This window comes from Buteo buteo, chromosome 29 (genome assembly GCF_964188355.1).
Source record: "Buteo buteo chromosome 29, bButBut1.hap1.1, whole genome shotgun sequence".
NCBI lineage: Eukaryota > Metazoa > Chordata > Aves > Accipitriformes > Accipitridae > Buteo > Buteo buteo.
This window is the reverse complement of record NC_134199.1, coordinates 2324365-2555563: the sequence shown is the minus strand read 5'-3', so window position 1 is coordinate 2555563 and position 231199 is coordinate 2324365. Positions and strand designations below refer to the sequence as shown.

Below are 231199 nucleotides of genomic sequence, written 5' to 3'. Positions count from 1 at the left end.
TAAATAAAAGAAAGAGAGAAAAAAGAATAGTATGGGGAGAGCCCAACAGGAAGGCGAATCAGCTGAGACCGGCACAACTCGTTTCAGCAGTGCCCTCGGTGGCGTAGCCCCCCCCCAGCCCTCCCCCCCCCCGCCCCCCGCTTTGCTGCCAGCCGCCCTCCCCGCGGCGGGGGGGCTCACCCCGGGATGGGGGCGAGGGGGGGACCCCGCTCTGACCCCCCCCCCCCCACCCTCCGCGACCTTTTTGGAGTATAAATAAATATTTTGCACACTGCCGGGGCCTGCGTCTGTGTGGAAGGGGTGGTGGGGATTTTTGGGGGTGCCCCCCCCCCCCAAAGTCCTTGCTGATTGATGGGGGAGCCGGGGCTGGCTGGCCCCGGAGCGGGGGGGAAAGGGGGGGGGGCACAGCGGGGGACGGGACTTACTGGAGCAGAAAACTCTGGGACGCGTGAAACGGCACCCGGCTCAGCCCCGGGGTGCTGGCTGCCCGGGAGGGGGGCGCGGGGCGGGGGGTGCTGTGGGTTCTGAAGCCCCCTCCTCTCCGTTCAACCCCCCCCCCCCCCCGCCAATCCAGCCCCATATGCTCCAGCGCACCCACTTCTCGCCCCACGCATCCCAACACCCCCCCCCCCAGCACCCCCTTCTCTCTGCACCCCGCCCCCCCAGCCAGCCTCCCCCACCCCTCTGCACCCCCTTTCCCCATCACCCCCCCCCCCGTACCCCCCTTCAGGCCCCCCCCCATACCCCTCCATCCAGCCTTACAAACCTCACCCACGCCCCGCCCACCCATCCATAGCCCCGCCCACCCATCCATAGCCCCGCCCAGCCTTCCCTAGCTCCGCCCGCCTCCCCCGGCCCCCCCCCCCCGCCCCTCGGCCCCGCCCGCCTCTTCCACGGCCCCGCCTCTCCGCTCACCGGTCCCGCCCCCCGCGGTCCCGCCCCCGCCCCGCCCCTGGCCCCGCCCCCGCGGCGGTTCGGCCCCGGAAGCGGCGGCGGCGGCGGCGGCGGGGGGCGGCGGTGGCGGCTGTCGCAGTGCGCGGCCGGAGCCAGCGGAGCCGCCGGCCCCAGCGGGCCGGGCCGGGCCGGACCGGGCGGTGCCGGGCGGTGCCATGAAGGGGAAGGAGGAGCGGGAGGGCGGCGCGGGGGGGCCCGGGGCGGCGGGGCCGGGGGCGGGGGGCGCGGGGGGCGGCAGCCCCGAGAAGAGCCACAGCGCGCAGGAGCACAAGGAACAGGGAAACCGGCTCTTCGGCGGCCGCAAGTACCCCGAGGCCGCCGCCTGCTACGGCCGCGCCATCGTGAGTCCCAACGGCATCCCCACCCCGGGCTGGGAAGGACCCCTGGGACGGCACCCCCCCCCCCCCCCGGGCCGGGCCTGGACACCTCCGGAACGGGAGTCCCCTGACCTGGACACCCCCCACCACCCCCCACCCCCGCCCCGGACACCCGCCTCTGGGTCTGGCCTGGCCACCCCTAAGACAGGACTCCCCTGGCCTCGACCATCACCCGCGGGCCTGGACTTCCCCCCCGGGCCCGGACCCCTCTCCGGGCCCGGATCCCCGCTCTGGGCCTGCCCCCCCCCCCCTCCTTTGGCCTGGACTCCCCCCCCCCCCCCCCCCCCAGGCCTGGCCTAGCCCACCCCCCACCCCCCGGATCTGGACACCCCCCCAGCCAGGCCTGTCCCACCACCAGGCTCTGAGCTGGACCCTCCTGTGTCCACCCCCACCAGGGTGCCCCCAGTCTAGGCCCGTCCTCCCCCCACCCCACCACATCCCCAGGCTGGGTTTGGTAGGGCAGACCCACCCTGGGGTGGAGGGCTCCAGCCAGCACCTGGTGCCAGGGAGACTGTCCCCCTCCAGGCGTGGGACACAGGCTGCCCCGTGGGAACCGGCCCCAGCTTGTCCCCCATCCATCCCGGTGACTCCCCCCAGGGTACAAGCCCGAGCCGACACTCACGGCTCTCATGGCTCTCACCAGGGTGACGGCGTTGCGCAGCCGGCTCACCGAGTCACCCTGCTGTCACTGCGTCTCGCCCCTGCCAGCGCTTGCCGTCACCCGCCATAACGTGGGTCTCGCCTTGCAGAACCGCAACCCCTTGGTGGCCGTCTACTACACCAACCGAGCCCTCTGCTACCTGAAGATGCAGCAGCACGACAAGGCACTGGCGGACTGCAAGCGAGCCCTGGAGCTGGACGGTCAGTCGGTGAAGGCTCACTTCTTCCTGGGCCAGTGCCAGATGGAGATGGAGAATTACGACGAGGCTATCGCCAACCTACAGAGAGGTGAGCGGGCATGGTGCCGGTGTTCCCCCCGCCCGTCAACCAGAAAGAGGCCAGGGATGGTGAGAGGGAAGCCCGTGCCGGCTCTGAGATGCTCTTTTTCTTCCCCAGCCTACAACCTCGCCAAGGAACAGCGGCTGAATTTTGGGGACGACATCCCCAGCGCGCTGCGCATTGCCAAGAAGAAACGCTGGAACAGCATCGAGGAGAAGCGGATCAACCAGGAGAACGAGCTGCACTCCTACCTGACCAAGCTGATCATGGCGGAGAAGGAGAGGTAACGTGGCACGGGGCAGCGGTGGCACCCGTAAAACCTTTTTTAGTGCCACGAAGCCGTCACAGCTCTGTGCACGGTGCCTCTGCCTTCCTGGAGGTGCAGGCAGAGCCCCGCAGCTAGGGCAGCAGCAGCAGCAGGAAAGGGAGCTATAGGGTCCCTCCATCACTTCTGATCTCCCTGCTCTGTCCTAGGGAGCTGGCTGAGTGCCGAAAGACTCAGCAGGAAGAAAATGCAGACGAGAGCCGGAGCCGGGTTCAGCTGGCCAGCATCGAGGCCAAACACGTGAGCCGGGGGGTCGGGGCTGCTCACGGAGGCTGGGAGTCGAGCTGGGGCTTCCTCGTCCCATCCTTATCCCCATGCTCTGCTGTGGCCGAGGAAGCCGTAGGGCTGCAGCTGTGCAGGCAAAAGCCAGGAGACCCCAGGGCAGAGCATGGCTTCTCAGCCTTCATTTTGTGGCTCGAGCTGCTGTTGCAGGGCTTTCGTGTCCCCTCATGATGGCTGCCCATGCTCTGTCATCCTCTTGTCCCAGCCCGGGGCAGGCTGGCAGTAGTGACGCCTGTTTGTGCTCCCCCAGCTGCTGTACCTGTTGTTCTCTGAGGGCCGTGCAACGCGAGCAGCTCTCGGCCGCATGTGGGTCTGAGTGCTGGCCCAGCGCAGGGGACTAATCCCGAGATAAAAATAGCCCCACAAAGGAAGGTTATTTTTAAGCTGGATCACTCCTGCCTGGAGTCGTGCGAATGCCAGCCGGGGGCTGTGAAGGCACAGGGGCCACCAAGGACCTGCCACAGCACCCATGGGGTGGGAGCCTTCGGGGCTCTCTTCCTGGAGACCCGTAGACCCCGTACACTGGGGTCCCCTCATCCTCAAGGGCCTTTTCTTTCAGGACAAATACCTGGCGGACATGGACGAGCTCTTCTCTCAAGTGGATGAGAGGAGGAAGGTGAGTGTGCCCCAGCGTGCACTTTGTCTCTCCCCATCTGGAGCTGCTTGCCGTAAACCTGTTTTAGTCCATGCTGTCACCTCTGCTGTCTTCCCTGCTTCCCGCTCTGAGCTGGTACCGCCTCCCAGCCCTCTTTTTTTTTGCTGCTGGGCTCGCCTAGCCCCTCCTGACCCAGCTCTGCTTCTCTCGAGCCAGAAGCGGGACATCCCTGACTACCTGTGTGGGAAGATCAGTTTTGAGCTGATGAGAGAGCCCTGCATCACTCCCAGTGGGATCACCTACGACAGGAAGGACATTGAGGAACATCTCCAGGTACCGCCGGGCCGGGGGCAGCGGGGGCTTCCCAGGATCTTGTCTGCAGTCCTCTGCCCATCTCCTGCCTGGGTATGAAGGCAGCTGCCTGCCCAACTAAGGGCTCAAAAGCCTCCTTGGGTTTGGTCCCAGGTACCTGCCTGGGCAGCTCCCTGCGGAGGTGCTGGGGCAGGCAGGAAGGCAGCGGGCGCTGCCAGGCCCTGCCCAAAGCGGAGGCGGCTGTTGGCAGGGGTCTTGTGCCTTGACCCGCTCTCAGCCTGCTGGGAGGCACTTTCAGAGGGGGGCTCTCCCTCCGCCCCTCTCTTTCTTCCCCCCGGCAGGCATATGGATGCCTGGGTGTTGTACCGGATCCCGGCACAGCGCTGGCCTCAGGGCTGCTTGTGCCCCAGGGCCGAGGCCAGGTGCGTGGAGTAACCGGTTCGCGGCCGTCTCCTCCCTTGCAGCGCGTGGGTCATTTTGATCCAGTGACGCGGAGTCCCCTGACCCAGGACCAGCTGATCCCCAACCTCGCCATGAAGGAGGTGATAGACGCATTCATCTCGGAGAACGGCTGGGTGGAGGATTACTGAGGGGCCGAGAGGCCAGCACTGGCCCCCCTGGGCCACCCCCCGGCCTCGGCAGCACAGATGGCTCTCGCTGGGCTGGCACCGGCACCATGCCTTACTCGCTCTCCGGCTATTCCCCCTCCGCTCCAGGTGCCCAGAGACCCAGCGACAGTGCTGGGTGAGGGCATGTCGCCATCTCCCCTTCCCGAGGAGCCACAGGGGCTGGGCGTGCACGAAGGCTCCCCTCTCCACCAGCTCCTTGCGGACCACAGCACTTGGAGGAAGACCTGCCCAGCGGTTTAAGATGGGCTTGTTGCAGTGACCTGGAAGGTCTCGCCAGCATCTTCATTGCCTAGAGAGCAGCTGACAATCCCCAAAGATCACATCCTGCTCTGGGGAGGTGCCGTGAGGAGCTTGCCGGGATGAGCGCCTGGTGCTGGTCTGGCCTGGTCCCCTCCCTGTGTACATAGTTGGTTCCTCCTCCTTCCACCTCCTGCCTGGCCAGGGTTGTGTCCTCCTCTTCCCTGTAAATAGCCCCTTGTTGGGGTAGGAGACCAAGGATCCTGCTGCGGACACCAACTCCTCCTCTGGCTTTTCCTGGGAAACAACTACCCTGGGGCTGGAAGGGGCTGGCTCGCGTGTCCCCTCGCCTGCTGGGACCGTGGTTCCCTGTGAACAACCTCCCAGGTTGAAGTTCTTCCTTTTATTGAAATCCCTTTAAAAAAAAACAAACAAAACAACCCACACCAAAACCAACAAATCTGCGTTCGACTGAGACTCCAGCGTTTTGGTCGGCTGACAGCCTGCCTGGCTTTTGAGCGCCCTCTGGAAGTTTGCCAATGTCAATTAAAAAAAAAAAAAATATATATAAAAATAAAAAAAAAAATTCAGCAATAAATGTGGAAAAAAGAGCTGGAGTGGTTCACAGTGGCGATCTCTGCACTGGGCAGGCACTGTCCTGGCTTGGGAACCAGTGCCACACATGAGGAGTGGGTTTGCCTGCTGCCTGTTCTGCCTGCACTCTGGTAGCGGCGGGGAAGTACCAATACACAGTGAGCTATGGCAGAAAAACAACTTTAATCCAAGGGGAAGGGAAAAGACCAGTAAAAAACCAGAACTTCTTCAGGCACTTGGTCCCGACACCAGTATTTGAGTGGGTGGCTGCTAGCTCTGTGGTGGTGGCAGGAGCCGGAGCTGCTGCCCCAGCACGCTCTCACCGCAGCCAGGGTGGTGGCACAGCCAGGACGATGGTGGCACATCCTTGGCTTTGCCGGCTCTACCCCAGGAAGGTGGAGATGAAGACGCTGGTGTCCAGGTTGAGCGTGGCGTGCCACCAGCGGTCAGGGAAGTACAGGACCTGCCGGGAGAGAGTGGCGGGGGATCCCACGGGCTCCTGGGGCTACTCCCTGCCTCCTCCCACAGTCCCGGGGTCGGACTCACCTCCCCGGGGCGGAGGGTGCACTCCAGCGGCCGCTCAGCCAGCGGCAGCGCAGGGTACGTGCGGTGGAGCCAGGCCAGCGTTGTCTCGTTGGGGTGGAAGTGGGGCGTTTTATCCGGCGGGTACAGAAACCAGCGCTGGAAGACACCAGTGAGGGGACAACCCCCCCCTCCCATTTCCCCTCCAGCACCTTGGGCTCAGCCCCAGGGGGGCTTCCCCATGTTTGGGGGTTGTCCATTGGGGTCTTTTTTTCTTTCCCCGACACCCCAGGGCTCGATTCTCACCTTCCTGCCAAAGATCACTTCGGAGTAACCGGGGCCATGCCAGTGAAAGGGAACACCAGAGCCAGAGCCTACAGCAGGAGGTGGTGGGGGGGGGGGATTGGTGCTGGGGAGACACCCCCCCACCCCAATCGTGCCCATGCCCACCTCTGCCAGCACCCACCTGCAATCCCAAAGCTGTAGGCAGGGCTGGTGCCCGGGATGCCGAAGGGGGGGGGCACGTACTGCTGGAAGAGGGGGCCCCACTCGGTGAAGTTGTTGTCCCCGAAGAAGTAGAGGGTGTCTGGGGGTGGGGGAGAAAAGACAGGGAGGATGAGGCCGGTGAGAAGCGGGGGGCTGCCGGCTGCAGAAAGGGGGACGGGGCTACCCACCGCTGCCCAGCCTGGCCGGATCCTGCGGCTTCAGCAGCTGCTCCACGTACTCCTGGAAGGGCACATCCACTGCGGGCAGGGGAGAGCTGGGGGGGGGGGCAATGCGGGCACCCCTCCCGGGAAGGCCCTGCCCGCCGGTGGGGGGGCAGGGGACGCTGTGGGGCGCAGCCCCCTGCTCTCACCTTTGCGGTAGGAGTAGGTGTTGGCCGTGCTGAGCCGCACCGGGCGGGCCCCGAAGGCCGCCAGCAGCTTCTCCCGGGTGCAGAGGGCACGGAAGGCCTGGGGGGGGGGACGACACACAGCGGGGCCGGGATGATGCCGCTGCCGCCACTGCTCCCGGGGCACCGGTGCGTGTGTCGTCCCCCCCCCCCCAGCTCCCCCTTCCCGCACTCACCGAGTTGTCCGTGACCCCACGGAGGATGACCGGCCGGGAAAAGGCGAACCTGGGGGAGAGCACGGCAGCGGGGCTTCCGCACGGGCGACCGCACCGGGGCCGGTCCCAACCCACCCCCGGGGTACCGGAGCCGACCCCAACCCACCCCCGGGGCACCGGAGCCGACCCCAGCCATCTTCCTCGGGACCCCCCCCCCCCCTTCACCAATCCCCCGGGGCCCTTCCCCGGTAGTCTGCCCCGGTCACCGGGGGCTGTCCCCGGTCCTCCCCACCGGCTCTGCCCCTACCCCCGCCCCAGGACCCCCTCTCGGGTCGGCGGCCACCCGGGCCGGGCCGGGTCGCCCGTACCGCTGCAGGAAGAGGGAGTAGGTGAGGGAGGCGTCGGCCCGCTCCACGGTACACCGTTCCTCCTCCGGCACCGTGCCCGCCAGCCTGCAACGGGATGCTCCGCTCAGCACCGGGCGCGGCGCTGGGCCAGCCCCCCCACACCCACCCCAGCCCCGGCCCTTACCAGCCGCCGCCCGGCGGGTCGGTGCAGCCCGCGGGCCGGGTCCAAGCCAGCGGCAGCAGCAGCAGCGAGAGGAGCCGCCGCGCTGCCGCCGCCATTCGGGAGCGGGACCGGTACCGGGGTCACCGGCGGACTACGCTTCCCGGCAGGCACCGCGGCCAGGGGTGACGCCGCGCACCGCCATTGGCTGGACGCGTCGCTACGATTCCCGGCAGGGGCCATGCCTTAAAGGGGCCACGCCTTAAAGGGGCAATAGGGGAAGTGGGGACCACAGCCTCCCGGGGCACCGCGGCGCAGGGACCCCCGGCCGGGGAGCGGGACCGGGGCCGAGCTCCCCCCGCCCCCGGGGCTGCCCCGGCGGCCGCCGCTAGCAGGTTAAGCAAAGACAAGAGGCACGGCTCAGTTCAGCTGCTCTGTTTGGTTTTAATCCAGTACAAAAGGGCCGGGCAGGGGGGTGGGGGGGGGCCGCACGCAAGCCCCTATTTACAAAAAAATAAATACAGGGAGGGAGGCGCGGGGAGCCCACCGCTGCCTGCCCCACCTGGCTGCCGTCTCCCCCGGCCGGCGAGGGGCTCAGGTGTACTCGCAGAGGTGGCCGCAGCCTGCGGGGCAGTGGGAGCTGGTCTCCAGCCACTTCATGATGTGCTGGAGATGGCCGCCGTGGCTGCAGCCCTGGCACCAGACGAAGAGCCCCTTCACCACGTGGTGACAGACGGCACACATGCTGGCACACTGTCGACACCTGCGCCGGAGAGAAGAGGGCAAGCGTGGGCAAAGAGAACCCTCGGGGAGGGCAACGAGGGGGAAAGAGGGGGTACCAACCCCATCCTCCTGCCCCTGCAGCCCCTCTGGGACTCCCCTTGGTGACCAGAGAGCGGTCCCCCCACCTCCCTGCCCGCAGCGCTGCCCTCACCTGTCGCAGATCCAGCCCCTGTTGCTCATGGGCCGTTTGCAGTTGCTGCAGTTGACGTGCAGGGTGGTGGAAGCCTGATTGAGGCAGTTGATGGCGCGGCACGTGCTCAGCTTGATCACCTCGTTGGAGATGTTCCAGAGCTGGAAGCGCTGCAGCAGGTCGATGTAGGACGTGTACCAGTGCTCCTGGGGACAGCCACAGACAGCTGAGCCTCGATGCCCCCCAAAACCCCCTCGGGCTCCCAGTCCTGCGTCCCAAAGGCAAGATTCCTGCAGCAGGGGAACTGCTCTTGCAGGGCTGGGGAAGAGGCATCCTTCCCCAAATCAACAGGCCAAGGCCACTTCCCCACCCTGGCCCTGTGGACACCACCTCGGGTCCCTGCCAGGACTGGTGGTAGGGTGGCCAACTGGGTCCCGGGGGTCCTGGAGCTGCCCACCCTGGGTTAGAGCGGGCCTGACTGGAGAAGGGAGGTGCCCAGAGCCTAGGCAGGATCCTATGGCATTGGGATACACCACCTACGGGTCCCACCAAGTTGTCCTACTCCATCTTGTGGGGTTGCTGCACCAGCCCCGAAGGGAGGTTTCAGTTCCTACCCAGCCAGGAAGGGGCTTCCCGGGGTCTACCTGGGTCTGCTCATCAATCTCCTTGCGGATGCGGTCTCCCAGCACAATGAGGACGGACACGGCCGTCTGCACATCTCCCTGCTCAGCATAGAAGAGGAGCGTGTCCCGCACAATGGGATTGAAGAAGTCAGAGGGCAGGCGGTTCTCGTAGAGCGAGTGGGAGATGGAGATGAGGGAGAAGGACTCCACAGGTGTCAGTGACACCGTCTCAGCCTCGTTGCCGCTGACGTGAGGAGAGTCAGCCTTGTCTTGCAGGTGGTCCAAGGCTGACGGGTTGTCCACAATTTCATGGCGCAGGGGGAAGGCTTCTTGGGGAAGGCTGTATTCCTGCTCTTCAGCTGCGAGGAGAGAGATCTGATCAGGAACGAGCAGGGAAGGCCAGGAGAAAAATCGAGCTGTGTGTCTGGCACAGGCAACACTAGCTGAGTGAGCACTCACCATGCGGGTTCTCATGGTCCATCATGTACAGGTCATCCTCATCTGCTTCCACATCTCCCAGCAGATAGTCTGCAGGGACATCACTCCCCTCCGTCTCCTCGTTGTCTGCGAGCCCAGGGAGACAGAAATCAGCTCAGCCCCCTCAGGCACATGGATGGATCCACATCTCCCGTGTCCTGCCCCAGCGTGCCAGGCTGTGTCCGAGCCAGATGGCTCAGCTGCCCACTGCAGTCGTGCTCCTGGCACCCACAGCCACCACTGTGGGGGTCACTCACGGGGGTAGATTGTCCTTCTGCAACACCCTGGGGCTCAGCATGCTTCACCTGGGGGCTGCAGCAGGTCCAATCACCCCAATTTACAGGATAAATTTACCAGTTTGTTCCATATCAGGGCCATCTACAGCTGAGGAGGGAAAAGCCACAGGACCACCCCAGAAATGTTACCCTCATTGTTGATCAGGGTGGAGGAGGAATCCATGAGGATGTTTTCCGTGCGGCTTTCTCCTTTGCTGCGGTCCAGTCTTGACTCGCTGCCCAGCCCAGAGGGGATGTCCTTCAGGTTAAAGCTGGGAAAGAAGCCAAATTTAATAGTCACAGAAGTTTACAGCTTCCGTTCTAGGCAGCAAACAGCCTGGAAATAGGTCTCCAGTTGGGATTTGAATGGTGAAACACAAGATATGATGATTTCCCTGAGAGCACAGAAGTCAGCTGTCCCCACCTGGTAACTTAAAGATACATTGCAATTGTTAACACAGCCCTTTCTCCAAGCCTGGCATCTCTGCACCTGCACTGCAAAGGTGCCTGCAGAGGTCTTCCTAAAGGATTTCTGAGCTGAGTGCAGGCTCTTGACTCCATCTCTTAATATTTACCTTCACCTCAGAGGTAGGTAAACAGGAGCTGCCTTGCTACAAGGTGCTTGGCTGTTTGTTATGCATCACCGCTCTCAGGCTTCACTGAGACGGAACGCGAAGGGAATGGGGTTGAAGCAGAGCCAAGCTCTTCAGCTTGCTGCCTGCGGTTTAAGTCAGTGACAGACAGTGACCCGTCTGGATGCAGAGCTTGGTCAAGGAGAGCGTTTTCTTTGATGTTATTCGAGGATTTGCCACTCACCCTGGGAACCCAGCCCTACAAGGTCTGACAGCTAATTTGGAGTCCTCACCCCTCACTTTTATGTCATTGAGAAGAGGAAAAACAAGTTTTCCTGCTTCATCAGCCCACGATGGGGCTTTCCACACCAGCCAGTGAGTTACTTGCAGAGCTGGGCTATCCTCTCCCTTTGAAAGGCAGAAGAGAACCTCTCCACACCAGTAGCTCTAGCTCCAGCGGCAAGACAGAGGTTCTCCAACCCCCACCCTCAGTCACAGTCACTAATTAAGTAACTGCAAAGATGGTACCAGCCCCATGCCTCACCACAGCTTCAATCTTCGTTTCAAAGAGGGAAGGGAGCAGCGTACGAGGCTGCATGGCTCGAGGCCAGGCTGGCCACTCACTTCTCATACCCACACAGAAAATGGCAGTGTTCAAACAATGCCAACCTGCAAACCAGCGTGGCCTGAGGCTGGGGGAGAGCTGTCCCTGCTCCCACCCCACAACTCCAGCCCAGCTGAGGAGCTGTCTCTGCTCTCCCGCTCACAGAGCCACCCCAGCCATCATGTCATTTGCTGCAGCTCCAGCACCCCTTACCTGTTCATGAGCGGAAGGGTGGTGCTGCCTTTCCCCATGCTGTGGTTGAGGTTGGTGGATGACACGGTGCCAAGGCTGGAATAGATAATTCGCAACATCGTCCACGTTTGAGCCACCTGCATGAGAGACAGCTGCGGTCAGACCTTGCCAGGCTAAAAACCAGGCCCCGTGCAGCCACGTGCTTGACAGCAAATTCCCACTGTCAGCTGATCTAGAGAGCTGGACAGGCTCTCAGGGGAGTCAAGTTTCTGGGTAGTGAGCTGTGCTTGTTGTAGGCAACAGCAGTATGGGTTTGGTGCCAGGCAGAGGTACACCTTCTGGAGACAGCCAGAGGCCACAACCAGATGGAAAGCTGCCATCCAGCAAAGGTGGCAGGCCTCATCCTGACAGCACCAGCCTAGGTCTCACCTGGTTGCGATCCAAGCCCTTGGCCACCTTGGCATTGTGGTCACAGAGCTCGGCCAGGGGCCTGCCAGCCAGCGCATACTGCTTGGCAGTATGCACAAACCAGTCCATGCTGCCACTCTCCACATCTGTCTCAAAGACACTGAGGGCACTGGAGGAGGAGATGTACTCAAATTGCTCCGTGGGGTCCAGCTTGCGCTTGAAGAAGATGGGGTGACGCCGGTCCCCGATGTAGGGCTTGCGGTTGGAGTCGGAGGAGATGAGGCTCTCTTTGGCAGCGAAGGCCAGGTCTCCGTAGAGGCTGTAGCACAGTCCCTCAGGGTTAGCCCGGTCAATGGGCTGGCTGGCATCCTTGAAGATGTGCTGGTAGAGGGTGCTGTCCTTAGAGCCCGACAGGAGGAAATAGGGGTCATGGAGATGACGCCACACAATGCCCGTGGTGACGTCCTTGTGCTCCTCAAACATGGCAGAGGGGATGAAGGGACGCCGCACATCCCAGACGTAGATGTTGTGGTCCACCATCATGGAGCATGTGGCGATGTGGTGCTTGCACTCTGGGCGCCACTTCACCCGGGCCACGGAGGCGATGGTCTGCACGCAGTAGATCTCCTTTGCCCGAGTGGTGTTCATGTCCCACACCTTCACCATCTTATCCCGGCCGCCTGTTGCCAGCCAGCCCCTGGAAGAAGGATGGAGAAAGACGGTGAGACGCCAGCTTGGGCCAGGATCTGTGCCCATTCACCTCTCCTTTCCCGCCCCTGCACAGAAATGCTCACAACACATTTATGATGACATCCACACCAAGGGGAGGCAGCCAGGCTGCAATCGCATTCTCACGCATGCTACTCTAACGCCTCCGCTCTCCAATAACCAGGTCAGGCAACACCCCTCCTTCCTGCTCCCATTTAAGGCCCTGAGCCACACTCATCTGAAGGGCTCCCAGCCAGACTAGTTTTCCTCAACTCTGGTTTCCACTTGCCCAGGACAGCAGAGAGGAAAACAGCCAGTTTGAACATATTTCAGTACCTCTCTAAGCTCGTGAGGAGTCGCAGTGCTGCCTGGCAGGGAGCGAGGAGGGACCCGCACACCACAACAGCTGTTTCCAGATACACCCCAACTGCCCCCGGGGCAAGGCAAGAGGGAAATATGATCAAACACAAGCAAGCCATGTCCCAGAGCAGCCGTGCAGCACCCTCCCTGAGCTGAGCACTGGAGCAAGAGGCTGCCCTGACATGGGGGGCCAAGACAGCAGCTTGCTATACTTGATCATTAGCAATCCAGTGCCTCAGAAACTCCCAATTTGTCAAAAAACAAAACAAAACCACCCTAACACACCCCCAAATCCTCAAAGCAATAATTACTCCCATCTTCCAGCAATGGCTCAGCCCCTGACACAAGGGGCCACGGTATCAGAGACCCTGCTTTCCCCCCCTATTCTGCAACATCCCAACTCTGTTTTTAGGGCCTCCCTCATCTCTGCCAAGGCCGGGTGGCTGACAGGGTCTGGCCCCACACACACCTGTCCTCCGGGTGCCAGTCGCAGCAGAAGACAGGCCCGTTGTGGGCCGTGAACATCCTCTCGTAGCGGTCCGGCCGGCGGATGTCCCACAGCTGCACGTTCCCATTCTCAAAAGTGGCAGCAAAGGTGAAGTAGTCCCGGATGCTGAATTGGACATCACGCACACTCTCTGACTGGCCTGAGTGGGGACAGAAGTTGAGATCCAGTGGGACAGAGCTCCAGCAAAGCTAAAAACCCCACCGGAAGAGCCATTGGGGTTCCCAGCCCAGAGAGAAGGGGAAGCAGGGAGCGATGCAGCCACCTTCCACCTCCCGTGCAGGCCCAGCCCACTGCCAAGTGGCAAAAAAAAGCACCAAAATGCCTCTCAGCTCTCTCCCTGCCTGCTCCAGACATCATGCCCTGAGCAAACCCTCCTCCCGAGCATGGGGAAAGGGCAAAGCCCCCAACTTCTACCTCTCACCACCATAAGGGGGCAAGCAACAGCCCGCATTCATACCAGAGAAGGTGCTGACAGAGTCCTTCTTGCGCAGGTCGAAGCATTTCATGTAGCCATCCTGGGAGCCGCTGAGGAGCATGTAGACCTCGGTGGGGTGGAAGCAGACCTTGTTGACAGTGCGCTTGTGCTCGGTGAAGAGCTGGTCCTGCTTGTTGCGGGACGGCTTGCCCAGGTTCCAGGTGACGACGACACCGTTGGTGGCAGCGGTGGCCAGCAGGTTTTCGTCCATCTGGTGCCATACTACATCCGCGCAGCTGAAGTTCAAGGAGGGTTTGCGGCCAACGCGGAGGTTCAGCTTCTCCACAAACTGGTCCTCTTCAATGGAGTAGATCTTGAAGATGTTGCGGCCAGCCACCACCACCTGGGCAGCATCGCGGCACACACTGATGGCATTGGCAGGGGCATCCAGGTGGCAGAACATGGTCCGTCCCGTGAGGGTGTTGCCCCCCAGAGCAGTGGTGACCCTGGCCATTTTCTCCATGGCCGTCCTCGGGGCGCACTCCCCTCTCCAGGAGCAGGCTCGGAGGCTTGCGTCCCCACAGGCTGCATTCACGCTCACTCGGCCACCCTGCTCCACTTCAGCCAGAGCTGGGAAGGAACAGGCTCAGCTCCCACAGCTCCTGGCAGGCCCAGGTGGCTTCAACCGCAGCTTTTTGTGGCCACATCAACAGGCTGCAGAGGTGAGAGGCTACAGCCCAGTTACTACTTGCGGGGAGAGAGATACAGCCCCACGCCGGGCTTCTCCTCCTGCTGCCTTCTGTAAATCCTTCTCAGGGAGTTCTTGAAAAACCTTTTCTGGGTTCCTTGTTCCCTCCTCAGTTCAACCCCCCGAGACGCTCCAATGATGAGAGTGGCTGTTACTGGTGCTACGGGAGGTCAACTACAGCAACGTGGACTGAGGCGAGCAGCTTCTCCAGCAAGAGGTTGGGCAAAACGAGGCCGCAGTCATCTCCGCAGGGTGCTCCCTGCACCTCAAACCCCTGCAAGCACCACAAGCTGGAGTTCACCCTGCTTGTCTAGCAGAGGGGGGCCTGCAGCTCCCCCCGCCAGGCACGGGAGCAGGCCAGGGTGCCAGGGGCTGGCACCTACTCTGGGGCTGCCCTGGGGCCAGCAAGACTGCTTGGGGATCATAGGATCTCTACTGCAACCCACAGGCTATCGTCCCCAGAGCCAGGCCGAGCTCCTACCCCAGCACTGCCCCCCGCCAGCCCCTAGGCCCTTCCCTCGCCAGGCCCCCCAGCCTCCTCATACCCCACATCCACCCCTCCTCATGGCCTGCTCCCGACCCACAGCCCCTCAGAGCCTCCTCAGTGCCTGCTCCCACTCCTCAGGGCCCCCTCCTGGCCTAAGGCCTCCTCAGGGCCCCCTCCTACCCTCCAGAGTGCCTTCAGGGCCCCCTCAGGGCCTCCTCATGCCCTTCAGTGCCCCCTCAGACCCCAAGGCATCCTCAGGGCCCCCTCAGGGCCTGCTCCCACTCCTCAGGGCCCCCTCCTGGCCTAAGGCCTCCTCAGGGCCCCCTCAGGGCCTCCTCAGTGCCCGCTCCCACTCCTCAGGGCCCCCTCCTACCCTCCAGAGTGCCTTCAGGGCCCCCTCAGGGCCTCCTCATGCCCTTCAGTGCCCCCTCAGACCCCAAGGCCTCCTCAGGGCCCCCTCAGAGCCTCCTCAGGGCCCGCTCCCACTCCTCAGGGCCCCCTCCTGGCCTAAGGCCTCCTCAGGGTCCCCTCCTGCCCTTCAGAGCGCCTTCAGGGCCCCCTCAGGGCCTCCTCAGTGCCTGCTCCCACTCCTCAGGGCCCCCTCCTGGCCTAAGGCCTCCTCAGGGCCCCCTCCTGCCCTTCAGAGCGCCTTCAGGGCCCCCTCAGGGCCCCCTCATGCCCTTCAGTGCCTCCTCAGACCCCAAGGCCTCCTCAGAGCCCCCTCCCGCCCCTCAGAGCCTCCTCAGGGCCCCCTCCCGCCCCTCAGGGCCTGCAGCCGGCCAGGCCCTCCCTCTCCGCAGACCGCGGTGCCGGTGCCGTACCCGGTGCCGTACCCGGTGCCGTACCCGGTGCCGGTGCAGCTCCGCCGGCAGCTCGGGCCGAGCAGGCCCCGCGGCCACAACGGAAGCGACCGTCAAGCCCCGCCCCTCTTGCGCCCCGCCCCGCCCCCTTCCGCCGTCAATGCCCGTCCGCCCCGCCCACGCCCGTCCCCACCTCCGAACACGGCCCGCCCCCCGCCCCGGGCAGGCCCCGCCCCGGGATTAAGCCCCGCCCCCGAGTCAGACCCCGCCCCCCGGACGGAGCGGGGAGGCGGGGAAGGCGGGGGCGTGGGGTTCGGGGGGGAAAATGGGGGGGTCGGGGGGGGATATGGGGTGAATTAGGGTGGTAATGCCAGGGGGACGTGGGGCGCAGCGTGGGGGGGTGCGATGGGGAAAATAGGGGTGTCGGGGGGATACGGGGTGCATTGGGGGTGAGGGTGCAGGGGGGGAAATGGGGGTGTCGGGGGAATATGGGGCGCATCGGGGGTGTAGGGGTGCACTGGGGGGATATGGGGGTGCACTGGGGGGATATGGGGGTGTGCTGGGGTGTAGGGATGCACTGGGGGATATAGGGGTGCACTGGGAGGATATGGGGGTGCTCTGGGGGGGTGGGGCTGCTTGGGGGGTTTGGAGGTGCCCTGGAGCGTGGGGCTACCCTGGGGTTTAGGGGTACAAGGGGGGGTGGCTATACAGGGAGATACAGGGCTACACTGGGGGATGGGTGTACAGGGGGGTGGGGGTGTACGGGCAAGTGGGGGTGCACTGGGGGGTATGGGGTTGCCCTGGGGACTATGGGGGTGCACTGCCGTGGGGGGGTGCAGAGGGGAGTATGGGGACACCCCAGCCCCAGGCCTGTGGCTGTGTTGGGACTGCCCGTGTGACATGGGACCGGTGGGGTGCACAGGGCTGATGGGACCCCCCCCCCCCAACTGGTGCTGTCACCTGCAGGGGTGGGGGGACCCTCCATGTGCCACTGCCCCACTTGTCCCCAGCCCCTGGCACCCCTGTCCTGGCCCTCATGTCCCACGGGCACCGGTGGGTTTGGGGGTCCAGGCAGCCCCCCACCCTGGCTGCCGCCGTGCCAGGGTGCTCTATGCCCCGGCAGTGCCACCCTGTCCCACGGCCCCAGTGGCTCCCAGTGCACCTCAAACCCCCTTCCAGGGCCACGAGGGTCCTTGCACCATTTTGAGGCCAGAAAGGGGTGTTTTGGACAAAGGAGGGAGCGGAGGCAGCAGGTGGTGCAGCAGTTCCTTCCCGCCCGGTACAAAGGCAAAACAAACCGAAAGCGTGTCCGTGTCCGTGTCCGTGCCCGTGTCCGTATCTGTGCCCACGCTCCTCTGGGGGCCGTGCAGGCAGCCAGGGTGGCAGTGGGCGATGCCCCGGGGATGGCCACCGAGCCCCCTCCTACGCCGGGTCCCCACGGGCACCCCAGCCCCATGCCCGGCTCGGCTCAGGCCAGGGGTCCCCCCGGCCCCCCGCTTGCTGCTGGCATCGGGATGATGGCTTTCCAGCTGGAAAAGTGGTGGCAGTGGCAGCGTGTCCTAGGTACCACCTCCCGCCTTCGCTCTCTGCCGCCAGTGTCCCCGCGATGGCTCAGACCTGGCCCCGGTCCCCCAGGACACCCCATCCCAGCCGGACGGGTCGCTCCTCGACGTTGGCATCCCGCGGGGAGCAGCAGTGCCCCACTGAGCCCACGGAAACTGGGGTGCAGCAGGGTCCCCAGGGCGAGGGGGGATGCTTGCTGGGAGAGTCCGGCTCCCGGGGCACGATCCAGCTGGGGCGAAGGCTTATGGAGGGGCCAAGTGGGGGCTGTCACTTGTCACCGTCCCCCCTGGGTACCCCGGAGCCTGCCGTACCACGAGACTGAAGCAAGCGAGCATGCGAGGGTGGTGGGCGGGTGGGCGAAGAAAAACATCCTATTCACCAGGAGAAAGCGCCGGGCACCCCAAGGGCAGGGCCGGGGGCTTGGGGGTACACGCAGCATGGGGGGGGGTGGCTCGGTGACCCGCTCCGGGGGTGCGAGAGGACCCATCCAGCCTCTGCTGCCACCCATGAGTGCCAAAAATAAGCATCCTCCTCTCGCCCATCCCCAGGAGCATCCTTTGGTCCCCAGGAGCACCCTTGGCAGTGGGGCCACATGCCGTCTTGGCACCAGGGTGGGGGCAGGATGTGGCCGGGGGGGGGGTCACACCGCCGTCGCCTTCCCACTTTGGGTTTCCATGATGTCTGTTCGTCCATCTGGGAGGGATTGGCAGGACACCGGGAGGAGGACGGGCAATGGCAGCGGCGTGGGGGGAATTTACAGGGTACCCGGGGGGGCTCCGGCAAGGGGTGATGCCATCCCCCATCTCCCCCCGGAGTCCCGTGTCCCTCGGGGGCGTCGATGCAGGGGGGTGTCCGGGGTTGGTTGTAATCAACTGGTGTCTTTTGCATCCCCCAGCAGACGGAAAGAAATAGGGTGGGCGATGTCAGACCAGGCGGTGGCGGGGTGGGCGTGGGAGCGGGGCGGCCGGATCCGGCGCTACTCGATCACCATGCAGCACGGGAGGTGCTGGGAGAAGTACTTGAAGAGCTCCGGGGTGGCCCCGGGGCAGTTGGTGAGCTCCAGCTCCTCCAGCTCCTGCAGCTGCACCAGCCCCGATAGCCCCGTGGTGGTCAGCAAGGGGCAGCCTGCAAGAGGACAGGGCACACCATCATCCCAAAATACCATCATCCCAAAATACCAGCACCCCAGAAAACCCCCAGCGCCCCAAAACCAGCACCACAAAAACACCAGCACCCTAAAACACCAGCACTCCCCCAAAAAGCACCCCAAAACAACAGCACCCCCAAAAACACCACCCCAAACACACTAGCACCCCAAAAAATCAGCATCCAAAAAACCAGCACCCCAAAAAGCCCAGCACCACAAGAGCACGGCCATGGACCCCATCCCCGGAGAGCTGAGCTGGGTGCGGGTTCCCTGGCGATTTGAGGGGATGCAGGAGCCGTGCCATGCTGGGGAGGGGGAGATGCTGGCTGTCCCCCAGGCTGTCCCCAGGACTGTCCGGGTCCCCACACCCCGTGGGGACCCGGCCACCTCATCCCAGGGGAGCAAGGTGGGGGGTCTCACCGGCCAGCGAGAGGAGGCGCAGGCTGCCCATGCTCAGGAGATGCTTCAGGCCAAAATCCTGCACCTGGAAAAGAAAATGGAGTGGGAGCGGGGCGGGGGACAAGGGGGGGGTTCCATGGGGGGCGGCCACCATGGCACCAGGGGCTCGGCATCGCTGGGGCAGGGTGGCAGGGCAGGGAGCTGGGTGCAGGGGTAGGGAGCTGGGTGCTAGGGCAGGGTGCTGGGGCAGGGTGCAGTGGCTGAGTCCTGCTGAGCTCACAAGAGGACCCCATCCCTTCCCTGCTTCCCAGCACCAAGTCGTGGGGGCTCCAGCCAGCCTGGGGTGCCCACCCTGAGCTCGAGGCCCGTCCCCAGGGAGGTGCCAGCCACTCTGCCCTCCCCGCCGTGCCAGCCAGGGTGGGCACAGCTGTGTTCCCCCACCTACCTGGCAGCACCAGCGCAGGTAGAGGCTCCGCAGAGATGACATGGTGGACAGGTAGCTGAGGCCGGTGTCGGTGATCCGCACGCACCTGCCGGGGACACAGGGTGTCAGGGCCGGCTGGGAGTGGGGCACCCATGGGTGTCCCCAGACTGTGGCCCCCCATGCAGCACCCACTGCTTCCAGCATGGCTCAGCATGGCATGGCACGGTGCGGCATGGCTTGGCATGGCATGGCACGGCATGGCTCAGCATGGCTTGGCATGGCATGGCATGGCATGGCTCAACATGGCTCAACATGGCATGGCATGGCATGGCTCGGCATGATGCAGCATGGCTCAGCATGGTTTGGCATGGCACAGCATGGCTCAGCACAGCTTGGCACAGCCCCGTACCTGTCGAGCACCAGCTCCTCCAGCTTGTGCAGGTCACAGGCGATGTACTCCAGGGCCATGTCGGTGATGCGAGGGCACCAGGAGAGGTCAAGGCTGCGCAGCTTCCGCAGGTTCTCAGCCACCAGCTCCACACCGTCATCCGTCACCTTGGAGCAGCCCGAGAGGCTGAGGACGCTCAGGTTGGGCAGGCTGTGGACCATGTTGACCACGCCGTGGTTGGTGATCTCCCAGCAGGAGTTGAGGCGGAGGGTGTGGGTGGTGTAGCCTTGCTTGGCGGTGAAGTAGGCGAGCGCCGTGTCCGTCACGTGGTAGGCTTGCAGGTTGAGCTCGGTGAGGTTGGGCAGGAGCTGCGAGATGGCGGCGATGGCGTCGTCGGCCACGTTGATGCAGTCGCTGACGCTCAGCGCCGTGATGCGGGCGTTGAGGCTGGACCACAGCCCGGCCTCCGTGAAGTCGTTGCAGCCCGACAGCTCCAGCCGCACCACGCCCTGCATCTGCTCCAGCATCACCTGCCGAGGCGCAGGGGGTTAGGGCATGGTGGGCACCACCACCTGCCCTGCGCAGCCCCGTGCCCCGGCCTCAGCCCCCTCTGAGACCCCTGGGACTCTTTCTGCTGCCCCCAGCCCTGCGTGGGTCCAGCCTTCTCCCTGCCCCCCATCCCAGTGTTGGAGCAGCGCCCTGCTCTAGGACATGCAAGCATCCACAGGGACAGGAAGGGACAGGCAGGGACCCCTGGTCGCAGCCCCGACTGTGTATCTGGTGCTCTTGACAGGGGCAGGATTAATGCCCACTCCCAGCCTGGGCACTGCTCGGGTAGGATGTGGCCACGGAGCAGCTGGTGCTGTATTTGGCCGTGGTGTGGGGCAGGGGACCTCAGCGGGGACCTTGCCTGGCACCGTGCAGGACCATGAGTTGCTCCACCGCCATCTGACCCTCAGCCCCCTGCCCAGGCAACCCCCCTTGCTGGGGAGCAGCCAGCCAACCAGGGATGTCCCGGTCCCCTGAGCCCTGCTCATCACCCACCACTGCATCTACCACCCAGCGGCATGACCGCCTCGCCTGGCTTTCCCTTCCCAGCAGCATCTGCAGGCAGCATCCACAGACAGCAGGGATGAACCCCCCACAACAGCATCCTCACCCCCTGCCTGAGAGGGCGGCTCAGGCTGCAGCCCGTCCCACTGCCCAGACCACAGGCAGGGGCTAGTGATGCTGCCTGCACTCATGGGATGGCCATGCTGCTTGCCTGCTCCTTGCCTATGGCCGGTGAAAACTGCCCACGCGTGTGTCCCCACAGCCACTGGGAAGGACCTGCCATTGCCACATTGTCAGCTACCCAGTCGCCTTGCTGGCGTCACCTACCTCCAACCCTGCGTCCGTGATGGTTGACCTCTTAAGGCTCATGGACTTGACCCCCTTCTTGGAGAGGGGGTAGTTGTCAATGAACTCACAAATGTCCAGGTCGGAGACGCCCACGAGGCAGAAGCCGTCGAAGCCACGGACAGCAAAGCCCTGCAGGCTGACGAACTCCTTCTCACCACCGGGCAGGATGTTGTAGAGCTCTTTGGTGTGCAGGACGGGCGTCAAGCCTACCCAGAACTTGGGTTGGTAGAGCACCCGCCGCCACGCCTTGCACACCTGTGCCAGCACGCACTTCTCGCATGCCGAAAAGTACCAGAACAAGCGGTTGAGGATCTTCTCGTCCACTGCCAGCTGCCTTTCTGAGGGCGAGCCGGGCAGCCGCTCTGGTGAGGGCTGCTCCGAGCCTTCGCTCGTGTTCAGTCCCACCAAGGAAGCGCCAGGAGGGGAGGAGACGCCAGCCAGAGCGGCCAAGGAGAGAGGGGAGGCCAGGCTGGGGATGGGCAGGTCGCTGCGATGGGCTAAGGCTGGGCTGAGGATGGCAGGCACGGAGGAAGGCTGGCACAGGCGGTTTTTCACGGCGGGGGTGCCTTTGGTGATGCTGGCGGAGCCAAGGCCGTTGGGTTGTGTGGGGATCTTCACCAGTCCATTGCGGGGCAAACATGGGGGCTTGGTGTCGCCGTTTCTCGGGTTCGACATCTTCCACAGGTCTCTCTGCAACACAGGGATGTTGGCTGAGGGGCTGCCGGACTGACAGGGAGAGCAGGCAGGGAGAGTGGGCAGGGAAGGCGGGCAGGGTTGGAGGATGTTGTGGCACCGGCAGGGAGGGAGATCCTGGGGGTCCCCGTGCAGGGAGCAGGATGGCATGGGGGAGCGGGCAGTGCAGGGCTGCTGGGCACAGCAGAAGAGGGGTCGTGCCTGGGGCACAGAGTGGGGTCCTCCGAGGGGCTGTGTGGCCCTGGCTTCCCCCGTGATGGGGAATGGACGGGGATTTGTCCCCAGACATTCACATCCTTCTCTCAGCCCAGGATCCAGCCACCAATGGGAGATGGAGCAGGATCATAGAATCATAGGCTGGTTTGGGTGGGAAGGGACCTTTAAGGCCATCTGGTCCAACTCCCTGCAATGAGCAGGGACATCTTCAACTAAATCAGGTTGCTCAGAGCCCCGTCCAACCTGACCTTGAATGTTTCCAGGGATGGGGCATCAACCACCTCTCTGGGCAACCTATGCCAGTGTTTCACCACCCTCAGCGTAAAAAATTTCTTCCTTATATCTAGTCTGAATGTGCCCTCTTTCAGTTTAAAACCATTACCCCTTGTCCTGTCACTACAGGCCCCGCTAAAAAGTTTGTCCCCATCTCTCTAATAAGCCCCCTTGAAGTGTTGAAAGGCTGCAATAAGGTCTCCCTGGAGCCTTCTCTTCTCCAGGCTGAATAACCCCAACTCTCCTAGCCTGTCCTCATAGGAGAGGGGTTCCAGCCCCCTGATCATTTCTGTAGAGGGGAGAAGAGGCAGCAGTGGTGGAGCAGAGCTGCCCACACTCACTGTGCCAGTAAGGTGCTCATCAGCGAGCCTGTGCCAGCCGGGAGCCTCGCCGAGCTTTGCTGAGCCTCACAGCAGCCGGGCAGCACCCCAGCAAACCAGGCCAATAAATATTTCAGCAGCAGCGAGGCCAGCTTTCCAACAGCCCCGCCGCACCCCGCCATCCATTATTCAACACGTTTCCCTCTATAAATACAGAGGTGAATAATTGATGGGGGCTCAGCCCCCCCGTCCTGCCCCAGCCGGTGCCTGGCGCAGGGCCCCGTCGGTGCGCTGCCTGTCCTGCCCACACCCTGTTTGCTGGTGCCATGCCAAACCCTGCCAAAGAGCCGGGTCTGAGGCTGGAGGGTGCTGGGCTCCTGGCAGCCCCTGGGGACACGGTGAGGAGCTGGGGCCCAGGGGAGCGGCTTCCAGCCCAGGGACCAGGGGACAGGGACATGGTCCCTGAGCCCTGAGGGATGGCTGGCATGTCCATCCAGCAGTGGTTGATGGGACCTGAGGACTCTCTCCATCACCAGCTCCCCCCCAGACCCAAGATAAAAGTGAGGCAAATATTTTAGCTGCTTGATTTGGGATGGATATGGCCAGGCCCTGACAGAGGGGCACCGAGGGAGCAGCATCCCAGCTGGTGATGCTCAAGGCCCAGGTCTGCAGGCTCTGAGGATGCTCCATGCGGCCTGGGGGGGATGGCTGCCAAGTGGGGTGCAGCCTTGATCCCCTGCTGCCCCCAGCCCATCACTTTCACCCTCACAGCATCGCTGGGCCTCATCCAGCCCTCCTGGAGCAGCCGGGGAGGGGAGCAGCCACCCAAAAGGCACCATGGCAGAGCCCAGGAACGCAGGCAGCTGCCTCTGGCACAGCTGGCTAACCCCGTGGGGTGCACGGCGTCTCCTGGGGACACTCTGCCTGGCACAGCAGGGCGGCAGGATGGGGCTGGTGGGAGCTGCTGAAGCCTCTCCCATGGTGCAAGTGGCAGTGGTGCGGAGATACCTGCAGCCAACCAGGCCCGGTGGCAGCGGCAGCACGAGAGCCCAGTCTCCGGGGATGAGCCCAGCCCTGTGCAGACAGTCTGGCGCCGTTCCCCTCTCGGATGCAGCTTCTGCTGCCTCTGTTCATGCTGCCCGACAGAGGAGCTGGGCCTCTGATGCTTGGACATGTGTTAAATTCACTTGAAAGCAGGAGAAGAGGAGGGGAAAGAAGGAAGAAACTTAAAACCAGCAGCTTGGTGTTTGGCAGCAATTAGGGAAGCAAACAGAACATGCACCAGGGTGTCTAACAGCCATACAGCACAAATCCAAACAGATAATTACCAGGCGGCACGGAAAGGCTGTCACTCCAGCATGGACCCCACAGCCAGAGCTGTGCAGCATGCTGGTTGCCCCCAGGGAGAGGGCAGGTGGTGGCAGAGGGGCAGCCTGGGGCCTCAGTAGCCCAAGGGGACAGTCACAGGAGGAGACAGATGCTGACAAGTCGCCGGACTGAAATGCAGCCAGCGGGAGGTGTTGGCAACGGTTACAACCAGCTCAGACCTCGGCTGGTCCCCGAGGCCGGGCTCGGGGGGGGGGGGGCTGAGTGGATTCAGCAGCTTTCCCAGTCCTGCCTTGGAAAGCTGAGCCAGGTCCTCCCTGCCCCAGGCGCTGAGGCTGCCTGGCTGGCTCACAGAAATCCCGAACTGTGAATGAGCTGGGAAGTCACTTCAAATAGAAAGACAGCCAGAGATTCAGGCCTTCTGGGCACAGGCAGGCTCCAGGCAGTGGCAGCGGGAGGCCGGGCAGGCAGGCTGGCTGTACCCGGCTGCATCTCTCCAGGGAAATGGGCAGACAAGAATCTGGGGATTCCTACCACCCCAAAAGGAGCAGGTCTGCTTGGGGGGAGGATGCCAGACTGGAGATGGTGGTATGGGGACACAGACTGGAGAGGGGAGTGGGTCCAATAGCTGCTCTCTCCTCTGTCTCTGGCACCATGGGCAGTGCTGGGATCTGCCCTGCACTGCTGCAGGAAAGCCGCTGCCTGCAGCCAAGCAGCCCCCCAGATTCCTGCACCCCAGGGCTGAGGCTACATCACTCTGATGTACAAAATGCAAGTACCACATCCTGCGGAGATCAGAGCTGCTCTGTGCTGGGATGCCCAGCACACATCCTGCCCTGTCCCAGGCCCTCCCTCCAACCCACTGAGACAGCAGAAGGACAGAGAGATACAAAGCCATCAGCCTTGGAGGTGTCAGCACAGAGCCCCTCTGATGTTGCAGCAGCTCCATGAGCACCTCCATATGCTTTTTGGTCACCCCAAAGCAGCAGGAGAGCAGAGATTTGGCCTTTCCTCCTCTCCCCATCATCTCACTGTTTGCAGATTGCATGACTGGGCCAACCACAACATCATCATCAGGAGAGTTCAGCACTTGGTACAACCATCCTTACTCTGGGATCCCACAGGAAAGGCCCAGCTTCACAACCCCCCTATAGCACTCCCACTCCGCTTTTGCAGGCCACAGCTCATGGGGGAAGCATCTACCAGCAGTGGAGTGACAGGTCCCAATCCACAGTGGGAGGAAACCTGACAAAAGCAAAGGGCAAAGTCTTTTAGTCTCCCAAATTCACTCCAGGGTGCACATTTCACAGGAAACATCATTGCCAGAGAAGTCACTCCATTCATGAGGGTTTTGTCATACACAATGAGCGATGATGCAGTGGTGGGGGGTGGATTTGACGCAGGAGGAGAGAAGGAAGAAGGGGGTCTAAGAGCCTGTCACTACAAACATTACACAGACGATGAAGATGCTGGGAAGAATAGGACAAAAGCTGCCAGGAAGACAGAGCTTGTCCAAGCCGTTGGGAGAGTTTACCATCTCCATGTGGTAGTGAAGAGGGACGAGGGCCTCAAGAGATGGGCAGGATGATCAGTCCCCCTGTTAGTGCCACCCCTGCGTGGGTGTTCGCTGGGAGACCTCACGCTGTGGCAGATGAGACCCGCTGGATCAGGCAGTCATCCTACTGCAGCCAGGCTCGAGGGCGAGCTCTGGACCGGCCGGGCTTGAAGCCTACCGAGGGCTCTGGGTCAGCCGGGCTCGGAGGCCACTGGAGACCCGGGTCTGGCCCAGGCGTGGGAGCCAGCGGGCTCCGGCCCTGCTGGCCGGGCGGGCCCCTTCAGCACCGCGGACAGCGGCCCCGTTCAGCACCGCGGACAGCGGCCCCGTTCAGCACCGCGGACAGCGGCCCGGCCCCGCGCTCTCCTTGCGTCACCCTACAAGGGCACCCCGCCAACGTGCCCCTGCGGGACCCCCCCGCCTCAGCGGCCCCCTGCCAGGATCCACTATTGCCCTGCCAGGTCCCTGCCAGGATCCACTATTGCCCCACCAGGTCCTTGTAAGAGATCCTACTGTTGCCCTGCCAGCTCCTTGTAAGAAGTCCTACTATTGCCCCGCCAGCTCCGTGTGAGGATCCACTATTGCCCCGCCAGGTCCCTTTGAGGACCCACTATGGCCCCACCAGGTCCTTGTAAGAGATCCTACTATTGCCCCACGAGGTCCCTGCAAGGATCCACTATTGCCCCATGAGGTCCTACTATTGCCCTGCCGGGTCCCTGCCAGGATCTACTATTGCCCTGCCATGTCCTTGTAACAGATCTTACTATTGCCCCACCAGGTCCGTGTGAGGATCCGCTATTGCCCCACCAGGTCCCTCCAGTCTCCCCTCCTGCCCTGCCAGCTTGCTGTGAAGCCTTGTTATTGCCTTGCCAGAATCCAAGGCTGCTGCAAAATTATTTCTGTGGAGCCACTGCTTCAGTGACAGGGCTGCTCGGCAGCAAGCAGCCATCACTCACGGCTTCCTGCACACACACACGCAGATATATATATATATATATATATGCATACACAGACACACAGGGGCACACACACAACCACCCTGACAGAGCCCCAGGAACTGGTGGATGCATCTTACACGAGCCTTGGCATTCAGCTGCACATATACATGCACACATACACACACAGAGATAAGCGCATGCACGCGCACACACACACACAGAGGGTTGCATCAGCTGAATTCATTAGCCCATCTATTTTTACTAATGCAGCAAATCAAGTTGCTCTACAGGCGGAGAAAACACACCCGAGACATAGTGCTGTGGCAGAGCACAGAGCCAAGGCTTTTGTCCAGCACTCCTGAGGGTAAAGGCTCCCTGGGACTCCCTCAACTCTACACAACATCCCCAACCTGCAGCAATGCCAGGCAGGCTTTGGGGGGGCTGAACCTGCCAACCAAAGCACATGGTAGTAATAAAGACATCCCACTACAAAGATCGCCTTCCCTGGCAGCGCTTAGTGGTGTGTGAGCTGCCTCCTGCTCTGATCCTATCAGGTCAGACAGCTGCCTGTGCCGTGAGTAGAGGGTGTACAATCACTGGCCTCCGAGGCTGGGTCCCCTTGGAGGGCTTGGATGACCCCGGCAATGCAGAGGAGCCGCAGAAGGCCCTGAAGGAGTCACTGGCTCCCCCGGAGATGGAGGGACAGCGGGTGTGTTTGAGTGGGGAGAAGCTGTACTTGTGCACGTGTGTGTGTGTACAGGCAGATCTGTACTCCTGGGCTCAGCACTCACACAAGTCAGCTGGGAGAGAGGCTCAGAGCACAGCTCCAAACTCAGTACTACCTAGTCCCCCACTGCACAAGCCAGGAATTTGTGGTGGGGAAGGGCCTCACCGCTCTGCCTGACCCCGGAGACCTGCCATTTGTGTGATGGGAACCAGGAAACTCCTTCCTGAGATTACCCTGAGAGCCCCTTGGGAGACTGGAGGGCTGAGAACAGCTCTCCTGCTCCCTTGTTGGCTCCCAACGATGCTAAAGAGCTCATCCCACCTTGCAGCGGACAAAGAGGCTCAGGAGGGGCTGGGAATACAACTGGTATGAGTCCCATTCCTGCCAGCTGCTGCTCTCAGTGCTGGGCTGGGTGGTGAATCTGTCGCTGGGTCTCAGGCAGCTCGTGGCCAGGCAGCGGAGCCGTCATGATAGGTACTCCCCAGTACCACTATCCCCCAGGTCCCACAGCCTTTCTGAATGGCAAGACCTGGGTCTGGGCTCTGCGGGGCCAGGCCCATGCCCAGGGAGCTGGAGAAATTCTTGCTAAGGTGCCAAAGCCAAGCTCTGCTCAAGTCCCCACCACTTTCTGCTTAGCTGAGAGAACAGCTCATGTCCAGCAGCACTGGGAGATGCAGCTCCTGTCCTCCCCAGCCCTCAGCATGGGGGAGTTGTAAGGAAGAGGCAAAGCTCCAGCCCCCCAGGCCTAGCCAGGTAAAACTTCCTTGCAACAGGCAGCGGGGTCCCCTCCAGCTGCCGCAAGGTCTTCCTACAGGAGCATTTGTCCTCTCTGTTAAGACCCATATCTCCCAAAGACATCAAGCCCTGACCTCCCTCCCTACCCCAGGCAGCCCCATGTCCCCTGGGGGGGACCCCACACCCAAGAGGAACACAGGATGCACAGACCAGAGCAGAGCTGGACCTCAACGTGCTGCCCTGGGCCCATCTCCCTCAGCCTCCTCCAGAGGTCCTGGCCCTCACTGCCATGGGAGGATGCTCATGCTTCAGCCAAGCTTTGCCTTGCTCCCCACTGACGGAGGCGAGGGGAAGAAGGAACAGCTTCTCTTGTGCTGGCTCCTGTCTGGCCTGGCCTCTCCTCAGTGCAAGCCCAGCCAGAGCCAGAGCATCCAGCATGTTACAGCCCTTCTCTTTGCCCCTCCTGGGCCCCAGAAGGGGTGAATAAAATGCAAGAGCCCACGAGAAGAGAGGAGACAGGGGACCATGGCCCATGGCTGTCCCCCAGCCCCCTGTCCCCAGGACACGGATGTACTCCTCAGGTACTGCTGAGACTTGAGCCTCTTCTTCAAACTCCTTCATCCCACCAGACGCGGCAATGGCCACACAAACAGCAATGAACCTTTGCCCCTGAGCTCGGGGGTCTGGTCAGGAGCTGGGGTCAGGATGAGATGGGTGAATGCCTATCCAACACGGGACCCATTGGCACGAGGCTTGTAGGATGCCAGGGCAGGCAGGCAGCAATCAGCCACGGGACTCCTTGCTGCAGGGGGTTAGGGGGGACTAAATGCCGACACAGGCTCCAAAAAGCCATTACATGCATCCTGGAAGCAAAGGTGCTGGCCTGATCCTGCTCCTGCTCCTAGGGCAGCCCCGCAGCCACCCACTTCCCCCAGCCAGGAGCTGGGCACGGATCACACCTGCAGCAAAGAAACCCTGGAGAAATGGTTTCTCCTGACCTGCCCTCTGCCCAAACACTCTCCTCTTCAGCCCCGGCCCCCTTCTTTGCACTGCTGGCCCTGGAGCACCTAGCAAACATGGCTGGTCCCTATAGCAGGTGGGCAGAGGTTGGGCGGGGGTGGGATGCTGCCAAAGGAGCCCCGCTCGCCTGCACACCCTATCCTGCTCCCTCCCACGCCATCAGCACCCACTCGCCTCCCAAATCCCCTTTCCCCTCTCTGGGTGCTGTTCCATCCACACAGGCACTGGTGAGGAGCAATGGGCCATGGTTTGGAGATGGGGAAACTGAGGTACGGACAGAGCGACGTGGCTTTGCCATGGAGCTGCCAGAGTCCGAGCCAGGCACAGCTTAAATCTGCAGAGCATGAAGGCAGGATCCAGCCCCCAAACTCAAAGTGCTTCTGCTCCAGCCACCCTTCCCCTAGCTGAAGCATGGCCATGTCCCCATGGGATGGTCAACATGGAGGTCACCCCTCTGGAGGGGACAAGGGGACCCTTTCCCCCTCCCACCTTCCTGCATGTGCCGTTCCGGCTCGGGCAAGGGTCCCTCCATCCCCAGGAGCAGGATCTGGGGAGGTGCGAGGTTGCCAGTGCTGGGGATGCTCGTCCCGCTGCTCCCTGCCACCGTGGAGCTGCTGGCATGGGGAGAAGAGCAGGCCTGGCGGATGGCAAAGAGATCGATGTGGGGGAAGCCAGCTCGGGGAAAAATAGATATCTAGCTCATTAAAAATGGATGCTCGAGCAAGTCCTCCCCACTCCAAAGCCACCTCCCTCCCTCTTCCTGGTAGCCAGAGTGAAATCAGCACCCAGCTTTCAGAGGAGGGGAGATGCCAGCATGGCACAGTGCTCACTCTGCACCCGCTGCTCCCACACTGCTGCGTTCTGAGACCCCCTGGGTGCTATGGAGGGGGCCCGAGACCCCCTGTACCCTGGGTGAGGGTGGTCATGGAGCAGGATCTCTGCCAGGAGCATCCCCACTGCAGGGATTGCCATGCTCCGGCCTTTGCTGCCCAGGCACTGCCATGTCCCACCAGTGCCGGCGGATGCCCAAGAGCCAGAGCCGTCCTGGCCCGGTGCCCTGTGGCACCCCTGGACCCCCACCCAGCCGAGGTCATGGTGGTCTCTGCCTGGATGTTGCCACAACCCTGTGCCTCAGTTTCCCCCATCCTGCCCCAGCCCTTCCATGGGGCTCAGCCTGCCCACCCAGCCCCCGGTGCCAGTCAGCCTCATACAGGGACCCCTCCACCCATCCCTATTCCCTGCTCTGCTGAAACAACCTGCCCCTGGCCCCTAGCCCCCCCTTCCTGGGCTGCTTGGGGGTCCCCAGCCCCATGCTGGGCTCTGCAGGACCCCACTGTGGGGCTCAGCCCCCCCGGCCCCATCCCAGCTGGGGCCTTCCCCTGGACCCCAGGATGGGGGGTGGCTGCCCCTGTGTGTGTCCCCCCAGCCTGTGTCACCCTGCACCCAAGGAAAGCCCTACCGAGGTGGTGGGGTGTCAGGGTGCTGGGGTGTCAGGGGGGTGGGGGTGCAGACCCGGGGGTGCCAACAGTCCCAGTGGTGCCACCAAGGAGGACAAGGGGCAGTTTGAGGGCCCACAGCAGAACCGGGGTGGGGGGAGCAAGCAGCAGCCCTACACCCCGGTGACCCTGTCCCCACCGTGATGTCATCCTACACCCCCATCCCAAAGCATCTCCCCGTACCCACCCGACCCCCCCTCCCCATTACCCACCCGGTGATGCCCGGCCATGCTGGGGGGGGGGGCACCACCTTCCCCCCCCACCCCGGTCCCCAAACCAGGGATGGGGGGCCAGCATCACTTGGCGAGAGCGGGGAGGGGGGAGAGTCACACCGACCACCATCCTCTGTTCAGCTACCGGGAGAGGGGAAACGGGGGGGGGGGGGGGGCGGGCGCCACCGGACCGGGAGCCCCGGGGCCGGGCCGGCTCCGCCGCCGTTATATAACGCGGCTCCATGATGCGGGATGCGGTGGGGGGCGGTTGCGGTGCCGGTGCCGGAGCCGGTGAAACCGGCACCGGCACCGGCTTTGTGTTGTAAAGGGTTTTCCCGAGCGGCTCTTACCTCCAGCACCGTCTCCCGAAGCTCATGCCATGCCTTGTGCCCGTCCTCTTTTGGTTGCAGGAAAAAAAAAAAAAAACCAACCACACCGGGAAGATAAACCGGGACAACCCCCCCCCCCAAGCCCCTCCAAAAAAAAATAAAAATAAAATAAAATTTAAAAATCCCCGTTGGAAAAGGGGCCGGATCCTGCCCGGCCCCCGCCCCAACCCCGCTAAACAACAGGAAAAATAAGCGGGGAGTAAGGGGAGGGGGGGGGAAATAGGGCCGGATCCGGATCCGGGGTGGGGGGTGGGGGGGATGGAGAAGGGGGGTCTCTCCTGCCAGCCAGCCCAGGGAGCCGGGAGCTGCTCGCACACGCACACGCGCGTTTGCACACCCGCACACGCGTGGCAGCAGCAGAGGCTGTTAAAGAGACACGGTCGCCGGTAGCGATAATGGATGGTGGCGGGATGGTACCGGCACAGGGACCGGCACCGGGAGGGAGCGGTGAGGTGAGGGTGCGGGACACGGAGGGAGAGATGCGGGTGGGGGGTGGGTGTGTGTGTGGGGGGGGTGCGGGCAGGGTTGGGCTGGCAGCTGGGTGTGCAGGCAGGGGGAGCGAGGGGTGGGTGGGTGGGTGAATGCAGGGGTGGAAGGATGGGGGGATGGAGGGAGGGAGGGATGGAGGGATAGAGCTGGAGGGATGGAGGGATGAATGGAGGGGTGGAGGCATGGAGGGAGAGTCGGAGGGATGGAGAGATGGAGGGAAGAATGGAGAAATGGAAGGATGGAGGGATGGAGGGTGAGATGGAGGGAAGGCTGGATGGACAGACGGATGCTTGCTCTGGCTCTCTCCCCACCAGGGTGCTGGCAGGCCGGACATCCCTGTGCAGACCCCTCTCACCCCGGCAGCCGGCTCAGGCCCTGCTGACAACCCCTGGGGTGCAGCGGGGATGGTCGCTCCAGCTCCAGCGCCCCGGGGTGCTGCACGTGCCCAGGGAAGGCTGCTGCACCCAGGTGCCGGGGGGGTTCACCTGCCCAGGCCATGGCTGGCGGCGGGACCTGCAGCTGGGGGATGCCCCATTGCTGCCCCCCCTATTTCCCATCACCCCCAGCTCAGCATCCACCCAGCACCCCCAGTCTGCTGCCCAGATTCACCACTGCTCCCCAAAATGGAGGGAACTGGTTAGGTGCCACATTCAACCCTGTTCCCTCTGCCTTCCCCTCGCACAGCCCCATGTGAGCAGTGGCACCAGCTCGGCCGGTTGCCCCCAGCTGGGCCCTGGGGAGGCTGATGGAGCTGCCTGGATCCGGCCGCCTGGCTCCTGCCTCCATTATTTATAAGGCAGGTCGGGTTTCGCACTGGCAGCCGGGAGGGAGTTTGGGGGAGGAGACTGTGCACACACTCACACTTGCACTCACGCTCACACTCACCCCCTCATCCCACCCTGCTCAGAGGGTGACAAATGCAGGAAAAGGGGCCGGAGGGGCCCGTGACTGCAGAGACGTGTGGGTCAGTGACTTCATCCAGGTGACATGTCTTTTCCCCATCCCCTGAGGAACTGGGGATCCCTCCCCCCATGATCCTTTGTCCCCCCAGCAATGCCCGGTCCCCTCATGATGCCTCATCCCCATGGGGGTGTCCCAGGGGAATTCTCACCCAGCAGCAGCCCGGGAGCAGAGGGTGGTGGTCCAGCCCTCCAGGGGCACACTCTGCTCCCAGAGCAAGCCCAGTGCCAGCAGGACTGGCAGGCACAGGGAGACAGTCGGGCCCCGGATGGTCCCTGTTGTCCCCTTGATCCTGGCACAGCCCCATTGTCACTAACCCCCGCCAGCTCCGGCCCCAGAGGGGACACGTTGGTGTGGCCCCATGTCCTGGGGACATTTTCATGCCAAGAAGGATCACAACTCCTCCACACGCCGGAGGAGTCCCTGGGCGGGGGATGTCTCCGTGCACATGTCCCCAGTGGAGGGGACACAGCTGGGGTGGACCCCCTGGGCTGGGTACCCACACCCTGAGGTGCCCGGCTGCCCCAGCTCACCCCACAGCCGTGGGCAACCCCAGCTTGTCAACCTGTGCTGTGGCAGGCCAGGGTCCCCGAACTTCCCTGGTCCACGGGGACCGTCTCTCTCGGGTTCCAGGAGAGCGGTGGCCAGCATCCCCACACTCAGGCCAGGGCAGCAACCGAGAGCCAAGCGACACCGCTCCTTCACACCTCATCTTTATGCGAACTGCCAGAACCCCATTGGCCTCCGTTGCCTTCCCATCCCCACCGCCCTGGGGATGCTGAAGGGTCTCACCCCACGCACCCAGCCCGCCCCATGCCGATGGCACCCCGGGGCCAAGCATCCCCTGTCCAGCCGGACCACCGGTGCCAAAGCTGGACCGCAGTGCGCCGGGTGCCGTCGCCGCGGCAACCGCCGTCGCCTAGCGCCGGCTGTCTCCCGGTAACCCGTCGCCTAGCAATGGGGGATTTTTCACAGCTCGGGATGAAGAGTTGAAAGTTATTTTTAGCCCGGGCTGCGAATCAATAGGCAGCTCCATTCGCCGCCCCGCAGGATGCACGCGCGGGGCCTTGCTGCGGTGGCGGAGTGGGGAGGGGGCTGCCGAGGGGAGCGGGGTGGCCTGGCCGGCCTGGGGTCATCACCCCGGCACAGCCCCCAGGGGACCCCATTCCCCCCCCAGGGCTCAGCCCCCTTTGTGCTGACCCCAGGGCTCAGCCCCTCTGGCCCCCCTCAGTGCCCTCCGTAGGGCTCGGACCCTCCGGGCCCCCCCCCGAGGCTCAGACACCCCCCAGGGCTCCCTTCCCCCTCCAGGTCACACACAAGTGAGGGTGGGTGAGGGCAGGACCCAGCCATGGAGTCTCTCGGGCTTCTGCAGGGACCCTCACATGGCCATGGGGCTGATCACACCACTGCGGGGACCATTAGCTTTCTGTGGGAACCCTCATGTCACTGTGAGGACCCTCATCCAGCTGCTGGGAGCCTCATCCTGCCACGCGGACTGTCTCCCGCTAGTGTGGACCCCCACCTTGCCATGGGAACCCTTGCTCTGCCATGGGGACCCCCACCTTGCCATGGGGACCCCCACCTTGCTATGGAGAACCCCCCATTGCCATGGCAAACCCCACCTTGCCATGGGGGCCCTTGCCTTGCCATGGAGACCTCTGCCCTGCCATGGAAGACCCCTGCCTTGCAATAGGGACCACCACCTTGCCATGGCAACCCTTGCCTTGTCATGGGGACCCTGGCCCTGTGGTTCCCCTCCTGAGAGCCTCCCTGAGCTCCTCCAGCCTCTCTAGGGCTCGTGCCTGCCCTTGGGGCACCAGCCTGGGGGTCCAGATGCTCAGGGGCACCGGGAGGGGACGGAGCCTGTTTGGCACCCAGGTTCCATGGGGAAGGGCTGGGGGTATCCCCGCACGGCCCCGGGGCTGGGCCAGGAGTTGAGGCGAGGCTCCTCAGCTATTTTTTAAAGATTAGGTGGGTGCCTACCACAGCCGCATCTCCTGCGAGTGCTCTGGTGGGTGGGAGAGCTCCCCACGCAGCCGTGGGGGGTGGAGCAGCGGGATGAAGAGAGACTGGGGACCCCCAGCCTCTGAGCAGCCCTCCATGGTTCCAGACCCCCCGAGTTCCCCTTTTCCCTTTCCAGGAGGGTTTCTGCCCCTGGGCACAGCCCAGTCTGGAGCATCCGTGCCCTTGCCATCACTCACCCATGGCGCAGGGTGGAGAGTGCTCAGATCCACCCCACGGAGACCCTTCTGTGGGCATGGGGGATGCCCCAGCTCCATGGGGAAGCCCAAAGACCTGCTCGGTGGAGGGGACTGCCCAGGAAAGGAGAAAGCTCTGCTGAAGCTGGGTGATCTGGCAGGGAGATGGAAGATCATCAAAAAGCACAAAGGAAAGAACCAGGGTCCCTCCTGCTGTGGGGGGGACATGGAACCCCAAAGCCCTGGGTGCCCCATAGGTGGCAGATGGGTTGAGGACCCCTCGGCCACCTGTGCTGGCACAGCTTGAGACCCCCCTGGAGCACACATCCAGCTCTGGGGTCCCAGCACAAGGCAGAGCTGGACCTGTTCAGAGCGGGTCCAGAGGGGACCACGGCAATGGCCAGGGGGCTGGAAGAACCTCTCCTGTGGAGAAAAGCTGGGAGAGGTGGGGTTGTTCAGCCTGGAGAAGACCTTCTGCAGCCTGTCAGCATATAAGGGGGCTCGGAAGAACGATGGAGAGAGGCTTTTCCCCAGGACCTGTAGTGACAGGAAAAGGGGTGATGGGTTTAAACTGGCAGAGGGCGGATTTAGCTTGGCTCTGAGGAAGAAATGTGTTGCGGTGAGGGTGGTGAGAGGCTGGAGGAGGTTACCCAGAGGAGCTGCAGATGCCCCATCCCTGGGGGGCCTCAAGGCCCTGGATGGGGCCGGAGCAGCCTGACCCCAGGGGGGGATGTCCCTGACCCCGCGGGGGATGTCCCTGCCCAGGGCAGGGGTTGGACCGGGTGATCTTTGAAGGTCCCATTCCATGAGTCGATGCTGTGCTCCGCTGCAGGACGTGGCTTCCCCCCCCCACACACACACCCCCTCCCCGTAGACCCTCGGGGTCCCCCAGCCCCGGGACGGGGTAGGGGGGCGGGCGGAGCAGCCGCCGTGCCCGCGGTCACAAGAGGGCACTGCGAGCCCGAGCATCCCGGGGCCCCGCTGACCGGAGCGGGGCGGGGGGAGAAGCCCGGGGCCAAGCCGGGAACCCGGAGCGACCCGGGACCTTCTTGCAGGGGCCGGCGGTTTTCCCTGCCCCCCCCCCCGCTCGGGCAGCTCCCCGGGGGGCTACCGGCCCCCAGCCCCATGGGGTGCCACCCTCCCTGCGGCAACCGGGAACAACGGGGACAAGACCGGGGGACAGAGCGGGGATGCCGGGTAGGGCCAAGGGACGCGACCACCGCCCAGAGCCCCCCGGGCACGGCCGGCAGCCCCGGGGACGCGGCGTTTCGGCCGGTGGCAGCTCCGATAAAGCCCAGAATTGCTTTGCCCCACCGGCTGGTCCAGAAGGTTGAGCGAACTGGTGGGTGCTTGGGGTGGGTGGGCTTTTTCCCGGTCCTGGGTCAGTCCCAGCTCCGGTGGCGGCTCCGAAGGGGCTGATGGCCCCCCCCCGATGGCCGTGCCCCGAAGGCAGGGGTGCCCCCGGCCCGGTGGCTCGGGGGAGGGAAGCCAGGGCTGGCCGCGGTGGGTTTATCCGGCTGGTGCTGAGGTTTCTGCCCCAGCACCCGGTTAAGGTGGCTCAGGGTGCTGCACACCCGGGCTGTGGCAGGGGGCCGGGGGTCCCAGCTCACGCCGGGGTGCTGGGGTGGGGTTAGGGCAGACTCACTGCCGTGTACCCACGGGGACGGTGACACCGGGCTCCAGCCTGCAAAGAGCCACGTCCCACCAACTCACACCCTGGGGTGTCCCAAGGGAAAGTCCCCTGAGGGTGCTGAGCACCCCACCAGGAGGGGAATCGGTGGGGTGAGGTCCCTGCCTGGGGACAGCAGCACCCGGTGGCACCAGGGTCACCCCATCTCTGGTGCCACCTCGCCTCTGGTGCCACCTCACCTCTGGGGACCTGGCGGAGGCTGTTTGTGGGCTCCCTCCCCACCCTGAGCTCTGACCCCAACTGGCCCCGCTTCCCTATGGTGGCACAGGGTCCGGTCCCTGGACCATGGCCCCGTCCCCGGACCATGGCCCCCATCTCGCTGTGATCCGGCTTCGCCGTCGCAGCCAGGCCCTTGAGCCCAGCCACCCTCTGGCAAACCCCCACGCGGCGGCTGGTGGTCTCGGCACGAGGGCCAGCAGGCACAGAGCCCCCCACCCTTGACACCCCCACCCTGACACCCCAACACCCCAACACCCCCCCCACCCCCAGCCGGCTCCACCTTAACCCGCAGCCCCTCCGGCCCCTCAGTTTTCCACGGATTCCAGCAGCTTGACTTCTTTCAGCATCACTTCATGGCCAGAGAGCTGCGAATCCCCCTCTCCCCCTCCTACCACCCCCCCCCCGCCCCCGACCCCCTCCCCTTTCTCCCTTCCCCTCTTTCTTTCCACCATCCAAATTTACAATCCCTCATTTCCATTCCGCTCCACCCTCTCGCCGGGGACTTTGTTCCCGGCCTGTATCATCCCATCCCAATTGTTCGGTGTTTATTTCAAACATTTTGGCGGGCTGTCACTGGATGGAAACTTAATTAATTGTGGGGTTTGTGGTGCTGGCACAATAGCGGCTGAAAGGGGGGCAGAGGCGGGGGTGTTAAAATCCCGAGGGGCAGGTTTGGAGGGGGGAGGAAAGTGGGGGTTCGGGTGTGCGTGACCCCCGTGCCAGGCCCTCTGCCATGTGCCTCTGCTTAGCCCTGGTGACGAAAATGCCCCCGTGGGGACGGGGTGCTGGGGGGGGTGTAGTTTATATGGAGGTTGGGGTGTGCGTAACTCTTGGGGTACACAGTGGGGGGGGCTGTAAACCAGGGGGGCTATAGCCTGGGTTCTGTGTGGACTGGGGTGTGTATAGCTTGGGGTGTGCATGGCCTGGGGTGGGCATAGTTTGGGGGGGCTGTAGCCTGGGATGTGCTTAACTTGGGGTGCCTGTAGCCTGGGGTGTGCTTAACTTGGGGTGTGCACAGCCTGGGGTGCCGATAGCCTGGGGTGTGCATAGTTTGGGGTGCCTGTAGCCTGGGCTGTGCTTAACTTGGGGTGCCTGTAGCCTGGGCTGTGCTTAACTTGGGGTGTGCACAGCCTGGGGTGCCAATAGCCTGGGGCGTGCATAGTTTGGGGTGCCTGCAGCCTGGGGTGTGATTAACTTGGGGTGTGCACAGCCTGGGGTGCCGATAGCCTGGGGTGTGCATAGTTTGGGGTGCCTGTAGCCTGGGCTGTGCTTAACTTGGGGTGCCTGTAGCCTGGGCTGTGCTTAACTTGGGGTGTGCACAGCCTGGGGTGCCGATAGCCTGGGGTGTGCATAGTTTGGGGTGCCTGTAACCTGGGCTGTGCTTAACTTGGGGTGTGCACAGCCTGGGGTGCCGATAGCCTGGGGTGTGCATAGTTTGGGGAGTCTGTAGCCTGGGGTGGGCATAACCCGGGGCGTCCATAGCCTGGGGTGGATATAGCTTGGGCTGTGCATAACTTGGGGTGTACGCAGCCCGGGGTGTGCGTAACTCGGGGTGCGCGTAGCCTTGCCTGTGCGCAGTTGGGGTGTACCCAGCCTGGGGTGCCTGCAGCCCGCGGCTGCACGTAACTCGGGATGCGCACAACCGCCGGTGTCCGTAGCCCGGGGTGCACCCACCCGTGCCCCAGCCCCCGTGTCCCCCCTCCCATCCCACCCCGGGGACCCCCGGTCCCCGGCCTGGGGTGGGTCGGGGGGGGTCCCGGGGAGACTCCCCGGGGATACCCGGGGCGGGCGCTGCCGGTGCCGGCGAAGGGGGGGTGCCGGGGGGCGGCCCCGCCCCGCCGCCGCCATTGGCGGAAAGTTTGGGGCGCGGCGCGGGGTGGTGGCCCCGCTCCCCACCCCCCCCCCCGCCGGTGCGGGCAGCGGTGCGGGCAGGGCCGGGCAGGGCCGGGCCGGGCCGCCCCGGGGCCGCCGCGGGCGCGGCCATGTGGGCGCTGCGGGCGCTGTGCCTGGCCGGGCTGGGCGCGGCGCTCGGCGGTGCCTCGGCGGATCAGTGCAGCTGGAGGGGCAGGTAGGCACCGGTACCGGTACCGGTACCGGCACCGGGGGGGGGGGGGGGCACACACACGCGGGTCCCCCCCACCGGGGAGTTGCCGCCGCCCCGGGCAGGGCAGGTTCGGGGGGCGGGGGGGGAGGGTGGCTGTCGTGTGTGTCGTGTGTCGTCCCCCCCCCGCCGGACAGGCAGCGGGGAGGGGCTGCCACCACCTCCTGCATCCGCGGGGCAGGGTCACGGGTGGGATGCTGCGACCTGCGCCTGCCTCAGTTTCCCCACTCCTGGGTGCGGCTGCTCACCCCACCCCCCTGCCCCCGGAGGGATGCTGGTCCCCGGGGTGCAGGGGCCGTAGGGCTCCCCGCCTCTCCGGGATCCCCTTCCCGAGCTCCCCCCGCCCCGTGAAACGCAGCTCTGCGGCCGGCGGGGCCCCCAGCCCCTCGCCAGGGCCCGACACGCCGCTGCCCGAGGTGGGGAAGGCGCCGAGCTCCGGAACAAAGAGCCGGGGCTCGCCAGGAGGGGCTGCCGCCAGCCCCACGCGGGGGGCGTGGGGGGCCACGGGGACCACGAGCAGCGTGGCCGGGACAAAGCAGCCCCACGGCTGCCTCCGCTCCCCCCAGCCTGGCTTTCCCGCTTGTCCTCCCCCCCCCGCCCCCGCTAAAAACTTGGCTCCGGGCACCGTTTACATGCGAGTCCGAATCCTGCGGGGGGGTGGGGGGTGTAACCCTCCCAGCACCCACCGGGGATCCCCCAAAGCAAGGGAATACACAACCCCAAGGCCACGGGCAGCTTGGTAGGGGTGGCTTGGGAGTCCACCCTGGGTGCGAGTGGAGGGCCTGTGCTGCCGCGGCCCCCCCTCAGCCCCCCTGGGAAGGTGCTGGGAAACACGAGCACCCCCCAAATGATGCACTTGCACCCCGAGTCTGAGGCATCGAGGGTTTGGTGCTATTCCTCCCTGTGTTCATCCCGCACGCCTCCGCAGAGCTGCTGCTCAAGAGTGCCGGGGTGCTGCCACACCGGGGGGGGATGTGGGCTGGGGGGGGGTCCCTGTGTCCCGGCGGGTCCCAGCTGATGGGAGCCGCTGTGCCTCGCAGCGGGCTGTCGCAGGAGGCAGGCAGCGTGGAGCAGCTCTCCCTGCACTGCGCCGAGGGCTCGCTGGAATGGCTGTACCCCACGGGGGCCCTTCGCCTCCGCCTGGCCCCCCGCCTGCCCCCCCCTACCGCCGCCGTCAAGGGCAGGAGCCCCCAGCATGTCACCGCCTGCGTCAAACCCGCCGGCACCTTCCGGGGGGCTCAGCTCTACCTGGAGAGGGAGGGAGTGCTGGAGCTGCTGCTGCCGGAGGCCCCCCGCCCTCGCGTCCGCTGCTTCAGCTGGCTGCCCCGGGAGAAGGTGGCTCTTTTCCTGCAGGCCACCCCGCACCGCGACATCAGCCGCCGCATCGCCGCCTTCCGCTACGAGCTGCGGGGGGACTGGCTGGCTCGTCCGGCGCTGCCCGCCGCCAGCTTCACCGGAGAAGGTGAGTGCCGAGAATCCCAGGTCAGCCTCCCTCAGTTTCCCCGGGGCTGCCTCCGCCTCCCTTGCTGGGGTGTCCCCCGTCTGTGCGGAGGTGAAGGGATGGAGGGGCCGGATCCAGGGTGGTCCCCCCAAGGCCGGTCACCGGCAGCCACCGCGGTGACGGGTGGTGACGGGCTGTGCTTGGCCGTTGCAGGGGCGTGCCGGCCGTGCAACGACACCGAGATCCTGATGGCCATTTGCACTAGTGACTTTGGTAAGTGCAGCCCCCATGGGTGCTGGGAGGGTCCTGGGACCCCAGGGGAGGGAAGGAAACTCCAACTGGGGGGGCAACAGCCCCGCAGGCAGCCCTGGTCTCCCCCTCCTGGGCTGGCCTGGCTTGGGCTGTGGCCATCAGTGTCACAGAGGATGCTGTGGGATGGGGATGGGGACGGGGATGGGGACAGAGATGGGAATGGAGATGGGGATGGGGACAAGGCTGGGAAAGGAGATGGGGATGGGAACGGGGATGGGGAGAGGGATGGGGACAGGGACAGGGACACACTGATACCCCTCCCTGCATTCCCCCTGCAGTGATCCGAGGCAGCATCCGGAGCGTCTCCAATGACGTGGAGCTGCAGGAATCTGTCATCGGGGTGAGCGCCGCCCGCATACACCGCCAAAAGTTCCCCCTCTTCCAGGCGGGGGGGCGGCCGGGGCGGCCAGCGGGCAGCATCCGCACCCCGCTGCGCTGCGGCGTCAAGCCAGGGCCCGGCACCTTCCTTTTCACGGGGTGGCTGCATTTCGGCGAAGCCTGGCTGAGCTGCGCGCCCCGCTATAGGGACTTCCAGCGCATCTACGAGGGGGCACGGCGCACGCGCCAGAACCCCTGCGAATTCCCCGTGGACTGAGGGGCTCGGGGAGGGCAGCCTGGCCCTGCGGGTGCTGGGGGCCTGGGGTCCCACAGGCAGCGAGAGCATCCCCGGGGGGATGCAGGGGCAGCGTGCCAGCAGGGATGGTGCCCAGAGGGAGCGCAGCACTTCGGTCCTTGCTGGGTAGTCAGGCCCCAGCAGCACCCGCCACCGGGCTGGGGGGGGTCCCGGGAAAATCCTGCCAGAAGGGAAGGGATTTTCCCAGGGAGCACTTGCCAGTGGTCCCCAAGGGACCTGCCCGGGTATGGGGTGCAGCGGCATGGGGCAATGGGTTAGGGGCTCCCAGGGGACTGGGGTGCTGCAGGCTCGGGGTGCTGCATGCTCAGGGGATGCTGCGGGCTCGGGGATGCTCTGGGGCACAGTGGGTCCAGCACGATGGGGGCAGCTGTCTCCCCCCGGGAGGGCTCGGTGGTGGGTGGCCGTGGCAGTGACAGGGCTGGGGACACGGTGTGGTTGCGGAAGGGCCAGGAGGTGGATCTGCAATGTTGGGGGTGGAAAGGGGAGCAGGACGGCGGTGAGCCTTGCCCTGGCCCTGCCTGCAATGTGGGGCTCGGGCAGGAGCCGTGGGGTGGATGCCGAGGAAGAGGAGCGAGGCCGAAGGGAGCGAGGGGGATGGCAAGGCGGGAGGAAGGCTGGCGCAGGGACCAGAGGTGTGCCTGGCACAGCCGGGGCAGGACCAAAGCGCCGATGCAGGAAGGTGCCGGAGGAGCTGGGAGAGGTCGGGCAGTGCCACCCATCACCGCCAGCCAGGGGCCGTGGCCTCGCGGCGGCTGCCAGGTCCCGCTGTGCCGGGTCGCCAGTGGCAGGGCACGCCGTGCCAGCCGGGGGGAATTTTTGACCGTGGGGGTGGGGGGCATCGTATGTGCACTAAAGTTATAATGATACCAAATTTGTGACTTTTTTTATAAACTAAGCTGTATTTGTAGCGTGCGCGTTGTGCGTCTCCTTTTTTAAAAAAGCTGAGAGGGATGTTCACCAACAGGCACCGCGGGTGAGTGCCGGTGCCGGTGCGTGCCAGGGTGCGAAGCCCTGCCTCCCCCTGTGTCAGGTCCAACCACCGACCCTACCTCCTGGGGGGCTGGAAAGAGCCCTACTCTTTATATATCTGTATGTAGAGAGAGATATATTGCTATTTCTAAATGCTGCCTCCCTGGTGTCCCCTGGAGTGGGTCGCTTTGGGGTTCCTCGCCCTGGGTATCGCCGAGCGAGTGGGGCCGGGGCCGGGGGCGGGTGGCCCCATACCGGGTGGGTGACCCCGCCGGCGGAGCCGCTGTCAGGGCTGATTCTCGTCAGAGCCGCCGGCCACAAGGCCTCATTGTGCGGGGCTGCGCAGTGCCGGCTTCCCAGCCCTGCTCGCTCCCGCCCTGCTGCTGTCCCCCTCCACGGGGGCTCCAGTCCCTGGCCTCTGGGTCCCACTCCTCCGGGGATGGGACCTTGGCTGGGGATGGGGCACGGGACCCCCAGACAGGGATGGGACATGGAACCCCCAGCCAGAGATGGGGCACGAGACCCCCGGACAGAGATGGGGCGGGGGACCCCCAGCCATTGATGGGACAGAGGACCCCCAGCCAGGGACATTGCCCCCCTTCGATGATGCTCACAGGGGCTCAGCGCTGGAAAAGCTCAGCCCCTGAGCCCCCCTCCAAGTCCCCCAAACCACCTGAGCCGGGGTCATGGCACAGGTCAGCTTGTGCTTTAATACCTTTTCAATATTATTTCAGTAACACCTTTTCAAATACCACTAGCCAGGCTGAACCGCCAGGTATTTGGTGCCCCCGCTGACCATAATGTGCTTTTCCTTGCCGAGAAACCATTTCCAAATGGTGCTGCAGGCTTCAGAGTTTAATTAAATATATATATCTCTCTGTATGTGTGTATAAAATGATCTGGCTGTGATAAGATCCTGCCTGCGAGCTCGCGGCTGCAAGCCTGCCCTGTGGGTTTGATACGCAACACATGTTTTCCCTTGAGAAGAGTTTGATGCTTATTTTATGCTTTACTGCCAAAGGGCTGGTGATCATTTTGGGGCCGGGCTGGGCCCGAGAGCAGGATCCAGCCCTGGAGGAGACCGATGCTCCACACGGGGCTCTTGAGGATGCCAACAACCCCCTGGGATTTTGGTGGTGGGCAGGACCCGAACAAGGCAGGGGGAAGGGGGAAGGAGTGGGAAACCCAGTGGAGGAGGAAAAATGAAGCTGGAAAAGCAATAAATGAGGTGCAAAGGGAATTGCACTGCCCACGGCATCCTCTGTACGCCCCGGGGATAGAGCACGGCTGCTCCGACCCCGCAGCGATCCAGCGCATTCCTCTTGGCTAAATTACGGCATTTAACGTGCCGAACATCCGGTGGCTTTCTGTCCAGCAGCAGAATCTCTTGTTTTTCTTCAAATCTGTTTATTTGGCCAAACCAGCTCAATCTGCTGCGGCGGAAAGGGCTGTTATTCTGCTCGTTCTCCGCAACAGAGGTTTTTGTGCTGTTTTCAGTGCCCTCTGCCCTGTGTCAGGTTGGGTCGGCCGCCCTCGCTTCCCGCGGCTGCTGGCTCCCGCGGCGGCTGGGCCCCAGCCAGGGTGCAAATGCTTCCTACGGGAGCGCCCCACAGGGGGGACCGGGCAGCCAGTGCCTCAGTTTCCCCACTGTAGGATGGGGATAACAGACTTTCTCTGCTGCTCGGGGCTGCTGTGGCACCAGGTAGCATCCCGCATCCCCACCTCCCTGGGGCCGGTCACCCGAGCATTTCCCCAAAAGCAGAGTCTGGCCCCGGCCAAGCCAAATTCCTGCCTGGCCTCTTGGCACAGATTATGGCCACAGAGGGTAAAAACACAATGAGACAAACTCCATCCCGGTTAATATTTCCTTCGCAGGATGGAAAAAGTGGTGGGAGGCAGTGTGGCGGCGGCAGGGGGGAGAGCAGGCTGGGGGCCACAGTGTGCCGGGGGTTGCTTTGGGCAGACCAAATGGGAGCTGGGGGTCTCTGGAGGAGCAGTCGGAGCCCAGCTGGGCTCAGAGAGAAGGGTGCAGCGGCACCCTGCGAGCCCAGGGAAGGGTGCGTGTCCCCCCACAGGCACCGCGATGCCCACCTGGCATGGCTGGCTGCGGCATCCCTGGGGATGATCCAGCCAGACCCGCTCCAAAAGCCCCCCACCCATCCATCCCCTGCCCCCCCTGCCGTGAAGGTGGGTCTGGCGACACGACGGAGAGCAGCGCCCCAAAACCAGCTCCCTCGGTAGAAATGTTCCCAGGGAGGTGCCTGGGGCTCCTCATCCTGTGGGATCAGCCCCACTGTAGACCCAGGTGTCTGGGCAGGGGGGGGACACACACGTCCCAGCCCAGGGAACCCTCTGGGAACCGCGGAGCCCTCTGGTCACGCTGCCGGTGGGTGTCCACACTGGGACGGCAAAACGCGGAGCAGTGGCACTTGCAGGGTGTCCCCCGGTCCCTGTCCCCATCCCTGTCACACAAAGGGAGCCGTCGTTTCCCGCCATTTCCCCCCGCCCTGGCCCTTCTCCCCCCTCTCCTGTCCCCTTCACCCTCCTCCTTCCCGGCTGCCGGATAAAAGCCCAAACATGTGAATCACGGGGCACAAAGGGGAGGCACAAAGGCAGCCGGTCCCCCTCAGCCCTCCCTGCGGCCTCCGGCCCCAAGCGGGGACCTGCAGGCCTCACGTCCGCCTCAGGGATGTCCGGGCAGCCCTCCCTGTCCTGCCCACAGCACCCTAGAGCCCAGGAGCTGCGGTGGGGCAGGGGGATGCCCCTAGGACCAGGGGGTCCCCCATAGGGTGAGGATGATGCTTCTGGGGTTAGGGGATGCCCCATAGAGTCAGGATGATGTCCCTGGGGTTAGGGGATACCTCATAAGGTCAGGATGATGCCCTTGGGGTTCACAGATACCCCATAGGGTTGGGTGATGTCCCTGGGACTGGGGGTGCCCCATAGAGTCAGGATGATGTCCCTGGGGTTAGGGGATACCTCATAAGGTCAGGATGATGCCCTTGGGGTTCACAGATACCCCATAGGGTTGGGTGATGTCCCTGGGACTGGGGGTGCCCCATAGAGTCAGGATGATGCCCCTGAGGCCAGGGGATGCCCGGCAGCAGGTAGGATGGGGCAGTTTGCATGTCCGCATGGGGCAGCAGAGAAGGGACCGGGGGGCACAGCCCAAGCCCCGGGCATGACAGAGCGAGCTCTGCCCCACAGCCTTCGGTGAGATGCGAAGTGAGAGCCTGGTAACCCCTGAGGACACCGACGCCCCCCCCCCAACTCTGCCATCCCTTCGGGAGCTGCACCCCAAAGCCTGGCATGAGGGTCTGCTTCGAGCCCCCTGCTTTGGCCAGGCCAAAGCCAAGCCAGCATCATTCCTGTGCCGGGGAGGGATGCTCAGGGCTGGGGCAGGACCCTGGCCCGCAGCGGGGCCCCCGCGGCCCCTCACCCCAGCTCTCTCCCATCCAAGGAGCCTGCGCCCTGCAGGCCGGGCTGCCGACAGCTGGCGGGAAGGAGCTTTCCCAGCGCATAGTGACAAATTCCTGGCGGTCAGGGCTGCTTTGCAACCGCCGCGGCCCCGGCGGGGGGAAGCTGCCCTGGAAAGAGGCGGATTAAAAGCTCTTTGGCTCCGGCGGCGCATCCCAACTGGTCCCCTCGCACGGCCACCTGCTTGGCCCCGGCACCGTGAGATGTTGCCCAACACCCCCGGGGTTGGGGCAGAAGGGGATGCTGCCGCTCCCTTCGCCAAGTCCCAGGGGCCCAGCAAGGAGGGCTCAGCCCTGCCTGGGAATTGCTTCATTAATTAATTTGCTCTGCAGCATCACAGGGGGCCTTGGGCTGTCCCAGGGGCCAGCTCGTCCCCAGGGACCATCCTCCTCTGCAGCAGCAGCCCCCCGGCCCCACTCTTCCCCCAGCTCCTATTTCTCCTGATTTTCTGCTCACTCTCAGCCTTAACTGGCTCCACCTGCCAGCGAACACCAGAAAATCGGAGCAATCCCCGTGGCCCCCGATTTGGCTGCAGCCACGCTGGACCCTTTGGCGGGGTAGGGAGGGGAAACGGCACTGGGCAATATTTCTGGGCTCTATGCAGTGCATAGGGACGGCTTTTCCTCCCCAGTGGAGCCCCACTGCTGCTCAGGGGCACGTGTTAAACAGGGTCTGGATGTCGTTAAGCACCCCAAGCTGCACGCCTTGGTTTGAGGGTAGAGCACCCGTGTGGGTGGGTGTGCACTCTCATTCCAAGGGCAGAATATTTGGTTCCCACAAATAAGGGGGAGACTGGAGCAGAAACATGAGCTCGCCTTTGGCAGCTCCTCCCTTGGCTACTGCCTGCGTTGGCTCATCAGCAAAAGGGGGTCCCCAATCCCGCTCCCCTGCACCCTGAAGCCGTTCCCAGGCTGGGGCTGCCCACAGGGTTTCCTCCTTGTCGCACCCGCCATCACATGTGGGTGACGTCCCCTGGGAGCCCCAGGCATGCGAGGAGGCCCGTCGCCCCATGGCAAGGGCACAGGGTGCCGCTGGCTGTTCCACGGACCCCCAGGGCTGTCTCTGAGCTCTTGGGGGACACCCCGATATGGTGCTGGAGGGGGAGCCCCGGGAAGCCCTGCAAATATTGACTCAAAGTCCAAGGGGGGAGCAGGGGAGGAAGGCGACAGCCATGAAATCCCCAGCGAGATGATGATGTGGCAGCAAGCGCCAGCGCGGGCAGGGAAGCTGCCTGCCCTTTGTGCGCCTGCTCCCCTAATTGAGCCATTATTGTTCCCGGGTTTGGTCTGGTTTGTGGGGTGGGTTTTTTTATTAATTGTGGGTGGGCAGGGGCTGCGGGAGCCTGGCTGCCCCCCCCCGCGCCTCCGGCCCCAGCAGCCCCCCCCTTCCCCGCTTCCACACGCTGGAATTTTCCCACAGTCGTCGCTCCCTCGCAGCAGGAAACCCACCGCCCGCGCGTCTGCTGCACGCACAGCCGCGAACAACTGTGCACAGCCGCGCACAAGTGTGAACAACTGTGCACGGCCCCGCACAACTGTGCACAACTGTGTACAGCTGCACAAAACGGTGCACAACCAGACACAGCCATGCACAGCTACACACAAGCATGCACAGGTGTGCCCAGCTGTTCACAACTACACACAACCATACACAGCTACGCAGAACCACACACAACCGCGTACAACCGTACATGACTGTGCACAGCCACGCACGGCCCTGCACAGCCACACACACAACTGTCCACAACTGCACACAACTTCACACAGCCATGCTCCTCTGTGCACAACTGTACACAGCTGCGCACAGCTGCACAAAGCCATGCACAGCCACGCACAACCACGCACGACCGTGCACGGCCACACACAGGCGTGCACAACTGCGAACGACCATGCACAACTGTGCACAGCCCCGCACGACTGCGAACGACCATGCACAAGTGTGCACAGCCACACACAGCCGTGCACAACTGCGAACGACCATGCACAAGTGTGCACGGCCACACACAGCCGTGCACAACTGCGAACGACCATGCACAAACATGCACAGACACACACGACCGTGCACAGCCACGCATGACCATGCACAACCACGCACAGCCACGCACGACCGTGCACGGCCACACACAGCCGTGCACAACTGCAAAGGACCATGCACAGCCGTGCACAGCCACGCACGACCATGCACGGTCACACACAGCCGTGCACAACTGCGAACGACCATGCACAAACATGCACAGCCACGCACGACCGTGCACAGCCGTGCACAGCCACGCACGACCGTGCACGGCCACACACAGCTGTGCACAACTGCGAACGACCATGCACGACCGCGCACAGCCACGCACGACCGTGCACGGCCACGCATGACCATGCACGACCGTGCACGGCCACACACAGCCGTGCACAACGGCGAACGACCATGCACGACCGCGCACAGCCACGCACGACCGTGCACAGCCGTGCACAACTGCGAACGACCACGCAGAGCCGTGCACAAGGGCAGCAGGCGGTCCGCTCCCTCCAGCCCCGCACACAAAGCCCAGCGTCCACCCCCGCCTCCCCGGTGCGGGCAGCCCCCGGGGCCGCTCCCGGGCCGGTGGCGGGGCGGGGAGCGGCGGCGGCGGAAGGCGGGCGGTGGGGCCACCCCTTCCGGCGGCCATGGAGCCGGAGGAGCCGGAGGAACCGGGGGAGGCGGCGTGGGGGCGGCGAGATGGGGGGGAACTGGGCGGGCGGGGGCTGCTGGAGCTGGCGGTGGCCAGCGGGGTGGTCGCCTGGGCCACCTGGGCCGTCCTGTTGATGCCCGGCTTCCGCCGGGTCCCCCTGCGGCTCCAGGTACCGCCGCTGCCCCCTGCCCCCTCCCAGGCCCGCTGGGACCCCCGGCGCTGACGGCCCCCCTCTCCCCCAGGTACCCTACCAGCCCTCCGGCCCCCAGCAAGTGGCGAACGCCCTGGAGCTGCTGCGGGGGCGCACGGGGAAGACGGTGGATCTGGGATCGGGAGATGGACGGCTTGTAAGGGGGGGGGGGAAAGGGGAGCAGAGGGGTGCTGGCGGGGAGGGAGGGGGTTTGGGGCTGCCCTGCGATGGGTGAAAGGCAGGGAGGGGGGGGCTGCGCTTACCAGGAGGGTGGATGGGAGCCCCCCCCCCCCCTCTGCTGCTGCCCTGCTCCTGGCTGTGGTCCTGGACCATCCTAGGTGGTCCTAGAAGACATCACACGCAGTGAGCAGGGTGGGAATGACCTTTCCAGGAGGAAGGAGCTTTTGCACCTAGAAGGTGCCGAGCACCGAGGCCACCCTGCCCGCAAGCCAGCAGGAGGGAGCTAGTGGAGCTGGGCAACAGCCCCTGCCCCCCAAATTGTCCCCCAAACTCATCACCAAGGTTTGTTTTAGTTGCAACTCTCTTTCTTTCTCTCCAGGTGGTTGAGGCTTATAAGCAAGGTCTCAGGCCAGCTGTTGGCTATGAACTCAATCCCTGGCTGCTGTGTCTCTCCAACTACCGGGCCTGGAAGGCTGGGTACCACGGGAAGGTTTCCTTCCTGAAGAAAGATCTGTGGAAGGTAACAGCGCCCCGAGGGTCTGGCCATGCTCCATGCTGGCCGTAGCTAGGGCAGGGCCAGGCCTTGGTCTGCATCTCCAGACAGGCTTTGCTGATGGTTGCTTGCTCCTGCCCCAGCGCACGCTGCTCCCAGGAGGCAGAAAAACCATCCTTCTTTTCAGGGGAATGCCAGCCTGGGCAGCCCAGCTGGCTGCTGGTTTTGCAGGCAGCAGCGCTCCTTCTTACAGCAGCTCTGAGAAGAGGTCTTGGGTGCTGCTGACACATGGTGGCCTTCAGAGACATGCTGCTCAAGGTGGCATCAGGTAGCCTGACCAGAGAAAACCCAGCAGGGAACGTGGTTCTGGGATGATACTGGAGGCAGGTGCTTTGCAAGACATGCTGCTTTCACATCCAGCTCCCAGTCACACCAACACATCCCCGTCGCTCACGTTGTGGGGTATCTTTGCTTCCTCTGAGGTTCAGAAGATCGCCCGCAAGGCATTCGGCCACTTGAACGGTTCCCCTCTGTTCCATCTCTGTTTGTTGCTTCTTTCATTCCCCTTTTCCTTCTCTTTTAAGGTGAATCTTTCTGATTGCTACAATGTGATCGTGTTCCTGGCCCCCAGCGTGGTAAGTCAGTCCCTTGCACTCTGACTTGTTCTGAGCGAGCTCGAGAGAGTTTTCTTAGAAGAGAGAGATAATCTGGGACAGTGGCAAAGACTCTTAAAAAAATAAGGCCAAGCGGGCATTGCTGCAAGTGAGTGGTTTGGTGCTCAGCACCACTCGAATTTATAGAATCATTGAGGTTGCAAAAGACCCTTAAGATCATCAAGTCCAACTGTTAACCTAGCACTGCCAAGTCCACCACTAGACCATGTCCCTATGCGCCATGTCTACACATCTTTTAAATCCCTGTAGGGGTGGTGACTCAACCACTTCCCTGGGCAGCCTGTTCTAATGCTTTGCAACCCTTTCAGTGAAGAAATTTTTCTTAATATCCAATCTAAACCCTCTCTGGCACAACTTGAGGCTGCTTCCTCTCATCCTATCACTTGTTACTTGGTTCTAGTCCCAACCATACACAGGGGTAGTACCAGCCCTACATTTTGGAAGGGTGTTTGGTTGATGCTGCCTGCTTGGGACCCATCAGCCATGCTGAGAGGCTGCCCTGCGGTCCTTGGTGGCACTGCCACTACATGACTGTTTCCTAAGGCCACCTGGCCGTGGCTGTCTCTCTCTCCCCAGAAACCTCCCCTAGCCACCAAGCTCCTTGCAGAACTCCCCGACGAAGCCCGGGTGGTGGCTGGACGCTTCCCCTTCCCCTCCTGGACCCCCGCCAGCACCCTTGGGCAGGGGCTGGAGCAAGTCTGGGCCTATGACATGAAGGAGGTGCGGCGAGCAGCGCAGAGCCGTGCAGAGGGAAGCCCAGTCTAACAGCAGCCTCGTTAAGCCTGGCATTAAGGGTCAGCAGTAGTAGGGGTCAGAGCCTCTCCAGCCCTTGGGCTCAGCTCAGGACAGCAGCGAGAGGGCTGCTTGGCCAGGCTTCTTCCCAGGGACTTGCAGGGTGGCAGTCCCTCTGTTTTCCAAAGAGTGGGCAGTCTGGGGGAAGCAAGGGAGGGGAAAATCAGACCTAGAAGTCCTGGAATTACCACAGGATTTAAGGGCTAAACCTCCAGTGCCTCTTTCTGTACGTTTGCTACTTTATTTCTAGTTAATTTTTCAAAATAAACATTTGGTCCATTCTTCACTTGAGACTACTGCTTTGCCTTTGAGCTGCAGGGTGCTCCTGGACCCAGAGCAGCTGCTGCTTCCAGCCTCAGGCTTTGCTCTGCCGTCCCTTTGAAGGCAGCTCACGAGGGAGTTTGTCCAGCTCACCTCCTGCTGAAAGATCAGTTTGGCCCTGCTCACCTTATATAACATTCCCTTTCCCACTCAAACACAGAGAAAAAAAAGGGTTTCCCACCATAAAAGAGCAGCTCATCCTCTTTGACTGACTTCTTAGACCAAAGTCTATCTTGAACCAGCCCTGGCCCTATCTCTTAGAAGCTGACAAGGGGGCAAAGGCAGGAGCAGAGTTAGCCCTTGGACTCCGGTCTAGGTCTGACACAGGAGAAATGTTATCGCAGGAACGGGAACCTGTCCCTGCAGCCTCACAGTAAAAAGCTGCCTGGGAACCTGACCCCATGTCCCGAGGCGTGATGTGCTCAGGGAACAGCAGAATTCCTACAGCTGAGGGGTCAGAGGATAGACAAGACGCAGTTGTCTTGTCTCATTTTAGTACTGTGAATTTGAGACCGAGAACACCCATGTGGTTTCCCTTGCTGTGCCTCCCAGCTCTCAGCCAGGGAAGGATACTTGCTCCAGCCAGTCCACACAACAGAAAGCTCCTTCCTCTTAAATCCTGCTCTTTCCTATAATCGTACTGGTCCTCAGAGCCATGGTGGAGAGCTACGGTTTGTGGCTGACAGTCCTTCTGGCTCTGGGCAGCGAGTGAATATTGGCCGCCCCAGCGCTGAGCGTGCGTGGTACCTCGCTGCCAGCAAGCTTCGTCAACCGGAGGATCTCCTGCTTGTACCTGCAGTGGGGAAGCAGCACTGTCATTGCCCATGCAGTCACAATCCTGAGCAATCCATTTAAATGTACACTGTGCCTTGTGTTTGCTGTGTGCTAAGGACATGCAGTGTCAGTTAATGCAGAGCAGCCAGCCCAGGCATTGAGCCACCCTGGGAACTGAGCTCCAGTAGGTAGAAAACCACAGCCTTTTCCCAAGCAAGAGGTGTTTGTTGGCTCTGCCAGGTAACGGTACCAGCAACAAGCCTGTGAGTCTGACCCAAGTTCACAGCCGAGCTGGCTGGGGAGTTACGGCAGGCACAGTTGGACCATTGCTCTGACAGACGTGCCCTGCTTGTTCTCGCCCTTCCTTGTCTGAGCAGCTGTTCTCCCTGCTTTGGGGCGTGATGAATCAGGGAGAGAGGACCGTAGATCAGGGGCTGCTGGAAGGCTTTAGATTTTAGGCAACCGCTCTCTTAGCTTCGTCCAAAGGATGGGTGAGCACACAGGGAAGGAGATGTGTGGCTGGGCAGGCCAGACACTGTCCCCCTGCCCTGCAGAATAAGGGATGGTGGCAGCTGCCCGCACAGCTGGACGTGCTGCAGGACATCAGCCATGCCGGCAGCACTGTGGGAAGGCAGCGGTGAGGTCAGGTGCCAACAGTGTGGCGGGCATGGCGATGTCACCAGCAATTAGCCTGGGAGATAAACTTGGAGCACAAAGCAGAGAACACGTGGAGGGGCATCCTACCATCTCACCTTGCAAGATGCTTATCTATGTATTCCTGCAGCTCCGACACCTGCTCTTCTGCCACAATTGCCCGAGTCAGCAGCTGGCTTCTCTCATGCTCCAAATCCTCCTGGAGGGGCAAAGAAACATGGAGAAAACAGTGAGATCTGTGAGATGGGAGTGAAGTTGCTCAGTCCCTCTCTGCCAGGCGAGACTGACCACTTCCCCATCACTCAGCTCCAGCGCCACTTGGCATTAGGCTACAGAAGCAACTGAAAACTGATGCGCTCAGGGAAAGGAGCCTGGTGATGATAGTGCAGCTTTCTGCAGGCACCACCGCTGCAGGGCATCGGCTGGATGGATCAGGCAGCCTTCCCTGACCAGAGCACAGGCGTGGTGGCCAGGGCCACCCCAGGACAGGTAGTAACCCCTGCCTGCCAAGCCATGATTTACTCCCCCAGAAGCTTCACAGACAACAGGCAGAGCGGTCGCTAGATTTGACGCTCGGACACAGCTTTCACACCTTTCTACCACTAGTTTGTTGCAAAGGGAAGTGACCTTCCCTTTTAGATAAAAAAACATTTGTTTTTTGCACAGTGTCTCTGGACAGTAGATCACCAGCTTACCCAAGTTAACTGCACAGTCCCTGTGTCGCCAGGAGTATCTGAGGTGCTTGACTGAGCTCACCCCTGAGATGCACAGCAAGAGCCAGGAGCAGGACCTGCTCCCAGTGCAGTGCTCCAGCCTCTAAGCCACAGCATCTCCCTTCTTTTGGCCATAAATATACACACAATTTAGGTGTTTGGCTTTACATGACCAGAGAACAGTGAAGTACTTCTTAGGTCGCTGCGGACAGAGGAAGGCACGACATGGAAGCAGGCTGGTAGCACATCTGTAGCCTTGTCTACCACAGAAAACCCAACCTCTGCTTGGTTTCCAAAGCCCTTTTCCCTGCATGTGGCAGTCAGCGTGGCAGGGATCCCAGCACCAACCCTTCTCACTGCTGCCATCACTGCTGGACAGCAAACCCCACCTCAGCCAAGCCCGTTCTCAGCGAGCATCACCACGGTTTCGTGGGAGCTGTAGGGCAGCATTGCAAATGGAGAGAGCTCTCCTTCCTGCTCTGGGCCACCCCATGGCCAAGTGCAGTGCAAATATCCTTGCACCCAGACCAGGATGCTGATTCAGATTCAGACTAGACTTGAACCAGGTCAAATACAGACCCAATTTGTTATACAGATGCCTAGATGCTTGTGCTGAAACATGGGAGGGAGCAATATAGTCCAGCAATGAGCAGCCATAAGGGCTGCTCTCCTCCTTTTGGTAGCAGGGACAGTACAGCCTTGATACATCACCAGCCAGGGAACTGCTAGTGTCACTTGGGAGGCTGCGGCCAAAGCCACAGCAAGGCTGCATGGAAAGCTTCCCTGCTCCAGCCTGGAGCAGCACACTGACCCCAGGGCAGCAGCCGGCTGGGGCAGCACATCTTTGACATGTGGGTAAGGGATAAGCTTTTATTCAGATGGGCTGTTCCAGACCTTTACCTGGGTGGTGTGTGCAAACTCCCGGAGCTGCTTCCTGACCTCTGCCCAGCCCTCCTCATCCAGCTGCCTTGGAGAGAAAAGCAGATTCTCATTGTGCCCAAATGTTCAAATCCAGCCCATCTGCAGGTCACCCAGCTCTGTTCAGGGGCTGCACACAACTCGTGCCCATCCAACCATAAATGTCAGCGCTCTCAACCTTTTCTCTCCCGATGCCCCAAACTTTTTCAGGGCATAGGGCACTGTCCCTGTGCCCGGGCATGAGAGTCACAAGCCCTTCTGCCAACCTGGGATTCCCCACTGCGACGTCTGGGTTTGTTCCAAGTTCACATCAACACTTATACATCAGAGGACTCCGTGCAGAAAGAGTCCTTAACCTGACACTGCAGGACTGAATGTGATGGAAATAGAGAGTGATCAATGCTAAACGCTGGTGCTTTTCATGTTGTGGAGCACAAACCCGCCCATTCTGGTCACCGAGCGCGATAGGTGAGCTGTCTGTGCAGCCCAGCCGTGGGAAAGTTCTTCCTATTCTGTCCCAGTCTGAATAAGCAAAATACAGGTCACATCTGATGCTTGGGGAATTTGGGTTGTATGAAGGGAGGAATGCATTGTGCTCAAGAGCGGCTCTGCTGCGACTGCCAGAGTTCCCTCTGGTGGCTGCAGCCTCCCAGCCCAGGCACACGGGAAATCATGGCTAAGATTTCATGAGAGCAGAAGCAAAGGGAACAATAAACAGTGAAGCCACACAGTTGATAAAGATGAGAAGCAGCAGGAATTATAGCTGAAGTGCTGCGGTAACACTGGGCTTCATGTCCCTAGCTAGAGGAACAAGGTAACAGCATGGATAAATCCATCAGCACACAGAAAACAAGTATTTGAAGAGTGTAGATTCTCTTGGCAGCTAAAAAAAACCCCCATAACAACAACATGCATCACTAAAATTCAGGTTCTGTTTTTTCCATGTCTTGCTCCTCTGGTGAGTCTGCCAAAATTAATGCATCTGTTCAAGGACTAGTACTACTTTTCAGTGTAGAAAACATGGCAGAGCCTGGTTAAGGCTCAAGCTTTTCTCTGAGACACTCCTCCAAAGCCCAGTGGCTCAGGCACTGGCCAACTCCTCAGTGCTGGCATCCGGTTAATGAAATGCCTGACATGTTTTCTAGGCTACCACATAAATATAAAAGGCTGAAAAATCCCAGGTCAGATTTCTCCTACACTTTGTTCCACCTCTCCACAGTTATAGTTGATAGAGTTTCAATGGAATAATGAAGCAGGAGGAAGAGACCCATCAAAAATGAGCAAATAAAGGGCATATCAAGAAGCCAGGGAGGTATCAGTACAGGGTCACCTAAGGGTTCCAGCCCAGCTTCTGCATTGGGAGGGAGGAGAAACAAGACCATCCCAAACTGGTGGTGTTTCGCTTGCCTTTCTCAGGTTGTGATCTACCAAAGCACTCAGGCGTATGCTTAACTTCGTCTTCTAAAGAGATCAGTGGGACTAAAAACATAATTAAATCAAACATGTGCTTAAGAGCTTTCTTGGATCAAGGCCCAAATGACCAACTCATTTCACCGCAGGAAACGCTGCACTGAGATGACAGCTGGCTTTTCTTCTCGGATGAGTCCCTATCAGCTCACTTTCTCCCTATTTATTACTGTCTCCAAGTAAAGCAGAAAAGACTCCTCAATCCATATAGCAAGGAAAATTCAGAATTACAAACATCCCAAGAAACAAACAGCACTTACTGCTCAGGAGACAGCGGAAAGGCAGAGGTTTCTTTCAGTCTTTTCTGAAGGCAAAGGAAGAACAGTATGCCTGTTAAGCATTAAACCATTGCAATCTCACCATAGACGCTGCCACTGTGAAGTGGCACAACATATCCTAGCACTCTAACAGTCACCAGTGCCCTGGCAAGGAAGTGATGTCCAGTACAATCTTAAGGTCTCCTATCCTCTGAATTTTTAAAATAAATTTAATTTAAATAAATGCATCTCGCACAAATCAAGAGACACTTCTCTGCCCAGGCAGAACCAGTTGGAGGACATGGAGCTGACTGGCGTGTTTCTGACTGCGATCTCCTGCTCAGTTAGCTATTCACACTGAGGCAAAGGCATTCAAGAACGGAAAGCCCCATTCTATCCTCCCTTACTCACCTCTTCTTTTAGCAGTGAGTGAGTCTGCAGTTCTCCCATAACATCTGCTACTCCTCAGACCTCCCAGAGCTCAGCAACCCCAATCTATGGGGCTGCCCAGCCTCCCGGATTTAACTGTAACTCACCCCTATGCAGCAGGGTTGAAGCAACGAGGGGACTGCTTGGACAACCTGCCTCTTCCCAAAATGAGAAAGCAAGCAAGCAGTACCCCTGCCTGTGCCACAGGCACAGGAAACCCTCAGGGAATGCCCAAGGAAGGGGCTGAATCTATCGCTTGTGGGACTCTCCCCACCACCTCCATTTCACCGCCGCAGAAAGCCACCAGCCCAACCACCACCTTCTGCAGTTCATGTAGCTGCATCTCCAGTTTTGCTTTATCTTCCCGCAGCCGGTTTAGCTCCCGGGTTGTGTTTGTCAGCAGCTCTGGGTCTGTGATGGAAAAGTGGAGCTCGGCAGGGCCACAATCCATAGCACTGCTGCCCAAGGACCGGATCTGTTCTCGCTGGAGCCTGTAACATGTCAGAGGGGTTAGTCCCTGGTAGTTTTGGTTAGGTAACCACTGAGCATTTCTGCTGCTGGTGGAGGTACCATTCACTCGGGACCTGCTGGCTTCTGGCCACCGAGAGCTAGTCCACCTGCAAAGGATAAGTGGGAGAGCCCAGCAGTATGCGCAATATTCCTGGGAGTGTTTCTGCGGGGAGCTTGTCCTAGAGCTATTTGTGGCTTTTATACCACAAGAATTTCTGCTGCTTCCCACAGCCCAAGCTGCTGAGAGAGCTGTGGAGCAGAGCTGAGAGCACTGCAGGGACAGGCTGGGAGGCAGGAGTTATTTGTGGTACCTCTGCATTTCCACACCATCCAACGTTGAATCAATCTCTCACCCTAAATTTTACACAGGAGAAACATAAGTGCAAAGCAGCTCCAGGGTGTCAGGAGCACCCTGAGGTGCAGCTGGAGACATGTTGCTCCTGGCTTGTCAAGAGCAGGGAGATAAACATGCACTCCAGATCCTCTGCTCCACCTAGAAGCCCTGTTTGGCTCCCTCTCGGCCAGAGGTCTGGGTGCTACGGGGCACTTCCACTCAGTCCCTAGCAATAAGCTGGAGAGACAGAGATAGCCCAGACCCTGGCTTAGCCCTACCCGTAAGCGATCAGCAGGTTCTCATGCTTCTTGACCAAGTTTTTCATGCGTTTCTTGTAGCCACGTGCTGCTCTAGCTAGCTGCTCTTCCCGAGACTTGTAGGAAGCCCTGATGTCCTTCAGCATGCTGTCCACAAAGCGTTTCATAGGAGCACGATCAGCTGGGGCTTTGCTAGGCCCCATTACATTGCTGGATTTGCTGTCCATGTAGTCCTTTAAATATACAGAGAAAGAAATCGAGGTGGTCAAGTTGTTCCCTAAGGTTTGTAGCCCATTTCCCATAGAGAAGGGCCAGGCACATTTGTGCTAACAGCACGGAGAGTAAGGCATATAACAGCAGGAAAGACTAATTAATTTCCACCATGGCCCTTCAAGACAGAGAAGGCATCTGTACTGTATCAGTGACCCAACTAGGGAAACACGAGTTGGCATCAGTTACCATTTCTAGTCCTGTATTCTTTCCACTGTGTCCTGCTCTCTCTGCTAGCTAGGAGATGCTTCGACATTGCTCTGTTAGAAATTAGACTATTCTTAATAGTAAAAATTCCTTTGCTTAGTCTCCTGATCCATCACCACACCGCGTTCTTTGGTACCAGCCTTCGCCCAGCACAGAAGCTCTTGCTTACTGCTACCTAAGGGGGCAGAAGGAAATTTCTTCCCAGTCTCACTGCTCAATGTAATCAGATATCCATGCCTGAACCTGCCTGAAACACCTGCCTTGTGCTGAGTCCTCACCATGCTCTCTGAGCCCTACTTTACATCAAAGGTGCTTGTTCTCAGAGCGGGTCCCAGGCACTGGTGTTACACGGCTCTGTAGCTGACCAGGGAGGCTGGCAGAGCTCCCTGTGGGGACAGCAGCAGAGTCACCATGGACACAGCGACAAAGCCAGAAGTGGCATCGCCTGGCCTGCCCAGGGAAGTCGTCAGGGCAATGGAGATTAGAAGCCAACTGGAAGGCAGCCATAGTAAATAGGAGGATCTTTCAATCCAAGTAATTTGACCAAGAAAACTCCCTGCAGGAACTCGCAGACCATTTTGTGTGGCCATACAGGAAATCTGGGCGAGGAGGGGGGCTGGCATCTCCTCCCCCAGGCCAAGCCAAGGGCACAGAGCCCCCTTCCAGCTGCAAGCAGGGTTCCCCAAGCCCCACTGCCTGCTCTGCTCCACAGCCCAGCGAGGAAGGGAAACAGCAGCAAAAAGTAGGCAGCCAGCATGGAGAGACCTCCCCAGGCCTGGAAAGACCCTGCGGCTGGGGGTACCCACCGCCACATCCTTGATGTACTGTGTGAGCCGGGAGCGGTATTCCTCATTCATCTCCTTCAGCCGGAGCTGCAGCAGGGAGTTCTCTGCCTCCACCTCTTGGAGCTGGCTCTGGGACGTGAGCAGCACCTAGGCACAGCAAACACGCTCATTGCTGCCCTTGTCCTCCAGCCAAGCAAGGGGCACTAAGAAGCTCCAGAAGAGATGGGGGACTTAATTTCCAGATATTCAGCTTCACTAGAGCTGGGAAGGTCCTGGGTTTTCACAGGAGCCCAGTAGAAATGTTTATAGTCTCTATTCCCCTGCTACCTTCTGTCATTTGCAATCCGCCCCGCCAGTGATTTCACCAACTCTTTCTAAATATCAGTGAACAAAATTCCTCCCACCACCTGTTGCAAGCAGCACCTTCCACCATGTGCATCCCTAGAGAAGGAAACTGCGCAGGGAGGAGCACCTTGGTATGACAAACTCCCTGGAGAGCGAGACGTGTCAGAGTACCTCAATACAAGACATCCACCCCCTGCTAGCTTCAGGAGAAGCACATGGCACCCAGGACGAGTGGATGAGCAGGGGCAGTCCTGGAGCCTGGGTGCTGAGGGCTGGAAGGAAGCCTGCCCTTACCGCTGACTGCTCCGCCAGCTTGTGCTGGGTGTCTCCAATTGCTCCCTTTGCCTCCTGCAGCTCCTTCCCCATCGCGATCCTGGGCACACAGGAAGAAGGTGTGTTTATTTTAAACCCCCAAACTTCTCTGTAGGTCCAATACAGCCAGCTTTGAGAAGGAAATCACTACCAGATGACAGAAATCTCTCTGCAGCTGCATCCCCAGATGCATGCCAACCAGCAGCCACAGAGCTCTCACAACCAAAAGTGAATGTCCTGCCCAGTCAGAGGATCTAGTTCTGCAGCGTCCCTGCTGTGGCAGCCTTTGCCAGGACACCAAGCCCAGCCCAGCTTGTCGGTGGAAGAACCACTGTGGGGTTAAGGGCTAGGGCTGGATTCATCTCTGGGCTGTCACACATTTGCTGTGTGTGTCACAGAAGGTGGATTTTCAAAGGTGCATAGGCCAGTTGGGTGCCTAAACACCACTGACTTTTAAGCAGACAGTTAATCCTCTTAAGAGCCTTGAAAACATCAGGTTTTGCTTCCAGGCCTCACTTCTTCCAAGGGTGAATCATCATTTCCCCCCTTGTACCCCACCAAAGGCAGGCTGCCTCCTCTCCTGCTCCCAAGGATCAAATTCAGCTGCAATGAGCTGCATAAATGCCCAGCCAAACAGAAGCACGTGCTCTCAAACACTTACACTCTCTCTTCCAGCTTCTGCTGCTGCAAATCATAGGTTTTCTTCAGTTTTTCAAGCTCCACTTTTATGTGAGCCTGGTTTCCAGGCAACTGAGGGACAAACAAAGAGGAAGATGAGACAGGGGCTCAGCTAAGAGAGGGATTTGTGAACAGGGAAGAAGTGAGGAGAGCTCCAGCTGAGCACAAGTCTAGCTGAGCAGTGACATACTGGGGAAAGGACAGGTTTAACTGGGAGTGACCAGTGCTCTGTGGCACACCAGAAGCAGTGTCTGATCTGGAGACAGGGCACATGGAGGTGCACACATGTCGCTCTCCCAAGGGAAATTCTCATACTCAAATTCCCAGCAGGAGCTGGTTGTGGAGCCCAAGCTAGTTTTGCATGGGCTGCAGATGGGAAGGAGGCAGGAAGCATTTCTGTGCTCTCAGTTTTGGGTGCTTTATCACCCCCATCTTTCTCAAGTATCATCAAGAAGAAAATAACTAAGTGTCCTCTGCACTTCTTGGCTTTTAAACTCCTGCCTCTGTTCACTCAGGGGTACTGACCAAGGGAATCACAGTTGCCCTCTCTCAGCTTTTGCCTGCACAAGATCTGCAGTTATTCTAGTCTCATTTTTCAACTGCACAGCTTAAAAAATTTTTTTAAAATAAATCAAGGCATCAGCTCATCCACAAAATGCAAGTTAGCACCAGGGGTCGTCAGCCAAGGTTGGAATAAATTCCCCCTCTGCTTCCCCAAGGATCCAGCAGCAGACCCCCACCACACTCACGTTTCTCTCTAGCTTTTGCTGCTCACATTCAGAGGCAACTGCATCTTCTGGCTGTTTTTTGTAAGAGACAGAAGAAGGTGCCTGTTAGATCCCTGTTCTCCAAGGAGCTGGCAAGAGGACAGAGAGGTCCTTACCTTCACCTTCCGAGCAGAGAGACGATGCACCATTGCTCTCACTTTTTCCAGCTCAGCAGAGGATTCATTGGCCACGGCGGGGGAGTGGTTGCTCTCTGTGTGGGGAAGGGTGCTCCTGGCATTGGCCAGGTTGAGCAGCTCTTGGCTGAGCTCTTCATTCTTCATGACCTGCCAGGTCAAACAAGAAGGAAAGAGCTTCTGAAATCCTGCCTCTCCAGCTCCACATGCTGTCTGTTCAGCACATACCCACTGCTCTTGGTGCATACACAAGGCAGGCACTCACATCCCCTCCTGAAAGCTAGTTTTAGTTTTAGTTCTCTCTCATATGTCCAAAGATATCAGTGATTTTCTAATTCTCATGGAAATACAGGGTATCATCACCAGGCATCAGGATTATTCACATGTAACCTTACTCCCTCTGCCCATCTCGGTCTCGCATTCAGATACAGATCCTGGTGCCAGCCCAGCCCTGGGCACAGCTCTGCTACCACCTCTCCATCCTGACCTCCAGCCTCCCTCCTCACTCTAACCCTGTACCCTCCACACTACTTCCCAACACTTCAGGCATGTCTTTCCCCATACAATGGCTCTGAACAGTGCTGGACTCCATAATATAAGAGAAGGGCCAAATCTCCATCCATCTAAGCTGACGCCACCCAGCTAATTCCAGTTTTGTTTGAATGCATCCCTCCAACAGCAGCCAGCCCACAGCACCGTGTAGGCAGTGAGATTCAAAGCGATGCTGGTGTGAAGTGACACATTTCCAAAAGATAAAGAGGATCTGAATGAGAAAGGCTCTGTTACAGGTGATCTGGAAGGAACACTGGGGGAATTCATGTCTCACGGGAGGGTTTCTATGTAGATAACAAAGCTTTGATGGGGTTTATGACTGGGGACAAGCTTGAGTAATTGTTACCATGGCAGTGAATTGGGAGGATGGGAGGCAGAGGTCATCTGAGTCATCCGTGGAGAGAATAGCTTATCAAAAGATAGCACAGGGTGGGCTGAGGGAGAGAGGAGAGGAGAAAAGAGGCTGACAAAGAGGTGAGATATACAGCTGTGAAAACTGACAGCTACGCAGAGACAGGCTGCTTGTTCCCCAACCGAAAACGATCCATCTGCAGCTGTCAGCCCTGACAATTTGATCAGAGGGGGTCACACAAGCGCAGAAGTACCAGCTTAGTGAAATAAAGAGGCAGTCCCAGGTTTGCGATGGGCTTCGCTGCCTCCCCTATGCTCCCAGGCCTGGCCTGGCTCCAGGGAAAACCCCGGCATGGAACCAGTTCGCAGCCATTTGGGTTCCCTCCGACAGCCTCACTTTGTGCCGCCGCTGCAGACGGCCTAAGCTGCCGAACAAAAGAGGAGGAGGAAATGGAGAGTCGAGAAAAGGTCAGAGTCTTGAAAAGGAAGAATTTACAGTGAGTTAGAAAACAGGCACAAAGTGCCTAACTGGCATCTTCTGGAAGGCACTTCCCCAGGGACAGTCAAGGCCAGCTCCGCCGCGCTCCTTTGCCTGGGACAGACAGAGGGCGATGTGTGAATCGAGCTGTACAATGGGAGCCGCGACAATTCAGAGGCTCTAACTGTTCCCGTACAAGGGACTGTGAATGAGCTCGCCGAGCTGCTTCTGCGCCAAGCAGCCATGACAACATATTGGCAAGGTCACAAGTAGCACTTGTAATTGGGAATGTGTAAATGGTTCATTGTCTCCCCAGAAGAGCGCCAGAGAAGGGGAGGGGGCAGAACCGCAGGCTGCTTTTCCCATTTCCTTTGGGAAAGTCCACACTGGGAAAATAATGAGCAAGAGGCCCATGCCACGACAAGTCCCAGCCTGCCAAGTTGGAGCCTCTTTTGCTTCAGGCAGGGACATTCGGTAGTCGGAGCCAAGAAACTGGGGTAAAACCCTCAGCCTACCGATTACAACCAAGGAGTTCACCTTTGGCTTCTGGACCCTGCTCCACCACTTCCTCAGGATATTATCCGGGCACATAACTGAATCCATGTCCTTTGACTCCCTGAAACATTCCAGGATCCATGTGAAAACAGTGTGTTATTACTGCTAACCTACTAAACCCATCACTTAGAGATGTCAGCCACCTGAAAATCCAATTTTTGACAAACATATTGCACCCCCTTGGGGACAAGAAGCAACCAAGATTGCTGAACATTGAGCTATTCCTCCGCAAGCCTGGCAGTACTGTGTCTCAGCAGCGTGCTGCCTTGCTGGCAGTCAGCTGCATGCGCTCTGCCTTGTGCTCCGGCAGGACGACAGGGCAGGTTCACACCCCTGCAAGCAGCTGAGCTTGCCTCCTCGTAAGAAATTTCCATTTCTCAGCTTACGGGAGACAATTGATAGCTTCACAAGGGCCACTAACTTACTTATTTGCAATGGGATGATCATGATCTTGTATCCTTGTCTACCAGAGCTCTGCAAACCAATGCTCACCATAAAGACAGACTGGGCACTGCCAAAACCAGCATGCCTGGTCCCAGCCCCACATCTTCCCATCACAGCTCTGCACAGGGCCAGCACGGTAAACCAGGTCATTTGGCTGAACCAGCTAAACTATCTGCTGGGGGAGGGAGGCAGGAGGGTGTCAGTCATTCAACCCAATTCAAAAAGGAGAAGCAGGAGGGGGAGAGGGTGGGAAGAGGGGAAGGTCTATTGAAGTAGCTATTCTTGCCAAAGAAATACACAAATCTGGGTCCAAAAGACTTTAGTTAATAATTGCTAAGCTAACAGTCACCAGGAAATCTACTATGTTTTAGGGAACAATCAGAAACTTGCTTACATTCAGTGTTTTTAAAAACTTGCCAACCTCAAAAACTTCCAGGCCCCTTCCCGCCGTCATACGAAATGAGAGCGACTACAATCAGTTCACGTGCAGCCTGCACAAGCCATGCAGAAAAAAGGGAAACAAAGCATGCTGGCAGTCAGAGGGACCTGCGACGTGCACTCAGACCAGCCCCGCAGTGACCTCCTCGTTACTGCTAGTGACGGGGATCTGGGATGGCGTGAAAAGAGAAAGACTCTGACAGCAGGGTGCCCAGAAGAGCACATGGGTCAGCGTGGGCTCAGCACTGTCCCTGCTGAGCAGGACAGGTTCTGCAAGCCCTGCTAGAAGGTGACCATGTTACATGAAATCCCCGGGCCCTGAAACAAAATCATGCCCAAGCTACGCTGTCTCACAGCTGACAAACCTTACTGGACTTGAGCTGTGATGTGGATACGCAACCCAAAGCCTACCAAGCTGTCTGTAGATCAGGTAATTGTGAGATGGAGTCAAGAACACCAGAATGAACACTGCAGCCTGTCTCACCTCCTGGTCCAGTTCTTTGCCTAGGGCCAGGTAATTGCTTTTCAAAATGATGTACTCATCCGCCAGCTCCTTCCGACTGGTCTCCAGAGCATGCAGGCGTTCCCGTAAGGCATCTCGCTCCCCAGTGACTTTCTCACTGCAGAGCTCCAGCTCCAGCACACGGTTCTCCAGGGCCAGGATCTGCAGAGGGGAGACAGCAGAATTAGACTGTGGCAGAGACCAGCAGTGATCACAGGGCATTTATTTGGTCAAACAGGTTCTGGCACGCTATGACTTAAAGAGAGATGAGCTTCATGCGAGTTTCATGGTATCTGGGGTGTCGAGGGGGAATCCATTGCTCTAGCTAAAGCCGGGAGAATATGCCAGGCAAAGTAAAGATGGATGTGTGCAAAGTAAAGATGGATGTGTAATGAACTGCAGTTCTGGATAAAGGTATTGTCAGAGCTGAAACTAGCTACTTCAAACTTTTGCATACCATATTTTTCAGTTCAAAGTTCTCTGTCTCATACTGCTCCTTCATTTTGTTTGTCTCAATCTGGAGATCAACGAGGTCTTTGGAAATCTAGGAGAGAGAAAGGACATTATAAAGGCCATGGACTGATTCTGAGGCCAACATACTGTTTCAACAGGTTGCGCTGGGGAATTTGAGCACAACACACACCCCCTAGAAAGGGGCCCCAACATTTCCCACCAGATTTTCCACTCCCCATCAGCTGGCCTTATACGGCTTCACAGCTCAGTTCTCTCCAATTCCCAAAGTATTTGTTTTACCTTCAGTTTTTCCTCTTCACTGAGGACCATTCTGGCCGACAGATCTGTTTTGGAGCCAGCCAGCTTCCCCATTCTCTCCTGCAGGTCTCCGAGACGGTACGGCCTCTCATTCCTATCCTGCAGCTGCACCTAGAGACACACAACAGCTCTGACAGCTGGTGCCAGCCAGCAGAGCCCACCTCTCCCCCATGCTATTCTCCCACTGCAGCGCTGGTGGAAGAGCACAGCATATCCAGCTTTTCAGAGCTTAAACAGGTTGTAGATGGGATTTTCAGCTGCCATTTTCCTCCTGCAATTATCATTTCATTTGTACGGCACTGGTTCCATGACCCAGGAAGGGGCTGCAGACCTTCATACTTTCATTTTCCTTAGCAAGATGCTGCATGTGCTCTGTCAGACTACTTACATTCTCATTCTCTTCAACACTTCCAGAATCCATGTGCTTGGAGGCCAGGATCTTTGCAAGGTATCAGGCAGGCAGCGACTGAAGAGCAAAGGAAGGATCTAAGGATCTCTACGGCAGCAACTGTTCCCTCCAGGTCCAGCACAAGTGATGTTGCTATCAACTTTGGTTACTAGAGGGTGTGGCATCCACCTTGATTTTAAGGTGGAGCCAATTATTACAGCCACCCCAGGAGCTGTCAGAGGAAAAGAAATAATGCTTGTCAGGAGGTTTCCGTATTCCCAAGACAGCACACAGCAGATACTGAAACAAGCTTAGCAGACACCACAGTGAAGCAATATTGCCAGCTAGAAGGTACCACTGCGTTTATATTATGGACTGTTCCCAAAACCCAGCTGTAGGGATGGCCTCCATCTCTATTGCAGGGATATTTAGAGAATTTAAGATCTGATTAACCCATTAATTAATCCATTAATCCAACCATCTGCTCCAAGACTGTCCAGTAGCATCTAACATCATCTTGCTTCCAGGAAATTTTCTCTTGATCTCTACAGTCCTGGTATATCCTGTGTCAATGAGCCATCCAAAGGGTACCAGGATCTTTGAGCTCTGACCAAGCTACAGCTGGTGACAGGAAAGACCTTCCCCAATTTATCACTTGGCATTAAAGACATTATGTGGAAAAATAGAAGCTTCAAAGGAAAGCATGCACTGAAGCAAACTCTGATTAGCCCAGACAGTGCTAAATCTGGATTGTGCTGGTCTACACACTGCCACTGACTCCAAACTGCGACCACCCAGGCCCAAACAAGACAACTCCCAAGTGCGTGCAAAGCTAAAAGTACTTAAACAGAGTCTCTGACGTAAAAGCAAGGGTAATGGAGAGTGCAAGACATGGTGGATAATGCTGGAAGCCCTTGGTGAACAGCAGCCATGGGGTAAAACGAATCCCGGTTCTTAATCTCCTCATTTTGGGCTTATGATCACTGCTATTTCTGTAGAGTGGGTGAGTTTAGGTAAGAACTTGTCTCTTACAGAAGAAAAGCTTTAACAATATAACGTTCAAAAAGACCATAGCTCTGAAAAACTCCTTAGTATCTGTCAAAGCTAAGAGGATGAAAGAAGGAGAGGGGCCATCCTATTAGAAGTTCCATGCTAAGCAGAATTTACCAGCTCCTCACCTGGTCCTGGCTCCTGGAGAAGATCCCTTAGCCTCTTGATGTGGATTTCACCAATGGTCATGGAAGTGAGACCCAGGGGATGAGCTCTTTTGGGGCTCAGGGGAAGGAGAAGCTAATGCAACATGCAATTATGTCTTATTTTTCTGCAAAAGAACTGAACAGACCTGAAGTAATTTTATTAAGATAACGAAAGTGCTGATGAGAATTCACAGTCTCTTCACACCCACTGCTGAGCAGAAAGCCAAATTCACACACCGCCCACAGCGCCGGGGTGGGGGTGGGGGCTTGGAAGTCTACAGCGGGTGCTCCAGCACACGAAAAAGCTGAGCTGCAGCTCTGCTCCCCAGGTGCATGCTGTCTCCCACTGGCCCTCAGCCTCGCACGGGCCCCCCGAGACACAGGCACTCCCAGCCCATGCCGGTCCAGGGATGCGTGCAGGCTGGCTCATGCCGCTGCCCCAGACAGCTACGGCCCCGGCAGTGGCGCGCCCACACCCCGAGATGCCCGATTCAGGAGGGCAAACAGCCCATTCCATCATGCTGGTAAAGCCGGCTGCTCCCTGAGCCACGGGGGTGCCCGTTTACCTGGCAGATGGCAATATAAGAGTAATTAACACGCACACACACAGTATCATTTATGCTCCTGCAGCGCCTGGGAGACCCAGGCAAAACCACCTTTGTGGCAGGTGCTGTACGAGCACCAGAAACGACAGTGACCTCTTTTCCTGTGGTTTGGAAATATGAAGCAAATATTGTCCTGGCCGACACCACAAAGAGCAAAATCGGGCAGAGGAATGAAGTTTTAGTGTGTCATTGTAGCCCCAAATCTCCATCACCGCTCCAGAGCAAAACCAAACAAAAAGTATATGTACTGTTAACCCCACTAAGAGCTGAAATGCCTGAAACTCTGTGCTGAGTTTTTCTTTCACTCTTCTTGTCAAGGACACTTTTAACACAGCTGACGTGGTGGCTGGACCGCCAGCGAGCTCTGACGTACAAAACTCTCACCCGGGACGCAGGTCTAAGATATGAAAACCCTCCACAAATCCACAGCAGCTCAAGAGGAAACTGGTTGAAGATTTCAAGCACAAAGCCCACCAGACCGATGCCTGCTGTTTATTTTCACCTCTCCTCCAGCACCAGCCAGACTTGCCAGCCCTTGGCAGAGATGTCCACCTCTCGCTGCCAGGGCCCTGGCCCTCAAGGTGAGCCCGGAGCGGAGGGAACTGCCGCCCGCCTTCACGCCTTCTGGGGAGGCTTCGGCAGGGCTCAGCCCAGCGTTAACACAGCGACTGGCTCCATCTGGCTTCCAGCACCTGCAAAGCGACCTTTGCATCGCTCCTGGATCTAGCCGACACCCCCTGGGCGGCCAGCGGAGCACCCCGGTGGGCCCACACGCCCGGGGAGCCTGCCGGTGCGGAGGCCGCAGCGGATGCGGGGAACTGCCACGGGCCGAGGCCTGCGCGGCCCCTCCTGGGGCGACGCCTCTGCGGTAAAGCCCGGCCGCCGGGGCAGCGAAGGGACCGGGGAGCGGGGCCGGGACGGCGAGGCTTTCCCCCGCACCGCTGCGAAGAAGGCGACCGGTGCCCCGGGCCGGGCCTAGTCAAAGGACCGCCATGTCCCGTTTCCAGGGCAACGGGCTCGGGCGCTTCCGGGGGAGAGCGGTGGGGCGGCAGCGCCCCCTGGCGGTGGGAGGCCGCGCGGTGCCCGGTGGTGGGATCCCGGGGGGGGGTCGGGCTGCTCCGGCCCCGTCCAGGGCCTTGAGGCCCCCCAGGGATGGGGCATCCGCAGCTCCTCTGGGTAACCCCCTCCAGCCTCTCAGGGCAACACATTTCTTCCTCAGAGCCAAGCTAAATCCGCCCTCTGCCGGTTTAAAACCATCGCCCCTTCTGCTGTCACTACAGGTCCTGGGGAAAAGCCTCTCTCCATCGTTCTTCCGAGCCCCCTTATATGCTGACAGGCTGCAGAAGGTCTTCTCCAGGCTGAACAACCCCACCTCTCCCAGCTTTTCTCCACAGGAGAGGTTCTTCCAGCCCCCTGGCCATTGCCGTGGTCCCCTCTGGACCCGCTCCGAACAGGTCCAGCTCTGCCTTGTGCTGGGACCCCAGAGCTGGATGTGTGCTCCAGGGGGGTCTCACAAGAGTTGAGGAGAAGAATCACCTCCCTTGACCTGCCAGCCATGCTGCCTGTGATGCAGCCCAGGAGACGATGGGTTTGCTGGGCTGCGAGCGGCCATTGCCGCTCATGCCGGCTCACGTCACCCATTTGTCACCCTCCGGCATCTCCAGGGGCTTCCCTGCAGGGCTGAGAAGGAGGGCTGGGACGGGGCAGGCAGGGAGAGCCTGGCAGCAGGCAGTGGGGGTGGTCCTGGCTGTCCAACCTCAGGCGGGAGGAAGGCATGCGGCCCCCCGGCCATGCTCCTGCCCCATCCCACCGGCCGGGTACCCTGAGGACCAGGCTGCAACCTCCACTGCCCATCACTGGGACAGGGTCTCCCACCTTTCCCTGTCCCTGTGCACCTCTGATCTCTCGCTCCCAGGGACTCCCCTTCTCCCCCAAAACTCAGGGTTTGGGAAATTTCCCATCTGTGCCTCCAGCAATGGCCCTGGCCACCCTGAGTCATGGCACAGGGACGACCTCACCTCCCCCAGTCCAACCAGCCCGGCCAGTCTGGTGCTGGTGACACAGTTTCACGAGGCCACGTGGGCCACCAGCATGATAATTAGCATCCCCAAGGGCCACCAGCACATCAGCCGCATTTCCCAACTCCCTGCACGAGCCTGCTGCAGATGTGGCAGGGCATGACCTGACACTCAGAGATGCCAACGGAGACCTTTGCCAGCAGCTGCCAAAACCTTTTGCCACCACTACCAGGTCCCCATCGCCAGTAACGTGGGACTTTTTGAGTGAAAAAATGATGCAGCACAATAGGTGGGGACCAGGAGGACTAGAAACATGGGCAGCCGGTGAACACCAGGCAAAGCCTGACTCTGCTGGGAGGGTGTCTCCAGGAGGGAGCTTGGTCCCTGCCAGTGTCCCCAAGAGAGTGACACAAGCTCTGTGATGCTGGTGTCCCATGTTCCGGCTCTCTTGGGCAGCAGCATCAGGCTCACACATTTTTGGTTCGGGATGAGGAGCAGCAGCACCGGTTGCCCTGGCAACGCGAGATGCTCTTCTCCAGATGGGGACAATATTTGGCAAGATTTGCTAAAAATACTTCCTAACTCAGCTGTGACAACACCACCCATGTTGCATCCTTGCTGCCCCCAGGGCTCAAGCTGGGTTGGTGCTGTCCCTGCTGGTACCCAGAGCTGGCCCTGGACCACTCACCTGGGGTGGGTAGGGATGGACCAGGGAGCTCCCCGTGTCCCACCAGCCTCCCCAGTTCCGGCTGACCTGGCAGGGCCACCAGTACCAGTCACTCCTGGGCTCAGCCAGCCCATGCGGTTGGGGACAGAACAGGAGCCAGGGACAACTGGTGACATTTACCCCAAGGAACGGATGGGGGGAGCTCCCTGAGGAGGGACCTGCAGGCATGGGAGGGCTGCTGGGGAAGGTAATGATTCCTTAGAGTTTAAATAGGTTTAAAAGCTATTTTTTTTTATGATTTTGCTGCTTGTCCTAATACCATTACAGCCTTCTCCATGGCAACCAGGTGGGGCAGCTCAGACTTTGGTCCTGGCCGGGGAGATTAGCTGCCAGAGCTGAAATGATGGGGGGGGCGGTCAGCTGGGGAGGTTCACGCTGGCCGGGGCTGCAGTGGGAGGAGAACATCCACAGTGAGGACCCAAAATGAGGTCCCCACAGCCAGCCACGGTACACCGGGCAGGCGCAAGGTGCCAGTGAGCAGGGCAGGCTCACAGTGATGCTGGAGGGACCAACTGTGCCGCAGGGTCCGAGCATCTCCTGCCGCAGGCAGTGGGACATGTCTGGAGGAGATACCCTCAAGGAGCTTTAAAGGTGGAGCTGGGTCTAGCTCCTCCCTGCACTGCAACCGTGTTGGGAAGGGATTTGCTTATTTACCCTCTTTATTTTCCCTTCACAGCTCGTTTGATATTTTCCCTGAAAGAAGGCTGTTGGAGGCAGGGATAAACCCACTCCCAGCCACAGGTAGGGCTCATTTAAACTTCCCAAAGAGGTTTTGTGGGTTTTGGCTGCCTGGCCTGTGCTGGTTCAGCTCTTTTTAGCTTCCAGATTGATTACACGTTGTGTCAATATGTGCTTAGTGCCTATTAGTGGGTGCATGTATCTCCATCTCTCATTTCTCCCTTCTGATCTATAATTTCCCAGAAGAGAGTATTAAAATAGAGGGGGAGGAGAGAGCCACTTGGGGCCAAAAAGCAAGGGACAAAACAGTGCTTGTGGGAAAGTTCGGCTGCAAGGCTGGAGCCTGGCTGTCTCTCTCCAACACCTTTTCCCATGGGCACAGTCCTGCTTTGGCCAGTGAGAAGGTTGCTTAAAACTGCCTGAGTTAAGTGGTGAAGAACTGAGATGTGCCTTGTGGAACTGGAGGAGATGTCAGGCTCCCATGGGGATGGGTAAGGTGGGAGCATGGTGGGGACACCCATGGCACGGAACTGGTGGTGGAGAGCATCCCTGCACCATCTCCACCTTGGCGACTGGCACGGTGGGAACCAGGGCTGGGAAGAGCTTCAGCACTGGTGGGAGAGGCCTGTTCCCAGAGGCATGGATGTGAACGGTGCCAGCCCCATCCTGGTGCATCTTCAAGGAGGAACAGGGCTACCAGGAGGTCAGGAAGGATTGGCCATGGCTTTTCCAGCTGGCAGCCACTGGTCCACAGGGCTAACTCTCACTGGGGCAGAAGTGGCTTTTTATTTATTTTTTTTTTCTCTTTCCTGGAAACTGGTAAAAGATTCTGTAGAAGCTGTGTTGGACACCAGTGGGGAAATGACCTGGGACACAGAACGAGGTCACCAGCCTCCCCAGGGTGGTTTTGATGAGCTGCCAGGCAGAGAGCACGATATGCCAGCCCCGGAGCATCATCCAGCACCATCCCACCGCACATGGGGCTGGCAAAGGAGCTGAGAGACCCTCACAGCTGTCACCTTGCAAGTGGGACCCAGGCTTTGCTCTCTGCTTCCCTGTGGCACAAAAGTGCTGAGCCGAGTGGCACGCAGTGCTCCCCGCACTGTCTCCACCCACAAGGCAAGATATACCTGCAGAAGGGGTCTGTGGGTTCAGCCCTGAGGCTTTTACTGTCACACAGAGAAGAGCTCTGTCCCATTTTTCAACTCATCTCCCACACGTATCACCATAAAACCTCAAGAATTCCAGCCCATCTCCCCATAAGGGTAATCCCCACACCTCTAAGACCCTGTGCTATGCGGATGCTGCAAGCCCCAGCATGTGTTTTTGGGGTCCCAATGCAGCGTGAGAACCTGCTGCCAGGGCTCAGCCCAGGGCAGCCCTGGCAGGGCAGGGCAGGCACCCAGGGAAGGCTCAGTGCTGCTGCTCAGGGATCTCCAGGAGCCCAGGGCACAGCCGCGGGGCATCCTGCAAGGCTGCTCCATCCAGCCCTCCATGCTCACTGCCCACACAAATCCCACCTCCAGCAGGACCACCCTCCCTACCATAGCCTGTCCTCCTAGGCATCCCCCTTCATCTCCCCCTCCCCAAGCTGCCATAAAAGCAGTTACAGACCAGAGGAGAGAAGCAAGGAGCCTGTCCCAGGTGACGCTCACCCCGACCACACTGTCCCTGGGGCTCAGCCCACCTCCTGTCCCAGCAGCGGTGGGGTTAAGCCTGGCTGGGCAGGCGGCTGGACAGGCGTCAAGGTGGTTGCTCCATCCATCCCTGCGCAGTCAGTGGGGCCGGACAGCAGAGAGGGAGCACTGCCCTGCCCGCCACCATGAGCACAGGCAAAGGTAAGGCAGGGTAACCTGCCCACTCACCCAGCTCGGGAGGGACGGGCAGGGCAGGGGGTTGGAAGGGGAGACGCTAAAACTCTGCTGGGGCTTTGCACTCAAGTCACCCTTAGCTTTTCTCCCCCCTCCACCGCTAACAAGACATTTTGGGAGCCCCCATGCTGCCTGGGGTGCTTGCAGGCACCGTTGGGCAGAGCCCAAACACGGATGGGAACTGCAGGGATGGGCAGGGGCCGCAGCACCGAGACCCCTCAGCTGCAAGGAAGAGCAAATTAATGTGGGGAGGGCTCGGGAAGGAGGAGAGGAGACTGGGGGCCTTTCCCCATGAAAGGGAGAAGCCGCTGCTGCAAAGGCAAGAGAAATTTTGGGGGTCCATGCACCTGAGGGGTCTGAGCTGTGGCAGGATCGGGGGGTGATCCTGCACCCTCTCCCAAGGGCAGATCCAGCCTCCAAAACCTCCTGCAGCTGCCCAGTGTGCGCAATGGGCTGGGACTGACCCCTCTACCCCCCGCCCCCGGCAGTGCAGGCACCCAGCTAGGGGGTCCCAGGGGGGTCCCCTAGAGCAGCCATAGCCCCACACTGACAGTGTCCCCTTTCCTCCACGCCGCACAGCAGGCGTCACTCTCCTGCTCCCCCTGGCCCTGCTGCTGGCCACCGCCTCCCAGCCCCCCGGGGGGGACACCCCAAAGGACCAGGGGGACACAGACCCCCCACGCTGCCCCAGCCCTTGTGCCTGCAGCTTGGACGACTACAGCGAGGAGCTCAATGTCTTCTGCAGCACCCGCAACCTGACGCGCCTGCCCGAGGACGTGCCCCCCAATGCTAAAGCCCTTTGGCTGGACGGCAATAATTTCACCCTGCTGCCGGCTGCTGCCTTCAGGAACCTCTCGGCCCTGGACTTTCTGGACCTGCAGAGCAGTCAGCTGGCCGCCGTGGAGCAGCACGCCTTCCACGGGCTGCGGAGCCTCTACCATCTCCACCTCGAACGCAACCGCCTGAAGCACTTGGCTCCCCACACCTTCCTGCACACCCAGAACCTCGTCTCCCTCAGCCTCAACAACAACTACTTCAGTAAGGTGGAGGAAGGGTTGTTTGCCGGGCTCTCCAACCTCTGGTATCTGAACCTGGGCTGGAACTCGCTTGTGGTCCTGCCTGACAAGGTCTTCCATGACTTGCCCAATTTGAGGGAGCTGATCTTGGCTGGGAACAAGCTCCCCTACCTCCAGCACCAGCTCTTCTGCAGCCTTACTGAGCTGAAGGAGCTGGACCTGAGCGGGAATGCACTCAAAGGCATCAAGATCAACATCTTTGTCAAGCTGCAGAAGCTACAGAAGCTGTACCTGAATCACAACCAGATCAATGCCATTGCACCCCGTGCTTTCATGGGCATGAAGTCCCTGCGGTGGCTGGATCTCTCCCACAACCGGCTCGTCTCACTGTTCGAGGACACATTTCTGGGCCTCCTGAGCCTGCACGTCTTACGTTTGTCCACCAACTCCATCACCGGCCTGAGGCCCAGGACTTTCAAAGACCTCCAGTTCCTGGAGGAGCTGCAGCTGGGGCACAACAGGATCCGGAGCCTGGCGGAAAGGACTTTTGATGGGCTGGGTCAGCTGGAGGTCCTCAGCCTCAACAACAACCAGCTACAAGACATCAGGGTTGGGGCATTTCTGGGGCTGTACAACGTGGCAGTGATGCACTTGTCTGCAAACTGCATCAAGGTCCTCCCCGACTATGTCTTCAAGGGGGTCACCAAGTTGCACAGCCTCCACCTGGAGCACAGCTGCCTTGGCAGGATCCGGGCAAACACCTTCTCCAGCCTCTCCAGCCTGCGGCGGCTCTTCTTGCAGCACAACGCCATCTCCATCATCGAAGACCAAAGCTTCAGCGAACTGCATGAGCTCCTGGAGCTCGACCTGAAGCACAACAGGCTGAGCCACCTCTCACCCCAGCTCTTTGTGGGTCTGAGCAACCTGGAGTACCTCTTCCTCTCCTCCAACCAGCTCCTGGAGATCTCCCAGGACACCTTCAGCCCCCTCCAGAGACTCTTCTGGCTCGACCTCTCCCATAACCAGCTGGAAACGTTGGACAACACCATCATCTCCCCCCTGGCCAACCTGCGGTACCTCAGCCTGAGGAATAACTCATTGGAGACCTTCTCGGTGGGCTTCCTGTGCACTTCCTTTGCCCTGGAGCAGCTGTGGCTGGGGGGCAACAACTGGCACTGCAACTGCTCCCTGAAGGGCTTGCGGGACTTCTCCCTGCAGCATCCCGTGGTGGTCCCGCGCTTTGTGCAGTCTGTGGCCGAAGGGGACGATGCCCACGTCCCGATCTACACCTACAATAACCTCACCTGCCTCCATCCCCCAGCCGTGGCAGGCCTGGACCTCCGTGACACCACTGAGGACAGCTTTGCTCACTGCTGAGGTGCGCTGGCCCCTCCCAGGGGACACACCGCTTCCCAGTCGTGGACCCTCACCTGCCACCTCCCTGGCCCTGTCCCAGGCTCCCTGGGGCAGCGGCTGGAGCTCTGGCTCTGTGGCCACCCCAGATTAGTCCAGCTTTGCCACCACCTCCAGCTGCCCATCCCGGTGCTGCCGCAGCAAGGAGAGCCGTGCCTGGGCGATGCTGGATGGGCACTGGCTCCCCAGGCTTCAAACTGAAATATTTCAGTCCTCTAATATTTAAATAGCAGCCCCCAAGTCAGGACGGTCACTCCCAGCTCCCATCGGCAGCATGAACATCTCTCAGCCTCTGGGATGGGGAAAAGCTGCACCCCCAGCCTGGAGGTTGGGGGTGCAGCTACAGTGGCAAACGGGGGTTCCCTTGCCCCCCACAGCAAGGGGCATCCCTGCCAGGGCCAGGACTCATCAGTGGGACAAAACAAAGCATCTTCCTGCCACGGAGTAGTCACGAAATCCTAAAAGCCCCCCGAGCTCCCCAGTAAGTTTAGGGAAGGGGACAGATTACTTGCTTTAATCATTCCTTGCACTAGCAAGTGTAGGCAGGGTACAGAAAGCCAAACGTCACTTACCTGATAAATCATAGCAGACAAATAAACCTTTGGAGCTATCGCAACCCATCTTGTAAGTATGTTTTTTCCAAAGCACGTGCTGCACCTGGCCAGGGTTTCTTATCAGAGCCCCTCAGGGCTTGCAGACACAGGGCAAGGAGTGCAGACTCCCCAGGGTGCTGGAGGAGTTCACAGCAAGTTTTCTGCAAGCCCCCTGGGTGGGTGGCATGTGCCCAGGGAGGGAGCAAGAGGTGCCCGGCCATTCTGCAGAAGTCAACGGCCCGGTCAGACTCCAGTGCCACTGCCTGGCTCTCCAAATCCCAGATAAGTGACCAAAGGTCAGACAAAATTTTCCTGGAACGTTGGACATGGGGGAAACCTGGTCAGGTGCGAGTCCTTGCTGCAGGCACAGCAGGAGCAGGGACAGATGTTCCTCCTGCTCTCCTCCAAACAATGGCTGCTGGCTGTCATCCAGTTTGGTTAGTGGAAATCCGAGATTTCCCCCTGTCTCCCTGAAACAGCACTGCAAGGGTGAGTCCCAAGCATGGAGAGGGCACACAGGCAGGAGGGGCTCAGAGTCCAGGAGGAAAGGAGATAAGATGCAAGGACACCACCTTCATTTGCTTCCCCAGCTTAAGTCAAGTCTGCAAGAACAGGGCAGGTCCCACGGAAGCAGCAGCTCTGGGGCCAGGGAAGGAGGTCCAAGGGAACAGGACACTCAGAGCAATGAGGCAGGAACCACCCAGGGACATGGAGGAGCCCCACATGTGGCAGGGGTGTGGAGAACAGCTGTGGCAAAGCATCCCACAAAGGACTGCCAGGGCCAGCTTTCAGCAAGATGAGGGACTGGCTGGATCTTGAAGCTGGTATGGAAGGAGGAAAGATTTAGCCAAACCCCAGCAAGGAAACAAGGGAAAAGCAGGAAATACCTAGATGTACATGAAGTGCTTGTAATACCAAGACTCACAGCTACAATGAGGCCTGAAGCCGTGGAAAAGCAGAAGTCACAGACCTGGATTTTAAGAAAAGTGTTTACTGCTTGGAACCTTTAAAAATATTCCTGAGTCACAATAACCCCCAGCAGACCAAAAAGGTCTTGTTTCCAGCACAGCAGGATGCAGACCTCAGACAGGTGGTAGATCTCCTGAAGACATTTTCTGATGCAAAGCACATGCCGCGCCCTCATTGGCCCATCAGGAGCCGGTGATCTGAGATTTCAGAGCAAGGTGGCCTGGCTTGAGTCCACATCAGAGCACCCAGCCACTCAAACTCATCAGCCACTGAACCAAGTGCCATACAATCCATGATGCAAGGAAAGCAGCAGGAGAAGGCAGCAGCGTATAGATCCAGATGATCGGTGCTGTCTGGATTCGTTGAGGGAAGAACAGTCGATGGCGTTTGCCACTGTAGCTGCACCAGGTGATCACCAGAAGCACCGCAGCGTACAAGACACCATGGACACAAGCTAGAACTCCCCAAGCACCCACACAATGGCTGGCTGCAGAGGAAAGGGCTGCATGGCTAGGGCTAGGAACAACTGTACCATCTGGGCAGAGCACTGCCACATTGAGAAGGCTAGAAGCAGGCTGCGCTGTGCAGGCAGGAGCACCCGTGCAGGGTTTCTTTAGATCGGGGGGGTGGAGCAGTACTTCCCTTTTTGGATCACTGTGAGTGGCACTGATGCTGTGCTCCCCCCTCCCTCCATCACCTCCCACTGAGACAGTTTTATAGTTAAACAGCTTCTGCATCCTCCTTCCCCACCAGCATGGGCAGCTGGTGGTGCTGCCAGGCCAGGGGCTCAGCCGGCAAGAGTCCAGCTCCACACCCTCCTCAGGAGCTCCGCTGCAATGTACCATCCAAGATCTGCTGGGTGATGTGAGCCAAGGCAGGGAAGGCAGAGCTCTTGGGAAACTCTTGGATGAAGTCTCTGCCTTCTTCCAAGCTCTGGCTGAGTTGGGGGTCCAGGGGAACACAGCCTGTGGGATAGGAGGAATGGGGAGAGTGACTGCTTGCTCATTGTAAGGCAAAGGCTGGAGTCAGGATTAAAGAAACACCCTGCCAGAGTCATCTCCAGCAGAAGCAGTAGGAAAGAAGGCAACCACTACCCTCACTGAGCTCTCCAGGAGCTACTTCTCACGTGCAACCACTTCCTCTGGGTCCAAGACCCCACTCCACCACAGCACTTTGGGAGAGACGCTCTTCCCTCCTGATCCCCCAGCCCTGTCCAGAGGGCAGGGTTCAGCCCTCAGCACCCCATTTCTCAGGGAGGCTCCAAGGCATTTCAGGATGGTTCTTGTACAGCTTCAGGCTTGCTCACTCTGTCACCACGATGTCAGCAGCCAGAGTGGGCTGCTGACCATCACCACCTCTGCCCCAGCAGGGGCCAGATGTCCACTCTGAGCAGTTTGGTTGGCAAAGAAGCAAAGCAAGAACGACACCTCACCTCTGACCAGCTGACAGGGGCTCACAGGGACTGGAATCCAGCCTGTCTGCCCCTGTGACACTGCATCTCTCCACTCAAGCACTCCCACAGTACCATGCAGACATCACCTCTAACCGCACAGAGCTCTGCTCAAGAGGCCACTCACCTAGGAAGGGGACCCCAGCATGCTTGGCCAGCTCCTCACCTCCCCCTTTGGAAAAGATGTTTGTGCACTCCTGAAGGAGGAAGAGCAAAAGCAGCGAGTCATAAACCCCAGAGCCCTGTGTGACAGGGCAGGCGCTGCCTGCACATGAGTAGAGCCAGCTCCCCTCCACCTTCCTAGCCTCAGGGCACTGCCTTTGCCCCTGCCCTCCCCCAGCTCTCTTCAGGAAAGCAGAGCCAGTGGCTTCTTCCAAAGCTGACATGCAGCAGCTGGCAGCTTCTAGTCTCCCTGGCTCACAGAATCACCCTCGTGGCACTTGCTGATTTTCCACCCAAGGCACTGCATCGCGAACAAGAACCTGCAATAGCCCAGAAGTGACAATAAACTCACCGAGCAGTGTGGACAGACGAAGCCGCTCATGTTCTCCACAATACCAAGAACTCGTAAGCCTGTCTTCTTACAGAATGTCAGCTCTCTCCTCACATCTCCCACAGACACGGCCTGCAGGGGAGAACAGCAGAGGTTAGGGATGTCTATCCAGACCGACCACGGGTCTGCAGCAGGCATGCATCAAATGAGAGGCACATGTGTAGAACAAGCAGCCACAGACAGGCCTGTGCAAACACCCACCTGGGGTGCATATTCCCCCCCCCCCCCCCCGCCAAAACCACGTTCAGAGGCAGAAGCCTGCCCAGGAACTCCAGTTCAGCCCCAGCCAGCTGCCCTACCTGGGGTGTTGTGACCAGGATTGCTCCAAGCGGCTTGTAGGGCCGCAGGGCCTCCACCGTGGAGATGTGCTCGTCGGATGTGCCCGGCGGCGTGTCCACAATGAGGAAGTCCAAGTCCCCCCAGGCCACATCAGCAACAAATTGTTTGATCAAAGCTACAGAAATAAAAGGGGCATTAAAAAAAAAAAAATGCAACAGGTTTCACCAGGTGCCCTGGGAGCTGTAAGCCAGGCAGGGCAGGGGTCAGGAGGCACCCTGGGTGACAAAAGCCCAGGGAGAGACAGCAGGGCTATCTGTCAGCACAACACATGCTGCACTCTCCCCATCTGAGTGATCTGAACCCACTCCTGCAGAACAGGAGCCTTGTTCCTCTAAGGAATGACCAGCCCAGAAAAACCTGGCCCCCAGCAGGAGCCAGCACCACCTCCAGGAGGGTTCACAGAAGGTTCCCAGCACTGGAAGGTGGCCACCAACAGCAAAACCCAACCGTACCATTTTTCTTGGGTCCTCTCCACACCACAGCATCATCTGGCTTCTCCAGCAGGAAGCCGATGGACATGAGCGAGATGCTTTTATCTTGGTCCACAAAGACAGGGACCCAGCCGCTGTCACACTGGTGCACGTCGTTGTCCTGCGCCCTGAACATGCGGGGTATGCTGGGACCACACAGGTCCACATCCAGGATCCCCACCTGCAGGCAATGAGGCAGAACCCTTCAGACAGGGCTGAGCACAGTGGCAGCACCCAGCCACGCTCCTTCCCTGGGTGAGGGGAGGCAGCATCCAAATTTCAGCTGCTTGCAGCACTTTACAGAATGGACTCTCTAGCTCAGCAGCCAGATTTGAAACACAGTTTCAAAGAACTGCTTTAAAGTCTGACTGCCCTCCTGGCCTCCTTCCCTCTGAGGAGGATCTCCTGGGTATTTCCAGGCACTTTGGGGAGATCTTTATGCCAGACACCTGTCAGGATCCAAGTGGCATTGGCTGCACAGAGCCTTTAAAAAAATCATCAGGGAATTCAGCCTGTCTCACAGCCATACAGTTCCCCTTTGTCCCCATCGGGACGCTGTCCTTCAGCCTACCCACTTCACTCCACAAAGGGAGTGTGTGTTATACCACAAACCAGCAAAGTCATATCTCAGTGCCTCAGTATCAAAACCAACAACAAGTCTGGGGTGATTTTAGTCTTAGATGAAGGGGAAATGAGTGGCAGTTACCCATGCTGGATCACACAAACACAGAAAAAAAATCCCTTGAACTGCTATCACAAACAGCATTTTTGCACAGACAATCCATACACTGCCCACATAGGATGCACACATACATAAAGGATGAGCAAAACCCAGCCCAACTGCAGGTCGGGAAGGAGAAGACAGAGCTCAGCATCCCACAGACCCTCCCTCACCTTCTTCCCGGAGTGCCGCAGTGACAGAGCCAGCTCGGTGGCGATTGTGCTCTTCCCCACACCGCCCTTCCCGGAGAGCACCAGCAGGATGTGCCGCACCCCAGCCAGGTTGCTTCTCTCTGGAAGGAATGATAACGAGGCATCAGAGTCTCTTCTGATGCAAGACAGCAGCGCCTGACAGGTCAGCACGGAGACACAGATCTCCGCTGAGAGCGATGGTGGTTGTCACCGCTCCAACAAGTCTGGTTTAAGCGTAAGGGAGAGTGAAAGAAGAGGTGGATGCGCCACAGCCCTTTTGCCATCAGAAAAGGAACAAAAAGAGCAATGGCACTAAAGAGTCTGTGGGGAGTAAAGGCTTTGTCCTGATGACCTAAGTGGCAATTGGGCAGCAAAGCAATAAACACCCACAGGGCCTTGTAATGCTGGGCCTACGCCAGGTTCAGCCTGAGCCCTCTCGGGGAACGGCTGGGAGGCTGTTGGTGAGGTCAGGCCCTTGGCGTTTCCTTCCTCCACGCCACATCAGTCACCTCCCCACCGTCCCAGGCTCCTCTCCAGCCTCCATGCCATCTCTTGCTATGTTGTCAGTGCCGCTCGGGTCTCTGCTCCGGATTCAGCCGCTGCATCCCATCAACGCAGAGCCGAGAGTGGGGAATGCTCGGGGCCAGTTTCCCCATCCTGGGGCTGTACGGGTGGCAGAGCATCAGACCGGGCACTTGGGCAGCAGCCGAGCAAACGCCACCCACCCACCCGGGCCCGCGTTCCCGGGCATGCCGTCACCACCGGCCACTGACTCACCGCGCCTGGCCTGGCCCGCCCCCGCGTCCCTCCCGCATCACACCGGCACCGGGACCGGCACCGGCGGCATGGAGCCCGCACGCACCATGGCAGACCTCATCCGCACTTCCACCGACGGTAACGGCGCTCGGCCCCAATAACGGAGAAGGGGGGAAGAAGGGGGGGCGGGGAGTGGGGGACGGAGCCCCCCTGCGAGGTGCTCCCGGGATACCGGCCCGGTGACACCGGCAGCCCCGCGCCAGGCCCGGTTACTCGGCGCCCCCCCACCCCCAGCGGGAGCCAGACCCGGGTCTCCGGCAAGGCCCAGCGCCGCTCCCCGGCAACCGGGCTCCGGCCCAGCCCGAGGACCGCGGAGCTCCCCTCACCAGCAGCCGGGCCCCATCACCACGGCACCCGGCCAGGCCCCGTCACCCCGGGCGGGACGTTCCCCGCGAAGTGCGCCGGGGCGCCCGCCAGGCTCCGTCACCCCAGGATCCCCCATCCCCACGGAAGGCCGGCTCTAGCCCGGCAGCCCCGGGGGAAGCCGCCCGGCCGCAGACCCCACCACCGCTCACCCCCTGCCGCCTCCTCCATGCTGATACCGGAGACCACCCGCTTCCGCCTTCCGCCGGGTTAAAGCCCCGCCTCCGCGGACTGGCAGGCGCCGTCCCCAATCGCTCATCGGGAACCCGGCCCCCCCAAGGCTCTGCAACCAATCCAATCCTCCGGCTCCCCTTCCGCCAACCAATAGCGTTAGTGCTTTTCGTCCGCGAGCGCGCTCGCCTTCCGAAGGGACCGCCCAATGGCGCGGCTTGCCGAGGATTGACGCACGGCGCAGCCAGTGGCGCCGTGCTCCCTTCAGCCACCTCCCTCTCCCTCCTCCTTCAGCTGTGAGCGACGGGGCGCTCAGCCAACGGCGAAGGGGAGCGGCTCAGACGCAGCCAATGGGCGCCTGAGGGGCGGTGTCGAGAGAGGATTGTTTATGTCCCGGGAGGGGAAAGTAGGTCAGAGCGCGGCGGCGGGGCCGGGCCGCGGGGTAACGCTGGGCCGGGGCCGGGACCGGGCCGCGGGTGGGATCCGGGATCTGGGGGCCGAGGCCTGGGCCGGGCCAGGCCGGGCCGAGCCGGGCCGGGCTGTGCGGCCCAAGCACGGCGGCCTGGCCTGGCCTGGCCGCGCCTCAGCTGCGCGGGACAGCCGGGGCTCCGGTGCCCGCCTTCCGGCGGAGCCGCCTGCCGCTGAGGTCAGGCCGGGGGCCGTCGGGGAGAGGGGACCGGGCCGCGGCTGCCCACGGTGCGGAGCCCCTTGGACGGCCGGTTGCCGCCGGCCCCGCCGCCGTCTGCGCTGCTGGGTGCCTGGGGAAGCGCTGGCCCGGCGAGCGGGACTGGCCGGGCTGGGGGGGCTCCGTCCAGGGCGCGGCCTCCGGGCCCGGAGGGCTGTCACGGCGGAGGGAAGCCCTGCAGCGGCTCCCCGGACTGCCCGTCGGGCTCAGCCCTTGGGCCGAAGCGTGGAGGAGCAGCCAGGAGCCGGCTGGCAGGGAGCTGCAGCCGGGGCTGTGAGCACCGTGCGGTTCAGGGCCTGCAGCCATCCGTCTCCTCGGACCCACGAAAAGGCCTCAACAGCCCTAGGTTCCCCTCTGGGGTGAGAGACTGGCTTTGCCCTTGGTGCTGGATCACGTCCTGGGGCAAACGCTGTGCTATGCCAGCTCTACCCCCTCAGCCCTGGCCTTAGCGGGGTGCTGGGGGAGCAGAGCTGTTGCGTTTCGCTGCTGTGGGTTCTCTTCAAAGCCGAAGAAGGGGAACTCTGGTGTGGTTTTAGGTGCTTTCCCAGCATGGCCGTGCTTGGCAGAGGTGAGAGCCCACTGGTTTCGGCGGGTGGGATGCCCAGAGCCCATCAGAGCATCCGTGGGCACCTGCACAACTGGCTGTGGCTCGGCCTGTCCTACTTTTCCAGGAGCTGCTGGCCTGTTGGGGACTGAGGTGCAGGAGGAACAGGGATGGGTGCCGTACAGCAGGCACTGGGATGGGGCTGACCCACGGCACATTTGCAGGATTCGCGTGCGCTCAGGGCCCACCTGTTGCACATCAGGGAAGGACTGGAGTGGGTGTGGGCGTGCAGAGCGGCTGTCTGTGCCAGGGAGGCCACCACAGAGGCTGAGCGGAGGGAGTGGGTTCAAGGGATGGGAAGAGGGGTTACAGCCCTGCGGGTGCCTCTTGGTGGGGAGTTATTTTCTGCAAAGATAAACTTCAGGGAAAATGAGATTGGGCATTGAGGTTCCCCTGTTGCATCTAGTGCAATGCTCCCATGCGGTGGCTGGGAGCTGGTGTCGTCTGTCAGGCTGTACACAGGGAAGGAGCCTGTGGAAGTCTGTCTCTGAATAACACCCCTGCTTGAGTCAGGAGACAGGCAACTGCTTCACTTCTGTCTGTTGCCCTTGAGGCAAGTTGGGGCAGGTCCATGAAAAGGCCGGTTTCCCATCAGCGAGCAAGAAAGTGGTCTCTCCCCCACCCCAAACACTGAGAGTAAAGTCTTCTCTCAGTGGGCAGTAGCTCAGAGGTGAACAGTCTTCCCCACAGACAGATAAATGCAGCTCAGCTGCGCAGGGGCCACGGCGGTGCAGGTGGCCGAGCAGCACGGCTGGAGCCCAGGCAGCTGCCGGAGGGTGACCAGGCACCCGTGAGGCCGTGCCTTGGTGGCTGACGATCCTGATGCTTCCCAGGCCAGCAGTGAGAGGCGGATGCTGGATTTGCGTGCTGCACAGGGGGCAGCTGCTGCTGGGTCTTTGGGAGCATTTCTGGGGGCCAGTTCAACACCTGGGCTCAGGGAGAAGTTGACCCTGCGTGGTGAAAGAGGTTGAAGTTTGCAGAGGCTCGTGATGTGGGAGGAACTTACTTTGCATCAGTTTATCCATTGAGGCGGCCTGTGCAGACGTGGTTCGTGCTGATCTTTTCCCGGCGGGGCTATGGTGACCTGGGAAAGGTTGCTTCAGAGGGCAGAGCCCGGTGGGTGGCGGGTGGAAGCAGAACATGGCTGCTGTGTGTAACCTCCTCTCCCTTGCCCCCCAGCTTACCTGTCTCAGAACAGCATGGCACGACGCACGCGGAGCAGCAGGGCCTGGCACTTTGTCCTGAGCGGGGTGCGGCGCGAGGCGGACACCCGGGCAGTCGCCTTGGCCACTGGTGCACGTGGCTGGGGCTACGACTCTGACGGGCAGGTAGGCTGGCGCTCCGGTGGCTCTGAAGCAACACGAAGGAAAGCTTTCCTCTCCCCCGACAGCAGGCACTTACTCAAGGTCCATCTAACTGAGCAGCTAGTACTTCAGCAGGCAGAACTGGCCAAAATCAGAAAAGACTTAACATACAGGCTGTCTGATGAGCCTCCCCCAAGCTCTAATGTGGGGTGCAGGGCTCCCAGCACATCTTCTCAAGGCAGGGAAGGCTAAGCTGCCCATAATCTGCTCCCCAGTTGTGCACCACAGCTCTGTCGTTAGCTGAGCCAGGGAGCTGATCGCTACTAAGCCAAATGCTTTTTTAAGCATATAATGTGTGTGTGTCTTGTATAAAGTACATACAGTATTTTTTAAATATTCTTTTTTAAGTAGTGATCTAAATATGTGTTTAAACTGGATCAGTTCTCGAATCTGGCTTGCTATACGGCTGTACTAACTTCTGGTCTTTGTGTGGCTGGTAGGTCGTGGTGGAGGGAGTGGGGCTGCTTCAGTCTGTGAAGTTACATTCTCAGATATCTTCAAACTGAAATTCTCTCACGTTTTCTGCTCTGTAACGTGCACATCACTTCTGAACCTGGCCCGGGCATGCAGGTGTGCTGGAAGATGGGAACACAGCAGGAAAAGTAGTCAGTAAAACAGTGCAAGGAGTGACTTAGATTCACCTCTGCCATACTTCACTCTTTTCCCCAGTTCTTGAGTGCATGAGTTCAGTTCCCTGTGCAGTGGTGGGGACGCAAGGAACTGCTCCTGGAGCTTCAAAGCTAGGCTAAAGCCTTACGAGGCCACTCGCAGAGCATGGTGTCCAAACCCAGGCACTGTGCTCCCAGAAAATGAGCCTTTTCGCTGCAGTTGGAGTTGCTTTGTGTTTCTGCAGTAATGGGAATGCCTGGATTTCTAGATAGCTGTAGTTAGGAAGGGCCAATGAAAGAGACAAATCAAGCTTTTTAATGTACAGGCTGGAGAAGGTGGGTGGACAGTACATAAGTAAGCCCGAGTCATTTCATACAGCTACAAGAACATGAGTTTAAAGGATTTTTGTCTTTAAGTACTGCTTACAAAGTCTGCCATGGGGGTGAATACGAGCAAGTACACCTGACCAGCATGTAAACCCAGAGTAACTCGCTGTAGTCTGTGGTAAAAGACTCCATTAGGCGATGCCAAGCCTCCCATAACACAGGGAGCGAGATGGGGCTTTGACTCTTACAGCGTCCAGTGCAGGGGCACTTTGGTCTCTTGGCACTGGGGAACAGTAAATCAAGTTTTCGTGTTCATGCATGAAAGTAAACAAAAGCCTTTTAATCCTTCCGTAGGTTCCCTGTGGGCCTGTCTGCAGTGCTGGCGTGAGGAGCTGCAGCCGTACTGCTGAACTGGTTCCCCTTTGTTCTGCCCTCTCCTCTGCCTGGCCTCCTGTCCCTTTTCCTCCTCATCTTGTTTGCCTCTCTCTCTCTCCCCTCTGTCAGCTCCCAGGCTTTCTAGAGCAGTGGTTTTCAGCTGTGTGCTCTGCTTTTGTGGTGCCTTGGCTGGGGTCTCCAACTGGCTGTAACCTGCCCATTGAAAACCACAGCTTTAGCACAAGAGTTTTCTTAAAAATGCATGTGTTAAAGACTTGGACTGTTACACTGCTTGCCTGCTGTGACAGATCCTCGCCCCTGGAAGGCACAAAGAACATACCCGCATTGTAGAATGCCTGGTGCTGAGAGGTCTCTGCAGCTCAGACAGATGCTAGCCAGGTCCCAAAGCAGGGCAATTCAACTGGCACAGTCTCTTGCCTCCCTACATGGTGGGCCAGGCTGGGGCACGATGCAGCCATGCCGCCACCAGCGCTGGATGAGCCTGGGGACCTCCCCGCACAGCTCTGCGGCACACCAGACCTCGCAGGCCTCTGCCAGCCCAGCTCCCTGAGCCTGGGGGTGTTCAGTAGTGACCATTCCTCCGCTCTCCCCGGCAGCACAGCGACTCGGATTCGGAGCCGGAGTTTTCCTCCCTCTCGCCCTCCATCCCAAGCGCCATCCCTGTGACTGGGGAGTCCTACTGCAACTGCGAGAACCAGAGCGAAGCGCCCTACTGCTCCAGCCTGCACGCCCTCCACCGTGTCAAGGACTGCCAGTGTGGCGAGGAGGATGAGTGTAAGGAAGGGGCTCCCCAACAGCCCGCCATAGTCCTTTGGGGTTTGAGGTGGGTGCAGTCCTGGCCTGGTGGCATGGACTGCACCCCTGCACGGATCCTTTGCTTTCCATGGGGGCCTTTATCTCTGTCCCATTGTGCAGTGCTCCTTTGTTTACATCTCAAGGCCACATAGACTGTAGGAAGATTACAAGCACGTGCCTCCTGTGAAGTTTCAAGGGCTAAGTGCTGAACTTGTTAACGCATAAGAGTTCACCTCTGGGGACCTGTTTTCAAATCCAGCTTAGGCTACCAGTGAAACTGGCCCTTGTGGTTACAGCCCTCTTGCAGCTGATCCCTGGTATGCCTGGCAGGGCGCCTGGCTGCATGGCAGGGCATGCTCAGAGCAGAGGGGAGAGGTAGGCAGAGGGTGGGCTTGGGCTGGCCGAGAAAGCCTGTGGTGTAGCGGAGCTACCTCTTGAGCCTATGAGAAGTGTGGGAAGAAAGGAGGTTCTGCCTGGATCTGCGGAGTCTTGTGTTAACCAAAATGAGAACTGGTGAAGGCTGACAGCTTCGGGTTCAGAGCACTGAACAGTCCCTGGTGAGACACTGCAGAATAGTTCAGGCCTCAAACAACTCTCCAGTGTGCACAGCTTAGGATTTAACCTCTTAAACGGTAAAAAAAATGAAATAAAAACCCTGACAGGCCTTCAAAACAAATGTCCGCTTGTGCTTTGGCTTGGGGATTGCTCCCTGAGGGCCTTTGCCCATCCTTGTCCCCTCTGTGCTTCCTGAACAGATTTTGACTGGGTGTGGGATGACCTGAATAAGTCAACGGCCACCCTGCTGACCTGCGACAACCGCAAAGTGAACTTCCACATGGAGTACAGCTGTGGCACTGCCGCCATCCGGGGGAACAAAGAGCTGGCAGATGGGCAGCACTTCTGGGAGATCAAGATGACGTCCCCAGTCTACGGCACAGACATGGTACGTGGGGCAGAGTCACTTACGGGCACACAGAAATGTCCAGTATTCTTTGAACAGGGACTGGGAGAATGAAGAACCACCCACTGTAGCCGAAGATCAGATTTGAGGCCATCTAAGGAACCTGAATGTGCACAAGTCCATGGGACCTGATGAGATGCATATGTGGGGCCTGAGGGAACTGGCAGATGAAGTGCCTAAGCCACTATCCATTGAGAAGTTGTGGCAGTCCAGGGAAGTTCCCACTGGAAAAGGGGAAACATAATCCCCATTTTTAAAAAGGGGAAAAAAGGAAGACCCGGGGACCTATAGGCCAGCCAGTCTCACCTCTGTGCCTGGCAAGATCATGGAGTAGATCCTCCTGGAAAGTATGCTAGGGCATATGGAAAATAAGGAGGTGATTGGTGACAGTCAACATGGCTTCACTAAGGGCAAATTGTGCCTGACAAATTTGGTGGCCTTCTACGAAGGTGTTACAGCCTTGGAGGATAAGGGAGGAGCAACTGACATCATCTACCTGGACTTGTGCAAAGCATTTGACACTGTCCTACGTGACATCCTTGTCTCTAAAATGGAGAGACATGGATTTGATGGATGGACCACTTGGTGGATAAGGAATCGGCTGGATGGTCACTCAAAGAGTTGCGGTCAACAGCTCAATGTCTGAGTAGAGACCAGTGATGAGCGGTGTTCCTCGGGGGTCAGTATTGGGACCAGTGCTGTTTAACATCTTTGTTGGCAACATGGCCAGTGGGATTGAGTGCACCCTCAGTAAGTTTGCCAATGACACCAAGCTGTGTGGTGCAGTCGATGTGCTGGAGGGAAGGGATGCCATCCAGAGGGACCTTGACAGGCTTGAGAGGTGGGCCTGTGTGAAACTCATGAAGTTCAACAAGGCCAAGGGCGAGGTCCTGCACATGGGATGGGGCAATCCCAAGCACAAATACAGCCTGGGTGATGAGTGGATTGAGAGCAGCCCTGCAGAGAAGGACTTGGGGGTGTTGGTGGATCAAAAACTGAATATGAGCCGGCAGTGCGTACTCGCAGCCCAAAAAGCCAACCACATCCTGGGCTGCATCAGAAGCAGTGTGACCAGCAGGTCGAGGGAGGTGATTCTCCCCCTCTACCCACTCTGGTGAGACACCCCTCTCCCCCCCGCCGGAGTATTGTGTTCAGCTCTGAGGCCCCCAACATAAGGAGGACATGGACTGTTGGAGTGAGTCGAGAGGAGGGTCATGAAGATGATCAGAGGGCTGGAGCACCTCCCCTATGAAAACAGGCTGAGAGAGTTGGGGTTGTTCTGCCTGGAGAAGAAAAGGCTCCAGGGACACCTTATAGCAGCCTTCCAGTACTTAAAGGGGGCCTACAGGAAAGGTGGGGAGGAACTCCTCATCAGGGAGTGTAGTGATAGGATGAGGGGTAATGGTTTTAAACTGAAAGAGGGGAGATTTAGATTAGATATAAGGAAGAAATTCTTTACTGTGAGGGTGGTGAGGCACTGGAAGAGGTTGCCCAGAGAGGTTGTGGATGCCCCATCCCTGGAAGTATTCAAGGCCAGGTTGGATGGGGCTTTGAGCAACCTGGTGTAGTGGAAGGTGTCTCTGCCCATGGCAGGGGGGTTGGAACTAGATGATCGTTAAGGTCCCTTCCAACCCAAACCATTCTATGATTCTATGAACAGGACAGCAACCTTCTCCAGCAGTTTGGCTGGGCCGCCTCACTTAGGTAAGGAAACTGGAGCTGGGAGCCTTCAGGTCCATCCTGAAACCTCTGACGTGGCTTTACCAAAACCTCTGGGTGTTTTGGACTGTGCCAGGAAACAGAGGGGAGAGCTGGAGGTGGAGTCTTGGTTGTGTTTTCTTGCTCAAAAAGACACTAAGCTTGTGTTCTTCTTTCTGGCCTTGCCTCCCAGATGGTGGGAATTGGGACGTCGGATGTGAATCTGGATAAGTACCGCCACACCTTCTGCAGCCTGCTGGGCAAGGATGAGGACAGCTGGGGACTGTCCTACACAGGTAACGCAGGCAGGGCAGTGGCAGAGGGCAGGAGGGCTGGAAGGGCAGCAGTGGGCATAAGTGTTGTCCAAAGGGGTTGAGAAGTAAATGATCTGAATGGGATTGAGGCCAAAAAGGCCACCAGGCCTGCAAGTTAATGACAACAGGAGTGGCTGCCTGCAGCCCTTAGCTCTTGGAGCATCTCACGTCGCCTGTGTTTTGCAGACCCCTTAGGATTGGTGCGTGAACCTCCAGGGCACCTGGACTGCCAGTTGCATGTCACTGGTTGGGGGTTTCAGTGCCGCTGCCTGTGCTCTAGCACTGCAAAACCTCAAGTTTCCCCTTTTCATTGCCTGCTCTGGGGTGGCAGGGAAGGGATCAGGCAACAGAGGGATTTTTTAGGTACTTACGGGAGTTGGGATGAAGTCATGGAGCTCAGGCTTTTCACTGAATGCCATTTTTCTTTTTTTTCTTGTTTTAAGGACTCCTGCATCACAAAGGAGACAAAACCAACTTCTCTTCGAGGTTTGGCCAAGGCTCCATCATTGGGGTGCATTTGGACACATGGCACGGGACACTCACATTCTTCAAAAACCGCAAGTGCATAGGTAAGAGCAAGGGCAGCCGCAGTGGCTGGCAGGCAGAGGGACTGGGAGTGGGGAGCAGTGCAGCTTTGGCTGAACTCAGAGTCTGGCTGCAATGGGTCTGCAGGAGAAAATGCTGGCATAGTAGAAGGCCAAGGCATGAAGCGAGTGGGAGGAAGGTTACATTTGCTGTTTAACATATTGGGATTTCAAAAGGCTGTTTTCCAAGTGTTTTCCAACAGCTCTGTAGTTAATAGGTTCAGGGTAGCTGGGGAGGAGTGAGATCACCTTGTCAAAACTAATGCGAAGCCTTCCTGATGCTGTCCCCTGGCAGGGGTTGCAGCCACAAAGCTGCAGAACAAGAAGTTTTACCCCATGGTGTGCTCGACGGCAGCCAAGAGCAGCATGAAAGTGATCCGCTCCTGCGCCAGCTGCACATCCCTCCAGTATCTCTGCTGTTACCGCCTGCGCCAGCTCCTGCCCAACTATGTGGACACGCTGGAGGTGCTGCCATTGCCACCAGGACTCAAGCAAGTGCTACACAACAAACTTGGGTGGGTCTTGAGCATGAACTATAGCACGTTGAAGCCTTCCTCCTCCTCATCAGGAAGCGACTCAGATAGCTCCTGTAGCTCAGATGCAGAGGCCTGCCAAAGGAAGAGATGCAGGAGGACGTAATGTCTCTGCAGACGAACTGCTGTGAGGGAGTCAGGTGGGGTTTTGTTCTGCCGTTTATGAGGGCCGGCCAGGCCTGGTGCACCTCTTTCTTCATGGGGACATCCATTTCTAATCATTTGGAAAGATTGCTCTTATGCTGTTGGAAATCTTTAGCCTAAATATCCATCACATGCATTGAAAAGACCTGTTGACTCTGAGGTCCCAGCTCTGTCCAGCAGGTAAACTGCAGCCAAAGAGCTGAGCTTCATCTCCTGACTTGCTCTCAAAGCCATTGCCTCTTCCTGAAGGATCCATCCCTCTTCTCACTGTCAGCAGAGACAAGATTTAAGGTGGCCTTCTGGTTTCAGAGCATACTAGATCTAGTCAAATCATGGACTTGACTCATCAAAAGACAAAATCAAAGAGCAGCCCCCTCCTCCTAATTGTCATGTGTTGGTTAGGTATCTGCCATGAACTCCTCACACTCTGGGGCACGATCGAGCAGCAGCACGTAGGGAAACGGGCTCCTAGAGATGCATCTGCATCACTGTTTTGAAAGAGCAGTTACTTACACAAGTTGAGCTGTTGGTGATCTTTCTCGAGTCCCCAGTGACTTTAATTGCTTTGCATGTTGGATCCTGCTGCTTCTCCTGTATCAAAGGCTGTATTAAACTGTAATAATAAAAATAGAAACTATCTTTCGTTCCTCTTCTGGCCCTTGAAGGCAGGAATCTGAAGGCGCTTGTCAAAAATAGCCACGCTAGCGCAGCTACCAGCCTGGAGGGGATGTTTTCAATGCAACACTTGTGTGTCAGATCTAGAGGAGGTAAAGGCAGTGGAGATTACCTTGCCTCTGCCCTGGGAGGGAGGGTTCTTGTGCTTCCCGCTGAAACACCAGTCTTGTCGGGATGGATCTTCAGCAGAGCCAGACTGATGCCACAGCACCACGTGCTTGTGGCAGCCTGGCAGCAGAACCAGGTAGCGTCTGCCACTCCTGCAGGACTGGATGCCAACGCCATTCCAGTCCCTGCGGTTTCTGACTGCTTTCCGCAGGGCCTGCGGTCAGCCTGTGGGGCTTTTCCCCGGCCTTTGACCTCTCCTCCAGTGAGCAGTGCATTTGTGGATGATTAGGTCTGAGCTGGCACCATCAGGCAAGTGCAAAATTGGAAAGTAGAAGAGGGTTGAAATAAATAGGATGCTTTTACCCTGTCCTCTCCATGGGTTTCCTTCCAGCATGGTCACTGGGAACACAAAGCTTCAGCTGCTGCCTTTTCCCCTGCTCCCAGTACAGACCTGCAAAGGCTCTGGTAAAGCTTTTTGCACCACATACATTTATTCCCTGTTGAGCCACGAGACTCCATGCTTTTCCTTCCCACATCACAAATCTTTAAGCGAAGATGGCTCTCGCTTCTCTGGTGACAGGGTTTGAATGAAAACCTTAATGAAGTAGGACAGGCTCTCTGTCAATCCATCTGTATCAGTGCTGCAGCCAGAAAAAACAGCCTTGCTGGATTGTTCCTCCCCAGGAACTAATTCAAGTATTAGCAGATGGAGGCAGAAGAATCCCTGGCAAGGAGGAACTTTGTTCAGAGGATGCCCTCCCACCTCTGCAGCACCAGTTGGCATTGCTTTGAGCCAGCAAGCTGCAGTTCATGGGAAGAAGTTCAGGGGTTTCTGTGTCATTGTGGAAGGCCCCAATTAGCAATACCCAAACCTCAGGCATTGGGGGTGGGGTGGGGGTGTGTGTGTCCCTGAACCCTGCTGTCCTAGCTGCAGCTATTTCTGAGGAAAAAACTGAGTGTTTGCTTTGGGAAAAGAGAATCCTATCCTAACCCACCATTCGCATGGAGTTTTCTGGAGCCTATCTGGCATTTCCTCATGTTGGGAGTTCAGCCAACAAACTCCCCTCCCCTGCCCTGAGCTCCATGTTACCTTAAGGATGTCATTCCTCTCTGGCCAGCTGTTTTTGACAGTTGGCAAACGTTGTCCAAGGTAACTCCAGCAAGACTGGCCTGCCCAAGGAAGCCACAAGCAGGACCTACAGTAACAGGTCCAGTGTCACCAAAGAGCCAGCGGGGAGCAGGACATTAAAAGTCAGGACATGCTGCAGAAAATACATGGCTTGTTCAACAACTCACCTGAAAGCTAGCACAGGACAGACTCCCCAAGTGGCTGTCTCAGAGGAGGAGCTGATCCTGTGCTGCTCAGGGACAGCTTGCTAACATGCTAACACTTTAACATGCAGCCCCTGTTCCAACCATTCCTTAGCTCTCTTAGGAGACAGCCAGCTTTCCAGCCAGGGGGATAGAAAGCTGGGGCAGCTAAAAGAGGAAAGGAGAGCCAAGAGGCTGAAGAAAGCATCTGTAACAAGACATTTATTGATGTGCAAGTCTCTGTTCTGAAACAGAATCACCTGCTTCCCTTGGCCAGGCTCCCAGCAGCACTGCCATGCCAGCAGCAGCTCAGCCACTGCCGAGTCTTGGCAGATAAAATAAGGAGGCTGACCGACACAGCCCACAGTCCCTCTATGTGCTCAGGTCCAGGATAAGGTCGGGGTCAGTGGATACCATGAAGAGGTAGATGCGGCGGGATAAGTCTGGCCCAACACGGTGGTCTTTGCTGCTGACATCCAATTTCACTGGGATGTCACTCAGCAGGAGTCGTTTTTCATCTTCTGTGCTGCATTCTTCGTAGGCCTTTGAGCACACAGGAGAAGGAAGCAGTTAACACAGATGCTCTAAGAGAAGACTTCAATCTCCCCTGCAATGCTCAATCCCATCATTACAGTGAGGATCTGTGACTGAGCCTTCATCCAAACATACCAGGATCAGGGGCTAAAACTCAGAAGAAACAAGATCTCTCTTGCAAACAGACCTCACGCACACTCAGAGCTGTGTGTTGCCCCTCCAGCATATAGGAGAGAGCTGTAAAGCCTCTTCTTCTGAAGCAGCTAAGCTAGGGACAGAGATCAAAACTCCAGGGGAAGAAAAAGGAGAGGGGAGTGACTACATGAGACATTTTTTAAAAAATTCTGTCACAGTTCCTGATCTAACGGAAAGAGTTTATGTGATTAATGCTCACAAAAACAAGCACTTGCTGATAAAAATGTGTCTTCATAAATTGGCTACGCTGCTGTCAGAAGGGTCAAACAGCATCCTAGTCTAATCCTGCTCCCCCAACACCTTGCTGAGCCAGTCTAGCTCAGGAAGCAGCAGAAGGCTATGGGGAGTAGGGAGAGGGAGAATTTAGTGAGCTAAATCAGCTCCCTGAAGGATCAGACAACAGAAAAGCAAGGAAAGCGTAGGGTATGCCACTGGTGACAGCAAGCAGTAGGAGAGCTCAGGTATCCTGTGGAAATCCCTCACAGTCCACAGGGGCAATACATGTTTTCTGCTTGCGGGTGATGTAGAGCTGTTGGACTGTAACAGCAGCCACCTGAGACATCACCCATTTCAAATAAAGACAAGCAAAGCTGATGGACAGACCGTGTTGCACAGGGGCAGTGGGATGCATCCAACAGACCCTCAGCTGCACTGGCTGGGGTGGGCAACCAAACGTATTGCCAAGCAAAAATGCAAAGACGCTTTGAGCGGGTCCTGTGAGGTGAGATCAAGGCAGGGAGGGGCCTGGAAGGGCGAACAGTAAGTAGCTACTGCTGAAACAAACCTATGGTTTAAGGAAGTCAAACACCCATCTGGAGACAAGCGCTTTTCTGAAGAACCGATTTCACACTCGGGGCCTGTTTGCTCCATCAACGAAGACCTTTAAGCGAGGAAGCACGTGGCACTCCTTCCTGCCTTCATCCTTCAAGCTTTTAAGAGGACGCAGAGGGGTTTGAGGGCTTACCTGTAACAAGAGGCTTGGGGAGGGATATGCTTCCGCTATAGCTGCTGCTGTTGCAGGGCTGACCCTGTTAAACTGCTGGATTTGTCTCTTCCACACCTGCCAGAGTCCTGTGCTGTCCTTTTCCATTCGCACCCTGCTGGCCCAGGCCCCGGCAGTGCAGAAAGGCAACTCCTGCGACTCCAGCTGCCTCCTGTGGAAAGACAGACTGCTGAAAGCAAGACCTGGGGCTGGTGCGTGCACTGAGCACAGGCCTGCAGACCCCAGACGCTGCAGCCTTCCCGTAGCATTAAGCAGTGAGCTTCCTTCTAAAACCTCTTTCTGCCCAGGGCTAATATTTCCCCTGCCTCAATTTTCTTTCCTTCCCTGGAAAGCTCCACAACACCAGGGTGAAAAGATTTTCCTAAGGCTGTAATTTTCCCTCCTTTCCTAGTGCTGAATCACCACTATGTTCACCACAAGAAGAGAGGATTTTCATCAGCACAGAGACTGAAAATGATCTTAAGACACATCTAGTCTGGGCCCTTACACTGACGTCATCCAGGACAGGCTGGCAGCCACAGATATATGTTCCTGTAACTTCCACTGAGGTTTCCCAAAGCTCCGGGCTTGGGATGTGACTGAGTCCAGCAACATGACTCACTTGTACGGGCGTTTTGCTATTGCCTTCGTCAGTGCAGAGACATGCTGGCCGAATTCCTGCCACGTGTCTAGGAACAGCACTTCGATGTTACCCCACAGCTGCAGCACCACCAGCACCTGGAGGAGAAGCGACAGAGGTGAAACATGTAACATGCTGACCAACAGGACAAGGACAGGCTCGGGTGGGCCAGCTGTGAGCTGGCAGCCCAAGGCCCTCACCCTCCTCGACCCTCAGCCAGTAGTGCTGGTGTCAGCCCTGGCCACCAATGGCACCCAGCGAGAGCAGCAAGGAAAGCACGCAAGCAGGACATGTCCTGTGGCAGGATGAAGCTGGCCTGGGACTGGAAAGGGAGGGAGGCTGGGCTGCCTCTATTAGCTCTGTTTACACAGCACTGCAGTAAAGCCTGCTCATCCTTCTTAGCTCCCAGTAAGCCAGCGAGTCATGACCCCTTTGGGGCATACTCAGGCAGGGCAGGAATTTAGTTCAAGGGATATCAAGCAAGGGTTTAGATGGTATTTGACCTAGTTTATGACTGTTGCAGCATCACAAGGAGCACTCCTGCTCTGCTGTGGGGGACACGTTCTGCAAGGCAGAGTCCTGAGCAAGAACCAACAGGTCCTTTCAAAGCTAACTGGGCAGTTCTTGGTGGGGTTACAGGAGGAAGAAACTCACACATGTGAGGGGAGGCTCGATCAGCTCTGAACCAGAGTCTTTAAGAACAAGAGGCTCCAAACTGTGCCTTGAAGTCTGCAGTCTCTCTTCAATCCCATTGCCAGCCAGGGTGAAGGAGGGTGCATGTGGATGCAACCTCATCCAAGCCAGCCACCACCTCCCCTGGCAAAGCATTCTTTACACACAAGAGCTCATCAGTGGGAGCCTTTTCCATACAGCTCAACCCCAAGTAACATAAAACTTCAAGGACTGTAAGAATTTTTACCTCTAGTATCTCCTCCTGAGTCATACACAGCTCTGGGCCTGGCTGGGAGCTAGAACTCTGTTTTCCAGGGCTCAGTGCCTGCTGCCTGCTGTGCTCCTGGTTACACCTATAAGCAAGATACACCACTCACGCACAAGCTCGACATATTCACACCTCAGGGCTGCTGTCTGATAAAGAAGAAAAGGCCAGACTTAACCCACCCACATCTGCCACCTCCCAATCTGACTTGGAAGCTGGAGACAAAGGGGTGGTGGCAGCCCCCCTGCAAGGGAGAGGAGACCCAAAACTAGAGTGAGAGCCACTCAGTTCCTCTGGTGGCAGAACTCAACAGGCCACAGCTGATTTTTTTTATACATAACACTCTTGGTAAAATTTACCCTCACAGGCTTAAGTGAGAAAGAGCTCTCCCTGGGAAATACTGCAGACAGGACAGGACAGACCAAGTTACTGTAGCTGCATCTATGCAGGGAACGCTGGAAGCGATCGCACCATCACCACAGAGGACACTGCTCTGCTGTGCACATACATACACAGGAAGGAATTGGACACTGGGAGCAGCACATGAATGAGACATTTAGGGGACAAGAAAAGGGCTCCAGGCATCGAACATCTCTTGCTACTTCATGAGTGTCCTGGTTTCAGCTGGGATAGTTAACTGTCTTCCTAGTAGCTGGTGCAGTGCTATGTTTTGAGTTCAGTATGAGAAGAATGTTGATAACACTGATGTTTTCAGTTGTTGCTCAGTAGTGTTTAGACTAAAGTCAAGGATTTTTCAGCTTCTCATGCCCAGCCAGGGCACCTGACCCAAACTGGCCAATGGTGTATTCCATACCATGTGACGTCCCATCTAGTTTAGGAACTGGGAAGGGGGGGGCAGGGATTCGCCGCTCGGGGACTGGCTGGGTGTCGGTCGGTGGGTGGTGAGCAATTGCCCTGCGCATCATTTGTACATTTCAATCCTTTTATTACTACTGTTGTCATTTTATTAGTGTTATCATTATCATTATTAGTTTCTTCTTTTCTGTTCTATTAAACCGTTCTTATCTCAACCCACGAGTTTTACTTCTTTTCCCGATTTTCTCCCCCATCCCACTGGGTGCGGGGGGAGTGAGTGAGCGGCTGCGTGGTGCTTAGTTGCTGGCTGGGGTTAAACCACGACAGTGAGCTACACACAGTGCTGGGAACAGAAGGGCAATTCAGTGAGAGCAGTTCCCTCAGCTCCTCTGTGTCACTGAGGCCCTCTGCCTGGGGTGCGGAGAGAAGCCTTATCTGTGAACCCCTTCTGGCTACAAGATCCTCAGAGGCTGCTATAAACGCATGCGCAAAGTACACCCTCAAGACTGCAAAACCCAAGTCCTGGCCCCCATGAGCATGGGCTTTGTGATTTACAGCCACCACACTAGCACCAAGCATCAGCAGCTCAACCCCGAATGTGTCACCCCTGCAGACAGGCTGATCTTCACCCGCCATGAGCTTCCCCGGCACTGCCACTTGCCCGGAACGTACCGCCTGTAGGCATCCAGCCTGATGATGGCCAGGCTGTAGGTTTTGGTGGAGGAGCCCTCCACATCGGCCAAAGGCAACACCTGGTTCAGGTCAGGCTGACTCGCTGATGGGGCATTGACAAAACTCTGAAGCAAGACAAATCACACCCACGTCTATAGCAGCCTACCCCTCTGAAACATCCCCTCCCCATCTTCAGCAGGACAGTGGGGCCTGCCAAGGTGCCTCTCATCGGTAGGAACAGGCAGGAGCCAGCCTCAGACTGCAGCTGAGAGCATTGCCTTCAGGCACACACCACATGCCACATCTGCCAACATTCCGCTGCTGCTTCTGGCTCACCTTTTTCCCCTGGAGTGTTAGCACTGATCTCCACACAGACACTGCCTATTCTAGCCTGTCATTCTCTAGTCTTGGACGGGGCTGGATGGACTGGAAACTTCTCAGGGCAGAAGTACAGACTGCCTAGACAGGTATAAATAAAATGTTGTAGGACTGCACACAAATGAGAACTAACACAAATCTCTCTGCTTCAAAATACAAGTGTTTCCAAGGGCCGTGTACTCTGAACGTTTCTTTCAAGCGAGTCTTTTATGGACTCCATGAGAATGGAAAAGCTAAATGCAAGGAAAGGCAAGTCTGGCCTGCCCAGTTCCCCTCTGAGGAAAGCAGCACCCTGTCCGAGGGTTAAAGACAGGTGCCTGCGTATATCCCTAAAGACCTCCTGCTATACTCAGATATGGCTTCTCCCACAAGTTCTCTCCTTGCAAACCACCGCCCTCTGTAACACAGCTTTGTTTCAGAGTGGAGCAATGGCAGTTTTGAGTGAACCCTCCCTCTCCTTTCATGTTCACTTGGCAAAGTGACTGCTGTAGAGCACTTTGTGTAGGTCTGGCTCCGAGATCTGTATCACCTGCGTTAGGGAAAGGAGGCGCTTAAGAAAATCTTCCGGCTCTACCAACACCAACACCTCTTTCTCCTCTTCAGTCTTCACCACGGGGCCATCCTAAAGAAGACGAAATAATTTCCAACACAAGCAGAGGTCCAGCTCAAAAGCAGACAGCAAGTCTCCACCTGTGCAGAGCCCACACTGTAAGAGGCACTAACACTCACTATGTTAATACTATGCTGGTGAAAGACCACAGCTGAACTGAAAGGTAAAAATCCTCCCTGAACAAGCAAGTCACTGAAAGTGCAAAAATAGCCTGTCGAGGAAGGCAGTGACAACTGCAGAAGATGCTAACTAAGATGAAAGGACACAAAATGGCTTTGTCTGCACTGCACACACTTAGATGACTGCGTTATCTGCACCTACTTTATCTGTAGTCTATTATATGACCACAGTATCTGCAATGTTAGAGCTCTGCCCCCACTTGAAATTCCTGTAGTGGGGGTGAGCACGAGAACAGCCTACCTCAGCCTCCACTGCCATGTGGATACCATTTGACACAGAACCTTCCAAAACCAAACGGAATGGGAACTGTATTTGGTACCAGAAGGTACCTGCCCTTTCAGGTTCCCAGTGAGGGGGTTCAAGAAGCAATCATTGGGCTTTCCAAACGAGGGGCCCTGCAGCACATTTGCTCAGCCTCTTCCAGACATGCAGCTGTTGCCCGTGCCATGCGTGGCATCTGGACTGGAAATGCTGCTGAGTTCCCAAGTGAAACCTCTGTATGAACGACCTGTAGTTGTCTCCTTCTTGCTTACTACAGGTTCCCTGGGCTCACCCTAGATGCACACCTGCCTAAAACAATGAGATGTAGATCTTTAAAAGACATTGGCTTTGGAATAATCTGCATGAGAATCAGAGCCAGCTCCATTCCCCAAGCTAACTGGTCACCAGTAATCAGCGTTTCTGAGGCTCCAGTGCCCAGCCTAGAGAGGCAAGTCAAAACTTTCTCCCCACAGCACATCTGTTGCCAGTTTACATGTACAGAGAAGATGGGAAGTACTTACTGGAGTGGACAGAGTGTTTGGCATGTTTCTTCTCCAGGTTATGCTGCAGGGAATTGCCTGAGGCTCAAAAGAATATTTACAGCCCAAGGAACTTAAAACCTTCACCCAAGCATCTGAGCCAGGATCTTTGAGGAGACCTATGGAAAAGGGCAGAGCATCCTGATGTGAGGAAAAAGAGGTATTTCATCAGCATTACTAAACAACAACAAAAACACAAGTGCAAGACAAGGAATTCTGCAAGCGTAGGAAGTCTGGCTTCCTACAGTGCATGCATTTGCTGGCTGGATTGCTAACCGAATTATTGACTTTGACCATCTCTGCAGGCACCTATAAAATTGTTCTTCTTCAGCCAAGTACCTGGACAGTGACAGGCAATTTGCCACAATGATTGTAAAAATCAGCTCATGCATTCTAGGTTACTAAAGGCAAACTTTCAAAGCCAGCTCTTCTATTCCCCCAAGAAGAAATTTTATTAAATTTGTAGAAACTTAATTATTTTTTTTAATCTCTCTCTCTCTCTCTCTCTCTGTGAAAGATGACTGAAATTAGCCAACTGGCTGAACAATTAGTCACTAGGAAGCCAGGTTCCACCACCCATGCACAGCCCCAACACCTCCCTGGATGCACACTTCAGCCCTGTTTCCACCCCCCCCCCCCCCATACACGCTGCTACTTCAGCGGCCAGGCTGGACACACATGTGGATGTCACTGGGGAGCCCAGGGAGAATGTGCTCTTAATTACTGGCTCTGCAAGTACTGTCAATCGTAGCTAATATGAGTTGACACCATCCATTAGGCACCTTCCTTACAGCTGTCTGCAGCCTTGTCAAACCACGTGTTTGGACTGTTTTCTTTGACACATACCTGCTCTAGGCTGAATTTGTTTGAGATATTTCAACAAAATAGCACAGCTATTTCTGAGAATGCAAGGGGAGAGTTGAGAACATGCTGTTTGTCCACCTTAAAAATATCAACACCTTGTTTTACAAGGAGCTTTGTCAGCGGGACTGCCCAGCCCAGCCCCAAGCTGCTCCCTGGAGCAGGACGGACCTCAGGGTACAGGGCTGGGTGCTGCAAGGCACAGGACAGGCTCCTTCGTGGTGCCTGCGCTCCCTCTGCCGGCACCCGAGCACCCGGGAAGAGGAGGAGAAAAGCTTCTGGCTGGTGCAGTGAGGTAAGGGGTGGAGAGGAGGGTTGGGAAGGCAGGAGCAGGGTTGAGACCTAGGCAGGAATGGGGGCAGAAGAGATGAGCAAGAACTAAACCGATTAGCACCAGGGCAGAGGGGAATGTGAAACCCAGGGACAGAGAGAAACTCTGAGGACTCGGTGGGTGCTGATATAATCACCACGGTGGAGTTTTCAGAGCAAGAAATCACACGGCATTTTCTTTGGCAGGCTGTGCGTTGCAACCAGCCAGCCTGCCTCACCAGGCTGACCCCGCTCAAACGGGATCCCTCACCTGGAGAAAAGCTGTTCAAATACACTTCTGGAACCTCCACCACCTCCCAAGCACCGGCTGTACCCACAACTTCACAACAAATTCCACAACAGAACAGATGACAGTATTTATCCCTCAAAGACTTTTCTACTGACAGAATAATAAGCACAACAACAGGCCTGTGTTGGAGCAAACAGGGAGAATCTTTCTCAGGCAAAGCCATGCTATGCACCCCCAGAATATGACGTCTAATTATTTTATTGGTGCAAACATGGTAATAATTTACTCAAAACTGTGTGGATAAAGCAGCTGATCGCTGCCATCCAGACAGCCAACAGAACCTGACCAAGACCTGCACGGAGGAGAGAAAGCAGACCAAGTCTCTAAACAGAACGTTTAAGGATACAAAACACGTGTCCTTAAAAAACATGTTTAGTTAAACAAATCTTGCTGCTAGTAATTAGCGGAGTGAACGTGTAGCATAAGGATAACATAACTAGCAAAAAGTGGTGCATGACAGATGCTAACAAACAGAGCAATTCAAGATACAGTTCTTATGGATCTAATTACATGTGCACAGGGATGAGCTGCAGCTTGGATTCAAGCCGTTGGGGACCGGGATGCAGTGTCACACCCACCACTCTGCCCCCAATAGGGAAACCCACCCACCCACCCAGCGACCCTGGGCTGCCCAGGCAAGCTGCAGGGTGAGAAACAGGCCAGCAGCCCTGCTCCCTCAGGGACAGGGGATTAGAAATACAGTCCGGGCAGTCAGATGTGTCAGGGGATCAGCAGTGGCACTTGCAAGTGCCAGGAAAGGGACAGGATCTCAGGGACACCCTGGTGGCCAGCACTGTAGAATAAGCCGCCTCATTTTCTGCCAAAAAACCTCTGTGCTGTGACCTATGGGGTCCTGATGCCCTGAATGTCCTCCCTGACCAGGCAGGGCAACTCTGGAGGCAGAGGTACCTGGAGAACATATTTCAGGCACTGGTATTTCCAGAGGCTTATCTCAGAGCTGAACAAAGAGGCGAGTTCCAGATAGCAGGTAACATCGTCCAGACTAAGCAGGCGGTTGAGCTCTGGACTGCAGGTCTTCTTATCTCTTCCTAACGACCCTTGAGGATGTGAGCAAATTAACAGCCAGGAGCTTGCTGTCTCAGAAGTAGATCAGAAACATGTGCTCTATAAAGGCGAGCTCCCAGAGCCCTCTGAGGCTGAAGTGCCACCCTTCTGCTTCTGCAACAAGGCCCGGAGAAGTTAAGAGCTCATTTTCCAGAGATGCCAGCCTGGGCCTGTCAGCCCCAGAACTGGAGGGGCTGGTCCTCTCTCCATGTGGCTCAGGAACAAGGCAGGGACCACAGCAGCTGCCCACTGCAATCAAACCACATCTAGTCTGCAGTCACGACAGCAACGACAGAGATAACGAAGCCGAAAGAGCCTAATAAATACCCAGGGGGCTGCATAGACCCCACGCCAACGGCCCGGGAGCAGTTCAGAGGTGACAGCCAGGAGGTCCCGGGTGTCCCAGCCGCCCCCCCCTCCCTCCCCTCCAGGCTCGGCCTCCCCGGAGCCCCCGCCGCCCACCTGGATCGGCGCACACCTCCATCAACCGCAGGCACCGCTCCGGCCGCAGGAGCCGCCACGCCGCCGCCGCCGCTTCTCCAGAGCCTCCTGCTCCTTCCGCCCCTCCCGCTCCCGCCTCCTGGCTGCGGCCTCCCCGGGGACCCTCCGCCGCCTCGGCCGGCCGGGAGGGGAACCGGCCGGGTCCGCCGCACCGGGGTCGCGGGGCTCGGGCTGGCTCTCAGGCTCCGACTCGGAGACCACCCAGGCGGCCGCTCGGCGGGCCGCACACCCCGGGCCGAGCCGCTCGCTCCCGGCCATAGCCGAGCCGCCGGCAACCGGGAGGCGCTAGGCCCCGCCCGTTGCCACGGGAACGGGGGGGGGGGGGGGGGGGCGGCGCACCGCTCTATCGGCCCCGCCGCTCCTCGGCCCCGGCACGATAGTTCCGCCCGAGGCGGGTGTCGGGGGGGGGGGGCGCGGCCCCTATAAGAGCGGCGCCGCCATGATCTGCTTGGTGCTGGGGCTCTTCGCCGGGCTCTTCCAGAGCGGTGCGGGCTGGGCCGGGACCCCGCTTCCCCTGTGCCCCGACCCCGCGGCTGAGGAGCCCGGGTTGGTCTCCTTCTCCCTCTCCTCTCACGTCTCCGCCCTCTCCTTGCAGCCTGCAGCGGGGTCAACGAGCGCACCTTCGTGGCCATCAAACCGGACGGGGTCCAGCGGCACCTGGTCGGGGAGATCATCCGGCGGTTCGAGAGGAAGGGCCTGCAGCTGGTGGGGCTGAAGCTCCTGCAGGTGAGCGGCCCGGTCCCACCGGTACCGCCGCCGCCAGGGTGTGTGTGGGGGGTCCCTGGTGCTGGGGGGCCCAGGCTGAAGTGAGGCCCCACAGGCCCCGGCTCTGCTGGTAACTGCCGGGGGGGTTCTGCCTGCCTTCCAGCTTGTATAGGCTGCTGTTGTCATTCGGGCACCAAATCCCTCACAGGTCAGAGGGGGGTTGGCACCCAGGTGCCTAAACTGATGCTGGAGGAGTGGTACCAGTTGTGGGGAGCGTGCCTGCCATTTGCTGTGTCCGTGCTCCAGGGCTCTCCTACGTGGCTGTTGTGAGCTGGCAGGTGTTGTTCCTCTGACCTAGAAACTTTTCCCCTCTGTGTGTCAGGCTTCAGGAAAGCCAAGCCATTTCACTCCTGGAAGTGAGCATCTGTGCAGGACCTCAGTTGTAACGTGGCACTATCCAGCTTTTCCTGCATCTCTCAGGTGTAGGCCTCGCCCAAATCGCCACCTGTTCAGAGCAGACTAACATTTATGCTCTTTGTGCTCAGGCCTCAGAGGAACTGCTGAAAGAGCACTACATCGCCCTTCGTGATCGTCCCTTCTACAGCCGGCTGGTGAAGTACATGAGCTCTGGGCCTGTGGTGGCCATGGTGAGTGCTGGCCAAGTTCTCTAGAACCAAGGAGCAGAAAGTAAGTGCAATGTTTAAGCAGTATTGGCTTGTGGTCCAATGGAAACAAGGTAGCCTCTCTCTTCAGAGGGCCTCTTGAAGCTGTACTGAACTGCAGGGATGTTTTCTGTGGTAAATTAAATCCACAGACAATTCTGATTATTTTCCAAAATCAACTTTTGAAGACTGTTTACAGAGAGACCTTTTCCTGGCTCTCACCCAGGTGGATCAGATGGGGAATTTAGAGGACAGATGATATGACCTGCTGGGGGAGTTGTGGAAGCTGATTCTTGTTTTGCTGTCACGTAGGTCTGGCAGGGCCTGGATGTGGTCAAGACAGTTCGCACAATGATTGGGGAGACTAACCCAGCTGAATCCAGGCCTGGCACCATCCGAGGAGACTTCTGCGTTGAAGTCAGCAAGTGAGAGCTTTGGCTTTTTGTTCCCTCAGTATTTCAGGGCATCCTTTCCAGGCATTCCTGTGCAAGGCCTGCCCTGCCAGTCTGCACCTGCGGTGCAGAGCTTCTCCCTTCTGTGCTCAGATCAGAGCTGTCTCCCTCTGACAGCTTGCAGAGCAGCCCTGGCAGGACAAGCTGCCCTCTGCCTCCTGGGGCTTGCTTTCCTAGAAGGAGGAGCCTGGGTTTGTGTCTTTCCTGCCTCCTGAGGCCTTCTCTGTTGAAAGCAGGTGGGATTTGCTTGTCTTTTTTTCTCCAGGGAATCAGGACTGTCAGGCCATGAAGAGAAAGGGAGGCGTTGTCTCAGTCCTTTCCTAGGGACCAGGGCACCTGGAGAGCTGCTCTAGCTCCACTGGGCATCTGAGTCTGTAACAAAAGCCAAGCAGGAGCTCTACATGTGCTAGGGCTCTGCACTGGTGAAGATCCACAGGTGGTGACATTGGGTGCCTGCAGCTTGGCTTGTGGTAGACACTGCTTTTAACAAACCCTCCTGGCTTAGGTTTCTGTTTTGTGGTGTCTGATACCAAACCTGCTTCAATGGACCTACTTTGACAGAAGGAAGGGGGGAAATCTGGAGGCAAAACTTGAATTACTGTCATAAAACCAAAGCAAACCCCAGATCAACAGCCGCTTGCAGCTTGTCCTGTAGCAAACAAATGGTTCCTTATCATAGGAGGAAGGAGTGCTGGGAACTGGTAGCTCCTGCACATCCATGACCTAAGCCATGTTCAGCGTAACCATGAACAGCCCCTGAGCTGGAAGGAAGAGGGCTGTGCAGTGGGAAAGAATATTGTAGGATGTGACTGGCTCAATCAATTTAATTAAATTGGTCAAGGTGAAATTTTCCAAATTGCACCTTCCTTCTCCCACCTTTCTCTCCTTAGTGCCAGCTGATCCCTTTCTTTTTCCCCATAGGAATGTGATCCATGGCAGTGACTCAGTTGAGAGTGCCCGGCAGGAGATCTCCCTCTGGTTCCACCCGGAGGAGCTGACTTGCTGGGAGGACACGGCTGAGCACTGGATTTACGCGTGAGAAGAGCAGCCTGAGGGAAGTACGTCTTCCCGACTGGGCACAGGGTTTTTCCATCCATTTCATTGCAGCTTCTTGGGCTGGCTGTGGATCCTGGTGCAGTATTGCGTGCTGTGGGGGTTTCTGTTCTGTGTGTGGGTGGAGGGGTGCTGGTCTGTGTATGTAACTCTGTGGTTCAGCTCCCTGCAAGAGTAGCTGTTTCTTTTTTTCTTCTCTCTGCTGTAATAAGTAGGTAGTTGGTATTGTTGCTTTGTTTGCTGCAGTATCTTAAATACCAAATAGCTCAAGGTGATTTATTGAACTGAAAACTGGGCTCTGTGCCCATTCCTGTGTGTTCTCAGACCTGCCTGGCACAGGAGAATGTGTGCTCCTTGCTGCTGGGAGAGGTGCTTTAGTCGCTACAAGGTGATGTGATAGATGTCATCTACCTGCATTTCTGTAAGGTTCTTCACCAAAGGCTTTTAAAGAATTAGGGTGCTATGCGGTAAGGGGGAAAGTTTCCCCCCGGGGTGAGAGCTTGTTGCAAGACAAGGAATGAAGGACAGGACAAATAGCTTGCTTTCCCTTGGTGGGATCTTTGTGTGCCAGGGCTGGCACAAGTTTACCCAGCTTCAGATGCGATTAGTGAGTCCATGGAAGGAAGATTCACCAAATGCTGTTAAACGCACAGTATTTCTGGCTCTGGTTCCTGGCTGCAGGTGCTGGGAGCAGGGAAGCAGCTTCTCCAGGTCTGCTTTGGTTCTCTGCGGGCCTCCGATGCTGGCTGCATGGTTGCTGGCCTGACCCAGCACAGTTGGTCTCATGCTGTCCCCCCATGGTGACTGACACACACGCTAGTGAAGCAGCAGCACTGCACAAACCACAGAAATAGAAGGGGGGAGAGTGAGGTGGGGAAGGATCTGTAGATTTGGGGCTCAGGAAGGACTGGGAAGACTAGTTAGTCCTCATGTGCAGTGCAGGCTGTGGAGTCCTGGCACCGAGCTCTGGGAGATCCTGAGATCTTCCTTGTCTGATGGTGGAGCTTCCCTGGCAAGAGGGTTTCTGGAAAACCCAGTTTGTAATAGGTTGGACGCTTTGAACCTGCTGTGAGCTCTCCCTGGAACATCAAACTCCTCCGAGCTGTGTTGAGTCCGAGCTCCCTGCACAGCCTTGCCGGAGCATAAGGGCAGGGACAGTGACCGCGACATGGCACCCTGCTGTGGAACAGGGGCATGGTTAAACCCAGGGAATAAGGTCCCCCGGGGCTTTCCTGCATGTAGGGTGTGGTGTTTTGTCTCTCTCTCTCCCCGGCTTTGTAGCTGTGGGAAAATGAGTGCAGTTTTCTGGGGGCAGAGAGTAAACTCTGCCCCGGCGGGGCTGAGCAGGGACGTGCTAGCGGTGACACAGGAATGGGCACGGAGGGGATGGAGGGTCTCTCCCTGGTGACCAGGGCTTTCCTCGGCTGCCCGACTGCCACAGCCAGAGCTCCTTCTGCCTTCAGGGCCTTCTCCAGGCGACTGGTTACAGCTCTAAATACGGGTCAGATCTTGTTTGTTCCCGTAACTCGTCCATTTGCTGTTTTTATAATAAACTCTAAAGTTCCATGGTCTCTCCCACTGGTTATTTTCCTCGGGGCCTGGGAGGGCGGAGGGGGCGGTGGCCGACGCCTGGGTGCCTCTCGGTGCGCTGGGCGGGGGGGGATGCGAGCAAGGGCTGTTGGCAAAGCGGCTTGGCCGCCTCACGGCCGCCTCACGGCCGCCTCACGGCCGCCTCACGGCCGCCTCACGGCCGCCTCACGGCCGCCGTCGTCACGTGGGTTCGACCGGCGGCGAATGTTCGCGCCGCGCTGTGCCCGGCTTCAGCGCGAGAGCAGCGCCCCCTGCAGCCCGGCGGCGGTGAGTGCGGGGAGACCGTTCCCTGGCGTGGAATAATCACCGAGGTGGTTTAGAGATTAAACCTGTATTAAGGGTACGGCATTGTTCACACGTTAAGGAAAGGTGTAACGTCGAAGAAGCTTTCACGGTGGAACGAAACGGGTGTGAAAGGAATCCATTCCGCAGCGGTTCCCTAGACAACTGTCGTGGTTTAACCCCAGCCAGCAACTAAGCACCACGCAGCCGCTCGCTCGCTCCCCCCCCACCCAGTGGGATGGGGGAGAAAATCAGGAAAAGAAGTAAAACTCCTGGGTTGAGATAAGAACGGTTTAATAGAACAGAAAAGAAGAAACTAATAATGATAACACTAATAAAATGACAGCAGTAGTAATAAAAGGATTGGAATGTACAAATGATGCGCAGGGCAATTGCTCACCACCCGCTGACTGACACACAGCCAGTCCCCGAGCGGCCAATCCCTGCCCCCCCCCTTCCCAGTTCCTAAACTAGATGGGATGTCACATGGTATGGAATACACCGTTGGCCAGTTTGGGTCAGGTGCCCTGGCTGGGCATGAGAAGCTGAAAAATCCTTGACTATAGTCTAAACACTACTGAGCAACAACTGAAAACATCAGTGTTATCAGCATTCTTCACATACTGAACTCAAAACATAGCACTGCACCAGCTACTAGGAAGACAGTTAACTCTATCCCAGCTGAAACCAGGACAACAAGGTTGCCTGTAAAACAGGCCTGTGAAGATCCGTGGCCAGGCTCTGTGAATCGCTGCAGAGATGGGAACTTCATGGTACCGTGGTACTGATAAGCTGCATATTTGCCAGCCTGGGCCAATAGTTTGTCATATTTTGACAAAATGCTGTCCTTTGTGTTTGCTCATGATGTCATAATAATACCAGACCACACCTCCATTCCAACGACTACCCCTCTCCAGAGTGCGACCACTGCTCGCCGAGCCTGTGCTCTGAAATTTTGTTAATCTATACCTTTAAAAGCGAAGTGAGAGAATTTTATACCAATCATAATAAAGGTATGTATGACTAGAGTCACTCAAGCTCTACCTTGGAAGACTTGTATAAAAATGGCCTAAGAAAGGGGGGGATGTTAGGGAAGGCATTATTGGAAACAAGTCAGGGAAGATACCATCACGGACTACCTCTGACTCCTGGGATCAGCTGACGGGCTGAGCCTTACACACACCCCCCCCCACCCTCAGGGACGCCTTTGGGTAAGATTTAGACTATATCGAGTGCTTAAGCAGAAAACTTAGAAATCTCTCTATATAGAGTTGCTTTTCTTATTTCACGTGCTGTATTATTCATAATGTCAATGTTTACACATGCTTTCGCAGACAGTGTATTTATCACCGGCAATCCATAAGAAACTGTATTTCTGTTGCTCTAATAAACCGCACTATTCGTTAAGCTAGCCGTAAAGGTTTCTTGCTGGGCCCCGCCAAACTCTCTAAGTCCGGCCGTGTGAGTCCATGGAGCACAACTAAGCTGAAAGCGCGGTGCACTCTTAGTGCATCCGTAACTGCGAGAGTTCAGTAAGTTGAACGCGACCGGACTAATAGTGCCAAATGGGACATCGCTCCGAATCCAAACCTAGCCGCCCCCAGCCCCTCTGATATCGGAGGACAAGCTGGAACACAGGAGGGTTTATTTTCTGCCAAATTACTCTTTCCCGCGACGCCTGGCCGGCGGCGTCCCGCGCTTCCCCCCTCGGCACCAGGGCCCCGGTTCCCCTCAGCCCCCCGCCGGGGCCGGGGTCGCTCTCCCCCGGGGCCGTTGCCGGCCTGCGAGGCCGTTGCGGGACCCGTTGTTTTAACGGTGTTTCGGGTGTGAGGTGGGGGTCTAACCCGGGGTCTAACCCGAGCTCTCCGTGCTTCCCGGCCCGGCGGGGAGAGGGGACGGGGCTCTACCGGAGGCGACCGCAGGGCGGTGGAGCCGGGGGCTGCTCGGGGCGGATCGGAGGGCAGCGGCCGGTGCGCGGCCCGGGGCCGGGACGGGGGTGTCCGGGTCTCGGCGCAGCGGGAGAGGTGGCGGCCGGAGCGGAGCTCTGGGCCGGGGCGGTGCAGCCCCAGGCCGGCCTTTCTGCCCGGGGCTGCCGGGCCGTGTCCCAGCAAGCGTGGTGGGGTCGTTTGGTTTCCTCGAGAGCCGTGTTTCCTTCAGCCTTTCGAAATGGAGTGGTGCGGTGTGGAGATGGAGAGCTGGGGATGGACAGAAGTGACAGCGTGGGGGGCTGTCAACGTCGGAGGGAATTCTGGTTCGAAGACTGACTTCTTCCTTCCTTTCTTTCTCTTTAATGATTGCAGCAAGGGCTAGCAGCGTGGGCATTTGTCATTTCCTGAGAAAACTTTGGAATTAAATGACTTGTTCCACTGCCAACGTCCCGACTTATCCTTAACCAGACAGTGAAATCTGTATCTGTGCAGCTGGGGCAGACTGGTAAGACTTGGCCATAGCCATGACACAGCCACGCAGGGTTTCGTTGACCACTCTTCACGGTCCACCGAGCAGCAGCTTTGTGAACTCTGGGAAAGGCAATGGAGAGCAGTGCCAGAACCCTGAACCAGCTGCAAAAACTGTTCGAATTGCACTTACTCTCTTCGAGCCGGACCACAAACGTTGTCCAGAATTTTTTTACCCAGATCTTCTGAAGAGTTGCGAGAAGGTAAAAGGTGGTTCTTCAGGAGACAAGGTAAGTGTCCTCGTGGCCTGTGGGGAACCTGTGTTGTATCTGGAGATTTCAAAGGCTTTTTCAGTATTGCTGTTTTAGTGGTGTTTTGAGAGTTGGTTGTGTGTTAGCTGTGAGGTGCTAAGAGGTGGAAGGAGAGCGGTCAGGCATCCTGCAGGCAGAAGAACTGGCTTCCAGGCAGGGGTTCTTGTTGTCAGGCCACGCTGTTGCAGTCCCTTGCCTTGGCTGGAATCTCACGTCAGAAAGGTGATGTGTTGGTGGCAGAGTGTGGGAGGTAATGCTTGCGTTGTTTGGAATTGCTTGACCTGAAGTGATTTTTGGTACGTGGCTTGCTAGGAGCTATGAGGAGCTCTTTTCCAAAGAGCATCAAAAGGAGAGATGCTTCTACGATAGGTGGCTGTGTGTTTTTTGGGACTCTGCCCTATTGCACGTGAACATTTCCACCTTAGTGGTTGGCATCTGTTTCTGTGTGGTGGACGTGGTGCTTTGAGGCATTGCCTGATAGTTCTGTTTGCCTGTTGAAAGCCGTTTCTCAGGACACAATGGCGTGCAAACTTCTGTAGCATCTGATCTTTGTCTTATGGGTGTTTTTCTATGAAAAGAAAGTTGATTGGATTCTACTAATTTTTACTGTTGCTCTTCAGAACTGTTTAGCAGTCAGTTGATGCTTCATGCTTCTTTGGTTGGTTGGTTTTTTTGCAAGTCAGGAGAAGCAGAGACACGTACGGAACTAACTGAGAGAGCACCCAAAAGCTGGAGACATTCTCAGAATACTGTACTGAAGGTTGATTTGTTTGAGCTTCTGCCTGGATGTTCTTGTTGTGATGCATTTAATGCATGGGTTATTGGTGGCAGTGTGACAGGATTGATTCTGATGTTTTTTTCTCGCTTATTTGTAAAGAAGACAGACCGTGCTGATCCTTTTAATGATGATGAAAAAGAAAAGCATGAAGAGGAGGCTCTTGCTAGGAAGTTTGAAGAAAAACATGTTTGTTTATCTTCCTTATATTATGTTATCCCTTAGAATTGGCAATGCTGTTCAGCTCTCAACCAGTTAACACTGGTTGGGTTCTGCTGCTGCTAGGAGCAAAAAAGGTCTCATTCACTTTTCTGTACTGGAGCCAATGTCAGTGTCCTGTATCAGGGCTATCCCTGTGGTAACTGGAAAAGAAGGATGAAGACACTGTCAATCTCTTATTGTTTAGGGTGGCAAGAGACATAGAAAGGACCGTATTCAGGACTTGATTGATGTGGGGTATGGATACGACGAATCTGACTCCTTCATTGATAATTCTGAGGCAGTGAGTACTGGGGCAGGTGTGAGGGTGGTTAAAGGCAGCTGCGTGGGGGGGTCTGAGCTGGCACCTGGGGAGAACCCAAACTGGGTGCAAGCCAGGAGTGTGCCAGGGCTGGGGAATGAGAGATCCTGGGGCAACCACGTGGCAGGAGAATGCTGGTTAGCAGGCATGTCCATAGCCCTGTCTGTTCTTGGGGGAGCACAAATCCCACGCCATTCTCCAGGCAGCTCAGCTACAGAATAAAGTAACAAAGCTTACAGTGCCAATAGATTGTTCTCTGTTATTTCCAGTACGATGAGCTTGTTCCGGCTTCTCTTACTACAAAGTATGGAGGGTTTTACATCAACTCAGGAACACTGGAATTTCGTTCAGCATCTGAATCTGAAGATGACTATGTTAAAGAGGAAAAGAAGAAGTGTCCCAAGGTCAGCAAGCCAGCTTTCTGAATTACTTCTTCTGTTAGAGTTTGGAGGGTTTACTGCATGGAAGTGTGTTGACATTCCAAGTAGAGTGAGATTTGTGAATTGATGTGGAGAGAATAGGGATGAGCACTTGAAATCCCATTCTGTCTGCATATTTGATAGTAAAATGAAACATGTCTGCCACGGATGAGACTCTGGTGGGGTTGCCTGGTTCCTAGAGTAGAGGTGACAGCAGCCCCTTGTTGCTCTGAAAAGTCGCTTAGTATTATGGGGATGGAGAAACTAGTGCTTCTCTTTGGTGTCAGTTCGAGACAGCACTGTGGCTATGAGGGGAAACAGCAGGAGCACCTGGCATCCCTTTGCCTTTATTGATGGGATTGTCTCTGGTGCAAAAGCTAGGTGTGCTGTGAAGTGTTGAAGACAGTGTGTACCAGAACCATGGTGATAGATGTCTGGGGTTTGGGTTAATGTGTCCAGTGGGGAAGGAGCTGTTCTCACATTCTTGGGAGAGGGCCCGAAGTGGCTCTGGGGGATCAGGTCCAATTCCATGAGCAGCAGTTGCTTTGATTTTGACTTGGTTTTAACCCTCTCCAGAAGCGGAAGTTGAAAGATGGAGGTGAAAAAATGAAGAAGAAGAAGAAAGATGATTCTTATGACAAGAAGAAGAAATCCAAAAAGTCCAAGTTTCCAAAAGCTGGGTAAGGAGGAGGAGGCAGAGGAGGAGGAGGAGGAGGGAATGCTTGCTGCTTGACAGCTTGCTTCAGGGTTACAGGTGGCATTTGTTATGCTGCAGTAGTACCTGTTGCAGTGGGGGGTGGCTTGAGTGCATGCTGCATAAACACCAGCAGGTGAACCCCTGTTGCTTCCAAAGTGGGAGAAAAAAGGCAGCTGACAATCAGGGAAGGAGCAGAGCTGCACAGCAAGAGTGTCCCAGCAAAGAGGGTCAGAGCTAGCTGCAGTGTTGGTGTTTCTTGGAGCTCTGTTTAGGCGCTAATGGTGGGAGCAGATACTGGAGAGCCTGAACAGAAGGAAAAGGTATTTGCTGTCCTGGCTTTAGTAGGCAAAAAGCGTCAAGCTGCTGTCATGCTAACTCTCTCTTGCTTCAGTTCCTCTGCACTAGTTGTTTGTGCATTTCCCAATCTTCCTTGCTGGAATAATGCGTGTAGCTAAATAAGAGCATAACTTAGTGGAGATGGTTTAAGCTCCATCATCTCTCTACAGTGAGGAAGGACTTGTACATCAATGCGAGACTTGCACTGTGGCAGCCCTGCCCTTGATGTGAGCAGTTGCACAGGTGCTGAACCTGTTGCATGAGTCTTTCTCCTTCCCCTCGGTTTCAGGTTGCACAGCTGTGAAGAGCTTTACCTTGGGATCTTTAGAGTAGGGGGCCATGGGTGGAGAGACAGTTGCTCTGTGGAGGGCAGCTACACTCTAGACCTTAAAAATGGAAGCCATGGCTTAATTGTGAAGTTGAGTTGAGAGGCAGAGAAGTGTGCAGAACAGCTGTGTTGTGTATCCTCAAGTCTCCCTGATTTCCAATAGATGGTTATATTTTCCTCTGCTCCAGTAGAATCTGATTTAGGGTAGTTCCATTAAACATCATCCAACTTTCCTGTCATTCCCCACCTGTCGTTTCATGGGCAACACTTACTGAATCTGACATAGAAGTCGTGGGACAAATGGATTCAGAAAGCGTAGAGGATTACAGAAAAGGAACTGAAACTTAAAATTTAAAGTTGGGTAAGTGAACACGTGATAGATAAGTTATTAGAAAAAGAGAGAGATAACTGAATGAAAATGCCTTATGTCATTTAGGGCATCTGGTTCCAGGTGAAGTGTCAGGACTTCAGTCTTATCCTTAACTCTCAGGTATGACTTTAGGATCATAGAATCATAGAGTATCTCAAGTTGGAAGGGACCCATAAGGATCATCGAGTCCTTGCAGGGCAACCGAAAACTGAACCATATGACTAAGAGCAGTGTCCAGACGCTCCTTGAACTCTGACAGGCTTGGTGCCATGACCACTTCCCTGGGGAGCCTGTTCCAGTGACTGACCACCCTCTTGGTGAAGAACCCTTTCCTAAAATCCAGTCTGAACTTCCCCTGATGGAGCTTCATTCCATTTCTTTGTGTCCTATCGCTGGTCACCAGGGAGAGGACATCAGCACTTCCCCCTCCACTGCCCCCGTTTAAGGAAGGTGTAGACTGCGATGAGGTCACCCCTCAGCCTCCTCCAAGCTGAATAAGCAGCAGGACCTTGAGAGGCCATAGAATATTTTTTCTGGTGTAATTGGTTAAGGGGCTAAGCTTTTCCAGGGGATTGGAGCATATGGCTGAAGTGAACTGGGATGAATGTATCCTCGTCTCTTCCCCTTCATCTTGTATTCAGTTCCCTTCCCTCCTCCACACTTTGTTTACAGCTTTACAGTGTTAGATGCAAGTAAGGAGAAGAAGAAATACTCCGGCCCTGTTAGTGTCAAGGAAATGCTGAAGAAGTTTCAGAAGGAGAAGGATGCTCAGAAGAAAAAAGATAAAGAGCAGAAAGTGGCGACTCCTTCGCTGGCAGAACCTCCAGCCCCAAGGGAGGTGGAGGCGATGCCTGACCCTTTGCTCTCACTCTTCGGCCATGCCAGTGATAACGACCTGCTTCAGGCAGCGACGGCTATGGACTTGTTAACTGACCTAGACCTGGAGCGTCTCCACAGTGAATCCCCAGAAGGGAGTCCCTTTCCTGATGTGGAGGATGGGAGTGATCCTATTGGGATGGGCTTGGAGCAGGATTTCAAGCAACTGCCATCCCTCCCAGAAGGCCTGCCAGCCCCCTGCACTTCAGCTGCGAGGAAGAACTGCAGAATAAATGAGGCCGCTGACATCCTTTTGTTCTTTTTCCAGATACTCTGAAACTAGATTAAAAGGCATAGTTTGGGATAGAGGGCTTGAGTGTGTTGATTCTAAAATCTAAAGAACCGTCATGTCGTTTGGCTTGTACTTTGTCCCTCTCTCCCTGCCTCCAGCTCCCCAAGTTGCATAAGAGTTGCATTTATGTTGCTTAGAGAACCCCTGCCAGGTCCCTGGTCAGTGCTGTGTTTGTCTTGTTCTTCAGCATAGAGCTGCAGACTCGGGAGCTGAACAGCCAGATCCGGTCAGGGGTGTACGCCCACCTGGCTGCTTTCTTCCCATGCAGTAAGGACACTCTGGTCAAGCGTGCCCGTAAGCTTTATCTCTACGAGCAGGTGAGTGAATTTGGCAGCACAGCCCTGTCTCGTGTGCACGTTACCCCTGATCTCCAGAGCACAGTTGTTGTCTGCTAACGTGGTGCTGTCCTCCACTGAGCACGGTTCAGGCAGCACATCTGGTGGCGTGGATTCAGAACTGGCCGGGTCTCGACCTGCCAGATTTGGGTGTCTTGGCTGGAACACCCCACGCGGAACTTCATTCTGTTCTGTGACTGCTCTAGGGTGGCCGCTTGAAGGAACCTCTACAGAAGCTAAAGGAAGCCATTGGAAGGGCCATGCCAGAGCAGATGGCCAAGTACCAGGAGGAATGCCAAGCCCACACTCAGGCCAAGTTTGCCAAGTAAGCTCCTTGTTTGCTTGTTATGCATCTGTAGCTCTTGTCAGCAGGCTCCCTGTGACCTGTAGGCTGCTTTCATGAAGTTTGCCACCTATTTTTGTTCTGTAGTTAAAAATTGCTGACGGGCATCAATTGGCCTAATTAAGCTGCGTGCGTTCTTTGTGCTACCTATGGCAATGCCAACTACAGCAGCATCAACGGGACCAGAACTTGGCTGAAGTGTTTCACGTCTGTGCGGGCATGTCTTTAGGAACGTGGCAGTCTCAGAAGAGTAAGGCTGGATTAGTCCCGTGGTCTCTATCACACAGTACTGGGAGCTTTCTTAACCTTGAGCACTTTGCTCAGCTTGCAGCCTAAGGCCCTCTTCTCGTGCGTGTGTTATCCCTGACTATTGAAACCTCTGAACAGTGTTGTTCAGAGATACTTAATCCTGTTCTTGAATCTCCAGGACAATGACTTTCACGTTATCTCTGTCTCTGTTTTAGGATGCTGGAAGAGGAAAAGGACAAAGAGCAGCGAGATCGAGTTTGTTCTGATGATGATGAGGATGAAGAAAAGGGAGGGAAGCGTGTCATGGGACCGCGAAAGAAATTTCAATGGAATGATGAAATCAGGTTTGCGTAATTTAGATACTAAGTGATCCCGTGACTTCTCTTATTCTATGCAGTTGGAAGTGAAGCATTTTGGTATTTGTATCTTGTTTTCAGAGCAGCGCTGAACATCTGTAGTAACAGTCAGCTTGGAGGTTTGTGGCAGACTGTGGTGTTTATGGAGCCACTATTGCATTTATTAAATCTCACCCTTAAATGCGTTGCAAAATTAAGCTGGTTTCAGGCACCGGCCAACTCTGAGAGAAGTGCTAAGAAGCCTCTGTGCTGAGGCCAAAAGAGAGGGACAGATCTTTGGGAAAAGAAGGAACTTGGCTGAATTGCTGAAATCCTGCAGACTAGACTCTCACCAAGACCAGATGCTGGTTGTGAAAGCAGTTAAAGCTAATTGGGGATGGGCGCCCCTGGCATCCAGGTGTCTGACAAAGAACAGAGTGCTGGGTGAAGGGGAGAGTGACGAAAGATAAAATGAGAATCAATCACGCTGTCTTCTTGATCTTATTCTGTACCAAATTGGGGTGCTGCTCCGAGGATGGCTGATTCATTTAGAACAAAGCAAGCTTCACTTCCTGCCTTCTCATTGCCTCTCAGCACGAAGGTCTGCCGAGAGGTTCAGTTCTGTGGTTGTTAATGACGCCTGTAATTCTGGCGCTGGTTTACTACCTCTGCTGTTTCAGGAGATTAAAATGGGAAGGGGTAACAAGGCTTTTCTCCCCTGGCGCGTTGATGTGCGTGCACACGCAGAGCGAGGAACGTGCCTTTCCCTTCCTCTTTCCTGTGGAGGCAGTGCAGGGTCGGTTTTATTAGCGAGGTGCTACACAGAGCCAGGCGTGTCTTGGCGTATTTCTCCAGCCCTGGATAAACAGGATGACCTCCAACTGGGGAAAGTTGATTCACGTAACTGTATTTGAAATCTTCCTGTTCTTCAGGGAGCTGCTTTGCCACTTGGTGAAGATTAAGTTGGATGGTTATGACCTTGACAAGAATAAGGCTCAGTCCCTAGAGGATTATGTGAAGACCTTCCTAGATGGAGAGGTGAAGCCCCTTTGGCCAAAAGGCTGGATGCAGGCCAGGTGAGCAAGAATCGAGTTGTACTCTAGGGATTCCTTGTCCTAAGGGACCTCGGAAGGTCATTAGTCCTAACCCTGCTCAAAGAATGGCTAGCTTCAAAGTTAGATCAGAGTGCTCAGGGCCTTGTCCTGTGGAGTTTTGGACATCTCCAAGGATCGACATTACCACAGCATCTCTCTGGCTTTTGTTAGCCAAAATGGGAACATGTTAATGCTGACAGCTTTGGGTTCAGAGCACTGAACCATCCCCGGTGGGACACGGCAGGATAGTTCAGGCCTCAAAAAACTCTCCAGTGTGCACAGCTTAGGATTTACCCTCTTACATGGTAAAAAAAAATGAAATAAAAACCCTGACAGGCCTTCAAAACAAATGTCCGCTTGTGCTTTGCCTTAGGGATTGTCCCTGAGGGCCTTTGCCCATCCTTGTCCCCTCTGTGCTTCCTGAAGAGATTTTGTCTGGGTGTGGGACAACCAGTCAAAATAAGTCAATGGCCACCCTGCTGACCTGCGACAACCGCAAGGTGAACTTCCACATGGAGTACAGCTGTGGTACTGCTGCCATCCAGCGGAAAAAAGAGCTGGCAGATGGGCAGCACTTCTGGGAGATCAAGATGACTTCTCTGATCTATGGCACAGACATGGTACGTGGGGCAGAGTTGCTTATGGGTACACGAACTGTCCAGTATTCTTTGAACAGGACAGCAACCTTCTCCAGCAGTTCGGCTGGGCCACCTCACTTAGGTAAGGAAACTGGAGCTGGGAGCCTTCATGTCCATCCTGATACCTCTGACGTGGCTTCACCAAAACCTCTGGGTGTTTTAGACTGTGCCAGGAAACAGAGGGGAGAGCTGGAGGTGGAGTCTCGGTTGTGTTTTCTTGCTCGAAAAGACACTAAGCTTGTGTTCTTCTTTCTGGCCTTGCCTCCCAGATGGTGGGAATTGGGACGTCGGATGTGAATCTGGATAAGTACCGCCACACCTTCTGCAGCCTGCTGGGCAAGGATGAGGACAGCTGGGGACTGTCCTACACAGGTAACGCAGGCAGGGCAGTGGCAGAGGGCAGGAGGGCTGGAAGGGCAGCAGTGGGCATAAGTGTTGTTGAAAGGGGTTGAGAAGTAAACGATCTGAATGGGATTGAGGCCAAAAAGGCCACCAGGCCTGCAAGTTAGTGACAACAGGAGTGGCTGCCTGCAGCCCTTAGCTCTTGGAGCATCTCACGTCGCCTGTGTTTTGCAGACCCCTTAGGATTGGTGCGTGAACCTCCAGGGCACCTGGACTGCCAGTTGCATGTCACTGGTTGGGGGTTTCAGTGCCGCTGCCTGCACTCTGGTATTGCAAAACCTCAAGTTTCCCCTTTATGTCACCCACTCTGGGGTGGGAGGGCAGGGATCAGGCAATGGAGGGATTTTTTAGGCACTGAGCAAGGCTGTACCAGTGGGAATTCGCAGTGCAGGAGTTGTGATAGATTAATGGAGCACAGGCTTTCCACTGAATGACTTTTTTTTTTTTTCTTGTTTTAAGGACTCCTGCATCACAAAGGAGACAAACCCAACTTCTCTTCGAGGTTTGGCCAAGGCTCCATCATTGGGGTGCATTTGGACACGTGGCACAGGACACTCACATTCTTCAAAAAATGCAAGTGCGTAGGTAAGAGCAAGGGCAGCTGCAGCAGCCAGCAAACAGAGGGATTGGGAGCGGGGAGCAGTGCAGCTTTGGCTGAACTCCGAGTTTGGCTGCAGCAGGACTGCAGGAGAAAATGCTGGCAAAGTAGATGACCAAGGTGTGAAGCAAGTGGGAGGAAGGTTACATTTGTTGTTTAATAGATGCATTGAAAAGACCTGTTGACTCTGAGGTCCCAGCTCTGTCCAGCAGGTAAACTGCAGCCAAAGAGCTGAGCTTCATCTCCTGACTTGCTCTCAAAGCCATTGCCTCTTCCTGAAGGATCCATCCCTCTTCTCACTGTCAGCAGAGACAAGATATAAGGTGGCCTCCTGGTTTCAGAGCATACTAGACTCTAGTCAAATCATGGACTTGACTCATCAAAATACAAAATCAAAGAGCAGCTCCCTCCTCCTAATTGTCATGTGTTGGTTAGGTATCTGCCATGAACTCCTCACACTCTGGGGCACGATCGAGCAGCAGCACGTAGGGAAACGGGCTCCTAGAGATGCATCTGCATCACTGTTGTGAAAGAGCAGTTACTTACAGGAGCTGTTAGTGATCTTTCTCAAGTCCCTGGTTGTGGGAGCAGCTCGGAACACCTGGCATTTGTTTTCGAGTGAACGTTAGAATTTGTTGTGCTGCATGTTTGCCAAGCCTTTGAAGTAGTTTTACAAGGTCAGGTCGGAGGACGGCCTGGTGTACGCCTGGGAAGATGTGGCTGAAGACAGTCACGAGTATGTGTGTGGAATGTATTTATCTTTAAGTGTTTTGAGAACTGGCAAACATCCCAGCTGAGCCAGATACGCGCTCCTGTTTTAGTAACATATAAGTATGCTGTAAGAGACAATAAAGAGGTCTTTTTGCCGTTGCTTCGGAACCATCTTGTCATCCTGAGGGCCTTTTTCACCCGGTGACTTTAATTGCTTTGCATGTTGGCTCCTGCTGCTTCTCCTGTATCAAAGACTGTATTAAACTGTAATAATAAAAGTAGAAACTGTCTTTCATTCCTCTTCTGGCCCTTGGAGGCAGGCGTCTGAAGGCGCTTGTCAAAAATAGCCACGCTAGCGCAGCTACCAGCCTGGAGGGGATGTTTTCAATGCAACACTTGTGTGTCAGATCTAGAGGAGGTAAAGGCAGTGGAGATTACCTTGCCTCTGCCCCGGGAGGGAGGGTTCTTGTGCTTCCCACTGAAACACCGGTCTGGCTGGGTGTAGTGGTGCATTTCTTCCCCCTCTCTGGGCTGATCTATGAACTTGGGAAGTCTCGGTAGGCCTTAGCATAAGTGTATTGAGTTGTTAAGTTAAGCATCCCTTGACTGCACCAAGAACTCTTGCATGGCTAAGATAGGGAGCTGCACTGACCATACCAAGGACTGCTGTTGCCCAGTGGAGGCTGAGGACGGGAGTAGGGATAGTCAGTAATTTCCTGACAACCTTGGGACATGTTTCAGTCCTCTCCTGACAGCCTTGGAGCATCCTGTATCTGAATCTTAAGTCATTCTCTGACAGCCTTGGAGCCTTCCTTATTGGAATTGTAACTCATGTGAAATGGTACCAAGGCTACTGGAGTCCCAGTAATTTGCTGATGACTAAAGCCAATCATCTCCCAAACCCATGAACAGCGGTACTGAGACCCTTTGAGCTCTCCTGCACTGCAGTGGGCTGCAACCAGCATCTCCCTCCGAGTGGGATGCTTCTCGGAGCTCGCAAACTCTTTGGTTTGCCAAGACCGGAGGTCTGTTGCTGAAAGCTGACAACACTTGGGCTGATACTCTCTGCTCCTTGAGGCTCAATCCTTTGCCCATTGAGAAAGATGCTGAAGCACTTGACGTGAGTATTTTCACTGAACTCAAGGGGAATTTTTAACAGGTATATACCTCTTTTACTTGCTTATGTATATCTCTTAGTGTCTTTGTACATGTGTGTGTGTACTAACCTGAATATTTTATAGCAAGTATATTACTGCTTTTCATCTATACATAAGTTATTGTTGTGAACTGTATTCAACTGTGAATGAATCTCTGGCTGCTATTATAATCCTTTTAGATATAAAGCGTTGACCAAGTCTGGGACTAGGAGTGGATCCAGCCACACCCAAGCTCCATCAGGAGTTTAGAAAGCAAGGGGGTCTTCTTTGAACCTTGTGACTCAACAGGAGGGTCTCCCCTACCTTTTTACATTCCTGATCTCTGTACATCAATTCTAACCCAATTTTCCTTTGTATGTTTCTCTCTTAACCTCTTGCACTGTGGGTTTCATAGTCTTAAGTTTGATTCTAACTTAGTTTTCCTTTGTATGTTTCATCTATGTATTAAGTAATAGAGTGAACCTTGCCATTGAATTCTGTGAAGTTGTGCGTTTATGTAAATTCCTATTAAATCATTCTTTGCTAGTACCATTGGAGGTGATTCTTTTGGTGGTCCAAACCCCTCCATGTTGCGACACTGGGATGGATCTTCAGCGGAGCCAGACTGGTGCCACAGCACCACGTGCTTGTGGCAGCCTGGCAGCAGAACCAGGTGGGCTCTGCCACTCCTGCAGGACTGGATGCCAACGCCATTCCAGTCCCTGCGGTTTCTGACTGCTTTCCGCAGGGCCTGCGGTCAGCCTGTGGGGCTTTTCCCCAGCCTTTGACCTCTCCTCTAGCGAGCAGCGCATTTGTGGATGATTTAAGTCTGAGCTGGCACCATCAGCAGAGGATACTGTGAGAGACAGCACCAAAATCTTTGCTAAAATCCAAGACCACCACATCTACCAGCTTCCCTTGGTCAACTCAGTGGGTGACCTGGTCATAAAAAGAAATTAAGTTAGTTAAGCAGGACTTTCTCCTTGTTAACCTGTCCTGGTTATTGTCATTGACTATGGACAACGGCTGCATTGTCTCTCAAGTGTTTTTCAGTAACTCCTGGAACAACCTTCTCCATGATTCTACCAGGCACTGAAGTGAGACTGACAGGTCTGTAACTACCAGGGTCTTCCTTCTTACCCTCCTTGAAGATTGGGACATTTGCCACCTTCCAGTCGATGGGGACCTCTCCAGACTCCCAAGACTGCTGAAAAATAATGGAGAGAAGTCCTGCGATGACATTGGCCAGCTCTGTTGGTACCCTGGGATGGATCCCATCAGGCCCCGCAGCTGTATGTGCATCCAGCTGGAGCAGCTAGTCCCAAACAAGGGGTCAGGGTCAGCTGGGAGTTTATCATCCCCCCAGTCATGGTCCTCCAGTGCAGGGCTCTGGGGGTCCCAGTGTTTACAGCCTTCCTCACAACTTCCACTACTTTCCTATTCTGTTGCCCCTTATCCTCACCTACGTTCCTTAAGTTGTACTTAATTCTACCAAATACATCTCAGCTTGTTTAAACACTCCTGGGCCCAAGAGGGGCAGGATGAACGCAGCTTCCCGGAGGCAGGAGCGTTCCACATCATTTATTTCTACCAGGCTCCACCGAGCACTGCTCTGTAAGCGACGGGGCCGCGGACAGCTGCTCTGAGAGCCCCGAAACAGCCGCCGCTGCCACCCCTCAACCTCCGGTGCCGGCCCACGGCCCCCACACCCATCCCGGGTCCTCCCCACAGCGCCCCAAGGGACCGCGGCGCCGGGCACGGAGCCCCAGCGGCCGCTGCGGCGCGCTCCTCCGGGTCACGGCCGCCCCCTTAGCGCCGGCAGAGCCTCAGCCGCTCTCCCGAGGTCGCCACTCGCCGCTTCGCAGCCGCCATCTTGCCCCTCCTTCCCGCCGCCGCGCGAGGGGCAGCCGGGACGGGGCGGCTCCGGCAGCGAGGATAGGCCTGCCCTCGTCACGTGGGTAGGCCGGCCGTCAGGGCGCCGTTCCTCCGAGGCGTGACTGCGGCGGCGGCGTCGATTGGGCGCCGGCCGCGCGGCTTCAGCGCGAGGGCAGCGCCCCCCGCACGTGACGTAGGAGCGGGGCTCGGAGTCGGCCCGGGAGTCAGTCGGCAGCGGCCGCGTCCCGCGGCGGCGGTGAGTGCGGGGCGGCCCTTCCCTTCCTCTTCCCCCGCCCGGCCCCGCCGCCGCCTCCGCCGGCCGGCGGCGTCCCCCCGCGCGCCTCCCTCAGCACTAGGGCCCCGGTTCCCCTCAGCCCCGCGGCCCGCTCCCCCTCAGCGCGGCCGGCCTCGGTCTCTCCTCAGTACCGGGGCCCGGGTTCCCCGTCAGCTCCGCGGCCCTTTCCCCCTCAGCGGCCCCTCCGGTGGCACAGCCAGCCCCCGGGCTGCGCTCAGCCCCCCGCAAGTGCCGGGGACGGGGTGGCTCTCCAGGGACGGGGGTGTCCGGGCCTCCGCGCAGCGGGAGAGGTGGCGGCCGGAGCGGAGCTCTGGGCCGGGGCGGTGCAGCCCCAGGCCGGCCTTTCTGCCCGGGGCTGCCGGGCCGTGTCCCAGCAAGCGTGGTGGGGTCGTTTGGTTTCCTCGAGAGCCGTGTTTCCTTCAGCCTTTCGAAATGGAGTGGTGCGGTGTGGAGATGGAGAGCTGGGGATGGACAGAAGTGACAGCGTGGGGGGCTGTCAACGTCGGAGGGAATTCTGGTTCGAAGACTGACTTCTTCCTTCCTTTCTTTCTCTTTAATGATTGCAGCAAGGGCTAGCAGCATGGGCATTTGTCATTTCCTGAGAAAACTTTGGAATTAAATGACTTGTTCCACTGCCAACGTCCCGACTTATCCTTAACCAGACAGTGAAATCTGTATCTGTGCAGCTGGGGCAGACCTTTTCTAATGCAATGGGAACTATGCCGTGAGGACTGGTAAGACTTGGCCATAGCCATGACAGAGCCCCACAGGGTTTCGTTCACCACTCTTCATGGTCCACTGAGCAGCAGCTTCTTGAAAAGGTCTCGGAAGGATGATGGAGAGCAGCCCCAGGACTCTGAACCGGCTGCAACAGCCGTTCGCATCACACTTACTCTCTTTGAGCCGGATCACAAACGTTGTCCAGAATTTTTTTACCCAGATCTTCTGAAGAGTTGTCGTGGGAAGGTAAAAGGTGGTTCTTCAGGAGACAAGGTAAGTGTCCTCATGGCCTGTGGGGAACCTGTGTTGTATCTGGAGATTTCAAAGGCTTTTTCAGTATTGCTGTTTTAGTGGTGTTTTGAGAGTTGGTTGTGTGTTAGCTGTGAGGTGCTGAGAGGTGGAAGGAGAGTGGTCAGGCATCCTGCAGGCAGAAGAACTGGCTCCCAGGCAGGGGTTCTTGTCGTCAGGCCACGCTGTTGCAGTCCCTTGCCTTGGCTGGAATCTCACGTCAGAAAGGTGATGTGTTGGTGGCAGAGTGTGGGAGGTAATGCTCGCGTTGTTTGGAATTGCTTGACCTGAAGTGATTTTTGGTACGTGGCTTGCTAGGAGCTATGAGGAGCTCTTTTCCAAAGAGCATCAAAAGGAGAGATGCTTCTACGATAGGTGGCTGTGTGTTTTTTGGGACTCTGCCCTATTGCACGTGAACATTTCCACCTTAGTGGTTGGCATCTGTTTCTGTGTGGTGGACGTGGTGCTTTGAGGCATTGCCTGATAGTTCTGTTTGCCTGTTGAAAGCCGTTTCTCAGGACACAATGGTGTGCAAACTTCTGTAGCATCTGATCTTTGTCTTATGGGTGTTTTTCTATGAAAAGAAAGTTGATTGGATTCTACTAATTTTTACTGTTGCTCTTCAGAACTGTTTAGCAGTCAGTTGATGCTTCATGCTTCTTTGGTTGGTTGGTTTTTTTGCAAGTCAGGAGAAGCAGAGACACGTACGGAACTAGCTGAGAGAGCACCCAAAACTTGAAGAAACCCTCAGAATCATAGGCTGGTTTGGGTTGGAAGGGACCTTTAAAGGTTGTCTAGTCAAACTCCCCTGCAATGAGCAGGGACGTTTTCAACTAGATTCAGGTTGCTCAGAGCCCAATCCAGCCTGACCTTCAATATTTCCAGGGATGGGGCATCGACCACCTCTCTGGGAAACCTGTGCCAGTGTTTCACCACCCCCTGTGTAGAAAATTTTGTCCTTATATCTAACCTGAATCTACCCTCTTTTAGTTTAAAACCATTACCCCTTGTCCTATTGCAACAGGCCCTGCTAAGAAGTCTGTCCCAATCTTTCTTATAAGCCCTCTTGAAGTATTGAAAGGCCGCAATAAGGTCTCCCTAGAACCTTCTCTTCTCCAGCCTGAACAACCCCAACTGTCTCAGCCTGTCTTCATAGGAGAGGTGCTCCAGCCCTCTGATGATCTTTGTGACCCTCCTCTGGACCCACTTGAGCAGCTCCTTATCTTTCTTATGTTAGGGGTGCCAGAGCTGAATGCAGTACTCTGGAGGGGTGTCACTAGAGCAGAGTAGAGGGGCAAGCTCCCCTCCCTCAACCTTCTGGCCACGCTGCTTTTGATGCAGCCCAGAATGCAGTTGGCTTTCTGGGCTGCGAGTGCACATTGCCGGGTCATGTCCAGCTTTTCATCCACCAGTACCCCAAAGTCCTTCTCTGCAGGGCTGCTCTCAATTCCTTCATCCTCCAGCCTGTATTGGTACGCCGGGGGTTCTCCTGATCTGGGTGCAGGACCTTGCGCTTGGCCTTGTTGAACCTCATGAGGTTCACATGGGCCCACTTCTCGAGCTTGTCCAGGTCCTTCTGGATGGCATCTCGTCCCTCAGGCATGTCAACTGCACCACATAGCTTGGTGTTGTCGGCAAACTTGCTGAGGGTGCACTCCGTCCTACTGTCCATGTCATTCATGAAGATGTTAAACAGTACTGTACTGAATACTAATGGTTGATTTGTCTGAGCTTTTGCCTGGATGTGCTAGCCGTGATGGGTTTAATGCATGGGCTTTTGGTGGCAGTATGACAGGACTTATTCTGATGTTTTTGTCTCTTTTATTTCTACAGAAGAAAGACCCTGCTGATCCCTTTAACGATGATGAAAAGGAAAGGCATAAAGTGGAGGCTCTTGCTAGGAAGTTTGAAGAAAAATATGTATGTTTTCCTTCTTTGTATTATTTTATGCCTTAGAATGAGTAATGCTGTTCAGGTCTCAACCAGTAGTATTTAATGGTCGTTGGCTCTTATGTTCCTGTTCTCCTGCAGTCCTTTATCTTGGCTGGAAGGTGCTGTTTTCTATGTTCCTTTCTTGTCTCAGGGCTGTGGTCCACGAAAATGGTTCAGATACATTCTTAAATCAGATGACAGTCTGATTAAAGTGAATGATGTTCTCACTTGTAGTGGCAAATAACTTATAAAATTTAATTTTCTTAAGCAAAAATTAATTTCTAGGCCTTGTAGCTGTGGCATGATGTAATCTATTAAGTCTCTAATTACGGTATGCTGGTGAGTCTGCTGCCCTTAGGATGGTGCTGCGCTGGGTAGTTCAAGAGACACTGATCTGTATTACCCATTTCCTGTCTGTTATTCCTCTCACTTTACTTCCATAGATGGCAATAAAACTACAGTATGTTTTATAACTGGCACATTTGGATAGCAAGTTGCTGTATTGTCTTGTGATACAAATTTGGCCTATGGGTCACCCTAATGCACTGTGGGTATGTTTGATGCATGTACTACTGAGTTTGTACCGATTGTATAGCAGTTATGGAAGAACAATCCATTTCTGGATGGGCAGAAATGTTGAAGGGGTGCAGACCCAATTCAACGTAAAGTCTGCTGGCACAAAGTCAGCCTGTCTGGCAGGTCAGCGTTTTGTTTCATTTGGCTGCACCATTTTTGGTTCCACATGACAAGGCCTAAAACTGCATTTACCATATCCTGAGATTACGGTATGGTGGGAGTTAATGCTGGTTGGGTTCTGCTGCTGCTAGGAGCAAAAAGGTCTCATTCACTTTTCTGCACTGGAGCCAATGTCAGTGTCCTGTATCAGGGCTATCCCTGTGGTAACTGGAAAAGAAGGATGAAGACACTGTCAATCTCTTATTGTTTAGGGTGGCAAGAGACGTAGAAAGGACCGTATTCAGGACTTGATTGATATGGGGTATGGATACGACGAATCTGACTCCTTCATTGATAATTCTGAAGCAGTGAGTACTGGGGCAGGTGTGAGGGTGGTTAAAGGCAGCTGCGTGGGGGGGTCTGAGCTGGCACCTGGGGAGAACCCAAACTGGGTGCAAGCCAGGAGTGTGCCAGGGCTGGGGAATGAGAGATCCTGGGGCAACCACGTGGCAGGAGAATGCTGGTTAGCAGGCATGTCCATAGCCCTGTCTGTTCTTGGGGGAGCACAAATCCCACGCCATTCTCCAGGCAGCTCAGCTACAGAATAAAGTAACAAAGCTTACAGTGCCAATAGATTGTTCTCTGTTATTTCCAGTACGATGAGCTTGTTCCGGCTTCTCTTACTACAAAGTATGGAGGGTTTTACATCAACTCAGGAACGCTGCAGTTTCGGCAAGCATCTGAATCTGAAGATGACTATGTTAAAGAGAAAAAGAAGAAGTGTCCCAAGGTCAGCAAGCCAGCTTTCTGAATTACTTCTTCTGTTAGAGTTTGGAGGGTTTGCTGCATGGAAGTGTGTTGACATTCCAAGTAGAGTGAGATTTGTGAATTGATGTGGAGAGAATAGGGATGAGCACTTGAAATCCCATTCTGTCTGCATATTTGATAGTAAAATGAAACATGTCTGCCACGGATGAGACTCTGGTGGGGTTGCCTGGTTCCTAGAGTAGAGGTGATAGCAGCCCCTTGTTGCTCTGAAAAGTCGCTTAGTATTATGGGGATGGAGAAACTAGTGCTCCTCTTTGGTGTCAGTTGGAGACAGCACTGTTTTCGTAATGCTGAAGTGAGGTGACTATGAGGGGAAACAGCAGGAGCACCTGGCATCCCTTTGCCTTTATTGATGGGATTGTCTCTGGTGCAAAAGCTAGGTGTGCTGTGAAGTGTTGAAGACAGTGTGTACCAGAACCATGGTGATAGATGTCTGGGGTTTGGGTTAATGTGTCCAGTGGGGAAGGAGCTGTTCTCACATTTTTGGGAGAGGGCCTGAAGTGGCTCTGGGGGATCAGGTCCAATTCCATGAGCAGGAGTTGCTTTGATTTTGACTTGGTTTTAACCCTCTCCAGAAGCGGAAGTTGAAAGATGGAGGTGAAAAAATGAAGAAGAAGAAGAAAGATGATTCTTATGACAAGGAGAAGAAATCCAAAAAGTCCAAGTTTCCAAAAGCTGGGTAAGGAGGAGGAGGCAGAGGAGGAGGAGGAGGGAATGCTTGCTGCTTGACAGCTTGCTTCAGGGTTACAGGTGGCATTTGTTATGCTGCAGTAGTACCTGTTGCAGTGGGGGGTGGCTTGAGTGCATGCTGCATAAACACCAGCAGGTGAACCCCTGTTGCTTCCAAAGTGGGAGAAAAAAGGCAGCTGACAATCAGGGAAGGAGCAGAGCTGCACAGCAAGAGTGTCCCAGCAAAGAGGGTCAGAGCTAGCTGCAGTGTTGGTGTTTCTTGGAGCTCTGTTTAGGCGCTAATGGTGGGAGCAGATACTGGAGAGCCTGAACAGAAGGAAAAGGTATTTGCTGTCCTGGCTTTAGTAGGCAAAAAGCGTCAAGCTGCTGTCATGCTAACTCTCTCTTGCTTCAGTTCCTCTGCACTAGTTGTTTGTGCATTTCCCAATCTTCCTTGCTGGAATAATGCGTGTAGCTAAATAAGAGCATAACTTAGTGGAGATGGTTTAAGCTCCATCATCTCTCTGCAGTGAGGAAGGACAGCCTTCTCTTCTCCAGGCTGAACAAGCAGCAAGACCTTAAAAGGCCACAGAATATTTTTCTGGTGTAATTGGTTAAGGGGCTAAGCTTTTCCAGGGGATTGGAGCATATGGCTGAAGTGAACTGGGATGAATGTATCCTCGTCTCTTCCCCTTCATCTTGTATTCAGTTCCCTTCCCTCCTCTGTACTTTGTTTACAGCTTTACAGCATTAAATGCAAGTAAGGAGAAGAAGAAGAAGAAATACTCTGGCGCTCTTAGTGTCAAGGAGATGCTGAAGAAGTTTCAGAAGGAGAAGGATGCTCAGAAGAAAAAAGATGAAGAGCAGAAAGTGGAGACTTCTTCACTGGCAGAACCTCCAGCCCCAAGGGAGGTGGAGGCGATGCCTGACCCTTTGCTCTCACTCTTCGGCCATGCCAGTGATAACGACCTGCTTCAGGCAGCGACGGCTATGGACTCGTTAACTGACCTAGACCTGGAGCGTCTCCTCAGTGAATCCCCAGAAGGGAGTCCCTTTCCTGATGTGGAGGATGGGAGTGATCCTATTGGGATGGGCTTGGAGCAGGATTTCAAGCAACCACCATCCCTCCCAGAAGGCCTGCCAGCCCCTTTGGAGAAACGCATCAAAGAACTGGCTCAGGTATGGCAGTTCTTTGAGGGGCAGTAGGGTTGTGTGGTTGCTGGAGGGGGGACAGCTCTGCAGGGTTTCTGTATCTTCACCCAGAGAGAGAGCACGCTCTGGTGGGGGAGTTTTACAGTGCCACGTGGTATCATGGTTTTGTGTCACCCAGTTTTCTCTTATGGCCAAGTCCCTTTCTTGAACGCATGGATGTCAGGTAGTGTCAAAGTCCTTGCCCTTGTTATCTACTGAATGTACCACTCAGTATCACACCTGTCAGTATGGCTTCTTTGCCTCTCTTGGCAAAGTATGGACCTGATGCAAGAGGTAATTTCCAAAGTCAATTTAACGTGAATGAACTTAAAATGTGAACTAATGAGGCTGGAGGATAAATTCCACCGTAATAGTTTTAATGTGCTGTGATGATCAGGACAGAGCCTATGAAGTAGCGTGCAGTGTTCTGTATGTAAAATAAGTGGGTGCAGCTGGAAAGCATTACCTGTTCTACAGTGTGAGAAGGCATGAAAAGCCCTGTAGGTGGGGCTTGAGGATTTGTTAGAACCATTTCCCGTGTCATACGCAGTCAGATGGCTTCACTGAAGCATGGGTACAATTTGGTATCTCCCACACTGGAGCTGCATCACTGGCAATTTGGGTTCTTCACCCATCTTTAACATCTCGGTGTTGGGGGACCGTTTAAGAAGTGGAATATATTAATTTCTAGAAGGGTGATCCCACATCTTTTCACCAGTAGCTCTTCCTGCTGCTGGACTCTTGTAGGACTCGCCCATCTTCTCTAAAACGTGATGTGCTTTGGGAAGCACTGTTCTGGAGAAGCAGGGAAGCATTGGGTGCTGGTCAGGGATCCCTCTCCTGGCATGTCAAAGAAGCGTGCTTTCAGACTTGCTGTGGGACTTCTCTGGTGTGAGGGCTGCCACCATCTGCCTGTCAATGAGTGCTGAGATGTTTTGTTCCTGTTACTAGTGTTGTTTTTAAACATTAATTTCAAGTTGTAAACAGTGCTCTTAGACCTCTGTGGTGGTGTGTGTTCTGCCTTCTGGGGCACATCAATTTAGAACACATGTTACTTAAGTATGTCTTACTTAATAACTCCTGTTACTAAATATAAGCTTCTGTTAAAGATAACTGTTCTGCTAAGAAATTTGAAGTGTGTGTAGTGGTGGTGAGCAGATGGAAGAGAAGGAGGAATTGAAGAAAGTATTGCCACAGCTGATAAAAAGAATGGGCTGTTCATGGATGTTTCTATTTGCTACTCAGGCTGTTAACAGAAAACACTGAAACAGCTGTTTCTGAACTGTATCTGAGTTAAAGGAGAATATTACAGAGGCTCCCATGATATCAAGTTAATTGTTATGTTGCTGCAAGATAGTGTAATAACAGACTACCCACAGATTTTCCTGCTTAGATTTTCCTGCCGCTGTGTCTCTTGTTGCTGAACTGTGTATGTTAAGAAAAGAAACCGAGGAGAAATACAAGATTTAACAATTTGAAGCCTCTGGGTCAGTTAGGATTTTGGGACATGAACTCTGTTACAGGTTGGAAAGAAGAGGTGCCATACCTCTGTCTGAGAGCCAGGTCTCTTCCATCAAGCAGGTTGGGAGCATCTCCTGAGTTAAATGGAGCCTCCAGGCATTTCCTCTTCTACTTGAACTGATTTGACTTTAACCCCCTCCTTCCTAAAAGAATTTTCCTGTTGAGGATTCTCTTCAGCATTGAGCCTTCTCTTTTGATATCATCAGCTGTCTATGACTTGCTGCTGACAGAGAGGAATGTACACCTTCTGGGCATAAATTAATTGTTTACTAGCCTCAACCTTGGAATGTTAAATCAGGGGATTTCAAAATCATGCCTTTCTCTTCTGGTCTCCTTTCCCATACAAGGAATGAGTAACTTGGATGTGGTGCCTTGTGGTGAATCCCAGTTTTGTTTACATCCCCACTCAGAAGAGATTGAAAGCTCTTGGCAATTTTCTACTATCTCATTCAACTCTTGGAATTATTTTCGTGCTGGACATATTTTTCATGGGTGTGATTTTTGGGCAGTGCTGTGTGTGCTGCAGTCATAGCTCAGGAAGCTTCCTGAACAGGATTTTTTTTTTTTTAGTTTCCATGGTGTTGATTGGAAATAACATACCCCTGTGGCTGCTACTCTCTCTGTTGGTTTCTTGGCTTAGCGTCCAAATTGGTCTAGAAAGCCTGATGATAAGTGTCCCTGACCCTCACTAAATGTGACTAGGATGATCTTTCCTGTTCCAGGGACAAGCTCTATGCTCATATTACTCAATCTAACAGCTCTAATGTGAAGTTAAAACCATGCCCTAGAACTGTCCCTTCTCCCAATGGGAAGTATGCCAAAGAAACTAGCTGCCACCAAGCCATCTCCTTTGCCCCATTAAATGGAGGAATCTTCACTCCAGCGTAGTAACTCCAATGCGCTTGACTCTAGTGCATCTGGACAGGAGAATCCAGAATGAGAAGGTCTGTGGGCAGGACATGGTCTTACCAGTTCAGTTGGCAGGGTTGGACTTGAACTGAGGAGGCGTAAGAGGAGAGGACACAATCTCTTCTGTCTCTTGATTGTGGCAGCTTTTAGTCCATCGACAGCAGGTAGCAGGTGCAGAGTTTGGTGGTATAAAAGTGTGCCTTGTTTTACAGTATTTCTGAAGTAGTTTAAAATACACTTGATTGCTTGTGCCTGTCTATATCTGTGAACTGATGATGACTTGTGCTATTTGCTAATTTCCAGGCTGCCAAAGCTGCAGAGGGAGAAGGCAAACAGAGATTCTTCACTCAGGATATCAACAATATCATACTGGAGTAAGTGCTGCCAGGAGAGAAGAGTGGGAAAGAGCATTTTTGATAAATTCAGGAGCAGGTGTAGCAGGAGTTGTGGGGGTGTCCTTATACAGGTCCTCCACACAGAACATGCCTAGGATAACATGAAAGTCTCCTAGAAATGGCTTTCAGTTGAAATATGATGTATAACTGAGGTAGGAGAATGTTGGAGGGGAGTATCCAGGCTTCCTGTTGTCAAGATGATGCTTGATATCTGTGTGCTTAAATTTGGTCACTTGACCTGTGATTGTAGCTTGATACAAAAACAGTACATCTCTCCCTGTCAGAGATGTCAGGCATGTTCTTTGCAATTTAAGTTATATGCTATATGGAATATTTTGTAACTGGGATAAGGCTGCTGTGTTCAACTGGCTTTCTGTGCAAATGGGAGGAACTCCATTACTGCTCTGTGTTTTCTGAGTCCCCAATTATAGAATGCCAGTGTTGCTTCACGCAGCTGTTGATAATGGCTTCATTGTTCTTCAAGTGCCTGGAGAAGGCTGATGAATGCACACAGCTTTGTGATCATAGCAGTGTAATAATACTTACATAGAGACTTTAATTTCATTAAGGTTTATCAAGGCACTTGAGGGGAATTGCTGAAGGGAAGTTTGGGAGTCTGTTTCCCTCTCGTTTCGAGTGGTGATTACCACCTTTCAGCGTTCCAGTGCTGACTGCACAAGTAGTCCTAATCTGTTGTCAAACTGGTGACTTTAACCACATTCGGAAGAGATTTAGATAGATTTGTATGACTTTGCTGTAGAATCAGTTAGAGGTTTTTACACTTATTATTGACACTGAGAGGTGGCTTAAAAAGCTAGTCTCCTAAGTTATGTATAATTGTGTAGATGTCAGTGTTTGCCAAACCCATCTCAAGCCCAAGAGTTAAAGCTTGATTCTATATTATCCTGAGTTAGACCGCCATAGTATCTTACATAAGCAGTGTGTACCTCTCATTTCATTGCGTAATGCTCTTGCATTTCAGCTGCGAGGAAGAACTGCAGAATAAATGAGGCCACTGTCATCCTTTTGTTCTTTTTCCAGATACTCTGAAACTAGATTAAAAGGCATAGTTTGGGATAGAGGGCTTGAGTGTGTTGATTCTAAAATCTAAAGAACCGTCATGTTGTTTGGCTTGTACTTTGTCCCTCTCTCCCTGCCTCCAGCTCCCCAAGTTGCATAAGAGTTGCATTTATGTTGCTTAGAGAACCCCTGCCAGGTCCCTGGTCAGTGCTGTGTTTGTCTTGTTCTTCAGCATAGAGCTGCAGACTCGGGAGCTGAACAGCCAGATCCGGTCAGGGGTGTACGCCCACCTGGCTGCTTTCTTCCCATGCAGTAAGGACACTCTGGTCAAGCGTGCCCGTAAGCTTTATCTCTACGAGCAGGTGAGTGAATTTGGCAGCACAGCCCTGTCTCGTGTGCACGTTACCCCTGATCTCCAGAGCACGGTTGTTGTCTGCCTAACGTGGTGCTGTCCTCCACTGAGCACGGTTCAGGCAGCACATCTGGTGGCGTGGATTCAGAACTGGCCGGGTCTCGACCTGCCAGATTTGGGTGTCTTGGCTGGAACACCCCACGCGGAACTTCATTCTGTTCTGTGACTGCTCTAGGGTGGCCGCTTGAAGGAACCTCTACAGAAGCTAAAGGAAGCCATTGGAAGGGCCATGCCAGAGCAGATGGCCAAGTACCAGGAGGAATGCCAAGCCCACACTCAGGCCAAGTTTGCCAAGTAAGCTCCTTGTTTGCTTGTTATGCATCTGTAGCTCTTGTCAGCAGGCTCCCTGTGACCTGTAGGCTGCTTTCATGAAGTTTGCCACCTATTTTTGTTCTGTAGTTAAAAATTGCTGACGGGCATCAATTGGCCTAATTAAGCTGCGTGCGTTCTTTGTGCTACCTATGGCAATGCCAACTACAGCAGCATCAACGGGACCAGAACTTGGCTGAAGTGTTTCACGTCTGTGCGGGCATGTCTTTAGGAACGTGGCAGTCTCAGAAGAGTAAGGCTGGATTAGTCCCGTGGTCTCTATCACACAGTACTGGGAGCTTTCTTAACCTTGAGCACTTTGCTCAGCTTGCAGCCTAAGGCCCTCTTCTCGTGCGTGTGTTATCCCTGACTATTGAAACCTCTGAACAGTGTTGTTCAGAGATACTTAATCCTGTTCTTGAATCTCCAGGACAATGACTTTCACGTTATCTCTGTCTCTGTTTTAGGATGCTGGAAGAGGAAAAGGACAAAGAGCAGCGAGATCGAGTTTGTTCTGATGATGATGAGGATGAAGAAAAGGGAGGGAAGCGTGTCATGGGACCGCGAAAGAAATTTCAATGGAATGATGAAATCAGGTTTGCGTAATTTAGATACTAAGTGATCCCGTGACTTCTCTTATTCTATGCAGTTGGAAGTGAAGCATTTTGGTATTTGTATCTTGTTTTCAGAGCAGCGCTGAACATCTGTAGTAACAGTCAGCTTGGAGGTTTGTGGCAGACTGCGGTGTTTATGGAGCCACTATTGCATTTATTAAATCTCACCCTTAAATGCGTTGCAAAATTAAGCTGGTTTCAGGCACCGGCCAACTCTGAGAGAAGTGCTAAGAAGCCTCTGTGCTGAGGCCAAAAGAGAGGGACAGATCTTTGGGAAAAGAAGGAACTTGGCTGAATTGCTGAAATCCTGCAGACTAGACTCTCACCAAGACCAGATGCTGGTTGTGAAAGCAGTTAAAGCTAATTGGGGATGGGCGCCCCTGGCACCCAGGTGTCTGACAAAGAACAGAGTGCTGGGTGAAGGGGAGAGTGACGAAAGATAAAATGAGAATCAATCACGCTGTCTTCTTGATCTTATTCTGTACCAAATTGGGGTGCTGCTCCGAGGATGGCTGATTCATTTAGAACAAAGCAAGCTTCACTTCCTGCCTTCTCATTGCCTCTCAGCACGAAGGTCTGCCGAGAGGTTCAGTTCTGTGGTTGTTAATGACGCCTGTAATTCTGGCGCTGGTTTACTACCTCTGCTGTTTCAGGAGATTAAAATGGGAAGGGGTAACAAGGCTTTTCTCCCCTGGCGCGTTGATGTGCGTGCACACGCAGAGCGAGGAACGTGCCTTTCCCTTCCTCTTTCCTGTGGAGGCAGTGCAGGGTCGGTTTTATTAGCGAGGTGCTACACAGAGCCAGGCGTGTCTTGGCGTATTTCTCCAGCCCTGGATAAACAGGATGACCTCCAACTGGGGAAAGTTGATTCGCGTAACTGTATTTGAAATCTTCCTGTTCTTCAGGGAGCTGCTTTGCCACTTGGTGAAGATTAAGTTGGATGGTTATGACCTTGACAAGAATAAGGCTCAGTCCCTAGAGGATTATGTGAAGACCTTCCTAGATGGAGAGGTGAAGCCCCTTTGGCCAAAAGGCTGGATGCAGGCCAGGTGAGCAAGAATCGAGTTGTACTCTAGGGATTCCTTGTCCTAAGGGACCTCGGAAGGTCATTAGTCCTAACCCTGCTCAAAGAATGGCTAGCTTCAAAGTTAGATCAGAGTGCTCAGGGCCTTGTCCTGTGGAGTTTTGGACATCTCCAAGGATCGACATTACCACAGCATCTCTCTGGCTCCCCTGTTCTGGTACTTAATCACTCTTCATTAAATCTTTTCTCCTTTTTTCCAGTCAGAATTCCCCTTGCTGCACTGAACTGAATATTCCCTCTTTTTGCTTTATACTGTGCACCTCTGAGAAAGATCTGGCTCCATCTTCTTCATGGCTCCCTGCCCCCTCCACTCTTTAGGTAGTGGAAGACTGCTGTTAGATCCCTCCTTAGTCTTCTCATTTTCCAGGCTAAGCAAACCCAGTTCCCTCAACCTCTCCTTGTCTGTTGTGTCCCTGCTCCTCAGTCATCGTAGTGGCTCTGGACTGTCTCCAGTTTGTTGACATCACTCTTGCATTGTGGGGACCCTGAAAATGGATGCTGTATCCAGATGTACCTCACAAGTGCTAAACAGAGGGGAGTAAGCACTTGAACTGCTGCCTGTGCTCTTGCTAATACCTGCCAGTATATAGTTAGCTGTCAGCAGTACACCCTTGCAGCAGTGGCTTATATTCAGCTTGTCCACCAGGACCCTCAGGTCCTTTTCGGCAAGGGTGCTACATAGCCAGTTGGTGCCCAGCCTGTGTGGCTGTGTAGGGTTATTCTATCCCAGCTGCAGGACTGTGTTTTCTTTGTTGAACTTCACAAGGTTTGTGTTGGCCTCTCTCTCCAGCCTGTCAAGATCCCTATGAGTGGCAGCCCCGCCCTCCAACATATTATCCCCCTGCTCCCTCTGTTTTCACGTCACCCTCAAACTTATTGAGAATGCAGTCTGTGCTGTCATCCAGGTTGTAAATGAAAATGTTGAGTAGTCTTGCCCCCTGTATTGACCTCTGATGGATGCCACTGGCAGTGACAAGTTACAAGGTAGAACTGGGACTGAGGTGAGGCTGACTGGCCTGTGGTTTCTTGAATCTGTATTACAAAGGATCACTTTGTAATCTGCCTCACAAAGGATACATTTTTCGGACACTTTGGGAAGTCTTCCCTAGAGTATTCCCAAAAGAAAGCAAAGCAGAAAGTTTTAGGGGCTTATGGACTTGCACTAGACACATTGGAGAGTCAGCAGAGTAAGTAGGAATTTGGTGTGGTTTTCTTTACCCTATCTGGTGTCTTCACTGCTGTTTCCTGCTCTTTCATGCCCTCCATCATCCATGCCACTGACCTGGCAATTGCAGAGAACCATACAAATTGCAGAAAGTCATTCTACTGGGACTGTCATCAGCTTCTGGCCTGCTTTGTTTTGCTCAATAGTTTTAAAGAAAGGACAACTGTACAGTCTTACTGCTGGAATCTCTATCTCTGCATTTAAAGAGCTGGGCAGCACTGTCTTCTCTGCTGAATTTGCTTTTTGAGTTTCATGGAGGATAAAGGAAGAAGTAGGTACCAGTTCTTGAGAGCAGTAAGTATGACTAGCACATTGCAGATCCATTTGGAAAAGTCCACGGCCATTTATTGCAGTTGCATGTGCACATGAAGCACAGTAATGTGCATGATTGTAGTGTGTTGTAGTGTATGGGAGCTGAATGATGGCATTAGGAGGTGGGCGCAGATTCCTGCTTAGTTAATGAAGATATTACCAGCTTGAGGGTGTTAGCTTGCCAAGTTTTAAAAACTCTTTTCTTTGAATAAAAGGAAATTAAAATCTTTTGCCCCTAGTATGTAGGTGAAACTGTTCTTAGGCATACAGATGTTCAGCTAAGACACAGTGTAGGAGTGCCTTCCAGTGAGGTTAACTACAGAATGACTGAATAAAAGCAGTTTTCCTGGTTCCTTTCCAATGGCTCAAGGGCAATGGTTTCTCCTGCTGGGACCTGATGGAGTTGGAGTTCATGATCTTTATGGGTCCTTTCCAACTTGAGGTATTCTGTGATTCTATGACTTTGCTGTTTAAAGACAGAGTGTAGACTGACAGCCACACAGAAGGGGAGGGATTGGCAATAATAGGAGAATTGTAAACAATTTTATGGACATGTCAGCTTGATTCGCTGTCATAATGATCACAGAAGATCATCTTTAAGAGGAACTTGAAGATGGACAGAGTAGCAACTTTATGTATGAGTTCAGAGAGGCCCTGCTATGATACTGTGTTCTCAGTTAGCACTAAAAGGCGATTAACAGAATATAAGGTTAAAATAAGCTTGCTTTTGAAAAGAAAAAGGATAACAAGTCTTTGTCAAGCTGTTAATAGCAGACAGGAAGCATATTCCATATGCCGGTACTGAAGGTGTACTTATAAGCTTCTCACCCTGACATCTAAGAAGGCAGCTGAGTGGCAGGTGTTTTAGGTGAAATAGTGTTTGTGTGAGATTCTGGTTCACTTAGCCTCAGTAGTAAAGGGGTTTGGATGAAGCGCTGTTTATGGGTTGTAGTTAGTCAATTGTTACCGAAATGGTTGTGCTGATTTAAGAAGTCATCTCAGCTGTTTGCTGGGGATGCGAAGGCAGCAGAGACATGCAGTGTGTGAAGGCTTCTCATCCATATTGCTGTAGTTGAGGCTGGGGAAGATAACCTTTCTCCCTTGAAGTTGGTGAAGAGCTCTTGTATGATCTGCCAGCTCTTGGATGGTCTGTGGCAGCAGTAACGCCAGCTTGAATGATTGTACTGCCTCTCCAGCTGGCTGTCAGCTTTTTAAGCTGGTAGAGCTTTTTCCTTAGTTATTGTCCAACAACTGCCTTAATGGCCTTTCCAGCGCCTACAAGCATAGCTCCCCAGAGAGGGAATTGTGTGGGGGAGTTCAGGAGGATTTTCCTGGAAAAGGGATGAATATTTGTTTGCTCTCTGTGGTTTTAATTTCACTAAGTCCCCTGCTGTACTGTGCAGCTCTGTCTCCAGTGATCCCAGCTGCTCTACTGGGTCTTGCTGGATATCACTTCTCATTGCTCTCTTCCCTTCTTAGGACACTGTTTAAGGAGAGCAGGCGTGTACATGGACACCTCACATCAGTCCTGTGAGTATCGCGCAGCATTCCTTGGAGTGATAACTGGTGAACTCCGTTCCCTGGGGCCTGGGTGGATCATGCAGGAGCACCTGAGCTTGGCTCCCATCAGATAGTTTGGCGCTGCTTCATTCGGGGAGGACTAGGGACAGTAGTTGTTTGTGTGTGACGTCTCCTAACAACAGCCTTCCTGAGGTGCTTTAGCCTTGCAGTAAGCTCAAAGATAAGAACTTTGAAGCTAGGTTGCCTCCTGGCCTTGTTCAACAGACTGGAGTCAGGCCTCTGTGCTAGTCCCTGGGAGGCAGATCAAAGTAAAATGGAGTGTGATGCCAGCACTGTGATTATTGCTACCTGTTCAGTCGGTCCTTACTGGATTCTGGATTCCCTCTTTCTTGTTGCCTGGTTAAAGGAGGGGTACAATGAGCTCAAGCTGGTGAAGATGGCTGCAATGGCTTGTGGGTGGCAAATCAAGAGAGCCATCGGAATCCAGCTGGGCAGGTGCTTTAATGCCAAAGGGTCTCATGGATCTTGCTGGCAGTCTATGATAGATGATGATACTGTCGTGGTTTAACCCCAGCCAGCAACTAAGTCCTGTGCCAACTTCTTGTGCTCTTCCAGCTTTCTCGCTGGCTGGGCATGAGAAGCTGAAAAATCCTTGACTTAAGTCTAAACACTACTTAGCAACAACTGAAAACATCAGTGTTATCAACATTCTTCGCATACTGAACTCAAAACATAGCACTGTACCAGCTACTAGGAAGACAGTTAACTCTATCCCAGCTGAAACCAGGACAGATACAGACTTAGGCTGATGTCTGTTTGACAGACGGTCCTGTTCTTGGCACTGGATGAGTGAAGGGAAGTGTGAGAAAGAGTATGAAATAGAGTGTAGAGTCATCCTTCCCTCAGCCATACTGTTCCAGCAGTTCAGGGATGTCTTGTACCAGAGATTGCATCTGGCCAGACCAAATGGTCTATTTTCTGTGAATTTGGCAGATGCTTTTGCATCCTTGACTTCTTCTGGGAACCTAAAAGAAATGTGTAACTTTTCTCCAAAACAGTCTTTTTATCAGTTTCTCTCTGGGTATTGCTATAGTAAGATCAGCAGTGGGTTCCTGTAGTAGCTCCTAGCCCTGCAGCCAGTGCAGGATTTGTCTGTTGAGTGCTTTCACTGCTCTGCTACCATTTCAAGACTCTGCTCCGCTCCCTAATTCATTCCCCTGTGTGGGAGTTGGAGCTTCCTAGAGCAGCAACCAAATGTCATGCTGTTTTGAATCCTAGCAACCTGAGATGCTGTTCCCTCGGTTCTTTGCAAAAGACTCAGTGGATCATCATTAACAGGGCCCAAGTGTGCTCCCTAACTGGATGCTTCCCTGCAGTCATTCAGTGAGCCATGTTTCTTTTGTCTCCCTCAAAACAGGGCGAAGAAGAAAGTTATAGCTCCTACTAAGGTGAAAGTGAAGGTGAGTTCTTTGTTTTCTGGTTCTCGTGGTTGACATATACGAAGAGTCAAGTGACTGCCATCTTAAATCCTATATTTGAGCCTTGTATCTATACATTAGGTTACGAGGAAGTTGTACTGTGAAATGGCTCTAGTCTGTTTTGGGCTTGAAAAAACACTAGAACAGCAGCTAAAATTGATGGCAGCAGCAGTTGGGAGGGAGGTAGGGGAGCAGCAGGCACAGAAGATGCTTATTCTGCCTTTTATCTGCAAATCGGGAACTTTCCCTTCCTTTTTCAGCAGTAAACCCTGCCTCCATTCTGACTCTGTGTTCTTTTGTGATTTTGTTCCAGGAATCTTCCTGCAAGCCTGATAAAAAGATGTCTGTTTCTGTTCCTTCGATGCACTCAAGCAGCACCTTAGCTTTGTCTTCAGAGCCCCAGGGCGGAGCTCTGGGCATCAGTGCCCAAACCAGAGAACTCTTGTCCCTTGGGACAGCCCAAGCAGCCAGCAGCACTGGCACTCCTGCTACCTTCATGGATGACTCCTTGGATGAGGACTTAATTCATAATCCCACTTCCTCCCTTGAAGCAGTCTCTAAGGAACTGGCTGTGCTGAACAGCAGAGTGGGAGGGAGCCCTGACTTTACTCTTCCTGGAGCTCCAAAAGCTCCATCAGAGAAGACCCCAACTCTTGCATCCTCAGAAGAGAAGAGGACATTTCCAAAGTCCAACCCTTCCCCTACATCATCCTCTGGTTCCCTTCAATCTCCTCTAAATTTCTTGGCTGAGCAGGCCCTGGCATTGGGCCAGCCTTCTCAAGACAAAAAGACAGAGAACTCTAATTACAAAGAGCTCTCCTGCCAAGCCTCCCCCAGCAAAATCCTTCCTGATGCACACCAGACTAAACAGAAACACCACAGCCTGGTCCGGCCAAGCCATGGGCCTCAGACCTCCACCCCAGTGCCAGGTTCTCAGGTGAAGGTCTTTCACTCAGGCAGCCAGCTACAGAAAACTTTCACCTCCCCGGCTCCATTTGTCAAACTGCAGAATCCCAAGTCCTCCTCCCCACTGCCCCAACGGTCCCTCCTCCAGCAGGTCAAGTCATCAACCAAAGCTCAGAGCTTCCATTCCTCTGCATCATCAGGCAGCACCCAAAACTCCAGCAGCTCTCACAAGAGCCCAGGCTCATCCTCATCATCTCTCAGCTACACAGGAAAGCACTCAAGTGGCTCTAGCTCTTCAGGACAATCTTACAAATCACCCTTCGTTTCTGGTACCCTCTCCAAGCATGGGGCTTCTTCCAGCAGCTCCTCATCTGGAGCTTCTGTAAACCAGGGCTGCTCCTCTGGGAGCTTGCTGCCCAGTGTGCAGACCCCTTCCTCGGGCCAGGCATCCAGCCGCCCGTCCTCAAGCTCCTCAGTGAAGAAGACGCCTGTTTCGCAGAAGCTGACTCTGGTGGCACCTCCTGGAGGTTCAAATGGAGATTCTAGTGGGGGCACTCAAGGGGTGGCCAAATTGCTGACCTCCTCCCTAAAGCCAGCTGTTGTTAGCAGCACCGCATCTTCTACCTCTGTGCCGGTAAGCAGGGGTATGCCATCCCAGCCTAACGCCAGGAGAACGCATGGCGTTGTGTCAGGCCATCTCCTAACTTGTTCAGACCTGCCGTAAAGTGATGACTTCAAAAGAATTTCCTGAAATTCTTGAATGACTGTCTGGGTCTTGGCTGCTTAGGCTGGGAAGTCCTAGCCTTTGCCCTGGGCTTGTGCTCCAGAATTCAAACTTTCATTTTCAGCTTAAAGTAACAGCTAAGCTAAATACTGTGGTACCTTCCAGGCTGCAATTTTTGCATAGGCTGTATAATGTTCCTGCCCTGACTTTTTGAGTTACAGGGACAGTAGGGCTCCCATTTGGGTCAGGAGGAAGTGCAGTAAGGCACGTTATCATGAGAGCTAAAAATCATGGCATAAATTAAAATTATAATGATCAATTTGTTGTTAATTAGGTCTGCAAACTTGGCCTTCCTTAAATTATCACAAGTAATTTTAGTATTATTGCCACTTTTTTCACGACTGACCTATAGAATAAATAACCTATGATACTGGGCTATAAACTCAAAATGCCTGCCCGGCTTGCTTTGGTGGTTGTCTCTGTCCACTTTCTGTTGCTCCCCAGTTACTCCCATAAGCTACTGAAGTGATGTTTGGAATCAAGCTCAGTGGCACACCATGGAATTCAGAGTCTGACAGTTCATTGGGATATAATGTCTCATGAAGGACTTCTGGGTAACCTATACAGATTTGTGTTATTCAGCCCTTGTGTTTAATGGTATGAGGGCCTTAATTTTCATCTATAGCAAAAAAAAAATCATTCTTAATGCTGTTTTATTAATTTGTTGTTGGCTGCTCATACCTGCTTTCTTTTGTGGCATTTGGAAAGAGCTGGGCAATTAAATGATTATATTTAAATGTACCTGAAAACCACATACTGCTCAACCCGTGTACCTTGCCTGCTACTGAGACAGAGAGCTGAAAAGCATTACCCGGTGGTGTGTCTCTCTATGGGAGAGGTCTCGGATAACATTCTTGGGTGCAGGGGTACACCAAACCTTGATGCTTTGAGTTGTCAGCAGTGATATGCTGCCAAAAGTGAGTAGGAAGCATCCTCCCTGGAACTCACAGGCAATGTGTAAGCTTTTCCTCTGCCTAGTGGAGGCACAGTTTCAGAGTAAGAGAGAAACAGTGAAATCCAGTACAGTCACATTTAGAAGACCATAGCATCCAGCAGCAGGGTTGCCAGTGTCCTGGGCACCTCCAGGTGGCCTCAAGAGTTGGCAGCTCTTGGGACCTGGCTGGAAGGGTGCTTCTTGCAAGGAGCAATTCTTGATTGCTCCATGTTTTGCAGTTCTTCTTTAAGTATGAATGGTGCCATGCCTTGGTTTTCCCACTGCTGACTGACCTTTTCTGTTGCTTTTCAGAAAGGAACTAGTGGAGCTGTGCTGCTAACGAGTTCTTCCTCCTTAAGTGTACTGGCTCCATCCTACAAGTCCAGCAATCCAAAGCTGCCAGCTGCCCTGAGCTCCACCCCGTTAGGTATTATCTCTCCTATTCATTCCTTCCCTCTTCATGTCATCTCCTTCAGTTCAGACTCCTCCCCAAAAGCAGGAGTATCAAAGGATGCAATAGTTACGGGACCTGCTCCAGGAACTTTCCACCATGGCCTTGGCCACAGTGAGTATCCTGCTGGTCGCACATGTGTGTGTTACTTGTGCCTGTGCTGTCAAATAACAAGAACACCAATGCTCTGCTGTGTTAACCCATTGCAGACCAACCCATCTCTCTTGCTGTTGCTTCATGCTGTAGTTCATGCATCTGTATCTCCAGCAGTTGCATTTGGAGAATCTTGGGCACATCCCTATAGCTAGCCCAGAATTCCCAATAGCTGGAAGCTGAGCTATAGGCTAACTGCTGCAGCTCCTCTGCTCATTTCTGTCTTCGATGTGTATTTGTTCTTTTTTTTTTTCCCCTCTCCTTTCTTTGTTTTTCTCTCTAGGTCTTCTAGCTGGCTTGCACTCCAGCCCCCACCATGCAGCGCCACTCCCACATTCTGCCCTGTCCACTCATTTACCGCAAAGTTTGCCAGGTAACTTGTCAGACGGTCGTGTTTGTTTTCTGCGTCGTGAGTCATCCTGTATCTCAGCAGATACTTCCTCTAGGGGTGAAAGCAAAGTGGTTGTCCACGTTGTCCGACCGGCACGCTCGTTGCTAAAACCTGCGGCCTCCCTGAGGTACAAAGCGAGGCGTAGCCCTCTGTGTCCTTTACTGTTTAGTTAGCCAGGGCAAATTTGTGCGTTTCTGGAATGATGAGACCTCAGTGCTTATAGCAAGTGTTGGTTCCTGGAGGTACTCAGCTTCGCTGCTTGCATCGTGGTGAAGAATTATCCTGCCAGGATTAAAGCTGTGCATGTTTATACACAGTCTGCTAGGACTGCCCAGGAATGAAGATTCTGGCTCTGTGGAGTTTTGTTACTGGTGACCTGTATAAAATGTGTCAGACCAGAATGTCTCGCATCTGTGCGCTGAGCTAATTGCTTACATCTCCTTCGCGACAAGTTTGTAGTGTAAATGGAGACTGCTTTACTTGGTGTTGACAATGTGATGATTTTGCAGTTAAGCCTGTTCCTGCCCCAGTTTGATTCCTGCAAAGCAATGCATAAAACAAGAGATTTCTGAAGAACACCTTCTCTGCTCTTAAATGGAGTCCTGCCTGGTGGGCTGTGAGCTTGTGTAAATATGTAGCACTGTGGAGGAAGGAGAGAAGTAAGGGGGATCCATGCAGCATTCAGAAAGTTGAAATGCAGGGCCGGCAGAACGGGCTTATCTGCTTCAGAGAGTTGCTTATCCCATTGGTAATTGCTATTTCTGCTTTCTTGAACAAGTGTTCTTTAGCACTTCAGTGCCACTGTCTTAGTACCTGCTCCTGTTGTGATTGTCTTATTGAGCAATATCGGCCTGATTTAGGAGTGGATGTGCTGGCCTAATACTGTGGCACTGAGGCCATTAGATGTGTGGATAACCTGCTGGAGTTCATGCGGCCTCCTGTAGCGGTCATGGGGTAAAATGCCCTTGACTGCTGAGCAGAGGCCTTGTTTGCTGAAGAAAGAAGAGTGCTGTGCACTAGTGAAAATTCAAAGAATTTGTTGTCTTTGCTTCTTTTGCTGAAGTTTTTCTGAGGCAGGTTGTTACGTCTCTGCAATGTGATGGAGCAGAAGAAGGTACTAGCAGCGATCACTGGTGTGACGGACTGTTCCTTCCTGTTTGTAAATTCACAGTTAGTGGAGAGTGAGATAATTGAATTCAGTTTGAACATGGATGTGAAGTGTATTCTGTGTCACTGAGGAGGAGTTCTCTGTCCTGCTATTTGAGAGAATTTAGAGTGGTTACTTCACTATTGCTTATAGGGCTTATAACAAAAGAATTTTTTGATGAACTGCTGCTCTTAAGCAGGACATAGTGCCAGAAGCTGTGATTAGACAAAAGGTGACTAGGAATAAGTGAGGAAAAACTGACCGTTGAGACAGCTTCAGCAGGGACCTACTTTCTCACTTGGTGTTTTCACACAGAGCCCGTTGTGGTGCTTTGTAGAAGAACACAGTAGATATTTAAGTGATGACCATAATCTTAAAATGTATTAATTTATTTTGTGGCATAAGCTCTGGTTGGCTGTATAAGCAAATGGCCACAGCTGCATTGCTCTGTCTGAAAGCTGCGAGGGTTCTGGTCTGTTGGGAGGTTGCTACAAATGCGAGGAAACATTGATGTCTTAAATGAAAGTGCTTATACCAGCATTCATCAAAAAGCGTTTGACCAAGGAGCATCCAGTGCTTGCTTGTGTGTTGTCACTGCTACATTTGCTGGTGGAGGTGCCTGCGTGCTGGTGCTGTGGCAATGGTTCTGACTGCTCACTTTAGAAATGCAACGTGCTGGGACTGAGCTCTTGCATGGAAAGAACTGTCCTTGTCCTGGGGAAGAAGCTGTTGCTACGCTGCTCAGTGCCTCTGCTGCTTAACCGCACATCTCGGTACACCCATTTGTTCATCATTGTCTGATGGTAGTTTTAATTGCTCCTGGAAAACTTCTGCTTCCTTAAACTTCCTTCCTTTTTCTCTCTTCAGTGCATTTTCTCTTTTCCCTCCACGTCTGTTCCTTTCTGTTACTTCAGTGGCTAGATTCCTATGATTCCTGTTGCCATCAGTTGGCACCTAAAGCCTTCATTACAATGGCAAAGGTGTACTAACAGTATTATTTCAAACCACCTTTAGATACAAGGCAGCCAGTACCATGTATTTCTAGTTTCCTAGATGGGAAGACATGGTAGGGTGGCTTTTAAAGAAGAGCATAGGCTAGCTAGTCAACCAGCAATCTGAATCTATGCCATGGTGCTTTTGCTGGGAGGCCAGAGGAGACCCTCAGTGCTTCCCATGTCTCTTACTCAGGTGGAGAGGCAGGGCTGCTCTCAGTTGTGAGATGTCTCCAAGCACATCCTCTTCTTACCCCCAATTCCTTGGTGCTGGAAGGGAGAAGTACGTCTTTCTGTGCAGAGAGATCTGGCTGCCTCAGCTGCACGCAGCTCTGTGGAGCTGGTGCCAAACCCCCTTCCCACTTGGTTTTACTTTCTTTCAGATGCTTCTCAGCTTCACGGCAAAGGGTCCAATGCACAGCAGCGCAAGTTGTGACGTCTGCAACGAGGGGAGCTAGAGCACACATAGGATAAAACCAAGATGAACAGGTCATGAACTTTGGATACCGGCTGTGTCTTTTTTTTTTTTTTTTCTTTTTTCTTTTTTCCTCACAACAACTGGAGAGACTGAACCGCAATGAGGAACTCATTGGTGCGTTTGCTCAGAGGTTTTTGGAGCTAAGCCCCACACAAAGGGCCACCTTGAGCCATGCCCTAATGAGAGAAGCATTTTGTAGCACTGTTTTATTGCTGCTGCCCTTCACGCATTCCCTGGCACTGGCAGGAGCTAGAACTTGCAGGGAGACTTGGGTGGATTGGCTTTCTTGCAGTGGATTCCCACCCACCTCTGTCTATATCTGCCAAGTACCTCCAAGTCCAGGTACCTCCTTGGTCTCCCAGTGGAGGGTATGAAAGGTGCTTCTTTCTTCTGCTTTGGATTTACTTGGATAATTCTAGCACTGCCAGTGCTTTCTGAAGATGTTTGACTAACTTTTCAATTGTACTATATAACTGTGCTACAGTTAATTGGAGGACTTAACATTTCCTGTGTGGTGAATCTAACGAACCACCTGATGTTCCCCTCTGGAGGAGAAGGAAGACTCTTTAGAGAGACATTTTAGATGCAGTCATTGACTTTGAGAATTCTACTTCTTTTGGGTTTTGGATTTTTTTTTTCCTTCAAAGGGATGCTTTTTTCCTGCTCAGTTTTATCCTTATTACCATCGAATGCATTGGATTGAATGGGACACTTCTCAGCATGTCACATGTATAGGAAGACATAATTCCAGTGCCTTTTATGGTGGAGCAAGAATGGACTAGTGACACACATTTCAGCCCTATTTTGTGTGCTCCTCAACCCTTTTTTAATCATTCTGTATTTAAAATGTATTCTGTTTTATTTAATAGAGCTTTTTATGGTTGCACATCAAAAAAAAGCTGCACTGTCTGGACTTCAATGGTGTCTTGGTGACTGCGAACACAGTACCAAATCCAGCAAGAGCACCAGTTCTTATCTGAGTTTGTGCAAGCGGGTTCCAGACCCTCCCCTAAAGCCATTCTTTCCTAGGGTCGTCAGTTATGATCTCTTTGGTGGGCAGAGGGAATGATCTAGATTAACCAAGGTCACTACTAGTAAAATGAATTCCAGAGAATAATATTGCTCTCCTCGATGATTTCTGCACTAGGATCATGTGCTTGTCACAGCTGCAGAAATGGGGACCATCTAGAATTGGGGTGTGTCTTTTCTTTTTAATTTTTTAACTCTTAGACATAAATATTTCTCCTGAGCACACCCTTTCAATCTGTGCATAGTTAAGGGCAGGCTGTGGTTCCGACTGAGGTTTATGGGTTTTGATTTTCTGCTATTCCCCAGTCTGCCTTTTCTCAGGCCCCCCCAGCCACATCTGAATCATGCAGTAGTAGCGCTGATCCACATAGACTTTACTGGTATTTCAAGCAAAAGCTTGCAGCCTTCCTTCTTGAGCTTTGGGGAAGGATGCTGACACTGAGTATACCAGCAAATATCTGCTTTAGTTTTCCCCATTTTTGGTAAGATCCAAGATGGACTGTTTTCAATTTGAGCTGATACATAATTTCCCAAGATCAGTGCATTGTTTGTATTAAAAAAAAAATTAAATAAAAATGCAGCTCAGATTCAAAATTTGTTTACAGAAAATACCTAGGTTGTAGCAAAAGAGCCAAAGACAGAACTTGTGTTATTAAAACTAAGCACAGCAGTTATTGATGGACTCTGAGCAGTGGATGTCGCATGGTTCCCGTTGAAGGCCTAATCCTGAGAGGTACTTTGCACCTTCAACTTCCCATGGTAGCTGAAAGAGCATTCAAACACCTGGCAGGATAGGGACTCTCAGCGAGTGACTCGAGGTACTGGTTCTACTCCCTCTCTTTGCTTTCACTTGAATGCTTCTGCTGGGAGGCACCTGTGTGCGTGGCCAGAGCAGAATGCCCTCTTTCTAGGAATTTAGCGAAGCCTCTTGCCTCAGGGAAATGTTTATTTGGTGGAAATTCTGTGGGATATTTTTTCTTTACATGCTATAATGAATGAGTGAATGGTATGGAGCAGAGTCGCAGCAAGGCAGAACCACGCAGAGACCCGACAGCTGATGGGGAGCCAGGAGTCTGGCATCTCTGCCTTGACGAGGCAACTTGCAACGCTTTCGTGACAGTGTGGGGAGGTGAGGCTCCCATGGCACTTACTTAGTATGGCAGTTCCTTTCGGGTGTAAGAGCTGCGGTTTACTATTATATTTTTTTGTGTGTGTTGGGACTGTCTTGCTGAAGATGGTGGGGGTGGTATGAAAACTGTTAATCTTGTACAGAACAACTGAATAAATTGTTTCAAAGTTTCCAAAATGCTTTTTTTCCATCTCCTTACCTCTAGTTTCATGACTTTGTTTTCAAGAATTTGTGTTTCAGCTTGGATGATCATCTCTTGATCATCTGTTTCTTGAGTGAGCAAAGAATTATTTACTGTTTTAACTAAAGTCTCTTGTGTGCTAAGTAAATTACAGCTCTGTTTCTAGCCATTGTGGTGGAAGAATTGCATATTCTCATTCAATATGCTCCTGCTGATGCTTGAAGTTGACATCTGTGGGAAAGAACACGTGGCATTTGGACCCTGGAGCAACGGTATGATCTTGTGTGATCCTTTCATTCACAAAGGTAAAATAATGGTGTTAATCCCCAAAGCCAGGGTGGATATGCAGTGAATGCTTATGTCTGCTTTTGTTGACAACAGTTTACTGGGGTTCGGGTATTAGCCAAAATTTGGGAAAAGGGAAATGAAAGTGCTGCAGTCCCATTTGTTAGTGCAGTTCACTCCCATCTAATGCTGCTAATTAGTCCCAGCTCTAACGCTGCTCCAGCAATTTCCCTCTTGGAAAAGAGTCAACAGCTAAAGTGAACAGTCTTATTTTTTTAACTTTGACTCTGAAGTGGCATCTTCTTGTAAAGCCAAAGATGAAGAGACTGCCATAATTAATAAAGAAAAACCAACTTCTGTTTGGAACCACTGCATTTTTATTTTGTACTATAAATAGAATTCCCCTCTATTTCCCATTCCCTTACACAAGTAAATGAAACGTGTAGCTGCATGTAATTCCATCCAGTAAAATACCAGCACAAATGGCTTTTAACCATGAGGTAAGCTAACTGTGTTTCGAAGGCACTCTGCGCTTGGTTACAGTTGCATGCTTTACACTACCCTCTTGTGTTTGGCAATACTGCCATCTCTTCACGCACTTCTTGGTGACCTCTGTGGTGTATGAATGCTCCTCCTGGATCTACAGCTGACGCCATCAAATTACATCTGCTTCACTCTTCCCCAGCAGCATAGGCACACAGGTGAACAAAATGATGGTGTTTAGGTATTAATGTGGTGATACTGAATTGAGATGTGTAGCACACCTTTGTTTTTACAGAGCTGGTTTTCTCAGAGGACGATCCCATCATTTAGTCAGTTGTCCACGATGAAACTGTCTGGCTTACCAACATGCAGCTGACGTAACCAGCTCCTGCTGGTCACCTTGGAGTCATCTTGACCTTCGGTCTCTCTAATGACTGCTGTATACAGCTTTTTATGCGACTGCGTGAGTATATGTTGAGGAAACTGCAGGTTCTACTGTGTCTTTGGACTTCAGGTACTTCACTGTCCTAAGGCTTATTGTCTTGTTCTTTGTTACGTTGAGTGATTAGGTAGGGATGAAGAGGGGGAGAAGGTTTTGCTGTAGTCCTGACAAACGTGTTTTCCACTACTGGTGGTGCTTTTCTGCAGTGTATGGCAGCAAGCAGTGTAGCTTCGTAGCATGGCTGGGGCAGAGGCTCTAGCATTTTGGAAGATGCAAAGGAGGGCAAGGATTTGCAGTGATCTGGTAGTCTAACAAGTGGTGCAGCTCTGACTAGCTGCTCTTCAGAAAAAGTTTCTAAAGTGGAGGGAGCGCTGTGTAATTACTTCCAGACACCAAAACTGCCAACTCCTGGATCGACATCTCCTTGTTGAGGTAACTGTTGTACTGAGCCATGGTTAGCCTTCCACTCTTCAAGGCATCCTCAATTGAGAACTCTCTACCAGACTTCCTGTCAAGGATCACAGATGATTCCCCGTTGGGACCCTTTATTGAGATTTCCTCCCAGTCACATTCCTGACTCTTCAGTTTGACAAACAGGCTCCATTCGATGAGGCCAAATACATGAGCTTCCTCTGGAGACATTTCTTTTCCTGTATCGGGGTCAATGACCACAATGGAGCGCCTCAGGTGGTTCTCTCTTTGTTCCCTCTTGATAGCCACTGTCTTGAGGCGATTCTGGAGTTGCTCGATCTCTGCATCTTTTTCTCTGGATAACTGCTTCAGATCATCTAACTCTCTTTCCAAAGCTTGGAATCTGGAGTCCAGGTTTATTCCACTGTCCACGTGGGTGATGTTTCTCAAATCCCGAGCTTCTGTTGCTGTGAGTTCAATCTCTGATTGCAGTCTCCTTGTTTCCATCAGCAGGTTCTGTTTCTCAAGGTGTAGTTTGTGGTTTTCCTCCCTTAGTAAGTCTAGTTCCTTTGATGACTTGGAGTTGTTGAATTCCACCTCGGACAGCCTCGTTTCAAGGCAGTTGATATCTGCATCTAGCTCCCTCTTACGCCTGCTTTCTTCCTCCAGATTGCTCTTCAGCTTTTGAATCTCGTACTCCGTGTCTCCTTTGTCCACTTGGACACTCTCTGAAAAGACCACTTTCTCTTTGACCTCCATCTTCTCCAAAGAAAGGAGCTTCTTTCTCAGGGCTTCTAGTTCAGTTTGCAAGACTTGTCTCCGGTGCTTCTCTTCTTCTAGCTCCAGCTTGAGGAGGGAGTGCTCCTTCTCTTGCTGGGGATCTTGCTGAAGGATCACTTTCTGTTTCACAGTCACTCGTTCTGTTGTCTCCCTCTCCTGTTCTTCCAACTCATTCAACCTAATCTTCAGCCTCTGCACCTCCAGTTCAGCCTCTCTGCGGGCCTGTCTCTCTTTCTCAAGTTCTTCTAGCTGACGCTCTAACTCAGACCTCCTCCTCTGCAGCTTGCGGAGTTCTTCACGGAGGCAATCAATTTGCTTCAGCTCACTCTCAATGCTCTGAGAGAAGGAGTTGACTTCAGCTTTCAAGGCAGGATCTTGCTCATACTTCACTACTTCCTGTTGGACCACTTTCTCCTTCACCTGGGAAAGTTCTTCCTCCTTCTCTCTTACTTTCTCTTCTTGGAGTAGCCGCTCCCTCTCCAGGTCAATGTGCTTCATCTGTTCATCTGCTAGCTGCACTCTCAGAGACTCTACCTCCTCTCTAGTCTTGGGGTCTTCCCGAAACTGCAGAATTTCTTGAACAACTTCCTTCGTATGCACTTGAGGTTTGGTATCTTTCAAAGCTTGTATCTCTTGTTTCAGCTGGTAGATCTCAAGGTCAGCTCTTTCAATTGCTCCTGTCCTCTCTATGATTTCCTCCCGGAGTCGCTGTAGCTCCTTTTCAGTTTCTGGATCATTCTTGTACTTAATGACCTCCTTAATGACTTCTTTGACTTCTACCAGTGGCCCTCTGTTCCTCAGAGCAGCCAGCTCATTCTGGCAGCTCTTCAGCTGTTCGTCACCACCTCGGTATCCCCTCTCTTGCTCTACCAGCTCCAAACGAAGGTTGGCAACTTCATTTTCAGCCTTGGGGTCTGGGCGCACAATCTCACGCACTTTCTCCTGGACAACCACCTTGGCATTCTCTTCCTCCAGAAGCTGGATCTTCCTGAGCAGCTCAGCCTTTTCCCGCTCATTGGAACGACCCTTGGACTTCTCATCTTCGTACTGGCGCCGGAGCTCATTCACCTCTCTTTCAATGGCTAAGTCTTTCTCTACCTTCAGCACCTCCTTGACGGTAATTTTGCCCTCGGCGATGGCCCGTTCCTTCTCAAGACGTTTGAGCTTGTCCTGGAGGAAGCTGAGCTCTTCCTCGTGCTTCTGCCGAAGGGCGCTCTCCCTCAGCTTACTCTCTTGCAACATCCGGAATTCCATCTCCAGCTGGGGATCGTTCTGCAGCTTCAGCACCTCCTTCTCCGTTACCTTCTCCTGCTCTTTGTTCTTCTCACTAGACAGCACAGCAATTTGTTGGCGTAAAAGGATGACTTCATTCTCTCTGGTTCCTTCCTGCCTCCTGAGCTCTTCCAATTCTTCTTTGAGCTTCAGGATTTCATCAGCTTGAGCCTTATCTTGTTCAATACGCAGTACCTCTTTCACTATATATTCCTGCCCTCCTTCCCTCTTCTCATGCTCCAAAACACGCAGCCTGATTTTAAGAGCCTCCAGCTCATCCTGGAGCACCTGGTTCTTGCGCTGCTCTTCTGCTAGGTTTTGCTGCAGCTTGTGGAAGCTCTCCTCCAGCTGCGGGTCAGGCACTTTCTTCAGCAGTTCTTTCTTAATGACAGTTTCTTGGGGCTTCTGGTTTTGCAGGTGGACAATGTTGTTCTGAATGGCTTTGATCTCTGCTTCTAGTTGTTGCCGACGCTGAGTCTCATCCTCAAGCTCTTTCTTCAACTTCCAGACTTCTTCCACGGGCCTTATGGATTTTTTGGTCTGGACAAAGTCTTGTGTCACTTGAACCTCTGGTTGCTGTTGTTGAAAAAAGAATGTGTAGTCAAAAAAACCCCCAATAATCATACTTTTGGTGCTTACTTTCAGTGCCTCCTGTGACAAAATGACAGGAGGATGTTGAGCTTGGTTAATGGAGGTTGCCTATTGCAAATGCTGAACAGGGGTTATTTCCAAACAGGCTGCTCTTGAACTGCTCTGTGGATTCCCACCCTGAGAAATGCTTTCTGTGGTGCCTGTTGCTGTCAAAACAAAGCTTTTACCCATGAGTGATGCTAATTCTGGCATGGGTTTGGCAAAAGAAGTGTTAAAAATTATGTGGAGCTTCCTAGGGTGAAGGAGTGGGAGATGGGACTGGGAAACACAGAGGTGTTGTCTATCTGATTTAAGTGTCTGCTGATTAATGATTTGGGGGGCATGATACACTAGCTAGATTTGTTTCCAGTTCAACTTGTAGTAGCAAAGGCACACATGTATATTATTTACGCGACTGTCCTTTCAGTATCACATTGCTCATGGTGATCGCTTACCTGCCGCAGGAGGCTCTGAGCGAACTCCAGATTCTGCAGCCTCTGTTTGTTCACAGCATTTACTTCGGTGAACTTGGCTGCCAGAACAGCTTCCTATGGAACAAAAATGCGTTGAGAAGAGGTGGTGGAACCAGGGGTGCTTGGTCAAGACTCGCTGAATAGAAACAACAGGCCCTAAAGAAGTAACCCTGGGTGCTCTTCTGAAACCCTTCGACAGCAGTGATCTGCCAAACTATGGGGGAGGAAGAGCAATTCTCATGCACACACACTCTCTCATGGTCATACTGTACGTTTCCTACTCAAGATATGCAAAAGGGGATGCAGCCGAGGAAGAACTGAGTGGACACTTCTGGCTGCCTGCCTGCCTTGATAGGCAGGGTGAGTTTGAGGCAGGTAGCAAAGAGATCCTGCATAAATAAGTAGCTTGTGGCCTGCTCTTGCTGTACGTATTTCTATCTAGCATGCGGTCTTTGGCGGTGAAATTTCACTCTCTGTTTGAAAGTCTTAGGAGGGGAAAAATTTCAGGGTTTTGGCTTTTCTTCCCCTGTTCCCCTTTCAGAAGGGAAGCGCTAAATCCAGTATTTGCCCTCTCATTCTGGCCAGCCTAGTCCAAAAAAATTGATAGGTTAAGAATGATGAAAAATCCCTTCCTCCTCTGATTCTCTGCCCGCCTCTGCAGTCCCCTCTGGGACCTAGTTCACTGACAGTAAATATAACTGCAAAATCCCCATTGGTCCCATAAGCTGTCATCTGCTTTAGCTTGCTCTAGGCCACCCCTTGTTTACCTCCTCTTTCACTTTCGCGGCTGGAGACTGGAGTCTGGGCTTCTTGCTCATGTACCCATTCCGGCCATTCTCTAGGTCAAGGATGGACCGTAGCTTCTCTGCTTCCAACTCATAGTCCTGTGGGAAGACGTTCCCAGGAGGAAGGTGAGATTACTGGCTCCCCTTCATGCACAGGTCCCTCCTAAATCCTGCCGTTAATGACTTCTTCCCTTGACCTGTGTTTTAGGCAAGTTGCTAAGGTTGGTGGGACCTGGAGCACTGTTGGCAGGATCTCGCAGGAGGTTCTGAGTCAGGTACTGCCCTGTGACCATGACTTTTGAGTTACCTTACCAATGCTGGGCTTGGAGTGGAAACCCTCCTTTCACAGACAATAAATCAGCCAGTTGCCATGCTAATGGCCACAGATGTCGATGTTAGAGTAGGTACAACCTGGCTTTAGCTCATCAGTTGACTGAGCAAGGGCATGAGGCTTTCTTTATGTGGCTTCTTGTAGGATGTAAGTGATTCTGCCCCTCTACTCTGCTCTGTTGAGACCCCCCCAGAGTACTGCATTCAGCTCTGGGGTCCTCAGTACAAGAAAGATATGGACCTGTTGGAGCAGGTCTAGAGGCGGCCACAAAAATGGTCAGAGGGATGGAACTCCTCTTTTATGAGGATAGGCTTGGGGTTGTTCAGCCTGGAGAAGAGAAGGCTCTGGGGAGACCTTATAGCAGCCTTTCAGTACTTCAAGGGGGCTTGCAAGAAAGATGGGGACAGACTTCTTAGCAGGGCCTGTTGCAATAGGACAAGGGGTAATGGTTTTAAACTAAAAGAGGGCAGATTCAGACTAGATATAAGGAAGAATTTTTTTACGAGGGTGGTGAAACACTGGCACAGGTTGCCCAGAGAGGTGGTCGATGCCCCATCCCTAGAAATATTCAAGGTCAGGTTGGATGGGGCTCTGAGCAACCTGAATCTAGTTGAAAATGTCCCTGCTCATTGCAGAGGGGTTTGACTAGACGACCTTTAAAGGTCCCTTCCAACCCAAACTATTCTATGTTTTTATGTTAGTTCTCCCGCTGGCAGAATTGCAGTCCTTACCTTCACTGCCTGCTGGTATTGCTGAGCTGTGGCAGAGATCTTCTGCACCTCCTGTTCCTTGCTTGCAATGTCATTGAGGAGCGCCTGGCATACACAGAAATACATGTCAAAGGGAACACAAAATCCAAACACATCGTTCAGCCTTTTTGAGGGTTGCCATTAAAACTACAACACAGAATTACAACCTTCCTGAGCTGCCCTGCTATGTGTAAACAAGGCACAGGTAGGATAGTGGGACCTTACACTGTAAAAAATAAATAAAGCTAATAAGTATTTATATTTTTCTGTTTTATGTTCAGGAGCTATCTAAGTTCTATTCCTTATCTTTTAGTGTTGTTTCTTCTCCTCTCCCTGTGGAGCCTAGGGCGCTCTCAAAAAGAATTACCGCTTGGTTCTTCAGCTTCATTTCCACTTGCTGGATGTTGTCAGTCTCCTGTGGCTCGTAGTTAGGTATGTTGCACAGGAACTGGTTGACTTTGTCGTAGTTGGTGCGGTAGTTGGAATAGGCACTTTTTGCTTTCTGCAGGGTCTGCGTCCTGTAGGGGAAATCAGCTCAGCTTCAGTACTATCACATCTCTTGTGTCTTCTGCAAACGCCTCTTAACCCATCCCCGCTTCCCTTGCTCCCTAAAGACACAGATTTGAGCCAGGGTTGTTCTCTTGCCAAAGTCCCCATCTCTGTTGCAAGAACACTTAAATCCTAAAGGCTGCCCAGATCTACCCAGCCAGTGTATGCCAGGAACACCTCTCTCTTCCTCCTTAACCGTCCCTGGAAGCCCTTCTGCAACTTGCTCATTCCCATGATGGTGTTAGGCCTCTTCCAGATTCAGTGTGGTTCCAAATCTACTGTAAATATCCAAGCTCTCCAGGCTGGTCCAGTTCTAGCTAGATCCTATCCTCTGTCTTACCGGTGGTCAATTTGCTTGCTGAGGTTGTTGAAGCGCTGGTTGAGTTTGTAGAGCTCGGCTTCCTGCCGTTCAATGTCAGGGCAGTGCTCCTGGAACTTGCTGGCCAGGGTGTTGGAGCACGTCTTCGTCCTTTGCAAATTCTGCTCTGCTTCATTGAGTAGGAACCTTTTGGACTGGAGCTCAGTGCCCATGGCCTGTGGAAAAAAGTAGGATAGAGGGATTCTCTGGGGTTGCACACGTGCCAGGCTTTTGTCACTGTTTCACATCAACTCCAGCTGTTGCACTGGAGCTGCAGAGGATGCTAAGGAATGGCTGAGTTGCAGTAGTGCTACGAGTTGTGGAGAAAAGCAAGTTAGAGGCTTGCATTGTAAGCAGAACCATCTGGGAAACCTGATGGGAAGAAAAGCTAGCTCTCGCTCCCTTCTCCACCTGTTAACCTTTAAAAGCAAGCATACTCCGTGCAAAATATTTGATGCTCCTCGTGCAAGCCTTAAACCCTGTTCCTACCAGTGCAACAACTCCAGAAGGAGCTATGAAAGCTTTTGCATGCTAGTCTGAACTTGGAGACTTGATGGAAAAGCTGAAGGACAGAAAATTCTGGCCTAGCCAGTTCTTGGTCTTTCTATAGCAGAAGGATTGCCAATATTGGTTGGTAGCTTTCCCTAGCAGTAACTGTTCTCAAAGCCTTGCTAGGTCCATCTCTTTCAAGTATCAGGCCTCTGCATTGCTTTTCCCAGCCCATTTTATCCTTCACTTCTCCATTAGTCTTTTCGTCAAATCACAAGCATTCAACTGGCATTTGATTCCTGGTTTGGGGATGGGAATGGCTTGCATTTAAAGTAGGTGGGGATCACTGCAGTTAATGTGAGATCTCATTTCCAGCTGGGGGAGGCCATCCCTTTACCAACTGATTCAGGCTTGTGAGCTGAGCAGCAATTACCCCAGCTTTTGGAAAGTGGTTTTGTATGTGGAACATGTCAATAGGGTAGAAAACTGGCTGGAGAAAACACTCACCAGCAGCTCTTCTTTCTTACGGTCTACCACCCGCAAATCCTCTGGTACAGTGTCATCTGTGACCAGTTTGTTCTCATAGGTAGACAGTAGGTCTCGGCCTTGTTGGAGACTCCTCTCAAGGTGCGTGGCCACCTCAACTCTGTATGGACACAAGAGGAAAGGTGTTTAAGCACGCCTGCAACTATCTCCTGCAGGATCCTATGTTATGCCAGGCTTAAGCCATGACTTACTTCTCTTGGGCAGCACTGAGCAGCTGGACCACACGGTCGTACTTCTTGTTGGTGTTCTCCACCTTGTTCTTTACCAAGGTAGCGCTGCCAGTGTTCGGGACAGATTCGATGAAGACCTCGCACTCCTGGATCTTCCTCATCTTCTCGGGTTCAATGCGACGGACCTCATTGGTGATATTCTACAGTAGGAATAAAGCCTTTATAGCAACTGAACTAGGACCTTGTGGCTACAAAGCAGCTGACCCTTGGCTGTCCAGTGTAAGAAGGGCAGTCAGGGCTGAGGGCTTGTGTTTGATGGCAGGTGCTTTTCAGCCCTGTACAGGACAAAAGGATGTTTTCTGTTGACTTTCTGTTGACTTCTATCTCTTCTGGGGCAGGCTAGCTAGCCCTTAGCAAGAAAACTCTGGCTGGGGAGTGGTTCCCACCAGCTCTAGCTCTGCCAGAAATGTGCTGGACTCATCTGAACTGTTGGGCTCTGCAGCCTGACGGATGAATGCTTGCCTGGACATCAAAGCGCTGCAGGCAATTGGAGCAATTTGCTTTCACTTGTGGTGGCACTTGGATTTCGACACAGCCCTCAGCAGGTGATGTAACCAGGACCTGAACTTCCTCCTAAACCAAGGGAGGTTTGTGGCACAGAGCCTGGCTTAATTAGGGGTCTGAAGGAGAGGAAAGGAGCAGGATGGTACCAGCAACGGAGCCTAGCGGCACAGGCGCACAAGAAGAAACAGTGCCCCAGACCATAAGTGTTTCCCTGCTCCTTTCTGAGCTGGTGATGGTGGTGGCAAAGTTAACATCCCTGCTGTGTTTAGAATATGAGCAGGATCAAAACTTGAGGGCTCCCCTCTCTTCCTCACAGTCCACACTCTGCAGCCATCACCTTTTTCCCATTCAACCTTTCTGTGACTGAGCTGGGCCAGGAACAGGGCAAAGGCTTCGGAGGCTGCTCAAAGGGCTGCTCCCCACCTCCACTAGAAGAAGCAGCCAGCTGTAAGCATCACTCCATCCCCGCCTGCTCCTGGGTTCAGGGAATGTTTACAGCACCCAGCATACTGAGGTTCTGGAGACCCCCTGGGAGTACAGTCCCTGTACAGCACCGTCTGTCTGCTTCCACAGCCCCGTACCTTCAGGTCCTTGGAGCGCTCAGTGCTGTCCTGCACAGCCCGACTCTGCTCCAGCGGCGGACGGAGGTTTGCCGTTATTGCTTTCTCCTGCTTGTCCAGGTCGCTGTTCACTTTCTCCAGCCCTGCCAGAAGTTGGCGCCCCCGAACTGATGCAGCGTCTGGATAATGAGGGGGGACAAGGTTAAAGCTGGTTGGAAGCTGGGTCGAGGTTCAATCCCGCTGGTGAGTGCAAAACCCGCATCCCCATCCACTCCCTGAGCTTTGCCTGCTGTGACCACAGCCTGGCTGCTGTGCCCCTGCATACATCCCAACGCTGTTGTCCCCAGGACCCTTAGGAGATGGGAAGCTCTCGGTGACATCCCCCCGAAGGGCCACCACTTAAGTTGAAGGCTGCAGCAGCCCTTTTGTGCATGGGAAGGGGCAAGCCCCAAGCTTCCCTTCCAGAGGCGCACCTCCAATGCTGTCTGCCTTCAGCCCCTCGTAGCGCTGCTGGAGGGTGTTCTTGCAGTTGGCCGTCTTCTCCTTCACGGTCACGTAGTGATTGGCAATTCTGCAAAATGGGCCAGCGTGGGCATGAGGTCAGAGTCAGGCCCTCGACTGCTCTATCACCCCATCACCCATCCCGGTGCTGCTCCAGGAAGGAGGTGCAGCTCTGGAGGGGTTTGTGGGACCTGGCCCCTCGAGGCAGCCATGAAGCAAATGGGGAAGAGGCCCTTTCACCCCATGTTGGCAAAGGGGTAGAGCGGCGTCTTCACGAGGCATGAGAGCAGGGACAGCAAAGGCAGGTACCTGCCTGCTGAGGAAGGGATGGGCAGCTCCCCCCACCATAACGGCCCCCCAGAGGAGGGGGGACCTGGGTGGCTCTGAGCTGGCCCTGCTTTGCCAGGTGGGATCATGTGTGCAAGCAGGAGGGTGCAGGGAACCCTCCTGGAGGAAGCCTGAGGCTTCGAGCAGGCACAGCTTTGCTGTAGGAATCTGGGCAGGAGCCCCCCCCCATCAGTGCTGCCAGATTTGGGGGACGGGGTGGTGGTGTGCAGCACTGGTGCCATGGCCTGGGGCTGGTGAAGGCAAGGGCAAAGGCTGCCGGGGCAGCGGAAGGGTCTGGTACGGCAGGCTGGGGGACACATACTGATCCGCCAGTGCTATTGCTTCTGCGTCAGGTGGGGGGATCATGAAGCAGACCCCCGGGGCGCTGATCCTGTCTCCTGAGCTGTCTGCCACTTCCCAAATGTCTCCGCTGTTGTTCTGCAGGGTGTAGTGGGCTCCTCGGCTTATCTGGCCCTGGGGGACAGGAACCGGTCACAGCAGCAGGTCTGGAAACACCGCCCGCCCTGCTCCACGACGGCAGCCCTGGGGAGCCACGCTTGCAGGAAGGCAGGACCAGCATAAACCCCAGTCCCTTCTCTCGGCACCCTCTCGCTTCTCCAAGTGTCTGCCGCTTGCCAAATACTCGTGTGCCCGCTCCTCCCTCCCCTGAGCTGCCAGGTATGAAGCCATTCCTCCGCTTGCAACAGCCACAGCAAGCAAATTCCCACTAGGGCAGAGATGAGAAGGCGTTTCCAAGGCTGTGCTGTGGCTTTCGTTTTCGGAGAGGCAGGCAGCTGAGACAGCCAGAGCCGCTCGCTCCTCTCCGGGCCCCTGCCGCTCCCGTGGTGTCTGCTGGCTTTGCTGTCCCATCCCTTCGGTCAACTACTCAGTCCTGCAAAGACTGATACCGTGATGGTGGGATGCAGATGTGTCTGCCAGGACTCTGCCCGTGATGGTGGGGCGAGTTTCTTTGATCAGAAACATGCCCAGACATCTTCACCATCCCAGCGCAGGGAGCGTGGGAATGTGACAGAGCTGGGCTGTCGCAGCCTCCTGAAAGGTGTGTGATAGGCAGGCTGTCCGCAGGGCGGATGGAAGCTGCGTTTTCCCCAGACCCCTCCTGCACTGCTCCTCCTGAGCTGCAAAACCGGCTTTCCCACCGGGGCGAGTACGGCCTTTGCCTTGTCCCCGCTGTGGGAGACATCGCCACTTGGGCACTGGCAAAAACTTCTCCTTCCCCAGGTGCCTCTTCCATCCCCAGTGCCCCCCAAGGAGAAGGTGCCCAGCAGCACCTCAGCATAGCTTATGGGCCGAGGGAGATGTTACCTGCTCGCCTTCGTACTCGCAGAGAGCCTCCACGGGGACGGGCTGGAGCAGCGTCTCGCGGCGGTACCGCAGGGGAAGGATGTGCTGGCTGCGCTCCTGCAGGGACTTCACCACTGCCTCGTATTTGTCCAAGGCCTTCTCCTGGTCCTAGCACAGGGCAATGACAAAAACCAGTAGGGAAACATGGGGAGAACGAGCTCCCAGGCTCTCCCAGCTGGGGAAGGTCTGGGGACAAGCTCATACCAATACTTCCAGGACAGATTGCGGCTTCTCTTTTGCTTATGCTAGTGAAAATGGCTCCTGGGTCCTGCTCTGCAGCCATTGTGTTTCTACACCAAGTGCTCCTGCACTCTCCTGCCTACTTTTGCAGCGAGGCTCAGGACTGGGACTGTGGCCATGAATTGCGATGCCTTGGCACTAGCCACCAGGCGGTGACAGGCATTCCTGGGCATGTGGTCCACATCTGTGTGGCTGCGTGTTGATGGATAGCCCTGTTCCCAGCTATTAGCTCTAATTAGAGCCCTGTGAAAAGGCTCTCTATCAGTTGCTCTATTTCTAGCTGTGCAGGTGGGTATCATCTAATGTTGAGTGGGATGGAGCACACAGGAGGAGAGGGACAGCTCTCAGGAAGAGTTATCAGCTGTCCCAGGACATGTGCATCATCTGAGCCTGCTGCAGCATGCTTGGGCTTGGGCTGGGCCAGTGGCTCGGATCAGCACAGCCCTTCCCAAGCAGGCAATCTCACAGCCCGGCTCTCTGCTCTCGGCAGCACAGCAAGTTCCACAACCTCCTCTGGCAGCAGGTCTAATTATGCTCCCACCCTTAATGAGCGCTAACTCAATGAGAGAACAAATGAAAACCAGCCCAGTGAGTAATTACGTTGCTATGGGAGAGGCAATCTCTAGCTAGAGGGGAAGGAAGAGTCCAGCGAAGGCCAGGCAAAGGGAGGCAGCAGCATGGTCCTGCTCCTTTCCATGGAGAAAGCTGGGCTAGATGCCTACACCGGCAGGGATGTCCATTGGTGCCACAGGGACACTGGTTCCTGCTGTGGTCCTGCCTGCACCAGTACTCACATCCAGCTCCCGCAGGAGAGATTCAAGCTGGTATCTGTCTTTGAACTCAGGGCTGAATTTTTGGTCCAGGTCTGTGTCCACCTTCTTCAAGAGCTCCTGGGCATCCTTGGTGTCTTTCTGAAACTGCAGGAAGGCAAAGTCTCTTGTGAGAGGGGGTCCTGCTGAAACATGGAGCAGACCCACCCCAGCACCCTGGTCCTTGCACTGCCTAGAGCAGGGACAGCCACCAGGAGCTATGACGAGCATCTGGACACCCAGAAAGGAGTACATGGAGAAAGGTGAGGAATCATTATTTCCCATGCTCAGGACAGCAGAGCTAGGGGAAAGACAACCAGGGGCAGCTTATTCCATGGTCTTCTCCTGCAGAGTTGTTAAATCCCACCTTTCCCTGCCCTCAATTTTTGTTTCACTTGGACAGCATCATGCCAGTGTGTGGCGTCTCCATTGCCAGTGCCGAGGAGAAGGCAGAGCCAAGCCCTTCCACACACAAACCACCCCCCGGGGCAGTTATTCTGGCAAATACCCACAAAAGGCACTGCCTGGGCTGGGCACCATGGTTCAGCTTTGGCAACAGACTGATCACGTCGTCAACACGCCCAGGCTGTGGGAGAGGAATCCAGCCCAACCTGTTCCCCTGCAGAGCCTCCCTGGCTGTCGGATGCAATTTATCCAGCAGACATCTGTCTGCTGAGCTCAGCTGGGGCGCTGAGCCCTTGCGCAGGGCTCCCCGGCGGGCCAGCTCTGCTTTCTGCAGGTGTAATTTCCCCACTTGGACCTGTTCTTCTGAGCAGAGCATGCAAGGTCTCCCCATGCCTTGTTTTGGGGATGAGGTACCTCTGCGAGATACCTCTGCTGTCCTGCAGACAAGGATGCTGACACCGGGCTGTGGCTTTTGAACCTTGGCATTGGAGCAGATGCTTTCTGCAAATCATGCTTTGGCCAAACAATTACTGACCTTTGGTGCTTGAGCAATTACGACTTGGGTTATATCAGCTCAAGGTGGTCCTCCTAGTCCTAAAAGCCCTGTAGACTAGAGGACTCAACCTCTTCTACTCTGTTTCTAGAGCAGCAGGAGTTTGTTTGTATTCTGGGATCTCTTGCACCTACTCTCCAGGCTGTGCAGAGCAAACAGCAGAGCAAAGCTGTGCAGAGCAAACCCAATCCCTGGGCCTCACTGCCCCCAGGGATCTGGTACCTTGTGGAATTCCTCCATGAACTTCAGGTGGCTCTCCTCACAGATCAGCAGGTTGAGATACTCCTTCCAGTCGGCGTGCACTGCCTCAATGTGAGCCTGCAAGAGAGGGGTGGGAGGAGGACGTTAGCAGAATGCCCTATGATAGAGATGAGCCTGAGCCGCCCACCAGAAAGTACCAGTTTCCATCTTGAGCAAACAACTCCTTGGCTGCCTCTGAAGCCACCCAGGTGCTCTCAGGTCAAAGCTAGGATGGGAATACTGGAGAGCTAGTCCAAAGCTGGGATGCTCCGATGGGAGCGTGGGGCTGGGTGAAAGGAGGTGGCAAATCCTGTGGCCTTATGTCCATCTTCCCATCAAAGGTGGAACTTGCCACCATAGTTTATCCTTTGTAGGCAGGCACAGGGTAATCGCCATAGGAATGAGGAAGATGGGAAGAGCTCCTTGGGTTTATCTTGGCTCCTCCAATGGTGTTTACACACTTGCAGGTGAAGGAGACTTTTTCCCACTTGGCATCCCAGGAAGTAAAGTCCAGAGTCATGCTGGCACCAGGTTCCACACTGGAGAAGGGCTGGGTGGGTCCCCCGAGCTCCGGGGTGGGTGGGGAAGCTGGAACCCATCCCTGATGCTCACCTCGATGGCGTTCTTCCCAGGGTGATTCTGGGCAAGCAGCTGATCTCCATCCGCGTGCAGCTTGTTGATGGCTTCCTCCTTCTCCTCCAGCTTCCGGTGGATGAAGTTCTAGATGGAGAGAGGCGAGACACTGATCCCCACGCAAAGAGAGGGGACCCTGGCTGCGTCCTGTGACTGAGCTACTCTGAAAGGGCCTGAACAGCTCCACAAGACAAAGTGTGACGTTCCCCCAGTGCAGCTTTTGATTTTTCCTTCCCTTGCAGATGTTGCTAAAGATGCGATTCTTGCCAAGCAAATACTGAGATAAGGGAGAGGAGAATGAGGAAGCTGTCGAGCTTCCTCATTGCATTAACTTTGGCAGGAGGTAAGGATTAACCTTACTATTTATATGCTATCATCTGTACCTCTCGGGGCGCTTCACGATGGAGTGGGGGAAACTGAGGCATGGGGGAAGGGATGTTTCCTGCCCCCGTCCAACCCCCAGCCTGCTCCCCTGGCTCCGTGCCCACCTCCCTTGCCGCAAAGCACCCAGCCAGTGCAGGGCCAGGCTGCAGGCGAGTGTGCACGGACCTCGTACTGGCGGCGCCGGCTGGGGTAGTCCAGGTTGTGGTCGCTCCAGTCGTAATGGGTCCTGTCCTTCGCCTGCTGATCCAGCCAGTAGAGCTTGTTGGTGCAGCGCTGCATGTAGTCCTGCAGGGAATTCAGATCCTGCTGCCGCTGCTGGGAGCCGGCCTGGGAAGGGTCAGAGGGGAGAGCTCAACCCAAAGCTCCTCTCCATGGGTCACCCCTGGCAAGGGACCCCTGCAAAAGGGCTCTGCCCTGGGGATCCCAAAGGTCTCTTACCAGCAGCTTCTGGTATTTTGCTTGGAAGTCGCTTGTGTATTCCTGGTAACAGAGGAGAAGCAAGGGATGAGTTAGGAGCGTGTTTCTGGAGAGTGGTGGCCGGGGGGGGGCTTGATGATGGAGAGGGATGTGGGTTTTATGGGATTTGGCTCATTGTAAAGCTAGAGTTGGTGTACGATGCTGAGCTCTGAGGTTAGGCATGGATCTGAGTGCCCACCCAACCCGGTCCAGGCTGTAGCAGCTTGGATAGTGGGATGCCATCGCCTTCATCAGTGGCTCGGGACAGGGCTGACCCTGCGGGACAGTGGGGAGAGGGGCAGGAGAGCTGACCTTATTGTCTTCCCTGGCGATGTGTGGGCCGATGGCCATGACCTCGTTGTGGAAGATGTTGTGCTCTTCTACTTGGCTGTTGACTAGCGGCAGGTCGGTCCCAAAGCCCTTGCTGCTTAATGCGTCCTGTGGTGCACAGGAGTTGGGGTTAGCGATGGGTGAACGGGGTGCGGCAGCTAAGACCTAGGAAACTCCTCCTGGAGGTGGCCATGGAGCTGGGCTTGGATGGGCTCTGGTACAGGTGCCCGGGAGCACATGGGTGAAATTGGCTGTGCTGGAGGCTCACCATGGGAAAGCCAGTTTGGGGTTTTTAATCCTTTTCTGGATGGAAGAGTGTAGGGAGTGGGATAAAATAAAAAATAAGGGCCATGGAGTAGAGCCCAAAGCAGGTGGTGACTGGGGATGACAAGGCAAGGACCCAAGAGGAGAGGCTGAGGCTTGTTCAGCTTGGGGAGGAGAAGGCTTTGGGGGGACCTCACAGCATCCTTCTTATAAGGTTGTTGAGAAAATGGAGCCAGGCTCTGCAAGGTGGTATGTGGTAGAAAGGTGAGAGATGACAGGCATAAATTGAAATGGGGGAAGTGCAGACTGGTTATAAGGAGAAGCTTTTCCACTCTTAGAACAGTGGGGCTTTGGTGCACGTTGCCTGGAGAGGGAGTGCGGTCTCCATCCTCAGATGGAGAAGGGCAGAGGTTTACCCAGGCTCACCCAGGAGGTCAATGGCCAGGCTGAGCCTAGGAGCCCATCCCGTGAGGGTCAGGCTGGTGCACTCCCCCATGGCCCCCCGATCCTCCAGAGTTTTTCCTTTCTTAGCCTGGCTGCTGCCAGCAGCACCGCTTTGAGCGTTGATTCCTGGTGCCACAGCAGCTGGCCTTGTCCCATTGCCTCTGCACCCTCCCCTGCCACCCAGCACCCCACCTCTTTCCCGTGCTGTTTGCTGCTCCCAGTATAAAGTTGCCAAGAAGGCTTCCAAAAGCCTGTTTCTCTATGGGGAGATGCATGAGGTCCTGCCCAGCTGGTGCTACTGGCCAGGCAGTGGTCCCCTTGGTACCTGTTTCTCCTCGATCACTGTTGACCAGTTGACCTGGGGCTCAATATGCTGCAGGGGGAAGTTGTAGATCTGCTCGTGTTTCACACGCAAGTTTGCCACTCGCTCCTTCAGCTGCCGGATGCTGTGGGAAGGGAAAGGTAAGGGTGGGATGCAGGATGTAGGCATGGGTTGGCATTAGCATTGGTAGCTGTAGGTGATCCTTTCCCAGGCCCCCATGGAAGGGGGGACTGTCCTTAGGGGACCTGGGAGAGCCCAGGCTGGCTGGCAGCAGCCGCGTTGTGCAGTCAGCTGGGGAGGGAGAGGGCAAAGGTTCCTCTGCACCCATCCTCTGCCAAGGGCTGCTCAGCATGCCAGCCGGCTCGGGGCAGGCTGGTACTGGGGAAGAGCATGATCTGCCCGCACAGTGGGCAGATACCACCTCGCCATGCTTTGTGCAGAGCTGCCATAGGCAGGCATGCGGCCGTTCTCACTCTACACGTGCCCAAGGATGGCTACAGGTTATGCACCTTAATGCAAATTGGGATGCAGAGGAGCCTGTGGTGACCCCCCAGCTGCAGGCAGGAGCTGAGCAGAGCCCCTGGAGAAGCGTCCTTCCCCCCCTGCAAGGCTCTGGGGACAGGTCTCCCTCCTCAGTACTCACTCTTCTGTGATCATGTCACCCTGAGGGTGCTTCATGTGCCGGGCGATCGCTGCATCCCCATCCAGCACGTAGAGCAGCTTGTCGGACTCGGTGAGTTTCTGAGCCGTCAGGTCCTTGTACTGCGCTAGCTGGCATGCCTTGATCTTGTGCAAGTCCTGGGCAGGCAGAGAGCAGGGGGGGAAGGGTCACGAGGGGAAAATAAACAGTATTCAAGAGGGCTGAGCAAGGTCCTCCCACCTCACTGCCCCTGGGAACCAGCTCTACCATCTCATGTCCTCCCAGGGATGTATTTTGCTTTCCCCTCACCTCTGTTAGCCCCGAGGAAGGGCTGTGGCTGGGGGGCTGCATTGCCTCCAGATGCACTGTACCCTTTGGGAAGAGGAGGATGGCTCAGGTCCCTTCTCCATCCCAGCTGCCTGCTGGGATGCACATCCAGGGATGCACATTCCTGCTCTGCACAGTGCTACCCAGCACTGGGTAGGGAAGAATTTTGGGGCCCCATCGCCTGTTACACCTTCCCACCTTCTTCCCACGAGCTGGGGGAGCTCATGCATCCCTCTGTTATGGATCATCACAGCCTGGGTACCCGCTGCAGGGCAGGGCAGCCGTGCACGTGTGCCGTAGGAGAGGAGAGACCGCAGGGAAGTGGGAAGGGCTGTGGCAGGGGGGACAGGGCTGCTCGCAGGATCCCGTGTGCATGGGGCCATGGCTTGCTTACATTTTGCATTCGGGAGTCGGTCTCCACGATGTTTTTCTCCACTTGGTCGGCATTTTTCTGCAGGCGCTCTATGAGCTCAGTCAGCTCTTTGCTGGAGATGCTGGGGAGAAAGAGGGGGAGAAAGAAGGGGACTTGTCACCCCACAAACATGGCCACAGCCCTAAGCTGCTGCTGGGGGCTGCCCTCGGGGTGCTGTGACCCCGGGGGGTGGCCGGGGGCCAGACGAGCCTGCCAGGCACTGCAGCTGCCTGTGACTCACTGCTGCCTTTCTAACACTTTCCAAAATACTCTGCTGCTCTGCCAGGAGGGGGGTGGCGGGTGGGGACGTAGTGTCTCCCGCATGGTGGAAATGGGAGCGATGCTGTAGGCAAGCCTGATCCTCCCTTGGCTTTGGAGCAAGAAAGGAAAGAGCTGTTTGCAGGGGACAGGGAGAGAGGGGGGGGGATCCTGCATGGAGATGGAGGAGCCTGAGCAGCAGAGAGAACCTGGACCCCATGCACGCAGGCGAGATGGCCCATTTGAGGCTGTTGCCCATGCCCTGGGCAGGCCCTGCCTGCAGCCCTGTGTGCACCCCAGGTTGGGGCACAGCCCTGCCTTGGAGCCCCTGCTGTGCCTCTCCATGCCATGGTCAGGGCTTCCTTCTTCTGCAAGGAGTTATTCACATTTTAAACCAAATAAAGGATGGGACAGCACACGACGCATCTTTCTGTACTTTGTCTCTTGCTAGGCACTGTTTTTTTTCTTCCAGGGCAATGCTGCTCCAAGCTGCTCCGTTTGCAGCCAGGCTGGCAGGGTGCAGGGCCAGCCCAAATATTCACAGTCCCACTGGAGGGACGGCTGAGCTAGAGCAGAGTCAGAACAACCCGTGACGCAGCTTTTGCATTGCTGGGGTTATTTTAAACATTTTGTCTTCTTGCTTTCACTTTGGCTGCAAGGAGAGGTTGCAGCATGCCAGGGTCAGCTCCGGAGGACCGTGTGCCAGGCGATGCCTGCAGCTTTCCTGCTGCGGCTCTGTAGACCGGAGGCAGAAAGCAGGGTGTGCTCTCCAATAGTCCCTGCAGCTGCAGGGTTCATAGAGCTGAGGCTGGTGGCGAGGCTGGGGCTCGTGTCCCAGCTGTGCTGCTTTGTCATGTGGGCTTAAGCCAAGGGTTGGCTCACTCCAATCCCAACCACCTATAGAGTGGGGATAATGAGCCTTAATGACCTTTTTATGCGGTGGTAGAATTAATCTTTATATGGTACTTGCAAGTGTTAACTGCTGTTATAGCTGCTAGTAGATGAGTTGTGCATCTTCTGTAAAGGCTGAAGGGCAGTGGGGCAGGCTGGGGGAGAGCAGAGTTGTCTGGCGGAGCACCAGCATCCCAACCGTGCTCACTCGTGGTATGGAGGGCTCCTGCGTCCCCAGGTGGACAGCCTCATCCAGCAGCTTTGTCAGCCCAGCTCCAAGGGGTTCTGCAGCACCTAGGTCCTTCACAGGGCAGGGGCTGACCACGTGAGCTTCTCTACGACAGCACGAGGCATGTCCTCCTGTCTTCCACAGCATGGTGTGCCGAAGCTGAGAGTGGACATAGCTTGTCGACCAAAGCAGTTCTCTTCCAGTGCTTTGCAGTGGCTTCCCTGGATATGTGCTAGCACTCAACGACCAGAAGGTAAAAGCAGTGCGTGGCCTCCTCAGTCCTGTGCACCTTGGGGACTGTGCGCAGTCTCCAGTGGGGACATCTCAGCTTGCTGCCTTTCCAGTGTGGGTACTGGGGGGAAAAAGTTTGGCCAGCCTGGGTCTGGCTAGCCTGGGTCTGGCCAACCTCCGTCCTGGCACTGGTGCTGAGCTTCAGGACATGTTCCTGCTTGCCACGCATGCTATCACTTTCAGTGTAGCAGAACAAAACAAAACCCAGCTCTGGGCTTGTTCCTCCCTACCTCGAACCCTGCCCCAGGCTGCAGGAGCCTTGTAGCATCTGACAGCTCCACAAAAGTTCACTCTTCCCTGGGAAGTTCTGGCGTGGGCAGGATTTATGCTGATTTTTTTCTTTTTATAGAAGCTGCATCATCAGGATGGTGCTTGGCATGGCTGGTGGTTTGTGTCTGTCACCACTGCTGCTGCCTGCCTGGCACCACCTGATGAGTGGAGGGATTGCTGTAATTACGGGCCCTCTTGCATCAGCAGAAATGAACTGAGTGGGCATTTCCGAGCAGAGGAGCAAACGAGGGGGTCGTTGGGAGTCGTGTGGCTGGTTGCAATAATTGCAAGGATAAGTATAGTTTTCTGCTCAGTAATCACAGCTGGAGGGTGCAGGGGTGCACCGGGACGTGAGGCGCAGATGGCTGGATCCTGCTGTAATGGTAAAAGCACCTCTTCAAAATCCACTCTGGGGTTTCTTCTAGTCTCCATCATTCCATGTAAACCAGGGAAAACATCAGATGAAATCAGTGGAGAGAAAGTGGTTTGAAGCTGGGTGACTAAAATGTGCTGCACGTGTTTGTGTGTCTTCAGATGATGGTTGCTCAGAGCTGCCATCTCCTGCATTCTGAGAGCTTGCAACCACCAAGGAGCCTTCCTCATCTCTCTCACTGGTGAACTGGAGGCCACCTGAGCTTTGAGGGTGGGAGAGGCTAATTATCCAGGTGGGAGCTTGGGATGCTTCACTGTGATAGCCAGGAGCTGAACAAGCACCTAGTGGGGCTTGGGAAGAGCTGGCAGGGCTTGCCGGCTCATCTGCAATCCCTACCTTGGTCTCAGTGTTCTCTAGCAAGCCCAAGGATGAATCTTCAGGGTTTCAGTGGATCTATAGTATAGGTGGAAAAACCATCCCCAAAAGCAGAAGAGGTCTGGAGCTTTTCTAGTTCTGGGTTTGACTGAAGCTTCTAAATTGTATGGAGGAAATAAAATTAAGCCTGGGATCGTTTGGGATCCATGGCAATGCTGCGTTTCGGCCACGGCTTCCCAAGCTGTTGCTGCTGATCTGGTCTAGCAGAGCTGAGCCTGGAGACTCTGCCCAGCTTTTGTGCTCGCTTTGCATCAGCAAAACTGATCTTGGGTACCGGGAACCGATGAGTGCAGCACCCAGGCCCTGACCCTCTTACTCAGGTACTGGCTTTGCAGGGAGCATTCTCTGTGGCCGTGCCACTGGAACAGCCAGGCTGGTTCGGGATGGGGATGACGTGTCTGGGCGAGGATGTGCCCCTCGACCCTTTCTCCCCACTCTTCCGTCAGGTCTGAGCCACAAGCTTTAATCACCCGCTGCTGAGCTGGGGCTGCCTGAGCCCTGCCAGCCGGTTCCCGAGCTGCTCCCGGCCATCCTTCCCCACCCTCCCCGTGACTCGGGGAACCCAGCAGAGCCACCCTCCAGCCCCAGCCCCAGCGGTACCTGGGGGGTGACAGCCCCTTCTCCATCACTGCAGGGAACAGAAGTGGGTGTCAGAGCTGGGGGAACAGGGAAGGCAGAGGCTGGCTTTTCCCCATGTTGGGGAGGACGGTTTGCCTGGTTATCCAGAAACTACTGCTTCAGTGTGCAGTATCTGGGTGACCAAGGAAAAGAAAACGCAGAGCTTGCTCAGAGCAAGCAAGGACATGCATGGTTATAATGTGGGCATGGCTCTGCTGCTCAGCCTCGGCTCTCCTGACACACGCAAGAAGAGCTGTTTGCTCTCTCCACCTCTGTGGTTTATGTGAGAGTCACAGGTGGATCTGGTGACTGTCACCAGCTGAGGTTTTGGGACAGAGGAATCTAATAAAAACCTCCCATAGGAGCTGGATCTCAAAACACCCGCTGCAGCGTCGGGGGAGCTGCTGCTCCCCACCCCATCCTGTGCTGAACACAGCATGGGATCGTGAGCGGGGAGGTTGGTGTGTGCTCCAGCTCACCCCCACTGCTGCTTGAAATGCAGGAATAAGAAGTGTGCAGAAATAAATACAGAAATAAGACAGGTCTTATTCTCCCTTATAAGATCTCTCATTTCTGTATTTATTTCTGCATACTCATCACTTCTGTGCCACTTAATCAACTAACTTGGACATTACTGATATGAGAACATCAGCCCTATTAATAATCTGCCTGTCCCCACCATAGCTGGGTCTGCGTCAATAAACCACAAGGACAAGCGCGATCCCTGCATCTGTCTGGATATCAAGCAGGGTACCGGAGGGATTGGCTGGGAAAGCTGAAGCCTGGCCAAAATCTCCATGCTAGGGGATGGAGGAGGTTGTCTTCCCTGTGCCCTTCATCTGCTGAGAGGAGGAAGATTCAGGAGAAGCACAAGGTGATGGGCGAAGCAGTGAGGAATCCTTAGCTGCCCGGGAAAGGTGTGTGGATGGGATTTGCAGGAGACGGCTCTTTTGGGAAGCCGCTGGGAGGAGCCTCGGGTGCATCTGGGCTTTGGAGTGGAGCTGCTGGCAGGGTAAGGCAAAGGGCTGCCGGGGCCAAAAAAAATAGGCAGGAGGGGATGGCCGGAGCATAGAGCAGAGCTGGGGCGGGAGAAGGGCAGGATTTGGCCGTAGCCCAGCTGGGAAGGGCAGGGCATGTGAGACTGAGCGGAGGCAGGAGCAAAGGTGCCCAGGGCACAGCCCTTGCGAGGCTCCAGCAGAGGGAAGGGAAATGCTTTTCTGCTAAAATAGATAAGTCTTTGTTTGAAAGATGGAAAAAAAAAAAAAAAAAAAAGCCTGGAAAAACTGGCTTTGCCGTTTCTGGAGAACTTTAACATTTTCTGATCAGGAAGGAAAAAAATTATATCACTCATGAAAAGCTGCACTTGGCACAAGTGTTCTTTTCAATGCTGCTTTGAGCAGCCATAGCATTGCCTGGCTGGTGTGAAGGACCTGAGATTATTCCTGTGAGGAATGGGAGGGTTTTTTTGGGTTCCTCCCAGCTGGGGAGCTGGAAGGAGGCAGCTGCTCTGTATAGACTTCACTTCATCCATGTACCACAATTCTGACCTCTGGTGATGCTTTGTTTCAGAGGGGCCTGGGATTTTCTTAGGGTTTTGGTTGTGGTGGTTTTTTGTTTTGGTTTTTTTTTTGAAGAGAGGTTCTTAACAGACAAATATCATGAGAGTTATTGTGATACAGAAACTTTGCTGCTAAAAACTGGACTTTTCTTTTCTCTATTCCCATTTCTTTCTCTCTTCCCATTAGGTTGCACCCTCACTGATAAGAGCACTTTTTTGACCAAACCTCCCCGAGGCCGGCATCTCCGGGATGTCTGCAGGTTCACACCCTGGCTTTGCGCTTGCTGGCAGGTGGTAGGAAATCCCTTTGATTTCTCAGTTTCCTTTTTTTTCCAAACAAGGAGGCTAGTTCACTAATCCCAAGTGAGGATGTTCAAATAGATCCTCCTGGAGTTTTGACTGCTCCAGCTGACGGTGGTCCCTGGGAAGGCTCCTGCTGGGAGCGTGCCCCATGAATCAGGTACTTGCCGGGAGGGTTATTGGGAAGGGCTCTGTCCTGCTCCTTCCACCAGCCCAGCGATGCTGGCCATGCCCCTGGTCTCCTGCTGGGAAACCTTCCCATGCCAGGAGCTTCTCAACAGGTGGGACCGCTCAGCCAGGGACAAGTGAGTTGGCTGAGGACGGGGTCTGAGCACAGATCCTGGTCCTGCTTACTGCATCCCACTACTGGGATCCACAGATGGTGCATCAGGCAGTGACCACCTACTGCTGCTCTCAATTCCATCTCCATTTAATTTCCATTTATACAGATTTCATAAAAATCATACCAATGTGAGCACTGCTGCTGGAGACTCGACTTCAGGGGGGACTTAAACTGCATGAATCCTCCAGAAGGCCTCAGCACAGAGCTGTAAATGCCCTTAAAACTTCCCGAGCCGCAGCTACTACTGCACAATATTCCCTTGTGCAGCTTATACTGACACTGGAGTGAAACTGCGGCAGAGCAGAGAACACAAGGGCTGGGTTATGGCTAGTATAGTTCAGATTTGGGAGAGATTAAGATCTGGCTCAAAACTCTGGAGCAGTGTACTGTCAAGCTACCCACGTTAGGGCGTAGCTGGACAGCACGGTTGCTGTGCTTAGTCTAGCTTGTTTCAATTATATTTATCTTCCCTCATAGTAATGGTGATATATTATTGTAATGTGCATGGAAATTAAAGCACAAATAGGCCAGGCGATGGCCAGGCTTGCTCCACCGTAAATACAGAGCAGCTCCCCTGACTCACCTGCTGTCTGGTCCTTCGTGCTGACTCCAGCCCTACCAAACAGCCTCTAGAAATGGGTGTCAGCCCTCCTGGCTTCTGCCCCAGCTGCCTGCACCCCCTCTTAGATGGGGACTGGGTCTCCTGACACCATTAAGGGTCTCCAGGGCTGGGAGCCCTCCTGGATGGATGCTCTCACCAGGGGACCCCAAAGATGAACATCTTTCCTGCTGGCAGGAGGGTGAGTTTCAGCAGCGACTTCTCAAGGCTGAGCTGTGTTTTCTACCTCCCAAGCCTGGACTTTCTAAGAGAGAAGACAAACTCTTGTTTTCTAAGCATGGCAAGTGTTTGGTGAAGATAACAGGGAGGGAGGGTGACTGTTTTCCCCTATACTATGTCCCTATTCAAGGCTTCTGCCTTCCCTTCTAGGGACACACATATACACGCGCGCGCACACACACACACACACACACATATATATATATATATATATATATATATATATATGATGTGCTAATACCACAGTAGTCATGGCCAGGCCCTTATGCTACTGGGATGGCGTGAGCAAGAAGAGCATAAAGCAACCAAATCCATGAGACAAAAGAAATGTCATCATCATCCGTGTTCCCCAGACAAGGTAGGGAGATGCCCACACACCTACTGATGTGCCCAGGGTTGTATGGGAGTGGCTACCGAGCCTGAAGACTACAAGCCCAGGCCAGGACTGCGGCAGATAGTCCTAAGGAGAGACTTGGACCCTGGTCCTGCTAATTTGTGCGTCAGAAAAACAAAACCACAGGGGAGCTGTTGAGGAGCACCACCTGCACACTGGGAGGAAAGTAACTGCTGGTGCTGTGAGTGGCATTCGGAGGCAGATGGAGGGGAATGCGGTCCACGGTGCTCTGCACGGAGCATTGCTGTGGTTTTCTTCCAGCCAAGCCACAGCACAGCGCGTGGCCGGCACGCTCCAAGACTCAACTGGTGTTGCTGAGGATGGACAAGCTGTGGCAGACCAGAGGACCTGGCACCAAGTCGTCTTCAAACTGACGTGGCTTTGCAGAATTTAACGTTGCTCCTGTTCTTTCCCTGCCGTTGCCCTATTAGAGCTTCAAAGCAGGCTGGCTTTCCTCCTTAACAATGCACGCGTGAGGCCGACTGGCCTGGAGACGTGGAGGCGTTTGCCATAACTGGCTCCTTCCTTGTTCAGAGAGGGGTCTGGCTCCTGTGGGGACCTGCATCCGTGGCACGGCAGCAGGGATGGAGTGGGGAAACCTGTCCCTGCCCACCCTGGCCTCTCAACCCCTGGGTCCCGGGCAGGCTGTGGGCAGCTCAGGGATAGGCAGGGGAGCTGCTTGAAGCCCATATGCTTTGAGGCGCTTTGGATGGGAGGCTGAAGGGCCAGTTTGGAGTTGGGGAAGGGTGGTTGTCTGCATCCAGGGGGACAAAGCGTGTTCGGGGGCAGATTATAGTGCCTGGCTTGAGCTGCACAGACTCACGGAGATCTTGAGTCTGCGGTGCCACTCATTGCAATGTCCCTATCATGGGAAGGGCTCATCGCAAGGCTGAAGAAGCCACCGAGACTCAGAGCGGCTCCTCATCAGGCTACGAACTGCTGTAGGTTGGCACTTCCTGGGCAACCCCTAACTAAATCAGCTGAGCTCATAGCCCCGGCTCTTCATTGCTTGCAGGAAACATTCCAGTGCCTTTGCACACTTGCCAAACCGGTGCTCGGTTATTGCCCTATCACCGCTGTTCTTTGAAGGCTCGCTCACCAGCAGCACCTTGGCACTAAGCCCTCGTCTAAGGTGCAGCCCCTGCGCCCCAGCTGTGCAGCCTTGCTGAAGCGCAGGATGAGGCCGGGCTGTACACGGTGTCGAAATCTCCATCCCTGTTTACGGCGGGGGCGGTTGGTTGATTTTAGCAGCGTTGCTCTGTTTTTCTAGCAGCAAAACTGGGCGGGAGCCGGCTGGGAGCCTGGCAGTGCCTGAAGCAGGGGATGGGGCGGCAGGAGCTCCTCGCTTCTTCGCAATCCTTCTCCAGCAAGTTGTTTAACCGGTCTGGCACCGGCTTCCCCATCTTGATGGTGGGGCTGTTTCCACACGGTGGGAGTGTTCCTTGGATTCATAGATGTTTGTAAACTCCAACGCAGGAATTAACAAATTGGGGCTAATGAGCACAGCCCTCCCCGAGGTGTGCACGGACAGCTGGGGCGCAGGGACGAGGGTGGCCCGAGGGCACAGTGCTGCGCTGCTTCCTCAGCCGCCACCAGCCAGCCAGAAAAATAAAGATTTCAGCCTGGCCCGCAGCCTTCAGAGGTGCTGGGGCACCTGCCTAGAGCTGGCTGGGCTCGCGGGCAGGGTGGCGGAGGGAAGACCGTCTTCCTGAACCCCATCCACCACTGGATGATGTGAGCACGGGGTACCCGGTGCTGGCAGGGGTTGGAGCGCAGCAGCGGGGACCCCAGCTGCAGCCCCAGGGTGGGGATCGCAGGGTGGGTACCCGGTGCGGAGCAGGTCTGTCTCCTCCTGCCTCCCACCATCCTGATGCTGCTCGGAGTCCTGAGCTGTCAACCCAGGTGTGGTGTTCCTGATTTACAAGCCTTCCACTAACACCCCCGAAGACTAGAAACGCAACTGGGTATTTACACCATCGTTCAGCCATGGGAACGCTGGGGCTGGGGCCATCAGGGAGGTGCATGCTGAGCCTCAGAGGGCTCCGTGCCACCTCTGTCTCCTCCTGCCAGCCCTCCCCAGGGCAGGAGCTGGCAGCAGAGCGTGCCCCAGGCTTTGGGAGCAGGAGCCTGGGTGGCCCTGCTGAGCCAGCTGGGCTGCTGGGGGAGCCTGTCCCCAGGGCTGAAGCTGGAGCCTCAGCCCGAACAGAGGGAGCTTGGCAAATACCAAAGCCTGCGCACCCACTGTGCCAGGGCAGCACCCTCCCCTCTGGGGGAACACCCCTCCTACCCGCCACAGCAGGGAGCAGCGAGGGGCTCCCCAGCTTGGAAGATGCCGGTGCTTTCTGGGCTGAGTGGTCCCTTTCTGGGTCCTCAAAGGCACCTCAGCCCCTGTGCCAGCTCCCCAGTTTCCTTCCAAAGGAGGATTTTTGGGAGTCGGGTGGCTGCTCCGAGCCCACCGGCCAGAGCAGGTGCCTCTGGAGAGGGACAAACAAGCTGTGGGCTTCAATGCACACCAGCTGTCCCGTTCCGCGTCTTCCAGAGCCCATGCAGGATGCGCTTCTGAATCGATCCAAACATCCACCTCTTTGGACCCACGTCCCCTGTGCCAGCCACCCTGTGCAGGCAGGGATTGGGGGCTGCCTCCTTTCTGGGCCCCCTCCTGCACCGATGCATTGTGCAACCCAGAGAGGGGCTGAGCCTTCTCGGGGGCGGGGGGCGAGGATTTTTAGATCTTTTCCCTTTGAACGGTGACCTTTCACGGGACGCGTTCAACACGCTGCTCTTTTGTTTTTTACGACCAGTACAACTGAAACGCGTCTGCACCCCATCAGAAAGAGGCGAGGAAAAGACGATCAACCGAATGCTTGGTCCTGATGGACCAACTGGACGAGAGCTGAGGACAGCCTGACTTTTTTTGCCTAAAATCTATTCCAGCACACGCCTGGGAAGCGAAGGAACCTGCTCCACGGAGCTGCCGCTACTGCGATGCGAGGGGGCCTGGGGAAAAACCACCTTTGTGCCCCCCCCACCCCCCCCACCAGGCACAAGAGATGTGGACCCGGCTCGGAGAGGAGCTGACACTTCGGGGGATGCCCACACCTCGGGGGGGTTGTGCCCACAACCTCGGGGGGTGCCCGGGCTCCGCCAAACCCCGGCGCCGGGAGGGGATGCTGCGGGATGAGAATCCCGGGATCGCGCTGCTCCTTGGCCCGGAAAGAAACGGGGCTACCCGGCACGGAGACACTCACCTCTTCTTCTGCACGGAGGGACTGTATTTCCCTTTGTTGCGTTTCCTGAAGAGCGAATGCATCGCGGTCCCCGGCACGGCTCCCGCCGCGCTCCGCCTGCTCTTCCCCCGCCGCCGCCCGCAGCTTCTGCACCGCCACCGGGGCCGGGCAGCGCCGGGAGGCGGGGACGGGGCCGAACCGCCTCCTGCCTGCCTCCTGCCTGCCTCCTGCCTGCCTCCTGCCTGCCTTCTGCCTGCCTCCTGCCTGCCTTCTGCCTGCCTCCTGCCTGCAGCTGCCCGGCTGGGCTGGCCCGGCCCGGCCTCCCCCCTCTCCGCCCCGCAGCATCCCTCCCCGCTGCTTCCCGAAGGGTTTTTTGGGGGGAGCCCAGCGCTCCCAGTTCCAGCCCTGCCTGAAAGGGGGCTTCGGTAGGGCTGGACACCCCCTCCCCGCCACCGCTCCCAATGTGTAGGGTCAACTGGGTCATCCCCCCGCGGTGGTGGATGGAGGAGCAGCTGGGGGGGGGGGTCCCCCAGGCCCGATGTGGCCGGGGGTGATGGGCACAGGGTGCAGGCACGGAGGGGCAGTTAAGGGGGCTGGTTGCCTCCTCCACCAGCCTCCCTGCACGGCCCGCTTTGCCCCAGCACCTCCTGGGTGTATTCTGTCTTTAGGAGCGACCGGTGTGCTGAGCATCACGGCTCCTTCCAGGAGCATCCGTCTCCGGGGCTGGTGCCGGGGCAGATCCCACCGAAACAGGGGGATCTCCTCCTCCCCGGGGGGCTCCGGCATACAGGCAGTAAGAAGGCAATGAGATGCCTCCCCCAGGCCTGCTGCAGCCTAAGAGGTTTTGCTCACACATCCACAAGCATGCAGCAGTCGGTAATTAGGACCAGCTCTGGCTTTTTTATCCTGGGATTTTGTGCCCATGTGGGATTAAAGGCCTGATTGTAGCTTCCCCACCAGCCCCAAATCCTCTGCTGATTTTCATTCCGGGGGCAAGTCAGTGCACACTGTGACCTATTGATCCCGATCCCCTGCGTGCATCAGATCGCCTCTGCTCCGGGGTGGCTTGTCCAAGGCGCCCTTAGAGAGCGCAGAGCCCTCTGGCCGGAGAGACATTCCTGCACGGGTCCGGCTTCACCTGCCCAGGGTGCCAGGAGGCCACGGGTCCCGGCGACAACAGCGCAAGGCAAGTGTGTGTGTTTATAGGAGAGTTTCCTCCATCCTGGTTCGGCGTGGGTTGTCCTCCTGGCTGCTTTTATGGGGTGAGAGGCAGTTTCCTTTGCAGGGGCTGAGCACACTGGTATGCAGCGGGGAGGCTCCGTGGCACTGGGGTGGTCCGACTGTGCTCCCCAGCCACTTCTTGGTGGTGAATTAGTCATCAGAAACTAGTGAGGGTGTGAGGCTGAAAGCCACAGCTGATGGCCCCCAGAGCCTTGAACCTGCTCGGAGGTGGGCTATCACCCTGCAAAATAGCAATGCTTTGGGTTTTCATGGCCTCGTCCAGCTGAGCATCTTCAAGCCTTTGGCGAGCAGAGACGTATTTAACACGCTTGCAGGTGGCCAAGGCTGTGCCGAAGCCTGATCTAGTGGTGTCCTGGCAGGGGTGGCAGGATCCTGCCAGGATTGAGCTTCCCATGGAGTGAAACCGTGCAATGAGACTCAGATCCCCCATCTGCTGCCAGGGGGATGATGGGGTGAGGCTGGAGCAGCCCGACAGCGGCAGCCATCCCCCACCAGTCCCAAACCAGCCTGAATCGGGGCTGCTGGCCTGACCCCACACTGCCTGGGGTCGAATTTCTGGGCTTTATCAGTTACCAGCCATGATGACTCCATTTTAAATGTAACTGAGGTTACAGCTTTCTCTTCAGGGTGCTCAGCTTCAATTTTTGCTTCCAGATTCAGTTTGTGGGAATCCCCTCGGCAAGAACGGTTCAACCGATCCCCCGGTACCAGTTAATCCCTGGGGGGTGGCCAGGCTGGCAGTGCTGGGAGGCTGGTGCCCTTCCCACCACAGCCACGCATCCATGCCAGGCTCCTGCCAGGACTGAGGAGCAGACCAGGCCTCCCCTATTTTTGGGGGGGAAGGAGGATTTGCCTGGTGCTGCCATTCATTTGGAGGCTGTGAGCATCCCTGTGCTGCAGAGGCAGCCCTGTCCGGCCAGGCAGCACCCGCATCCCCCACCCCGGGCAGCACGCGTTGGCTCCGATCCCAAAACAAGGGGAGGTGAGGAGGGGGAAACCCAACCCACCTGCTTTTATTTTACCACGTGAAGTTCTGCACATCTTTATTTGCTCTAGAAACACTTTCTGGTTTTCATGCTTTTGTATCCCACCCCACCTCCCCCAATATCTAGTGACAACACGTTCCTGGGTGCTCCAGGGACTGATTGCTCCTCTTCCAGCGTCCCCCCATGAGCTGTACACATCCCAGAGCCCCCCTTGTTCTTAAACCCTTTGCAAAGGTGAGCAGAGGCTGGGTTTAGGAATGAAATGCCTTTGCCTTTGCCTACCAGAGAGTGCCAGCTCTGCAGCCTTAATTCTCCTAATCTCCCCACATCTCTGGTGTGGCTCATTTTTTGTGTGTGAATGCCCTTGAGAGCCGCAAAATTGCAGCTGCTGGGTGAAACATCGGGCGGAGAGAAACTCCGTCGTAGTGGAAAACTATGTCTTATGTAAACTGCCCAGGTATTTTGACTTGATGTTGGCTTTGGATCAGAGGCACTGTAGAAAGCCATATTGCACAGCGTGCTTTTGGGGACCTGGGGGCCTGTGGTTTGGGGGTGCTGGCAGCTCTCATGCAAGAGCTGGTGCTGGCCCAAAGCACCGCACACCCTGTGCTGAGGTTTCCTCCCCAGCTGGGGTCTGCTGGAGCTGCAGCTCAGATCTGAGATGGGAGGGGAGGTTTTTTGTAGCATTTATTTTGCTAATGAGCCCCCCCAGCTCCTGCTGCTGCAGGAGCTGGCACACCCCATACCGGTACCCAGACCCGGTGCCACCGGCTCTTTTGAAGTCTCTTGAGCATCAAGAAGTAGGGTGCCCCGCCAGCCAGGAGCCTGTGCTGGGGAGAGAGCTTTGGCCCCATCGTGCCCAAGGAGCTGCCAGGCCCCACTGCGGGGCAGCCGGGAACTCGTGGGGGGATGCCAAGCCCCAGGGGTGCTGCTCCCGGGGACACCGGGAAGCCACGCTCAGGGATGGAGCCCACCAGGACCCCCCGCAAGCCGTGCTCCCGTGACTCCTCTCCAGCCCTTAAAACCCCCATTGAGCTCCTTCCACGAGGGTGAGCACCTCGACAGAGGCAACGATGTGCCAATATTGACTTAACTTGGGTAAGAAGCTCTTGAGCTGCTGCCGCGGGAGGGGAGCAGGAGAGGAGCATGTTTTATGCAACGAGATTGCATTTTCCTGGCAAGCCCTTCCCCGGCGCAGATCCCACACCCTGCTGAGCTCGCCTGCTCCACCCTGCACCGTCCCCATCGCCGCCGGCCGAGCTGACCCCTCTGCTGAGAGGTGCAAGATGGGCATCAGCTGCTGGGGTCTTGCTCCCTGCTGAGAGCTCTGTGATGGGCTTGACCATCCCACCGCGTCCCGCTGTCCCACCCCACGCAAGCCCAGCCTAATTCGGGAAGGCATCGGGGCTTGGTGGGGCAAGCCAGCATCGTGGCAGCAGCATCCCCCTCCCCACGTGCCCCAAAAGTCACGGCAGCCCCGGTGTGTCCTGCGGTGCTGAGGGGTTTTGGGGACCTATCGCAGCAGGGGAGCCGGGTATGGGGATGCTCAGCCCTGGGGGCTTTTCAGCAGCATTTCCCAATGTAGAATTTTAGGATTTAGCTTTGGATGGGGGGATAAAAAAAATTTGGAAATTTCTTCCAAAAGCTGAGACAGTCGGTGGAACACAAACTAACAGTGGTTTGGCCAAAACCTCATTTATTTTCTGGGTGGGACTTTTTGACAGTCCTTGGATGGGCCAGCTGAGCCGCTTGCTCCCATATCGGGGGTTTGCTGGCTATCGGGGTGGGAAGGGAGTTCCCGCTCGCAACTGGTGCGGCGCAGGAAAGCAGGGCACCGAAACACCTTCACGCTGCCGCTTCCTTCTCGCCGGCTCCCACGTGCGCAGGAATGCAGCCATGCTCGTTCCTAACTGGTCCTGTGCCGGGCGAAACCTTCCTCAGCTCCGTTTAAGGCTGGTTTTGCTGTGAAATCAGCAGCCAGCCTGGCTGCTCCAGCCCCATTCCTCAGCCCCTGCGAGCCCCGATAGCTTTTTAAATGGGTCTTGTGGGATGTGGTGGCTCAAAGCTCCAAGCCCAGAGCTCCATCAAGCTGCGAGAAATAAATTGAATAATAGAAGTGCATCGCTCCCAAGTGAAGCTGAAGGACAGGGAAGCTCCTGCCCCAGCAGGGAAGTGGCTTTTTCTGCTGCACTTGCTGGTTTGAGCCCAAGTGCCATCAAGGGAGTTAAATATTGAACAAACACTAAGCAAAAGCTGGTGCTAGCAGCCAAGCAAAACAAAGGCTGAGCGAGGCCGGCGCTCTGACTCATTTGGCATGAAAATGCAGCACGGAATAAATTAAATTTGGCTCTTCCTTATCCTCCCGGTGTGGTACGGAGCAGAGGAGCTGTGTTGTCACCAGCGGTGCAGCCGAGCACGTTGGTGTGGTGGCTTTGGGGTGCTGGGGGTGCCAGGCTGGAGGCAGCGAGCGGTGGCAGGCACAGAAGGCATCGAGGAGGGATGGGGGGCATCTGCACCAAACTGGGGGGGGGGTGGACAGAGGGGGACACCCCCACCTTGGCAGGTCCCCATCCTGTGTCGCCAGCCACGGCTTTCAGAAAGGCACTGAGCACGGTATGACGGGGCTGGTGGCATCAGGATTTTAAGATCACGATGCGCTCGCTGCATCCAGGGTGGTGGCAGCTGCTCTTGGTCCTTATTCTCCTGCCTCACAAAGGGGTGGAGAGGGTGGGGGGGAATCCCAGCTCCCCGGGGGGGACACCCAGGTGTCCCTTCCTCCTCCTGCGTGGCATGGTGCTGCAGTCCTGGTCACCTGTGTGGGAGCCCTGGTCTTCTGGGAGCTCGGAGGTGAGCCATGTGCCCCTGGAGACCCAAACCATCGCAGTGGTCCCAATGCTGAAGAGGAGCATCACCCGTGGCCAAGATCCTGGCTGGGGTGTCCCAAGGCAGGGTCTGCCCCGGCACAGGCTCCCCAGGAGCCATGGAAAGAGAGAAAAAGGTCAAGCCTCCACGGCAGGTTTTGGCCCATGTTGTAAAGGCTGAGAATTTCCTGGGTGTAATGTTTGCATCTGTATAAATATGCAGATGGAGCGCACCCATGGGCAGCTGCCTCTGATGGGTGAGGGAGATAATGCTCTGCTTCCGCCAGCACGGAAACTCTCGGAGGAAAGGGCAAGGCAGCGCCTCGCTCCCCAGCGCCCCTCGCTCCCCAGCACGCCTCCATGATTCACCCCACGAACCCAGCTCGGGGCAAGCTGTGATCCCCCCCGACGGCTGTGGGCAAGTGGGGGGGACGCATCCGTGGGCCGTCCCTGTGGGCTGCCAGTGGCTGCAAGCAGGGAGGTGGAAATGATGCCCCAGGGCACCGGGTACCTCGTCGGAGCTGGACCTCCGGCACCAGGGCAGGATTGGGGTGGCCTCGCCATCCCCACGGCCCCTGGGTGCTGTCCTGCCCCGGAGCAGGGTGACACCGCCTTTGACAATCCCAACCAGTGAGACCGGGAGAGGCCAGCTCAGCCCCGAGCCGGCCGCGGCACCCCAACACCCCTGCGCCTGCCCGCTCCCAGCGGTTTCGGCAAACCCTGCTGCCCATCCTCTCCCAGCGGCAGAAACCGGTCCCGGGGCTCACGCCCGGCACCGCCCGGCCCCAGGTTGCGACAGCCCGGGGAGTAGGTGGCTCTCCCCGCACCGGCGTGGGGTACCGGCACCCCTCGGCAGGAGGGTTCACTGGGCTGGGGAAGGTCGTGCGTCCCAAACGCATCATGGGGTGCCTCTATACGGACAGGGGTCCTGGCCAGGGATGCATGGAAGAGGGCTGGCTCGGGGCAGGGTGTAAAGCAGACCTGCGCCCCAAAAGATGCGTAGGCACAAAGCCGCAGTGGTGGTGGCTGTCCCGGGGGGAGGACTGTGCCTCCTCACGGGACTGTCACCGGGCTGGGATGTGGCCGGTGAAAAGGATTTTGGCACCGGCACCTCCTGCACAGTCACTTGGAAAGGATGCTGAGCGGGATCAGCCTCAATTCACCCCCTTCTCCCAGGCGGCTTCGTTCACGCCCGGCGAGAAGTGCCTGCGGGCTGTCACCCCGGGCACGGGCACATCCTTCTGGGTGGCTGCCATGTCTGCCCGCCAGCCTCCTTCCTCCTCTTCGTCACAGCCGGGGCGGCTGTATTGACCCCAAGGACTGAGGTGTCCTGACCGGGACACCCACCGTGCCCAACACCCATGGGACACCTCAGCTCAGGGCTGGGCAGAGGTGGCCAGCCAGCCAGACAGACTGATTGCCACCATCTCTAGCATTTGATGTTTTCCCCAGTCAGTCCCCAAGTGTCCCAGCATTACCTGGAGCTGGGGGGAGTGGCGGGCACAGGACCTGGCCCTTGGTGGGGCTAGCAGCTTTCCTGGACCATGCGGGACGGGGACAGATAGATGCATTTCGTAATCCCCGGGACTCACCTAATCCCCAGGTCCCGGCCACCCCAGGCTGGTGCCATGGGACCATGCCTGATGGGGAGAGGGAGAAATAAAATACGCGACATGCAGTGGATTGATGCTCATTTGTGTTTTTTTCCACTACCCCGAATCAGCGACCCGTCTGCCCGTCCTGCTGTCTGTCCATCCCACCCACAATTGGATACAGGGAAGCACAATGGGACAGGCTGTGAACTCACCACTCTGGGGTAATTTATATGGATGAGCCCACCCCACTTCAAACAGTTTCCATCTGCTCGCCGGTGCTCACTCCCAGGGCTTTCCTAATAGTCTAAAGGATCGTCTGGATGCTGGGGTATGCCCAGAAGACCTTAAACGGGGAGGGGGGGGGAGAAACCCATGCAAGAATTGTGCCCCACATTATATAAATAATCAGAAATGCTGAAGCCTGCTGGCAGCCGCTGGGGAGGAGGGGAGCAGTGTGTGTCACCGCAGTCCGGGCTTAAGGCAGGTCGGCAACGCCTGCAATTGGCTTTAAACAGTCTGTGGTGGCAGGTTAACCATCGATTATAACCATCGTTAATGATTATAACCATCGTTAACAGCCACTGCAAGTGCAAGGCGAGGGGGGGACCTCAGTGGTAGCGGGGTGAAGGGGTCATCCTGCTGAAATAAATGCTCAGGTTATTGAACTAAGGGGCCGTGGCGGGCAGGGAAAGTGGGACGCGTGCTCCGCTGACGGCCGCACGCCAGCGATGGGACACCTTTGCTGGGTCCCACGGTGGAGGCGTTCGCCGCGCCGTGCCCTCAGCGGCTCCGACCCTGGAGGGAGGCTCAGACCTGCCGGCTGGAATTAGCCGTACCGCAGCATCCCCGGGCAGCGGCACAGCTGCTCCGTGCCCGGCCAGCACCACAGAACCGGAGGCATTGGCAGAGTTTAGCCGGGGGGAGCCAGGAGAAGGGCGATCACATGCTTGCCCGCCTGGGATTAGATGTAGCTGGCTGCAGCGGTGAGCCATGCCAGGGAGCCGTGCCGGCCGCTGGCACTCTGAGCCCATGGCCCTGGGCAGCAGGAGCCGGCCACGGCAGCCCTAAGGGCTCGGCGGGGACGGCTGGCCCCGGATGATGTCCTACCTCCAGCCCCCTGGCCGCGACCTGGAGCGCTTCGATGGGCTTTCTCTCATTTACTGGTAAGCAGGGCAGGATGCTGCCACGCCGGGAACGGGGGCATCGCTCGGCGTTTCGGACCCCGTCTTTGGGAACAGCGTTATGGAGGATATGTTCAGGGACCCCATGGTTTTTTGCGGGGTTTAATTCAATTCATTTTGGTAGCCCCTCTCCGGAGGGCAGGATCTTGTGGGAGTCCCGCAGCACCCACATCCAAGCTTCCCTGGGAGGGAGAGCGCCCAGGTGAGGCTGGTATCAGCCAGGGGTGCGGAAGGGGACTTATTTTGCAGGCAGCAGCTAGGAAAGCACCCACAGCCTCTGCAAGCTATTGTGGGTGCTCTTGCTTCCATTGCAGCCCTGGTGCTGGGCTCTCCCATCTGGCAAAACAAGCCCCCCCCTGCCAAAGGGACCGCGTTCACCCTGTGCCGGTGCCTGGGGGACAGGTGGGTGCGAGGCGGGGACCCCCATGTGGGTGCAGGGAAGGTGGCGGGCACGGCGGAGGGGATGTGAGGTGAAGGCGGGTGCTGAGCGGCTGCAGATGTCTATGTAGGGCAGAGAGAGCCGGCGGGAGCGCGGCTGCGGCCGGGGCCAGGGTTCAGAGCGTGCGGCTTTAGCCGATTAACTGGGGGTCAGTGGGCCGGATCCAGAGCCGGCAGGGGCCCTGGCAGGCTCTTGGGGCCATCCTGAGACTTGGCAGAGGCTTTCTTGGGCTGGCTGAGACTTGGTGTCCCCCCTGGGGACTGAGAGCCCGGGGCACCCTGCAGTCACCGGGGACCACGGACGCTGCTGGGGCACGATCCGTCTCCTGCTGAAGTAGGTCATTGGAGTGAGGGCTGGGGGGTTGCGGGGCCGGCAGCACCCCGCGCCGGTGCAGGCGGGCTGGTGAGGGCAGAACGCTGGGGCGACAGCTACCTTCACCTGAGAGTTTGGTTTGGGGTCCTATGCCGATGCTTCCCTGCTGCTTTTGGGTGCAGAAAAGGCAGAATCTGTTGCTGCTCAGAAGGAGGTAGCGCAGGACAGGCTTGACCTTGGGGGGGTGTGTTTTGGGGAGCACCGCCAGGTTGGTGCCACTGATGGGTGCTGACGTTATGGGGCCGTGGTGTGTGTACGGGGGCAGCCAGAGCTACACCCCTGCCCGGCAGCATCCGCAGCCTCACCACAGTCCCCCGGGCATCCCTGGCCCCACAGGGCTGCTAAGGCCTGCTTCCCTGCACTTGCAAGGCAAAAATGTTCAGAAACCATTTTCTACCTCAGAAATATGCTTATATGCCGGGGTTTTGGGTCGAAACCTCCCCCAGATTTGTCGGCTGGGATGTGCTTTGCGTGGATGGAGAGCCTCGGCCGAGGGGCAGCCGGCTTTGTGCCGGGGGACCGGCCCCCGAGTGTGACGGGTGCCAGATGTGCCGGCTGGTGTTCGGCTGTCTGGCGGCTCCGCCGGGATGCGGCGGAGGGTGGCGAGCAGATGGTGGGGAGATAACACCTCCCTGGTGCTCCGATAAGTACGGTCCCGCTCTGCCGCTGATTAAAAGATTAATTTTAGAGTTTGAAATAGGAATTTAATAAATAAACATGAGCTGCCAGTGGGACCTCATCAAGAGGGCACGGGGTGGCGATTGCTGCGGTTGGACCAGCGGCTTGTCCCTCAGCACCGGTTTCTCCGGGCAGTGATGCTGGCGTGACCCTACGAGGTTCTCCCGTATGGCTTCGCTCCTCCGAAGAGTGGCTGCTGGAGGCTGTAAGCAGGCTTTGCAACGGTGGCTTTTGTGCAGGAGCTTTGCCAGACCCAGCGGGAAATAAAACAGCCCCAAAGGTGCCCATTGATGCTGGGCAGGTCTCGCGGCTGGTGGCTGGACCACGCTGTGCGTGCGCTGGGTGGGTGCGGACCCGCTGCCGGCTCCTCACCGGGCACGGCTGGGGTGCAGGACCAGTCCGGCGCTTGCTCCAATCCTCTTTGTGTTATTACTGCTGTCGTGTTTACGGCTTGTGCCGGGGTCTGGGTTTGAGCACGAGGATGTTCACAGCTTGAGGATGGGTCAAAAGCTCTTCCCAAGCCTCTGCTGTGCTCCCAGCTTGGCGGCACACTCTGAAATCTTTCCCAAAAACATGTTGTTTTCCCATCTTTCCATACCCAGCCATTTCCCTCCCCTCCTTCTTTCCATCTTCTTTCTTATGGATTCACTTGGGTGAGTTTCCTGCCATCATTCTCACGTTTTTCCGCAATGAATTTGGGGAGGACAGACCAGTGGTCTGGCTGGCAGAGCAGGGTCCACAGCCCCCACCAGCAACTGTCCCCTGTTAATAAGTTTATAACCAGTCCAATCCCACGGCCCAGGGGATTTAGAAAGGCAGGGAGGTTTATAATCCTTTTAACCCTTCACAGGACCTGATGCCCAAAGTGGGGCCGCAGCACGAGTCCCCAAGCAGAGCAGCAGATCACCTACCTCATGGGAAGGGGAGGAGGAGGAGGAGGGAGGGAGGAAGGCTTCCCCAAGTGCGAGGTGCTACTGCGCCTTGGTCCTGCTGGGGCAAAAATGAAGAGAGCTTGTTCGAGCGTTAAATTGCATTAATCCCCATCTTAAGTGGGTGCATCCTAGGTCTGGGCTGGAGCAGATGCTGGGGGACACTTACCTTGGCTGAGTACGGGGCTCTGGCATAAACACCTTTCCTCAAAACCTCAGGCAGACCAAGCCTGTCCTCACTTCCACATGAAGCAGCCTCTCTTCCTAATTACTGCAGGACAGGCTAATTAAAGAGGCCCTTTTGCCTGTTCCTTAACCAAAGCCTTTCAGAGCAGCCTGGGAATAGCTGTATGTCGATGGAGGGGTCTGTCCATGGGAAAACACTCGTGACCCTTCTCCAAGCTCCAGCAGTCTCTGAGACCAGCTCTGCCAGGCAGGCATCTGTGGGCTGAGCTTCTTCTGGGTAAGAAGCATCTCCAGAAAACATTCCACCTCGGCTGACTTGATGCATACCTTTCAGGTGGGCTCAGCTTCCTCCTGGAAGCCCCTGTCCCCACCGGGGTGTAGGTGATGGTCAGCAGAGACCTGACTTTCAGACTGCAAAGATTCATTGGGATCAATCCCTCATGCTGAAGAAATCCACTAGCCGAGAAGGACATTGGAACATGGGATGAAGTTTAGAGAAGAGGTTGAAGAATGGAAAAGCTGGGCCAGCAGTGAGGGACGGTATCTCCACCTGCCTGTGGTCTTGGTGGCTGGGTGCTACTGCCTCATGGGGCAGATGCACTGGGAGAAGGGGGTCTGTCTCCTTGAATGGTGAGGAGATGCATCCAGCCTGGGGGGGGAGATACCTTCCCTCAACAGATGAAGGGAGCAAGCATTGGGAAAACCACCTCAGCTTTCAAACCTCCACACCTCTCCATCTTTAGATGAACGAGCAGGTTTGGGTTCAGACAGGAGTGAAGGGTGACCCACCACCACAAGCAGTGGGGAGACGAAATGCTCCCCAGGAGCCACCCTCTGACCTCTGCAGCCAGAGGAGACCCGTGCTCAGCTGCAGGGAGTGGAGCTGGGTCGGCGAGAGGGTTGGTAGGATGAAGTAGGGCTGCTACGGTCTCCGGCTTGCCTCGGAGGAAGGGCAGGTCCCTTTTCCTCCTGGTCTGGAGGACTGAGCCCCTTCGCAAGGAAGGGACACTGTGGCCATGAGGTGTGCGACAATGACCAGGGCTGGCCGTCCACCTCGGGGAGGAGGGGATGGGTGTGCAACCACGCAGGTGGTGGTGGGAAGCAGTAGCTGCCCCTGGGCAGCCTCTCCGGTCCCCTGGGATCCCGCTCTGTGCCCCAGAGGAAGGAGCACTGAGATCTGCGTGGCTGTCAGGAGGAGGAAGGTGCCCGCAGGGTGCGGAGACATCGATGTCTGAGTGCTGCCAGCCCGGCAGCCATGCTCCTGGGGATGAGATTTCACCACGAGTGATGGCACTGGGATGAAGCGGGACCCCGGGCTTGGGGGAGCGGCATCACCCCACCAGGACTGGCAGAACCGCTTCATCTGCTACCACCCCTCTGCCCGCCTGTGGGCGGGTGGCCAGGGAGCTGCTGATGCCCACAGCTGGGACGGGTGCACGGAGCTGCTGGTCCCTGGGTGCTCCCCATAATACCTGCCTGCTTTCTTCACCAGTAATTTTGGCAGCATGGTTTTGTTTGGATACAAGTTACTCCTGGGGAGATTCCGATTGGGCACAAGAGGAAAATTTCTCACCATGAGAACAATCAGCCGTTGGAATAATCTCCCCAGGCAAGCGGTGAATTCCCCAACATTGGACACTTGTAAGGTCCAGCTGGACAGGGTGCTGGGCCATCTTGCCTAGACTGTGCTTTTGCCAAGAAAGTTGGGACCAGATGATCCTTGATGTCCCTTCCAACCTGCTATTCTATGATTGTTTGTTCCCTCTTCTGTTCAGACTTGTCTGTGAACGGCCCTCATCTTATGAGCTCATCTGAAGCAACTCCACAGGCAATATTTATGAAAACAATGTGGGCTGCACCGTGACTGTAGACAGCGGGCAGTTGCTTCCCAGCTCCATAGCAGCCAATTTATTTTGTCTGATTTATTATCAACGCTTTGTAGCTGATCCTGTAAGCAGCACAATTGCATTTTTCTGTTTTCTAATCAGATGTAAATGCCTCTTCAGCCTACGCTAATTTTGTTTTGCCATGAAACAAATGTTGAGCCATTATTAAGCAAGTGCCCAATGCTGCCCGGGCAGCCCTTTGCTCCCACTGCAGCTCCCCGCGTTGGTGGGAAACAGGCAGAGACCATAACACAGTGCCCTGCTGAGGGCTGCACCCTCCCACCTCAAAACTTCTTACTGCCACTTTCCAGAGCCAAAAGCCCTCAGACAGACCTCACTGTTGCTGCAGGATGTCTTTCCACCTCTAATTCCCACCCACGCAAACCTGCTCAGACCCTGTTCCTCTGCTAAGCTGTGGCGAGCGGCTCCCTGCGGGCTTGGTGATGCGGCTGTCAGCACAGCCCCCCCGTCCCCAGCTCTGGCATCCTTGTGCCGCTGTTTTGCCGAGTCCGGGATCCTGCCCGGAGCCCCCACTTATTTAGAGTGATTTGGTCCTGGCTGAGTCACCTGATTCGGTCAGGGATGCTCGCTGTGGGATCTGGCCAGGCTGGGCATCCCTGGGGGGTCCGGCCATACCCAGGCTCGCCTGCTCCCTGCACCAAGGGCGGCCAAGCCTGGCTGCGGCGACTGCACGGCTGGTGTGGGGCAAACCCCTCCCAGGTCACTGGCAGGGCTGAGAGCACCATGTCCTTGTACCTGGTCCTTTCCCTTCACTTTCTCCTTTTGCCCTGTGTTTCTGCCAGAGGTGTACCTCTTCGCTTCTCTTCTCATGCTCACCGACACGCCTGTCCCTGTAGTTGGGTCTTCTCTCTTTCTGTAGCTACTTTTCACCATAAATCTCACAATTCCCTATCCTGCAGCCAGCACTGACCACAGTGAGTGCCTGCCTGCAAGGAGCCAGCCCTGGTTTGTGGGAACAACCACACACACGGCTCCTGCAGCTGCAAGTGCGATTCGGTGGCTGCCGTTCGCCTCCTTCGGTGCTCATGTCAGGTCTTTCCCGAGAAGCAGGGAAGGAAGGAGACAGAAGGCAGACCAAGGAAGAAATGTAGAAGAGCCTTTTGTCCACAGACAGGCTAAAGGCTGCTTTCCCAGAAGGTCCTTTGACCAACACATAGAGGAGAGGTGGATAATAGCGTAGCAGAGAATTGCATTTGCTCGTGATTTTCTGTTGGATAGAAAAGAAACTTTCATCATTTTTGTTGCATCCCTACCTAAGCCATTACTTTATATTTCTGATCCTAATGGTGCTTTCTAAAGCAAGAAGACTGAAATCTCCTGCCTTGGGTACTGAAGGGGAGGGAGACTTGAGGCAGCTCTGCCCTCAGGCAGCACATGGCTTGGCTGGAGGCAGGGAGGATTGCATAACTGTATTTAGGAGAAAATCCAAATTTAAAATGTACTGCCAGGAAAACTCAGAGGGGGAGAGAAGCAGGAGAGAGCATCCTTCCCATGGAGTCTGCAGACCTTCACAAAGGGACTGAAGACTAACACTTGAAAGTCCAGGAGCTGGTCATTTCAAAGCCTGGAAGTCCAGAGGTGCTGTGTGTCCTGGGGCAAACAGCCCTGCTCTGGCACAGCAATACATGCGGGCCCTCTTCAATTGGGCAAGCGGTGGAGTTCTCTTCTTAGCTGTCCCACCAGCAGATAGACATCACCTTTGACATGCTGGAGATGTTTCTTTAGTTCTTGTTTCAGACGAGGTGGCTTTTCTACTTGCCAACGGAGCTCCACGGGCTGTGGCTTGGGTTGCAAAAGCCTTCCAGATCTTTTTGCCATCAGTCAGTGCTGAAGGCTTAGTTGCATGAAAAGATTGGTTCGTGGGTTTTAGCCACAATGTTGGGCCTGGAATAACTGAGAATACGGATGGCTCTGCTTCTTGGCCTGTATAGCCTTAACATGACCTAGAGATGACCCTACCTGAGTGGACAAGCTGCAAAGAACTGTTTGGCTGGGGAGAGCACTCACTGAACTCCTCAAATTCATATGAAAGTGTGTTTCACAAGACACGAGCCTTGAGTAATGTCTTCCCACACAATTTTGCATTTTCTGCTGGACATCTCTCTGCCCCTGTGTTGACCATGTGGTGCCAACACTCCCAATGACATGAAAACCAGGACCTCCACCTATTGTGGACCCAGCGCTGTTTGCCTGTAGTCTGGGTAGGAAGGGCAAGGGGAGACTTGAATGATGAGGAAAAAAAATAACTTTACTGTTGGTTGTGCTTGTTTCAGCCATCCTCTTCCCCTCGTTTCTTTCTGAAACGCAGACAAATACATTGCCACCATCTTTTCCACCTGCTTCTTCTTGGTGGTGGTCAAAGTTTGGTGGTTTGGAGAAGGTGCAATGCCCTGGAGGAGGCAGGATGGTGTGTAGGGCACAGCCAGCCCCAGTAAGAGCCTGCTTTGCCTCCTTGCTCCTCGGCAGGGAGCAGCAGCTCAGCTGGCTGCTGCGGGATGGGGGAAGAGCACCGACACAGTCGCCGGTACGTAACCCGCTCCCTTTCTGTGCCTCCTCCCAGAGCTCCCAGTTTTTCTCTCCCCCAGTTTCCCCTTCGTGATCTCTTAGAAAAACGTATTGGAAATGCATCTGACATGCTATATTTTGCTGTCGGCATTTTTTTACCTTATGATCCTGCTCTAAGACTTATTTTGATTCCACTCGTAGCTTCACCCATCCTCGCTTATACATGCTAGTGTTAAGTAAAGCTGACCGATATACTTTCACTCAACTTTTTGTATTAAAAATTTTTTTTTCAAGCAAAAATAACTTTTTACATAGAAAAAAAAATTTTTTTCAATGAGTTTTCAAACTCATTTTTCTAGCAGTCAATGAAAATGTGGACATGCAAGTTAAGCACATGTTTATATGCTGTCCAGCCCCGTGGTGTTAATTCGTGCTCCTTCCATTCACCCATTTATTTAAAAATGTCAAGTCTTGCTGGCAGTTCCCTGGGGTAAGAAGCCTGGGCTTTCCAGCTGGATTTACTGTAAGTAAGTTGCTCAGCCAGGTCCCTGCTCAGTAAAGAGCTTGAGCATATGGCATATCTCCTTTGCCAGTGGGATGTTTGCCTTCAACACTGGTTACGCAGAGCAGGACTGGAACCCTCAGGCAGGTTATATGTGGCTATAAAACCTTCCTGAATGTGAGCCTGAGTTTTAAAACACTGAAAAACTTCTGCGATTATTTTCCTGAAACTTTCTCTAAATAAGACAGGTGTTAATTGGCAGGAGCAGCATCAGCATCTGATGCTTTTGCCAGGGTCAGCCTGTGTTTTGGAAGACGGAGTCGGGGCTCTGAGAGTTTGGAGATCAAGTTGGCCCTGCTCCTCTTCCCTGAGGGCCTCTTCGATTCGATTTTCATTTACTTCACCACCTCGCAGACAAACGTGTGGTTTATTGCAACATCCCACCCAGCCGCTATGAAGCATCAGCACACGAGAAGGGCAAGCATCGCTCTGGGCGCCGCCGGCAGCGGTTGGACAGACCATGGTTGGTGGGACTGTGGTTGGGCTGCTGAAGGATTTGGTTTTGAATGTGCTGAGCCCCAAACAAACATGTCCGCTCAACGTTGAGTGTGGAAATTGTTCCCTGAGATGCAGAAACCTGTATGGATGAATTACTGAATTGCCAGGCAGGGAAATTCTCCCGTTTGCCTGCGCTTTTTGGGTTGGGCTGGCCTGGCTCCAGCGAGCTCTCCTGCAGCCCCTCTGAAGCTGGTCAGAGAGGTCACCTTGTCCTGTTGACATTGCCTCCAGCGCTTGCGCTATCCCTTCCCTTCAGCAGCGCTGATTTGTTCCAGCCAAGGCCCGTGACTCAAAGGGGTACTTTTGTGAATTAATTTATTAGCAGAGTCTCAAAGGACCTCGGAAGGCTGTACGCTGAATTTTGGTGGTGGGACGGGATTCGCCAGGTGCTTGGATCCTCCTGCCTTAATGGAGCATGATGTTCAGCTCTCCGTACCCTGAACATTGTCTGCGGGATGACAGGAGAAAGAGCATCTCCCTGCCGTTTTGTTGCTGCGAGGAGTACCTTTGTGAGGCTCTCGGTGCAGAGAAGGCTGCAGCCATGCAGCAGACTGGGAAATGGCCCCACGTACAACTCCTCGTGCTTAGCCTGGTTTGGCCAAAACCTTTACGCAGATGCGGACTAGGTGCTGGGCATGCCTTGCTTTGGTGGGGTGCACATACTGTATCGCCTGATGCAGCTACGTTTGATGTCTAGTTGGCAATATTTATCCAAATTTTGATCTTGAAGCTAAAAGAATTCAGTTTTTAGAAGCATTTTGGCTACCTAAAGGTCTAGTCTGCTTGGGGTTTTAATATTTCATCTGAATGCCCTCAAATGGAATTCACTTTAAAAAAAAGCAATTAAAATGTAGGAAAACTTTTCAGATTTGTCATTGTTTTAAAGCATCTTGCACTTGTCCAGCAAAGCTTCACATGGCCATTGGGGAAGCTCTTGCTAATAGTTGTTCACGCACGGGAAAAGTAATATCCAACAGCATCAGATTCAAGGAAATATTTGGCAAAGAGTTTGCTGTCCCAAGCAAGCACGTCTGTATCTGATCCCCAGCTGAGCTGGACTGATGTACACTGATGCTCAGCTAACGAGGTCTGGTACCACTAATGGGGTTCGTCCAGGAGCTTGCAGAGAGACGCTGTGGGAACAGTACGAGGAAGACACCGTTGATGAAGTCAGGGCCAAGAGCCTACCTGTGACCTTAGCTGTCTCCCAGAGCTGGCAGGGATGCAGGACCCATGTCATCTCACTGCCTGCAGCTCCAGGGGAGCATGTTCCCTGGGAATTTCTCTTCATTTTACACCGTGCCCACCAAGATCACAGCCCTGCTCCTGCCAAGCCCCAGGGTGGCTTGCTCCAGCTCTGTCCCTGCTCACTGACCAACCTTGGATAATTTGATGCCTCCAGCCCCACATCCCACAAAATGGGGGTCACAGTGCTTCTGCAGCAAGGCGATGGGTGTCAAGACGGGGGTGGAAGATGCTGTTTCAAGGCAAATCGTATTTCTGACCTCGCAACAGATAGTGGAACAGCTGAACTTGCTTTGTATTGAGGAGGAAATGCTGTGGGCTGGAAAAGATGTTAAAAGAAAAAAAACCCACCAAAACCCCCTAAGTGCTACAGTCTGTTATTACTTCCAAAGCTTTGCTACGGATTTTAAGCCTTTAGGGATGGTGAGCACACATCTTGCACCAAATGCTGTCCTCCATCCCTGGAGGGGCTGTTCCCAAAGACACACAATAGGATGCATCCAAATAATTACCCTGCTGTGTTAATGATGAGTGCGACAGCCCTGCTGGGGGGGCTGGCGGATCTCCCTCCCAGCTTGTTCAGGAAGGCACTTGCGATGGGCCATGTTGGCTTGCGTAAGCTTTAATCTAAAGTTGGAGATGTTTTTATCTGATCTGTGTTAATGTTGGGTGGAATTAACATGCATACGGGGAGACCACGTGACCCCCTCCGACCTCCCCTTTTTTTTTTTTTTTTTTTTTTTTTTTTTCCCATCGTTTTAACGGATTCCTGCCAAATTGGAGTGGCTGGCGCCCGGCAGGTCTGGGCTGCCACCACCAGCAAGATGCCTGCCGTCTCTGTCCTTTACAAGGGAGCCATCATCATCAGCAGGTAATCCCCCTGCAGCTGGGGCAGGAATCGGGGAGGGGGAACGGGGCAGCCCTGGGGGTCCCGGTGGCCACCTCACTCTAGAGAGCCACGGGTGGTCTGCTGTGGCTTCTCCAGGACCAGGGTTCGGTGGCAGGGATGGCTCTCATGCAGCAGAAATAGCCGAGGCCATTGTAACTAGTGTCTGTTGTTGGTTTTCTTGCATCTCTGGCGTTAGCAAAGCTCACTTCTGCTCCGCTGTGCGTGCATTGGATCGGGGATAAAAGTTGATCATATCAAGTAGGCATCTGCTTTACCGAAACCTCTGTCCTTATGTTGTGTTTCAGCCCGGTTTGAGCTATTTCTGTTTACTCGTGGTGGAGTTGCCTCAGCGATTTACTCAAAATACTCTCAAAATCCTGGATGGTAAATTGAAGCAGTCTGGGCCCAGGGCTGCTCTGGCATCCTGGGACACCTTCAAGCTCTGCTTTCTGACAGCCAGATGTGGCCAGTTGTTTGTGCAGTCTCTTAAATACATGAAACATTGCAAGAATATCAAGGGGGGGTATTTAAAAATACGGGGAGAAAAAACCTCCGGTCTGAATCTTAGAGGTGGGTGTTACTGACTTTGCAGAATAGCTTAATATTTTGAGGGGTATTTTGGATGCCTGAAAAGAGAAGTCCCTGAGCTTTATTCCTCTCCTGCATCCTGCTGAACTCAGAGGAACGTGTCATGCCCACAGTGTTGTCCTTCCTCAGCTGCATCCAGATTTGGGATCTGATATTGATTCAGAAACTCCTTTTCTCTTGCAACTTAAATCCTGGGGATTGGCGTGTTTTGGGAGCCCCTCACCCCTGGTTTCCCACCTGGCATGCCTGGCTCTGGGCTTCTCAGATCAAGGTTCACCCATCCTCATGGCCACCCATCCTCACAGGGGTGACCACCACAGACCACCCACAGAGGAGAAGCGCCGGTGGTCCTGGGTTTGGAGTCTGGGGTCCCAAGCTAGGGCAGAGTGGAGCCGGGCGCTTTTGGTGTCATTTATTTGGGACACCCACCTTGCCAGAGGGTGTTTAGGGGGAGACTGTGGGGTGGTTGGGAGAATTACTTGGCATGGGGCAAACGCAGGTGTACGATGCTCTTGCACCCGCTTTGGCTTGCGATAAGAAGCTCCCACCCTTGACCTCGCAAGGCAGGGACTTGAAGCGGCTCGGCAGATCTAGCATCCCCTTTTTTCCAGACCCCCTGTCAGAGGGATGGAGACTGCCTGCATTACAAAACCTCGGGAGCGGATCGCGCCCAGCTGTCTTCATTACAGGCTGTCTGTATTTGTGAAACTGGTTTATTCCCGGAACATTGGTCTGAGCTCTGATCTCATTTCCCGGGAGCTAGACAGCTGTCCAACCCCGTTAATCTGGGGTAATGAATCACAGACAGGTCCATCAGATTTGCTGGGTGGGGAGGATGATGTCCAGCCCTGCACATATTCTCTCATTTATCTGTATAAACTTCAGGGGGGTGGAAGGGGGTTGATTTTTGCCAGTGGAGGCTTAATATGCGGGGCCGTGTCCCTCAACCTGTTTGTCTACATCATTTCGTGGGCAACGTCTGGGGTAGTGGGAAGGATGTGCTTGTGCGCATGTTGGCTGGGCACCTGTGCATCTATTTATTTTAGCCCGTGAAAGAAAGATGCTTCTCTTCTTTCTCCCAGGACACTCATGGGACCATACGGGATGGATCGAACCGTGCATTGCTTTGATTTCTACGACTGTGCAAATGGGCTGGGTGAGTACTGAACCTCTGCAGGGGACATCAGGGTGGGCTGGGGCAGCTCGAACATCTCCCCAGTCCCTAGCACCTGTGTCGTGGTGTGCCTCCCTATGTGAAGTCTGATATTTCACAGAAATTCTGGTTTTTGTGCCTGCCTGTGTCGAGCATCTGATAGCACCTTTTGCGGCTGGGAAGTTAAAATAAAGTCAAAACCCCAACTAATTCCCAGTTGATGGTGAGCAGCCGCAGTGCTGAGAGCTGTGCAGGAGCCCTGGGGCCAGAGCCCCTCCCCTGAGCAGGACAGGGGAAAAAAAATGCTTTTAAAAATTTTCTGAATTAATTAAATTAAAATTTAAAATTAAAAAATTTAAAAACTTAAAAAGCTACAATAATAAAAAATAAATAAAATCCCAAGCACTTCCCAGCTGCCTGCCCCTGCCAGCTGCCCCTGCCCTGCTGCAGGCAGGGTCCCCCAGAAAGCCACCCCAACGGGAGATGCAGGGTGTTGCAGCTCTCCTGGGAACTGGTCTGTATGAGCTGGTTTTTGGAAACTTTGGCCCACGGGTAAGGGAATGAGCACTGAGCGAGTCAGGCGTCCTTCCACAGTGCTCTGAACATCAAAGCATGGAAGAGAAGGGAAAGGAGATGGTCATAGCCACCAGAACGTGAGAAAGAGCCGCAGGTTCATGAAACTTAGCTCAAAAGGATCCAGCATAGCATCTCATCTGACCTCTGTGTATCCAGCAGCATAAATACTGGTTCCCTTCCATGGACTTTATAAAAAACTGTGATCCTGCATCAGGATTTCTTGGGGTCCACCACGTAGTCTCCTCCATAATTTTTAATTGCGAGTGCAGCCCATCATCCTGCAGAGCAGCTACGGGCCCCTTGGTGAGGTCCCTGGGTGACCATTTGGGGACCCCTCCTGAGAAGTCAAACTCACCAGACAAACGTTAGGTTTCCTGAGACCTGAGATTAATTATGCATTCATTATTGGCTGTTTCCAGCTCTTGGGTAACAGGGCTTTCTGCCGTGGAGGAACAGCTTTGCTGACTCTTCCCTCGATCTTCTGTTCAGGAAGTTCATGGGAGCTCAGAGAAATGTCTTTGCTTGGTGAATATGATATTTTAATCTCCAGAGGTGGATTTGGTTGAGTTGATGGGATTTTAGCTGTTGGGTTAGATTAGCTCGTTAAAGAAGGAGACCCAGAAAAGCCTGACTGGGCTGTCGCGGACCTCTGAAGAGATGCACAAATGTTGCAGCCCACTGCGAGCCACTTTGCTGGGTCCCAATACTCCTCCTTTCCCCCAGTCTGTGGCCAGAGGGTCTTTGCAGGGTCTTGCAGACCCTCTATAGGGTCTTGTGATATGCTGCAGGAAGGTATAATGATGTGGATTTTCTAATGCTGTCATCAGCTTTCTTCATCCTCACTTGGGAGGCTTGAAACACCCAAGACAACCGGTCGTCCTCCAGAAATCATCCCTCTCTGCCAAGGACCAAGCGGTGCTTTCAAGAGCCCCGTGTCTGCTATAGGTGTAGCTACTCAGAGTATATTTTGGGGGGGAAAAAAGGTACCTCCATGAGTTTCTTATGTTCAGATGTGGGTGTTATTCCAGCAGAGTTTCTTTAGAGGAACATCAGCCCACTCAGTGCCGGCGTGGCAGGTCAGCGTTTGGCCCCAGGTCTGTTGCTCTGTGGCTTGAGGTGGAAACCCACATGTGAACCTCAGCAGAAGTTCAAAGGGGTTACCTGGCAGCTCCTAAAACCTGAACTTTGAATTAAAGAATAGCCATCAAAGGGAAGTGCTCATTAAGAAGCATTTCTCAGAAACACCGAGATCCCATTATCTTGACCTTCATCTTCTTAGGACAGGGCAGCGAGTGATTCACCTCCAATCTGTCCCTTCCTCCAGACAGAAAAAGCTGGCCGGGGCTGCAAGATCAACAGAAGGATTAAGGGGAATGTAATTGAACATTGCTAGCTTAGGCGCAAAGCGGGTGGCCTCTCTCCATTCGGACCGCCAGCAGCGCGAACGGCGGCTGGTGGGGTCAGGATGCGCCGGAGATGATTACAGTTGGGCTAAACAACCAGATTAGCCAGGACACCCCTTGACCCATGGTACAGAGAGCTGGGAGCAGGTGAGATTATAGCTTGAGAGGTTGAGAACTGTGACACTGGCATTAGTGGGAGCAGGATTAGATGCGCCAGAGAAGCTCGAGGGCCTTGAAGAAATTTATAGGATCGCTAAGAATCTAAAGAAAATGCCCTCTCAGTCAGTCTAACCTGTATGCCCACCTGGAATTTCCCCTTAAACATTTATTCTGCAAAAGAGAAAATACTGGGGATGTGGGCATCAGGTCCAGGACCTTTGCCAGAAGGGAAAGATTAAATAGAGGGATCCAAAATAGGCTAGATTATCTGGCCCTAAGTATGACTTAATAAGCATTATACTGGGACTTTGATGCTGTGATAATTAAAGAGCCATTATTTACCTACACTGGGCCCCAAATATAAATTTGATTGAAGTAATTGTTTATAAAATATGAAGACTCCCAGGAATGCTACCACCACAATCTTTGATAATTTGTGTGTGTTGCTCTGAGTCCTGGGTTGTCCCAAGGCTTGGTCTGAGCCCTGGCAGGGGTAACCCCTTCCTCCTCTTCCTCCTCCTCCCCAGCCCACACTGGTGGGGACTCCCCGGTGCATCTCCTGGCAGGCAGGACTGACATCTGCAGTGCCTTCATGGTGAGGTGATGGGTGAGAGGGCAGCACGGGCAGAGCCTGGCAGCACCCAGCTAGTTTGCCAACAAGGGAGTTAAAAGTCACGGGTTTTTTCCTCCCCCTTGTCAAAGTTTGAGCGTGTCTGGGAGCAATACTGTGAGTAATCACTGATTTTAATAACAAGATCGGATTTTCTCCTGACATTGTTGGGGATAAAGGAGGATTTGTAGATACTTCAGCTATATTAAGCCATTATTACAATTGATTTGCGGACACAAAAGGGAAATGAGTCATTATTGATGTGATACCTCGGCAGAGGAGTCTGTCACAAGCAGGTCCCGTTGGGTGATGCTACAGTTGAGCCTCTTCTGAGATGTAGATTTTTACATGATTTGTCTAATGCATTTTATCATTCCTAACTACTTCATGCTCTGGTGTGAAGAAAGATGTAGGACAACTTCTTGAGTCATCACCTTGGCTTAAGCTGGACTTCCAGTGTCCTCCCCATCCAGGGGAACTGATGGAACCATGCCAGGGGTTTCCCAAACCCATTCCCAAATGCAAGCCTGCTCCCAAGGGTCTCTCTGCCAGCTGGTGGCAAAGCCCACCAGCACCCACCCCAGCCCGGTCAGGAGCTGAGAAGCTTTCCAGCTGAGCATCCTTGGGGATGAGCAGGTTTTACCTTCTGTTAACGGGCTTTGGGGCTGCAGCATCTCTTTCCTGCTTTGGTTTACAGGTGCCTGACCTGCCTCCACGCCTTGGTGAGGCTTGTGCTACTCAGAGATACCTCTTTTGGGCAATGTTTCCAATCTTAGGGAATTTCTTTAAAAATGCAATGGACAATAGCATTGGTGCCTGTTCCTGAGGTGTTCTGCTGTGAGTTCCCAGTGCCATCGGTAAAACGGCTCCTCACAGACACCTGGGTATTGTATGGTTAATGCATCAAGCCTAGGGAATAAACTCCAGCACTCAAACAGGGCTGGGGTTTTGTGCTTGGGAGAAGCGGCAATTGGTGCATATAGGAATGAAATGAAAAATTGTAATAATCTGGGTTTAATCACAATTTTAACGTGAAGATGACTTGAGAGACAAGGTCTTTCCCTACAGGTAGCTGAAAACTGTGAGGGTCCTTAGAGCAGAGCTTGAGTTATAAAAGGAGGGGGACTAGGGATGGAAATAGCACTGTTATCCCAAGTAATCCCAATCCAGGGTCCACTCCTCTTCCCTCCTGCTTGTTTCAGAAAGAAGGTCTTGTGTCTGGGGGAAGAAGCTGTGCTCTGCTCCCCCAGACAGAGGAGTTTCTTGCACGGGGTCACTCCGTGCATCCCAGGACCTCTCCCAGGCTCGGAGCAGCTCATCACCCCAGGGCAGCAGCCAGACGATGAAGCCGGCTTGACGCTGGCAGTGCCCCTCTCTCTGGTGCCGCCTGTCCTCAGCGTTCCCTCCCGTCCAGAGCAGCAAAATGCCCGACCAGAGGCTCTCAGGAGAGATTTGTTAATTAAAGCTGGGCTTTCTAATCCTTCTGTCCACAGCCTGGATCTTCAAAGCAGGACTTAATGAGCCCTGGACAAATAAGTCTCTTGGGCCTTTTCCTGCCAGCCTGCTTACGCGTGCCAGCAGGGACAGGTCCCGTGGCTGGCGAGGTGGTCGTGCAGAGCACGAGCCTTTTGCCAAGGTGCTGCAGGGCACCCGATCCATGCTGCCACAACGGGGGGGGGTTCAGAGCCTCCACAAAGGTCGTCTCTGCACCCTGGCTCCTGCCTCTGGGCTGCTCCTCCCGGTCCAAACGCTGATAAAAAGTGGCTGCTCCTGATGTGCGGCTCTACCATCAGTGGCAGCTTCAAAGGCTGCGGTGGAGATGCTGCTGGAGCCCAGCAGGTAGGCAAGCTTGCAGTGGGGATGTTCTCACCACTGTATGGAACCTGGGGCTTGTCCAGATGTTGCACCTCAAAGGGGGTCTCCTGGGGGAAACGCTTGTCTCCAGTAGTGTTTCCTATGCCAAATCTTATCAGAGACACCAGCACAGGCTGAGGCGTCCACAGCAGAATCAGATCCTTTCCCATCAGTGATGAACTTGGACTTGCTGGAGCAGGACCAGAGGCGACAAAAATGATCAGAGGATTGGAACTCCTTTCCCGTGAGGACAGGCTGAGAGAGTTGGGGTTGTTCAGCCTGGGGAGACCTTATTGTGGCCTTTCAGTACTCAAAGGGGGCTTACAAGAAAGATAGGGACAAACTTTTTAGCAGGGCCCATTGTGATAATTTAAAACCATTACCCCTTGTTCTAAAAGACAGTAGATTTAGACTAGATATAAGGTAGAAATTTTTTATGCTGAGGGTGGTTAGACACTGGCGTAGGTTGCCCAGAGAGGTGGTCGATGCCCCATCCCTGGAAATATTGAAGGTCAGGCTGGATTGGGCTCTGAGCAACCTGATCTAGTTGAAGATGTCCCTGCTCATTGCAGGGGGTTCAACTAGATGACCTTTAAAGGTCCCTTCCAACCCAAACCAGCCTATGATTCTATGAATTTGGGGTTGGGTAAGGTGGTTGCTCCTTGCCTATGCCTTTCTGAGGAGCCTTGTCTTCACAGCTGGTGCTATCAGATGCCTTTAGCCTTTGTGTTGTGTCAGCGGCCGCATCCTCTTGCTTCTGCTGCTGCTTGTGTAGTGCAGGGGATACATGGGGCTTTCCACAAATGGCTTTTAACAGGGGTGTCAGGGGGTGCCGAGGTGCCTGGGAGCTGTACCCGAGGCTGCATCCCTCCAAGACAGCCTGTGGAAATTGTGATTTTTCTGCCTTTGTGTCATGGGCACCTCTTTTCCTCCAGGTATTAAGGTCATCGGTGGCATCAAGGAACTCACTGGGGAAGAATATGGAGTTTATGTCAAGAGGATCCTGCCGGGGGGTGTTGCTTACGCAGACGGTGAGTTAAATATGGTGCAGAGTACCAAAAAGTCTGAGAAAAGCCAAAATCCAGTGTTCTTATTTTATATGTTGCCTTATTAGACATTTCAGGTGCTTCTTCCCAGATTTTCCAGCAGTCGGGGGTATTTTTTTACTGTGGCAATCATTGTAACACCCAACGGCAGCCTTGTCTTGGCTTCTGCAGCATGTATATGATTGCTTCCTGTCTTTAAAGCAAGATCCATCTCTGCCACACAAAGAACTTCACTTTGCTGCCTGTCCTTTCCCAGGTGCCACTGACTGCCTGTAGCCCCAAAATGACCTGAGATCCTTTTGCAAATTCAGCTCTGCTCTAGGCCACTGATTTCATCCTGAGTATCTTCAAATAAGTAGGTATTAGGCAGGGGTCTACAGAGTTCACCTTTTATAACTTAAGCCAAAAAGATTTTTTTTTTCCCCAAATATTACAACATCAATTTTCCATCTAATAAAGAAAAATAAATCCAGAACAGGTGGAAGTGCCGCTCGTGGTTTTCTACCTGACCTCAAACTGAATTAAGTAAAAGCTTTATTGCATTTTTTGGTATTTACTTTCGTAACTTCCTACAGCAGAGGAAGTGCTGCGATGCTGGCATCGGTTGTTTAGGGAGGTTGCAGAAACTTCATCTATGGACGTCTTGAAAAACAGGTTGGATGAGCATCTCAGGAACGACCTATGCATATTTCATCCTGTCTCTGGGCAAAGGGAGGAACTGCCCAACCTCTCCTAGTCCCTTCAAGCTGTATTTTCTGCAGTTTCTATCCATTAGTTTTCTTTTCTAGGGCGCCTGCAGCCAGGAGACCAGATCCTGGAGGTCAATGGAGATTCCTTAATTGGGGTTACAAGCGAGAGGTACCATATCCAAACGGAAATTTTGCATTCCTGTTGCTTTTGTATAATTCTGTGAAGTGGTTTAAGTTGCAGGTTGCACAGAGGACACCAGGGCATCGCTCTGTCTGTACTCTGACGCAGCCAGAGCTGTTCCTGAGAGCCAAACAAAAAACCATCAAACAAAAATTTTCTATATAAAAATAGACCAGTGAACCCAAACTGTATTTGTGAGATATTCAGACATTTCCCCCAAATGCTGGCTTTTGAACAGCTCCTGGCACCCCCACTCCATCTGCTGCAGCTTCCCAGCAAGCCCTGCAGCTCCCAGCGCCGGAGATTAGCCGGTGCCTAAGCCCGCCAGCGCTGCTCTGCATGTGGGATTCCCTCTGGAGCTGCAATCCAGCCCCTCAGCTCCCTGCCAAGGAAATAATTAACTGATCCAGAGGAGTACCGCACTTTTGGGGGACCCCTTTTCCATTAAATGTGGTGCTAGCCCGCTGGCTGCCTTGCATTCCTGCATGGCATGCTTAGGCTGGATGGATCCTTGGGAAGCAGCGCAAGGAGCTTCTCCTGCTCCCAAGCCCCCAGGCTGGCTGGGTTTGGTGAAGGAGGTCCCCGAGGACATCTCTGCAGCTGCAGGGAGGCTCCGTCTGGCTCCCAGCATGCTGGCCTGACTCCCACGAGGATGCGTGTATTTTGAACTGGAAAGCGGTCGTCCCCAAGATGGAAACTTCCCGAGGGAGGAGATGTGCTGGGAGGTATTTGCTCACCACCTCCTGCATCTTCTGGGTCTGCTTTGTTATCAGGGACTTCTAATTTATTGCAGAAGTGGGAAAATCAGGCTGCGACTCGGCTGCCCTCTGGCCCTGCTGCCGGGGCAGGAAACAGGGGTGTTCCACAGGCATCCAGCCGAAAAAGGTCACTTCGTTGCTGATGGGGTTTGCCCGGGCTATGGGTCTCTGCCCAGTTTGCTGTGAGCTTTGATACCTGGCTGGGCAAGCTCGGTGGAGCATCACTGCGAGCTGGCGTTGACGTGTTGCGGTCCTTGTCTCGCAGGGCTGTGGACATCCTGAGGACAGCATCGGCCACCAGCCACATGCACCTTCTTATAGCCCGCGATGACGATGCCAGGTAAGGGGTGTCATCTCGTGCCAGGAAGGGGGATCCTGTCAGCACCGTAGCTGGACTGCCTTTGAGCTAAACCAGGCTTAAAGCCCATGGAGAAGACCGAGGTGGCCAAGGGTCTCTGATAACTGTACGCTGGTGGGAGCGTGCTGGAGCTGTAATGGGAAGTAAAGCAAAGCTGGTGGCTCCCAGCTGCAGACCTGGCTGCAGCCTACCCTGCGCTGGGTCTGTGGGGCATTCTGGCACGGAGCAGATTCCTGCAGGTGTTTCCCCAGTGAGGACGAGGGCAGCTCCAGCCTTAGCTGTAGGGTGGCACGGGCTCCTTCAGCTCTGCCGTGCAGTGCTGAGCTGCCTACGGCTTATCACGTCCTGCACAGAGCTTTGGATGAAGACACAGAGGGACAGCGAGATCTTCCCTTTCCTTTCCAGTTGGACATGTTGAGTTAAGGTCTTCCTTCCCCAGAGGATTCCTCCTTCTCAGGGAGGATGAGGGGTTTCTCCCTGAAAGCTCTCCCCTCGCCACTCCCTGGAAAACCTTGCTTTCTCTAGAGAGGCTTGGAGGATTCAAAAGGAGAAGGACAGAGTTCAGTTTTGTCTTGGCTGGATTTAAGCTGTGTGGGGCAATGATGGTGTCATGAGAGAGGGCAGAGTTGTGGAAACCGAGGTATGGGATTAGTGGGGTCCTTTGCTCGCATCCCCTGGGAGATCCAGCGCAATGTGCCAGAGCATCCTCTGCCTGTCGAATAGAAACAGGTCTGGAAACTTGAGGTGCACCGGGAACCACCGAAATGAGAGTGGGTTTAGGCAGAGCGCGGTCATGGGCAAGAAGGCTGGTGGCACCAAGGCTTTGCACTGCGTGTGCGTGGCTGAAGATCAACAGAGTCATTTGCTCAACGTACCCGCGTTCCGTTAGCGTCTGAGATGATGGTTTAATTCCTTATCCATCAGCAGCTGGGGAGTGTTACTGCCTTAGCAGAATAGTGAGAGTGCTGTAATGACAGGGATGAGACTAATTTTGACACAGTAATACACTGGTGGAAGAATTATTTGCTATTAATGACAGACTGCTTTTTACCTCCGCTCTTCCGGTGAATATAACATCTCAAATTATTATATTAACTGCAAGTCCTTCAGCGGCTGCTTGAGGAAGCAGTGGGTGAAGCGAGCAGGTCAGCAGAACTAGGCTCGAGATTTTGACCCTCTTTTGCTCAGAGTAAGGATGCACTTCCACGCCGCAGCGGTCCCCTGCGCTTGCCTTAGGGGAGGAGAAGTGGCCGTGGACATCTCGCACTGTCCCCTCTGGGTGGCTGCTGCCGGGGCTGGCTCCCAGCAGGAGGGATGGGTTCCCGCAGCTAAGCAGCTCACTGTGCCCATCAAGCAGGTTTTCTGCTTTCACCCATGCTGATCTGTTCCAAGCTGTTTGGGCATCTCGATGTGGCTCCTAATATCTTAAATTGCAGCAGATGTTTCTTAAAACATACGCACGCGTGGCTTTGTCGGCAGCTCCAGCTCCTTCGTGCATCTGTTGGCAGTCCCCAATCGCCCTGTGAGGGAGCTGCTGGAAAACCAACTGAGGGAGACTGGGAGGGCAATGAAACTTTAAGCAATTTATTTGGCCTCCGTTTGCTCTTGGTTATCTGTTAAATCTGCAAAAGGTTAGCCAGCGGGAGAGTGGGGAAGTAATCAGTTTATTTATTTTTTTTTAAAAGATTTGCAGAGATTTCACTTACATAATCATCTCCCAAACTGTTTAATACAGGAATACACATCTCCAGGATTAAGGGCTGTGGAAACAGAGAAAGGATTTTTCTGCTTTCAACTTTTTTTTTTTTTCCTTAGTTTTGTCTTTATTTTATTGATGCCCTATTATCTTTTAAGTCTGTCCTCAAGCATGGGCGAGCAGACAGCCCTCCGTCTGGGTTGAAACGGGCTCTCTGAATTCCCAGGGACTGCCAGCTCTGGAGGTGATACCCACAGAGATGCTGTGCTGTGAACTCCCATGAGTCCAGGGCAGCTTTGCACCTTCCCACTGCCCAGCAAAGTGGCTCACGAGACATGAAAGCTGAAGGAAGACACGGGGAGGAGTGTAATTCAGTGTATTTGCAGATACTCACATGCAGGTCGTCTTCCTAAACCCTGAGCATACAAGGCATGCTGGAGGAGGAAATGTAATGGCTCTGGGTTTGGAAGACAATCCAACCCGCCTGCCAATTTTCCCAATGACTCAGCTGAGTAGCATTTTGTTGTGGTTGCCTTCGGGTGAATTTGACTCATAAACGCTATTATTTGTCCCTGGAGTTAATTATAGGCCCAAATTACCTGTGCTCTTAATAGAACTCAGTCCTGGCGTGTATAAGATGCATGTTTTCAGCCTGTCGCATCAGACGTGCTGCAGAGAGTGGCAGTAATGCTAGGGCTTAAAGCAGAAAATTCAGATTTAGAGCTGGACACGCTGGGTTTGGATGACGGTTGGATCTGATTTTCGTTTGTGCTCATCTTTATCTAATGAGGATAATTTTATTGCATACGTATAATTATTGTTTATTCATCCTCAGCCTGAAAGTTACAATAGTTCCTTGCTTCTAAGTGTTGCACAGATATCATCCTGGTCTTTCAAGTTTACCACTGTGAGAAAGCCAGTTTATGCCGCACCTCCTAGTACTTGCATGATAAAATGCTAAATACATTGCATCTCCGCATGATATGCACAGTCATCTCGGTGAAAATGGGTTATTGTATAAATAGGGCTTGCACAACAAGCAGTAAGGGAAGTAGTCTGCTTTTCTGCAAGTGCACAACCAATAACCAGGAATGAGCAGAGAGACTGTTGCTGGAGTTCGTGCCCAGCCTGGTGCGAATGCAAGGTAATCCCTTTCTTCCTGCAAGCCCTGCGTGTGACAGCGACGTGTCAGCCCACGGGTTTGTTGCTCTGAGCACTTGGTGCTAAACTGGAAGGCAGTGCTGGGGCTGACTCCAGCAAGCCTGGGGTGTCCCACGGCCATTGGCTGCTCTTTTGGGGAAAAACACATGTCCTTTAACACGGAAGCGGAGAGGCAGCTGCGCATGGCACCACTTCCTAGGCATTAATGGAAAAGCAAAGCCCTGCAGCGGCGCGATGTGCTGCCCTGCGCAGCCGGTGCGGGAGGGCTCACCGGTCAGGATGTGCTGGCTCTGTGCAGTTCTGTCCCCGGCAGGACTCTGCCAGGATGGACTTGGGCTCCGTGCCGGAGCTGCTCCTCCAGAGCATCATCCCGCCTGGAGAGCGGTGGAAATGCTGCAGCTGCTGTGAGCTGGGTGCGAGAAAATCTGCTTTTGTGATGCTTTCGCAGTGCTTTGGGTTCACGGTTCCCACTGACCTGCAGGCTTTGGGGTTTTTTTGAGACAAGCTATTAATTTATCTGCTGTCACAGGCTCCTCCTTCTCCCCCAGCTGTGGTGCAGAGCTGAGGTTTCCAGACGCTGTGCTCTCACATAACCTTTGATGTAGGATTCACCCTTTGTTCTCCCAAGAACAAAAGGGCAGGACAAAAAGGTATTATGAGATAAACCAACAATATTCTGCAGGAAGATTGACCCCCAGCTGCTTAATCTGTAGCAAAGTCGGCCTACAGCTGGCTGCTGCTGGCAAACCCCATTATCCCACTCCACGCTGTGGGGCTGGCTGAAGGCTGTGCGGGTCTGAGCTCTGTTACAGGGATCCTCCAGACCTCAGATGTCTGCATCTGAATGAAAAAGAGCTGGAGAAAAGATTGTTAAAATGAACTTTCCACCTAATACAATGCCATGATTTTTTATTTTTTTTTTTAATAAAGCTGGGCATTTTAGTCCTGCAAGCACCTGACAATTCTGAATGTTTTAGTAAGGGTCAAATTTTAAATATTAAAGACATCTTCTGAAGTCTCTTGGTGTCTGAAAGCACAAAGCAAGACCTGTTGGCATTCCTTCAGCGTACGTCTTCATTAATCGGCAATGTTTGGGCATCTGCCTGCTTGCAAATTCCTTCAAATACAGCACTGAGCACAAAATTAATTCTCAGGAGATTGACACCAGAAAGTGTATTGCTTGCTGCTGGGGTAAGCGTATGCTTCAAGTTAGTCATGTGTTTATGTCCTTGGTGGAACTGGGGCTTGCAGTATTGACCAACAAAGCAGGAGCTGGGACAGTGGCGTGTGACGTAGCATTTAGTCACATCGTCCCTACAGCAAACGGCTGGGCTGGACCCAGGGCTTGCAGAGCAACCCTGGGCTCAGAGCTTGTTGTTCAGGCTCCTGAGCAAATAATGATAAATACTCCTTTGTGGATGAACTTAACGACATAAAATTAACAACAACAAAGAATGCTCAAGTCATACCTGCCCTTGCTTATAACAGAGTTTGACAGCATGGATTGGTGATTGGGTTTGCATTGTTTAGCAGGGTTTAAAGAGCATAAGAGCTGCCAGACTAGTTGCATTTGCATTGACTAAGAGTTTTTTAGCCATTGTTTTAAGTTCATAACCTGTTCTGTGCTCTGATGGATTATTATCTGAGGAAAATGTAACAATAGATGACCACAGAAACACCCAGCCCAAAACAAAAACCCAACTGCTGATGGCTTGGTAACCACTGGAAATAATATGTTAGCTTCCAGCATGGTAGACCTGCCATTGCAATAGGTCAGGGAGGGACAAGGCCATCAGTGCATGAGTTCCCAGTGCAATGGGAGTGTGAATCACCTATAGAAATACAGAGGCTTTATTGGGAAGTTGGCAAAATCCTGCTGAGGTAAGATCCATCCCAGGCTTAACCCAGGGGACCAAAGAACAGCAAACCACTGTCCTACTGCTATAGGATCTAAGTTGTCCTTCCACTTTCTCAGTGCTTTTACATATATTTCAGTGTCTAACGCTATGTTAGAACAGTTTTGTGGAAGGGGGGTTTCTGAACAAAGTAGTTGTCTTTTTTTAAGGTCATGGGTTTAGTTGATAAAGAAAATAGTGTTGAGGCAAAGTATTGGGATTCACCAAGGCATTCCACTAAGTATTGTGTGACACTTGGATTTAAAATTAGCATTAAATGGAATGAATAAGGCATACATTTGATGGCAATATTAGATAAGGCAGGCACTGCTCTTTGAAGTTTCTTAATGAGCTGGTTGTTAATGGGAAGATGTAAATTACTGAGAGCATTTCCAGCAGGAACCTAAGGAGCTGATGATTCATTCATCATTTAATATTGTTGACTCTAATCTAGCCAATAATATATAACATCTGTCCCGGTAAAGTATGCAGATGACACAATGTCTGCTTGTGTGTAAGAGCAGTCTCCTCACTGAGGAAACTTTGCTGTGGCTTGTTTCCTACAGATTTATGTCTTGAGCTTGTCTGACTGTCAAGTCTGAGAGCTAGCCACTCATAACCAGGCTTTTCCTGTGGCTATAGCATCAAAAAGGCACCTTCCCATGGGGATTCCCTCATGCCTTCAAAGCCGACATCTAATGTTGTTACTGTGGCCACAGAAACAATAGTTTCAGGGTCTCTCCCCATTGCCTGGCTGCTTATTTAATGACACATGTAGGAAACTAGTCATCCTTGAGGCTCTTCTCTCTGCCAAAAGGTTGGATTGATCAGGTAGTTTGGGGTTATGAAGGGAGAGGACCACACAGTTGTGGAGGGACAGCGTGCTGCTGGGAGCAAAGACCCAGCGTGGCAGGGATGGGCACAGGAGGCTGATGCTTGAACGTGGCATCCCCTTCCTGTGCCTCCTCATGCAAAAGGATGCGAGAGGCTCATGACAGCTCAAGGAAGGGTTACAGAAATTATGCAGGAGCTGGTAAACATGCTTAATGGTGGTTCTCAATGGGGTTTAAAAACTCAGTATGTTAACACTTGGCAAAAGGAAGGTCACGAAGCAATTCACCTGTTGTGTACAGGTAGTTACAGCTCATCAAGGACTCAACACACTGGGGTAGTTATATGGTGGTCAAACTCAGCCGAGAAGGAAAGCAATAATGAAGGCACTTGGACACCAAGCCAGCTTTCCAGGGGGTGTTTTGGATGAGATTGCCTTGCAGAGAGGTCATACAGGAAGCGGGGGGGTTACCTCAAGACAAAGGGATCACGCTAAATGTTTGTGGGCTGCCGTTCCTCCCTGCTCTTGAATTCACCAACAAGCCTTTCTGATCCTGATATCTGTAAATTTAGCATGTGCCTGCTGGTTCAGCATCTTCAGCCATGAACTGCTGGGAAGAGTACAGAAGCCTGCGCTAACCCAGCACGCTTTATGCATGCAGGTCTTTGTTAAGGTCTTGTGCTCCAGGAGTTTATCCTGTGATGTTCATGGAGGATATCACCATGGATAGATTCAGAGAGTGGGATGCTTCTTTTGCATACGCTCCAGAAGCAATCTGCTGTCTTTACCCCACCAAGCGCTAGCAGGAACTGCCTTCTGTCTAGGAAAGGAGGAGAAAAAACAGAGAATAATCTACATTTAACTATTCTGGAAGTAGTCACAAACAGGCCAAGCATTTTTGTTTTATGTTTGCATAGTTCCAGCTCCTTCTGACAGTCTGTTTAACTTGTGTGGTGTGTTAGCAAAACTTCTGAGCGTTATAGTAGGGAGTGAAATTATTCCAGCTGATTCCCAGGAGGGTCCATGCGGCGGGGTGCAAGGCAAGGGTGCAAGGCAGGGCTCCTGTGTTCAGCTACCATCTCTCAGACAGGACAGTCCCCAGCACCAGTGCTTGTCCATACGTCCCTTTCTGGCTCCTCTTGCTCATGTTCACCCTGAACACTTTCCAGGGTGGGGAAGGAGCACACTGAAGCTCCAGCCCATCACAGGAAAGCTGCACTGCCATGAGATTGATTTTTGGCCTTAAGCTTTGCACAACCTCTTGAAACCAGGGGGGGTTACTGTTATGCATGAGGAAGCTCTGCTGCTGGAGGGAATTGGCCTTATAGACATGGTAGTAAGTCACTGCCATCAGAGGCACCGTTGTCATATAATCAGGTGGGGAATAATTTTGAGCAGCAGCTGACTATACTGTGTTTTAATTTCCAGGAGAGAGTTCTCTGAGCTTCTGGAGAAGTTTGGCTCCCAGAGCAATACGGGCTCAGCGCGGAGCTCGCCAATCCTGCACGGTGGCGGTGAGTAGCTCAGCATGCCGTTGGAGGGGGAGAGCAAAAGCATGTCTTTCTGCTGAGAGTTTTCTTTATCCCAGTCTCATTTTGGTGGAGTTGTGATTGGATTTGTGTAGGTGTTTGGGTGGACATTTGAAGGAAGAGTAGTCCTGCTCATCCTTATTGCAAGCGCTTAGTGCGTCCCCGGGTGCAGAGCAGCAGGCATGGCCGGTCCTGCCTGCACAGAGCAAGCACAAAGCGAGGCAGCAAGTCAGCCTCCACAGGTGAACTAGAGAAAATTGAGTTGGGGTCGTAACCGCTTCCCAGATGCCCAGACTTGGCTTAACTGATGTGCTGGGCAGGTAACCCCAGCAATACCCATCTCTGTAGGTGCAGCTTTCTACTATGGAATTCAAAGCATTTCAGCAATCATTCATTCAATGATCATTACTTTTCATTTGCAAATGGGAAATGTTTAATGAGATGCAACAAGGTTAACCTCAGCAAGGTGCCAGCACATCAAATCACATCTGAATGGGGAAAGAAGCTGTCCCTCTGGCTTGGCATCCCACCAGAAGGCTGCCAACCCTTCCCCTATGGCAGAGGTATGTAGGGCTGGCAAAGGGGTGACGGTCCCACGCTGGAATTGTGCCGAGGAGCCTTGATGTTTCCTCTCCATGAGTGATATACTGATGTCTTTAACTACCATGTGGTTTTCCCCAAAAAGCTAGGAAAACGATGTCAGCTCTCAGCAGTAGAGAAGGGGAGAAGGGTGATGCTGGAGTATTTGTGTTCCCTGGGCTGACTCTGACTTTGCTGTTCAGGTCGATACCTGGAAAGTACATCCTCGGGCTCCTCCTCGCGCTCCCAGAGCCCGCTGCTGCTGAGCCCCGCCAATTCCCAGGGCCCCTGCATCGGGAACCCGGCGCACCCCCCTCACGCACAGTACGTACAGGTCGCACAGGGCCGTGTCATGTCATGAAGATATCACCGAATGCCTAACACTGTCTTAGGGGTAGATCCAGTAAATAATTCCGGTGCTTGAAGAATGGCTTTGTTCATCCTTCTGTCCTCTATACTGTTGTATCACCACAATGGCTAGGAGACCACAGCATCTTCTAGAAGTCCTTGTCACGGTGGCATCTTGACTCTTCCTAGGAAGCCTGTGCCCAAGAGCTGAAAAGCTTCCTTGTTGAGGCAGTCAATATGTCTGCAATACGGTTAACCATGCAACTGCTCCTCTTCCTTCCCTCTGAAACCTGGGGATAAGCCGTGGCTTACAGCCTGCACATCACCTTTATAAACCATCTCATGAGCGGAGTGTTTCTGCAAGGCCAGTGGTGCTTTTGGAAGGTGTTTCAGGAGCTTGTTTTCTGTTGCCCTGCTTCTGGCATGTTGCCATCCTGCAACAAGAGCGCAGCCACTGCCCTCTTGATACAAACACTCCTGACGCCCTTTGCTTTGGTGTCAACAGCGGTTGCCTACAGACACCGCATCCTTTTGTCTCCAGAGCATCTCCTGGAGCGTGTGTTTTCATGTGGTCATCTGTCCCTTTCATATTTCGCAGGGTCAGAGGTTTGGACAGGCAGAGCTTGTTTTTCTGCGGAGTCTTGTCTCCAGGGTGCTCGGGGTTGCCCTTCTCAAGAGGGACAGCTCGAAGGGTGTTAACAGTCATGGAATTGGGACCATTCATCCCCAGGGCTTGCAGCTTCTCTTCCTTTGCCAGCATAAACAAGCCAAGTCGCTGGTAAAGAGAATCAGCCCTCACTGCAGAACCAGTAAATCCTCTTGCTAAATACCAGCTTATTAGGGATTTGCAGAGGACAAATATTTGGCACCAGAGGTTTAAGCTGCTTGCATGGAGTGAGAGACCCTTACAGAGGAGAGGCCAGCTCATCTACTTGGCAGCTGGTTTGGACAAACTAGACAATCCTTGGTCTGCTGTTAACCCACTCCAGGCTGCGATATAGGCTAGAGGGGACCTGGTTTGGTGGCCTCCTCGCTCAGCGCTGCCATGCTGTGGCATGTTCTGCTTGTCTCTGTGCTGGTGCCAGGCCCCAGTGGTCTTCTCCCAGGAGCAGCACGAGCCGTTTGAAATCACAGACCACTGATTGCAGCTGAGCATTGGTGGTCAGCTGCAGAGATGTAATTTGGGCCCCGGGTCTTTTCATGCATGTGGCTGCCAACCCTTCTGCTCACCGCAGGTTGTCCCCAGGCTGTGGCCTCTCATCATGGTGTCATCTGAGGTCCTGCCACCCCATTGAGCAACGGGACTCAGATATGATTGAGTCTCACCACAGATAGCATCTGATATTTTGACTTGAACGGAGGGTTTTAATGCTACATTTTGTGACATCGTTTTCCTAAAATATTTCTTAGAGTGATGTTTTTTCACAAGACTAAGATGCATGCTGCGTGAATGCAGTCCCTTTCCTCCGCAAAGCCAGCTGGGTCTCCCGGGGCCCCACCAACAGTTTGGGGGGTGCTGGCAGCACGCTGCTCTGTCACTGGGATGCCTGACCACTGAGGATGGCATCACTGGGGAGCACAGGGCGGTTACGTGCGAGTGTCACTGTGAGGCATGGGATGCACAGCTGTCATTGAGTCTTAAGTTAAGAGATAGAAGGACCAGAAACTGTAGACCGTTTGGGGAGTGGCTGCTCTGGAAATAAACTGAAAAGGAGAAAAGCCAGCTGCACCCAGCCCATTAGGAGGAGGAGGCTTGCTGACCCTTAGATCCCACCAAATCCTTCCTCAAAACCTCCCTGTTGCAATGCTGCCCACCGGTCCGTGGGTGGTCAGTGAACTCTCTGCCCCCACAACACTTGCTGCAATTGCTAAACCTCCCTCTCGGCATGGAGCCGCCCGCTGTGGCCTGTTGGGTCCTGTCTAGCAGGCAGCTCTTTGAGGGTAGGGTCCTGTCTTGGTTTCAGCTGGGATGGAGTTAATTGTCTTTCTAGTAGCCAGTATAGTGTTATGTTTTGGATTCAGTATGAGAAGAATGTTGATAACACACTAATGTTTTCAGTTGTTGCTAAGTATTTTTTATACTAAGTCAAGGATTTTTCAGCTTCTTATGTCCAGCCAACAAGAAGGCTGGAGGGGCACAAGAAGTTGGGAGGGGACACAGCCAGGACAGCTGACCCAAAGTGGCCAAAGGGGTATTCCAGACCACATGACATCATGCCCAGTATATAAACTGGGGGCAGTTGGCCTGGGGGGGATCACTGCTCAGGAACTAACTGGGTATCGGTCGGCAAGTGGTGAGCAATTGCATTGTACATCACTTGTTTTGTATATTCCAATCCTTTTATTATTATTATTGTCATTTTAGTATTGTTATCATTATTAGTTTCTTCCTTTCTGTTCTATTAAACTGTTCTCATCTCAATCCACGAGTTTTAGCTTTTTCCTTCTGATTCTCTCCCCCATCCCACTGGGTGGAGGGAAGAGAGTGAGCGGCCGCGTGGTGCTTAGTAGCTAGTTGGGGTTAAACCATGACAGGTCCAACCTTATTACTGCTCCATTCGCAGTACAACCTTGACTGGGCGAGTCATCTGTACTGCTGCCCCAGAAGTGAACCACAGTGTGGTGGGTATTGCTATAAAGGTACTTAAGGGCTCATTTCTTAGGGCATCTTGCAAGATTTTGAGTCCAAATCTCTGTTAAGACATAGCTGTGTATCCTGAGCTTTGCTTTGACATTTGCTAAAGGCTGCTTAATAGTTGACTAATCTGTAAATTGCTTTCTGATGATTTAGCTGGATCCAAACATTAACCACATCGATCCTTTGTGTGCTTTTGGCTATAAAAACCAAGAGTGCCAAATACATTCTGGTTAAACCTTTAGTTTCTTCTCTATTTTCTAAATGCAAATGAGTATTCCCCAGCATTTGGGATTATGCAAGCCACTCATCTTCATAATGCTGAACAATATCTGCTGAGAAACAGGAGTCCTCACCTCCTCTTTCCAAGGTTGGGTGGAAGAAAAGATACAGAGGCAGAAAAGGTTGGGAGAAGTTAGAAGGATCATGCATGGGAAGAAAACCAGAGTTTGTTCAGTGAAATGGGAAAATAACCCATATCACCTTGAGTCACCTGCTAACATCTCTCCCTTGCAGCTACTCCACTGAATCAGGAATCCAGAGCATTTCTATAGCAAAATCCTCCGGCTTAGGGCTGACAATCAGTGGTGGATCCAACAGGCCTGATGGCCCCATGATTTATGTTCAAGAGCTTATGCCAGATGGTGACTGTTACAAGGTAAGTCAGCATGGAGACCCTCAGTGACTTTGCAATGGGGACCTCTCCTAGAGGCTGTAGCTGTTCTGAAGCAGCTTTTCTAAGAACAAATGAATAATGCATTGCATGGACTAATGAGGATTTGTGTTGCAGGAGAAGGCTTTGGGCAGAGAGACATTCCTTTCCAATGCTGTGACTTTCTCCCTCTTTGTTTAGGATGGTCGGCTCCGACCTGGTGACCAACTAATTGCTATCAATAAAGATTCTTTGGTGGGCAGCACACATGAAGAGGCCAGAAAAATAATTGCAAAAGCCAAATTCAGGTAGGCATATAACATATTTCCTGTCATCATCACGGTGCTGTTGAGTCTTAGGCAGAAACCCTTCATGTCATACCAATGTTTGGCTTCAAGAAGCATGAGGCTTCTTATTAAATGATGCTTCAAGTTGGTCCTGACAGGTGGTTGTATAAGGAAGTCTTGAGTGCATGGATGATCCTGAAATGTAATCCAGATCTTCCTAATGTTCTGGTCCTCATGAATATCCCCTTTCACTGCCCAGCAGAGTTCTGCAACAGAACTGAAGTTCAAACAAGCAGCACAGCTGGTGGGGATTCAGCTACACTTGTGCAGGCTACATGGGCTTAAGTGAGATTGTCCTGGAGAAAGAACCACAAGCATGGAAATTTTGCAAATTTGTGCCTTTTTTTTTTTTTTTTTTTGTTAATAAAATGTTCTGTATTTGTGGTTTGTTTAAGACACGAGGGAAACACAGAAGTGGCCTTTATTCCTGGAAGGGGACGGTTACATCCTGGACTGTCAGTTCATAACAACATCCCATCGCCACCTCCAAAGGCTGTGGGAAACGGTCTGAGTTCCTCCAGACTGAAGGTCCATGTGAGGTCCCCAGAGGTAGGTTAAAGTTCATATCTAAGACCACAGATGTCTTTGATCAGAAAACTCCTCTTTAGGGACTCCATGGCAGTCCTTCTGGATGGTGGAAAGCCTGCAATGCTGATGTATGTAGCCCTGCTTTACAGCCAGGTATTTTAAATCTGAAATATTGTTTCTTCTGTCTTGGGTTTGAGACAGCGAAGGATCTGTGGAGGTAATGAGACGAGTTTCATCTCCAGGGCCTGAATTCAGACCTGTTTCAGAAGTCTCAGGTTTTAAAAAAACAAAACCCTTCTGTGGATAGCAACCTGCATCTCATTCAATACCAGTCATAGAGCTGGAAGGGATCTCAGGAGTCAGTTTGATCTAGACTCCTACCCAAAGGCAGGAACAACTCTTTATTCTTAAAGACCTCTGACGAGGATGAATCCACAGCATTCCTAAGCAGCCCATTTCTATCCTTCACTAGTCTAATGATAAGCCAGGCTCATTCCTCCTGTGAAGCCTTGCTCCATGTTCTGTTTGCAGAGACAAGTGTTCAAGCTGTGCGTGGTGAGACGGGGTTTAACCACACAACCTTCACCGTAATTTAGGTCTGTGGCTGTATTCTGTGCATTTGTCACTCCTCTCCTGGGCTGATGCAACGCCGGGTGTATCTTCTGCCCTTTTCCACATAAACTGCCTTTAGAAAAGGCCAACTGGATGTTCCTTTCATACAAACATCATTCACAAAAGGTCCTTCTTTCCAGACCCTGTGGAGACATGGACTTGCAAGAACGTCATATATATGTTGCCTTTGGGTGTACCAGACTGGAGATGTGCTTACGAAAGTCAGCCTTAGCCCATATACATATAGCTGAGTAGTATAGCTAGATCCTTCATCACCAGCAGAAGGTGCGCTTGTGTAGTGTTGTGCATCTATATAAAATTACATTGCTGGCTGGAATTTAATTCCTCCTTTCTTCACTTTGCTGATAAAAGATGGAACTTTTAATGAAGTCTGGCCTTCCACACTAGGGAAAGCATGCTCAGGCACCTCTGCTACCTGTCCGTATGTCCTTAGCACCAGTCCTGTGCCCCTCTCTGCATGTACGTTCCCAGCTATGGAAGCACTGCCTCGGTGGTCAAGACCTCACTGGTGGGTTAGATGCAGAGCTTTAGGGAGAACTTCTATGGAGAAACCATACAAAGTCAAATTAATCCTCAGCTCTCAATCACGGTTACAGTAATGACAAACTCATTTTTCTGTGTGTGACCAGAGATTTTGAGATGGCTCAGGAACATGCCTGTGCGAAGTGCTCCGAGAGAAATCCTTTGAGACTCTTTTGGCCCGTCAGCACAAGAGGTGTATATGGTGCCTTTGCTCTTTATGGGCCAGATGGGTTGCTCTCTCTTGAACACCTCTATCTTCTGCTCTTCATTTACACCAACAGATTCTGCTTAGCAACTGTCTGTGCTGTTTTGTCTTGTTTTTCTAGAATAGACGTGAAAATCATTTTCCTGTGCCTTCTTTGTCACCGGACATTTGCCCACCGGAGCTTACAGTCTCAGGTAAGAGTCCCGCTAAATTGTTCTCTTTGTGTGGGTGACAAACACAGCCTTGGCTCCTCGGTGCTGAGGATGATGAAATTAATTTTGATCAGTGTTTATAATGCTGTAGTGGAATCTAATGGGGTGATAATGAGACTCAGCCTGCTAGGAGAGAGGGAAGGTAGCAGCTTGGCTTACTCAACAGGTAGTAATTATGTCCATGTTTGTCCATAGTAGCAAAATTCTTTACTAAAGCTTTCAGAGAATTCATAAGACACCACTTCTTCCATTCTCAGCCTGTGGTTCATTTGCTGCCGTGTCTTTGCCCACATGCAAAGATCATATCAGACTTGCATGCAGCAGGTCTCATTGCAGGCATGCAATGGGAACGGGTGGTCCTCAGAGACACAGTATAAAAAAGGTCAGTTAATGATAGCTGTAATGTATGCAGCGACCCTGGGCATTATACAGGCATTTAAGGATGCCCTCAGTTGGTCAAATTGGGAAATTGCTTATAGACGTGATTAAGTCAGATTTCTCTCTACATCCAAGCTTCACTTTTTGCTTACTTTTCCAAGCTGTGTTTTCTCTCCATGCTCTGAGTCTGCTACTGAGTGCTTACCTTTTGTGGGAGAGACCTACTCTGTTCAATGCGGGGTGAAGTCCAGTAGCCGTGCAGCTTCACAGATCCCTTAGGAATTGCAGGAAACCTCAATAATCTCCATGATCCAGTGTCCAGGGAGATGACCTCCAGCAAGATACCCCATGTCCCTATGATATGAAGGTTACTCCTGTCCCGAGGAAAAGACGGGCTTTCCCTAGCCAGTCCCTAGCAAGCGCTGCCCATCATTCTCGTGCCCGCAAGTCCGACGGCACTTCCTTCCCCATGCGCTGCCGAGGCACTGGCCCCACTTGCGAATCCCTGTGCCGTGTTGTAATTTCCATCTGGAAGGCTAAGAGCGAGCATTGCAAGGTAAATTGTGTTTAGTCTATACCCGAGATTAGTGGGAGAGACAGGGAGCAGACGGTGCTGGGCTGGGCGTGCATCAGTACTCTGCTCCCAGGGATGCCTGTCTCACCTTGGGCAAGCTCAGCAGGCTTCAGCCTTCGCCTTCCATGCTCTGCGCTCCAGAGACCATGGGACAGGGACTGCCCTTGGTCTGTCCTCCCTATCCTGACCATCCTGAAGCCAGAGCTCCTGGTGACGGGGAGCAAAGCCCTGGGTCATGTAGGCAATCCAGCAAACAGCAATGACCTAATCACTTCCTGACTTAGCTAGGGGATTTTATTACATGCAGTTTTTTTGATGTGAAATGCTGAGAAGGCTTTGTGTCAGTGTTGTCATCCATGAAAACAGACAACTGGCTTTGAAAGAGCAGCAGCCAGGCTTGGAGCCTGGGCCAGTGACTGCGTCTCTCTGGGTGCCTGATGGATGCCCTGGATATCTCCATGTCCAGAGCTGACAGCAAAGCCACGTGGAGCTAATCCTGATTAGCCATGCGTCGAAGGGTAACAGCTCTGCCCTTGAACTTTGCAGAGTAAAGTGTTGGTGGCCAATCCAGCAAACTCATTTATTACCTCTTGCTGCTTCCCAGCTGCTAGCGTTAGCAGAGCAGATGAATACCTGGATTAGGAGGATTACGCTTGTGCAGCACCTCCACTGCTTCTCGCTGCCTTCTCCTTGCACCTGGTCTCTGCTCCAACGGTCGTTCAGGAGAAGCAGTGTTACTCGTCAAGATGGGGCTTCCCGTGATGTTAATCAGATCACAGGCAGGCGAAAGAAATTGCTTGCTGGGCAAATCCTGTGCCACTGGCATGAGAAGGAATTTTGTCACCAACCCAGGCTGATAGTTTGAGGGCGAGCAGGGGCAGGCAGCTGGGCAGGCAGGCAGGCAGCAGGGCTGCAGGCACAGCAGTCCTGCACCTTTCTGGAGTCTGGCAGAGGAGCTCCAGAGTAGGTAACACCTTCTGCAGCCCTTTTCCCAAGGAATGTCATGGTTTCTTACGGACAAGGGTTAATCATAATGTAAAGGTGGGGTTCCCTCCAGGGATGGAGGAGCCCAAGTGGCAGGGCATGGCAGCAGGGTTTGCGTTCTGTTCCATTTCAGCTCTGGAGGCAGTGGCGGTAAGGATGAGCCAGCTGTCAGCAGCTGGCTCTTCTGATCTCATGACAGCTTTTCACCAGCAAAGCAGCTGCTATTTCTGCCTCTTCTTCCTCTGTGCATGCCTTGCAATGCAAGTGGCTTCTACTCAAAAAAACGCTGCTGCCCAACTGAGGGAAAAAGGTTCAAGGCTTTTTGCAGTCTTGGGGAGGGAAAAGTTTTGCACCGGTGTTCTTTCACATCTCTTTTAATCTGTTGATTCCTTTTTCCATGGGCATTTTGAAAGCCAAGGCTGCATTTTATAAAATGTTGGGTTTCAGTTTTGCTTAATCAATTAGAGAAGACAAGAGCCAGGCAGATATTTCCCCCCCCCCCAGATCACCATAACTACAGACCCCAAGACTCCACAGAAACCTGTGATTGGAAATTTCCAAAGTGCTATTTTTGCAGTCCTAGGTCCTTGGATGAAACATCCCATTTCAAACCATGCAGAAGCCCAGTTTCAGTAAAGGTTTGCCCCAGTATCAAATCTTTTCAACAGTGGCCTAGTTCAGCCTTCCAGGACCGGATTTAGTAAATCCCAGTCTTTGATTTTTGGCCTGCTGCACACACATTATATTTCATGCAACAAGAATTCTGAATTTTGCTTTGCAGCCATCTCTTTCCTGTACTCAAGTGCTCTTCCATTAACATTTCTTTTTGGTTTTGCAGCACCTGCTTCGGCATCTAATCATAAAGCACCTTCAGGCACCAAACCAAAAGTAGCACTGGATCCCCATATCCGTCTCAAGGATGGGAAATTGGAACTGGTAAGCAGAAAAGCAGAATGGGTCCCTTTTCCCAAAGCAAGGTCTCATCTCAATCCTCTCTGCGGTGTGCAATGCACACAATAGTCCACTGGTGTGATACCTCCTTGCTTCCAGCTGCCACATTGTTGGCAAACACGATAAGCTTACATGACTCCTTGTATTGCTTTTCTGTGAAAGAACCGATCGAGACACTTCAGCTTTGCTTCTTGCACCAACGTCGCACTCAGGCATGGGAGTATTGGGCCAGGTACTAGCACGGGGGTCACTATATCACTTGTTTTTTGGAAGGATTAAAAAATGCAAACCTGAATAAAGTCAAAGAGAAACAGCCTGCCTGTTTGCACAGAATAAAGCTAAAGCACTTGATCAGTGCTCTAATCTACACATGCAGCATTCTCCGCCAAACAGCCTGCTCCAGCCTAATTCTCCTTCACTTCCCTAGGATACTGGCTGGGCTGTGTTGGGAATAGCAATAGCCCAGGCGATGTGGAGTGCAGAGCCAGCTGCGGTGCTCAGAACACTGCTTTCCTTACTAGCATCACACTGCTCATGTGCTACAGTTAATTAATCTGTTTTTTGAGAGAGAGGTGTAAGAGTCAGCCACCAAACTGTATTTATTACCAAGAATCTGGAAAAGAAAAAAAGCATCTCAACTCTTCAGTGGAGTTTGCTGGAGGTTGGGTCCAGCCTTTAAAGGTAAAAAGGGAGAAGAGGGCATAGCGAAACATCCTGAAGGGGCATTTAAACACACCTTGGCTCACCTTGGCTATTTCTCAATGCTCCGGGGAGCTCCAGAAGTCTCCTCCCGGCAGAGGAGATGTAATCTCCTCCCTTGGATGTAATGCATTTGACTCAGGGCTGTAGGTGCAGGCAGCTGCCCTCCAAACTTTCCAGTGCTGCTGTCGCTGCTGGGGTGACCTCGGGCAGCCTGGTGTGGGCGAGGGAAGGCTGAAATACAAGATATCTCACCGAGGATCCAGCCAGAACCGCTGCCCCTTTCATCATTTTATGGAAAATACGTTCCACGGGCACCATCAAAAGGCAGGGAGCGGAGCTTCCCATTTGCTCACCGAGACCCTGGCGAAGAGCAGAGGCCGTGCTCCTGCTCTGGTTTGGGGGTGCGTGTCCCCCCCAGGGTACTGCTGGCAATAAGGGGGGGGGGGGTGGGAATGCAGCCCCTTCTGCAGGGCTGGGGACCCCAGTGGGCCCGATGGCACGAGCAGCTGCTGCCACCCCACGGCGGACGCAGCGCTCGCCCGTTTGCTGCTCTCGCAAGCCACGCAAGCGGGAACTTTTCTTCTAAGCCTGCATAATTCTCCCAAAGCAGGATTTAGGATTGCATTTTCGCAGCGACCTCTGCTCGTCGTGGGTATAAAAGCAGCTCTTCTTTGGTGGGAGGAGTGGGGACGCTTGGCTTTCCCTTTTAAAAGCCAGCGTTACGAGCAGGCAGCTGCAGCAGTGCCAGGGGCAGGAGATGCACGCCGACCAGCACACGTCTCCGATGGTTTTGGGGTGGCCCACGCCAGATGCCGACATCTGCAGATTGAGGATCGGGGCATCCCGAAGCCCGGGAGGCAGCAGCGCTGCCTTGTGCAGGGCTGGCAGGCAGAGCGGGAGGTGGGACTCAAATGGGCCTCGCAGGCAGCACGCGAGAGCAGACGGGTCCTGTGGGCTTGCTGGTGACAGAAACGTGGGCAAGGACTCGTCTCCAGCCCCTTTCCAGGGGACTACGCGGGAGGTGCTGTACATGCACGAGCGAGAGCGACGGGTGCAGCCTGGGACAGGGGAGCGTTTAACATGGGCTCTTTCCCAGAGTCTGCTGAGCTTGACTTTTCAAAGCTTTTACTTGCTGCTGCCAGAAGCAAAGTGGGGTTTGCACAGGTTTATCTGCTTCTGTGTGGCACCCTGGGGTTGAATTGATAAATATCAGTAGAAGACAGGGCATCAGGCGTAATGAGAGAGCAAAAGGTGCAATGAAGAAGCAAAATGTTTGAATGTCTCCTGTTGCCGTGAGAAATACTTTTATCTTTTTGGTTCCAAACGCAATTCTTGGGCAGTAAGAGAAAGAGGAGAGGCTGAGCTCTTGGCAACTGGGCCTTGCTACAGCTCCACTGGCTTTCGATAAAGCTCCTGACAGTTCGTCATAGCTGTAAATCTGCTTGCAGTCTGTATAAAATGTTCTTGGAGAGATGTGAACGTGTCCCTGCCTTCAGGAACAGACATTTCGGTACATGTGTAGAAAAGGACAGACTGGAAATCCAGCCCAAGCCCACTCCTTTGGGAGATGCTGCCTGTCTCACTTCCACGAGAAAACCCAGCACCAAGCGTCTTCCCAGCACCTACTTCAAAGAGTTGCTTTTCCAGTATTTTTCTTTTTAAAGGCTCCTTGTTTCTGCTCAAGGTTCTGCAGTATCTTGGTCTGGATGTGAGCGAGGAGAAGAAGAGGCAGTTACGGCAAAGCTTGACCACAGACTCGCAGGGGACAGTGGCCTATGGAGGTGAGCGGGCAGCTCTGCGCGTGACGGGCTTTTTAATTTTTGTGTAGCTTTGCTGGAGGCTAAGAAAGGAGAGGGGCATCTGCTGAAATGTGGCAGGTAAGATACCTGGCTGGGTATTGATGTAGCCTAAAACAGCTACGAAAAGTCACAAATATAAAAGAAGGTGTTTGGTAGAAGCATATGTAAAATGAAAATACAAGAAAGTCAGTGCGAGGGCTCACTTTCCTTAACACCCAGCTTGCCAAGCAAGAGCTGGCCAGAGGACACGCAGAAAATAAAAGCCTGCTCCACTTTCTGTGACCTGCCAGAGCATATCTGGCCTGCAGGGTCTGCTCTCCAGAAGTTTTTTCACAAAAATTCAGAGCCATCAGCAACGTCCCCACCAGCAGCAATGTCCCCACCGGACAGAACAGCCTTGCAAAGCACAACGCCTCTTGGATGGTCGTTTTTGTGCAAAGCGAGTGATGGGACACAGAACCATGCACCTCTCCTAAGAGTGACTGCCTTCGTAGTTGGTGGCAATAGAAATAAGGATGATTAGGGGTATTTGGCAAATGCCCTGGTAGTGAAGATGGCTGCTCTTGCGGTAAAGGCTCCAATTCCTGCTGCAGCCCCGGGCTTAGGACTGGAGGGGCTGGGACCACGGTGCAGCCTCCCCTCCGCTGCGCCAGCTCCCGTCTGTCCCACGCGGCCCCTCGCACCGTGCTTTTCTCCAGGTCTGAAAGCAAAATGAATCTGGAGTTTCAGACTTGTCAATTTAACACCTTTTCTAAGTGCTGAAGTCATCGAGTTGTTTTTTGTTTAAATCAGCAACATGAGAAATGTCAGCAGGCAAGCGGGTGCCTTTTGTCAGAGAAATGTGGTTTTGGCTTAAAATTTTAAAACTCAGAGAAGCACAGTCGTGAAAACTCCACTGTGAAAATATCGGGGGGGGGTTCGTTTTTAGAAGTTTGATTTTTTTTCAGCTGGATAAGAAACAAGGGTCTGGTAAAGATTGTCAACAACTTATTTAAGCTTGATAGGATTGCCAAAGAATCCAGGAGTGTTAGAGAAGACTGTTTGGCATCTCTAGCCCTGCTCTGCTTGGCAGTCAATGGATGTCCCCAAAATCGGTGGCATTTTCTCCTAACACACAGAGCTTTCCTCTTTTAGCCCAGTAAAAACTAATTCTTTCTCACAGATCTTCTCCAAGCACTCAGGGATGTGATGCAGGAGGAGCTGGATGAGGCTGGTCTGGATTCCAACTCCATACTCTTCACGCAGCACGAAGTAGCCAGTTTGCTGGATACATCAGCTTTTCACTCTCCGGTCAGTCAGTCCAATACTTTTCTACATTGAATCAATGAATTTTCTACGTTAAATCCATGAAATTCTGAGATGGGAAAAGCTAAATTACCATTTTCTGGTTGTTCTAGAGTTATAAAGAGAAAGCAGAACTATGCATTAATCATTTCAATTATAGGAAATTCTGTAAAAGACCTCAAACTTCTCATTTTTAATAGGGAAATAAGAATACCTATGGGATGATATGAAGGAAGCAGCCTGGCAGTGATGCAGAAGGAAAATTAGCTATAATTAATCAATTCCAACTAATTTCTCCTGGTTCACAAAGTGAAAATTCACTATAGCACAGCTATTCCAGCAATGTCAGGGATCAGAGAGTGAAATCCTGTGGGGTGAAAACCAACCCTGCAGTTGAATTATTTAATGTGCCTTTTGATCTGTTGCATAAAAATGCTGACTCCTTTCCAAAGTGATTTTGATTCATCGCTATTCTGGGTATGGAAAACAATATGCCTGCCGTATAGCCGCATGCTTTTTGGTAAAGCATAAGAGGTGCATGATGCTGTCTGTCCCTTTGCCTTGTAGATCTTTGACTCTCTCAACTGTAATGGCAATGAGGAGCTGGAGCAGCTGCAACTGGAAATGATGGATCTGCGGCAAGAAGTCCGAAGGCTAAAGGTGGAGACTCTCCTCTGAGCAGATTTCTTGGCTGGTGCCTTCTGCTGTAGCTCGCTGTAGTCGTACGCGAGGGTAATGGTGTTGCCTGTCCCTCTTAAGAAGTCACCAGTTTGCATTCTGCACGTTCCTCGTTACAAAGGAGACTCACCCTCAGCTCTCCTTAATTGCTTCTTTCTCACTCCCAACCTCAAATGAAAGCTTATTTGTACTGAAAGTATGCAGTCACTTTTTAGCAGTGAGTAAATATATTTAAAAATACAAAAACATGTCTCACAAATCATTCAAGTCCATGAATAACAGAAGCACCGCCTGTCCTCCCCTCCTGACCCAGCTGCAGATTGCCAGCGTGGCTGTTAGCACCATGGCAGTATCCAGGTGGATTTCTGCAGGCACGCAGGTTGCAGCCCAAAAAGCACTGTAGTAGGGGAGAGTGCACACGACTGCTTCTGTAAAATATTCTTCTGGTGGGTAGGGGCTACAAGACCAGGGTGTCTTTTGGAGAGTGTCCTACCGCTTGTTGCTTCTAATCCAGTGAAAATATTTTCTGTAGTCTCTCCTGAAAGAGGTGGAGAACAGCAAGAAGTCAATGGAAGATGAGCTTCAGAGACTGAACCAGGTTAGTGAAGAGATTGCTGGGGACCTTGGGGTAGTTTTGGTGGTTGGCGGCTGACGGGGATGTGGTGCATTCATCAGAACTTTTCGCTGCTTCCAGAAAGCACTGGGGTTCCTCTCCGAGAACCGGACGCTGCACAGCAAGCTGCAGATGGCAGAGGTCGTGCAGAGACAGGCTCACAGTGCAGAGCAGGACTACGAGGAAGTGATCCACTTGCTGGAAGCTGAAATTGCAGAACTGAAGATACAGCTGGCGGGGAAGAAAGCAAAACATGTCTCTGAAATAGAGGTAATGCAAGTCCTCAGCCTGGGAAAAAACACACAACCCTCCTGACCCTTCTTCTGTGGGTTCCCCTCCTTCTATTTCTAAGGGAGAAAATGAATGTAGCACATAAATCGTTTGTTGTGTGGCCCCAAGGCCAGCACGGTCTCTGGGTCTGTGTTATAATCTGTGTAATTTCCACTGTCCATTTCAAAAGGATAGCGGTTTTCTATTTGTAGCTAATGTCATAAAGTGGTGTTTCCAAAAGCCAAGGCTGGAGCATCGTCATCACCATTCTCTTCTTCCTCTGGCCTTGTCTCAGGAGGACATCCTGGAACTGAAAAGACAGTTGTCCCTGGCTGACGGCCAGTTACGAAAATCAGAAGTCTCACGGAAGCGCCTGGAGATCTGCAATAGGAAACTGCTCCTGTTTGTGCAGGTGAAGTGCTGAACCGCCCCCAGAGCTGGTGGCATCACTGTAGCCTCTTACCTTAACAGTGATTTTGCAAGTCCAAATAACTTCCTGCTCCATAAGCAAGAGAGGTGTTTTTTTAATTCTATCTTATCCTAAAAAGGCACTGTGTGTTGGTTAGGGGAAACTAGGGAATGAACTCATACACACCCATGTACCTGAGAGCTATGTAAACACGAGGGTGCAGGTTTCGCCTGGTGGCTCTGCTGTCCCTGGCTCACTGGTCCCCCCGTGATGGTTTAGGCTGCTCCAGGAACTCTGTTGGACGTGATGGTCAAAATCATGTTTTAACCTTGCCCTTGTATAGCTGACAGTTGCTTTTCTACACAACAAATGTGAACTCGAAGAGTGGGTTTGCTCTTCCAGTGCTTTTTTTCCCCCAGACTTCCTGCAAAATCTCACACATAATTGCTTTAGTCTTTTAATTGACTATTCTTCCACTTCACTACCTGTATTGGGTATACAAGCTTGTGTAATTAGTAAACTGGCCAGCATGGGAAGCACTAGTATTCACTATATCTGCTACAGCTACTAGTAGCCTGTCCCAAGAGCTCTCAAAATCAATAGGAAACAGTGGAGTGCAAGGAAGCGTAGATGCTCTGTCCTCTGCTTCAGAGAAGGAAGAATTAAAATGTCTCTAGACCTGCAGCACTACATGCTGGTGCCTGTGTGGTTTGGGGGCGGACTTTGGAAATGAATTTGACTTGGCCCCAGGGTCAAACATCACAGGATTTTGACCACTGGAATAAAATATCTTCCTTTTTTTATAGACCCCTCAGTAGCGTTTGAGAATTCACTAACCATGCCTGGTAATGAGAGCTTACACGTGCAGGTACAATCCAGAAGCCAGGGATTGCTAGTAGCAATGATCAAGGCTCGCTGAAACGTAGCCTGCAAAATTATTCTTTGGAAGAGTATTTTTATGTTGCATTTCGTATATTTTAGTGTTGGTATTAAAATGCATAATTTAGATGTGTCTGTATATTTGCATAGGCTGTGAATGTTGCTTGAGATGCAAAAGGCCTTGAGATATTTGCTTCAAGGGCAATGAATAAGCAGAAGCTGATTACTGTCATATTAAATCTGATCACTAGGAAAAACCCATGGGGTTTGTTCTCAGGAATTATTCATTCCTACAAGTTTGAAACCTTTTTTTTTTTCTTCTTGCATGGCAGAACGTCCACAAGGTCCTGAGCACACCCAGTCATTTACCAGATGAGAAGAGGTAGGAGATGGCTTCTGGGAATCTTGAACAGGAACGTGAAATGTCCTTTTCTAACCTTTCCCAGGGGAAGATGATTCACATGTAACCTACCCTGAGTTTCTAAACATACTGCCGCTTAGGAATTGAAACCATTGGGGAAAGATGATCTAGAGGCTGCTGGTGGATTGGTACCTTGGGGGGGCGGCCTGGCCTCCGTTCAGGCTTTTTTTTGGAGTGAGTAGGTGAAACACTCCTCTGGTTAAGTTGCTCTTGTTAGCAGAGACCCTAAGCAGGTTGTTTCAAAGAAACAGAGTTTTGACCCACCTGGTTTTCCTAACACAAATCAGTTTTTGGCTTTAAGACCGTGTCCTTTTTTATTAGCAGTTACAGTAACTGGTAGAGTGTAAGAAAAGAGCTAGCATGACTCTCAACTGCATGAACAGTTGCAGAAATAGAATTCAGGCTTCTGGACTCTCCTTCAACCTGAACCTATCTCCCATCACTTGAAAAAAAAAAGTATCACAACTCTATGTGTGCTTTTAATTGATTAAATCATTGAAAGGCCACTGTCCCATTGATGATGACCAGCCCATTTAAAAAAGCCAGTTTTTAAGAATGATTGAAAATGATTTTTACGTTTCCAAGGTGGTTACTTCCAATATAATGAAGAAAAAATATTTTTGAGAAATTCTAAAAAATACTTTGATATCTGTCTGTAACACAATGATGCAAGTATGTCTAAAAGAGAGTCTCCTGTGCTGCTGAGCGATCGAGACGCAATCCCCCCAAATACACAGATTTACATAGAATATCATTCACAAGAGGCTGGCCAGGATTTTCAATGACCATTCTGTGATAGAAGTATTGATGGCACTTTCCATATTTGTAAGAGTCAACAGTGAAACAGAAGAGGATAAAACAGACGCAGTCTCAGATACATCTCTTCCATCTTCAGATCTTGTTGACCTTTTGCTATCAGAAGCTAAAGAACTGTTAGCACCAATCCTCTCCAGCAAGGACGGTAAGCACTAAATTAACTGGAGAAACCTGAATCCAAACAAGTCTCAAGGATGTCTGTTAGTGTTATTTACAGTTTCCACCACCTTCCATATTTTTTGCCATACTAGTTAAGCCTTCCATACATGTAGTTGATTCTCTCATGCTAACCGGGATGTAATTGCCCTCCATGTATCCATGTGACTCATCTTTGAATCTGAAATGCAGACTTGCAGTGTAAGGAGTCAAAGGGTGTGACTTGTGCCCAGGGCCAGAGGAAAGGCATTTATCCAGGGGAAAAACTGAACAGGCAGGAGGATGGTTTCATAGAATCATAGAAATGCTGGTTGAAAGGGACTGCTGGAGATCAGGAGTCAAATCTTCTGCTCCAGGTAGGACCATCACACTAGACCAGATCTGCAGTGGGTTTAGCCAGCTGTGCTTTCAGCCTCCAAGGACAGAGATCCACAGCCTTTCTGGATAATGTGCTCCCACGCTGCATTATGCTCTGTGAAAAAGATTTTCCCAGCATCTAGCCTGAACTCCCCCAGGTGCAATATGTAGCCACTGCCCCCAGTTATATCGTCTGCCGCTGCCAAGAAGAGCTTGGCTCCAACATCTTTCTAATTGCCCTTGAAGTAGGAGTGGGTGCTGCAAAATTGCCTCTCAGCCTCCTCTTTGCCAAGCTAAACAAGCTCAGCTCCCTCAGCCCTCCCCAGCCTCTCCTTGCAGGTTATGAGCCCTAGGGCTTCCTTTGCTGGACGCTGTCCAGTTTCTCAATAGCTTTGAGCCAGGGATCCAAACTTTCATTACACCATCCAGGTATGACTACAGCAATGCTGAGCAGAGGGGAATAGTAATCTCCCTGTTTCCTTGGCGTACAAATCAGGCTAGACTCCCTTCCCCTCATGAGCCATAAACATTTCCTGGCAGAAGTTATTTGACCCCTGCTTGTCTCCTTCCGTGCAAAAGGAGAGTTTCTGATCTCCTCTGTGTCATGATCAGGTGAGCGTACAGTCCCAAATAGGTGCCCAGTCTTTACTCTTTGATGCTATTCACCAGCTAAACATGGCCATGGTCCAGCATTGTCTTTGTCTCAAAGCACAAGACACAAGGAAAATAATTGTAGCCTTTAAGGAGCACCTCGGATATATGAGCTTGTCAGCATTTTCAGAGTTCCTGCATCATTTAAATGTGCATTATCATAATGTAGCAGTGCTACTTGCATTGGGCATGTTTTCTAACCCTTCACTTATACTTGGCTGTGTGCTTGCATTTGCAGCTTTGCCATGTGACAGGGACCAGTGCCTGCCTGCTGAAGGAATCCCAAATTACAAGGAGTAGGTGTCAAAAATGCCGTGGTCTGTAATTTTGACAATACACATAGTAAAAATTCCTGTTTGTTTTGTTGGGTTTTTTAATCAAAACTTTTGCTTGACAACTTTTAACCAGATAATCTTGTCGAGGCCTCCAGATGGCCATGTCACAGAAATACGTCCCTTCCCAGACAGCAAGAGACTTCCTGCCCTGCACAGTGAAGTACGGTGTCAATTCCTGAATCTCTCTTTTGTTTTCTAAAATGTTCTTTTTCCTTCAGGCCAGATGGAAATTGATGGTTCTATGGCTTGTCTAGCTGGCATTTTTATAGACCACTGTGAGTTCTGAGTAAGGGAAAAAAGCATCACTGAACGTGTTAATCCTTCATGTTGTGGTATCAAGATGCTGTGAAGTCCCAGCCAAGGAGAGCAGGACAACGTGGCTTTGTTTGGACCTTCAGTATCTTATGAATTTCCCTAAAACCTCTTAAATGGCTTATATTTAACAGACCCATGTCCTAAAGATATCTGCTGAAAGGGCACTTTGCAACCTAAATGTCTACTGCAACTGTCGTAGCTGATCACCTTAACTCAACGTGAACATCTGCCAGCACAGTTTTTTAGTTAAGAACAAAGTAGGCATTTGCAAACCATAATTCCAAGGTTATGAAAAGCATTTTCAGACAAAACAGATGGCCAGTACAATCCACTAGCCATGCAAGATCCTCGTCTTCTCTTTCCTAAATAATGAGTGTTGTCTTCATGTTATCCTCTGCGTCCTTCTCCCAAACTATGTAAAACTTATTTCTCATTTTCAGCCACCTTCATCAGAAGACCACGTGGCCCCCTCCTGCAAGCCAGACCAAGAGCGATCAACCGCAGCCACCAAGTCCAACCAAGGAACTGCCTAAGTAGCCTACATAAATCTCCCATGGCTTGCTCGTGCTCCAAACTGCGACTGTCCATAACACAGCTGCTGCTGTGCTGGGAGATGGGAAGGACACACCATGGGTGCTTCAGCTTCCAGGCAAACCAGACTGAGAAACAAGCTTTCTAACACAAGACTAATTCTTCCTAACTACCCAAGACTTTTTCAGCAACCTCCCCTGTGCGTCTACCTCTGAGTTATCATACAAGGCTATTTGCTCACGGTTTTGCAGCTTTATAGGAAAAATATTCTCAAGAGGCTACAAGGGCCTGGATTTCACTGGCAGCCTTTTAGAGCTTGTATCCTGGGTAGTAAGAGGAGCATGAACTTACCCAAGGGACTCAGGGGTCTCCAACAGATTCCTTTTGGTATTTCATATGAAAAACCAAAGTATATTTAGTGACTGTAATCGAAGCAGCTTAATCTGTAGCATCCTAGCTGTCTTGGGATCGGTACTTCTCTTTTTATTCTTTTTGTATAGCTTATCCCAGCTGCAATGCTTGAAATGGAAAGCACCACCTCAGCTAGTTGGAGAAAGAGTGCAGAGATAGCCAGCTGTATGTTACCGGTCACAATGTATGGCTGAACACCAAGCACTCCCTGGAACGCAAGAGAGGACATAGTGAACATATTTCAATAAAGGCCCGCAGTGTCACTTGGAAGTTAGATACACATGATGCAAGATTGGATGTGGTTAGCAATGAACAGGGAAGAGATCAGAGATGAACACAAGATCCGGAAAATAAAATGGAAACACTGCTCACA

General features: G+C 54.3%; 16 protein-coding genes across 30 annotated transcripts; 9 read left to right on the top strand and 7 right to left on the bottom strand.

Moving 5' to 3' along the window:
* Positions 1-1064: 1064 nt before the first annotated feature.
* On the top strand, positions 1065-5261 carry STUB1 (STIP1 homology and U-box containing protein 1). The gene is made up of 7 exons (XM_075059361.1): positions 1065-1295; positions 2081-2279; positions 2388-2553; positions 2745-2835; positions 3437-3493; positions 3689-3805; positions 4249-5261. The coding sequence occupies exons 1-7, from the start codon at positions 1110-1112 to the stop codon at positions 4372-4374; spliced, it is 942 nt and encodes a 313-aa protein (XP_074915462.1). The 5' UTR covers positions 1065-1109; the 3' UTR covers positions 4375-5261.
* Positions 5262-5405: 144 nt separating this feature from the next.
* Positions 5406-7499, bottom strand: JMJD8 (jumonji domain containing 8). 2 transcript variants are annotated; one of them, XM_075059363.1, is made up of 9 exons: positions 7345-7499; positions 7182-7265; positions 6835-6883; positions 6623-6719; positions 6441-6509; positions 6233-6352; positions 6073-6140; positions 5791-5925; positions 5406-5707 (listed from the first exon to the last, which is right to left on the bottom strand). In XM_075059363.1, the coding sequence occupies exons 1-9, from the start codon at positions 7437-7439 to the stop codon at positions 5627-5629; spliced, it is 798 nt and encodes a 265-aa protein (XP_074915464.1). In that variant the 5' UTR covers positions 7440-7499; the 3' UTR covers positions 5406-5626. The 2 variants fall into 2 exon arrangements, with proteins under 2 accessions (XP_074915464.1, XP_074915463.1); XM_075059362.1 differs by lacking the exon at positions 6073-6140 and having other exon boundaries at positions 6441-6492.
* A 241-nt stretch (positions 7500-7740) lies between these two features.
* On the bottom strand, positions 7741-15536 carry WDR24 (WD repeat domain 24). Of its 3 annotated transcripts, none has more exons than XM_075059388.1 (10): positions 15432-15536; positions 13418-14397; positions 12922-13099; positions 11406-12081; positions 10998-11113; positions 9759-9880; positions 9316-9420; positions 8878-9215; positions 8255-8439; positions 7741-8083 (listed from the first exon to the last, which is right to left on the bottom strand). In XM_075059388.1, exons 2-10 carry the CDS (start codon positions 13896-13898, stop codon positions 7915-7917), a joined length of 2370 nt encoding a protein of 789 aa, XP_074915489.1. In that variant the 5' UTR covers positions 13899-14397; positions 15432-15536; the 3' UTR covers positions 7741-7914. The 3 variants fall into 3 exon arrangements, with proteins under 3 accessions (XP_074915489.1, XP_074915491.1, XP_074915490.1); XM_075059390.1 differs by having other exon boundaries at positions 15456-15535; XM_075059389.1 differs by having other exon boundaries at positions 15444-15532.
* Positions 15537-17949: 2413 nt separating this feature from the next.
* FBXL16 (F-box and leucine rich repeat protein 16) lies at positions 17950-23368 on the bottom strand. The gene is made up of 6 exons (XM_075018274.1): positions 23243-23368; positions 20712-21422; positions 19353-19861; positions 18965-19049; positions 18541-18604; positions 17950-18098 (listed from the first exon to the last, which is right to left on the bottom strand). The coding sequence occupies exons 1-6, from the start codon at positions 23366-23368 to the stop codon at positions 17950-17952; spliced, it is 1644 nt and encodes a 547-aa protein (XP_074874375.1).
* A 14736-nt stretch (positions 23369-38104) lies between these two features.
* Positions 38105-41582, top strand: METRN (meteorin, glial cell differentiation regulator). Its single transcript, XM_075059375.1, has 4 exons — positions 38105-38256; positions 39330-39751; positions 39944-40003; positions 40321-41582. The coding sequence occupies exons 1-4, from the start codon at positions 38171-38173 to the stop codon at positions 40635-40637; spliced, it is 885 nt and encodes a 294-aa protein (XP_074915476.1). The 5' UTR covers positions 38105-38170; the 3' UTR covers positions 40638-41582.
* A 3175-nt stretch (positions 41583-44757) lies between these two features.
* ANTKMT (adenine nucleotide translocase lysine methyltransferase) lies at positions 44758-50399 on the top strand. The gene is made up of 7 exons (XM_075059281.1): positions 44758-44858; positions 45608-45679; positions 47695-47953; positions 48027-48131; positions 48534-48674; positions 49232-49282; positions 49898-50399. The coding sequence occupies exons 1-7, from the start codon at positions 44758-44760 to the stop codon at positions 50084-50086; spliced, it is 918 nt and encodes a 305-aa protein (XP_074915382.1). The 3' UTR covers positions 50087-50399.
* CCDC78 (coiled-coil domain containing 78) lies at positions 50399-66108 on the bottom strand. The gene is made up of 16 exons (XM_075059374.1): positions 65903-66108; positions 64725-64956; positions 64319-64447; positions 64023-64109; positions 63548-63727; positions 60228-60395; positions 60094-60144; positions 59328-59416; positions 58649-58727; positions 58031-58156; positions 56769-56980; positions 55966-56137; positions 55221-55264; positions 53476-53542; positions 51961-52061; positions 50399-51227 (listed from the first exon to the last, which is right to left on the bottom strand). Exons 2-16 carry the CDS (start codon positions 64755-64757, stop codon positions 51101-51103), a joined length of 1665 nt encoding a protein of 554 aa, XP_074915475.1. The 5' UTR covers positions 64758-64956; positions 65903-66108; the 3' UTR covers positions 50399-51100.
* A 5617-nt stretch (positions 66109-71725) lies between these two features.
* Positions 71726-74833, top strand: IGFALS (insulin like growth factor binding protein acid labile subunit). Its single transcript, XM_075059364.1, has 2 exons — positions 71726-71786; positions 72399-74833. The coding sequence occupies exons 1-2, from the start codon at positions 71771-71773 to the stop codon at positions 74210-74212; spliced, it is 1830 nt and encodes a 609-aa protein (XP_074915465.1). The 5' UTR covers positions 71726-71770; the 3' UTR covers positions 74213-74833.
* A 979-nt stretch (positions 74834-75812) lies between these two features.
* NUBP2 (NUBP iron-sulfur cluster assembly factor 2, cytosolic) lies at positions 75813-80962 on the bottom strand. 4 transcript variants are annotated; one of them, XM_075018244.1, is made up of 7 exons: positions 80044-80197; positions 79517-79635; positions 78605-78803; positions 78113-78267; positions 77775-77885; positions 77388-77457; positions 76456-76775 (listed from the first exon to the last, which is right to left on the bottom strand). In XM_075018244.1, the coding sequence occupies exons 1-7, from the start codon at positions 80081-80083 to the stop codon at positions 76630-76632; spliced, it is 840 nt and encodes a 279-aa protein (XP_074874345.1). In that variant the 5' UTR covers positions 80084-80197; the 3' UTR covers positions 76456-76629. The 4 variants fall into 4 exon arrangements, with proteins under 4 accessions (XP_074874343.1, XP_074874342.1, XP_074874344.1 ...); XM_075018242.1 differs by lacking the exons at positions 77388-77457; positions 80044-80197 and adding an exon at positions 80866-80962 and having other exon boundaries at positions 75813-76775; XM_075018241.1 differs by lacking the exon at positions 77388-77457 and having other exon boundaries at positions 75813-76775.
* A 177-nt stretch (positions 80963-81139) lies between these two features.
* SPSB3 (splA/ryanodine receptor domain and SOCS box containing 3) lies at positions 81140-90536 on the top strand. 6 transcript variants are annotated; one of them, XM_075018251.1, is made up of 7 exons: positions 81140-81294; positions 83353-83501; positions 85465-85642; positions 86419-86606; positions 88516-88618; positions 89080-89205; positions 89516-90536. In XM_075018251.1, the coding sequence occupies exons 1-7, from the start codon at positions 81273-81275 to the stop codon at positions 89857-89859; spliced, it is 1110 nt and encodes a 369-aa protein (XP_074874352.1). In that variant the 5' UTR covers positions 81140-81272; the 3' UTR covers positions 89860-90536. The 6 variants fall into 6 exon arrangements, with proteins under 6 accessions (XP_074874352.1, XP_074874348.1, XP_074874347.1 ...); XM_075018247.1 differs by having other exon boundaries at positions 81248-81290; XM_075018246.1 differs by having other exon boundaries at positions 81284-81326.
* Positions 90537-92191: 1655 nt separating this feature from the next.
* Positions 92192-102080, bottom strand: EME2 (essential meiotic structure-specific endonuclease subunit 2). Its single transcript, XM_075018255.1, is given in 9 exon segments — positions 92192-92534; positions 93685-93874; positions 94325-94440; positions 95262-95367; positions 96771-96892; positions 97675-97767; positions 98718-98854; positions 101743-101811; positions 101814-102080. Coding segments are annotated over 9 exon segments (1230 nt in total). The 5' UTR covers positions 102040-102080; the 3' UTR covers positions 92192-92363.
* Positions 102081-102140: 60 nt separating this feature from the next.
* On the top strand, positions 102141-106219 carry NME3 (NME/NM23 nucleoside diphosphate kinase 3). Its single transcript, XM_075018254.1, has 5 exons — positions 102141-102266; positions 102377-102507; positions 103032-103133; positions 103461-103573; positions 104522-106219. The coding sequence occupies exons 1-5, from the start codon at positions 102221-102223 to the stop codon at positions 104637-104639; spliced, it is 510 nt and encodes a 169-aa protein (XP_074874355.1). The 5' UTR covers positions 102141-102220; the 3' UTR covers positions 104640-106219.
* A 2758-nt stretch (positions 106220-108977) lies between these two features.
* On the top strand, positions 108978-120223 carry LOC142045576 (ubinuclein-1-like). Its single transcript, XM_075059256.1, is given in 10 exon segments — positions 108978-109211; positions 110110-110196; positions 110414-110509; positions 110797-110931; positions 111523-111626; positions 113350-113844; positions 114033-114162; positions 114387-114505; positions 116040-117211; positions 117701-120223. Coding segments are annotated over 9 exon segments (1548 nt in total). The 3' UTR covers positions 116188-117211; positions 117701-120223.
* Positions 120224-121736: 1513 nt separating this feature from the next.
* UBN1 (ubinuclein 1) lies at positions 121737-147530 on the top strand. Of its 4 annotated transcripts, XM_075059233.1 has the most exons (18): positions 121737-121817; positions 122423-122849; positions 124698-124784; positions 125744-125839; positions 126127-126261; positions 126875-126978; positions 127709-128147; positions 130893-130963; positions 132237-132366; positions 132592-132710; positions 133193-133321; positions 134245-134388; positions 137440-137490; positions 138899-138941; positions 139273-140499; positions 141896-142148; positions 142471-142560; positions 145101-147530. In XM_075059233.1, exons 2-18 carry the CDS (start codon positions 122610-122612, stop codon positions 145151-145153), a joined length of 3411 nt encoding a protein of 1136 aa, XP_074915334.1. In that variant the 5' UTR covers positions 121737-121817; positions 122423-122609; the 3' UTR covers positions 145154-147530. The 4 variants fall into 4 exon arrangements, with proteins under 4 accessions (XP_074915334.1, XP_074915335.1, XP_074915336.1 ...); XM_075059234.1 differs by lacking the exon at positions 137440-137490; XM_075059235.1 differs by lacking the exon at positions 142471-142560.
* A 643-nt stretch (positions 147531-148173) lies between these two features.
* PPL (periplakin) lies at positions 148174-176242 on the bottom strand. Its single transcript, XM_075059293.1, has 22 exons — positions 176110-176242; positions 166046-166145; positions 165328-165482; positions 164688-164808; positions 163637-163762; positions 163307-163348; positions 163034-163195; positions 162464-162571; positions 161834-161929; positions 160639-160761; positions 159566-159712; positions 158562-158713; positions 157885-157982; positions 157433-157590; positions 156309-156487; positions 156079-156217; positions 155065-155258; positions 154543-154693; positions 154158-154241; positions 153078-153194; positions 152293-152385; positions 148174-151783 (listed from the first exon to the last, which is right to left on the bottom strand). The coding sequence occupies exons 1-22, from the start codon at positions 176169-176171 to the stop codon at positions 149099-149101; spliced, it is 5292 nt and encodes a 1763-aa protein (XP_074915394.1). The 5' UTR covers positions 176172-176242; the 3' UTR covers positions 148174-149098.
* An 8997-nt stretch (positions 176243-185239) lies between these two features.
* On the top strand, positions 185240-230750 carry LOC142045595 (syntaxin-binding protein 4-like). Its single transcript, XM_075059277.1, is given in 23 exon segments — positions 185240-185377; positions 195798-195829; positions 195831-195907; positions 201442-201537; positions 202341-202410; positions 203446-203520; positions 210551-210636; positions 211434-211554; positions 214730-214871; positions 215067-215173; positions 215608-215761; positions 217222-217294; positions 220087-220184; positions 222586-222682; positions 223863-223990; positions 224552-224644; positions 225195-225260; positions 225357-225545; positions 225841-225957; positions 227166-227215; positions 228085-228215; positions 229473-229530; positions 230325-230750. Coding segments are annotated over 23 exon segments (2295 nt in total). The 3' UTR covers positions 230422-230750.
* Positions 230751-231199: the final 449 nt, after the last annotated feature.

Coding starts and splice junctions, on each gene's coding strand:
- PPL (XM_075059293.1), bottom strand. CDS start 176,171: ATGCATTCGCTCTTCAGGAAACGCAACAAAGGGAAATACAGTCCCTCC. Junction 163,196..163,306: donor CAAAATACCAGAAGCTGCTG/GTAAGAGACCTT, acceptor GACCCTTCCCAG/GCCGGCTCCCAGCAGCGGCA. Junction 153,195..154,157: donor AATACCAGCAGGCAGTGAAG/GTAAGGACTGCA, acceptor GTCTTCCCACAG/GACTATGAGTTGGAAGCAGA.
- NME3 (XM_075018254.1), top strand. CDS start 102,221: ATGATCTGCTTGGTGCTGGGGCTCTTCGCCGGGCTCTTCCAGAGCG. Junction 102,508..103,031: donor TGGGGCTGAAGCTCCTGCAG/GTGAGCGGCCCG, acceptor CTTTGTGCTCAG/GCCTCAGAGGAACTGCTGAA. Junction 103,134..103,460: donor CTGGGCCTGTGGTGGCCATG/GTGAGTGCTGGC, acceptor GCTGTCACGTAG/GTCTGGCAGGGCCTGGATGT.
- WDR24 (XM_075059388.1), bottom strand. CDS start 13,898: ATGGAGAAAATGGCCAGGGTCACCACTGCTCTGGGGGGCAACACCCTC. Junction 12,082..12,921: donor GACTGGCACCCGGAGGACAG/GTGTGTGTGGGG, acceptor TCCTTCTTCCAG/GGGCTGGCTGGCAACAGGCG. Junction 9,881..10,997: donor ACCCTTCCGCTCATGAACAG/GTAAGGGGTGCT, acceptor CTTCTTTCCCAG/CTTTAACCTGAAGGACATCC.
- METRN (XM_075059375.1), top strand. CDS start 38,171: ATGTGGGCGCTGCGGGCGCTGTGCCTGGCCGGGCTGGGCGCGGCGCTC. Junction 39,752..39,943: donor CGCCAGCTTCACCGGAGAAG/GTGAGTGCCGAG, acceptor TGGCCGTTGCAG/GGGCGTGCCGGCCGTGCAAC. Junction 40,004..40,320: donor CATTTGCACTAGTGACTTTG/GTAAGTGCAGCC, acceptor TTCCCCCTGCAG/TGATCCGAGGCAGCATCCGG.
- CCDC78 (XM_075059374.1), bottom strand. CDS start 64,757: ATGGATTCTGGAAGTGTTGAAGAGAATGAGAAT. Junction 64,110..64,318: donor GTGAAGAGGAAAAACTGAAG/GTAAAACAAATA, acceptor TCTCTCTCCTAG/ATTTCCAAAGACCTCGTTGA. Junction 58,728..59,327: donor CAGAAGCTGGAAGAGAGAGT/GTAAGTGTTTGA, acceptor CTGTGTGCCCAG/GATCGCGATGGGGAAGGAGC.
- UBN1 (XM_075059233.1), top strand. CDS start 122,610: ATGACAGAGCCCCACAGGGTTTCGTTCACCACTCTTCATGGTCCACTG. Junction 126,262..126,874: donor AAAAGAAGAAGTGTCCCAAG/GTCAGCAAGCCA, acceptor AACCCTCTCCAG/AAGCGGAAGTTGAAAGATGG. Junction 133,322..134,244: donor CAATGGAATGATGAAATCAG/GTTTGCGTAATT, acceptor CCTGTTCTTCAG/GGAGCTGCTTTGCCACTTGG.
- STUB1 (XM_075059361.1), top strand. CDS start 1,110: ATGAAGGGGAAGGAGGAGCGGGAGGGCGGCGCGGGGGGGCCCGGGGCG. Junction 1,296..2,080: donor CCTGCTACGGCCGCGCCATC/GTGAGTCCCAAC, acceptor CTCGCCTTGCAG/AACCGCAACCCCTTGGTGGC. Junction 2,836..3,436: donor CCAGCATCGAGGCCAAACAC/GTGAGCCGGGGG, acceptor CTTTTCTTTCAG/GACAAATACCTGGCGGACAT.
- FBXL16 (XM_075018274.1), bottom strand. CDS start 23,368: ATGAACAGAGGCAGCAGAAGCTGCATCCGAGAGGGGAACGGCGCCAGA. Junction 21,423..23,242: donor CCGGGCCTGGTTGGCTGCAG/GTATCTCCGCAC, acceptor CCTGTGTTGCAG/AGAGACCTGTGGAAGATGTC. Junction 18,605..18,964: donor ACCTGCGCTGGTGCTGCCAG/GTAGGTGGGGGA, acceptor TTTCTTTTCCAG/GTGCAGGATTTTGGCCTGAA.
- NUBP2 (XM_075018241.1), bottom strand. CDS start 80,083: ATGGCATGGAGGCTGGAGAGGAGCCTGGGACGGTGGGGAG. Junction 79,636..80,043: donor GAGCCTGGGACGGTGGGGAG/GTGACTGATGTG, acceptor CATTCCTTCCAG/AGAGAAGCAACCTGGCTGGG. Junction 78,804..79,516: donor TGCGGCACTCCGGGAAGAAG/GTGAGGGAGGGT, acceptor CATTGCCTGCAG/GTGGGGATCCTGGATGTGGA.
- SPSB3 (XM_075018251.1), top strand. CDS start 81,273: ATGTCCCGGGAGGGGAAAGTAG. Junction 85,643..86,418: donor GTGTGGCGAGGAGGATGAGT/GTAAGGAAGGGG, acceptor CTTCCTGAACAG/ATTTTGACTGGGTGTGGGAT. Junction 86,607..88,515: donor CAGTCTACGGCACAGACATG/GTACGTGGGGCA, acceptor CTTGCCTCCCAG/ATGGTGGGAATTGGGACGTC.
- JMJD8 (XM_075059362.1), bottom strand. CDS start 7,439: ATGGCGGCGGCAGCGCGGCGGCTCCTCTCGCTGCTGCTGCTGCCGCTG. Junction 6,720..6,834: donor GTGGGGTCACGGACAACTCG/GTGAGTGCGGGA, acceptor CCCCCCCCCCAG/GCCTTCCGTGCCCTCTGCAC. Junction 6,493..6,622: donor CACCTACTCCTACCGCAAAG/GTGAGAGCAGGG, acceptor GTGCCCTTCCAG/GAGTACGTGGAGCAGCTGCT.
- ANTKMT (XM_075059281.1), top strand. CDS start 44,758: ATGGGGCAGTTTGCATGTCCGCATGGGGCAGCAGAGAAGGGACCGGGG. Junction 44,859..45,607: donor GCTCTGCCCCACAGCCTTCG/GTGAGATGCGAA, acceptor TCCACCTGCCAG/CGAACACCAGAAAATCGGAG. Junction 47,954..48,026: donor GGGTCCCCCTGCGGCTCCAG/GTACCGCCGCTG, acceptor CCTCTCCCCCAG/GTACCCTACCAGCCCTCCGG.